We start from the raw sequence: 213,403 nt of genomic DNA on the forward strand, positions 1-213,403 counted from the left end.
ATAGCCGGTATGTTATACCCATTACTTTCGAAACTTTAAAGAGTACATCCACTCAAAGCAAACAAATATTTTTTAAAACTAACAAAGTGAAATATTAGATTCTTTTTCTGGTTTCTGAACTATAGTTCTGCCAATTTCTTTTCATTTATATTAAAAATAGTATATTTCTTTTTATTACAGTTGTAGTACCTAATAAAGTAATAAAATATTGTAATATCAAAGAAACCCGTCACCCGAAACCCTTTTTATTGGAATAATGATTAGACCAATTTACTTTCATACTTCTACTTGCACATGAAAAGATTCGTTGTCGCAATAATCCAAAACAGTCGTATATTCGTGGAATAACCTTTACTTCTTCATTCGGCTGGCGTTTGTCAAACTTCCATAATTATATTAAATAAACCTGTTAACCAACTTCTTCCTTCTCTCTTAATGCTCTCCACACTTCCCCAGGAATATCACCTGGTGCAACTGCTTTTCCTTTCTTTATTTTTTGAAGCGCTTTAACCACTTCCACGATTGTTATATTGGTCACCATTACTGTTACTGTCTTCGTTAACTCGACTGGTTGTCTGCACACTAAAGAGACGCCAGGAACCTTACTATATGGACTGCCCTATAACCCAATGTATTGTTACCGGTCCCGACACTAGGAGGTACGTATCGTATTCGGGATAGGGGTTTATCTGCACCATTCCCGCCAATTGTACAGTTATTATAACAGAAATTTCAACAAAATTATGCCTCCATCTATATGGAAAGTTTCATGAAATGTTATTCCTGTGGTAGAACGAATTAAAATAAAAATAAATAATAAAACAGAGTTTTGTATGTACAGTCTATTTATTAATTCCAATAAAACAACAAATCAAGTATTTAACAAGCATATAAAGTGAATATAAACTACTGGACTATTTATAAAATTTAGAGAGAAATAAATACTCATTTTTACTGGTTCGAAACTGAATCATCATCGGAATCTACTAGAATTTACCGAAAAATAAAAATGTCTTTAGAAAGTACAAGTCACTTATTACTACGTGGGTGTCCCAACATAAAAAATATAGAAAACCAAGAATTTGCACATGAACACAGAATAAAAATTAGTTAAGAAAATAACGTGAGTTATTTTCTTAACTAATTCAACTATTCAACAGTCAAAAATACGATTTTCCATAACGTCACAAGGTTTGCAATGTGCTTAAATACTAGAAAATTACTTGCTTTAATAATATGAAAACAATATATAAATAATTATTTTCTAACTTTAATGAAAAATAATGACGTTTGGTACAAAAACTAAATCAATTTGCGATGTTGCCAATTTTACAAAAATCCGTAAATCGCCGAAATTACAAATGCACAAATTCTTGGGAGTATAAATCTCATTGCAAAACATTCTGCTAAAGAATTATCGATCTATTAGAACACATAGAATATATGTACAGATTTAACCGTATACAATGTGTATTAAAAAGTTTAATTTTAAACTTTCTTTCAGTCTTTTTTTTTTAAGAAACCCAATGAAATATAACAAAGGCAATTAAGATTTTAGTGCATAACATAATACGCATGTTAGATGGAATAGTTATGTTGGCCACTTTTTAGCAAATAGCAATATCTGGGCATTTTTCTCGTTCTGTAACAAAGTTGTTGAGTTTTAGAATCAAAATTCAACCCAATTCTTTCTAATTTTACAAAAAAAAAGTGTCAATGTCTTGTCCAGTTCCCTGAGCCAGTTTGTGACAATAAGGATCGAATCTTGACCTGTAAGCTCATTGCCATGAGCATTACAATGCATTCATAACCGTTTTACGTAACAATATAAATATGCTCTCAAGTTTTCTGGTTCTAAATTTATTAAACCATTGATACTTTTTCAGATATTTATATATAAACTGGTTTGTAATTGTAACGTATATTTTCTTAAGAATTATTTGTTCAATTTCAGTTAAATATTTAAAAATTAACCAAACATACCTTAATTAATCAAAAATACTTTTTTAGCACTTCATAGTAGGTTTATGTTAAAATAGTCACAAGTTCTGACAGTTAGTGAGTAATGACACATTTTTATGATACGCATGTGACGTGTTTATGTTGTTTTTTAGAATTATTGTTTTTGGTTAAGTAAGTGAATTAAGGCTTTATTTGCTTCTTGTTGAAGATGAAGTTATTCCCGAGACTCACATGAATATTTATACTTTTAGTGAAACAAACATCAATACCTCAAAAGATATCGCCAACATGTGTGGTATGAGTTTTGTAGCTGTAAAAAGATTATGAAGCAAAAAAACATTGAGACGATTGAGATGAACAGAAACGGGTAATATGGAAGGAAAAGAAAGGCAATAGTAAGAGAAGCGTTTTTATAGCAGGAAAGTAAAGCAAACCATAACTAGCTAAGAACTATAGCAAGAATTAGCACCCGTTGGAGTTCATTTTACGAAAACGATTTATAGAAGGTGAAAGAAAAACCTAAGACCACAAATTAATTAAAAACTGATGCAATGATGAAGAAACGATTCGACTGGACATAAAAATATCTGGGGTGGACCATTGAAATTATCGAGAAGTGTAGTTCTCATATGAGTATCTTTTTTAGTACAAGGACAGCGATCTCGTTTTATTAAGGTAAGTGATAACGAAAAACTTAGCTGATATTGATCAAGTAATTAAACATCCATTGATGAGGAAATTCTATTGTAATCTAATGTACTCCGAAATATAGTGGTAGAACACAGATTGAAAAATGAACTAGAAAAGTTGATGGTAAAGGAAAACAGTTTTTCAACAAGATCCGACTCGTTTTCAACCAGATCACGTGTGCAAATCATAATGAAATATTTCAAGAACAAAAAGATATGGCTTGAGTTTCCAAGATACGTTAACGAAGGAGTTAAATTCAAAAAAGAAACCAGCCGCAAGTTGAAGAATGTGGAAAATAAGTCCTGAATAGCAAAACACCCAAAACCACATCTGAACTCTCATGTACACAGGTGTATACACTATGGTACGCAGCTTGGTACTCCTGGCAACATATGTACACACTGTTTTTTTTTATGCCCATCTATGCCTAAATAGCAAAATTAGAACTTATAGCCAACCATAGTTTCTATGTGCTATTAATAGATGTCACATTGAGAACTTTTTCCAAAATAAACCATATTCCAACTTCATGACTCGTGAGGATTTAATATACCGTGCGGTATTATAAGTAATTTCTTTTAAGTCCTCTACACTTGCGGATTTATCTCTTCATACTCTAGTCATTTTAAAAAGGATTCTTACAACGCGGACTGCTTTTGGTTTTTGTTGCTGAAGATTGTACTACGAGTGTTAGACCAAATATAGCCATAAGAATCAAATCAGAGACCAACTTACGGTTATGAAAGTAACCTGTGTTACATAAAACTCAAAATTAACCAAAATGATCATCTATAGCAGAAAATTATACTAATAGAAAGTACGATATAAAGAGATTTATAGATTATTGCAATGCCTCGTGTATGGCATCGTTTAAAAACATCATCGTGAACACTATCATAATACTAACTCATACTTTCTTAATTCACGTTAGTATGTCTTGTAAAGTTATTTGTTCAACTTTCAGTACCGTATATAGAAATCATTTAAAAGTATTACAACAAATATATAATCTTAAATATAATTCTCTATAACTTTTATTGTGACTATTCACACAATATAAATCGTTCATTACTTTCTTATACACATTGTATATATCTAGAATGTTTCGTTTTGTCCACAATATGAACAAATACGGCAAAAATTGCACCAATCTTTGGGAACTCCTCGTCTGCGCTAAACGAACAGTCTGTGAAATTTTTAAATTTCTTTATGTTAACCTAACAAAACGAACATCCTACAAAATCGTCTAGAAAGATAAAATCCTAAATATAGGATGTAATAAAGTCTTACCTAACTAATTTATGAAAATATAAAAAATATTTTTTAGAAACGTGAAAAGTTCTTTTGGAAAACCATTTTCACATTCAATAAAATCATTTGTACCACAATATCCAAATATTCTGATATAAACGGGGCTCTAATTATTTTTTGAGTTTGGAGAAGTTTTCCTGGCATTCCGGACTCGTCCAGTGATCGATCAGGATCTCGACTTCGTCGTTGATAGCTGCTTCTATTTGATCCCTTGTGTTGACTCGAAGCCTTCTCTTAGTCGCCTCCAGACTCTAAAACGTCAATGTCGTTTATTGATTAAGTTAAACACCAAAAAAGACCATTTAGTCCCACCATTGAAGGTTTTCGACTATTGATCTAAACAAATACATTTATTTACCTGTCTCGATCCGTTTGCGGCTGATGTCAAAAAATTATTTAACGTGTCCTTGTATTTTTCAGGCCAGCACAACTTTGAGATCAGTCCACGTCTGAACGCTTCATCCGCTTTCAAAACCTGTTCGGCATATAACAATTCAGCAGCCTAAAAATAAAGTACAATATAGTAAAATACGTAAGTAAATAAGTCAAAAAGTAATATCACTACTTAGTAGCGTTTTTATTAAAGCCTCTGACGTTTGTAAATACTAAAACTAATACAGCATCAGTGTTGAAATAAGCGAAAAGAGCTGAACTAAACCCCCTTTTTATGATCCGATTCTTATGAGTAACTGCCTCGAATGGGTCAAGAACATCGAGTTAGAATCTATGGAAAGGGCATCACGTGACTAAAAACGACTTCACTTCGGCCATATTGTTATGATCGTTGTGTCAGATCTTGTATGATTGTTTACGTTTGTTGTTTTTAGAATGTTTTTTAGTTTTAATACTTTTATAGTAACTGTAATATTATATTGTGATAGTGCATAATAGTTTTTTGTTTTCAACGTAGTTGCAGTAGCACTAGCAATGTTGATAAAAAATCTTTAGGAATAACGTTTTATAGATTAGTATACAAATACGTAAACAAAGTAATGGCCCGTACTTCAGAGAATAAATTACTAGTATTCATAAAAAATCTTATAAGTAACGTAGATCCGTTTCTCGATTAATTTTTCAGTCATTATTGAATATTTTGAAAAGTTGACAAAATAGCAATTAAAACATCCACTTCCAATAAAATAGAAATAATGAATATACCGAATATAAAGATACTAATAAACAATTTCTAAGCTTTTTATAATATTTTGAATTCATTATTATATTTTTTATTTAAAATATAAATTTATTATTAATGCTTAGTCATGCATATAATTATAGGTTTTATCTCAAATCAACCAAAAGCCGAAAGTTTTATGATCAGAGATACTTTCGACTCCAGCTTAGTGGTTTATAATAGTAAATGTTTCCCTTTGTCGATGGACAATTGATAATATAAGTATGGTGATAAAAAGCAATAATAACTTTTGATCAGCATGACCAAGGCTTCCTTTCATTTCAGCCAATAACTGAAACCACTTTTACATAAGAATATAATTCTGTCTGTGTGAGATTATATTTAAAGTACGTAATTTTTCTCCAGAAACGAACTGCGTATTATAAACTCAGCTGCATTCCTTTTTTAAGTACTCACTAAGAATGTCTATATTAAACTAGTCTAGAATTTGTATAAAGCGATTCCTAAATAACATTACCCTCCTTTTTAAACTGTTATTACTTACCAATCCGTTACTGTTTAGATTTGGATACATCAACAAAAATGTTGCTTCCCCTAGACATCCGAGACTTGCATAGGGCGTCCTGAAGGTAGCTGTATCGCTTGCTATAACTGTGTCAAACAGAGACAACATCGTGACTCCCAACCCTGTACATTCTCCTTGAATACCGGCCACCAGAACTTTGGGGAAGTTCAAGAGACATAGTAAAAATTGCCTGCAATACAAAAATAAATTCTAACATTAAAAAAATTGTTGTTATGAGAATTATATTGTTTATTGTTCGTAATCTGACTATTAATTCGTTAATAACTCGTTTCATTCGAGAGGAAATTTCTTTTCATGTTGAAAAATACTGAATTACTGACAAATGAAATTAATAACCTAAAAATAATGTTTATAACCTAACTCAAAATGGATTTGCGTAAAAGAATTTAGCAGCAGTACAGACTTAAAAATAACTAAATTTAATCAACAAATTTGTTGAATTCTTTTGACAATATATTATTACCTTTATTTTGTCGCGTCTTTCAATATATGACGAGCAATGATAATCACAGTACACATAATGATATATGGTCGGTGAGAGATCGACAGGCTGTCCCTTTGGTTTGGGAAGCGTCTGTGTTAGAGAGAGAAAGTATTTAGAAAAAAGAAACGTAAACTTTCTAAACGAATCGCACTTTGGGCAGAACTATGGCATAGCATATGGGGCTGTCCAAGTATTACATAAGCATTATCAGTTGCGAAGGTATTTCCTTCAGTAATTATTTACTTTTTACCCATATTACCACCTACAAATTATAATTATATTTGAATTATTTTGCAGGAAATGTGTTATTTGAAGTAGGAGTTCAATGGAAATTGATGGCTATAATGTTACTGCAAAATATGTTAAGCCGGGCGAACAAGATCTTCCTGATTTCTCAGACATTAAATGTTATTCTGAACATGTGCGTGAAAGCCAATACTTGCTTCAACTCAATACTTTATTCCCATTTGTAGGTTTGCTTTAGTGATGAAACATTTTAAATTATGGATGATAAGGCCCAACTGTCCGAAGACGTCCACGGGAAAAATATGAGAAGGGATGTGTAATAAAAACAGTGAAACATCCCACTTTAATAATGATCTGGTCTGTAATGAGTGGCAATAGTAGTACAAAGTAAAAGTACAAAGGAATTGGACGTGTATATGTGGTAGAAGTAACAGTAGATGCAACAGGACCAGTATAAAAGAGTCTTGCAGACAAGACTGGTTCCACAAATGAACGAGTGGTTTGATGATGGTCGCAAGGTCTTTAGGCAGGATGTTGCACTTTGTAATACGGCGAAAAGCATTAGAAGTTTTTTGATAGAGCAATTAATTCCTCTATTACCATGGCCCGGTAATTCACCAGACGAAAATATTTAAAAGAAATAACAGAAAGATGCTTAAATAGCATGCTTAGAAGAGTGGCTGTACTTTTTAAAGTCACGGGTATCTTAGCAAAATATTAGTATGTACTGCAGTAAAATTATGTGATCATTTCAATTTTTTGTTAACATATTATTTATAATTATAATTAACTATGAAACAAAGAAAGCCAAAATTTGCTAGAAGTGAGTTTAATAATATGAACAGGGACAGGAGTTATTACTTTAGCACAAGTAATAGTATGCACTCAATGATTCTGAGTACTTATGACAGATCATGGTTCATTATGTCTACTGTATCTTGCAGTTTAATATATGTTATATTTGGTGTTAAAGTTACTTACCTAACATTTTGAGCCAGCACTGTCGCCCTTTCGACCCTATCGTTTTTGTTTTCCTTAACAAGGGAAGCGTAATCCAGTCCTAGACAAAACGCTTTACTGGTAGACGTGATGGACACAACATTGCAGTCTTTATCTTTTTCAAGTCTCTTCAAAGCTGTGGTAAGCTCGTCTAGAACCTGGAATGAACAATATTGGTTATGTCTCTACAACTCTCCCCAGTACATTAAATATTCGTTTTTTGTTTATCCTTGAATATATGTGTTAGGATGATTTAGACGAAGAAGGAAAAGTATTGTGCCATAATAAAAAATATGAGAAAAATTGTGTTCTGATTTATACGAAAAACAGCCCAAAAGGAAATTGAAAAATACATTATTAATTAGACATAATGGTTGGTAAGATAGTTTAAGAAGTTAATCCTCATTAACTGCTATAGTATTGCACCTCAACAAAAATATAGAGGGAAGAATTTCTTCTTCTTAAAGGCAATACGGATTTGTTTTAATTGACGTCTACGACGTGTATGAATTTCTAAACGTGAAAATACGCAGTACGCTCAGTTCATTACAATAAGTCGTCGCCTTTAGTTCTACTCACCACAATAGTTTCTCACTTTTCACAACAAATAGGTCACCATTATCCATTCACAGTTTGTAGAAGGTTAAAGATCCTTCCCCTTCATTCTTTTTAATTGGTAAAGTGCCTATTTAATCTTCGGTATATTTTTAAAGTCACATCAACGTTTTTTAGGTCGCTCAATACGTCGTCCTATTGATGATTTGCCTCGAGATACTCTCATTATTCGGTTTTGCACCATTCTATCAGTCAATTTTTAGAATTAATTGGCAGGGTTTTGTTATTTTATTTCTCAGGCAGCTTTGCTACACTGAAGGCTTTATAGTCAGCACAGATTGGAACTGCAAACAGTCCCTTGAGCAATTGGCAGGGCACAATAAGGTAACTTTACTGTGGGTGACAAGGCATAAAGGAATTATTCGCAGTAAGATTACTGCAGAGCCCTTCGAGCTGCAGAAGGATGACTTGTATCACAGGTGTTCTCACTGGACACTGCTCATTGAGATATAATCTCTATAAAATGGGCAGGGCGAAAATGCAGAGGAAACAGCTGAATATTTGTCAACTATTCGCCAACGCCATAAGTACCTGTAACAGGTCTTTGTGGAACTTAACCATGTACCAAAACTCCTACCTCCTAAACAGATAACACGCTTATTTCGAAGCCAGATATCTTGGACAAAACATAGATGTAGGGTGCATACAAAAGAAAGAAGTGGAAAACTGTCTCTCATTTCAGAAGAACTATTGCAGCAATCACCGAAAAAAATAGTCTGCGATGGTGAATCTTTTGACAAACCCAAACAAAAAAAGTTTCACATATTTTGTGAAGTCTCCTGAATGAAATCGCATTAAAAATACTTCTCTTTACGAGGTTCTGTGTTTATAGTGTTTGATTGAAATTGTTCGAAAAATTCTCGAACATTTTCAAACTTAACGTGAATGTGGTCTTGACTCAATTATGATTGTAAAGAAACGTGAGTATATCAGAATAGCTCTAAGAGAAGCGTATCTTACAGCTAGATATAATGACCAAAGAGATCATGATAATGCTGCTGTACATAGTGAAATCGTAAAGGAGATGGAAAACAAAATAAAACACGAAGGGAATGACATGTGTTGTGTTACTTATTCATGATCACCACCAAGCTCCCTCAGGAATGCTTGTCGGTTGGATGAAACATTCTGACTACCTTAACCTAGTTTCTGGAGTAGTCACCTTCGAACTATATTTTTTTAACTAAATGAAGTAGTTCTTGCATGGACAGTATGAAGCGTGTGTGCTATCTATAGAAAACCTGTTCCAGAAACTTCAAACGTGAAATGAATAGATATTGTGAAATGATATGTGAAGAAATAATATATTTTGGCTCATAATTGGTAGATATCATTAAATACCACTTTTCAACTTTTAACAAATGTTGTAACTCTACTGTCTGGACCTCGCTGGTACTTCTGACACTACATATTTCTGAAATTTGCAAATTTATTTTAATCAGGAATTTAATATAATTAACATAAAAATACTTTATAATACATTCAAATCACCTACCTGAATGGTAAACAGACACTCATCATCAATATAATGCAAATCTATGGAAATATGCTTCCCAGACTTCTTCATAGTAAATGATTTGTATTGTACTCCTTTGACAGCTTTGGCGATTATCTCTTTCGAAGGCTTGACATTCCTAGTGTCTTTATTCGGGGTGGAGTTGTTGTTATCGTTACTGGCGCTTTTCTTTTGCTTCTTCGATTTGGAAGAGTCTGTCTTTTTGTTCGATTTAGTCTGAAAATACATTGTGTGAGTACAAAGTTAGTCCAGACAAAGTAAATCACTTAAACAAAGAATTTATTTAATGAGATATAGATCTTTTTTAGAACCTCTGGTTTATATTACTCCTAAAAGAAGGTTTATGGATGACTAATTAGTAAATGCTACCTTTGAAGTGGTGGACAAATTCACATACTTTGGCTCCCTGATCACCAAGGAGAACGTCATGACGGAAGAAATCAAGCGAAGAATAATCCTAGCAAACAAATGCTATTTTGGACTGAGTAGACATATGAGAAGCAGAAACTTATGCCAAAAAACAAAAATAACCATATACAAAACCCTTATACAACCAGTGTTGACATATGGGTTGGAGACATGGACCATTTCCAAGGCAGATGAAAATCTCCTGCTTATATTTGAACGAAGGATCCTGAGAAGAATATTTGGTGGCATCTGTGAAAATGGTGTTTGGAGAAGGAGGTACAACTACGAGATATATCACAGATATAAACATATATTTGGTGGTAAAGATGTAGTATCCTTTATAAAAATAGGAAGACTAATATGGGCAGGACATCTGGCAAGATCACAGCAGAACAACCCTCCTATAAGAATCCTTATGTCACAACCTGTGGGAAGTAGAAGTAGGGGTAGACCAAAACTCAGATGGTGGGATGGTGTAGATAAGGATGGTAGACAATATAGGCAAGGTTTGCTGCGCAAATAGGCGCAGCAAACTGGCAACAGTTGGCAATGGATAGAACTGACTGGCGTAATAGACTTGGGAAGGTGGAGGCTTTTTTATAGGCCTGTAGCACCAATGATGATGATGAATTAGTAAATGCATCTGAAATAGATACCAAATAAATTTGCTGGTTAAAATTATTTCAAGATTTGCCGCATTTGAATGAAAACTAATCCTAGATTAACAACAATATTTTTTAAAACCATCTAACAATACCTTTTCGAAAATTTTAAATAGTATCCAAGCCTTACACCTAACGGTAGAAAGGCTTAGGACTAAGTAAGTAAGTAAGTAAATAGTATCCAAATAAACATCCCTCTCTAACCTATAATCCACTTTATTAATACATACTATGCAATAAAATTTGTAACGCTACAACGTTTGTACAATATACGATGATCATAGTGAAATAGGCATCAACAGGTTAGATAAAAAAATTGAAATACTTTGATGAATGACATTTTTCCACCTTGTATAAACAATAATATACTAATAGTAAAATATAAATACTTGTGTTAAAGGTTAATACCTCAATTAGTAGATCAAATTGGGCATATTCTCCATTTTTCTAACGAGTGGTTCCCAAGAAAGTAAATAAAAAATCACGTAGGTCACTAATTTAACAGCTTACAATGAGATGTAGATATAATCATAGATGAAAATCACAAGGTTTAAGTGATATAGGAATGGATGAAGTGAAGCTGATGCCAATTTTACGGCTCTGGTTGTCATATTTCGCATTCTATGTCATCAAGAATTATATAAAATAAAAGAAAAGACAGTTAAGATTTGATTTCACGTATAGTGCCTCTGTACATTTTTCATTCTAGCAGGAATCATCAGAGCGACTAGTACAGAAGCCCTATATAAAAGCCTTATATAAAAGAAGCCCATATAAAATAACTTTCATTGTGGGTTTTGACAACCCTAAGGAGGGGAGTGCGAAAGAATTGGATATGAAATTAGTGTCACTGTAATTTGGTTATTCTTAGAATCTTCTAGATAGAACGTCCTGAACAAATATGAAAACTTCAAAACCAGAAACCTCAAGACAAGTATAACTGTTTAAGATAAAAATTGAAAGAGAAATAAACAACAAAATTTTAAAACACCGGTGGCAATTTTTTTATTAAAGGATTTAAATACTTTTACACCAATTTTAATAATGTGCATGAAAACAAATATTGTAGACTTACCTTAGATTGCTGAGAGTCATTTTCAGAGTCGCTTGACAGAGAACTGCTCGACCTTCTCCGAATCAACATCGAATTTTGTGAAGAAAAAAATGTGGGCGATCTTGGTGGCGTGTGGACAGAACTTCTCGTCGAATCTTTTGACATCTTACGCTCCGTAATGGGTATAGGTTCTTGAATGGGTGGTGGTTTAACAACGGGCGAGGACGTATTTGATCCTGATCCTTCTTTCTTTCTCAATGTTTTCTGGGATTCGCCACCGGTATTTTGGACGAGATCGTTTTTAAGAACATTAGCTTTTTTTATGATGTCCTTCGCGGCGCGTTCCACAGAATAGATGGTTTTCTTTTTTTTCGTTGGCGTTTCGTCGCTTTTTAGATCGTAGAGCATCTTGACTGCCCCTTCGTCCATAAGCAGTCTGTCCACTTCGCTTAAACCTATACAGAAAATACAAAATATTTATCAGTGATATCATCTGAAATTTTTTGATAGAAAAATAGAAAATACAATCAACACTACGTGGTTGACAAGTTATAGGCGCAAAGATCTAAAAATAAAATTAAACGTTGCCGTTTGAGTACAATATATCCAATTAAGTATAGTCTTTCTCTAATTCATTTCATTGCTGGGCCGGAACACACGTTTAATAAACCAAAAAACAAATTAGAACTGTACAAATACAAATTAAAAACCAATTACACCAGATCTGTGCAACTTGCTTGGTCAGATCGTTTAAGACAAAAAGATCTTTATAAGTACACACAGAGTTCATATCTGATATCTGATCTGAATAGATGATCAGAAGTATGTACCTCTCCACAATCAATCAATTTGAGATCAAGTTCAACATAGCCCCACTTCACTTTGTTACTTCTCTTTATAAAAATGTTTACTTAAAAAATTACCTTTACAAAAGGTATAGTAATAAAAAATCCTATCAGGCTACATCACAGAACGTTTTTGAAATAACCATTCCATCATCAGTGCTATCTGGAGTTAGATGTTGGGAGTTATAAAAGGAATTGATCACATGTCATGTCAGCGTAGGACTCCATTGGGGTTGCTAGTGCATAGACGAAGTGTCTGTGAGGACTTGTTGATAGCAACTCAAGTCAAAGATAATCATCAACTCAAGATATCAACACTTTGTGTTGATTTTACAAGTACTCACAGACACTTCGTCTAAGGAGTAGCAACAGCAGTGAAGTCCTACATTACCATGTGATCAATTCCCTTTATAATTTCATAATATCATAGTTTTTAAATATCAAAGATGTAATTCAAAGTTAATCAAACTACATTTAAAAAGTTTTTGCCCACATATTTAGTGGCTTCAAACATGTGCATCCAGATAGCACTGATGATGGAATAGTTATTCCGAAAACGTTCTATGATGTAGTCCGATAGGGTTTTTTATTAATAAATCTTTTATACAGGAAATTTTGTAAATACAATGTTTTGTGATTCATGGTATACAGCCAACTACAGGAATTTAGTTTCCTAGTGGATTCCTCTTTATTTTTCAATTCATGTGTTTAAATGCGAGTGTCCTGTCTAACAGAACACCCAGATATCACTAACTACAGTTCTGCAGTCATTCCACTTTATATTTAATTATCTCCCAGCCTCTCTTTTACGTAGGTGAAATACAAAAGTCATTTTTATCTGGGTTTGCCTTAAAGGGATTAGCATCATTCTACCTGGAAATCTGTTAGGAGGCCTCTAGGTTCTCTTCCACCCCACTAAATATTTTTGGTTGACTGCATATAGCAAGTTCATCTGCTTAAATATATCTTTTGATAGTTAGAACATTTGGCTGGTCATTGGCGTAGATATTATATAGTAGAGGGGTTACAGTTTTTTATGTGTTTTTGTGGAGTCCAGTGTACAGTCTTTTTTGTGAATTTTCCAGGAAATATTTTAACATAGAACCAGCTTAAGGAAAATTTCTGTATTTTTCTACCAAATGAGATCTCTCCTAGTAGTAATACTTTTAAAAACTTGACCATAGCTCTCAACATGGTTTTTTAAGCCAAAAGCGCTCAGCTAGTACAGAGCCGCAGTACACTAATTATTCAATTGTTCTATCATTTGGTCTATCTTTTATTTTATTTTTTTATTTTAGTTTATTATCACGACATAGTTTTTTTATGTAGATTAATATATCTTTCAAAGAAAATGTATGAATCACCATTAATATTTGACAGTAAACAAATTTTATTCATTTCCTGTTTGACTTTATGAAAGAGAACCACAGTTAAAAAGAGAACAACAACTCAACACTAAAGCATTTGTCAAAATAGTTCATATAAATTTTCTAAAATTGAATCAACAAGGGATTGCATAATATGATATTTTGATAGAAGCTGTGAACATTGGATCTGGTGGAATTTACTTCCTTGGTCCTGGGAATGGACAGAAAACATTACTAATTTTATTGCTATTGGCAAAGATCAGATAGCAGATTAACTGCTGCGGACGAATTAAACGCATGCCTAACATCGTCCAATTTTTGGCGACATGTAAAGACGCTCCAATTGACAGATAACATGTGAGTATTTTTGCAACAACATCAAAGTGCAATAATTGGGTTTTCGAAGCAGTTGTTAGATATTTGAAATGGTAAAGTCGCTGTTGACACCTTGACCTGATCCATTTCATTACCCAGAGATTTCTGTTACTTAACAGACTCGAAAGAGGAGCCTATTGACTTCACTGAGTCAGCTACTAACTTTATATAACTAGTATATCTTAGTTCACACAGCAATGGTGATCAAAATAGTTGTGTTGGTGGGATCTCATATACAGAGCTGTGTAATTCCTAATTAAAAAGTAAATCATACAATTTTCACATACAATTTTCGTGTAATTTATAATTGCATTTAAGTAGTTTTTTTAAGTAATTACAATAAATTATATGTAAGACTTATATTTTGTAATCATATTATTTAGATGACCTACAATTACTTTAATCTATGATTACTTCTTCCTATTACAGTTATAATTATCAACGAGCCAATGTTTAGTAATGATACATTGTTTTTCGGATTCATAGGAGATGGTCTAGAATTATTTTCACCTCAATTTTTGTGTGCAATTGCAACAAAAATTATGAAATAGGATGCTATAACGGTCCTAGCTGGATTTCGCTAACCGAGTGTTCTTCCCCAATATAAAGATTGTTTTCCGAATTCATAGCACATGGTCTGGAATTATTTATTGGCGTCTAAAATCGTTAGAGACGTTTATAAGGTGATGCGACAACGATCATAACTGTTTTACGCTCAGTATTCTTCCCAAATATATGCGCTGTATATGCCCCTGAATTCATGTTCGTGAGTAGGAATCCATATGAACATTTTATGTGAATATAAGCAGTATAAAAACAGAAAGAATTTAGTTTTACAATTGAAATTATAATTTACAAAGCGAAAATGAAATAAAACAAAAAAGATCCAATCCAAAGATTTCAAATATTTTTACTAAATAATAAACATACCTCTCTTTGATTTCAGCGGTGTCTTTGGTTTGACAACACTTTTCTTGACGATATTCTTCTCGGTAGTATTCTTCTCGGTAGTATTCTTCTCGGTAGTATTCTTCTCAGTCGATTTGGGGGTAGTTTTCTGATCCGATTTAGTTTTGTCAACAGTGGGAGTTCCTGTTTGCTTTTTGTCACTCTTCTCAGCCTTGGCACCATAAACTTTGGAAGTGTCAACTATTTTAACCGACGGTTTGGAAGTCTGTTCATCATCCGGATCCCAAATGACCTTCTTTTTGATGACTCTAGAACTTTTAGTCACATAAACATCTGAAGGGAGTGCGAGAGGATCACCTTTTTCGTAAATTTGGTTGGCGTCTGGGTCTTCAAAAGCAGATCGCTTTGGGGATGGCGTTTCGAATTCGTGAATATCAGAGGGCTTCCTTTTCCTAGAATAAGTCTTCAGTACCATGTTAACTTTAACCTGAGGTTCGATCTCCACAGGATTCTTTTCTGTCGGAACAGGTTCAATATCCACAAGTTTCTTTTCTTTTGAAACGTGTAAGTCAATTGTAGGCGACGACTTTTTGATAGACTGTGTTTTGGATTTTGATTGCTGCTCCTCTTTATGTTGATTTTCTGCCTGTTTTGGTTGTTGCGCAGATTTCGAGGTTGGTTTTGATGGGCTAGATGGTTTGGGTTTGACTTGTTCGTCTCTATTTTCTTTCTTTATCAATGCAGGTGCAGATCTTGAGAATCGTGGCTTAACTACCTTTTCTGTAGGCTCCTGATGGGGCAGTTCCTGTAGTTGTTGAAGAGCTATTTCCCGTTCCAAAAGTTTTAAGTTGCTGTCGTCAACCTGGAATTAAAAAGATCGATTAAATCGATATGTGATTAGAACTAATAGTTTACAAAAATTAAAAAAACTGTTTGTTGGCCCAAATGTGGTCTGGAGACTTGTATTCTCTGCAGCAGATTATTCTCATTGTGGTTCAACAGTCCTCATGTTCATAAAGAAGACTGTGTTCTCATTCAGACGATGCGCATAATCAATTAATGCTCTCGATTTTAAGCCACATAGAGACCCCAAATCTCCAGACAAAACAATCGTATGCGGGAAATATCGAACATTAACAATAATCCAGACTTGCCGACCCATAAAGACATGATAGATTTCGCTAGAGTAAAGTCTAGAAAGCAAGTCTAGACACAAAATATGTACCACTAAATAGAGTAAGTACCGATCACGGAAAGATGTCCAAAAAAGCCTATTATCCTTTGTGGATTACGTTTGTGATCTTTGAAAATGTTCTGACTGTTTCCGTCACATTTTCTCAGAATCCGCATGTTGCTCTACAAGGTCGATTTTGTCAAGATCTGATATCAGAGACAGAGATAACAGCTGAGTCAGCACTGTCCAGTGAAGACATAATTTGATTACACTTGAAGTTCTAAGAGTATTTGTATGTAGCCAGTAAAAGGTTGTTGCTTGCCTTTGGAATGGATTATTTTCTCGCTAAGCTTCCCTAAGTTTCTTTTCTTCATTTTGGGACATCTTCCACAATGCCGATTTTTTGGATATTATTACTACTATTTGCCCTTTTAGTAGCAGTTTTAAGGTTATTAAGCGTATTTTTAACTTTCGTCAAGTTATCTGAAATGTGAATTAAACTGAGATAACCTATAGTCCTGAAAGAAACATGATAAAATAATAAAGGAAGAAATAAATAAATAAATACCACTACTAGTAAGTCAATACAATATCAAGAATAAAAAGGTTCTGAAACTGTTTTCTTGTGGCATTTTTTATGGGATTAAATCACAATGGACTACCTAAGCTCTGACGTCACAATGGGCGTGTATTTAAAAAACCTTTCCAAAAATTTCTAATTTGTGTGTATTTGTCCCACAATAAGTTATTATTGTTATTATATTAGTAAGGAAATATTGTTTTTTTTAATTGTTTGAAGAATAAATAAGGACTTTTGGTTATGAACATTCATTCTGTGCGATTGTTATTATTTGTTGTTAGTGAATTTGTTAGGTAAGAATATCAAAGGATTAAGATATTTACTATGAATGTTCATATTTTGAGGTTATGTTATGGTTTGAATAAAACTTTAATTATGTTTTACTGTATTCCAAGGTATTTTGTTATTGTTTTTATCGGGGTTATTTCAAAATTAATCAATAAATGATTGAATTTATTTACAAAGTTTAAAGATATTTAAATTAATGTTTTAATCTTTTTTAAGTGCTAGTGATTTTATCCCTTAAAAGACTAAATATATTCGTTTTCTCGTAGTTTAAATAGTTAATAGTAGTTTTGTTGTCATTACTGAAAAACTCAGTAATACTGGATATCTTCATCACATGTTTACTAGCCATTATATGCCCAGATCTAAAAATAAACTCCAAAACTATTACAGCATTCAAAAAACATTTTTTTAAACATTCATTATGGCAATTTGATGGCCTTGTGACTAAGGATACCGTCAGGCAGATGTGTAATATTAGAAAAAACACAGCTCCTGGCCCTGATGGCATCCACAGAAGATGCCTTAAAAATCTTCCAGAGAATATCATCCTGTGGCTCACCAACATAATCAATGCATCTCTTACGCTGAGCCATTTTCCAATTCCATGGAAAGTGGCCAGCACAGTCATGATTCCCAAACAAGGGAAAACCCTCACCAACCCTGAATCGTACAGACCTATTTATTGAGCACCCTAGGTAAAATCTACGAGAGGATCCTTAAGAAGAGACTCTTATAATTCCTAGACGCTCACCTTGCCATTCCAGATTACCAATTCGGATTCAGGGCTGAACACTACACGCAAAATGCATTGGTTGAAGCATCAACTTTCATTTCACAATCACTTAACGAAAGGAATCACGTCATAGGCATATTCCTCGATGTCCAGAAGGCATTCGATCAGGTCTGGCATACAGGCCTGGTTGAAAAACTCCACCTTGCTGGATTGCCCACACCTTTCGTTAAACTAATCAATTCCTATCTCTCTCATCGGATGATCAGGATCAAATTAGGCGACATCTTATCCACACCCTTCACTCCACAAGCTGGAGTGCCCCAGGGATCAATTCTCGCTCCAATATTATACACAGTCTAGAATATTGACATCCCCCGCCCACATCATAGATCGGAGACCCTTCTACTGTATGCTGATGATACTGCTCTCCTCACGTCGGGATCACACAGAGAGCGTGGACAATTGTCGGTATTCGAAAGAGCGCAAAACTACCTAGACAGGGTCATTAGGTGGTGCAATAGATGGAGGGTGACCATAAATCCCTCCAAAACACAACTAATTTTATTTAAATTTTCAAATTGTCGCGATGTCCGGGGCCGAATAGCTCTGTTAGGAGAGGACCTTATTCTCAGAAACTCTGTTTCCTATTTGGGAGTCCATTTTACAACGACTGTCAACTGGAAAAGTGACATTCAAGATACCTTGACATGGTGAGAAGGAGGTTGAAACTCCTGGCAGTGATAGCCGGCAAATTGGGCAAGACGTCATCTAAAACTTTATTGCACAGCTATAAAACTTATATTAGACCTATCATAGAATACAAGGCATGCATCTACGTCTCTCTTAATACCGATGAAAAATCCTCAGATTCTGCATGGGGCAGAGCAGGCTATACCCATCAGCACACATACACACACTGGCAAATATAACACCTATTAAGGACAGAATCCTATCCCTCAGCAGGAGGTATGTCCTTCGAACAATCACAGCCTCGAATAAACGAGCAAAGCGAATATTAAAGACACCTTGCAATCGCCGAGGGCAAATACCAGGTTTCCTCAAAGAAAAGTTCCGTTCCCTCCAGCTAAACTTCCTCACATCACTGGACATGAACTCCCTGATGAGTATTTTGAAATCCTAGAATCAACCCCTATCAAATATCGCAGCTAACTACTGCACGCCGAAAATGCTGATTAAGAGCCGTTCCTATTGTATGGCTGGTAACCCCTGAAGTACCTCCTTCGACATGTTTGGCACAAATCACCTAAATTCCTTTTGCGCTTCTTAACACATCGTCCACACAAACACGCCACCTTCTGAACCCCAGCTCCTAAGTAGTCCACTACTTCTCCACACATAACATCATTCATCACGTTTTATCACACCTCCATTACTCCGAAAAAAAAAGGAGTACACCTTCCTTGAAGAAGCGAAAAGCTTAAACAAGGTTAAAACTCTGGAACTAGAATGGCAATTTTATAGAAAGGTTTCCAAAGAATGTTATATTACACTTAAACTACGAGAAAACAAATATCTTTAGTATTTAACAGGATAAAATCACTGGCAACGAAAAAAGAATAAAACATTAATTCAAATATTTTTCAACTTTGTAAATAAATTCAATGATTTATAGATTTATTTTAAAATAACCCTGATAAAAACAACAACAAAATACATTGAAATACAGTAAAAAAATAATTAAAGTTTTAATCATACAATAACATAACCTTAAAATATGCACATTCATAGTAAATATCTTAATACTTTGATACTCTTACCTCACAAATTCACGAACAACAAATAATACCAATCGCACAGAATGAATGTTCAAAACCAAAAGTCCTTATTTATTCTTCAAACAATTAAAAAAACCAATATTTCCAACTTCTTATGGGACGAATACACACAAATTAGAAATGTTCGGAAAGGTTTTTAAAATTCCCGCCCATTGTGTCGTCAGACTTAGGTAGTCCACAAAAAAAATCTAGAAATTAAAATTATGAATTATCTTAAGATGGTTGGATAATGGGTAACACTTATAGGTTAAAAGCATTCATAATTTTTATTTTAGAATTTTTTTGAAAATGATTTCCGGGTTGAAAACTGGTATTGACAGTTATAGTATGTCGTATATAATAATTAACTTGTAGACACTGGACAAAATTTTATATTGGACAAAAAGACAAAACTTTGAAAAAAAAGTGGAACAGTAGGCGGTACTGTAGACTAGCGCGAAGTTTCAGACTATGTTTTCTGTATTTTTAAAACTTAACTAATATTTTTAAAATTGAATAAAGTAATTTTATTTATTGATTTATTTATTAGTTTGAAAAAAATTCAATAAATTATTTTTTGCTCCTAACGCCACCTATTAACGTATTAACAAAGCATACTTTTGACATACCTGTCAAATTCAGACCAAATATTAAATTAATTATAAAATATAAATAAATATCAGTTGATAGTAAAGTTAATAATTATATGCCTAAACTAAATAACATGTTTAAAAATAATAATTGTATTTATATGAAATTATTTTAAAAAGAGAAATATAAAAATTTAAACACATGATTTAATGTTGTTCAATCGGATGACATTTATAACTTTTAAATGAATCAAATCTTTTAGTGGCAGATATTTTTTTAATTGTTTACTTCTTATTTAATGTCTATATTTTACTAGTTATTTTTCATGTAGTTTTTAATTTAAACCTGCGTAGAGTAAATATATAATGACTAGAAACGGATTTATCGAAAGTAGTAAATCGATGTAAAGAACATCGAATCGATGTATTTTGTGAAGCTACCAATGAAGAAATCCTTCGTCCATAAGTACGTTATTTTACTAAATTATCCAAGACTAATTTTGTTAAACATTCTATTGACCATATTATTATAAATTTTAAGATTGTACTTGGATATGAATTATTAATATTGTCGCCCTGTTATCCGGATGCTAAGCAAGTGAAACATAAGTTAAGGGAGGGTTCAACTCCATTGTCAGACGACACCCACGTTTCATTAGCCTTCTCCCGGCACGAGTTCTGCCGGAAGTAACCATCCATGTCCTAACTTCTCATGAAACATGGGCCTGGAACAAACAAACAAGCAAAAGCGCACTCTCAAATTATGGAACTAGATCCGCTACTGGCCACACTTTCGACTGAAAGTAGTCAGGAAAACCGCAATGAAGTGCAGCACGGACTGAAAATGGTCCAAAGACCGAGCCTGATCGGTGCAGTAAAGAAAAAGTTGGAGAACCTGTTAAAACAAAGCCTCGACCCAAAAGAGGTTCGGCAGGAAGCTTATCCAAAACCATAGTAGACACAAAAGATTTTTCAGCTTGCAGTGTATCTACGATGTAAAACATCTACTATCTACAAAGTTGGCTAAAATTATTAAATGAGGTTACGACATTCTCTGATGAATGTTTTTGACAAATTTTCTATGTAGCAATACACAAAATGTGATTATGTCACACTAGTTATTTGTTGTCAAAACTATTTTTTGTTCAGTTTATAATCAAATTTATAATTAAATTGGGTGATTACACGAAAGACTTCCCATATTTTTTTGAATCGCCTTATTTTACGTGTAGAAAATTATGACTGACCAAGTGTAGCAAAATTTATCGGTTTTATTTATAAATATTTAATGTTTATTTCGTTATTGTAGAAAAGTAACAATGGCACTATACAAGTAAATCGAAACTTTACTTGAAAAACTTATATACACTGGGGTGCAAAATTAACCGGACACTTATGATTTTTCCTAAAAACTGGAGTTTAAAAGAGTTTAAGATGTTCCCAATTAAGTATTTAATAATAGACAAAATTTAAAAGTCAAATTTATTACAACTCAAGAATGTTACTCAGAAAAAACAATAAACAATTCAAAAAATTTAAAAATCCGCAAAGAAAAAAATATTATTTTTTATTTTAATATAAACAATTTTTATGGAAAACAATGTTTAGTAGAGTGTATTACCTCCACGAGCCCTAATTACGGCCCTTATTCGATCAGGCATACTTCGGATCAAGGTAGCAAAGTCTGCTTGAGGGATTTGCTTCCATTCGTCACGAACTGCTTGCTCCAAATCATTCATGGTTTCAAACTCACCATGGTTACGTCGAATACGTCATCCCAGAATATCCCATGCATGCTCTATTGGATTTAAGTCTGCACTTCTTGGCGGCCATGGTAATAAACGAATTCCAACTTCATCCAAGTAATCCCGTGTTATTCTTGCGATGTGCGGACGAGCATTATCTTGCATTAGACGAAAGTTTTCTCCAATAAATGGGGCAAATGGCACTACATGATCTTCCAAACATTGCTGAATATACCGTTGAGCGTTCAAACTGCCACCTTGAATTGTAACAAGTTCTGTATGAGCCTCTAGGGAAATGCCTGCCCACACCATTATACCACCTCCACCAAATTGAACTCTCGGAGCAAAACAACATTGCTGATAACGTTCACCAGTTCTTCTCCATATCCTATGCCGTCCATCCGATGAGTATCTGTTAAATCTTGATTCATCCGTGAAAAGCACAGCACTCCAATCGTCAACACTCCAATTAAGATGTTCGCGAGCGAAGTGTAAACGTTGCCTCCGATGATCTGCTGTTAATAGAGGTCCCGTGGCAGGTATTCTGGACCTTAATCCATATTCATTTAAGCGTCTTCGAACGGTATAAACGGAAACTGTGTTTCTATAGACATCATTTAATCGTTGAACAAGTACTGGTGCTGATAATGTACGATCGCGTAATGCTGGTAACCTAAGAAAGCGATCTTCAACTTGACTTGTGGTTCTTTGTCTACCTTGACCTGATCTCCTAGTGTATTGTCCTGTTTCCCGAAATCTTTGTATTGCATCCAACACTGTGCTTCGAGAATTTCCTAAAGCATTTGCGATGTAACGAGTGCTTTGCCCATTATCCTGTGAAGCAACAGCTTATTCTACTTCTTCTGGTGTCATAATTTTTTAATGCAAGTTTTAAACAGGAGATAATACAAAAACCGACAGCCGAACTTATAATCAGGTACAGTACCACAATAAACTTAAATTAACACTAAGCAAATATTTCACATTAATAACAAAACGTATGTGTAAAAGTGTTTTTGTTCGCAAAAAACATCTAAACAGGTTCAAACAAGAAAAAAACTTGTCGCTAATAAGGCATAAAATACAATTTCAAACAAATTAAACAAGTTTCGATCTAAACACCAACAAAAAACAAAAAAAATTGAGTGTCCGGTTAATTTTGCACCCAGTATATTATATAGACCTAGAGAGATTGTAAAAATTTAACTATTATGTTATATATATATATATATATATATATATATATATATATATATATATATATATATGTTATTATAAAACTTGTTTGTAAACATGAGGAGAGAGAAGTGCAGTATTTTGGTAATATTCATATACCAATTGTAAAAAAATTAAAAATGCTTAAAACTCACTTAACCAGTTTGAACACTTAGCCACATCAGAACAATGAACGATGTTTTTGAAGAAACCTTGTAAACATAAACTCAAATAGTTAAGAACTACACCTATTATATCAAGTTACTTATTAGTACGCATTTTTAGCGTTTATGAACTAATTTTTTGACAATAAGCTGAACTTTACTTATTATTTTGTCGTGGGATCGTTAAAATCACAGTATATTGCTAAAGCATTAAACTGTGGTTAAAATCATCTGTATTTTTAGGTTATGCACGTAAAATTCGTAAACAACAATAATAATAATAATAATAGCGTGCATTCCGATTGAGCAACTTTACGATCGGTGATTCAACTATTTACAACCTCAAAATTAATAGGTACAGGCGACTCGGAATTTTGTATTGACTTCTTTTTCTTTTGTATTCGTTTGATACAAAAAAATGTTTATAAGAAAGTTCAAGTATACACTGCTGGACAAAAATATTGCTTATTTTTGTGGCCGCAAAGTGTTTATTTTCCTTAATTTGTCGGGCATTATTATTATAGTTCTTGACTTTTAATACTTAGTAGTGACTGGTTTGGATGTAAATCAAGCTTTGAAAACTATTCTTCTAGTTTTTAAATACTCTACGTGATATGTGGCGGCTTTTGAAGGTAGGCAGGATAGGCCGGGCCTACCCAATAATTTTAAGAGCTTTAAAATTGAAAAACATATATTCAAAAATTATATTAATACATGTAAATAACTTTTAAATGTACTAAATCACTCAATACATTAGCGTCCGTTAAAACAACTATGTTATTATATTACCACAGAAAGCATCGAATCGTATTAGGCCCGATCGGAACTGGCCGACCCAGCTCACATAAGATCCCTGTACAAAAAGCGTTTGAAGTAAGCAGCTTGCCGGACAACGATTTATATTGTCGTGTTTATGCTTGCTGTTTAGGCACCAGACGATCGGGCCTACGACGACCATCGTTGTCATTTGTAACGTAATTATCGAATTGTAATATAAATTTTCTTTTAAATTATGATAAAAAAATATGTAACAATCTATAATTGTTAATAACATATTTTTAAACAAACAACAAAATTGCAAACAAGTGCACGGTTGCCCAAATAAATTTTAAAAAATTCGTAAAATTCGTGAGGTTGTTTTATAACTAATACATAAAAATGAGTTTTTATGACGCTTTACCAGGTTGCAGTAATAGTAATGTTGATAGTGAGTGTTTGGACATTGTTATTTCACTATTGGAATCGCCATTATCTAGAAGAACTGAAATTGATAGAAAAAAAATTATTATGAATGAAAGGTCTACTCCAACATTGCGTATTGACCAAAAAGATGGGAAAAGGTGCGTACTTTTAATTGCTCTTGGTATGATGTCTACAAATGGTTGTCTGGAAGTATTACGAAAAACAGACTATATTGTTGGCCGTGTTTGTTATTTTCTAATAAGAAATGTGTATAGAACTGTGAAGGATACTTTGATTTAAAAAATATGTCTGCCTCCTTAAAAAAAAAACATTCCAGTTGCAAGGAACATTTAAGTAATTTCCTGTCCTTTAGGGATGTACAGAAGATGGCGTTTTCTGTTCGCGATTTGCTAGATGAAAAATCAAAAATCGCAAAAATTAGATACAACGCAGAAGTTAAAATGAACAGAGAAATCATTAAAAAATTAGTTTGGGGAAGGTCATGACCCAGTGAACCCTCCCTCTGGATCCGTCAATGATTACACATAGCTATATGTAATTTGCTGGCTTGGCCTACCCAAAATTTTACCACACCAGCCGCCACTGCCTGAAACTAAGAAAGCATCTAATACCGATACCAATATATCGGTAATATCGTGGGTTTCCCAATACATCCTAATGCGAACATATTGACGGATGGATATTAAAATCAATACAAAAAAGAGACAAGAAAGGAGTTCGCCATAGGTGTGCAAGGGACAAGTACAGATAATTTGTGAGAACAAACAGCAAAATTGAAAGCAAACGAAGAAGTGCTGGTTGATAACCAGAAGACAAAAAAAAGCTAAAGATTAACGTGGTGTGTGAAAAGATAGCGAAGGAAATACATGCCAGGCAGACAACCTTTATACAAAATAATATACAGGGTGTTCCATTAAAAAAATGAGAAAATTATGTATTTGAAAAAAGTGATCACACTATATATTGTATGACTGTATATTGTATATAAAATTATTTAAAAATAACATGACACTAAAATCATTTACATTTTTATTACATTGGAAACCGAATCCACGGTCCTTTAAATATGTATTACCGTTTTTCCCAAGAAAAATAAATATTTCGAAAATTAATAAATTAAGGCCTATACAACCTTATATAAACTCTTCATGTTTTTAAAAAATACATTCAAAACTGCTTTAACATACAAGGTGTTCCATTAAAAAAAAACACAACTTTGGTTTCTTCTGTTGTTCTGACTGACCCTATATAATCGAAAATAATTTTAAATCGTATATTTCTTTGATGTACGTCAGTTTTATTTGCAACATTTTTTGTACACTCCACAGTTTAGCCGTAATCAAAGAAAACCAGAGGTTTGGCGCACCATGTATATAATATTATATACCTATGTAGCCAAATAAAAATTACATGAAATAAAAGTTCATAATGTAAACATTGAAACAAAAATGTTCTGTGTGGAACCGGTGTTTCTTTAAAATGTAATTAAATTCTAACATCTAAAAAATTAAAACCTTATTATCCCTATGGTTTCTCAGATTTTCATCTAAGTTTTCAAAGTTTTTAGTACATATTACATCTACTAAATTTGATCTCATGAAAACTCACAGTTGCAGTTTTTTACATGACGGTAATAGATTGTTGGACAAAATAGTATGAATAAGGAGTGAAAAATAAATACTTCATATTAAAATAAAAGTTAAAAGAGCCTTAATTATCTAGAAAATCATATAAGAAATATCAATAATAATTTAAATTCCTTACTTGACTCTCTTGACTTTCTTTTGGGGCCACTGGAATATCGTCTCCATCCCCATCACCCTCTAGAATAGCTAGCAAATCGTCATCATTTTCTATTTTTGAATCATCCACAGCAGGTACTTGATTTGGTTCATCTTTTGGAGATAGAGGATCGTCTTCATTCTCTGACTGCTCATCCTGTACTGGTTCTTCTTTAGGCTTTTTCCCTGATGCATTCTAGATGTATGGAAAAAAAGAAGACAATATTTATTGAGTTATGTCTAAAGTTAATAAAACGGCCTAACAAAATATCTTAATTATGTATAAAAAAAATTGCAAAAACTCTAATAAACATTAGGGTTTAACATTTTTAACTTAAGCACGACTTTGGGGTGTCAAGGCCAAAAATGAAAATGCACCTTTAACCAAAATCAATACATTCACGCTTTACAGAACAGCTCATCAGAACATTACTGTATTGCAAAATATGCAACTATGAGATAAGAGCGTGAGTCACCAGTAATTATTGGATTGTTAAATTTATTATGGACTCGGCAATTGGAGGAAAGAATGTGTAATATATTACTTAATATATGTGTCATATAATTTCTGGGTTTCTTATCTTAATGTATTATGTTAACAATAATTTTAAAGACATGATAATCTAAAAATCTGAAGACTATTATAGTTTTAAAGTCTCTATTTTGTTTAATTTTCACTTACGCCCATTTTTCTGGAATTCATTCTACAATCCGGAATATTTGATAATCCAGCATGCCTAAGTCTAGAACGTGCTGGATTAAAGGAAGTTTACTGTATTACACAATTAACCCACAAATATAAATTACCGTGGAAAATGATAAAAAGTTAAATAACCACCTCACAATCATTTCAACCAAGTAGTCCTGTTATGGCTAACGCCCTAAATTTTTGAGTGTTATACAATGACTGAAATACTTGTCTGTATCCATCCAGTGTATCAACACTATTACTGTAGAGTGTAATGACAGAATGAGCAGCGTGCAGTAAAATTTTAATTTTTTGTGTGAAGTGTTTTTTATATTAAAAAAATCAATAGTATTAATCAGTTTGGTGAAAATATCAAATATAATCCTAAAAATGTCAAATATTGAAAACAGAAAAATGTGAGAGGCAATGTGAGAAAACAGAAATACTGTTTCTAGTAGTGGGAGCTTCTTACATTTAGTCTAAGATCCCACTGAAAAATCACAACGTTCATAACGTAGTTAACCACATTTCTACCTACATTTAACCCTTAACTGATCTGGTACTGTAGCAGTAGCGTAATTGGTCCGGCGTAGTGTCCTAAACTACTGTTTCCAAGAATGCAAAACAACACACAAAAATAATTTTTTTATTAAAATAAATGTTACTAACATACCCACGCTGATATATTTATATAAAAATAAACGTATTAGATTTGGGCGTTATTTGGGTTAAGAAAAAAAATATTAAAATAAAACTGAAATCCTGACAAATATTTGTGAAAAAGTATAGTTTTGTAAAGTAAATAAAACAAATATGTATAAAAAACCACATGAAAAAAAGTGCATTGCTAGGATAAATGTTCAAACTGCACACTAAACAAAAAACTAGGTAAAATAAAAATCGATCAAAAAAGTTTGTTTCCAACATCAGTCAAACTTTACCACATTTATATGCAATTTTTACATAGTGGTTTGGTACATCCCAAATAAACAGGATTTTTACAACGCAAACACAGGTATTTTGTCATCCTACGCTTTCTACTCAGACATAAACTGCAAATCTTGCGTTTTTATAAAATAAAAACATTTGTCTAATTGGCGTGGAATGTTCGTCATTATCATTCGTCTTTTCATGTGATCTTGCACTAACTGCATAGCCAACTCCAAAGCAAAAACACTTTTATGAATGTCCAATACACGGAAAAAAAATATTAATGGTTATTTGCGGATTCGACGGCTTGAGGTGCTTTTGGAGCATTTCTCATCTAAGGATCTACACCTCCCTTATTCTCATTATAATAAGAAATAATTTCTGGTTTATCAGTAAAGGCATCACTATAACATCTAATATGCATTGAAGATATAAGTACTGTAGCCTTTCCAACTTTTTTAGATGAGAAATTAAGGTAGATTCTTCCCTAAATCCATAAATTGTTGACCGTTCAGGTTTTTTCCATCACTTTTTCCCGAGTAATATACCTCGTGATCTTCTCTTTGTATTTCTTCAGAATCTGGCCAACTCATTTCTGCTACTCCCATGATTTCAATGACACCATAGTATTTGCGGACAACTTAGAAGAGACCTACAAGTTCTTATTAACAAAATCACGTATTACAGTCAACAATATGGACTCAATATAAACGTAAGAAGACAAAGCTTATGATAATTAGCAAGAAAGCAACAGAAGGTCAACTCTATGTCAACCAATCCCCTGTAGAAAGAGTGACGCTTACAACTACCTCGGCACCATAATAAATGAAGAATGTACCAACAACCAGGAGATTAGAGCACGCATCAGAAAAGCTAGATCGACCTTCAATCGGCTGGGGGCCTTCTTCAAGAGTCACAACCTCTGTCTTGATACAAAAGTAAGAATGCTGCGATGCTACGTCTTCTCTGTCCGTTTTTATGGTGTTGAATCGTGGACCTTGAACGAATGTGCAGAAAACTGGAAGTATCTGAGATGTAGCTATATTGGAGAACACTTAAGATCCCGTGGACTGACCGAGTCACAAATGAGGAGGTTCTCAGAATAATGAATAAGAACCAAGAGGTACTGACCACCATCAAATCTCGAAAATTACAATTCTTCGGCCATATTATGCGAAATGAATCTAGATATGCTCTCCTTCAAGCCATCCTGCAAGGAAAAATATTTGGAAAACGAGGTCCAGGAAGAAGAACAGCTTAGTTAAAGAACCTCAGAATTTGGCTCAATACAACATCTGTGCAGCTTTTCCGCGCTGCTGCAGATAAGATAAATATTGCCATGATGATCGCCAACATTCGTACTGGATAGGCACATCAAGAATAAGATCTGGGTTTTCTCAAAACAAGCGATAATGACACATCTAAAGAAGTAAAACAAGGGGGACTGATAGCGAAAAAATGTTATTTTGGATTAAATAAGCAGCTAAAAAACATTAATTTAAGCCAAAAACCAAACTAACAATATATAGAACACTCATCCTACCAGTGCTGACATATAAGTCAGAAACATGGACCATCTCCAAAACATAAGCGGAGAAGAATCTAGAAGAATACCAGGGATTACTTCGCAAGGGAAGATCAACAAATGATCAAATGTTTATGTTAAATCCTGATCAATTGCTATGAATACAATATTTCAGCACAAGTACTTTTCATGGATTACAAGGCAGCTTACGATACAATAGACAGAAACAAATTAATAGAAACGCTAAAAGAATTCCAAGTACCAGAAAAAATAGTAAGTTTGGTAAAAATGACAATAGAAAAAACAATTGTACTGTGAAATACAATGATACGGTCTCAGACAAGTTCGAAGTGAAAAAAGGTGTTTGCCCAGGAGGCAGGTTGACTACCTTGATATTCAATCTAGTTCTAAAAAAAATTATAAGGGTTAGTGAGATAAATAGGTCCGGTAGTAGATTAGAATGGCTCAGACATCTAGAGAGAATGCAAGGTAATGGATAAGTCAAGAATATTGATTGGAGAGTACCTGAGTGTAAAAAAAAGTAAGGAAGACGACAAAGAAAGAAATGGAGATATGTAGTGATGGAGAATGTCAGAAAGATGCAAATCAGAGATTGGAAGCTGACAGCTAAGAACAGAAAACAATGGAAATTATCCATCCACAAATAGGCCTAAAAGGCATGTTAAAGCTATATATACATATAGTATTGTAAGCTTGTTATCTTACGATAATTACGATTAAGAAATTTGTAATAGGACATAGAAAAGTAGGTCTAACAATGTAATTAATATGTACTGGATACATAAAAGTGTAAAATGTCTCTATGTACACAAGAGATAATAATTTGCATAGTTTGTATTATTCCAAAGGTAGATATGCAGAAATCTTAAATATACTATATACTTATTAGAGACTTCTATTTTATAACAATCGATTACAGAAAAGAATCTAGCAAAGTTGTTTCTAACAAAGCATAACATTTTCACCTACATTCCTTCACCATTAACTTTCTGACAACAGAAACAAAAAGCTCTACTGCAACAACCTACCTTTTCTGGTGCTATCTTATTTGCCAATCTTTGAGTCAAACTTCTAGCAAACTTATTTCTGGTCTTTATTGAATTGGCCTCTTTTTGTCTGGATCTTTCAAGAATCTCTTCTTCCAGCTCAGCCTTGGATACTATCTGACTAGTCAAGTTGAGATATGGAACCTTTAAAGAAAAATCAACCAGATTTTTATGAGGAAATGATGATCTCATGGACATGTATATCATACAGATGATTGTGTCAATACGGAGTAACAGAAAAGGAACTAAATGTGTAGAATGCAAAAAATTGATATATTGATGATTTTCAAAAATAAAAATGTAACATACAACAAAGAACCTTAGCTTCAGATCGAAAAAAAATAAGAAACTTAATATATTGCATTAAAAAAGTAATGTTCACCAACCTTAACACCAAGCCTAGGTTTTGGTAAAGACCTTCCATTTGGGACAACCTCAACTGGTCTACTTATATCATGCCCTATCAAATGCATAGGTAAGTCATGTACAGGTTTACGAAACTTCCTTTGTTTAATAGGTTTATCTGAATTTGTAGTTGTCCCATCTTCTGTCTGGCTTGCTGGAATTCCTTCTGAAGAAATAGATGGTGCAGAAATAGATTCTTCTGTAAATATATACTGATCCTAGGTAGAAAAAAAAAATAGTTAAAAATATAAATAAATTCGGAAATATACAGATCTGCTGTAATGTAATTGTTGGTTGCTATAGAGCGTTCCATGTTCAGAAAAAACATTGTGGAGATAGGGCCATGTATTTCTTATGGACGATAGAAGCGCGGCGATGCCACGACGAACACAAGCAAGATTCAGGGTTGTATTATTTGTATTTTCATTTCCACAGACATAAATTAAAATTAATGTTTTTTAACGTAATTGACCAAAAGTGCTCATTCGAAACAAGAGATGAAAAGTAGGGAAAATGATTTTAATTAAATAAATAGTATTTACAAAAGATAATTTTATTTTATATTATTTTAATTACAGTACCGAAAGTTTATTTGTTTTTCAGTGAGAATACCATATGCATGAATCATGGAAATCAGTAGAAAATATTGCTTAGCTAAATCATGCATTTTGCCGTCTATTAAAGATAAGCAATTAAACGGACCGCTTTGTGTAGCGCTGTTGTTCAGCTATCCGTTGGAATGCATATATCTAATTACTATAATAATTGCAATTTAAAATAATATGGTGTGCGTATGTCAGCGATTTTATGTCGTTCTCTGACTACATAATGATAATAAGGCTTTGTAATTCTTTAGTAATTATTCTGACTTTACAGTTAAATGTTAATTGAAAATGGAAATTCAAAAATTAAGCCAAGGGAATATCTTGGACATCCGTGCAAAACAAATTGTTTCAAATGTATTTAATTATCATCTAAATTTAAGAAGTGGTGAAAATGTTAGAAGTTTAACTGATAAAGTAAGTGCTATGACAGGAGTAAGTTTTAGTACTATTTCTAAAATACGCAAAGAAGCTGCGGAAGGAGGACTAAGGCCGATAAAAAAAAACAAGAAACCGTACCAAAAGTAGAGTGAACAGCAGAAAGTTCACTTACGATGCAGTAGTTCATATGCGGCTACGTGCCATCGTGCATAGTTCTTTTTTTTTTAATTTACCGCCAAAATTGAACAAAGTTTTTGCACTGGTTAAAAAAGACAAAGATTTAGCAAACATGTCACGCACAACAATGCCGAAAATAATCCATGAAATGAACTTTGTTTTTTGCAAACGAGGAGTACAGTCAACCGTGATTGAACGGCCCAATATTCTAAAATGGAGGCATCAGTATTTGCGTGATGAAAAAATTTCGTTCTCAAGGATACACCGTCGTTTATTTGGATGAAACTTGGGTGAATGTAGGACATAGTGTTTTCAAAGAACGGAAGGAACTTTCAGTGACTTCAACCAGGGATGTGTTTGTTAAGTGGTTGTCAACAGGCATAAGACAGCCGACACAACGAGGCCCCCGATTTGTTATAGTGCGTGCCGGTAGTGAATTGGACTTTGTAGCTGCTTTTTTGGTTTTTTGGTTAAAGCTAAAAGCTAAAAAAAACTCAGCGGACTATCATGATGAGGTGGATGGTCCTATAATTGAACAATGGTTTAAGGAAAAGCTGCTTCCTAATCTTCCAGAGAAAACTGTTGTGGTGATGGACAACACTTTGTACCATTCATGGAGAGAAGTGATTCCGACAGAAGCCTTCAATATAGATCAAATTAAGACATGGTTGATGGAGAAAGATATCTTTCTCCTATTATCTAAGAAGATTATTTAAAATCAGAGCTCATTTAAGTCGTAAACACATACAAAGAAAAATACATAAAATATAAAATCGACGAGATATGCAAAGAGAAAAATGTAGCCATTCTGAGACTACCTTCATACCATTGAGTTAAATCCAATTGAAATGGTATGGAGTCAAGTCAAAAGTCATATTGCCTCACACAACACAGAGCTGAAGACTGCCGCTATGGAACAATTAATAAGAAATGCATTTGGTGATAGTGTGTAACAGTGGAAAACTGGAAAAACTATTGTAAATTGCTATTAAGAAAGAGCAAAAATTTTGGGTTATTGACAATAAATGTGACGGTTGACAGTCAAAGTAATGAATATGAGGCGATAGCGATGATAGAGAAGATGAGGATGATGTTAATATGCAGTGAGTAAATTATGTGATAGTGTGTAAATCAGCGGACACAAAGTGCCAAGTCCGAAAAGTCTGTAAATAATAGTCCAGCAAAAGTGAAAATAAGGTAATAGTGCGAAAAATTTCATATAATATATATATATATATATATATATATATATATATATATATATATATATATATATATATATATGTATATATATATATATATATATATATATATATATATATGTGGTCAAAATAGCAAAAGATAAATCATTAATCGGTAGAAGTATCGGTCGACCACGGAAAAGATGGAGTGACAACCTTCCATAGAGGTATCAATCCGCCAATGAACAAGTAGGATTGCTTATAAAGGGGAAGAAGAATAAGAAGATAAAATATGACTTTGATACGCCGAAATTTATTGGGACACCATGCATATTTCAAAATAATTTTAAAATGTAGCTTTTATCAACTTACAAACTAATAATTTAAAAATTTTTTAATTCTATTACTTTTTCGCCGTAATCTTCCATTTCTGTAGTGGTGATTCACCCAGTATACAAGGAAAAATTTTTATGTATTTAATTGTTATTACTTACATGAAAATGAAATTAAAGCTGCACTTGTTTTTTTTTTAGTTACATCTTATCTAAAGTGTTAATATGTAATGTTAAACAATAGTAAAACTTAACTATTTTTATTAGACCTATAATAATTACACACCTATATCTGTCAATTAAAGAAACAAGTATTTATAATGCATTATTTTGTATTCAACTATACATATATCGTTTTATTAGTGAAATTAATTAACTACAACTACACAGTGCTGAATACAGCTCTGATTAGAATGAATCATATATCGACAATCTAATAGCAACATGTGCCTGAGAGTTTTGGCAACACTGATCTCCATAAGCACAATGTTATTTTCTTACCTTGAAACAAAGTATAAACATAGCTAGCAATCAAAGGGTAAGCTAAATCATGCTATTGAAATAAACTACATTTGAAGGAATATATATTACTAAAAAGAGACAAAAATAAATACACAAAGAAAATACAAAATAAATATAAGAAATTCCTGGAAAAAAGGCAGTGAGGATTATGGAGGCACTTAAAAATATGGAAATTATAAGACCACTGAAGTAAATGTAGCAAGCAACAAGAAAAAATAAAACAAATAGGGAAGAAAATTGTTGGTATTATTACAGAAAAAGGAGAAAAACAGAAAAGTAATACATATTTTATTAGATATTATATTTATATGGGATTAAGCCACAATTATTGTTTGTAATGAAAATCACATTTTTAAGTAACTAATGTTTGACATTTCAATTTCCACTCCAGAAATATTTTTCAAAAAAGATTATTATACAAATCCTGGAAAAAATGTATAACAAAGTTATTTGTTATTAGTTATGTCATTTCAAAATAGACATGCTTGCCCTCGATCTTGTAGGCAAACAGCATGTGCATTTCTCAAAAATCTAAGGGTGGTGTTTTTACTATAGGAACATTAAATTCTGACTGTTTTGTGTATTTTGTATTATATGTTTATGTAAAGACTGTAGTAACATAAATTGAGCAATAGTAGATTTGTGTTTTGTGTATAAGATCGTAGGTGATGTTTTCGACCTAACATTACTTTCCTATTGTTGGTATATTGGAATTTTTTTTTAGAAACAAAATTATTTACTTGGTTTACAATGTTCCCTAAACCCCCGCAGTTTTTAACTTATTTAAAAATTTTGTGATTAAGCCTTTTGAATGCCTTGGAAAAATCTGTATGTACTTCACTAGCCTGATCTAAAGTATCTGAAAGATACTCAACAAATGTAATTAAATTCAAATCTGCCAATCTTTGTTTGAAAACCCAAACTGTTCCTCCATCACTGTCAAACCTAATGTTGATCTTAAGTAAGTAGCTGCTAATTTCCCAAATACTTTTGTAATATTAGGTCTGTTGTCTAGCTCCCAGTAGTCTATAAAATAGTAGAAAAGGCTATGACTTTGAAAAAACTACAGATGTACAACTTCTGTCCACATACAGTGTCTAGTTGATCCAATCATACATCGAGAATAGGGTACAATCTGTGAGGGTATCTGAGGTGTTGTAGGAGGAGAGTGTTGTTAATATTGGTGTTACCAGGGTTCAGTCCTGGGATAAATATTATTTCTAATATATATATATATATATATATATATATATATATATATATATATATATATATATACATATATAGTATACTCCCTATATAACGAACACAGTTATTACGAGATTTCGCTTATAACAAGGTACATTAGATGTCTCGTGAAATTTCTATTGAACTATAACCTTCTATAGCGAGACAATTTTGGTTATAACGAGAGAAAATAAGATCAAAAAATGTGTTTTTTTACGTTTTTGGCCCGGCAGTGGCTATATATAAATACCCTTTTTAACTGCTGCCCGCAATAAACTTGTTCGGAAATTTACAATTTATGATTCACAAGTGTCATTGTATGGGGTTGACCATTCGCACCTAATAATAAGAAGGTGCTAATAGACAACATGTGGAAAGTGCTGTAAACGTTATAAGAAACTTTATTCAAAGACAAAACGGAAATTAAGAAGCATACAACTGTTTCACATCTTTAGAAAATAGGTATTATAGACAGAATGATACTGGAGAATTTAAAGCAGTCAAAAATGACAGACTTCTTTCTATTGCAGAAGCAATAGTTTATGTTATCCTTGAAAGTACGCTTTATACAGATTTACAGAATACAGATTTTTTATTTTAATGAACTTTTTTTCAAAAACACCATTCAAACAATATTTAGCATCTTATATTGCTCCGATTGGCTTCACTAGAGGAAGTTAATGTTTTAGAAAACTACATATTCATATGTATGCTCAGTATTACTGTTGTTTGATATAACGAGATCGGCTTATAACGAGGTAATTTGTGTGCCATTTCAGTTCTCGTTATAGAGGGAGTCTACTGTATATATATATATATATATATATATATATATATATATATATATATATATATATACATATATTAATGGCCTTACAAGCATTGAATCAAATGCTACATATACAATCTTTACTGATGACACCCCAGTCTCCTTCAACACTGACACACTTCGAGACTCCCTTGGAGGTTGCAGGTCTGCACTGTTAACAGGCTCCTGCTTAATAAAGCAAAGACCAAAAGGGCTATTTTGCTGTTAGGGATACCCAGACTGAAAATGCAGATGTGACAGGTCTGAAGTTCCTTGGGGTACACCTGAATACCAAGCTTCAATGGGGTCAACATATTGACTATCTGTGTAAAAACCTATCTGTTATATGTGTTCAGAAATCTAGCATAAGGTGTTTCACATAAAGTCTTACAAACTCCTTATTATGCCATTTTTCACTCTCATCTGATATATGGAATCTTGGACTGGAAGCATTAAGCCATAAGTTTGGTTTGCAACATAAGGCTATAAGAGTTCTTGTAGGCCTTAAGTTTAGGGATGATTGCAGATTGGCGTATGGGACTTTGGGAATTCTTACTGTGCCCTCCTTGTATATCTATGACATACTTATTTGTTAAGAGGAGCAGGGGGCACTTGGCACTTTGGGACCCATCAAGACGTGCATGATCATAACACTAGACATTTAGAAGTGGACATGATAGTACAAAACTATAACATTACATTTCAGAATAATAGGTGGAATACCATCAGGACTTGGACCCTTATTGAGTTAATACTTGACATCTCTTCATAACTGGTTGATATAAGTATACAGTAATCTGATACTCCTGTTGGAACTAATACTCCGGTTGGAGTACTCCAGTTGGCTGGTTGTAATAGTGGGACAAAGTCATCCTCCTTTTGAGCAGGAAGATGTAGGTTCCCTTCATGTTAAATAATATTCAACCTAGTGTCATTATAATATTAAAATTTCCCATGATTTTCATGTAATACAAAGGTTTCCACATCTAATTACTTAGCTAGTTGCAACTACTTTAAAGGTTTTTCACTGATGATGGTCCAACTGGACTGAAAATATTTTGAAGATTTGTAATTCTTTTGGATAAATTTTAAATAATTTTTATTAATAAAATATACCATTATACACCAGACGTCTTTACTTTTAAGTTTTTTTAATAACAAATAACTTTGGTTATACATTTTTTTGCAGAATGTATATAATAATCTTTCTTGAAAGCGATTTTGAAATGGAAAATGATACATCAATACTAAACGATAACTGTCAATACTAAATATCTCATCACTACATGATAGAAGATGTCAAGCGGATTTATGTTTCCTTTTTAAAATTATAAATGGATATGTTCAAGATCCACAGTTACTAAGTTTAATAAATTTTAATGTTAATACTAGAAGAACTCGTAACACTGAGATTTTCAACATTCCATTCCACACTACGAATTATGGCCAAAATGAACCCATTACAAGAATTTTACGAACTGCCAATGAGCACAGCAATAGTTTAGAGTTATTTAGAATATCTACAGCAACATTTAAGAAATCATTTGAGAGATTTTAAGCAATATTTAATAACTTAAGCTACTACTTTAATTGATTTTTGTTTGATTTTTATTTTGGTTTGTTTTTTATTAACGCAACCTATATACAGTAGACTCCCTCTATAACGAGAACTGAAATGACAGACTAATTACCTCGTTATAAGCCGATCTCGTTATATCAGACAATCATAATACTGTGCATACATATGAATCTGTAGTTTTCTAAACCATTAACTTCCTATAGTGAAGCCATTCGGAGCAATATAAGATGCTAATAAATATTGTTTGAATGGCGTTTTTGAAAAAAAGTTATTTACTTTTATTGTCAATGAAATATATTAAAACATAAAAGAGTTGTTTACTTTTATTATCAATGATATACGTTAAAACAAAAAAGCTGTACTTATATGTATTTTTTTCCAACTACATAATGTATAAATCGTATTTTCAAGGATAACATAAACTATTGCTTCTGCAATTTTAAGAACTCTGTTATTTTTAACTGCTTTAAATGGTCCAGTATCATTCTATCATATATTTTCTAAAGATGTGAAACAGTTGTATTTATTCATTGTAAAGAAGTTTATTGCGGGCTGCAGTTAAGTTTATTGAGGGGCTGTTTGAAAAGGTATTTATTTATAGCCACGACCGGACTAAAAACGTAAAAAACACGTTTTTGGATCTTATTTTCTCTAGTTATAACCAAATTTGCCTCGCTATAGACGGTTATAATTCAATAGAAATTTCACGGGACATCTAATGTATCTCGTTATAAGCGAAACCTCGTAATAACCGTGTTCGTTATAGAGGGAGTATACTGTATAAGCTTTGTAAAGATTGACGTCATATTTCTGTAAAAATGGTATATCCGTTAAATAAATAAATAAATAAATACATCAAACATTAGTTAGTTAAAAATACGATTTTCATTATAACCTATAATTGTGGCCTAATCCCATATAAACATAATATTTAAATTAGATATACTACAAGAAAGTAGTTTCAGAATCTTGATATTACATTAGACTGAATAGTATCACTAAGAATATAATATGTTATGTGTGTAATGATAATGATAGTAATATTCAAACCTACTTGTACTTGTTGATTGTTCTCCACTTCATAATTCTGTAACTCAATCAGATCAGCCTCTATAGGAAGGTCTATCTCAGTGGTGTCTGGTACAATATCATCAATAGATTCTTCTGCAGTTTCTAGATTCACACTATTATCTGATAATTGTAAAGACATATCTGTTATCCCCTTCTCACTTTCTACAGATTCTTCCAGAACTTTATTTTCTACACTAACCTTTGCAATATTTTCACCAAGGTCTTCAGTAGTTACTAAACTATTATCAGGAGTATCTGTTACAGTATCACTTTCAGTTATGTTAGTTACAGAACTCTGATTGAGAATATCTTCAGAAACTGACATAGAATCATTTGGAGATTGTTCTGATATTTTTTCACTCTTAACTGAATCTTCAACTTTTGAACTAGCTGATTCCTCCTCATTATTAACAATATTTTGTTGTACTATTGTTTCTGTTTCAACTACATCTTTGTCCTCCACAACTACATTCTCTATGTTTTCTTGATTCTTTGTTTCAGCATTGTTTACATTACCATTATTGGTTTCATTATCAATAATTGTTTCTTCTTTATTCTCATTTTTGTCTGTAATAATGTCATTGGTTATTTCACTATTGGATATTTCAGCAGATTTCTTTGCGTTCACCACAGCAGACTCTTGTACCAAAGGCTGCTCTGGAATACATGATTCTTGCAACTGGGTTTCTTGTGAGGTGTAGTATGTCTCATGGGGAGGATTCTGATCTTGCTGATCAAATTCCATCTGCTGGATAGATTCATTTGGGTTGTAGACTGTAGAGTCATGTGAAGCATTATAGGGATCACCTGAAAAAATTATTTTCATAAAGACTGTCAGTATTTTGTAGTATGTAGATGTTACATACATTAACTGAAATCATCATTTTGTCTAGGTTATAAATATTTACTAAAAAATATTCACTTAACACAATTTTTATATGTGCAGTTGATATGGTCACTGTTTGTGCCCAATTAGACAATGTGCACTAATAATGGTTGTATGTGAAAAAATTGTTTCTCGTAAGGGTAAATAACTTCTATGCTTACAGAATTAGGGAATTCCTTACAATACTATATTTCCAGCAAATCTTCATATGCAAGTTTCATTTTGTAGTTTTCTTTGCCAAACATTACAGCAATACAAAACTAAGACTACTAATTTAAACTAGAGTAATTTGGAAATCCTCATACTTGTTTTGTATTAAAATACTCCTGCACCCAAGTATATAAAACTAGTATGCTTATAAAGTTTGAAAAATGGTAAATACTGAGGAATTAAAGTAGCACTGTTGCAAGTTACAAAATTAGTCAAGCAATAGTTACCTTCTACATGAAATCCTTGGGATACTATCTGGGATCCAACAGAAAAATTCTCCTGGCCGTAAGCTACGGTATTTTCTTCATAAGATATCTGTTTATTTACATCGGAAACATTTCCCGCATTTTCATATCCTTGGGTAATACTAGACTCCATTTTTCTGGGATAGCCGCTGAAAACATACAAACAAGCTTTAGTTAAAACCTTGCACTATCATTTTCTAACATTCAAAAATGGTAATTATCTAATAAAAACGTGCTTTGGGGATAATCATGTCAGTGTAAACACTTTTATTGCCTACCTAAATTTTCACAATTTTATGGTCTTCAGAAGGGAATACATCAATACTGTGTTTCTATTCTTACCAACACAATGTAGACCATATGAAGCGCAATATTTAATTAAGAATATAACTAGTTCGCCAATATATACCAAACAATTATATTCGTAAAAAATTATGAACAGCCATATTAGACCACCGCCATTAATTTACTCGCAGCACACACTACGTCATCAGATCAGGAACTTCTAGGACGTTCCAAATATTTGTAAATTGGTTTTGACTTTAGAGACTGTTTTCATGTGGCATTTCTAAGTTAGTCTTAGACGCAAAGTTAGTCTATTGTAAAATAGACTATAAATTAGATTGACTTTATCAAAATAATAATAAGGATGAAATAAAATTTAAATTATTTATTCGTTATATAATATTAAACAATTCATGAGTAGAAATTCATTATAAACACAAAAAATCCGAATATTTAAATTATTTTGTTCAGAAAACTTAAATCTTAGAAGTTGGCTGAATTTTTAAAAGCACATTTAACTTAGAATTAATAGTTTTGATTGGTGCTTAATTAAATGACATATTGTACCTAAGTTTAAATTAGTGTATTTGAAACTGGCTTTAGTTTAAAGAAGCATAAACTGGGTGGGAGTAGCAGGGTTGCCGGTGTAATATAATTTGTGTGATTCAGGGATAAATTTATTTAATGTGTCGGTTAATGTAAAACTAAAATAAAGCATTATTAATTTTGTTATTGAAGCTATTTATAGAAGGAGGGTTTTTGAAAACTGGAATGTTTAATTGTGCATTCGATCGTTTTGAATTCAAAATAACCTTGTCCAGTTTTCAGATTTTTTTAGTTAGATATTCGGCAACTGCGCTCTAAAGAATTGACAAAAATGGTGATGGTTTGTTGTAGTTGTCTGGTGTTATTAAAATGAATGGTTTAAATTAAGTGATTAAAATGGTTGATAGAAACGAAAAATTTCTTAGTGAGCTATTAAAATATCCTGGAAACAATGTCTGCGTCGATTGTGGTGCTAGAAGTGAGTAACCTCAGTTTATTTATCGGTTTGTTTGAGGCATGACATCCATGCCACTTATTCCCAAGTAAACAAATACATACTATCAAACATACCTAGTGTGATAACAAGTATATTATTTTAAGAAAACTGTGCATTGTAATTATCTGTAACCGCTATCGTTTTGGGTAGATAATTTTTAATATAATAGGCTCTATATTTGTAAATATTATTAGGAGCATGTTATTTGTTTTTCCAGGAAATAACACTACTTCCGAATTGGAAAAGTAACGGATTTTTATAATACTCTTGTGTTATATATAATCAATTTGGCTAGAAAAAATAAATGCTTATGTGTTTTTTATGTTTACTGTAATATTGAACAGACATTAAAATATATTTTGAGTTTGAATAATTAGGTCCTAACATTGAAACAGGATGCATTAAATTACTTATTAAATTAAGAATGAATTTTGCTACTAAAAATACTAATTGTTTTTATTTCACAAAAACAATTTCATGGTGCTATGTATTGCATGTAAATGTGAAACAAAATATTGTTTTATAATTCTAATGTTTTACTCATAATATTTTGATTTTATCATCAATTGAAATTTTGTTTATTTTTTACAAATGAATGTTTATTTTTTACCTATTAATATTCATTTGACTCGCAGCTCTTACAACTAAAAACATTAAAAATTATTTACATGGAAGACAAACTTTTGTTTACAAGATGATAAAACAAATGAGTAGTTAAAAGTCATTAATAAAGTACAATGGATACAACAGTATGAGAATATGTGGTAAAACCCTAGTTGTTTAAAAGATAACTTAGAAAAACAAACTGTATTAGGGAATTGACCACGTAACAATGTGAGAACTTAGAGCTGATCAAAACATCAGAAAAGTGAAAGGAATAAACTAAATGCAAACATGGAGCTTCTGAGATATAATAATAATAATCCTTTATTAACCCTTTGTGGCCGGAGTTAATTTTTTCTTTTTAATACTGATTTTTTTGGTTGATTTATGAACCGGTACACATAATAAGAGATATTTTTATAGAAAAAAAATTTATTTTTATTTAGTTTTTTCAAAAACATGTGGTTCCATAAAGTGACCACTAGGAAACTAGACCAAAATCAGAAGCAATTCTTTTGGTGAAATTTATAAAAACAATTGTTTTTTTTTTCACTTAAACAGAGTCCATCACGACATGTAGACCAATGCCACATAGAACGATGTGGTTGCGCACGCGTACTGCAATGGGCACAACGAACCTTATTTCCGTGGATTGGAAGATGGGCACATTTATCATATTTTATTTTAGGGGGAACTATAGTCTTAAATTTATTTGGTACACCTTGATAACTCTTTCTGCCCTTTTTATCTGGATCTGGTTGTGCTCCAATTAATCCCAACGCTACAGCCAATCTAAAGTCTTTCAGAGAAAAACTTGTTACGTTTTCTGCCCGGTCTCTATATAAAATATAACTATTTACTACAGATAGATCCAGAAAATGCCAAAACAACCTATACCACCATTTCTTAGACTTGCGATTTATTTTGTATAAAGAAATATACATATCTGACTGGTCGACATACCCCATATGCTTGTTATAGTCTTTGACTATTTGAAGACAAGCAATGTCTTGAGAGGTACCTTGTTTTTTCTGGAAACAGTTTGGATATCATTTGGGTTGTGGAAGTTACTGAGAAATGGAACTGGCTTGCTGTCCATCCACTTTAGATATACTAGACCTTCTTCAGTGATCCTTCATTCTGAAGTTCCTCTTGCCATTTTTGTTTTATCGTTGACTAAATTTGTTGGCTGATTCTTACGTTTTTATTATTCTCTCTTATTATTTGATATGACTTGAAACTCGTCATCCTCAAACTCATCTAATTTATCCTCAGATGGAGCCCCTGAAGTGACAGATTCTAAATCTGATGCATCTGAGGCCAACTTCCTAATGCCCATGACCAACACCTGAAGTAAAACAAAAACATAGATGTAGGCATATCCCACTGACCTGGTGGTTCCATAGGAGAACCACACATTTTATTTGCAAATAGTAAATTTATGCTAAGTTTTACAAACACCAAATTATCAAATATCACAAAAGAACCGCATAACAAACAGAAATATCAAAAAACTTACCGAATAAATTGCTGATTTCAAATAAAATATATCGTTTGTCGTTCTTCACTTCACAACACTCGTGACTTATACAAAACAACTGTCGATTAGTGTGTCTGAACAATAAAATATTACGGCGGCAAGATTTGTATGAAGTGGGGATATACACAGAAATGCACTCCGACAGTGTGGTTCCAAGCAATCACTTCTAGGCCGTTAACAAAAATTATTTTATTTGTGGTATCTTCATGGAACCACTAGGCCCCAAAGGGTTAAGACTTACCATTTTACATTGACAAAAGTGAAATTATAAATAAACCAATTTATTAGAGTTACCTATCTTAACACTCATTTAAAATATCTTAAAACTTATGAATCAACAACAATAACATGAACAACATTGTTCCATTCTGCCTTGTTGGATACTTTCCTGTGCCACCGCCTGATGTTCATGGTTTTAAAATCTTCCTCTACAAGTCAGTTTAGGCTTTGTGACTTTACAAACCTATCGATATCTGCACTCTGCATTAATTCATCCAGCTTATAGCTCATTTTCATTCTCCATGAACCATCGCTACAATAGATTGGTCCAAATATATTTCTTAATATTTTGCCCTCAAATATTCTCAATTAATTTTCATCAGTGGTTGAAAGGGTTTGATGCTTATAAAATGAAAATATTTGCTTCCTTCAATATGCTGATTCAGATGTTGATTCATTTGTTGTGTCTTTATTTTGCTGTGTAAACACATTTGAACATAATGGGGTGTATTCTATAACATTTCCGTTAAATTTAAGAGGCCTCTAAAATTTAACTTTTAACGGTCCCCCTAAGTTTTAGGTAACATTGACATTCTATAAAGAAATATTATAGAGGACCGCTAAAATATATTTTTTTAGAGGAATCCTCTAAAAGGTTTTCAATCAGATCTGGCAATGTCGCACATTGATTGTGTTTAAACTACGTGTAAGGTAGAAATTGACCAACCAAAAAAGTGTTGGAGGCAAAAAACTTAAGAAAGGAGAAGAAATTGGCAGTCTGCTTGACTTATTATTTTATTATTATTGAAGATATATTATTTCAGTTTATTTGTGTTTGCATTGGCTTTATTTTCGTTTTAATAAATCATATCTCGGATTATCTTTTGATGCAGTCTGAATTCAGCTCTACAAAAAGAATAAAAATTTTGAATTTTGTTATAGGTATAACACATGGATTATAAAGTAAACTGAGAGTTACCTTTCATTATTATTATTATTTCATCAACTAAAGCTTCACCAAATATATCATAAAAAACCATTTGTCTTTTTTAATTGTTTATCTGCACTATAATATATAAATAACAAACTAATAATCAAATAAACCTAACCAAACAAAAATAATCAAATTATATTTAACGGACTGCTAAAACTAAGAGGACAAGTTTTGACATCCTCCAAAACATTCTGTTTTAGCGGGAGTTTTAACGGTTTAGGTTATAATTTTAACGCATACATAAGTTACAGAATACAAAAAAAAATTTTAGCAAGCGCTAAAATTTTAGAGGCCTCTAATATTTAACGGAAGTGTCACAGAATACACCCCAATGTCAGGACATTGATTAATTCCGTAATTAAATAAACTTCTCGGTTATTTGACACTCAATAGAATTAAATTTTTCTCAGAAATAAACTTTTTGATAATTGGGTTTTGTTTTATTTTACTGCCGTATACACAATACATAGAATCGATTGCGAGGAGTATTGTATTTGTAACAATATGATTCATGTAATACATGACTCCATGTATAACTTATTCCAAATAAACACATTTTGGCATATTTTTAGAAGACATTATGTACATACAGACCAAAGAACATCTGTGGTTGCTAGTACTTTTTCTATGGACAGACCAAATAATTGAATATCCTTCTGAAATAAAAATAATATACTAATTTGAGTATTTTACATTTATATAGGTATATAGTTGACTTCCTCTCAGTCGACATATTATTAATTCCTATTAAAAATTTATTTTATAAACTAGAGCTAATGTATTATTATTATTATCATTAGAAATATAATATTCTACTTGTGGGGTATTAACAAACAAATGTACTATTACGAATTAATAGTACTTAAATTAACAGAACTATTCCTTCGAATACTCTGGCGAGAAAAAATGAACTTTTAACTCATAGGTGCCAATAATTATTAAAATTTAAATGGTTGTAATAAACAATCAAAGACAATTTATAGGTTTAGGTAAAACTTACCGATGGGTCTAATTACCAGGGTTTGCACTACAAAACAACGAACAAAACCAATTCAAAATGCGTGCATGGGTTCACTTGCCGGGTTACGTCTTTTCTTTCCAACGACTGGTGCTCTTCTCTCTAGCGATATGTATTTCCGAGCCCTCAGCGGTACTATTAGGATCGGATGAATACAGGGGAGGAAAAATGTAATGATTAATTTATACAACCATATTTGAATTTAAACATTCTCCCCCCTTTAAAGGCCATAAGATCTTTAAAAAACAAAACGAATTCTAAATACTATCATTACTTAAACAACTAAAACGATAATTAATACAAACAATTCCTATACAAATCTTAAACAAATATTCAAAACTTAAACTAAAATAAAAAAATTAAAATTAAAATGATGGTTTCATCGTGGTTCTATTGATAAAAGCCGACCAAAACAAAATCAGTAAAAAGGCTGACCATCTAATCTTCATCTATCGGCAAGGGACAGATTCGAACAAGAGGCCGTTTTAAGGTTCCGGTAATCGTACGCACGGTGGCCACTCGAGCTACACCGTCTTTACCCTCATGCAATTCAACAAGACGCGCGAGAGGCCATTTACACGGAGCCAAATTATCCTCCTTTAAAACAACTAAGGCACCGATTTTAGGTACAAAGCCAGAATCTAACCATTTGGACTTTTGTTGCAAGTTGTGCAAATATTCCTTTCGCCATCGAGCCCAAAAATCTGTATGGATGCGTTGTAACAACTGCCATCTGGACAAACGATTGAAGGATACCTCCGAAAAATCAGGCACAGACAAAGAGGTCAAGGGTTCAAGAGTCAGGAAATGTCCTGGGGTCAACGCATTGAGATCTTCAACATCGTTAGTTAATGGGGTAAGAGAGCGTGAGTTTAAGACCGATTCAATTAAAGTTAAAACGGTATAAAATTCTTCGTAGGTCAAAATTTGAGCTCCGACTATACGAACAATATGTTCCTTTACAGAACGAATTCCCCGTTCATAAATACCACCAAAATGTGGAGCAGCAGGAGGAGCAAATAAAAACTTAATATTTTCTTTATTGAGAGCGCTCTCCATGAAGCTACTAAGCTGTCGATAAGCACTATGAAAATTAGTGCCATTATCACAAAACACTTGCGATACTCGACCTCTCCGAGCGATAAAACGTTGTAAGGCGGCGAGAAAAAATGAACTTTTAACTCATAGGTGCCAATAATTATTAATATTTAAATGGTTGCAATAAACAATCAAAGACAATTTATAGGTTTAGGTAAAACTTACCGATAGGTCTAATTACCAGGGTTCGCACTACGAAACAACGAACAAAACCGATTCAATATGCGTGCATGGGTTCACTTGCCGGGTTACATCTTTTCTTTCCAACGACTGGTGCTCTTCTCTCTAGCGATATGTATTTCCGAGCCCTCAGCGGTACTATTAGGATCGGATGAATAGAGGGGAGGAAAAATGTAATGATTCATTTATACAACCATATTTGAATTTAAACACTACTGTTACAATGTAAAGTGACCAGCAAGGAAATATATTTTCTTATCCGCCGCCAATGATGGAATTCAAAATTTCCTAGAATTCATGATGGGCACGTGATTTTGGCTACATTTCACCACTTACGGCTTGTGATTTCGGATAGTAATTTCATTTAATACTTGTCAGACTACAGTTATAATTGGAATTTTGAGGACACATAGAGGTTTCTTATTGATTGCCGGTTTATATACTATTCTCTACATTCAGTAAAATATCAACAGCTTATAATAAATAATTGTTTTGCCAGATCCAGAATGGGCATCTTACAACATCGGCATCTTTATCTGTACAAGGTGTTCAGGGGTTCACAGAAGTATGGGAGTACACATCAGCAAGGTCAAACATCTGAAACTGGACAGATGGGAGGATTCTCAGGTGGAAAGAATGACAGAAGTGGGAAACACCAAAGCTAAGTTGAAATATGAAGAAAGAGTACCTCCATGTTATAGGAGGCCCAAGGAGGATGATCCACAGTATGTATTGTTATCTTAAATGCCTAAAATCGTACTAGATAATAAATAAATTTTAAAACATATTAATGTAGTATAATACTAATAATAATGTTGTTTAACGTAGTGGAATAAATGAATATGAATTGTTGTAGGGTATTGATTGAACAATGGATCAGAGCAAAATATCAAAGAGAAGAATTTTGTCACCCTGAAAGGCAGGTTTACACTAGTGGTAACATGCAGGGTTTCCTTATGAAAAGGGGTAAAGAGGACAGCAAATACCAAGCCAGGAAATTTGTGTTATCTGAGGCTGATGATACTCTGAAATATTTTGTTAGAGAAAACAAAGAACCTAAGGCCATACTTCGGATATCAGAATTAAATGTGGTGTTTGCCCCTGAGAAAATAGGGTAAGTTTTTTTGGTTTCACTTTTGTAGGTAGATCGAAATTTCCAATCATATGTTTGTCACCATGACATATTATTTTTATATATATATATATATATATATATATATATATATATATATATATATATATATATATATATATATATATATATATATTACTTAACATTTTCATACAAAACCGTTTTATTTTATTGAAAATTTTACATCTTTTTATTTTTTTCCGTTACATCAAAACTTTATTAGAACGAATGTTGCAAAAAGTTTGTTAAGTGGTGATTTTTATTGTTAATAATGTTTAACAGTGGTTTTACTTCAATAAATAGTTGTTTAATACAAAAATTGAGATTATTTCCAAATATTTTGCAAATGAAAATGTATGAAAGTTAATTGATATCATTTTGAAGATCTAAATATTTATGAAAAATGAGTAAATCGTGTAGGATTTGATGGCAAATATTTAACACATTGAAATATTCCATATATTCCTTACTTAAAATTAAGTGGTTGTGTAACTGGATAAGTTACACTCTGTATATATAAATTGTATAATAATAAAATATATAAATACTAATACATATTTTATTTTATTTGTTCTTTAAAATTTTGTGAAGGAAATAGGCATTATATTGTTTGCTTGTTTCTTTGTTATTGTTTGATGTGTATTGTATATGATCTTTACTTTTTACTATTTGTTGTATTTTATTGTAAATGGTTCTACCGTTGAAATAAATAAATAAATATATTAGCCAAATTGTATTTATATAAATCAACCCTCTTTTAGATACCCAAACTCTATGCAGCTGACCTTCTTGAAAGATGGTACTACTCGGCACATATATGTCTACCATGATGATGCAGAAGTAATATCAAATTGGTACATGGCTGTCAGGTGTGCGAAGCTTCACAGATTGCAAGTAGCCTATCCTTCGGCCAGCGAGTGTGACCTGGTGAATTACCTCACTGAAGATTTTGCCAAAGAGGGCTGGTTGTGGAAAACTGGCCCAAGGACCTCAGATGGATTCAAAAAGCGGTGGTTTACACTTGATAACAGGAAGTTGATGTACCATGATGAACCTATGGATGCTTATCCCAAGGGAGAAATATTTTTAGGTAAGTCTCTATATATATATATATATATATATATATATATATATATATATATATATATACAGATCACGACATTGTTTTATTGAACATACAACACAATGGCAATTGCTGTGACATGTTACACATTTCCACCTCTATATTCATTTCACAGTAGCTACGAAATGTCTTAATTGTCACATTGACATTAAAAATTTGAAACGAAGTTCTGGAAGAATAAACAATAATTAATAAAATGCCTATTACGTTGTATACTGTCGGGAAAAAGTTCAACTTGTAACATGGTACTTTCAGGGTCATTCGATACGCAAAGTAATTGATTTATTTATTGTTGCCTTCGAAAATAGACCCTCACCAATTGTTACAACAGTTAAAAATACCATTAAACATTTCCAACTTTGGGATGTATAAACAGTTGTAAAAAGTGTCATGACAGTAATTAACCACATGTTAGACCTGTCGATGAGGAGCATCAAAACAGGGATATTGATATTTGTGTTTTTGTGGAAGCTAGTGAACCCTGCAATAGTGTACAAATTGCTAGGGAAGTTACCGTGAATGCTCGAACTGTCCAGCGAGTTCTCAAAAGGAATGGGTATCACTGTTTTAAGATACAACCAACACAAGAACTGTTTCTGAAAGATAACTTTAGGCGGATGGAGTTTTGTGAATTTATGTTGGATAAACGGAATAAAAATGTACACATGTTAAAAAATATTTTATTTTCTGACGAATTCCTGTGAGAGTGCAATGCAGACGGTTTTGTTTGACTGGAAGGGTGCGCTGGAGTGCGGGAAAATGATTGGTGTGGTTTTCTTAGACTTTAAACGTGCATTTGAAACCATAAACAGACAACTGCTATTGAGAAAGATGGAAAGGTATGGCTTTGGTGAAAAAATTATAAAGTGGTTTCAAGAATATTTGACTGATAGAACACAAGTGACAAAATATGGTGCCATTTCATCGGCTCAGACATCTCTGTATGGTGTGCCACAGGGAACTGTGTTAGGTCCTACTCTTTTCATACTGTATATAAATGATATTGTTGATGTTGTTAAAAAGTGTAAGGTACAGTTGTTTGCCGATGATACTGTGATATATGCAATAGGGGATAAGGTAGATGAAATAATCGATATAATAAATGAAGAGATATGTAATATATTAAAATGGCTCGATAATAATTCCTTAAGTCTTAATGTAAATAAAACAAAAATGATGCTTATAAAGAATAAAAATTTTAAATTAAATAACATAATAAAAGATGTAAAAATTAATAATATTGCTTTGAAGAGAGTGGTTCAGTATAAGTATTTGGGATGTATTATAGATGAAAATTTAAGTTTTGTTGAACATTTTAAGTTTGTTACAAACAAAATAGCAAAAAAAATCTATGCATTGGGAAGAATGTCAAAAAATTTAAGTTGCTGGTCTAGGTTGACCATATATAAATCGATTATTGCTCCCCATCTCTATTTTTGCTCTACATTGCTGTTTTTAATGAATGCTTCTCAAATGAATGTACTGCAGAAAAAACAAAATAAAGCCTTAAGGATATTAGGATGTAGTGTATACACTAGTAGAACTGACATGCTAACAATGGCAAATGTTTTAAGTGTAAGACAGACAATTGTATGTAATAGTATGATTTTTGTTTATAAAATGTTAAATGGTCTGATACCTGTGCATTTGTGTAATAATTGTACCTTTGTTCGAGATGTACATGAACACAACACACGTTCTAGAAATAACTTTTATCTGAATAGGATCAACACTAATTTTGGTCAGAACAATCTTTTTTATAGGGGATTAAAGCAATACAATGAATTACCGGAAAACATTAAGGCTTCTGGAAACTTAGCTCAATTTAAAAATTTATGTAAGATATATGTTAAGCAAAGCATTGTGATTTAATTTTAAGGGTATAAATTGATGTATTTATATGTATATTTTTCTAGCCATGTGCTATTAATAAAGATTATTATTATTATTATTATCTTCATTTTCATTTCATAAAAAACACAATCCATCCGTTGCAAGGTATTATTCTTGGAAAAATAAGCACCTCAGTCTTGTAGTGTGAACGCAGCATCTGCAAAAGTTAAATGTTTGGACTGGGATGTTAGGCGACCATATTGTCAGTCCATTTTTTTATTTATGGAAACCTAAACGGGCCCAAATATTTACAACTTTTACAGAATGAGATCATTCCCGCAGTTCGACGACTTTCCATAAATTTTCAGGAGGTTTATTTCCAACAGGATGGGTGTTCGGCTCACAACTCTAGAGCAACTATTGACTTCCTCAATCAAATGTTTCCTGATCGACTGGACTTAGCGCCTAACGATTTCTTTTTTTTTTTTTGGTTTTCTCAAAGAAAACATTTGTAGGCATCAGTTTGAAAGGGCCACAAACCTAGTCGAATTAAGGGCAAAAATACTTCATTTCTCTGCAAGCATTACACCAGCCCTACTCCAAAATATGAGGAGAAATCTGTATGACAGATTTGGTTACTGTTCAGCACAAGGAGGTGGAATATTTGAGCCTTAATTCATTAATCTGCTTTCCTAATTTTTATTTTTTGTTAGGTACATTTTACTAAGTTTGTAGGTTCTTAATTAGGTAGTATTTTTTATGTTTAAGTTTGGAAGAAGTTTATTGTTTTTTTTTTATTTAAAGGTACAAACGATTCTTATTCTGATTTTTTTCTTCTTTCTTGTCTTATTGTTATAAGCTTTGTCCATACAATTTGTACAATTTTCAGTGACAGAGCATATTACTTATTTATTTCTATTGCTATTAAACAAAAATAAACAAAAAATTAGTTTTAGAGCATTGTAATAAATATACTCTAGAGATGGGATTGCAATAGATCTTAATTCCTATGGTCAACAAAACAATGTCGTTATCTGTATGCATATGAGTATGTAAATCTTTCAGCTGGACATGGTAATATACATTGATTAAGTTCAAATAATTAAATGGTATTATCAAGGCAATTCCTTGTCAGAATGTGTATATCTATTTGCTAATACTTTCGAAAATAGACCCACACGCAAACAATTGTAAATAGTTTTGAAACGAAAGGAAAAAGACAGTTAAGATTTGATTTCACGTATAGTGCGTCCGTATATCCGCTTATACGTATTTCACCGTAGTAGGGATCATCAGAGACGACCATTCACATACGCTCTGAACGTGAAAATAAATCTTTCCTGTCTTGGGAAGCAACTCTAACATGGCTTCGTATGGACGAAAATAGCGACATCTGATAATAAATCCGTAAACTAATTTTTAGAAACCAAATTCAGATTTATGCTTTAATCTGTGCCTTCTAAGAATTGCAAGGCAAAACAGACGTTGATAAAGATGTTATTAGAGACATGGGGAATCTAAAATTGCATTCCACAACATATCTCCTCAACTAAGCAAAAATCCTTAGCGAATTGGTTTCTAGTACTCATAAAAAGTGTACCGTTATAAAAGGAAAGACAGTTAAGTTTTCATTTCACGTATAGTGCGTCTGTATATCTGATTTTTGCTTAGTTGAGGAGATATGTTGTGGAATGCAATTTTAGATTCCCCATGTCTCTAATAACATCTTTATCAACGTCTGTTTTGCCTTGCAATTCTTAGAAGGCACAGAGATTTTGTTGGAAAATCAAAAATGGAGATTTTGTTGGAAGAAATCAACAAGTTTTTAATAAGAAGAGCTGTAAAAAATCCAGAACATAAAGGAGGCAAGTGTAATGTGGGTCAGAAAGAAAGAAAATATATTCACAATTATCTAGAGTTTATGTGTACTTTGAATCAAGCAAAATGAAAGGATAAGTGAACATCATGGATTTCATATCACTAATTACAGATTTTTGCATTTTTTTAGTATTTATTTTCTAATTATTTGTAATATTTCATTATAGGGCACACTCTAGATGGATATGGCATTAGAATAGGAGTTTCACATGGAGTTAAGGACCAAGGCTTTAGCTTTTCTCTAACAACTCCAGATCGGGTCTATAATCTTTCTGCGAGTACAGAACATGATAGAGACCACTGGATTGAAGTCATCCAAAGAGTGCTGGAAAGACCACTGACCCCTCAAGACTCTGCAAGTAAGTAGCTGCTTAACTAAATTTAATGTATACTTTTTTCTTAGATACTTTATTGAATGTGATATATCGATCCATTCCAGGAAAAACATGGTAATCAAAAATTTTTCGAATTTTTGATTTTTCATTGAAAGTGAACAAAAAAACTTTTTCGTTGACCAAAACATCGTAATTCGCACGAATACGGTTTTGAATTTATAAATAATAATGCATTTTATCGTTACCAACACAAGTCCGTACCAGTTAAAGGCAAAACATCGTAACCATGCGTATAAAAATCGTTAGGTTATTTTGCATCGTTATGATGTTTTGAGTAACGCTGGGATTTACCGCGATTGGCTGGTGAGTGGTGACGGCACCAAACAACATCGTTGCTGGATGCTGTAACTATACAAAACACAAGATCTTGGTTAAATACTGGTGTCGTTTCTCTAAGTAGTCATCTTGAATATTCAGAAGTATCATGGAATCCAGAAATTCAATAAGAGGATAGCTCTAAAACTGTGAACCTTGAAAGTATACCACCCAATGAAGATCTTTTACTAATAGGGCAAAGAGGAATCCGAAAGCAAAAACCGCTACCGAAAAAGGTTTCTAAAAGAATTGAAAAATGTATGAAAAAATAAAGCAGTACAATCATACCCTGTAAATAAAAAATGCGGTAATGAATGTGCTGAAAACTTAAGTGAAGAAGATAGAATTTTGATTTTTGAAAACTTTTGGGGTATGGCAAACTCACAAAGGCAAAGAGATTGGATCTTATCTTGCTTTGATCTGAAAAAAGTACTGAATAATTCTTATGGAGAAAGTGTAAATTTATTTTACTATAGAAAGTACGCATTCTATAATGAAACATTTTATGAGAGCGGTTGTGCAGACGTTTATTGTTACTTGAGGGGTGAATCAGATGCAAAAAGAGCCTGCAACGAAATTTGTACAATAGTTTACATGTATTAAAAAAAGATATTGAAGCCATACATGAAACAATTTATCGGTATAATATTTATATATTCCGAAAGTATCGAAACAAAGCAATGCTGGCTGTGCTATCATACTTCTTTGAAAGGAGCGAATTAATAAAGAATATAAAAATAACATTTCTGTTACCAAGACAAAATGTTGCCCTTGGACTCCGTGTACAGTAGCATTGAACTTTTCAGGCGTCCCAAAACTGTGTGGTCTCCAAAAGAGTGGCCAACGATTATGTGCAATTCAAGAACTAGTCCTTTTAACTATTCCACTCAGTCCATGTTTTTTTCTTTAATTTTTAAATTGGAAATATTTCTCTGAAGCATTAATACCAAACAAATTCAAAATCAACATTAGTAAACTTCCCATAGCCATGTTTAATAAAGATAATCCACAAAGCTTCATTTTAGTATGGATTCTTTGATAAAGTGAACTGAAAACTCTAAATTTGCAGGATATTTTCGTCGTAATCGTAATAATAACAATACCGCTCCCCAACAGCTCTACGATAGTCGACTCAAAATTTCGTCAGCTAAGTACTTAGATCTTAAAGAACTCTGTGATCAGGGTGTTATGCCAGCAGAGTTTAAAGATTTCCTTCCTTTTATTACCCACGGTGGTGATATTACAGACTGCTTGATGGAAACAGATAACGAAGATACAAGTGACCCTGCTTTTTGATTAAAACTTTTTTTTTAATAAATGTATAATTTTAATAATTGTTATGTATATAACGTGTAACGTGTTCCCACGTTCGGTGAGGCATCCACACATTGGGTTGAGTATTGGGGCGATATCAGTCTGTTCCCTCTAGATCCAACGTCAACATATCCGACATGGAAATTGCAGCGGCTGAGACTGTCGTGATAATGAGTGCATATGATTATATTTTGCTACAAAAAAGGCGAAGGCCTCCTAGTCGATGAAGATGGTGGCGATATATTGAATTACATATTTTAAAAGTTACATGACCACACGACGGTGGCCTATTAGGACAAAATGATCTATATTTCAAAATTACAAGCATATATTTTTGTAAAATATTTAGATAAGTACATTTTTTAGATATATTATATATATTTTTTAGATATATTATATATATTTAGACTTATCTAAAATATTTAGATAAGTCTAAATATATATAATATAATATAATATCTAAAATATTTAGATAAGTCATAAATAAAATTTTCGCGACCATCATACTGAAAAGAATAACAAACAAGGTTGAGTGTCGAGCTAATCAAGCAGGCTTTAGACCAGAATCCTCCTGCATAGACCACATTAATACTGTGAGGGTAATAATGGAACAATCGGTTGAATGGAATACACCCCTATACATGGTTTTTGTTGATTTTGAACGTGCCTTTGATAGCTGTCTCACGCTGCTGTATGGAAAATTTTAGAGCTAAGAAACATCCCGCAAAAAATAATTTCTATTATAAAGTCACTATATACTGATGCGAAATGCAGCGTGACACACAATGGGATCAACAGTGACGAATTCAATGTACTTACTGGAGTTAGACAGGGATGCGTGCTTTCTCCGTTTCTTTTTAACATAGCTATAGACTATGTTCTCTCCAAACTAGACTCCGACACAAGAGGGATACAATGGTCGTTAACCACACGCCTAAGCGATCTAGAATACGCGGACGATATCTGTCTATTAGGTCAAAGGTTCCAAGATCTGGCTTACCAATTGGAAACACTTTCCACTGAAGCCAATAAAATAGGTTTGAAAATCAATATTAGTAAAACCAAGTCCATGAGAATAAATGCAAGGAACAACACGCTATTTACTATCGACAATATGCAGATTGAAAATGTGGAAAACTTTACGTATCTTGGAAGTGTCATAACAGAAAACGGAGGTACAGAAGACGATATTCGTATGAGGATATGAAAAGCCCAACAAGCTTTCAGCACGCTCAACCCTGTTTTGAGATCTGGCGAGTATCCTACAAGGACAAAGATCCGAATATTCCGATCAAAGGTCATGTCTGTTCTACTCTACGGATGTGAAACCTGGAAAGTGACAAACACCCTCACAGACAAACTGCAGGTCTTTGTTAACAAATTGTTGTTGTTGTTGATGTTGAAAAGAAAAAGAGGTCGCCCAGTACAAACTTGGAGAAGATCCATCATGGACGAGATAAGAGGACAAGAAAAGTCTTGGAATGAGGTGAAGGCCTTAGCGCAAAATAGAACGCGTTTTCACTAAAGCTCTATGCTCCACTTAGGAGTTCAAGAACCTTATATATATATATATATATATATATATATATATATATATATATATATATATATATATATATATATATATACATACATTTTTTTGAGTGCCTGAAAGATACTGAAAAAACCAGATATGTATATTATTTATTTGTGTAAGAAATAATCTTTTGAGCAAAAACCCCGTTTTGATAGTCCACCGCCGTGTATCGGAGTGTTAATCCTAAACAACTCAACGGAGGTGACTCAAGTGGCCGAAGATCGATTTTTATATATTGTAAATTTGTTTTTTAATGCCATCACGGAATGGAAGTTTTCTTCGATAAAGTAATTTTTATTTTCTAAAAAGAATGCTGTGTAAAATGGCAGCACAAGCGTTTTAAAAGAAAAAAGAAGACGAGGACTCTTTTTATAAACTGCGGCTTGTCATTGGTTTATTTTCTTTTGCTATGCTAGAATATGCAAAATTAGGTAATTTTATGCAGGATCCGAAAATTACGCGCCAATCCCTTTGATGTGTACGCAAAAACCGACAGCCCACGGGAAACTCCCAACGTTGGAGCAAGTTATAAAAACGCTGGCGCCAACATTGGCTCCAACACAGTTTTATCGGTACACACATTGGACGAACGCTGTTGGGCCAACGTTTGTCCCCATGTGTGGAGCCGGCGTAAGTGACACTTAGCGAAAAACTTGAAAAATAAAACATATAACACAATTACTTTTCTTATTTGTAAAGTACAGTACCAAATATAATATAAAATATTTTACTTTTAATACTGATTGGTATAAATATTAATTTAAACACCCTCCTCCTGTAAAATTCGCTTTTTGTTGGTTACGATGTTTTTCCTGAAAGGGCTCGATATACCTTTTTTAAATCTATGATAATGTGATCATTGTGTTTATTTTTTAGTATCCGGGCGGCTAATAAGGAAGAGAGCAAACACCAACTCGATCAACATATTTTCCCAAAGGTAGTTAAGATGAAAAAAACGAACAATTGATGTTTCTATCGACCTAGTCTTATAGTTATACTTATCGATAACCGCGTATATCAAGTAATATACAACCATCTCCTAAATACTCATAATAGAAGTAACCCAATTCTTAATTTTTAAGAAAGGATTTTTATTATTTATCCTTAAAGCAACTTTACATTCTGCATTTTTTTTTTGGAGCAATACATAGTGCTTCCTTTTAATATAGTTTACGTTGATATAATCTAAACAAAAAAATAGAAACGAAAATGACAGTTGACTGACTAGTATGTATCATTTTATGTATTTCCATTTTGTCTAAACAAAATATGTAACTTTGATGTAGAATCTAAAGATTTAGGCTAAGCACTTTATTCAATGTGCTGTAATGTAAAATGGCTTTAAGTAATTTTTGTGAAGAATGTTACAAATTATACCCTGATGAAGTTGTTAATTCAAAATTGTGCATGAAACTTATAGATTTTTTGGCCTTTTTAAGCATACGTGACACATAAAAAGTATCTAGAAAACAAGAAGAAACAATGATTAAAATTTTGAACAACTATTCTTATTTACCTTCACTACAAATCTTGGAATTCTTCATCTTGAATCTGTCAGTTAATCTTAAAAGGGTCTAAATGTTTCTATAATAGTGCTTATGGAAAAATATCTCTTTTAACAGCGAATTGAATATTTTGTGTATAAAAAAAATCATAATTATTTCGAGCTTTATTACACAAAAATGTTCCTAATTTTTGTTTAAAGTCAGAATAAATAGTAGTACAGACTTAGTGATGTAGTACAATTTATTATCAGGAGCTTGGTAAAAGGGCCAAAGTAATCAAATGCTGTTTTTGGGAAACTGATTTGTACACTTTTTGTATTTTAAAAGACACGCTCAGAGCTACTGTTGATTTTGTAATACAAAGATTACTATTATTGCACTCACAATAATGTACACACAGAAATCTAACCTAGAAATAAAAGACCAATGTCAAATCAAATCGAAGGAGGTTCTTTTAAAAAAGGGGTCAATGTCAACATTGGCCTGTATAGAAATAAAATTTTGACGAGCATTGGGGCTGAAGTCTACATTAGTCCTTTTTGCTTTAAATATCAGTGTTCATTAGAGGTAAACATTGGCCGAAAGTAATGCTGTAAGCCTGTTGATACTCAATCTAGACATTGGCCACTTTTACACAGTACTGTTTGTTTGAAATCTAAGACAAAAATGCACAAGTCCAAAAAGTCTAAAACTGACATTGGCCCTTTTAGAACCAAGCTTCTGATATATATAATAACTACGATTTTGGTTTAATTTTAAACCTTATACATAGTTCTAATATGAGATATTGTTCATGTTCCTTTTTTAGTAGTTGAAAATTATATAATTGTAAAAATAGTTATGTAATAATATCAAATTCCGTAGTTGAGCTTAAATATCATGATCAGAAAATAGTTTATACCGATATCATTTGAAAACTATTTTGGTAATATTTGTTTTTGTCGAAATATTCATTTCACTGTATCAAACGTTTACAATGTATGAAAATTAAGAATAATTGATATAATGATTTAGCATTAATTGGAAATGTATTGATTTTATCATAATCAAAAAACTCATGTGATAGTAATGTGTGGTAAACAATTCATACAGTTTAGGATTTCCAAATAATTATTTATAATAAACACTTTTTTGAACGTTTCGCGGATAAAAATTGAAGTAAACATAGTAGTCCTAATCTTTTTACACATATTAATTGTTACAATAGTACAGTTCAAAGTACAACTTTTACAGCATTTGATTTTTTTCTAACAGCTCATTAACATACGCCTTATTGGAGTGATTATGTTATGCTGTAAATTATTGCTGAAGTTAGCAACAGGTTTGGAATCTAAATCAATGTCTACTATTATTTTAAGCCTTTAGCGGTCAAAATAGAAGGGACTTTCATATATTTTTTGGGTTGAGTTTACCGAAAGTACAAGCTGATTATAGCCGCAAATGTCAAACATGGAACAAACAATTTCGGTATAGCAGTGTTGGCATGATTTTATAATGTAAATGCTGTATGCTTCAAATATAAAAAAAATAAAGCTTTAGAAAAGTACATTTTGTTTATATTATGTTATGAATTCTGCAATTTTTGATTTATATAAAATAACAATGAGTAAATATTTGTTTCTTTGTGGATTAATTGCAGTTAATTAATAGAAATTTTTTTAGCAATTACCCTTTGATAGATTAGGGGATAGATTTGGCAATCGTCAAATCAGCAGTTGCCAGATTACAACATGTTTACAATTAATCTCGAAAGAGACAAATATTTACTCGTTATTGCTTCATATAAATTAAAAATTGCAGAATTCATAAAATAAGTATAATCAAAATGTACTTTTTAAAAGCTTTATCTCTTTATATTTGTAGCATACAACATATGCATTATAAAAAAATACCAACACTGCCAAACCGAAATATGTTTGACATTTGCGGCTATATTCAGCTTATACTTTCGGTAAACTCAACCATTTTTTGTAATAATTGTGTTTTGGAGGATATAATTTAATAAAAATTAGTAATCGCAGCATCATTTTCGTGGTTGTTTTTTAATTTTCTGGAAGTACATATATGTACCACTAAGTGTTTCCAGAAAAAAAGTTTGGTGGTACATATTTATACCATTTCCAAAATATTTCATTTTTATAAAAAAACAAGAAATGTGTTATTTGTACTATTATTATATTTTTTAAAACAATATATATATATATATATATATATATATATATATATATATATATATATATATATATATATATATATATATATATATATATATTGTAGCGTGATTAAATAAAACGAGCGGTTCGAATTTATATACATATATTTATTTATAAGTTTACAGTTCGGTACTCTCTTATCAACTCAACTCCTAATCATCGTTACTTGTATATATACTAAAGTTACTATTCGAGAACATTCTGGCGTTGTCCCACCTCTAATTGCCCGATCGACATCACCCGTCCGAAAGACGGGAGCTATTGACATGCCGAATCTAGCGTTTTCTAGATTCGTCCTTCTAAGAATTATGACGTTTCGGAGATGGGCTATTTCGTTACACTGCTCCCCTCTTAAATCTGATCGTCCCGATCAGCAACTCTATATGTAGGCACAGGATGGCGGAATCTACAGGACTCTCCAGCTCTGCATGAACCCTTTAGAAAGAAATAACAGTCTACTGACTTTGAAGGATGCGATCTCATCGGGTTAATGCAACACACAGTAATTCGTACGCCGGTTTCTCGGAAGATTACTTCAAGCATGCTTCTGACAATCTTCCAGTCCAGATTATCTAGTGCATGGCCTATCTTGGGTAAGGCCAAATTCTTGATGTCGTAATTGCACACAATTTTCTTCAAATTAGTTAGAGCACGCCATATATCCTCGTAGCTTGCCCTGTCTGTATACGACTTCCTGGTCACCATATACAGCAAAGATCGAGAACCATCTTCTAATCTCAGTACTCTTCCAACTTTAGGCTGCTGGTTTTTTAACTCGTCCAAACGACCGAATTTCTTATAAAATACGGATGAGATTCCTTTAGTCATCTCAAGATCTTGGGAAACACAGTGGGCTAGAGAGACGTTATGCGGAACACTAAAAAGATCCTGCTGAACTTCTGTGGTCACGCCGAATCTAGCACTCTTTCTCTCTGCGTAATTTGACATAAATTCATTAAAGCTTGGTCGCCGGTCATCTTTGATCTCATGTTGAAGGGTTCGTGCTTCTTCTGTGTCATTTGAGCCAGCATATGGTGCAAGACGATTTATGTGAACTACTTTTGGTTTACCTTTCGGCAACTTCTTAATTCGGTATATTACGTCATTTATTTTCTTTTTAATTTCATACGGACCTTCCCATTGTCTTTGCAGTTTGGGAGACAAGCCTCGACGACGTTGTGGATTATAAAGCCACACAAGATCACCTACTTCGTAGCTTTCACTCTTGCATCGAGAATCATATTGATCTTTCATTCTGTCACTGGCTATCTGGATGTGTTGTCGGGCAAGTTCATGAATGTTGTTCATTCTTAACTTCAGGCGGTCGACATAATCTTCGCTTGCAACATGTTCTTCGGAAGGTCTGCAGCCAAACTCTAGGTCGCAGGGCAAACGAACTTCACGACCTAACATCAGGCAGGTTGGAGTCTGGCCTGTAGTTTCATTTACGGCCGAGCGGTAGGCCATTAGGAATAAATGAATGTGCTGGTCCCAATCTCTTTGGTGTTCTGATACAACTTTGGACAGGTGTTTACCCATCGTTCGGTTCATTCTCTCGACCATTCCATCTGATTGAGGATGCAGGGGTGTCGTCCTGGTCTTATTGACACCAATCAATTTACAAACGTTTTGGAAAAGGGTTGACTCGAAGTTTCGCCCTTGGTCGGAGTGGATCTCCAAGGGAACACCAAATCGGCTAAAGAATTCTTTAACAAGTACCTCTGCAACGGTAGCAGCTTCTTGATTTGGTATCGCATAGGCCTCAGTCCATTTCGTAAAATAATCCATGGCTACCAGGATATATTTATTTCCATCATTTGTCTCTGGAAGTGGACCTGCAATGTCGATTGCTACTCTTTCCATAGGACTACCAACATTGTACTGTCTCATGGGTGCCCTCTTTTTACCAACTGGACCATTACTGGTTGCACACAGTTCACATTTCCGGCACCACCTTCTTACATCATCTTTACAGTTCACCCAATAGAACCGTTCTCGAACCTTTTGCAGAGTCTTCGTGATACCAAAGTGTCCACCTGATGCACCGTCATGTAACTGACGCAATACTTCTGACACTTTACTTTTAGGTACAATCAACTGAAGCTTAGTTTCTGTACCATCATCGTTCTCAAAGGTTCTATACAGAAGATCATCTTTCAGCACTAGGCAATTCCATTGGCTCCAGTAACACTTGACTTCTGGACTACATGCACTAATGTCATGCCAAGAAGGTCTTTCACTTTGACGCATCCAATCCAATACTCTTTTTATACATGGATCATCTGTTTGAGCGTCTTGTAGCTGTTGAGGCTGCCATTGCTCATTAATGACGGTGGTTCGTCTCACGGGGCAAAGTCGTTCTTCTAATTTAAGACAGTGATTACAATTTGCACTGCACGGCCGTCTCGAAAGGGCATCAGCATTTGAATGAACTCTGCCAGCCCTGTGTTCGATCTCGTAATCATATTCTTGTAATCGTTCTAACCATCTTGCCATCTGGCCCTCTGGATTACGAAATTGTAGGAGCCATTTTAGAGCAGCGTGATCCGTGCGAAGAAGAAACTTTCTGCCATACAAGTATTTATGGAAATGCTCACAAGCCTTCACTACGCCTAGCAATTCTCTCCTGGTAACGCAATAGTTTCTTTCTGGTTTTGACAAGACTTTGCTAAAGTAAGCGATGACTTTCTCCTGCCCATCTTGGATTTGGGAAAGAACAGCTCCTATTGCACTGTTGCTTGCATCTGTGTCCAACACAAATTTTCCTGCCTGTCTAGGGTAGCTTAAAATCGGTGCGCTGATCAGAGCCATTTGTAAGTGTTCGAAAGCTCTTTGACACTCCTCGCTCCATGTATATTCTTTGCCTTCTTCTGTCAACTTTGTTAATGGCTTGGAGATGTTGGCAAATCCTTGGACAAAACGTCGGTAATATGTACATAGGCCAAGAAAACTTCTAATTTCGTGTTTATCTCTTGGTACTGGCCAATCCTTAATTGCTGCAAGTTTTTCAGGATCAGCTGTTACACCATTACTTGCTACAATATGTCCCAAGTACTTCACTTCTCGTCGAAACAAGTGACATTTCTTCGGACTCAACTTCAGATTCGCTGCCCGCAATCGTTGAAAGACTTCTGTTAGGTTATTGGCATGTTCATCGAAGGATCTTCCAACTACAATTACATCATCCAAATAAACCAGGCATGTTTTCCATGTTAGACCTCTTAAAACTGCATCCATTAATCTTTCAAATGTGGCCGGGGCATTACATAAACCAAAGGGCATAACTGTGAACTGCCAAAGCCCTGATCCTATCGAGAATGCGGTTTTTTCACGATCAGTTGGCTCCATGTCTACTTGCCAATATCCGCTTTTCAGATCGAGTGTGGAGAACCAACGAGAACCAGAAAGTGTATCCAAAGTATCGTCTATTCTGGGCAAAGGATAACTATCTTTTTTAGTTACTGCATTGAGCTGTCGGTAGTCAATACAAAAACGTGTTGAACCATCTTTCTTCTTTACTAGGACTACTGGTGATGTCCATGGACTGTTTGATGGTTCAATTACCCCTTGTTTGTTCATATCTTTGATAATGTCTTCGGCTTCATCTCTTTTCGCAAATGGAAGTCGTCTAGGTTGTTGTCTGATTGGCTGAGCGTCTCCGGTATTAATTTTATGCTTTACTATGCTTGTTTTACCATTATCCTTCTTATCCATGGCAAAAACATCTTGAAATTCTATTAGCATAGACTTCACTTTTTTAGTTCGTTCATCATCAAGATCTTGGCACGTTTTAATCATCGTCTCAACAAGCTCCTTTGGATACTTAGATTTCGACGGTTTCTCATTAGTATTCATGGAACAAATCGAAGCCACGGGAACACACTGTCCGATCAAAGTTCTTTTACTTAACTTAATAGCAGTTCCCTTTAAATTCATAACTCTTACAGGAACGACATCTCGAATTCTCACCAAAGCTTTTGCTGTTAGAAACTCGGCATTATTCACATCTTCGACCATCCTTAAACTTCCCTCTCGGCAGTAACCATCAGGTCTGGTCATCAAAATTTTCTCACTATTACCGGGTATTGTTACGTCACAAGTAGTTATTAAGCTGATAACATCTTCTTTGTCGTCATGAAACGGCAACTCTTCACCACTGATCTCGAGAACTCCATCTTTGACATTCAATACAGCCCCAACTTTCCTTAGTAAATCCATCCCCAATATGAACTCATCGGAGATCTCTGCAATTAATACTGTATGTTTTACTGTGGTCTGGCCAATGGATACTGACATATTAGCCTCGCCATATGTATTAATTATCTCACCAGTTGCTGTTCTAAGCTTGACTGTTGCAGGCAATAATTTAAGATGGCCTCGTACTACTTCTGGCCGTGCAATAGTTCTCGTTGCACCTGTATCTACCAAAAACGATCTACATTTATTATTGATACGACCCTCTATGTACAAGCTATGAATTCCACCTGAGGACGTAATGTTCACAGTTACTATGGGGGCTGTGTTTCTCGAGGTCGGCAGTTGCCCCTTGTTGTCGACCCGTTCTAGTTTTCCGACTGCTGTATCATTTTCTTGCAATTACGGCGAATATGACCTACGTCACCGCAATTCCAACATCTGGGCTCGCGTCTCTTCGGCATCGTGTTACGAACTACTTTTCGTACCATTTCTTCCAGACGTTCATCGTTTGGTTCGTCGCCTTCTTCGATGGTTCTTACTCGATGGCTCCGTGAAGTTTGACTAGCTGTTTCATGTTCCAAGGCAATAGCGAGCGCTTCATCCAGAACTTTTGGTCTTGCTAGTCGTAAAGCTTTCTGTAATTCACTTTCTTTTAACCCATTGACGAAGGTATCTACAGCAATTTCTTCCAAAATGTTGTCTGGTACTTCCGGATAAGCCAACCGCACTATACGAGCAACATCTGCTTCAAACTCTTGTAAATTTTCACTTGCTCGTTGAATTCTACTTCTTAGTTGCGCCTTGTAGACTTGTTGTAGATGGGCATCTCCGTAACGTTTGTCTAGTCGAGTGAACAAGGTCTGGTAACATTTTTCTTGACCCTTAGGAATCGATCTTAGGATATCTGCAGCATCACCTCGTAAAGCAGCAGTCAAGGAAACAGCTTTTTCTTGTTCTGTCCAATGATTGGCTGTCGCAATAGCTTCAAATTGTCTAAGGTATATGGACCAAGAAGACTTTCCATCAAATGGTGGCAATTTGAATCTCATATTATGTGTCGTTTCGTCTCTGGGTGATTCTTCTTTCACTACCGGATCTAAGGCTATTGTATTAACTGGTGGTAGCACTTTTGTGTTAGTTATCATGGTCTCTAATTGTTTGATCTTCTCTTCTACGTCTTCTATCTTATCGTTAACATTTTTCTGTATCTTATCAAATGTTCTTGAGACTTCTTCAAATTTCTCATTGTTTTGATTACATACTTCGTCGAATCTTCTAGACATATTTTCGAATTTCTCGTCGTTTTGTCTGGCTGTTTCTTTAATAATTTGAGAAGTTTCTTCGATCATTTGAGACGTTTCATCGAATCTTTTGGAAACAGTCTCGAATTTATCATCAGTTTTTTTAGACGTTTCTTCAATTTTTTTAGAGGTTTCTTCTATCTTCATTAAAACTGCTTCTTCCGCTGACTGAAACTGGAATGTCTCTGGGTCATCTCCATTCTTGTTGAGAACAGTCTTCAGACGTTCTTGAAGTATCTTTTTGGACCCGCTGCAATCTTCATCGCGTTCTTCTAGTTGCTCACGCAACTGTTTTACTGAAAGTTCTACTAGCAGCATCTTTGGTCAGGCACACACGTACTTTTTAAATGTTCTTTTATATAAAGATCACTACGCGGATGTTCCCGACGAATAATACTTTTCAAAAGTTCAAAAGTCTTTTTCAAAAATCACTGCTGAATTTATTTGCAAACCCCACACCTGACACCAACTGTAGCGTGATTAAATAAAACGAGCGGTTCGAATTTATATACATATATTTATTTATAAGTTTACAGTTCGGTACTCTCTTATCAACTCAACTCCTAATCATCGTTACTTGTATATATACTAAAGTTACTATTCGAGAACATTCTGGCGTTGTCCCACCTCTAATTGCCCGATCGACATCACCCGTCCGAAAGACGGGAGCTATTGACATGCCGAATCTAGCGTTTTCTAGATTCGTCCTTCTAAGAATTATGACGTTTCGGAGATGGGCTATTTCGTTACAATATATATATATATATATATATATATATATATATATATATATATATATATATATATATAGATTGAATATACTAAACATGAAATAAACCTTTTTTAGCAACTAAATTATTAGGTACCCACCTAAAGTCAATCAAACGACTTAAACTGCAATTTGTTCATTGGTGTGTTGTTGCATATATGGAAGATTGTCACTCCGTCTCTTGTGCGGTCGGTCGATACATAAAAAGTAAGAATCAGTGTGGTTGTCTGTTGCAAGCGGGTTTGCCATATTTCGCCCATTCTGTGAATTATCATAAATAAATTCCCCTTTTGTATTCCACTGCAGTTAACAGGGATAATCCTCTACAAGTACCTGCCTAATACTTTCATTTGCGCCTTTTTTCAGCGGTCATCAAACAATTAATAATTTTCTGACGGTACTGAATAATTATTTTTTCTTTCAATTCACTCGTGAAAGGTCAACAAAAAAATATGTTTATTAAAAAAATTATAATGTTGAAGCTTCAGTCTATTTTATTTTAGGCCATTTTGAAAACAATTCAAGATGTAAAAATCTTAAACATACAAAAACATTTTTATTAAACCCCTTGCGAGGTTGAATTATTGTTTTGAAAGGAACTTTCTCCAATTTCCTGCTATGATAAGGAGCAATATCCATCGCCACAACTGTTTTTTTCTGGCAAATTAGGAATTTGGTTATGTTTGAACCAATTTTCAAAGAGTGGACCATCAATTTCGTCAAGGTAATCTTGGGTGTTTTTCTTTTCCAGAAAAGTCAGTTCTGCTCCATTAACAAAGCCAGGAGGACAAAACTAGGACCACGAGCTGCAGGAGCTTTTAAGTATGTAGTCAGATCACGAACACATGCATTTCTATGCTGTTTAATGGACGTGTCTACCCATTCTTTTGATACGGTGTGGGCTACGTTTACCCATGACTCATCTAAATAGAAGATATTATACTATTGTAGCCTTCTTCGCGGTATGTACGAATGAATCATAGGTAACGACGACGCCATGAAATTATCGACTATTTCTCAATTAAAATCGACTTTCTGCAGCGTTTTTCAAACTTTTAACTCGATATCGCACACCGAAAGATATAGTGTGCTTCTTGAAAATTGGGCAAATGCTCCGCAGCGTTTACTGTAGCCAAAACAGAGTTGATTGTCAGTGGTCCATTTACCCGAAAGAATTGGGGCACTATTTTTCATCGTATTTATTTTCACGAGATGATAAAGTTTTATCGATTTAAGGCTTTTTCTTCAGTGGTTGGAGACCAGCAGGTGATGCACACTCCTGGCGCACTTTGTAAATACTCCTTTCAGAAACACCACTCGTTTCGGACACAAGCGTTATTATATTTGATAATGAATCATTACCACGGGGATCCAAATGATAGTTCATAAGATTAATGATTATCTGCTTTTCTGAAACACTGAAATGTAGCTCGCGTTTCCGTGGAAAAATTATGTGCGCCACTACTAAATTTATCCAAACTCGGAAAAAATAACACAACCGATACTATAGAAATAATCACAATTTTCAAAGTTACTGCTACTCTATAGATTTTAACACATCATTATGGGAAACGTTAGTAAATATGTTTTCTATTCCTAATTGTGTAATTATGAACCTATTAAAATCCCATTATTCATTATGGCAGTCATTAAAAAGAAATTATATTAACTATCCATGTAATCACAAGAAATTCCATTTCTCATTTAGTTTGCATGGCCCTATCCTTCGTACACTGCATCTCATGTCTGAAATACACAATACGTCATTATTGGTCGTATACTGGCCTTATGGATTCTTGATTTTATCTCAGTTAATGTGTCATTTACACCGTATAGTGTTATTAAGTCATTGTGCTAATCAATCAAACATAATAATGATGAAAAAGCTCAAAAAGCTTAAGCCACATCATGCCCAAAGAATATTGTCTGTAAAGAAAGATTCATGTCTGAACGTTTTTGCGTCTCTTTAGTACTACAATGGCAGCATCTTCTCCTAGTTCCTTTCATATGTATATGTTTCCCACATCGCATAACTTGTTTGCGTTAAAAAGGGTAGATCTAGCTTCCAGATTGTTCCTTTTCTTTGCTCGATCAAGTCAAATTAGTGGACCAAGTTTAGAGCACCCTGAATAGAAACCAATCAGTTGTGGTGCTAATAAAATTTAAAATGTGAAAGAGATTTTATCCGGAACAAGATTATCGTAACAATGTTTTTTAAAATAGATATGAGTTGACTATTGATAATTTCAGACAATAATAATAAGTACTCATCCACCACCTTCTGCTTTTCCAAGAAATGCTGTAAGTAGATAGTAGTTTATCTATGTGGTATACTATGTTCATATATTTACTATAATCTGCAACAGATGGTGGGCAATCAACCAATAATCTTCCGCCGGATTTTTAATTGTTACAACTTTTTCACGTTTTAGTAGATCATGCTTTATACACCCTATCATCTGGACTATTCTTGGTAGATAAGTAACTGTATAGTAAGCAACTTTAAAATATTAAATGCGTTTTCATTATTTGAATTATTAACTTTAGTTTAAAAAGTCCCTAAAGAATTTTAAGATTTAACATATACATAATACATACACTTAATATTACATGACTAAATGCTCATTGGTACATATATGTACCACTTTTTTAAATAAAAAAATCTTGGCAAGTATCGGTGGAGTTTCAAAATTCTAAATTGACATGCGTGGGAATAATCCTTGATACCAGTTAATAAGGTTAATTTACATCATTAAAAAACTGAAAATTTAATCTTTAAGAGATATTTTCAACTATTTATCAAGAAACTATATATTTATTTAGTTTTATAATAAAACATTGGAATACTTACTTTTACTTCAATTTATTATTTAATCGCGTGCTTTCTTAAAAGCATGCGAAAAGCCACGATTGTAATAAATGCTGGTGGTGTTAATGGTGATGGTGTTAATCGTACTGAGAGCTACAATAACACGCATATACGAGTATTAAATTACGGAAAACAGCAAGTGGTACAAATATGTACCATTAACCTAAAAAGAGTTAAACTATTAAATATGATATACTATTAAAGATTGTTTAGTTAATAGACTAAACATTGTTATGTCTTCTCATATATTTTGTACTGTTTATCACACATTCCTAGCCTTTTCTGTATATTTTTCGGATGTAAAAATTGAATCATAAAACATATCTCGATATGATTTTTGTGTTTACAAAACAACGCATGAGGACAAGTTTATTGTAAAAACCTAGTTATTCTAGCTAGCACTTTTCTTGACTTTTAAATTAATATTAATAAGTATTATACTATTTCTGTGAGGTAAGCTGTAAGAAACAAGAACTTTTTGACATACATTTTTTATTGATTCAATGTAAACGCGAACTGGGACAAAATACAATGCGCATAGACAAAGTTCATATGACTTTATTATATAAATTTACGTATTTATTTACACTGAATTACACATCATTGCTTGAAATAAAAGAAAGCATGTATTATTTCAACTAGTTTATAGAATTGACCATTTCCTCGTAAATATGTTGGACCTCATCAAATTTGACGTTGTCATTTTCGCACATACTGCTGTTGCAGTGTTGCTAGGATAGTAAAAAATGTAGGCAATTTTGAAATAATGAACATGTATGAATGAATGAAAAGGCACAAGTTCCTTACAACGTCTAGTGAATTGTTTGACGTTTTGTTGATAAAACTACAATGAACAATTTTTACGTCACAATATGGTAATTTTGTTTATATTAAATAAAACTTTGTGATATTAATAAAAATACCTTGGCAACTCTGTAAACTTTAGTGAAAGTTCCTAACCGTTATTTGCACTCCATAAATTAAACTTCAATTGGCCTTTGAATCAAGTTTAATGTAAATAACTGTTTTTTAGTACTGCACTGTACTATACTTGCACAATGTTTCTATAAATTTTATTTTATTTAGACTATGGGGTTAACATAATTCGAAAATTATCGTTAGGCAATTTATAAGCAGTTGATTGTAATGTAACGACGTAAACAGTCATTTATTGTCTGCAACGAACTTAAGAGGAAATAATGTATACTTGAATTTATTGATACATTGAATGACATCCTTTGTATAATCGTAGTCATAGCCTTTGAAGTGCCAAGTTATTAAATATTTTCGAATATTTAATTGCTAATTTTACGTTTGCATTTGCATGAGTGCCTTATTGGATGCCCTTATGCTTCCTTCGATGTTGGGAAACTTTCGTCCTTTTTCAGTGCGTTTTTGTGTTTTGTCCAAGTTCATTTTTAATACAACATAGTTTTGTTATAACAAAAATTCTGAGATAAACGACGGATTTTTACGTGCGCCACGCATTTTGTGCGTTGTTGCGTACGCGCCAAACTGTTTGATACAATTTCTGATTTTTGTTGGAACAAATTTCATGGTTTGTGTATGCTCAATATTTTTGTAAGTGATATTGATGTTCCCTTTTTTATTTTGCATATAACAATATGTTTTTGTCGTATGACTCCTTAAACTTATTTAGCTTTCAGCACAGTTAAGGTTATTCTAAATTTGAACAGATAATTCAAGTGAAATAATGAAAGTGTCCAATTTTCTAGATGCTATCTGTCCAAATATCTCCCGTTTGAGCTTTTTAAAAATTGAAAGTTGACACGTGACCTTAGAATCGACACAATGGGAGCTTTCAGATGACCTCTGCGGCTGTACAGCTGTCAAAGCGTTCAGACGCCTTAATCGCAAGCACCTGTTAAATTTACTACTTTACTTCCGCTGGATGAACTTAGTGGTTGCTTGGGCATGCGTGGTACGCAATGAGTTTTAATTTTATAAGAATTTTAAATGAAAAATTTCGATTGATCTCAAAAATTAATTTACAATGGAATAATGAGAGTACCGTTTGGTACTGAACGAGAATATTTATTTATAGAAGTATTTATGTAAATATTGAGGTTAGATTCGTTGAAACGACAAACATGAAATGAAATATCAAGACAAATGCGTCCAAAAATTTTTGTCTGCTGGATCTACGCTGGTTACAACCATTAAGCCGCTTTGAGCTTAGTCAGCCGCTGAGGTCGTCTGAGCGTACCCATTGAAAGGGAGTTTGTTCAAAGATACTACATGTAGCTCAACGTTCACTGTACCGTATGTATATTAGAATTTAATCGAGAAGCCTGGATACTATTGTAATAAAACTTTTAAAATTGTAAGGAAGCGTATGGAATAAAATAGACAATATTTTGCATATAAAATTTCAAAAACAACCACAGTGCGAATAAGGTGAACGGTATTTTGCATTTATTTAATTTCACCATGCAAATTTACTAAATGCGTGTTTGAACAGATTTTGAAATATAAGCTTAAAATATAGGAAGAACTGTCAACATATCAATCTTAACATCGCTAATAAGAATGTGCATAAGAAGTGAACGGAAAAAATCCATTTTCAGCAAAAAATTCTAGACATTCTGACCATCTTGACGAGAGCACCAACAAAGAAATCCACGTTCACCCTATACCCCTTTGGAGATCTAATTCCACTAGAGATGATTCAAGTTAGAAAAATTGGATTTTATGTTCTGACTTTGGTTGTAATTGTAACTATAAAGATTCAAAACAAATTCCAAAAACCATTCTTTTGATATGAGCTCAAATATTAAAAAATGAATATAGAAAATATGTGGACACATAATACGAGAAGAAATCAAAGGACAACCGACTCTGAAAAAATCATATCCAGGTTTTATGCAATATTCAAAAATTGTTATATGGTGAAATATTAGCAGCTTTAAGCGAAAATGTTCTTGTTTTGTTTGTACAACATATTGTAGTTTGTTGTTTTTGTAGTTTGTAAGGATTTTTTGACTTTATCAGTCCAAAAATGTGTTTCTTTATTTTATCTTATTTTGTAATATTTATATATTTTTGCTTCATATAATAGATAAAAGATCATATCTTGTTTTTATTGTTCATTCCTATAGAAAGAAAGAATAGCTTTATTGTCTAATCAAGGGTTCTAGTGTATAGAGAGTAATGAAGATATACTCGGTTCACTGATCCAACCCATAACTGTAGTAAATATAGTAATTATTTTTTGCTACGTTGGTCAAATTTTGACTTCGACTGGAGGTGGCTGGAAGTTACTATATAATCAAGAATATGTGCTTGTAACCAATATTAATTATAACTCAAAAATTAAAAAAAATCTTTAAATGGAGTGAGTTTACTCACGACCAGTTCGCCGTGAGATATAATTGCAAAAAATATTACTTTATTAATTTAAAGTAATATATTACGAGAGTTTAATAGAATGTTTATTTTTTACTATGGAGATGTGTACATGTTCACGGTTGGCTTGGTAATTGATACAAAATGGTTAACAAAATATCGAGAGGAGGAGTGGTAAAAATCAGTCTTAGCATCTAAAATTATACACTTTTAATTCTGAGTAAGCTATCTAGGTCGCACAACTATTCTTCTTCGTTACGAGTTCTTCTCCGAACTCAAAAGCAACAAAAGTGCCCGAAACTATTCACAAACAATAGCCAGCTTATTACTTTACCTAATGGTAAATTTTACAGCCGTTTACAAAAGTAACATTTACCTTCAACAGAAATGTTTTAATCTTATGAAGAGATTTTAGGTAAACTAAATTTATATTCAACTGAGGGCATGGCATTAGGCAGCAGTGATGCCATTACTGAATCAAGGCTATTAGAACGAAATCTAGCAGGTTTGACGACAGACACCCACAGGCGGCAATCCCATAATGATTTAACTGGCTGTGATACTGCGGTGCAGAAAGCAATGGGAAACTACTGCACTAAATCTCCCAAGAAAAGCTCCATGACAAATACAAATCATACTACGGCCCCGAGGCTCCGGCGTCCCTTTAATGGGACAGGGGTGCTAAGAATCTCCGGAGGGAAAAATAAAAATAAAAATAGATCATTAATAAAACATATTGCTACTTGGAATGTTAGAACTTTATATCAATCAGGAAAACTAAAAATTGTACAACTCGAAATGAAACGTCTGGGCCTGCAAGTCCTTGGAATTAGCGAAGCTAGATGGACCGGATCGGGAACTGTAAAAAGTGGAGGTTATATTACTTATTACTCCGGAAAAACGGATGATGTTCATGAAAATGGTGTTGCTATAATTCTTGAGGAACGACTTGAAAATCTGGTTGACAAATTTGTTCCTCTTTCAGAGCGAATAATGATGATAACTATTAAAAGTAAGATTAATATAAACTTAATACAAGTATACGCTATTACAAGTAACAGTACAGACAACGAAATTAATGAATTTTACCATGTATTAAAGCAAGCACTAAATAACACAAAAAAACACGAAATTTGTGTAATAATGTGAGACTTCAACGCTAAAGTAGGAGAAGACATAACTCCCGGAGTTACTGGAGGATTCGGTCTTGGGGAAAGAAACGAAAGAGGTGATAGATTGGTGGAGTTCTGCCAAGAGGAAAACTTTGTTATCACCAACACATGTTTTAAGCAACCAAAAAGACGTCTCTATACATGGATATCACCGAGAGATGGCCATGGTAGTGTAATGCGTAACCAAATAGATTATATCATGATTAACAATAGATTTCGAAACTCATGTAAATGTACTAAGACATATCCAAGTGCCGACGCAGCCACCGATCACAATTTACTGGCATCTAGAATCAACCTAAAATTAAAGACAATCAAAAAGCCTTCCATTACAAAGAAATACGATAGACAAAAACTAAAAGAAGAAGAATTTAAACATCACTTTGAACAGACAATGAATGAAAAAATTCGAGACAACATCACACAAGTATACAATGTACCAACAGTCGAAGAAAGATGGGATAACATAAAGAATGATATCATCGATACAGCAACGCAAAGTGAAACTCTCACCACATAATAAAAAGCAAGCGTGGATGAAAGATGAAATAATCGAAATGATGGACGAAAGAAGCCAGCTTAAAAATAGAAATAACTCAGAGTATAAACGAAAGCATAATCTGATTCGAAGAAAAATCAGGGAAGCCAAAGAGTTATGGATGCGAGCAAAATGTGAGGAATTAGAAGAATTGCAACGAAAACATGACGAATTTAACACACATAAGAAAATCAAAGTTACAGTACACAAAAGAAATACACCCATAACATTAACGAATAATGAAGGTCATGCACTATCTCTAGAAGACGAAGTAATGGAGGAATGGGAAAACTACATTAAAGCATTATTTAAGGATGATCGAGGATCACTACCTAACTTAAGTGCAAATACAGGACCATCAATCTTAAACGCTGAAGTGGAAAAGGCCATACACCAAGCCAAAAACAACAAAGCCAGTGGACCAGATCAAATATACAGCGAATGGCTAAAATTACTCTCAAATGACAATATAAAAGAACCCACTGTACTTTTCAATCAAATATATGATACCAGTGAAATTCCATCGGACTGGCTAAAATCGATCTTTATTCCTCTACCTAAGAAACCAAACGTTAAGAAATGTAGCAATTGTAGACTCATTAGTTTAATGAGCCATGCCGTTAAAATACTGTTGCATATTCTTCTAAATCGAATTAACAACAAGTGCGAAGAAATAATTAGTCAAGAGCAGTTCGGGTTCCGGAGATGCCTCGGAACTAGAGAAGCACTATTTTCTATGCAAACACTCCTTCAACGATGTTGGGAGGTAAGAAAACCCGTATATATGTGCTTCATTGATTTTGAAAAGGCATTTGATCGCGTTCAGCATACCAGACTAATGACCGCCTTGCAGAGCATCCAACTAGATGAGAAAGACATCAAACTTATTGCCAAACTTTACTGGAACCAAACAGCCATTATTAATACCAACAACAGAGAATCAAAGCCAATCAGTATTGAACGAGGCGTAAGACAAGGCTGTATACTATCTCCCACCCTCTTAAACGTGTATTCTGAGAATCTACTTAGGGAAGCTTTAAAAGATCAAAAAGGAATTATCATAGGAGGAGAAATAATTAACAATATACGGTACGCCGACGATACTGTGATTCTAGCTGAAAACATCGACGATCTGCTGGAGCCAATCAATAGAGTTGACATGGAATGCACAAATTGGGGACTGTCGATAAATATCGATAAAACTAAATACATGGTGACCAGTAAAGTGGATATCGGCGCAACCCAACTGATATTAAACCAACAACCGCTGCAGAGAGTTCAGAGATTCAAATACCTTGGATGTTGGATTACCCAAAATCTAGATCCATCCTTCGAAATTCGATGTAGAATTGAACAGGCAAGAAACTCATTTCAAAAATTCAAGCCTCTATTATCCAATAACTCATTAAATTTGGAAATCCGTGAAAAGTTTACAAGATGTTACGTGTGGTCTGTACTTTTGTATGGATGTGAAACTTGGACTTTAAACGCCGATATCATGAATAAAATCGAGGCGTTTGAGATGTGGTTGTATCGAAGGATACTAAAAATTCCATGGACTAGCAGAACTAGTAACGAAGAAGTTCTTCGAAGAATGAGACATCAACGAACTCTATTAAATATTATTAAGAGGCGTAAACTAGAATATCTTGGACATATAATCAGAGGACCAAGATATGAGTTCCTTCGGCTAATTCTCAACGGTAAAATCGAAGGAAAGAAATGGATAGGACGGAAGAAACTCTCTTGGTTGAGGAATTTGCGGCAGTGGACAGGTTTGACAGCGGACCAATTGCTACACGTAGCGCAAGACCGAGATCAGTATAAAAATATTATAAGCATGGTAGTCGCCGACGTTCCGTAGGGATAAGGCACTCTAAGAAGAAGAAATTTACCAAAGGAACATAAAAAATTACAGATATAAAAACTAACTAATAAAATTAATTAAAATATAAGGAGACGGAACATGAAGTTTATCTAAAAAATAAATGAATCGAATAAGACATGCGTTTAAATGTTTATTTTTGAAATTTTATAGTCGTTTATAGATTCGAATTTAGAAACGGAAAAAAGTTTATAACCAAAATTAATGAATAGGTATACACTCTCCATTATTTATGATTATTCATTTTTTAATAAAAGAAGTCTACACCATTAAGTATATTTGCACTAATAAAAGCTTCTTCTTTTTATGTAGACATGACTCTGTTTTTCAATGTGCTTCCAGTAAGTTGTCGTTCCATCGTTTTCGTGGTCTTCCTACTGATCGTCTTCCTATTTCTTACCGTCTTTACTACTCTATTTGTTGTCATTCGACTTATATGATCGATCCATTCTACTCTTCTATTCCTGACCCAGTTCTTGATATTTTACACCTACGTCGTATATCTGTACTTCTAGCTCTGTCTTCTGCTCTGTTTCTCTGTGTCAGGTCGTGTTTCTGCCGCGTGTCATTATTGGTCTGATGACTGTTTTGTAAATTCTGCTTTTCATTTGTTCCCCAATATTTTTATTTCTCCATATTGTTTCATCCAGGCTACCTGCAGATCTGTTTGCTCTATTCACTTGATCTTCCACTTCAGTTTCGAGCTTTCCGTAGCTATATAATGTGGCGCCTAGATATTCCAACTCCATCACTTGTGCATCATACATTGTAAATCATTTCACTTTTAGATAGTAGTATTGCGTCGTCTGCATAGCAGATTATTTTAAGTTGTTTTTCTCTCATTTGTTATCCTTTTTTGATTCTTACTTTTTTTATTCTTTCAGCAATAATCAAGTTGAACAATAGAGGACTCAGACAATCTTCCTGTCTTATGCCATTGCCAGCTTTAATGGGGTTGGTTAGTTCTTCTACTTTTACTTTTATTGTGTTGTTTTGGTAGATATTTTCGATCGTTTTGATTATTCCTAGAGGTATTTCTCTTGCGTTTAATAAGTGGATAACATCCTTTAATTTGACCCGGTCAAATGCCTTCTTAAGGTCCACGAAACATAGATATGCCTATGTTTCGTATCCTAATGATTTCTCTTGCACAAATAAAAGCAAGGGGTAGAAACTTTTGTGTTGTATGTTTTCGTAAATGAAGATATCAAAATCATAAAAGTATATATTAACATAGACCGACCATATGTAACAAAAACAAATGAGGAGTGATGTAACAAAACAAATAAATTAAAGCTGGCTAGCTGAATGTGCCGGAGAGTGACTACTTAACACTCAAAAGAGGATTTGGCAAATTTGCATGCCCTACAGAGACCGTAGAATAAGAAAATGAATGACAAGGTAATAAACAATCTATAGGTATATAACTAAGGTAAATAAAAATGATTATAGAAGTTGCTCCAAAATGTGAGTGGGCGCCAGGAAAGTATTAACATAAACTTTCCAAGGTATCTTGTAAAGCTATTTGCTGAAATACAAAAAAAAGATACAGGTATGAATTGAAATATTTAGTTTTCACCAAAAATTTAATCCCTATCCAATATATACAATCTAAATTTACCCTAAAATACCCACCACCAATTATGTACAGTCAACTTAGTTAATTATATACAAAAAAAAAATAAATGCCCTGGTTATACGCAACTGATCCTTGATGATCTAAATTTACCAATAATAATATATAGGAAAAATTGTAATGATTGACCTAAAAAGGTAATTTACTTGCCTCAGAGATGCAACTCTGTACTTTGGCTTTCAATTGAAGGTTGTAATAAAGTAATGAGGACAATATCCTGAAGGGATAAATGTCCAAACGTTTGAAAATATAATAATAATAAAATCTTAATAAATAACTCTCTGATTAGATGTGTACACATAAAATCGCACAAACTGAGTTAAATGGGAGGATTTAAAACCTCGACCTGGACGTGACAATTTTAATGCTTATATATTTCATAATTATTTAGAAAAAATGACGGGTCTTTATTATTAAATGAAACAGTATGATTTAAGATTGGAAACAAAATATTATAAACAAAATTATTAACAATTAATGAATAAAAAAAAATATAAAAAATGAACAATGTTCCACACTCTAAATAAGGGAGGTCTTTCGGGCTGGTATCCTGAAGTGGTCCGAGAGTAGTCTGAGAGAGCTCTGGACCTCTGATGGAACAGATGGGCAAATGGGCAAATTCAAAAACGCAAATTCTTTTCCTCCTTGTAAAAAAAATCCCCAAAAATAAATGAAAAAAAAAATCCTCGATCCTGGATTTAACTGGCGACTAGAAGTGGCTTATAAATCAACGGGTATACACTACGAAACAACTAAAAACTGTATATATTCTTCCTTCCCAACGAAATTAATATTCTTTAAAACAAATTTAGCCTTCTTCTGTCGCCTACCCTTTTTTTTGTTAAACGATGTTGTCTACCAAAAGGTTAAAACCAGAATGAGCGCTAATTGCTAGCCGGTTGATCATGTTGCCCTACATCATCGTAGGTGTCGCTGTTTAAGCCAACTTAGAAATTCAAAATTCAGAAAAGCATTAAGAGGATTGGGATTTTAAAATTGTATTTAAAAATGTTTACGGATTATTAAAGTAACGGACTCGTTACACATACCAGCCGCGCGTACTAACGACATCATCTCTTGCAGTTTTTTGATCTCTCTCTCTAGCGCATTGAAACTCCTCACTCCCTCTATAGGAATTTTTGTTTCCGATAATGACTCTTGTCAAAATGTTAGCAAGCTCAGTGAATCAATACACAAAATAAAACACATTTATAGTAATATGCAGATTATCCACATATCCTTGTGATCACATGTAATAAAATTGAATATTATTTAACAAAGAATTTTGAAGTTTGGAAGTTGAGGATAAATAATTTATTCACAAAAATGGAAGTTGTAATTTTGGTGAGAGCGTTTTTGGTAGTTTAAGATTTGGCGAGAACGCTAGTTTAGTTTTGAAAAATTTGTTGCTATTATAATGTTAGTGTATTTAAAATTGCATAGCTGTTATGATAGCTGTTAGGAACTTGCATGTATATAATGTTGGGGCATTCTTTATGTGTAAAAACTTTCGAAAAGGAATATTATTTATAAACAGAGCGTTATATTTTAAATTATTTATATTCTAATTTTACTTTACAAAATATTTACGTCATATATGTATTAATTTAGTGGTGGTATATATACGTAAATAACTAAATAGGACTTTTCATCAAAAAATAGTGTCAGCCATTTTTTTTAACAGACATTTTGTAAATAAGCAGATTAGGTTAGTATTAAATAAATTAAAAATACCAAAGAAAGTCTAGTTATTGAAAAAAATTGAGTGCCACAATTAGCAAATCAATTTTTTTAATCGATTTTTATTACGATAACTGTACGAAAAGGAACAACGAAGTGTTGTTATGGAATATATGTATAAGAGTAACCCACGCTCTAAATCATTTAAAGACAATACATATTATTTTATAAATTTTCCAAAGCCTTTATTTCTTTATAAACCACGTTATTTCTTTAATAAATAAAAAATATTTATTTAATAAATATTTCTTTATAACAAACCAGTGACATATGATGTATATAATATATACATCATATGTCACTGGTTTGTTATAAAGAAATATTTATTAAATAAATATTTTTTTATATCTTCTTCTTCTTCTTCTAATGGCGCTACAACCCTTTGTGAGTCTTGGCCTGCTTAACAATGTTCTTCCATTCTGCCCTGTCGGATACTTTCCTTCGCCACTGCCTGATGTTCATGGTTTTAAGATCCCTCTCTACGTCGTCTATCCATCTTTTACGGGGCCTTCCTCTTGTTCTGTTTCCTTGGGGCTTCCATCTCTGGACTACTTTTACAGCTTTTATATATATTATATATTATTAAAATTAGTAGTAATTTTGGTGGATAGGTGGCGCTGGGGTTTTCTTTACGGAAACACTGACAGAATAAGCAAATTATAATATTGATATGTTGCATGTCCACAATTAGTAATATAAATAGATATATAACAAAATTTATTCTACAAATGCGAAATATAACTGTAAATATAATATCCTCAAGAGGTTGAAAAGAAATGTTTGAAAATTAATTAAGTGAATGGTTACTTTAAAAATTATTCTGAAATCTATGAATTACTAGTAAGTTAATGAAATTAATTAATTTAAAAATTGTTGCACCTTGAAGACATAATAAAATTTAGTGATCACCATATAAATATATTTTTTTAACTAAACGCTATTAGCATTTAAATACAGGTAAGCAAAACAGATAAATATATACATATAAATTATTCAGAAATAATTTGACCTTACTTATAATATAAATGGTACGTTTTCACAAAGAAAAATACAGTATTGAAATGTTGTAAATCACTTACAAGGAGATTTAGTGTGTCTGGTTGTAAAACTCTCGGCTTTTGTGTCCAATAAAATAAAGCAACAAAATGTACTTACAGGTTCATACTACTGGCGTACGTGTCTGGGGGATATTCCTCTGGGGGTAAGGATGCGGTAATCGTTGTGGGCTGGCGCCAATAAACAATTCGGCGGTTATGTCAACAGAAACACGCAATGTCATAGGTAATACAGAGGCATAATGGTATTTGATGGTATCCAACGACTTACAGCCAAGTTGATCTGCCTAACTCTAAGGTTGGTACACAGGTAAAGTAATCATTTGTGATATTCGTTCGAGAGCCTAAATTTTACCAAAGAGAAGGGATCTTTTTTGCTCATGCGGGATTAGCCCTAATTATACTTTAGGAATGGGGACCGATTTGGTTAAAAGGGACTTCCTCGTTTGTTTTTGTTAAACTTGATTTTCGGAGAAAATTTTAGAAAGCGAGAAAATTATATCTGTTCTTAAAAGTGAAGGGTTAGTGAATAGACAAAACACAAGCTATTGACTTGTTTCTGAGAGGGGAAAGGATTGTAGGAGAACCATGACTTGCCCTCGATATGCCAATTAGAAGGCGTAATATAACTCTTCTAAGGATTTGTTAGCCGTGGGCGTAGCTAAAAGAAATTTCTGAGGGCAAAAATTTGAAAGAATTTGCGGGATGATTGAGCATGCTTCACTGCTTAAACTCTTATGAACTTAAGGATTTTACCACCTCTTGGGAATGAACTTGTTTCCCTGAAACGATCAGTTCTATATGTTGAGGTCAAACAACTGCAGCTCTTCATAGGCATAGTTACATGTCAACAGGTGTCATTGAATATGACACCTCCTACATTTTGAAAATAAATCCACAGTCCAGGTGATGACTGTGTTAGTTTTTTCACATTGTTTTAGGAGTGCCATTTAAGTACTTAATTAATAAGTTTTGTTAGCCTTTTCTCTCTTTCCTTAAGTTCACTTTTGACAGTGTGTAATGTAGTTCTCTTTTATGTGGTGAGATCTGAATTGATAAAAATCTTTAATGAGCTGTCAATATTTCTTCTGTTTCTGAGTATTGACAGATATTTCTGATGGTTACGAAGGACAATTCTACATGAACAGTATCCACTTTTGTTCTTTTTTTCAATTCATGCAGCATTAACACTTTTAAGGCCAACTTGTGTACAAGAACTCCGAATGTCTTGAAGAAATTGTGGCAGGCATGAACTTCCCGGTCTGCAATAAGGACTTTGTCATTTGCAAACCTCAAGTTGTTCAGAAACTCCCCATTTATGTTGAGTCCAAGATTTTTCCAACTATTGTTTCTTATAGCACTCTGTAATAAAATGGTGAATAGTTTACGAGATATGGTGTCTCCTTGCCTAATACCTCTTTCCAAGCGATATGTGTTTATATAGCCATAGTACATTCAGACTGCAGCTGTTGTGCTATTATTATATTCTGAAGAAGAGTTGTGTACCTATGCTCAATACTGTACTCTGTAAGAGCTGTTAAAATGGAGCCATGCTGGACTGAGTCAAATACTTTCTCAAAGTCTACAAATATTACTATCAATGGCTTGTTGTATTCTGTAACTTTCTCTATCAAGGATTTTATTACATTCAGTTGGTCATTAGTTCCAAAGCTACTCCTAAATCTGGTTTGCTCTAAGGGTTGGTGAAAATCTAGTTTAGATCCCAGTCTAGTGGTAATTATTCTCATAAAGAGCTTATATAAATGAGATAAGCTGATAGGTCTATAGTTTCCAATTTCTGTTACATCTCCTTTTTTATGATTACCATAATTGCACTATTTGATTTTTCTGGCGTAATTCCTTCAGTGGAATTATATATTATAGCATTATTACACAGATAATGCTATAGTTAAACTGCAGTTCAAAGAGTAAATTTTTAAGTGATGGTTCCACTACAAGATCTGGAAATTATTCTAGTTTTATGAATATTTTATCACATGTTGTATTAGACTCTTTGGACTTCAGTTTATAATTTCATGTAATTACTAAATGATGAATAAATACTTCCGAGTCTAGTCTGGTCATTAAGTCATAGTCTACTGTTTAAAATGTCTATGTATCAAAATTCAAACAAACACAACAACTATTTTATATTTAATATTTAAAATCAATTCTATAATATACATTTCCAAATAAAACCTACAATAAGTTTTCCATCTCTTGCATGAACTGCTTATAAGCATCATCTTTGGTATGACCTGCAAGTGCATTCTGGTGCATAGTAAATTCCTTCTGTTTCATTTCTCTAGCAAAAGCACTTGGGTTTTTGACAAGTTTCTTATCTTCCCGTTTGACTCTTAGAGCAGATGGGACAAACCTGGTGACATCTGCACTGAGATTTCTTATTTGAGGTTTGGCAGAAATTGTTACTCCTTGCTTCACAGAATCAGACCTAAAACAAGAAGCACATAATTATTTTAAAATTAAATTAAAATATTACAGAATTTATTTTTAAAAAAGTTATTAGAAAGAAACTTCTCTGCCAGAGATTCAGAACACAATCATTTTATCGAAAAAACAAATATGGTCCAAAATGTACTATACCTATTGATTAACTGTGGAGCTGCAGATAATACAGGCTGGATAAGCTGTGGTGGTGTCATTCTTATCATCCTTGTTGATACTTGGGGCAATCTAATTGGTAATCTAGGTGGTAAACCTGGTGGAGGACCAGGGGGCATAAGCCTTCCTGGAGGTGGACCTGGAGGCAGTCTTATATTACCAGGGAATATATGTGGAGGTACAGCAGGTGCTTGAGATGGTAGACTGGGCATTTCTGTACCTATAAAAAATATGTTAAAATTGATCAAAAACATATAGTATGGAAAGAAAAGAATATATTATATGAAAATGAAACTTCATGAACTTTTTTTCAAGAATTTTTCATCATTTATTGATAATGTAATGTATAATGCATTATTCATAAAAATGCAAGATCTAAATATTGTCCAGATAAATTAAGGCTGAACTTAGAAGGCCTAATAATTAGTTGTCAGCCTTAAAAGGCTGGCATTCAGTTTTCCTCATTCTATCTGCTGCTTCAAATCCAATAAATGGTTGGGTTCTGACACCCTTACCATATCCAAATTTTTTAATGTGTAAAATTTTCTGTAAATTTTTACCAAATGATCTTTATTAGTAGTGATACTTTAAATACTTAACGTAAGTGAAACATTGTAAACTTAATTTAATTTAATTAGTTATTTGTATCATTGTTCTATTGTAGCAGCATAGCTCTAAAGATGGCTTTGTAAGCCGAAAGTGCTCAGGTAGGACTTAAATGTTTACACACTTTAAAAACACTTTCCTTTTTCCATGTTTTGATTTGTCATAAGTGTGTACAAAAACATCAGTCATTTCATTTGTTAAATTAGATATGTCCAACATTTTTAGACTTTCTGACAACAATAATGCAAATTTGAACATTTACAAAAATCAAAGAATTAGGATCAATAGGTCAATAGCTGTAGTATGAATAAAAATTTTCTTTCATTTTAAAATCTTGTTGATAGTCTACATATCAAGAGTATTGAAGTGAAAATACACAAATACATAAACAAAATTTACCTGGTGGTACTAATGGCTCTATATTAACAGTCAATTTTGCCCTTTGCTCATCAATACGATGTATATCAACCTTTTTCTGTACAGTTTCCATTTCTTTCATAAACTCATCAACATTTTGACCAGACAGAGCCACCATTTTTTGTTGCAAAGATGTAGGTTTAGCAGGTGAAGTTTCTTCTGAGTCTAGATCTTTTTTCTCTGCATCTTTAATTTCTTCTTGAATCTTAGTACCAAATTCTTCTACTTCTCCTTCATCATTTATTTCAGGAGGTGGACCAGGTGGACAACCAGGTGGTTCTCTTACTGGCTGACCCTGAATTCATATCATACTATCAGTAAAATATATTTTGTGATGAAACATTAACTTACCAATGACTGCAATTTTAGTGCTGTGGCAATAGAATATATGGTATGTTCCTGTTTTCTTTCTACTGCAGGTAATGGGATCTGTGCAGGTGTGTTTGTGATAGTTGTAATTTTTTGTGGCAGTTGAGGTAATGGGATCTCATCTACTGTAACTTGCTGAGCACTTTTGACTGACTCATAAAAGACTACTAGTTGGTTTTTCTTTTGTTCATATTCTGTCTGTCGCCTTTTCAAATCAACCCACTTTTCGGGATCATCTTTATACTGAAATAGTTATAAATAATGATAAGGTCTTAAATATATTAATTCAATACTTACATACATACTAAGAACTCTATCTAATGTATCTCTAAGCTTTTTTCTCTTATCCTTTAATACTTTTTCATTCAGAGGCGATGGCTGGTTTACATTGAACTCTGAAAAATCGAGGAATTATTGTAAAACCTGAGAGCCTATAAGTATGATTTATATGTATAAAAACTAACCCATTTGATCTATCTTTTCCATTTCTTCTAAAATTTGTTGGGGATCTTTTCCTTTTAGTACAGCTGCTCTTACCATCTGTCGCTGCTTTTTATTTTTCTTTAATTCTAGCTTCCTAGCCTCTTTTCCTAAAATCCAACAAGTTTAATAAAGTTACAAAGCATAGGAGCAAATATACTTACTTGCTTGATCTGTAGGATTCATGTATTTACCACTTTTAGTGGTATTAATAGCACGCCGTCCCATTTTTAATTAAATTTTATTTTTCTATTAAATGATTAAAAAATCTTACAAATTATTTACCAAGATAAACTTAAAAAGCATGTTATGACAACTGACATAAATTCTCCAAACTTCCAAAGTAGAAGTAGATCTTTCTGTTTCTTCTTCTTCTAAGTTTTCATATCTCCTCTTGCCTATTCTGAAGTTATTTTTTAGTATTATTTTGGTTTGGTATTTATTGATAAATATATAATATAACCTTACTTTTTCTGCAAATATTGTCAGTTAGAAAAAATGTTAATAAATAAAGACACCACTATACAATGCAAAAAAGTAATATTAATACCTTATAAAAAAGAACACGTTTTAAAGTAAGTATTATAAAGAACAAGTTATGTCACTTTTATTAACCCATATTTCAGGTATCATTTGTGGATGAAATCAGAAAACCTGCAACATTTAACTGGATCGGAGCCTTTAACTTTAGATGAGGAATATGAAATGCAAAAGTCATGGCTTATGGATGAAAATAGTTGAGTAGCAAACAATTTATATATAGAAAAAAAATCTGAACATATTCCATCTTTTCAGAATTAACATTCATAGTACTTGATAAACAGAAATATGAAGAAACACAAAATGAAATAGGTATGTATAATTGATAATTATAGAACAATGTTTGAATATGTTCTATCTACTTGAAATTTTGTATTGTAGATTCAATGATTGGGGACACAAATTTATTTTTTGCCAATGCAGATGACAGAATATGTGCTGAGGCTGAAATAATGATAGCAGAAGAATGGGCCAGAGGTAGGAAGTGTGGATGGGAAGCTATGCTACTCATGTTTATGTATGGCATACAGTATTTAGGAGTGAAACAATATATTGTGAAAATTTTATATGACAATGATATTAGTATAAAGATGTTCCGGGAAATGGGCTTTGTAGAGGTTAGTAGGAGTGATGTTTTCAATGAGGTTACTTATAGTAAACTAGTGGATGAGCTATGGATATCATGGATGAAAAATAATTTAGGAAATTTTATTGTGGTTGATAAAAATGCTAAAAATGATTTTGATGAATAAAAGTGATAAACAATTTCTGTTCTTAAAATTATTTTAATTATAATAGTCCTGATAATAGTGAATTATGGAAGGATAAAAACATAAGATTATTATTCTAAATTAAACTATTCAGAGTTACTTCACAAAAGATTCAAAATGGCTAATGTTAACATTCATTCATCATTCACACCAAAATATGTGTATGGATAAAATAATGCCAATAAAAACGCAATGTTCAAAAGATGTGAAAAAACTGTTCCTCGGACATATACATTTACAAAGAACAGAAATCTCAGAAGGAGCATTTGACATTAAAGGAACATGAATCTTAACCAAAATAATGGTGGTAAGTGAAGAAATATACAAATCGATGTAACAAGTAGACAGTGCAATAAAATAAAATTCTACTATGTAATGAACAATGAACAAGGCTTTTATAAATAAAAAAGAATTTTCAAAACGAACAAAAATAAATACCTTCAATCTATATACAGAGTAACAGTAACATGTTGGATGTGAATCCTGAAATATAACAAAATAAAGTAAAAACCAAGCAGTAGACATAAAATATCTCAGAAGAGTTAAAGATGACACATGAATGGATAAAATAAGAAATACATTGATAAGGGACGAGCTAAAACTAGAGTCAATACTTAGAAAAAGGACAATCTAATCGTCAGAGACGAAAATGCCACTGAGCCTCAAAAGTAAAAATTATACAAACAAACTGAATTAAGTTTGCCACAAAAAATTGGGAGGGGGTGGAACAACAATTTTATAAGAAATGTAGCTGAGATAATGTTAAAAAAAATGTTTATTACCACTTTTTGTGCAGAATGAACCATTCTCTTAGAAACAACGCTTGAGGCTACCAGTGATTTTGAATGTCAATTATGTGCACAAAAGTAATTTTTTAAATAAAATTTGTATGAACTGGATGGTAAAAATTCGATCTATTTTGATCAGAGTGTCCTACCAACAAAAATCAAAGTGCATTTTAAAAGTGAAGAGTGCAGCTTTCATATGCAATTTTTGTGTTTTGTTGCAAATGAAGTCAGTTTCTATAAAGCTGTTAAATTAAATAAAGGTTACACGATTTTTGCCATTTACTACTATTCTCATAAGATCAATAAAATGTACCACTTTCATTGACCTGTCATTATTCTCTTCTTTCTGAAAGAAGAATAGAGTTTGTTGGACTACAGAAGAAATATCTAGAGCTTTCCTTTGAGGTACTACAGTAAGAAAAGTTAGCTCTATTTAAAAATTTTTTTGCATTATCTGAGATAGGGGATTTGTGAATTATCCCTTACCTGCTCTATCATCTTGACTAACATCGTGAGGCCTTGACTAACACTAATGTTAAGGCCTCTAGAAGGACATATTGTTAATGATAAAATAAAATTATTCCTATAGGAAAAATAATGGAGTTCTTGGATTTATTTCAAAAAGTATTTAAAAAAAAGAAAAAATGTTGCCATATGCGCTTATTAAAAACTTTTGTAATCTTAGAACAATAATTAGAATAAATCATAGAAATATAAAATCCAAAGAAGCTGAAAATTTGAAGCGAAAAAACTTAGTGATGCTGGATTCAACTAGGTCAAAAATTAGAAAATTAAGTAAAAAAGAGGGAGCTCCTGGAGTCTATAGAAATAAAAAAAAATCGGTTGCCTGTAAAGTCGGTTTTACGGGCGAAGATTTTACGTGACAACGTCTTTTTCTCGGTAGAATATTTATTGATATGAATATTATTAAATTGCACAATAGGAACAAGGAATTGAATGAAAATAAGAATTGCACAAATTTTAACTATAGAAATATATTTTGTTTACTAAAACATTGTACATGTAAACTTAAACTTAACTAATTTCTATTTGAGTGATTTTGTTGAGGATAGGACGATGATAGGAGAAATATGAAATGAAAGGAAGTGTTTCTGCTGTAATGTGTCTTGAACGCGAAGAACGCTCGAGAAAGACAGAGGACAGAGACACAAGCACGGAAGCACGCACCGATTCAACGCGCCTAATTCTCTAGTGCTGCGCGCGCAGCGGACCGATCATGTTTGAGTGGGAGAGAGACGCAAGGCATTCGCCGGTCCGGCGGGCCTCTCTCTCGTTCGGTGACTCACTGTAACAGACGTGAGCGGGCGTTACACTTTTTCATGAATGACTCCGAGCCACAACCTAATTTAAGACGTTGTCACGTCAAAATTGTTTGTTTCACATTTTAGACTGTTATCGTTAATATTTAATTAAAATTTTCTCGTCTAAGACACAATAAACGAGTACAGTCAACAGTACGGACTAAACATTAATACCCACAAAACCAAACAAATGATTGTCAGCAAGGAGAATATAAATGGGGCTCATCTATACATTAATGGGACGCAGATAGAGCGAGTAAAACAGTATTGCTACCTGGGAACTATTATAAACGAACAGTGGAGCAATGTACAGGAAATAAAGTGCCGCATAGGAAAGGCAAGAACGGTCTTTAACAAAATGAGCGCCATCTTCAAAAGTCACAACATATCCCTGGATACAAAAATGAGACATTTGAGATGCTATGTTTTCTCTGTGTTGTTGTACGGGGCGGAGGCATGGACGCTTACAGACACCACTATTAAAAAACTTGAAGCATTTGAGATGTGGCTTTATAGAAGAATGCTGAGAATATCATGGACAGCAAGGATCACGAACAACGAAGTTCTAGAAAAAATGAAGAAGGAACCAGAGATTGTGTTTACGATCAAACGCATAAAATTGCAATATCTGGGACACGTTATGAGAAATCAGCACCGTTACTCCCTGCTGCAGTCTATATTGCAAGGTAAAGTCAAAGGTAAGCGAGGACCCGGTAGAAGGAGAATATCATTGCTGCGGAATTTAAGAACATGGTTTAAGAAAACCTCAACGGAGCTGTTTCGAGCCGCAGCGAGCAAGGTCATGATTGCCAATATGATTTCCAACATCCGAAACGGATAGGAACCAGAAGAAGAAGAAGACACATTCTGGAAACTATTTTATAGCTACTGTTGAATAAGTGTCGGAAAATTTAAATTTGGCGCATTCGCATTTCCGGATATGTCCGCCATCAGAGGCCACTTTTTTGGTCGCCTTTTCATAACGATTAGATTCCCTCTTTTGTCTTTTTGCTCGATGCAGACGATGGAACTATCCTTCTAGTTAAGCGTTCTTGGATGTCCTAAATGCTAAATCATAAGTAAAGAAAAAGAAGAAGGTCACTATAAAAGTTTAATGAGGTTAAGGGTTAAAAGTTTCAAAATCATCGATTAGACTCGATGTTCAAAATCTTTTAACCACCATGGTATAATGAATACATTTGTACCATGTTTAACCACGATAACCACCAAAGAATTGTCGTCTCCGGTGTAATTAATAAACGTATGAAAAACTGATTGCAACTTGGTGCAAGTTTCCATGTTTGTTACTTTATCCAACTATTGCGCAATATGGTGTTATATTGCGTAGTTGGCCGGTACGCTCTTGTTGTGGCATTATCTTGAAGAGACAATGCCATTCATTATGGTTTTATTAAAGGTGGAAATAAAACACATTCTTTCTAAGAAGAAAAAAACTCAGCTTCAGAGTCTTAGAAAGAAACAGAGCCCTTCGAGCAAAGTGCTCTAGGGAGCTACCCTACACGGGTAAAACCATGAGTTAGACACAACTTTCACTACTGACTTGAGATCGATTCATTGTAGCGTTGGTTTTTGTGAGTGTGTGTTTATCTTCTGTGTTGGATGTGTCTGCTGTCCTGCTTTAGGCTTGCGCCTCTTCAGGACGTGTTTACTTTTTTTTTGAGATCCGAAAATGTCCCATATTTAAAGATAAATTAACTTTTATATGAAACTTTTTCATTTCTCAACCAATTAAATTTAATTATGTGTTCCAGAAGGAAGGGCGATGAACATCGAAGTGCGTGATTGGTGGCACTTGATGACAGAATGTCATAGTCACAGCACAATTGTTATTTATACTGTGGCACAGCACACTCTTATGGCATGGTACAACGAAAAGACTTATGGTATGTGTTGTGCTGTGATTAAAGTTCATTGGTTGAATTTACACGCCTACATAAACAAAAACAAAATTTTAAAATTTGTTTATCTTTGTACATCCTGCTCTATTTCTATTATTAGATAAGCAATTTCCGATTTTTTTAACATCTTTGCACTACTTTAATGACATGTTTAGAATATTATAATTCCAGAGATGATACTATAATTTGGTATTAAAATGTATTACTAGTAACTTCATTTTAAATTCTAATTTTGTTAAAGAATATTGAATGAATTTTATTATTTTTCTATTCGAAATAGCCATCATTATTCTGTAGAATGGCTAGAATACATTGGAAAAAGTATAGATCCTTGACTGTAGCTGTGAGCTTGGTAGTTTTGTATTTTATTATAAAAACACAAACTTATGAACACACAGCTTTTGTATTTCTACCCAAAGTACATCCAAACAAGCCATGGGAGTTTGTAGCAGACTTCAGCAACATGAAGTACTTGAATCCAACAATGTAAGTAGCATTTTATAAATATAATGAATTGATTAACTAGTTTGTTTTGTGATTTTTTATTAGTTCAAAAATTTATATGTAATATTTTTAGTGTAGATTTCAACATCCTAGAAGAAAGTGGCAACTATGAACATTGGAAATACACAGCTCAGTACCTGGAAAATTTGTCACATTGGCCATATCTGCCTAACAAAGCTATTGCCCATTTTAACATAAAGGCATCTCCCAAGAAAGATTTATACTATATACATTCTGTTCATGTTACTTGCTTGTTTCAGGGATTATATTGCTGTAAGTATATGTAACAAGTACTTGTAGTTTCAAATTAAAGACACCCTACAAATTTTGTAATCTGTTTTGTCCCTTTTTACTTGCTCTATTACAAAAATAGATAAAAAAAACACAATATATTATATTTTAATTGTTGTCTGCAATAAATTTGAAAAGTTTTAAACTAACAATTAGCTTTTTGAAATTCATATTTGCTGGGGAATATGTTTTATATACCAAGACAAAAAACTTGAATAAAAGTAAGTAACAAAGTAGTTATTGCTAAGGAAATACAATCATTTGTTGTCAGGTCTCATCTGTTATTATAAAACTCTTAATACTTTTTTGTAGTGAATGCAGAGAGTGAATTCAAATTTTCTCATAACAACAGAACAAAAGGAGCAACTTGTGAAGAAACTGTAAAATATGAATGTCCAAGGATATTATCTTTCTTCTGCAGGAGGGAAGTAATATATCAAAGAAATGCCATCATGAGCAATCTTTTGAAGAAATTTTCATAATGTAACTTTTTAAGTTATACTAGTAAAAAAAAAATTTAATATTTTTTTACTCAAAAATTAATAAATACTTTAAATGACATCTTATGATTTGTTTTGTTGTATTCCAACTATAATATAATGGTATATCTTCCACTATTCCCTGCTTTGCATATTCTTGAAAAGTTCTAGATTGTTTACAAATTTTTACATATGTGTGTAATATATATATATATATATATATATATATATATATATATATATATATATATATATATATATATATATATATATATATATATATATATATATATATATATATATATATATATGTTTATATATGTCTATATTTAGGCTTGGAAGGGTTACCATAAACATACTTGTTATATCTTAGGGCATAATAAGTGGGAGTTATGGACTATAACACCACGGTGTATATGAAAAAAAAAAAGCAAATGTTATAGAACAAAGTTTTTTTTAATTAAATCAATTTTGAAAGGAGTAAATATTATAGAACCAACAATCTTTATAAATATTGAAAGTACAATTTTAATAACTGAATATGAATAAATGACATATATTCAACTGAACTGAAAACTATATAATATAAGCAACAAATGTCAAAATATCAACATCTGTCATAGACTACTTCAAATAAGTAAAAACGTCTTAATTTTAGTTTTTATATTAAGTATGTGAAGCGAAAAATAAAATTTTGTATGTACCACTGGTGTTATTTCTTCCAATTGACAACTTATCCTTGGCTATTCTAACTACTCTGCTCTATACCATTTGACTGATATGCCTGTTCCATTAGCTTTTTCTTCCTTGCACACATTCATTAATGTTATTATCTAGTAGTGCTTCTTTCAGGTTGTGTTTCTGAAGTATATGTCATGATAGGTCAGATTACACACTTGTATATTCCACTTTTGTTTCTATTTTTAAGTGTCTGATAATGTACATGGTTACATATTGATCAATACAAAATATATAGAAATTGAATGCAGGAGAAATACATAAAGAGTCTAGCTGTAGCTAAAATACTAATAATTCATAATTATATGAATAAACTAAGAAAACAAACTGAGAAATTCTATGAAAATAGATTTATTTTGTTACATTATACATTACTTACATACGTTATACAATTTATTACATAAATATCACATTCTTTATCTCTCATATACTATTACGATTATTCACTACAGATGTTTTTAAACCTGCTACAAACTGTTGTTTTCCTTCTTCTATCACTGATTTATTTACACCATTTTTTACAAAAACAGAGACTACACCAAGAGCACTGACATCCTGGATATTACGTAATCGATCATCAAAGAATAACATTTCTTCAAAATCAATTCCAGATTGCTTCTTTAAGCTAAAAACAAGTTTAAATTTTCAAAACAAGAAGTCTAAGAATAAAATATGTTATCTGAAAAAGTACAGTCACTCTTAAACTACTCTCCCAGTAATTTATCAGACTAATAGATTATTACAGAACACTAGGAAGGCAACAAAAAATTATATATGTGAATAGAATACTACATACTAGAACTCATAAAAGTAGACAATTCGCTGGTGTGGTAAAAAACGATCCAGCTTACATTTTAATAAGAAAGAAATAATAAATATAGGCCAAATAAATAATGAAAAAGAAAACTAGTAGTGGATCCAGCACAAGCTCTGTTGCGTAAATATATTAAGTAGATTAATCTTATCCATAAATAGGTAAGGAAGTTAGTGATGTATAAAAATGACAGTTTAAGATGTGAATGAAAATGAAATATAAACTAGATAAAATGAAAAAAAAATATATGTAAGTCAAACATAGAGAATACATGTTTAAAAGATATGACCAAAAAGTAATAGAATACAAATTTTAATAAAAGAATTGCTAAATTGAATAAGAAATATCTGTGTGAAATATGTGATTTATCAAAGTCAGTTAAAAAATATATTAAATATGAAAATGTAAGTTAAACAGCAAATTATTTCATACTTATTAAAATGTTTTGTCTTCTTTCCTGGAAATATTTCAAGATAAGAAAAATACTTGTCCCATCCAAACAGCTGAAGCAACTGTCTAGCACCTTTAGTTTCAGAAATTCTTGAAGCCACTCCCAAAGTATATTCTTCATCATAGAGTTTTTGCAAAATTTGTGGCACTTGGGGGTAGTAGCCTATTTCATAATTACAGCTGTCTACCACCACACCATTGGAACTAAAAAAATATTTATGGAGAAATAGTATAAATAAGATGATTTGGTAAATTAGAAATATTGGGACTTCTTACTTCCTTTTAAAAGGAGGTGTTACTTCCTTATCCACCCTCACTTGCCATAGTGTACGATCTAAAATAAGTTTATAAAAATAGTTACAGTTGATTAAAATGATTTGCTTTATTTCCAACAAATATACCTAAGTCAAAAACAATCATTTTTAAATTGTTTGAAGCCATGCTAATTTTATTTAATTACAAAACCATGACCAATGTATCTATTTTAGTATAGTAAATCCAAGTTCAGACTATAAGATTTTTTTAAAAGTTGATTTTCAGTTTTATGTTAAAATATTTGTAAATCCCAATTTATTTAAATCAAACCACAAACATACTAAAGATGACAGATGAAGTGTTAGTTGAGGTTAGGCTAGGATTAGTTATTGACCTTCACTTCTTTTTAGATTAGACAATTCTTTTTAACGTTTCTATTTTCATATTTTTGAAATCGAAACGTAAAAAGGACAATGTAATTATCATTAAAATTAATTGGAAATAAACCGACTGTAACGATATATCGCGCCCACACACTACGTGGAGTAGTAAACGCAATGCGATGCATGTTTATTAATAAAATAAAATCCAATCAATTGGAATCTCATCACAGACCACTAATAACGATCTCATCATCGAATAGAATCAAACCGAATCAATTGGGATCTAATCAAATCGACTGGAATCAAATTGATTGGGATATAATCCAATCGATTGGAATCACAATAATAAATTAAAAACCATCGCTCCGTGCGTAAACGATAAGAAAGCTATGCTCATAGTCGTAGTACATACTCTGGCTACAGAATAAATAACAATCAGAATGCAGACTCTCAGATGCCGCTTTTGAAGTTTGTCAGCACGCGATCGCCATATTTTAAACGGACACATAGCCTCGAATTGAGAAATTTGTGACAAGATAAGACAGAACTGTAATTTAAATTTTTAGAGATTAATAATTTAGTACATTTGAAATAATTTAATCTATTCTTCAATTAAAAGTACGAATAAAATAGTGCATATTATGTCTATAGTTTCCATAAATAAATTAAACCGGGTTAATTTTTTTATGCACACCAGATAAGATGTCACTGAACAGCACTGGTTCCGTTTAAAACATAGCTGATTCCGTCTGCGCGTACTTATTTTTTCAAGCGGAGTGGGCATTCTGATTGTTTATTATTCTGTTCTCTGGCTATGCTTCCCCATCTCGGTCACTCGCCACATTCTATTTTTATGGTTTAATCACAAAATCCCATCTAAAAAACATACATATTGGTGTAAAACATGTCACAAGGAAATAGTTTCAGAACCATTCCCAAATCCTGATTCTGTATAAATAGAACACAATATTCTTGTAATGGGTTAAAATGAAACCTTTTTTTGGAAGCATAGCTTTCTTATTACAGGCTACGGACGGAGCGGTGGATAGTGGATTTCGCTGAGGTGTGAAAAAAAAATAAAACTGTAACGACACATCGCGCGACCACACACTACATAGAGTAGTATAGGCAATGCCATGCGTATTTATTAATAAAACAAAAAAACAAAAAGTAAAATAAAATAAAATTTACTATTTTTGATAGGAATACGCCACAATTTAAATTTAAAATAAGTTAATTTTTATATATTTTATAAAATAGAATACAATCTAATCGTATCAAAATGAATAAAATATCGATCCAAATCAAAATACAATAAAATCGAATAGAGTTGATTCCCAAAATACTAATAATTTACAATTATATGAATAAAATGAGGATAAAAAGGGGTTATCTGTGAGAAATTCAACAAAAATTGTTTTATCTTCTTCTATACACTTTATTATATCAATATCACATTATTCATCTATCTTATAGACTTTTTTACCCCTGAAGCAAACTGCTGTTTTCCTTCTTCTATCACTGACTTGTCTACACCTTTTTTTACAAAAACAGACACTACTCCAAGTGCACTGACATCATGGATGTTGCGCAATTCATCATCAAAGAATATCATTTCTTCAAAGTCAATTCCAGATTGTTCCTTTAAGCTAAAAACAAGGTTAAATCATTAAGAATGTTAAAAATAAAATAATTTTATTTAAAAATGCATTATATATATATATATATATATATATACACTGTATATATATATATATATATACAGTGTGTTTTAAAAAGGTATGTCATAAATTAAATCAAGCATTTCGGGAACAAAAATAAATTGATTGAATCCAACTTACCTTAGTACAAAAGTGTACAAAAAAAAGTTACAGCCCTTTGAACTTACAATGTAAAAATTGTTTTTTTGCATTGCTCCTCAACTACTTGACAGTTTGTAATAAAAATGGACACGTTACTTTCTTATTCTGAAACATTTTTCATACAAAAGAAACAACAAAATCTAAGCGCACAGAAAAATTTTAAGGGGTGTGTGCAACCCTAAATCCCCCCAAACTTTTGTGTACGTTCAAATCGAATGAATTTTGTGGCATCATTAGTTTAATACATTATTTTTAAAACTTTTTTACATAAAATTAACATAAACATAAAATTACAATTAGTTTCTACGGATACAATAATTACAAACAATTCCATCAATAATAGTAAATAATTTGAAGCTATCATTTATTGTGTGAATAAGATTAATATTAAAAATTTTGATATTACAATGGCCTACGCATTTCAGGAAATGACAGATATGCATTTAACTTTGTGTAAGTTGGATCAGATTAAATTATGATTTCAATAAACTATCGGGGAATATCGTAGGTGAATGTCAAGGAAATAGTGCAGCAGCCTCAAGGCGTTATGCAGTAAAATACCCAACTGAAATACACCCGATAGACGATTATTTCTGACCATTGATCGTCGTTTACGGGAAAAGTGTACATTCTAACCGCAAGTTGCTGGCAATAGTGGTCGTCCAATAATGGATGCAATTGATGAAGACATTTTAGAAATCATTGAAGAAGTCCCTGGAACAAGTACAAGGGTAATAGCTGCTCAACTACAAAACAAAATGTTCCTCACGTAAGGGTTTGGAGGCGTTTGAAGTATGAGCTGCTTAAACCCTATTACTTAACAACGGTTCAAGAGTTATTGGTTGAAGATTATCCTAAAAGGATTTAATTTGGCGATTGGTTCTTAATGGAAAACACTCGAAATGTTAATTTTATTAGAAATATTTTGTTTACCGCCGAGGCTACCTTCCGTAGAACTGGAATAACAAACCATCATAACGAGCACATTTGGGCCGACGAAAATCCTCACGCCAAAAAAACGACTCATCACCACAGGACTTTCAAAGTTAATGTTTGGGCAGGAATTGTGGACAACAATCTAATAGGCCCAGTATTTCTTCCCAACAATTTAAATGGTGATAATTATTTGCAGTTCTTGGCAAACGATTTACAAGAGTATTTGGAAGAAGTGAATATTGCAATAAGTCAAAATATGTGGTTTCTACAAGATGGCGCTCCACCGCATTACAGTAATGAAGTCCGGGAATACCTTTGCAGGCAGTATCCTGGTCGGTGGATTGGAAGGGGTCGTGACGTACCTATTTCTTCGCCACCCAGAAGTCCAGGTCTTAACCCCATGGACTTTTGCTTTTGGGGGTTTATGAAAGAGAAAGTGTATTCTGTAACAATAGAGGACGAACAACAATTGAGAGTTAGAATAATTGAAGCTGTAAATCAATTTCGTCAGAAAAATATGATTTTTCAGCACATTCGGTTTTCCTTATTAAAACAATACCGAATGTGTATTGAAGAAAATGAGGTCATTTTGAACATTTATTGTAATATCATATTTATAGAGGTTATAGACATTTTTTGTACTTGTTAATTCATTTAAGCCATTTATTTAGTTGCACATAATTTTTTAAAGGTTAATGAAAAGGGTCGTTACTCAATAAAAACTGTTTTTTGAAAAAAGTGATGAGGCAAAAAATTTTAAGAATAATGTGTTAAACTAATGATGCCCAAAATTCGTTTGATTTGAACGTACTCAAAAGTTTGGGGGGATTTAGGGCTGCACACCCCCCTTAAAATTTTTCTGTGCGCTTAGATTTTGTTGTTTCTTTTTTTATGAAAAATGCTTTCAGAACAAGAAAGTAACGTGTCCATTTTTATTACAAAATGTCAAGTAGTTTAGGAGATAATGCAAAAGAACAATTTTTATTTTGTAACTTCAAAGGGCTGTAACTTTTTATGTGTACACTTTTGTACTAAGGTAAGTTGGATTCAATCAATTTATTTTTGTCCCCGGAATGCGTGATTTAATTTATGACATACCTTTTTGAAACACACTGTATATATTGTGTTTCTTATAAGGGATATAGCTTAAAATAAATAAATAATAATACAATAAAATTATGCCCCACTGTATAAATCATGTCACTTATCTACATCAACAATTTACGCTAGTTTTTTGTTTGAAGTTTTTTTTATTCAAGGAAATAAATAATTAAATTAAATATTTTTTATGAAATTTACGAAAAAACTTATTCTTTATAAAAAGTTATGCATGGTCTAAAACCTAAGATGCAATCATCACATGTCAAATTTTATCGATATTATACGAGGTATGTTAAAAACTATAAATTTTGTTTAAGAGTAAAGTACCTTTATATTTCATAATATCGAAAATTGATATTATGAAAAGTTGTTTGGAATTAAAAACTATGTCTTAATATGCAATTACATCCTCCTAATTGAAATTTTTTTTTGCAAATTCTGGTCAAATTACAGATACCAAACTAAATTTTTATTTATTATAAATATGATAACTCATTTATTATTAATTTTACAAAAAAAGTTATTCTATATAAAAAGCTCTGCATGGACTAAAATTTAAGATGCAACCAGTAGGTATCAAATTTCATCAATATTATATATACCAGGTATGTCAAAAAATATGAATTTCGCTTAAAAGTAAAGTACCTTTATAATCCCAAATATCGAAAATTTGTATTGTTAAAAGTTGTTTGGAATTAAAAACTATGTTTTAATGTGTAATTATATCCAATTGAAGATTAAAAAAAATCATTTTTTATTGGAACGGAAGAACAAACATTTTTTATTGGAATGGAAGAGCATAACAAATTTAATTTGTAAAAAATAAAAATTATGTTCAGTATCGGTAATTTGAGAACAATTACTGCTACAATTTTTTTTAAGTAGAAGGGTGTAATTACACATAAAACATAGTTTTTATAGTAATTTTTAGTATAATATAGGCATTAAAAAAAAAATTAAAATTCAACATGAAGACATTGCAATGTCTTTATGAATATCTCATAAATTAAAAATTATTTTTTGTACTTACTTATTAAAATGTGTAGTTTTTCTACCAGGAAATATTTCAAGATATGAAAAATATTTATCCCATCCAAACATTTGAAGTAACTGTTTAGCACCTTTAATTTCAGATGTTCTTGACGCCACTCCCAAAGTATACCCTTCATCATAGAGTTTTTGCAAGATTTCTGGCACTTGAGGGTAATATTCTATTTCAGAATTGTAGCTGTCCACCACAACGCCATTAGAACTGTAAAAAAAATGTTTTTCCTAAAAAAAGGTATTTAAATGAGATGATGTGAATGTAATAATTATGTTATGGATGCTTACTTCTTTTTAAAAGGTGGTGATACATGAGTATCCACCCAAAACGGCCATAGTGTAAAATCTGAAATAATTGGTGTTAACACAAATTATATATTATATGTACAATTTTGTATATTGGACACATTACCTAAGTCAAAAACCATCATTTTTAAATTGTTTGAGGCCATGATAACGTCGTTTAAGTACAGCAAGGACAACCAATATAATTGGTAAACCCAAGTTCAGACTATGATAATTTTTTTCTGAAAACAGATTTATATGTAGTTTATGTTAAAATATTTCATCATAATCCATGATCATTGCAAATCATTGATTGCAAATTGCAATCAAACCACAGAATACTATTTTTATTTTTTGTGATTTATAAAATGTTGGGTTAGGGGTTTTCCTTTTGTTAGGTTATAATTTTATACTTTACTTTATCCAGAGAACAACCGAACACATCGATTATTCTATGCTTTATCTATGATTATCACGCAACACGCATCGATTATAACACAAAACACATTATAACTTTGTTATAACGTTAATAGACAGAACACACAATGTTCTGTCTGTGTACTGTGTGTTCTGTACCATGGTACAATGAATGTGTATTCATTGTACCATGGTTTTGTACTGTATAAAAGCGTATAAAAGGGATGAATCATAGGCGCACTAATTTATTATTTCAGCTAAAATTATAAATTTCCTGCATACAATATTGATTTCTTTATAGTCGCCTAAAACCATATGCAGTATCCGTATCTTTGGTATCTTCTTAAATCCTCAATTATATCGAGAAACACAAAGGTAAAAAAAAGAGTTACCAGCCGTAGTCCGTTTGAAGAGGTTTACTCTCCGGACACTGGAACTCACTTAAGCATGGGTGTATGTTACCTGAAGTAAAATCTAATTAAAATATTAAACATCGTATAATATTATCAACATCATGTACAATCTTTGGTAACATTTTTCATTTTAAAGGGTTTTTACCCAAATATTTTGGTGGCTCAGGCATGGTAACCTGTATTTTAACCTGATGATGGAACAGTTGTTCCGAAAACGTTCGTGCTTTTAATGTTGCCCTTTTAAGGGTTTTTATAAAATAAAATATACCCACATACAAAGACTAACCTCTTTTGTTATACGTGGTATACAGCCAGCTACAGGAATTATTTTCCTTGTGGATTTTTTTACAAAGGTAAAACTCTACAAAACAATAATACGCCCAGTCCTAACACATAGTTCTATACAAAGAAAAAATGAGCTAATGGAAGATAAATACGTCACGCAATGAGTAAACGAAATCGGGGAAGAGGCATTAAAAGCCTGGAAGCCACAAAAGATCTGGCAGAAGCCATAAAGAAAGTAATGGAGAAAGAGCTGAAGGACCAAAAACTAATATGTGTGGTGGGAAAAAACTCGGCATGGGAGAATTATAGAAAAGCACTAGATGCTCCCTCAGAAATTTAAAAATTAACATAACACTGGTGATCGCAAACTCCAAAAGGAGGACAGAGAAGGGTAATATATTTATAAAGGGGGACTAAAACATCGAAGAGCTTGTCCAGGTGGTCAGGAAGAAGGTTGACATCAACAATTAATAGTGGGGTTGGCATAAGAAAATTGAAGGAGACCAGCACAGTGGAATTGGTCTGAGAGAGGAAAAAGATAAAAGGTCCGTCGGTGGAAACTATTACAAAACTGGCTTAGAGGTAAACTCTAATGGCTTAGAGGTAAACTCTAATTATACACGATGTCGATAAAACTATGGCAACGAGCAAGGTTATGGATACTAAAGAGAGTGGTGGGAAGAAAGGAAGCTAAAACCATCAACTTAAAAGACAGAAGCGTGGCCTCCATGGTGGACACAGTTGTCATCACAGCTAGCATTAGCGTAGCAGAGACACTGCTAACGAAAATGGATCAGAGTAGGACTAGTAACCTGCACTATTATTGCCCCCAGATGCAGACCTATGAGGTGCTAAGCATGTCTACGTTTCGGTCATACTAGAGACAGCTGTAAGGAAAAGAAAACAAGGACAAATGTCTCAACTGCTGGCAAGAGGAACACGACGTTAGATAGTGTGAAAATATACTATGGAAACTAGTACCCATTCAGACAAAGTATGAGGGTCAACAACAACCCCTATTGGGTCTTACGTTGTCAAGCAGGATATCTGTTAAACACTTTAACACCACAACATATTTTTAACAATAATTTTGTAACTTTTTAATGATTTTTACGCAGATATTTAGTATACTTGGTTCGCTATTCCCAGTCCGAACTGTCTAGTGAATTTAGTAATTATTTTTTTGCGAAGTTAGTTACTTTTTGACAGACTAAAAGTGGCTGGAAATTAATATACAACCAAGCACACGTACTCACAGCCAATATTAATAGTAAACAAACTAAATAGTAAATAAAATAGAACTTTGCGAATTACCGACAATCAATATTTATTTATCGGCACCATATTATAATAAATAGTTATGTTAAATTATAACAACTAAAATATATTTTTTAAATATATACTACCCAAAATTTGATGGGTTTAGTATAGACTTCCACTATTTAGAATAATTCTTCTTTTTTTAAAGAAAGAAGTCTGCAATAGTAGGATACTTGAGCTATTAATACTGAGAAGTAGGAATTGTTGTGTTGTAGGTTTCCGACAATGAATCTGTCAAAATATGCCCGAGCTAAGCGAATGGAGTTTAGATTGACTGATGTATACCTTAATAATACATACCATAATATTACACTGATAATGGACTTGCTAGTCCGAAAACGTTCTGTGATGTAGCCCGAAAGTATATTTTTATTTATATACCTTTTATAAAAGTTTTTTAAATACGACTTTTATCTACATAATTATATTGTTCTTCTAAAGCACAAAGTAACAAATTGCGAAGATCACAGCACAATATCCTTAATGAGTCACGGCGCAAATATATTTATGAGAACAATATCTGGTCGGATTCGAGGTGGATGAGAAGAATATCTAAGTCGTTCCCAGTATGGCTTCAGAAAGGGAACAGACATTCAAGGAGCTATCCTAGGATTAATTTTATTGGCGGTTCTAGAGGTTCAAAAACATATTACACGCATTTTTTATTAGCATTATAATTTCATTTGATGGATAAAGTTGCTGTAAAGCTTTTAGTGTGTACTTAATGAGTCAGATATTATAATATAATGAGGTGTGGATTTTCTTCTGTAAACTTTCAGTACCTCTAAAAGAGCCATTGTTTCTCCAGTAAATATGCTACAACTCAGAGGGAGTCGTATTTTAAAATGGTCTGCTCCATGTATGTAAGCCGCTGCTAGTCCTGATTGAGTTTTTGATGCATCAGTGTAGATATGTTCAGAATTTGGATATAGAGATATTATTTCATGGTATGATTGATGTATTACTGTTGGGTTAGTGGATGTTTTGGGATAGCGAGTAAGGGATGTATTTACAATTGGTAGACTAGTTGACCAAGAGGGAAAGTTTTAGGTTGGATTTATGGCACTAAACTGCTCACAGTCGTAACCACTGAATTTGATTCTTTCATTAAAAGGGAATGTATTCATAGGTTTATTTTTGTAATTACTGATACATTTAGGTTTTAAGATATTTGAATGCATGGGATTTTGATGATATACGAGTTGCATAATTTAGTGACAATTGTTGCCTTCGTAAGTGTAAATGTAATTCGTTAGCTAATATTTGAAGGCTATGGTTGGGCTAGTTCTAAATGCGCACAGAGCAATTCTTAGTGACGTTGTTTGAATTGAGTTTAGTTTTTTTATTGTAGTTTTTTTGGCAGTACCATAACATATTGAGCCGTTGTCTAATTTGCTACGTATAGGTGATTGGTATAAGTTTAATAGGGTTCTTGTATCTGCTCCCTACGTATGGTTTGAGAGAATTTTCAGGAGATTAATTCTAGGTTGACATTGTTTTTGCATGTATATGGCTTTTCCAGTTTAGGGTGCAATCTAGAGTTAACCCCAGGCAATTTATTTCGTTTGTTTCTTTTAGAGTATGTCCATTTAAAGTTAGATTAACGTTCTTTATATTTTTCCGTTTGCTGAATATTATGTACTGTGTTTTTTCAGGAGAAAAGTTAAAACCAGTTTTAAGTGACCATTTTTCCAGCTTGTGTCAAAACTTCTGTGTTATTTCAGCCGCACATTCCACACTTCTGCTTTTGTGGTAGATAATCAAGTCGTCTGCATATAAATTGGCTTTAATCGGTAACCTCATTTCGTCCAAGATGTTATTTATTGCAATCAGAAACAATGTTGGGCTTAAAATGGAGCCTTGCGGAATTCCATTTTCAAGAGAGCGTGGACTAGAGTTATAACCGTTAGCTCTTTCTTCAATGTGTCTATGAGTTAAGAAATTTTGTATAAAAGCTAGTGGGTGACCCTCAATTTCAAATATTTGTAGTGTTTTTAAGATGTTATATTTCCATGCAGTGTCGAAAGCTTTATTGATATCAATAAAGACAGCTAGTAATTTTTGATTGTGTAGAAATGCTTCATGGATTTAAAATGGAGCCTTGCGGAATTCCATTTTCAAGAGAGCGTGGACTAGAGTTATAACCGTTAGCTCTTTCTTCAATGTGTCTATGAGTTAAGAAATTTTGTATAAAAGCTAGTGGGTGACCCTCAATTTCAAATATTTGTAGTGTTTTTAAGATGTTATATTTCCATGCAGTGTCGAAAGCTTTATTGATATCAATAAAGACAGCTAGTAATTTTTGATTGTGTAGAAATGCTTCATGGATTTCAGACTAAAGCGATACTAAGTTGTCGGTAGTGGATCTGCCTTTACCAAATCCACTTTGATAGGGAGATAATAACATTGAGTTTTCTAGATGCCATACTAGTCTGTTATTTATAATCTTTTCCATTAGTTTACACATACTACATGTCAAGGAGATTGGACGATATGACAAGGGATCGTCTTTAGGTTTGTAAAGTAAAATTTATTAAAAACAATTGATACTAATTTTTTCAACTCAACTTCCTTTGTAAGTACCAAATCCTAATTTGCTCGTCGATTTTTCACTATAATTCAGAACAGTATAACAGCATCATCTGCATATCGAAAATTACTTATTGGTACGCCATTAATCTTGATGCCCTCGTTGTACTCTTCCAGTGCCTCTAGAAATATTTGTTCCGTGTACAGGTTGAAAAGCAGTGGCGAAAGAATACAGCCCTGTCTAACCCCTCTCGAAATGGTTACATTTTCACTCACCATATGTCCATTCTTCATGTGGGCTGTTTGATTCCAATATAGATTTTTTATAATTTGGATGTCCTGTAAGATGTAATAGCTCTATGAGTTTGTCATGTTTGATAGTATCGAATGCTTTGTCATAGTCGATAAAACAGGGGTAAAATCTTTCTGTTGATCCAGACATATAGACTACGCTTTCGGAACGCAGTGGTTACGAGAGAGGCTCTCTTTAGCATATGAGTGCTATTTCAACCAACGAGTGCTATTATCAGTGATTACCATAAAGCATTTGAAACACGACAAGCTGATGGAGATATTAAAAAATATTGGAATAAACACATGTGATCTAAGAATTATTAGCAATCTATTGGAATCAAAGATCGTCTATCTGTACAGAGGCGGGAGAAGTGGGGTCCGACAGGGATGTATACTATCATCCTTACTGTTTAACATATACTCTGAGGAAATTTTTCAAGAAGCAGTAGAAGATGTTGAAGCCGGAATTCGAATTAACGGAGAATGTATCAATTATATCAGATACGCGGATGACACGGTGGTATTCGCTGACAGTTATGAAGCCCTCCAGGAGTTAATGAATAGAATCACAGAAGTTAGTCAGAGATATGGACTTTCACTGACATTAAGAAAACAAAATGTATGATGATCTCTAAGAAGGAACAGCAAATTGAAAGAATCAGTGTGAATGGTCAACCAATAGAAAGAGTAAAAACATACACCTACCTTGGTACGAACGCCAATGAAAATTGGGACCATTCCCTAGAAACAAAATCTAGGATAGAGAAAGCAAGATCTGCATTTAAAAAAATGGCTAAGCTATTCAAATGCCACGATTTATCGGTAACCATAAAAATCAGGTTACTACGATGTTTTATCTTTCTAATACTAATGTACGGAGTTGAGTTGTGGACTCTCACAGACGCTACCTGTAAGAAAATTAAGGCTTTATCGTAGAATCCTGAAGATATCCTGTACTGACCACGTTACTAACCAGGACGTTTTATTAAGAATGCAAAAAGGAAAAAAGTTGTTAACTACAATAAAAACACCCAAAATGGAATACCTCGGTCACATCATGAGGAACAGCGAAAGGTATGGGTTGCTGCAATTAATTCTTTAAGGAAAAGTAGAAGGAAAACGAGGACTAGGAAGGCGAAGAATTTCCTGGCTGAAAAATCTGCGTACGTAGTTCAACACAACAACCACAAATCTTTTCAGAGGCACTACAAGAAGAAGGTTGTGGTTAAAATAAAACACAAAATTCTTGAAAATTTGATTATTTTTGTACATGCTGCTCTTTTTATGATCGTGTAGGGGACACGAAAGAAGACTCAATTAATCCTTCGAGCACCGACCTCAACAAGAGCACAAGCATTGCTGAATGAAAGAAAACGGTTATCTTCAGAACTATCTCTGATAATAACAGTGTAAGCACATTGAGCCAAGTAGGCGACATTGACTTCATCGATTAACGACTTCGTTCCATATTTTCAACTACTGATCTTAACTCGACAAATGCTTTTGACAAAATACTATTCTGAAAATCTACCGATTGTATCTCTAAATCGTCAATTTATACTATTGAAAATCCTTTAATTCTTAACTATTGTAATCAACAACACCAGGATATTTAATTATTTTAATTTTCTGTTCTAGGCTTCTAAACTTATCTTTCACTGAACTGGTAAATTAATGAGTTTATTCTGGTACAGAAGCATTCATTCCACTTCACACGGTGTTGTTGTCTTTTTGAAATATTTTTTTATGCGAGGAAGTTACTTATATGTTTTAGTTTGAATATATCGCTTAAAAATTTTATGTTTACTTTCAAAAGATTTATTGTATCCAAACATAATATGAATACTTTTGGCCAAATCTATGAAATTAAGTTAAGTTCATTCATATGAACAGAGAGATCAGTACAGAACATTAAATTGCTGATCCAGATATGAGTCTTAACCTTAGGAACGTTTATTAGATCTTTATTTTCAATAAATAATAAAATTTCGTCAAAACACTCTGCAAATCTCTCCAATACTTTTCCTCGACTTAGTATCTCTCGTTATTGAACATTAATAGTCCAGTGTAGGATGATTCAACTGTGAAGTGGCAGGGCAACTATAAAATTCGCTATTTTTGTTACAATTAACATTACATATATCATTTAGTTTCGAAAATCCCGCTTTGACACAAAACATTTCCACAAAACATTTCAATAAAAAGGAACAATTGGATGTCCAATAGTTTACAAAAACAATTTTACAAAACCAGAGTCATCGGAGTATACAGCCCAGAAAATAACAACTTGCCTAAAATTTTATAAAAAGCAGTGGAAGATATTCTATTGGGGAAATGCAAGGCGATACAATAGTTATTAGTTATTCTTACGTTTATTACTAAAAAATTCGTTTATATTTTTAAGTTATTTTTTTTTTCTTGTTTGTTATGAATTTAAGATATTTATAAATGATAGGTTTTGTTTATTACAAATTATTACGAACCAGAAGTATATTCGTAATATTTCATTATTATAAGGGAAGAAAGTTTTGGATTTAAAATATAATTTAGACCCTCGACACCGTAAGGTACAAGAGGACGGCTTAAGTAAGTAAGTAAGTATAATTTAGCATTTGAGATATTGTAAAATAAACATGTACATATTTCTTAAACCTAAAATAATATAAATGAATGAAAATATTGTGTGTACATCTGGCTTACACAATTAATTGTTAAGACTTAATATATTGAATATAATATTTTTACATAACATTTTAACAAAATATATTTAACATAAATTAACAATTTGACCTTTGACGCGAAAATATTTTTATGTACAAGTTTCCTATTATTTCCCTTATTTTAAAAATATACACGCCACCATTGAACTACACGCGTCTCTCATCTCGGACCCTTCGAGGGTCTATCATTTCTAAGCGATAACCTGACTATCCTATTGAATTCCGATTATAGCTACGGAAAGATCAAAACAAAGGTGGAAGATCAAGTGAACAGAGCAAATAGAGCCGCAGGTTGTCTGGATGAAACAATATCGAGAAATAAAAATATGGGGAAAGAAATGAAAGTCAGAATTTACAAAACAGTCATTAGACCAATAATGAAATACGCGGTAGAAACACGACCTAGCACAGAAAGGACAAAAAGGATGTTAAAAACAGCAGAGATGAAAACACTTAAAAAAATTGGTGGTAAAACACTATGGGACAAAGCTAGAAGTACAGATATACGACGTAGATGCAAGGTGGAGAACATCAAGGACTGGATAAGAAACAGAAGAGTAGAATGGAACGATTATATAAGCCGAATGGCAACAAATAGAGTCGTAAAGACGTTTAGAGAAGGTTCTCCAATAGGAAGACCACGAAAACGATGGAACTACAACTTACTGGAGGCACATTGAAAAACAGACAAAAAAGACGAAAAAGAACTTTATAAAACCTAAATTTTTTTCAAATATACTTGGAGTTTTTCGTGACTTACATTTATTAAAAGATATCAATGTTTAAGTCACTAAATGTTTTTGTAACTACCTTACGTATTTCATTTTCTGTCAACAATCTCGTACCTTTAGCTCCATATGTCTTGAAATGAATGGCTACTGCTACTTGCATTTCTTTTATCAATCAATTTTCGTTTTTATATTTTTTTGATTCTGCATCAAAGGACTGCAAAACCACACAAAAAACAAAAAAAGTTAATAGTTTTCTTACCTTTTAACTTTCTGCAATGATTTTGCTCTGATTACTGTTATCGTAAGGTTCAAACATACCGAAGATATTTCTCTGACAGAGAGAATGTTTCGTACAGTACTGTTGGACTGTACACCTTTGTCTTCCAACCACGTAGGCGAGACCATTCGATGCATATCCGGAGTACATGTTTCCAGAATTTGACATTTTTATATTAATATCAATATTGAAAAAAATTATGTAAATGTTTTTAATATGAATATTTGTTAATAATATTATACTTGTACATGCACGTCTGGTTTCAGAATTATATTATTAATTATTATTAACGTAGATAATATTATTATTAATAACCAACTGTGGCCATTATGAGAGACAAATATTTGAATTATAAAATATTTTATCTTTGAAGATGCGTATCACAAAAAATGAACTCGCGTGTCAGCACTGACACGCGTCTCATAGGTTCGCCATCACTGCGCTAGGTGTACCTTAACCTGTACACTCGACGATCTATGGTATTGGTAAGCGATGCAGTAATCGAGGTGACCCGTTACTGGGCCGAGAACCTCAACTAGAGTTAGATGGGAGTTTGAAGTGGGAAAAATAAAGTTATGTTCTTGTAGATCACTTTTTCGCATTGAGTCACGACCTATTCTACGTTTTTTATTATGTCTCGCCCTGTGGCACATACATAGTTCAGTATATGCATTTTTTTCTACTGTTTGTAATGATCATATTTAACCAGGAAAGTATAGAAAAAAAAAGTAACCGTTTGAAACAGTGAAAATAATTTAATAATAATCAACTAACACATACTGTGCCTTAAAACCATATAACATCAATAACTCTTATCACCAGATTCTGAATTAAAAGCTATAAACATCCACCTCCTCTCAATATTGGCGCCGATTCCTACCAATTCCTGTTTGAAGATTGAAGGAAATCTGCACATGAGATTCTCGATCTCCGCAGGCCTGAGATTCGCTTCGATTTTACTGACGTATGACCATATATAATCTAGACCCGCTCCGAATGGATGAACGTTGAGAAATGTCGAGATTATTCCCACCAATCGAACGTCGTTTTCGGAAAAACCATGCAAGCTTTCCAAAGGACTCTCCTCTACGCTTCCAGAGTCACACTGCTCATTGTCGCTACTGTCAATGACCACGACATCTTTGTCGTTCAACTGTCTACCCTTCTCGACTTTCAGCTTCAACTGGAGCTCTTTAACCCGGGCCTCTTCTTCACTCTGTTTCTTTTTGGCATCGATTAATTGTTGCTGCATTCCTTGTAAAGTTTGCTGTAACATTTTAAACTGTTTGTCTTTTTCCTCCATAGTTTTTTTGTGGTCAGATTTGATTACTTCGACCTGAAATATAGAAGAAATACTTAAGCTAAATTAGTCTCAAATCATACAAACCATTAAATTATTAGCTCTAATAAAAAATGTTCTAAAGTGTAAGAATTGTAATAAGATAAAATAAGACAAAATCCAAGCTAATGTATATCACCGAAACCAGGATGTTGCCCTAATCAAATTCATCAGTTAGTGACAAATGTTTAAAGACTCTAAAACAAATAAAACAGATAGTTAAAAAACAATAAAGCAGGATAATATTGTTAAATTTGATATACGTGGAAAATTTTAATAGCAATTAAAAAAAATATTCACCTCGTTTTTATATGCTTCAATCTGACACTTCAAACTATCATTCTCCTCCCTATATATGTTGTCACTGGATACATCAGTCTTTTGTTTCTTCTTGATAGGTTCATCATCATCTGATACATCCATTTCATCATCGTCTTTCTCTCTGGGACCCTCTTCTAGTTGAATATCTTTTATTTCCTGCAAATACGAAACGGAATCAGATCGGGGTTTATGCGTGGCCCTATAGTGACCAAACTACATTTTACAATAATTATTACACACTGAGCTGCAGTTGAATTTTGTTTTGTTTTTAAACAACGAAGTTCTTGTCGATTATTTTTGGTAAAACTTGAACTGATCGTCAAAACCGATTATTACTAGACAAAGTACTTAATGTACTAATATGTCATCGGTATATCTAACACTACTTCCCCCTATTTCTGTCTAAATATTTCAGGGTATTCTTCTACATATTCATTCTATCGTATCATTGGTATAATTATTTCCTTTTTCCTGGCGATATAGAGTCTTCAATTTTTAATAGTCCAGGCAAATAAGATTTTTCTCGTAATAGTGACCTCACCAGGCAAACGACAGTTATTTTGAATAGTTTGGACCTCTATAACAAGATCCTATATTTTTCCTGCAGTAGATTTTTTGGACTTAACTAGTTATTAACAAATTAAGGTCAAAAAACGGGAAATTTTTCCTTTTTTCGTCTATCAGCAAAAATAAAAGCATTTGAAACAAATTTGAGAGTAAGAATCTTAATAAATCATATAAAAACCTTCAAAATGGCGTTTTTAAAATGTTTTTATCTATTATTTGTTGTTTAGAAAGTTGCAAAATAAGTCAGAAATTTCTGTTTTTTACAAATGGTAATAACTTTTTTAAAAATGAACTTAGAAGCTTCATAAATTAATATTAAATGAAATGTTGGAACTTGTGGTGCTTAAACAATAATCAAAATTTCAAAGCAATTGTCCAAATGGTTTTAAAGTTAATTTATTTTTTTATTTAAAATTAAATTTTTTGAAAAAAAAATTAATTATTGCAAAATCATTTTGCAAAAACATGTCGATTTTTTTCTTATAAACAACTTTTTAACCATTGTTTGCAGGAAAATTATTTGGAAGCTTTTCATACTTGGAAACTTGCATTTTTTCTTCACAAATCTTAAAACAAAAAGTTGCCCTGAGAAAAATCGCAGCAGCTTTGTTTATAACAAAATTAAGAGATCTAATTTGCGTCATTTGAAACAACATACTATAAAGTTTTAATATACCAAATTCGACAAATATTGATTTTCAACGGAATAGTCCACAAAGCTTTAAAATGTGGTCCTCAAAATCTTGGAAATTCGTGTGAGCGATGGATGGGGAAGAAGCTGTTAACTGTATGTCTGGTTCTTGTTTATGGAATTCGACGTTTCTTTTTTTAATTGGTATATACTTTGGCGTAGTTAACGAATATGCATTATTTAAATAAATAAATTGTTAAATAAACAACCTAATTTGTTGAAACAATTTTTTTTCAATTTTTTATTTTGTTTTTAGTAATATTTGAGGTAATTTTTATTGTAGAACATAAATATTTATAATTATTATCTACTTCTTTAATATAAGTTATTTATAATAATTTTTTATGAAAAACAAAATTATCCTATTCAATTATTTATAAAAAATAGTATTGGTTTATGTATTGCTTTGAAAATAAAAAAATCCCAAAAAAAACTAGGTTACAAAAATACTCTCAAATGAACTGGAAAAAATTTATACAAACAATAATAAAGTAGTAGTTTTATCACTTAATTTTAACAAAATACAAACATTAGTGAATCACTAATGTTTGTATTTTGAGAACGATTAATTTTAACATTTAAAACATTAATCAGGCCGATTTTGACGACCACATTTTGAAGCTTTGTAGAAGATACCATTGAAAGGCAAACGATTTATTTCCTTATACCATATTGTTTTCTAATAAAATAAAAAAATTCTAAATAATAAAAAAAAACAATATATTAAAAAATTGTCTGAAAATGATTTTTTAGCTTCAGTTTTTCATTCACCTAATAACATGTTTAGCAAGAAATACAACCTGGTTTACTTGAGATTTTTTACTTCCAAAGCAATACATAAACCAATATTATTTTTAGAAATCATCTATCATTTTCATAAAATCTATAAATAAATTATTTACGATGCACCTTGAACGACCTTCTGTTTCAATGTAAGAAGTATGAAAATAAAAAGATGTAATGTGCAAACAATAACTTTGTTATTGAACATACAATAACTGCTATTTCATTATTTGGTAGACGTATTATAAAAACAATATGCAATACGAACAGAGTTTCCTAAACATTCATCATTGGAACTAACGCAAGAAAGACGTTATGAACAGAGAAATCATCAATTACAAAATGAATTTCTATATTTTTCAGTATTTGATATTGCCACCCCTACTCCTAATTACACTTTTCAATCGATTTCGCATGGATCGGATGACTTTTCTAATATATGCTTGAGGCATTGCTTCCCATTCATCATTAAGCGTAGCTCTCAATTCCATTATGCTCCTTGGTGCATGATTTCTGTTTCGGTCCCTTCGTTTAAGCTCATCCTAAACATGCTCTATTGGATTTATGACCGGACTCAACGCAGACCAATTTAATCTAGGCATACCGATCTCAGTCAGATAGGTGGTAATGACTCGTGTGGTATGGCATCGTGTATTAAAATAAAGGCATCACCAATAAATCCAGCGTATGGAACCACAAGTTCCTCCAGAATGTCTCTGATGTAACGATTCGCCGTTAAACCTCCTCCACCAGGCACGAAAACAAAGAGGTTTTCCCATCCATGGAAATGCCTACCCAAAACATACAAGAACCCCCTCCATATGACACAATTTCTCGTATACAACATTGAGCAAATCGCTCTCCTGGACTTCTACAGACTCGACGCCTCTTGTCGTTGCCATCTAGGCAGATCCTACTTTCGTCGGAGAATAATACCCGACTCCATTGATAGTCGTCCCAATCCAGATGTTCGTGAGCAAATTCTAATCACCTTTGCTTCTGGGCTCCAGTTATTTTGGGACACGTAGCTGCCCTTTTTGGTGTCAGATCTTGGGTGCCTTAAGTCTCCTTCTGACCGTTCAAACGCTGGTAACCATACCTCGGACTTTTCTAAGCGCTTCTTTGAGATCGAGATCGTCAAATGTCGAAAATGATTTCTCAGCGATTTCAATACAAGAAATCCATCATCTGTCTCCGTTGTTATTTGTTTACGGTATCCTCCTTGTCGGCGGATATAATCATCAGTATCTTGGTATCGACGATACACTCGAGACATAGCAGATTGGCTTAAATTTAGTCAATTTGCCACGGCTCTCTGGTTCAGGCCTTCTCTCAATAATGCTTCTGCTTGAGCTGCTTTGACGGATGTGGTATCCATTTGTAATGCAGTTGCTAACTTAAGTGACTGATGTATTAGTGGGTTGCTATGGAAATTGATGAGTACAATGTTAACCGAACGCGTTAAGTCGGTGCGTGTTGATTTCAATAAGTCAAATTCTGATCCCCTCTCTACGTGTTGCATTATTATTTTAAATTTACACTTTTTAGATTGAAACAGGAGACGTACTTTCGTACAGTTCACAGCTCTTTCCCCTTCAATCTCTCACGCGAGTTTCAAAGCCGGCCGTGTAGCCGGCAGAATTTCAAAACCGAAAAGACGATTCCATTGAAACGCAATATTTTTGTAATTGACGCATTAAATCTTTAAAATACGTTCTTTCAAATGACGCTAATTAGATCTCTTATTTGTTATAAACAAAACTGCTGTGCATTATTAAAAAAAGGACGATTAATTTCGCCCCAAATTGTTCTAAGACAATTTTTCTTTTTTTTTTCTGAAAAAATACTAGCTTTTCAAATATGGAAAAATAATTTTCCTTGTACATGTTTTTGTAAAATGATTTTGCAATATTCAAAATTGTTTTTCGTATTTTTTTTTTAATAATAATGATAGAATAAATTTTCTTTCATAAACTACACATATAATTACTGTAACTTTATTATTTTCTGATTTATATTGTTGCAAAACAATTTAATTTGGGATAAGCAAATAAAATAACTTTTAAATTATTTGACCGATCGCTTTGAAATTTTGATCATATTTTAAGCACCGCAAGTGCCAATATTTCATGAGATGTGAAGGTTATAAGTTCATTTTTAAAAAAAGTTATTAATATTTATAAAAAAAAACAAAAATTTCTGAATTATTTTGCAACTTTCTTAGCAACAAATACAGATAGAAACATTTTGCAATTTTGAATGTTTTTGAAAAAAAAAAACGCCATTTTGAATATGTCAAGTTTCTTACTCTCAAATTGGGTTTCAGATGCTTGTCCTTTTGGTGATAGACGAAAAGAGTGAAAATATAACGTATTTGGCCTTAACAACTAATTATAGACATATAGGTTCATGTTATAGAGGTCGTTACTACTCAAAACAACTGTCTTTTGCCTAGCGTGGTCAGTATCACAAACAGGGTACCTACTTGTTTTGCTTATTTTCCTGTATATCCAATAACCAAAGGGAACAGTAGTAAAAAATCTCAGATATGCAGATGATGAGGTGTACATTTTGGTTGATCGCACTACGCAGTATGGTTGTCAGTAAGAACAAAATTGAGGACGAAAAGATCTACGTTATAGGAAACCCTTTAGAGAAAGTACTCAGATACAATTACTTGGGATGTGAGCTAAATGAACACTGGGACCGCAGCCTTGAAATAAAACGACGCATTAAGATAGCTAGAAGCGCTTTCAATAAGATGAAAGCAGTATTATGCAATGGAAAACTGGGAATAGAAATTAGAACTGGAGTATTGAGATGCTACGTACTCTCTACCCTTTTATATGGAGTTGAAGCCTGGACAATTACGGATGCAACTGAAAAAGACTTGCCAGCTTTGAGATGTGTGGCTAATTCGCTATGTCAAAGCCATTATACAATAAAAAAAAGCTTTGAGATGTGGTGTTATCGAAGAATATGGAAAATATCATGGACAGAACAAGTAACAAATACGGAAACATTAAGAAAGACGAAAAAAGAAAAAGAAATGCTCAACACTATGAAGGAAAGAAAAATGAGCTACTTTGGTCACAATCTAAGAAATGAAAAATGTGAATTGATGTGATTAGTTATACAAGGGAAAGTGGAAGAAAAAATAGGAGCAGAGAGACGACGCACATCCTGATTGAAACATTAAAAACAGTGGAGTGGAAAAACAACAATAGAACTCTTCAGAACTGCTGCAGACAAAGTAAAATGGGCAATGATGATAGCACAAAGGACGAGGGACACGAAGAAGAACATAAGGTGTTATTCTCTCGTCCTCTTATTACGTGTCCGATTATGTTCTTATTTTCCATGTGTGTTTTTGATGGTAGATAAATTTTTTCCTCTACATCCACTAGATACTTTTGCTGCTATTATTTCCTTTATTATATTTTAAGAATACTTAGTCCAGTGTTTTAAAGCTGTTTTCTTATTCTAGTGTTAACTGACACAAGAGATATACCGTTGACACTATTATTCTGGGTGATATGTTTTCTTTTAGTAAGTTTAAAAGATACAAATCTAAACTGATTTCTTACTTAGATGAAATTTGATTGTCAGAATTTAATCCGTGTTAACGATCAGATTGCAATGAGCTTATGCCGCCCAATTTATCGAAAAAGTTATCGATGAGGTCGTTTTCCAAGAGTATTAAGAATTATTACAATTAAATTATTGATTTTTTTTTTAAATAAATGTACTTAAGTAATTGTTAAGTGATACGACTCAAAATAATTCATAAGAAAATGAGTCCCAAAATAGATATAAAATTACTAAAATAAAACAACATCCAGGAAAAAGTAAAAACAGAGCTTAATAAGAATTTTTCGAAAATAGCTGAAGAGACTACTACCGGTATAGAGGAGAAGTGGAACAATATGAAGACATCTATTACCATACTTTCTCATGAAAATATTAAATGAAAAAAAAGAAAAGAAGCAAGAATCGATGACATGTAAAATAATGCAGATAATGGAAGAGCGCAGGAAATTAAAAGGTAGAAATGACAATGAATACAAAAAGTTGCATAAAAATATACTACGGGAAATAAAAAGAGCAAAACAAGCATGACGGATGGGGGGGGGGGGGGGGATTTTAACACTACAATGCAAACATGACAATTTCGATATGCACAAAAGATTAAAGAGGTACAGCACACCAGAAAATAACGCAATACAGTCATAGTTGTAGACATCGAACGTCAGATCTTGACTACAATCGAAGATAAATTAAGAAGTATGTTCAACAAAATTCATTCCATTTCCCAAAAAAGCCAACGCTAGGAAATGTGAAGAACATAGATTAATTAGTTTGATGAGTCATTTACTTCTTTGTAAGTACTCCTTGCCATTATTCACTCGCGTATATACACCAAATTAGAATTTAGAGAACAACTAAGTGAAACTCAATTGGGTTTCAGCCAATAGAGAGCCAGGGATGTCAACTGTGATATGTATGCATGTTTCATTGGTTTGGAGAAGGCATTTGATAAAGAACCACACGGGAAACTAATCGATATCCTAAAAACATCAGGACTCGATGGTAAGTTAAGGATATAATACTAATCTCAAACTTATATCTTTAACAAAAATCAACAGTGCGATTCGAAAATGATCTATCTGCGATCTTCAAAGTCGGAAAAGAAGTTCAACAGAGTTGCGTAATGCCAGCAGCATTCTTCTTCTTTGTGTGCCGAGCTTGTATTCAAGCGTTGGCTATCGCCATATTGACAAGCTGATGAAATGGTTCTCGGTCGGCAGCTAGATAACACAGTTCCTCGACCGTTCGACTTGCCCATTGTCTAATGTTACGCAGGCAGGACAGTTGTTTTCTTCCGACCCAACGTTTTCCTTCGATTTTGCCCTGAATGATTAACCGGAGTAAGCGATATTTAGGTCCTCTCATTATATGACCGAAGTATTGGACCCTTCTCATTTTGATGATGTTGATCAATTCTCGCTCTTTGTGCACGGTCTCTAGCACTCGTTCGTTAGATATGTGTGCTATCCACGGGATTCTGAGCATGCGACGGTAACACCATAACTCAAACACTTTTAATTTGTTAAGATTTTTTATTTTTGTTGTCCAGGTTTCACATCCATAGAACAAAGTGGACCAGACGTAGCACTTCAATACTCTTAGACGTGTGGTCAACGACAGACTTCTACTGCATAATACAGAACGCCAGTTAATAAAGTTTTTCCGTGCGAGTTCTATTCTGGTCGAAATTTCCTCGTCACTTTCAACCCTGCAGTCAATCTAGCTACCCAGATATCTAAAGTGTTCCACCCTTTCCAGGATTTTGTTATCTAATCTTAGTACTGAGTCTTCGATATTAATTTTTCCGACCACCATCCATTTTGTTTTTTTTTGCGTTGATTGTTAAGCCCTTTTCAGTACATTCGTTGTTTACAGTATTCAACAGGATTTGAAGATCTTCTAGACTCTCTGCCATTATTGCGGTGTCATCGGCGTATCTGATGTTGTTAATAATTTCACCACCGATCTTAACACCTTCGCGGCGATTATTTAACGCTATTTCAAAAACTGGTTGAGTGTAGGCATTAAACAACATCGGTGAAATAACACATCCCTGTCTGACACCACGCTTAATACCAGCAGCATTATTCAACATATACTCTAAAAACATCTTTAGAGAAGCCTTAGCTAAATGCGAAGATGGTATTGCAGTAAATGGTCAACTTAGAAATAATATTAGATATATGCAGACGATATTGTATTGCTGGCAGATAGTGCACAGGGAGTCCAAAGAATGATAAATAACGTTGTAGAAACATGTTAAAAATACGGCCTAAAACTAAATTGCAAGAAGACAAAAATAATGATCATTAGTAAGAACACTAACACAACCCCCAAATTACAATAACAGATATACCGGTCCATAACATGGACAGAGTAATAAAATGGAGACCACGTGTGATAAAACCACCACTAAAATGGGTGAATCATTTAAAAACAAACATTAGACAGCAAGGCATGGAAAAGTCGGGAAGGGAACAATTTTTGTAATAGAGAGATTAATACGAAGAAAAACTAGTTCAGTTAGTAGATATATTATTATTAGAGTTTACACAGTAATACAGCGTTAAATTAAGTAATGTTAAAAAAATGTTGTAACTTGTTCGATAAATTACCTAATGAAAAAAGCCAATTAAATTGAGGAATTTTGTATAGCATCCGTATTATTGATTGCTATCTTATACATATCCTTTATGATCGCCTATAAATCGTGCAGATGGTCGAGATGGCATCTTCAGGCTGACTGACTGTATACCGTTTAACTTACCTTTCCTTACCTTTTCGTATTTGTCAAAGATCGTTTTATATTTTTGAATTTATGTGAACCGAAATATAGCAGATTGTGAATATTAATGCTAAAAATTATTCTAAGTACTAATATCTAGACATGCAAAAACCTTGGACTATCAAAGAACAAGACGTGGACTGTGAGATGTGCAGCAGTTAAAAATGTGTGCTGGCACACTTTTTTACATTTTGACAGTTATTTTATCAACAAAAAATATATTTAAGCATACTTTTCAAGTAACTTCTGATCCACTACTTGGCATGATTTTTCTTAGAAGTATTCAGTCATGTACAAACTATATACGTGTGACATATTTATATATATATTTAAATTTAAAGAATTGAATAATATATTAAAATATATGAAGGGACAGGGGAAAAACGAGGAATGTCACTTTTGTTTAATTTTTCATGAGAGCATTTTCAAAGTTATATGACTAATATTAATGATATATTTTGTTATATTATATGATATTGTTTTTAATCATACTTTGGATGTTTACAATGTGGTTTAAAAATTTTTATGTAATTTGGGTAGCGGTAGAACACCACATTGTAAGAAATACCTAAGAAATACACTTTCGCTGGGAATGGCTCTTGTTTTAATGCATAGTGAATTTAATTTATGAAAAGTAACAAAAATATAATGATAATACAATTTTGGTTAGTCCGTATAATAATAATTAACAGAATACTTAGTTCCCAATTCTACTACATTAGTTTATTACTAATTTCATACCTTCATAAAGATAGTCTGGTAGTTCAAACTCATTGTCTTGTAAGTTAGAGTGCTTTGATATTGGACGGCGGTTTGCGATTATTGCAGACTCAAAAAGACCATTATATGAATTTCGGTAATAAATAAAACGAGGGTGCAATTTTACAACTTTGGCTTCTAGGAGAGGTCTAGTTTTAAAGGGACACTTCTTGGTGTAAGTTTTGTTCAGGTGGTTTGACCATTTCCTAAATAGCAGCTGATCCACCTCTATTACATCAAAAGGAGAAGGTTTCACTCCGGCTTGACGAAAAATCTCCATCCATTCATTTGGCTGCTCTACTTTAGCTTTTTGGTTAATTAGGCCCATATTCCTATCTGTTTCAAGATAGGAATGGTCTCTTATAGGAAAACATATTTTTATTTCATCAAATCTTTTCGTTGTGCATTAGGTTGTGGAGAAATCTTAAAACAGAACATGGAAATACGACAGACATTTATATAAAGATGATTGTATACGAAATCGTGCAATATTGAGCACACATCATCACTACCTTTTTTCCTACTGTTTCAAGATAAGTATAAAATGTACTGGCTCCGGTTGATAAAGTGTGGACATTAAAACTATACAAAGAAAGATGGCGCCTGTAGTAGACGTCATTTGTAGAAATGTTAGGTGTTGGTAATTTATGGAGTTTATTTTCATTTTCTAAGCGCCTTATTTCATTCTCCAGCCTAAGAGCACCATCATTATCTCCTGAAATAATGTTACCCTCTTTAACTTTATTTTCTTTATTTTCACTTGGAACTCATCACATGTACTGCTGTGTCTTTCCTGGGGTACCCAAATGACAAATTAAATTCGATTGAGAAAATTGTTCTGAAAGTTTCGTAAGACACTTTTAAATTGGATATTTTTCAATATACATTTTGTGCGTTTTATTAATGGTTAGTTCCTCTGGTAAGTATATTTTGGAAGATTCTGCCAAGTTGTAATGACCTTTTCTGCCTTTAAACGAATTAACGTGGTTCGTTACTGCTTCTCTTTGTTCTTTGGAGAGTTTCCTAGGTCTTCAAGAATGCTTTCCTCTTCTTGGAAACATGCCAAATTCTTTTGAAGGACCTCCATCTTTTTCTTGGTTATACCATGGATGGCCATAAAAGGTTTAAAGCAAACCTAAACTTCTTTTATTGTATTCTCATCATTTATAAAACTTACTCTATAACTATATACGGCATCTTTAAATTTAGCGTTCTCTTCCATTCGACGTGAACGTCGGTTTTGAATTTGTTGTGTGGTAATTAGACCACATAAATATGAGTTTTGTTCATCAACAGAACACATTAAATTAAATTACTTCAAAATACTGTTCCTAAAGCTTTCAGAAATATTTTGAAGACATTGCAATCTTTTACAGTGACAATCAGGTCCTGGAAAATCGCTTTGTAATCTAAGTTTTTTACTTACATCAGTCATGCGGCCAAATTATTTTCTTTTCTTACCTAACTACTTACATCCATATTACTTATTTCTTCATCACTTGGCATAGTAAAATCATTTTGTATCAGTAATTTGAAGAAACTAACCTTAAATATTACACCTAAAAGCAACACACGAAAACAATGAGTAACAATAAAAACATCTTAACTTGTTTCTGCGTGATTCACAACTGACATTCCCCCTTCTTAAACGGTAACATCCTGACATTCCCCTTTCTTCTCCTGTTAGGTATTTTATTATTCGTGTTATCTCATGACACAACCCAATTTTAACCAGTGTTATTTATGTACAGTGAAGTACAGAATATAACCTATCTAATGAATTATTAAAACAAAAAATTAACATTTCTGACATTCCTCCTTTTTTTCCTGTACCTTTTAAATGATAATCATATACAATACTTGATACTTGGGCATCACTTTAGACTAAAGACTGCGTTCGAAATTCCACGTTAAAAAAGAAAAACATTGGTATTCGATACAAAAAATGCATTGGATGATCGAAACATATTCTCAATTGTTCTGCTATTTATATCGTATTCTATAAAACATTAAAGTGGAATATTTATGCACTATTATCAGATGTGAATACTTAGATTGATCATACAACGAAAGATATGCATAATATTATAGCTGAAAAATCTAAGTGAGTGGGAAGATAGGAGATAGGAGAAGAAATCACAAGAAGAAACAAATACTAGGACCAGTATGAGTGTATGTATGGTATTAACTGTGGGGATGGGCCAAAGCTGGTAATATAAATATCATCTACACATCTATGGAGAATGGATAAAACAATCAAGAAAACACGAGTCTTCTTAGGGTACGTTCATAACGGAGACCATCGCATCGTATCCTCGCCTAGATCATAGCACTGACAGTGAACGCTCACATTTAAAATAATAATAATAATTTATTTTACCTGGCGATAGATACGATCCTATGGTCGGAGCGAGTGTCGGCGCCTCGTTGTGAGCGCCCACTTAGGCATCTGAATATCAAAGCAATTCAACTCCTCGACACTACTAAAATAAATGATCGAATAATATAAAATGCACGCGAGAAAAAATAACTGGACGAACCTAATAGCTTCTCGAAGAATACAGAATTAAAGCTCGAAAAATATTTAAATTGATACCCAGTAGTGGACCATTGATCATATTCCAAAAATTTAGATAAAGATTATCTATAATTTTGCTTTGTAAAATAAAATAACTACTTTTACACAAAAGTCAAACGTTTTAGCTTTAATCTTTTTTCAACACAAACATATAATTTGAATTTTATTGACGTTCATAGTATACAGGGTGCTCTATTAATTGGTATTTTATTTTTATGTCGTTTATCGTAAGTTTAGATTAGTTTCTAGGGAAAGTAGTGTTCATATGATACCCTTAGAGCAGTGGGGAAGGGACACAAAGCCTTTTTAGGTCTCATGTTGTTCAAAAAAGTATCAGAGTACATAATACTATTAAAAAATCAGTTAATAGACGAAAGGTTTACTAAGCACTAATCCTTTTTTATTCGATTCTATATATTTTTCAAAATTCAAATGTGTTTTTTTTTTAATTTTTCCAAGTGGGCCAGCAACTTATAGTTATTAATAACTTATGTATACGAGCCCTAACAACTATATAATGGAACAAATTAAAATATATATAACAAATTCAGACGTTTGACAACCCAAATAATCTATTAAAATGACATAATGATCATCAAAATATGTAAAAATTTAGTGACAACTAAATAATGGGACAATATGAAGTAACTGCTAAAAATCACACCAGATATGACAATTAGGCTGCAAAAACAATGCATCCGGACATTTTAACACACGTCAAACTATATTCTACAAATAATTTCTTGTCACCCTTGAAAACACTATCGTTTTCGCTCTTTATGTAGAGGAAAGATCTATTCCATATGGTGCAGATTTAATTTAAACAAAGATTTCTACGCGCCGCGCGGCTGTATCACCGCAACCGCTGTACACACTTAGAAGTTGACTGCTCGAAATTTATATTCGAAATATTTGGGCCCATGTTTTCAGATAGATAGAAACCATTTATCCTTATAAAATATTCTTACTTGTACTTGAAGGTTTAAAGATTATAGCTTTTTATAGAATTGCAATTCATTTAGTAGTTTTTTAGAAAAAAAATCCTAAAATCACTAATTAAGGCATTTTTTAACAAAAAATTTGAAATAACTCGAAAAGGAAAAAGTTTTCGAAAAATGACCAAGAAAAAAGTGTTTATTTGAATGAGATACGCCTAAAAAAATTGATTCCGAAAAGATTCGGTGAAATTGGTTTTTTTATGTCATTTGTTAACCACAATTGCCGGCCCACTCAGAAATGCAAAAAAATTAGTTGGTATATTCCTTTTCTAAGCGTCTTTTTAGGGGTAAACCGCTCGCTTATTAAAATAACTGTTTTTGATAACAGCTATAAACACTGCACATATTTTCCCATAGAACTATCCACTCTACGATCTGAACAATCATTTGTGTACCAAACATCTATAATTTTGTCCAAAATTGAGTTTATTCAGTTTGCCCATTTTACAGGTCACTCGACTATAGATTTTCGACTAGCAAATCAGCAATCATTTTACCAATAATTCCTTCATGTCCTAGTATCCATAATAAAGTTATTTTGTTGTGTTTGATACTGAAAATACTGTTTTCATTTTCAAGTTGTTCCGCAAGTTCACTTCAGAGTTTTTAGTGCAACTTGGTTGTCGTTTTTTGTTTCGGTGAAAAAGTATAGTTGGTACAGCTCCTTATCATCTATATCTAGTATGTATATTAAAAAGTTAATTTCTGTTTTGCAGCCTATCAAATACGTTGAGCAACCTGTATAACTATATTTTTGTATCAAACACCGTTCAATAAATATAGTATTAATAGATTATTTGAACACGACAAAAAACGAACTGTTAAATTAATAACATTGACCGTCCAAGGTGGTACCTACCAATGACTGCCTTTTCCACGTTTCTATGTTCTTTCTCTGAGCTTTGGTGAAATGGTCCCATACTTTCTTGTGACACGCCGCAGAGAACAATCGTTCGATTTGACCGACTAACGGCACACGCAAAGAGTTTGGATTAAACACCAGCATTAAATACCATTATTAATATTAACTACAGTCTAGTGAAATATTACAAATTCCCCGTACCTCGTCCTCATTCGTGTACCTCACGTAAAAGCCGTTTTTAAATATGCACTTGTTTACTATATAGTCTAATTTTATTGGTCTTTTATCAGGTATATAAACATGAGAAAGTGACTAGTCTTTCTCTCTTCTTCTTACATGTAACTGATTAACAACAAATGTCCCAAACTTAGCCCTAGAGTAGCGTAGCGTAAAGTTTTAGCCTTTTAGATGCGTCTTATAGCGGCCTCTATAAGTCTAATAAAAAATTGTTTGCTGTAAGATTTAACCTTCATATACAGCGTAGGAACAACAAGAACTAAACATAATAATATAAGATTTGATATGGCATTGAATGCTATACTTTCAAATGGGACCGACAGAGAGCATGTTTCATTTCAGTAACGGCGCTACAGTAAGCCAAAGAGGTGCATGTACAATAAAGGACTTCTAATAAATTTCGCTTAAAGTTTTTTCTTTAAGAAAACTATTATTCTAGTTTTTCGATGATATAGAAAGGCGAAAGAATAGGTGAATAGACCGACGTACTAATAGTTTTACATTTGAGTAATCCTTATTCTAAATATTGGTTAAGCGATAAGCCTGTAACTGTACCTGAGGAACTTTTAGAACGGGTTATTACGATGTATGTCACTAAAGAAATTAATGAACCTTATTCCAATAGTCAAATACAAGTTAAGAGCTATAGATATCTTATTTAGACGTAAAATCTTTTGTTCCCAATTCCGAGTAGACTATATAGGACATAGTTTATTGGTTTTATTTATTTATGTATTTAGCGTAAGAACACATAATTAAAAACAATGGAAAACGTTAAATGGAGTACTATAAACAAACTCGTAATGTATCAATATAATTTAAAACGTTTTTGGTCGCAATCAGGAAGTCATCAAAAACTCCAGGAAACCGCCTTCGAGGGCATTCTTCAACAATGTGATGGACAGTTTATCGTTGAGCACCACAGTCACACTCAGAAGTAAGAACTTTTCCCCGTCTATGTAAGCTGTCAGCACATCTACCGCTGCTTATTCTTATTCTGTTCAGCGTTGTAGATGTACTGCGGGGCAGTTCAAAGCCTGGCGGTTTCTGATCGATACAGGCCATTTTGGTGTACTTCCTGTGGTGAGTCGCTCTTCCATTGTCTTCTCCAGGCGTTGGTGGGGCTGAAATGTTCCTGATGTAAGGATGTGGCCATTAACAATGGAGGATATCTAGAGTGCAGTCTATTCATTCCAATAGCAAGCTTGTCATGGTGTATGTGTAGTTGATGATTACCCTGGATTTTTCTATATTCTCTGAGAAGAGAATGACTCCTTTGTAGTTTCTGCGGTGGGATGTGACTCAGAATGGGAAGCCAATAGTTCGGTGTTGGTCTAATTATTGTACCGGAGATCATTCGCATTATCTGGTTTAATGGGGTATCAACAATCTTCTTGTGTTTGCTATTGAACCATACCGGGGAGGCATAGTCAGCTGCCGAGTATACCAGTCCGAGAGCGGATAATCTGAGTACGGAGGTTGAGGAACCCCATGTGGTGCCACAGAGCTTTTGGATTATATTACTTCGCGTGTTTAGTTGTGCTGTCGTTCTTTAAAACTTAAATTTCTCTCAAGAGTTACTCCCTGTTTTCAAAGTGATCGTACAATTTTTTGTTGGCTTATGCATTACTTGGATGGAAAGAACACTCTTCGGTTTTCGTTGCATTAGGCCGTAGCCCCCATCTGCGGAAGTATTCTCCCATAATGACAAGGTCAGTATTGCTTCTGTAATGCTGCAATGGTTCAGTCGTCAGCGTAGCCAAATTTCTGCGAAGTTGTCCTAGGCAAGTCCGCGCTGTGCAAATTAAACTTTAAGGGTGCCAAAATAGATCACTTCTAGAACTAGAAACTAGAACTTTAGAGTATTCAGATGTTGGTGGGCATGCTGACTTCAGTATTTTTAGTTCTTGTTTTCCGTTTGTGATGTGATAACTCAGTTTTGAACTATTGATAAAGATAGTGCAAACACGGCGCAAACATGGAGCTGCGCGAAGGCGGAGTCAAAATTCACGTAAAGGCAGAAATGTTCTATTGTAAGTGGAATTATGCTAACCAAACAGAAACGTTCTACCTCCGACGTTGCATAGTACGGTGCGTTTCGCATGGAAGTGGGGACTAAACCAGATTTCGTCTACTGCGCCGTTGTCAGGAGTGTTTGCACTATCTCTACTTAGTCTCTACCAAGTTTTCTAAGTAAGCACCATGCTTTTCTATATGATTTAGTAAAGTCTAGTTTTTCTAGTCTGTAGCTAGTTCCTCACTCTAGTTACAGCTTTCGTTGTATTCTTAATAGAATTTTTCGCATTTTTTATTCCATCCCGAGACATATTCTTTACATATTTAAGAATCCTTGTGCAGATTTAATTTTCTTCGAAATAAAACACTTGTCTTGGTATCAATGGGCCAACTATAGTCGGTCTATATTTTTTTTAAATAAATTTGACCACACCGAAAAGTTTTAAATTTATTACATATTATTAATGACCTAAAATTTGGGAACAAACGATTCAATGCATTCTACCGACTCCATGTGATTTTATTCCCCGAGGATATGTCAACAATAAAATCCATGTCCACCTTAAAATTTAAAAGAACTCCGACTGAATAACATCAATCATGTCGAAAACATGAGACATCGTTTTATGATCGTTTTTAAAACTGAAAGGTTGAGAGAGATGCCATTTAAGACATTATTAAGCTGGGCAGTTGAGAGAACCATCTTATGAAATATTTTTGAAATAAATAATAATTTAAACCAGAACAGCGATTAAAAATTAATACCGAAAGAAATATTTGGCATATTAGATTAATAAAATATTGTATGATACATGTTTAAACATCAGTAGAAAAAATACACGTATGATAGTAGCACAATTAACAAAAATACAAACAATGATCTTGTCACAGCTATGAGCAAGATTAGCCTAGTCAATGCGTCGTTGCCAGATGTATTTGTTATATATTCATTTCTTGGTGTTCTAACCTTGTATATATATTAAGTACAATAAATACAAATCCTTTCTCGCCTAACTGTTTTTAAAAAAACTTCATCTTGAAAAAATGTACAGCGTTACAGTGTAGCAGCGCCGCACTCTTTTTTCTCCCGGAATACACACTCCAAACAAAGACGCATTCTTATTTATATTTATTATATGCATATTTAAAAACGGCCTTCATACGTAAAATATGTTCAAAAACAATAGAAATACGTAGTCGGTTAATAAGTATGCCTACAAGTTTGACAATGTGTATAACCCATAACCAAAATGATGATACTCACCTTAAACAAGTTTTACCTTGGTCAGCATACATCTGAGGATATATTTTTTGAAAGTTTGTACTAAGTTTAAACAAATTTGTAGTATCGTTAGTAAATCTATAAAAACTGAGGAGTATAGCCCATTAGAACTGGATGCCTACTAAAATACAATGGACTAGTGATGGGTAATAGAACAAAATCAAAATCATTTAATAAAACAAATGAGAATTAAATTGTTTTTTTAAAAGAAACCCAGAGGAGACTATGTGATTGTGATTACGCCAGACACTTAGGTACACATGAAATTTAGCAATACAACGACATATACGACACGACTCTTCTTTTTCTTTTATCAGTTCTGCACTAATACTTCTGATTGTATTGGCGATTCATTGTATTTTAGTTTTTTGACAGCTGCTTTCACTTCGGCTACTGAGGGTGGGCTTGTTTCTCTTTTGTCCGAATGATCCGGTTCAATTTCATCATTAAATTTATCGTTAATCTCTTCGAATTTTCCCATATTCTATACAGTACACCCTTGATACTCCGACGTTTTACAATCCGACACGCTCGGTAGTCCGACGCACCTCCCGTCAAGGTCGCCGCCGTGTCTGCTTGTACTGAAATCTGTCGCGACATAAATCTCAGTCTTACCGGATGCTTCATTTCATGTGTTTTCAATGTGATAAACACGTAACCCAGGAAGCACACGATGAAAAATCTTCCACCGTCAACGGTGATGATGGTATATTGGCTGCAAACACTTTGATGCGTTGGTGCGAGGAGGGAGCATATGACTTTGAAAAATTTTGATGTTAATGGAGATACAAGAACAAGCAATGACAGACTTTCTAAACAAGAAAAAGCTAAAGACAATCAACGATTTCTTCAAAGTGTGAGCACAGTACGTATGTATTTACATACGTCCATAAGTAATCTACCTTAGTTATTAGTACGTATAATGTTTATAAGTTATTATTTACACACTGTATCTACATTAATTTTATTAGCTTCCATATTCCTTTTAATAAACATGTTTTAGTTAGCCGAAATGTGTGTTTCATTTGCATATTAATCTGGGTAGAATTTTACACATAAAATTTAAGAATATTGTATGCTACTGATAGCAAAACAACGCTAAATATATAATCACTTTCAGTAATTCGGACACTTTTGGTAATCTGACACCCCTTTGGTCCCATACCTGTCGAATTATCAAGGGACAACTGTATTTAAATCAATTTGCACAATAAAACAAAATAATAAGCATTCTAAAAAAAATTAAATTAACAATTACAAAGTACACTCTTTTGGTAAGTATACTTTTTCTGTTTTACAATACATATATAAAGAATTCAATCGTATTAGCTGATCTTAGAATTTAGGGATTATTACTATTTTGTCTTTCGGCTCTTTTTGTGGTGACTATCTTATCGCAGCTCTTTTGTCGCCGGCTATTTTTACCGGTCACCGAGAGAAAACATTTCTCACAAAGAATACTCATTCTTCAAAAGAAAACTAAGGCGGTCGCTTACAATTTGCAAACATACAACTAGGATATCACAATTTCCTAGATTAGAGTAACTAAGAAAATTCTGCTGAGGATATCATTCAGTAAACTTTCATTAATTTGGTTTCTGTCCAGAACATTCAACCATTCAACATTCGCTTTACATGAGCAATTAACAAAATTATAAAAACACAAAACTATCGGTGTTGTGTATCACCAAGTGTACATCGATATACGAGACCCATATTTTAAGTACGGTTTACGTAGAGGAAACGCTAGAAAAACACTCCTTGAAAGACTCATTGGTCAGAGAAGAAGAGGAAGACCCAGAACAAGGTTCCTTGATAACATCGATGAAGAAATGAGAAATATGGGAATACGTGTTTAGTGGAGGAAGGCGATGGATAGGGACGACTAGAGAGAAATTCTTGAGACGAGGACCCACCAGGGTTGTAAAGCCAGAATGATGATTAAGTAGAGGAATAATGTACTAAAAAAATAGACAAATTATTCGGAAGCCATTTGTTATATTTTTTCGTTTTCTGTTTGTAGTGGGAATTGAACTCATATCACTCAGCACCATAAGCAGCAACACTCATACTATCAATATCTTTATGTACCTACCAATCAAGAGATGGTTAGGGAAAGAGTGGTAGACACCATCTAAAGTTACAAACAATTCTCAATCTTTTCCTTAAGATGACATTTAAAGCTAGCAAACATAAAAAACATACACAAATAAAGATGGAAAGATAAGATGGAATTAGACAATATACTGGAAACTATGTAATCATACATACAACGAAGAAAATTGAACCTTAGATGGCTGAATGATCCAAAACTCGGGATCAAGATTGATTCAAATTGCTCAGTAGAGAGGAATGGAACGAAATACGCCAGATCTATGTCCATAAATAAATCTTTATGGGCGATTAAACAGATGAAAATGAATAAAACACACATTTTGCCCTACATTCAGACGCATAAAAAATGATAGCTTTAAATTATTTTGATAACTTTAAGGACAAGTACAAGTTACATTAAATCACATCGTTCACATTTCCGAATAAAGCCATCACGATCGCTATAACAAAAATTGCTTAACATTATTTATTGTTTGATAGTTGTCTTATTGTCATATCGTAAGATTGAAAAAAAAAATTCAATGTCAAAACGGTTTCGAATAATCAAGACTTTCTTAAGGCTTCTTTTATAAGAGGAATGGAATTATCAAGATGCCTAGAAGCAAACTGGCAGCATTGTACAAATACTGAATAGGAGAGTGAGGATAGGTATATGGGATTGACGTATATGAGAAATTTTTGGCGTGTTGAGAGAGTAAATATGGTCCTTGCTACATTTCACCGACTTTTGAAATCCAGTTCCAAAAGCATCCAGATGGAGAATTTGGATCCAGATTCAAATTATCCGAAGCGAAGAAATATGAAAACAGACTCTGTTAACAAATGCTTACCAAATGGATAGACTTTAGACCTACAGTAGCTGTCTTAAACATTGGTCGGGAGCCGTTCGTGGGAGGAGACTTGCGCTGGTATAATGATGTCACCTACGCTGCACAAAATTCAACCAAGAAAATTAGAGACTGGATGATCAGATGACACACCTACGCCGAAAAATCGCTACATTGGCTTTTTGATGGTCGGTGTATGGACTATCAACACGTGTTCATCAGCGTACCAGTCGATTTATAGAGACAAATATCATCACAAAATATCATCACAAAAATAACCAGTGTTTCTATTTAAATTAACATTTAAGTGTTTAAAAGATAATAAAAATTAATGTATTTGGTACTAATTTAATTATTACGATTCGACCTGTTTTGAGAATTTTGTTGTCATTCAACTAATTAATTGCGTTGCAATAAAAAGTAGTAGAATTCTAGACGCTACTAATATTCCACCTGAAGTTCCAGTGACGTACTGATTATATTTCTAGAGGTGTAAAAATAGTTAATAGTACTTAGGACCTTCTAGAGTTTAGGGCAGTAATGATTTAAAATCGATCCCTAGTTTTCTTCTGTAGTGGACGCCGCTTTGCATTTAAGCTCCAGTGTTGCTGAGGATTGATTAAATCCAGTCAAATGATATTGAATATTTAAGAGAAGAGGTGAAGCCCACCATAACAAAAGAACCTGATGTTATTTTGATAAAAGAACATCAGGTTTAAAAGATAAAAATCAATATACTTTTTTTTATTAATGATAACATTTAGTGTTCACTGATAACTATTACCACGTTTCTTATAGCTGTTTTTTATATATTTTTTGATTATAAGAACGTTGAGTTCGTTAACCTACATTATTATCTTTTTTCCGTCGGTTATGATTTTGTCCAAATTTTGGTCGTATGACGGTATTACGACCCCTAACAACTAAATGTTCAGATAAACGAAAGTTTATTGAAAACGTTCATCTTCACCACTTTGCTTATTAAACCAAAGAACGAGATCAACAATACATTAAACTCTATCATTAATAACAAAATATTGAAATGGTTCGGTCTCTATAAACTTTGAATTACAACGTTGGAGGCAAAATAAACGAAAATGTTGCATAACATCGTGACAACTAAATGTTCGGACAATTCAAGAAGTGACTACTGTAATATGGGGTTACATCGCCACGGCCTTTACGACCGCGGCAATTCTGTCTGGCATTGTTCGTACTAAGGATTTACACAAGTCAAGGTAGAAACTATCCCATAATTCACCTAATTTACTTTTCAAATCGGCGACGGTTCTCTGGGGATCATTACGCAATTTCTGTTTCATCTTATGCCACAATGTCTCAATAAAATTAAGGTCTGGACTGTTCGAAGGCCATGAGAGCACTTTAATATTATTGTCTCCAAACTATTTTTTAGCTGTATGGCATGCAGCACCGTCCTGCTGGAATATAAAATTCAAGTCCGGGTAGAAATCGTACTTGGTACAAGACTATTTTTCAAAATTTCTTGATACTGTAATTGCTGCGTTAATTGTGCCTTCCACCATCTCATATCTTCCTAGACGAGCTGATGACACGCACCCCCAAATCATAATTCCTTTGGGAAACTTCACAGTTTTTTTGAGGCAATCTTGATGGAATGTTTCATTTTTACTTCTAATAACCCGTTTTCCAAAGTCTTCCACACAAATATTAAATTTCAACTCGTCACTGAATATGACTCAGGACCAGTCATCAACGGTCCATGAAATCTTCGACGCCAACGCTGCAATTTAAAGTTTATAGAGATCGAGCCATTTTAATATTTTGTTATTAATGATAGAGTTTAATATATCATTGATCACGTTCTTTGGTTCAAAAAGGAAGATCGAGAAGACGAACGTTTTCAATAAATTTTCGTTTGTCCGAACATTTAGTTGTTAGGGCTCGTAATCAATTTGTCCTTTACAAGAAATATAATTTATTCATTTAATTTACCTAGTTATTTTAGTTTTGAGTATAGAAATTTACTAGTTCAAAAAATTTTCAATACAACGGATACATAGACTCTAATGATATTAGAAATTATATTTTTCTGAGCTTACAGTTAAATGTAAAGTGGTCAATGTTACAATCAATATTGTATTTGTCTATAGAAATCTTTGGTCAAACCCCAGAAACTTGTAATGTTAGTGAAACTGTGGCTTTTTTAGCATTTTTTTTTAAAGTAAATTCAAATGAGCGATCTAGTCCAGTTTCTAGTTTGTTAATAAATGTTAATCTAATAATGGATTCAAAATTAACCTAAACGGAAGTATATGATAAACACTCTTCTCTTCATACACATTCTGTTGGCATGTGATAGATATAGAGGTAACTTAGAGCCAGGGCCGCTGAGAAGAATGAACGGACCCCGGTAAGAAGTGAAGAGCAAAAAAAACTTGTTTAATTTTTATAGAAATACAATTATCAATCATGAATGATAATTAACATTTCAAATATAAAATTTATTAAATTTTAATAAATTTTGTAATAATGAAAATATTTATAATAGAGGTGGTTTTCGAGATTTCTGATTGGCAAAGATGTCTATAATTTTCGAAAAATCGCATGATTTTATCAAAGTATGTTCAATACACAAAGTTGCTAGGCCAGTTAACTGATATTGCTTCATTATAGATCTCATAGCATTTTTTAGGCCAGAAAGACAACTAAAGGATATTTCCACTTCTGTGACAGTCACCGGTACTATGCAAAATATTCTTAACGCAATAACCAATGACGTATAATAAATAGAACCCGCAGTCTCGCATACTTGATATATAATCGGGTGTCATAAAGACCTGATTGAAGGTATATTATTTACTAAAACACTGGCGTGCTCGTTTATTTTACAATGAGTTTATTTTTCATTGACAAAAGGAAATCTATGAAAAAAAACCTAGTTAGAAAAACTATTCTCCAGAGAGCAGGAAACACGTTGGGAGATAACAGATGAAATATTAGTGAAGCCTACTTTTAGCTCCTGTCTTTATAATGGAGGAGGAATAATTTTTATAGAAATACAATTATCAATAATGAATAATAATTAACATTTCAAATATAAAATTTATTAAATTTTGATATTTGTAATAATGAAAATATTTATAATAGAGGTGGTTTTCGAGATTTCTGATCGGCAAAGATGTCTATAATTTTCGAAAAATCGCATGATTTTATCAAAGTATGTTCAATACACAAAGTTGCTAGGCCAGTTAACTGATATTGCTTCATTGTAGATCTCATAGCATTTTTTAGGCCAGAAAGACACCACTTCTGTGACTGACACCGGTACTATGCAAAATATTCTTAACACAATAACCAATGACGTATGATAAATAGAACCCGCAGTCTTGCATACTTGATATATAATCGGGTGTCATAAAGACCTGATTGAAGGTATATTATTTATTAAAGCACTGGCGTGCTCGTTTACTTTATAATGAGTTTATTTTTCATTGACAAAAGGAAATCTATGAAAAAAAACCTAGTTAGAAAAACTATTCTCCAGAGAGCAGGAAACATGTTGGGAGATAACAGATGAAATATTAATGAAGTCTACTTTTAGCTCCTGTCTTTATAATGGAGGAGGAGCTTTAAGTAAGCCGAAATAGATGGACAAAGATACATTAATGATATCCATTAGCAAACCATGTTATCCCATTATTCACAATTAAATTGGCCAGCATGCTACCGAATAGAAATCATATTAAACATGTGCGGATCTATCTAGCTAAAAGTTTAAGAAGTTGCGAAAGATCACCTATGACCAAAAATAAACTTCGTGCTGTGCTTAGAGAAGAGTGAAATAACATGACCTAGGAGTATATTCAACTAGCGAATATCTTGGAGAATGGAAGCCACGGTGTAACTAGAGGGGCCAAGAAATGATATTTTTAAATTGGTTTATTGTTTTCTTATTCAAAAGTTCGCTCTTTATGTTATCATTTAATTGCTCCATCATTATTGTTAAAATTTAAGCACATGCAAATCAAATGTAATGTTTTATTCAATAATTCATAACTTTGAGGCGAATATATCAAAATATATTCGCCTCAAAGCGCGATATCAAAATGAACGAAAAAACAATATAAGGGAATGAACCAAACTTGTATAATGGATAGTTTAAGTGATAAGCTGTATTTCAAGACGTGTCTTAAACATTATGACAGCAACATATTTTTTTTTTATTATATAATGTGTATAAATCTAACCTTTCATTAACCTAGGATGATTTTTCTTCTTGTCCAAAAAATATATCAAAATTATCAAATATTAAAAAGCTATTGAAGATCAAAATTTGTTAATATTTTATAGTGGTCATTTTTTACACCTGAGTGCGTAAACAAGATTGTGCTCAAATTAAAACTCTTTTAACAGTCTTTTCATCCACAGTAATTTTTATTATCCAAGTGAACGCTTCCATGTGCTTTAAAGGTAACAAATATACAAGCCCAAAAACATGATAATATAAATGAGGCATATTTTATGTATATTTACATGAATAACATAACATTAAAATGGAGGATTCCAGAGCAGAGGTCTTTGTAGACATACTTATTCACAACTGGTGACTTGAAACTCTCTATCTAGAGAGTAAGATACTTACATAATCGGGTCAGATGAACCTTTCAGAATATCTGATAGTATTAAATATTTTAGAAGTCTTTTTTGGTTAATAAATTGAATAGCTTGTACCTGTAAGTATATCAATATTCTAATTAATACATTATTTTAGTGGCTAGTACTATTATTAGAGTTATAGCTGGTCAATATGAAGTATGAAATTATATAAAAATGACTCAGAGAACAAACAAGATGCTAGGTAAAAAAGAGGCAAAAATTTAGTGGTCCGTGACCCCATTAAATGGGAATTTTTCTTCAGAAATTGTTATGTTCAATTCTAAAAATTTTAAACTTCCAAAGCAGAAAGCAAAAACATCAAAACAAACGTATTTTCAAAACATATTGTGGTTAGTTTCCAAATTAAATATAGTAAATAATATAGACGTGTCACAAGAAAATACTTTCATATCCATATTAAGGGACCAGTATGGGCATACCTTAACTCAAAATTTTAGTATTTTGATAACAATGAGAACTGATCAAGTTCTATATAGGGTGTTGCATTAATAATTGACAATATTTTAACTATAGATTCCTGGGCTCAAAATATAAAGATTTAACCAAAACCACTTAAATAAAATGTGGCTCCTTACTGAGTTGCAAGGTGTTTTATTTAATAATTTAAAAACTATTTGTACCCAGTACTTTAAAACTATTTGACATATCCTTGTCATACTTGACAGGAAGTATAGGTACGGTACACACTATTAAATTATGTTAAATAAACGTTTCTGGCTACTACCAGAGGCGTACGACAAGGGAAAGGGAATGGTCGACCCTTCCAAAATTCTGGGCTACTGGCGGAATTGCTATTTTAGCACAATTCTTCGATTCTCCAAAAATTCCTATGTAAATAATAAACTCTTCATTCATAACGATGAATTCAGTATTTTCGCGATATTTGAAGTTAAAAATGAAGCGGCACAGTTATTTTGATTAATGTATTAATTATGCCCGTGTTTTTTTTGGGTCACAGGATTGCATTTATTACACAAATGAAAGTTATATCGCTATTAACAAAAAAACATATTGTTATTTATTGAAAATTCTTGAAACAAATAGAATCATACAACATTTAAAAAAAATTGTGATTATAAAAAGAACCATTTTGTTATAATCTAAATAAAAGAACAATTTTATTAACCCGAAAATATCAAATAACACATTTTAACTAAACCTTTTATAACACATGTTCAATGTGACGCCCATTTACTCAATAAGCTTATCAATTCTTTCGTTAAAAGATCTTCTAACTTTAAAAAACATGTTTGGCCTGTCAATAAAATTAGCGGAATTGACCATTTTCCGCCCTAGTTGTTGACGATTATTTAATTCTTGTGAGTATACCAGTGATTTCATATGCCCTAGAAAAAAAATCTAAGGAATTACATTCGAGTGTACAAGACAGCCAATGAACTGCTGATCTAGATAATTCCCTACTATTAAAAGACGAGGCGCAGCTCCATCCTGTATGAACCACATATATTTTCTTTGATTAAGTGGCAATTCTTCTAGATCGTCGAAAAGTGTAGTTTGTAGAAACTCTAAATACGAGTTACCATTAAAATTTGCTGGTCATTCTTAAGGACCCCGCAAACTATCTCAAAATATACCGCACCATACATCAATCTTAAATTCATGTTGAAAATGTGATTCTCAAAATATATGGGGATTTCTAATATCCCAACTGTGGCTGTTTCTCCAGCTAAATAGTCCTCTACGTGTAAATGTAGTCTCGTCAGTAAAAAGAATTTTTTTAATAAAATTACGATTTGGTTTTTTTTTTATCCTCCACTGAGCAAAATTCAATCGTAAAGCATCATCTCTAGGTAATACATTTTGTACTGTAAAGTGTGTAAAGTGATAAGGTCGTAGCTCTTTTCAGTAATATTAAGATTATTAACAACACACACTAGAATATCACCCACCTCATCAACTGTTAAAATTTTAGGTTGTGCAACATCACTTTTAGGTATAAATTGTCCAGTATCTCCTAATCGACCAAATAAATTACTGAAAGTTTGGCGATTGGGTTGAAATCTGTCTGGATACATTTCTTGATATCTCGTGCAGCAGCATGACAGGAATAATTGTACATAAACACAGGGCATATCTCGCATTTCCAGATTAATAAAATGGTTATGCCGTGGCATTTTCACTTGATCAGCTTTTTAAATTTTACAACAATCAGAATATTTAGTGACAGTTACAACAACTTGCAGCAATGAGAGCATCTTACTAGATTAAAACGATTAATTCAAACGAGAGCCAAATACAAAACCTGAACTTATTTTCAATATGTCGTAAGCACTTTAATACCATGAAAGCATAAGCATTTATCCAAATTCTGTAAAGAAATGCTTTAAGACTAATCCAAATGATGTGGAGAAATGTTCCAAACGCTAATCTGATTGTGATATTGTAAATAAATATAGTTTGTTTCAGACTGTTCTCTATATTTCTCTGTTTATCTATAGTTCAATTTTATTGCTTATTCAGTTGAACATAAGTGTCAGGTTGACGCTATCTACACAGACTTCTCTAAAGCCATTGATAGAGTTAACTGTGATCTGCTTATTGCTAAATTACAAAGCTATGGATTTGGAGGTACTTGAGTGGTAAAAAAAAGTAAAGTTCGTGTAACCTTCTGGCTAAGGTCTAGTGTTAGGGTTTTCAGGTCGCACAAGCGCCCCTAACATGACTTAACGACTACTTTCGTAGCCGGGACCGACGGCTTTACATGCCCTTCGAAGCACAGTGGCAGCTCAGTTAAATTACAAATTTTAAATTTTTGTAGGTGCCGACATACGAACCCAGGCCCTCCAGCTTGTTAAGCCAGTAACATAGCCACTGAGCTACGGCTGCCACACTTGAGTGGTAAGTAGTTATGTGTGTAGCAGGTGTCAGTATGTAAAATATGGAAATTATTTATCTCTAGTTTTTAAATTAAAAAAAAACACCCTGTAACTCAGTAATTAGCCACATTTTATTTAAGTGATTTAGATTAAATCTTAATATTAATAAATATGCAGAAAATGCCTATTAAAATGCTATAAAAATATCAATGCAGAGCACATGAAGAAAGTATTAAATACTTTCATAAATTTTTAAGAGATTATCAAGAGATAAGAGATACTAGAAAAAAAAGATGTTATTTTAAAACCATGGGATATTTCAGGAATCAATGAATCTTGGAATCAAAAATAAATCACATATGAAATTGATATTGGTTCTTTTTCTACCAAGCTCTAAATGTACAGTCAACTACTTAAAGAAGTTGTATGGACAATGAACTTGGATTTAAGGTAAACAATAAGGAGAAGCACTGCATCTTCTCACTGGAAATTGATTTTTCACATTGACTTACTTTATATTATCTTTTCTTATTGTCTTTGAAACATCAGAATTTTAAATTTTGTTTTCATGTAGTGAAAGTCATTGATAGTGAAATAGGTGTGAGTAATACTGTCCAATGACCTTACAAAATTCACACATATTGTTAGTTTTCATTAATATGTCATTAAAAAATGCAGACATAAAGAAATCTGCCTTATGCGGTGAGTTTACTTTAGGTACAAACTAATCAAAATAACAAAATGTTTAAGGAAAATGTCAAAAATACTACAAGACTTTGTCTGATATAAAAGATTAATTTAGTGCCAAAAAAGTAATTGTATCATATAATAGTACAACTAAATAAAGAAATGTGAAATAATGAGGAAAGTACAACATATTATATTAACTGTAAAAATTATGCAGTAAAATTGAACCAACTTATATTGAAAGAAGTATGTTTCCAAAGACACTATCCAGTTAATTTCACTTTATTCAATTTTCACATTTCTAAGTATTGTAGCATATTTGTACATATTATACCATGTTTACATTGCCCTTTTAAGGTGTCAGAAAAAATAAATGTTCAGTACATACATTGTAACAAAATGCCCTGCATTCTTCCTCTCATGATTTCTTTGGCTTTTCTTAATTCTTCTTCATACTGATTTTTCTCATTGAGTAAACGCCTAATATGGGAGTTTGTGGATTGTATCATGGAATAGAAATTGTTGGCATTTCTTTTATTACAATCTCCCCTTTCCAGCCACGTTATAACAGTCTGAAATATTATAAATATCAATTTTGTATAGCATGTAAGCATTGAACTTTTTTGTATGATATTTATAGATAAATATTTCTCTAATCAACAAAAATTTTGAGAAATCAAAACCATACCTGTACAGCTTTAGCAAAAGTCTCATCTTGTTTGATTTTTTCAGCAATAGCAGTGGCCTCATGTTCAGTATAGTGTACAACTGGTGGTGGTGAAGGGGGTCTTAGTCTTTCCTCTTCCATCCTTTCCCTATGGCGTTGTTCCCTTTGCAGTTGCCTCTGTCTACATTCCCATTCATATTGGTCATCTCTAGCCTAATATTAGTAAAATAATTAACAAGTATAGAATCATTATATAATAATTAAAATAGTAATTAAAAGTAAGTAGATAGTTATTACATAGTTTTAGGACTTACATGAGCATAATCAACATGCAGCCTTCCAGTATTGGCTGCATCAGTATTGGAACCTATTCTAACCCTGTACCCAGACAAGAATATTGCTGCATCAACTGAACCTTCATAAACAAACCTCAAATGACAGAAATTCTTTTTACTCAATCTTAAAGTTGTTATCTCTCCACATTTTTCAAATATTTCAGTAATAATTTCTTCAGTCATATTCTCTGGTAAACCACCAACAAAGACTGTTCTACATCCTGGAGGTCTTTCTCTAATAGATGGTAGTGGAGCATTAGGATTTGGGGGGAAAAGTGTACAAGATTTACAATGTATGATTTCTTTAACAGGGTTGATCATTAAGGTGGAATCATTAGGGATAATGTTGGGATCTGGGGCTATTATAGGTGGAATCATACTGTAATTGTTCATTTGCATTATACTTGGGTCCATTAGCATGTTCATGCCTACCATTGGATAACTCATGCCTAAAATACAGGTACTTATTAAGAAAGATCAACAACACAATATATTAAAAAATTTTCTACATTACTTAAAACCTAATTATATGAAAGATAATTAAAAAAAGTAACGTCAAAAAACTTACCCATGAGTCCTCCCCACATATTAGGGGGTGCTATTCCTGGGGCATTGGTTCGATTTACATCTTGAGATGAAACATTTGAATCTGAATCAACAGATTTATCAGTGTCGCGTCTATCTCTACTATTTCGACTTCCAGCTCGAGATCTTTTATCTGGCGGACTCTGACTAGATTCATCTTTGTCATCATTAAGCCTGGGCTTATTTTTTGAAAATTTTAAGGGAGTATCATTCATTGCTGCGTTGAACATCTTCCACTATTATACAACAGCTAATGTATGTGATGAATTAATAGCTAAGATGAGTAAGTGGATTATAATCCGAATCTGTAACACTTACATTTGATTCATGTTAAGAGGATTATATATAAATAATTTATTGTTGATTATTCACCTCCAATCAAATTTTTGTCAAACCAGCTGAAAATTGTCAATATTCTAGGTGATTCTAGGGAAATTTAGGACTTAATCGTTACTTCGAATATTTCATTGATCACTATACCACAGAACAGAAAACAACAAATTGTTTTCTGTTCTGTGACTACTAACAAGCCATACAGTACATAGCACAGAATAAATAACAGAATTCCATCGAGTTAGAATCTACAGAATTCCCACTCTGCCTGTCAAGATAAGTACGCGCATTTCATTCGCGCAGACGGAATCAGCCATGTTTTAAACGGAACCAGTACTGTTCAGTGAAATTTTATCTGTTGTGCATAGAAAAATTAACCTGGTTTAATTGATTTACGGCAACCATAGACATAATGCAATATGTCATACTTTTAGTTGAAGAATAGATTAAATTATTTCAAATTTACTAAATTATTAATCTCTAAAAATTTAAATTGTGGTTCTGTCGTAGCTTGTCACAAATTTCTCAATCCGAGTCTGTGTTTCCGTTTAAAATATGGCGATCGCATGCTGACACACTTCAAAGGAGGCATCTGATAATCGACATTCTGATTGTTATTTATTCTGTGTTCATAGTATTTGTGGTGCGTTTTCCAAATTTATAATTCCAAAAAAATTACTTGAATCTCTAAAATATTGATACAAAAATATACAATTAAGACAATTCGCCAATTAAAAACGCGATTAGTTGTTTAAATTTTTTTCAAAATCATAATTACTGAAACTAAAACCACAGAATAAATAACAATCAGAATGCCCACTCTCATTTTTAAAGTATAATAATTTAGTAAATTTGAAATGATTTAAAGTATTCTTAAAACTAAAAGTACGACATAAAATATTGCATATTATGTCCATGACGGCCGTAAATCAATTAAAACTGGGTTAATGTTTCTATGCACACCAGATATAATTTCACTGAACATCACTGGTTCCGTTTAAAACATGGCTGATTCCCTCTGCGCGAACGAGATGCGCGTATACCATTTTTCAAAGTAAAAAAGTTGCACGTTACTTCGTCACCATAGCACCGACCATGGTACAAAGAAGCACCGACAACTCGACAATCATTGCGAAGAATATAGACGCTTATATTTTATAATAAAAAATATAGCATATAAGCAATAAAATCTACGTCATCACTTCCACGGTCCATTCTTTGACCATAGTAAACTAAAATCCAGCTGTCTACGTCCTACGAACCGTGCCGTGGATTAGGCGGTAAATCAAAGAACACAAAGACATAGAGCTGTTTATTGTGACATCTGACTCTGGCTGTGGAGGGTTATGTGCATCGTTAAGTGTTAAGTTTTGCAGATTTGGTTTATTTTGTTATAGGAATAGGAATAGAAATTACTTTACGAACATGTGTATTAACGTGTGTTATTATATCTAACACAGTAACACGATTATAATATAAGTCAAAATCTAACATACAGTTATTCTTTGATATAATGGTGTTTGTTGTTTTGTAAATTTTGCTGTTTTCTTTATATGAACTGAGTTAACGCATTTGGAGATTTTGCCGGAAAATGGAATTATCAGATGACTGTGATGTAGATATAACTACGTTCATAAATCCCCATTTATTCTGGGTGGTAGTTAAAAACAAAGTAAGGAAAAAGCTGTTAGCCAATTTGGATATTCAAATTCAACTGTCTCTCACAGAAATTAAAAATTATTCTGGTTTGGATATCGGACAGGTAATTATTTAACATAATTAACTTTACTGTATTTCACTTTATTAGCCACTCAATATATATATCTGGATTGGCAATTATTCCTTCATTGTAGATGGTGGTTGCTGTGATAGATGGTTTTTCCTATAGAGCTGTTATTGAACACATAGATGAAAGTGATAAACCTTCATATCTTGTATGGCTTATTGACTATGGAACAATGAAGGAAATTGAAAAAGTTTATGAGATACCTGCATCTTTAAGCAAATTGCAGCACTTGTCTTTTCAGGCTAGTTTAAACAATGCAGTGTGCATGGAACAGGTAAATTGATTTACATGTATTTTTAGGATTTTGAAATTTAGTAGTTGTTAAATGTGAAGATGAAATATCCAATTCTTTTTAGGTTCGGTTAAGTAATTGCTGTTTTAGATGTTATTTTTATTATAATAATAATAATATATTCATTCATCATATGGAAACATTTTGCATTAATGATATTATAACTAATATTCCATTTTGCAGTTTCTGGATTATAATGCAGTAGGTGAAGTTTACAATGTTAAGAAACCAGTAAAGAATCCAACAACACTTGTCATCAAAGAATCTCTTAAAATTCTATCGGAAGGTCATACTTTTAAATTTAAATTGGAAGACAAGCAAAAAGATGTAGCCTTAGGAGATATTTTTGTTAGAGATAAACTTAACAAAGAGGCATCTCTTAGAGACAGTTTGGTAAAAGCAGGTGTTTTAGATGTGGACCATAATATGTTTAGGGGTAAGAATTGTTGACAAACTAGATCAAAACATGCTAAACTTTTTAGTATTAAGTAATTTTATTTATCACTATTATTTCACGGCTTAAATTTAATTAAATATGGTTTCTTTATGTTTAAATATTAATAATTTTTTACCAGTTTTAGGTATAATGGATTTTATAAATGACTACAAGACAAGCTGGCTAACTCTCATTGCTAAAACATGTAAAGAAAATCCATATCCCAAGAATTTAGTTGCAAAAGTTTTGGAAGAATTTCAATCCCCAAGAAAATTGGAAATACCTTCACAAGTAAGATTGAATTATATATACAGATATGGAAAAAATTATAGTTAGTATTACAAAATTAGCGAGATAAGTAATAGAGATACATTATATTTCCTTTTAACAGACAGAGATCAAAATCATAAGTATATCCCACTAGTCTCCTCTCCACATTATGCATAAATGCCCAAAATGAAGTGTTATCCCGAGAGATAAAGCCAATTGTTTTTAATTCAATTTAACATTATTTAAAATAAGATCTCTCATTTATTTGAGAAGTAGCTACTAGTTATGACAATAAACATTTTAAACCACTGTAGAAAGAGTACAAATAATAAATAGTACTTTGGGGGCCATTCTGTACAAGAAACTATTAATTTATTTATTATAGCTTTTCAAAATAGGCTAGTACCCATAGAAAAAACTGTATTGGCCATAAAAGTTAGGCTGTACTATTGGCAGATGTAAAAACTGCTGCCTATTGGATCAACTTTGTGAAAAGAAATATATATATATGTATATATATATATATATATATTTATATATATTTATATATATACAGTATACTCCCTCTATAACGAACACGGTTATTACGAGGTTTCGCTTATAACGAGATACATTAGATGTCCCGTGAAATTTCTATTGAACTATAACTGTCTATAGCGAGGCAAATTTGGTTATAACCAGAGAAAATAAGATCCAAAAACGTGTTTTTTACGTTTTTGGTCGGGTCGTGGCTATAAATAAATACCTTTTCAAACAGACCCTCAATAAACTTAACTGCAGCCCACAATAAACTTCTTTACAACGAATAAATACAACTGTTTCACATCTTTAGAAAATATGAGGGAATGATACTGGACCATTTAAAGCAGTTAAAGATGACAGAGTTCTTAAAATTGCAGAAGCAATAGTTTATGATATCCTTGAAAATACGCTTTATACATTATGTAGTTGGAAAAAAATATAAGTACAGATTTTTTATTTTAACGTATATCATTGATAATAAAAGTAAACAACTCTTTTATGTTTTAATATATTTCATTGACAATAAAAGTAAATAACTTTTTTTCAAAAACGCCATTCAAACAATATTTATTAGCATCTTATATTGCTCGGAATGGCTTCACTATAGGAAGTTGATGGTTTAGAAAACTACAGATTCATATGTATGCACAGTATTATTATTGTCTGATATAACGAGATCGGCTTATAACGAGGTAATTAGTCTGTCATTTCACTTCTCGTTATAGAGGGAGTCTACTGTATATATATATATATATATATATATATATATATATATATATATATATATATATATATATATATATATATATATATATATATTGGAGTTATATGTCCTTAGTGTTACTGAATTTTACTTTTTTTAGAGTGATGAACCCCTGAGAGTACAATACAGCAACAAACATAATGTGACTGATCCAGATGAGGAAGGTGATGCTGCAAACAAATTGCAAGAGTCTTCTGATGCGTTAGATTATCAGAGTGTTTCAAATGAAAGCACTGATAACCCCGTTTGTAAAGAAAATTCATCATCTTCTTTGCCTAACAATAGTATTAGAGGTAAATTTCTCCAATCTATTTATGTAGTATGTTATTCATCATAAAATAATCATGTATTCTTAAACAATATATTCAGGGCTTATAGACTGTGATCAGGATTTTATGTTTCTTTTTGATGCATCACCTACAATTGTGACACACATTATTAAAGATGATAAGGCGATTTCCTGCCGCTTCTATCGATCATTCATCTGTTACCAAATCATCATATCGATCAGAACGACAGATTACATCTACTTTGATAAAATTGTGGCTTATTCCTAACAAAAATAGTAAATTGGATTAATATGCCACAACAAAATACTTCAGAACAATACTTTGATAATGTCTGCTGCAGTTGTAGAAGAAACATCAGGAAGAAACTGGCCACCAAAGTCTACACGTCTTGACATAAACTTCTTATTTTAGCAAAAAATGAAACAACTACACAACAGTTGCGTGGGGATATCGTAATTTTACCCGCTGGTTGCGAAAGAAGTCTAGGTATATGTTTATTATTATGTGTATGTATAGAGGGTATTTCATGTAAACCACACATATTAGACTTAGATCTTAGAAAACAATTGGATTTGAAATCTGAAAATTTGGACTTCTGCATAACTGTAGTTGATCTACATATCTATTGAATATCTATCTATTAAATATTGACAGTTTGATGTCACCTCCTTTAATACAGGAAATCGCTATTAACTTTATTTTTTAATGGTAATTAATTTTGTTAAATTTCAAACAATAGTAACTCGCTAATGTTAACATTGTCATGAATGTTAATTAGCGTCAAACTCACAAACAAAGATTGACATGACAAAATATGCATTTGCAAATGCTCCAATTTTTATTGCTGTTTCGTTATTCGCTATTAAAAAGGTTTCGATGTTGCTCAAATAAAATGAATTCGAATTTATTATTTAGGTACTTTGCAACAAAAATATTGTCCAAGCTATCCAAATATTTTCTTAGAGATTGCTTGACTATGAAATACTTAAACAGCGTACAGTTGTATTAAATAACTAGCTAATGTGTAAAAATTAAATAACTAAAATTAACTCACGACAAAAAATACTTCCTGTATGAAAAAATTTTAATATTATTGGTTTTTTTATTTACGTAAATATACAATGATTACAGTTTTCCGACGTGCGGAAACGCGATTTATGATTGTTCATACGTGAAACATGGAGACTCCAAAGTTGATTGCGCAAACTTTCAACGATTGATGTTCCTATTTGTTATCGTCATTGCAAAAGCCAAGTGCACGGGAAACTAAAATTCCAATGAATTCAAAAACTCTATGGGATACTTGACATTGTGTTGTGATCACTGTTGTTGTATTTGATGTGCACGAACTCGTTATATTCTAAACGTATCCACTTCATATTCTATGACTTAAGAACGCAATTTTGATACGTCAATACGACTATTATCATTTTCTGTGTCTTGTTGCTCATCAGTGCAGTCAGTACGTTACGTAGCTCATCCCATATTTGCTTGACTTCTACGACCTAAGTCAGGTCGTCTTCTCATTGGCATTGTAAATTTAAGAAGTTCTCGCGCAGTAACTTCTAAACTATTTCACTAATAATACTACAAAAAATGGTAAATGGCAGTACTTTCAGGGCGTTACAAAGGAAATAAATGACATATTTGTTTACTTTCAAATATTCATAGTGTGTTCAGATTTTTTTGTAGAAAGATAAAATGGAAATAAAATAAAAGGATAAATGACAGACCAAACAATTGAATGAGCATGCTACGGTTCTTTATATAGCACGATTTGTCAGTCTCTTTGTTTGAATTGGTAAACAACACAGCGTTATGACGTTATTTAGGACCCATGACCTCATTTGACGCGGGGCTGAATAGAAAATAAAATACAAAATACCAACAAACGTCTCCTTTAGTGGTGGGCTAAACTGTGATTCTACAATCACAGGTATAACTATGATCGTGATTTTTTATTCATTGTGATTTTTACCTGTGATTGTGATTTAACAGAGCAACGAAATAGTCGTATATAAATTCCGAATAAAAAGTGTTGCCATTATGGACCGTCATAAAATTCTACACGTGTTACTATTTCGGTATATCCGATATGGTCGGATGTTTTATAGGACAACTTTGCCATACAAATATTGCATGACACATAATTATCATTCACTTCTATAAACAAGTTCCATAACCTACTAATTTTTCTTGTTTTATTTTGCACTGGTGGCATTTTTAAAATGTATGAGAATAAAAATTATTGAATATCGATACAAATACGACGAACTACACAAATTCAATAAACTGAAACTCTAAATACCCTTTCTATGTTCTTCAAATGTTTGTTTACATACTAATATTACACTAAACTTGTGATGTTCATATCCCTCCAAAAACGATATAATATTATCTTTGCTTTTGCATTCATCGTTAGAAAGAGACTTCACAATATCACCGACTACCTCTATCTCGTTCCTTGTTATCCTGTTACACGTCTCTCATTTCACAACTTTGCGACTGAGACGACAACGTGAGATATCATGTTTTGGCGATCAAGAACTACATACATAGAAGGGGAATAAGACCGAAATCACAGCCACAGTATATTTTTTGTTATTCACAGGTCGTGATTGTTTTTTTCTAATCTCTCTCGCTCTCTTCAGCCTTAAGTAATCCAACTTTGGACATAGGTCTCCCCCAAATCAATCCAGTGTATTCTATTACTATCCTCTATTCTTATATAGAGGATAACAGAAATGAAGATTAAAATCTTCATTAAATATTTTCGAAAAGACGAATTTGGATACCTTCACTTCTGGTTCTTCACTTTGCACATACAAATCAAAAAGTTTTGAGATATTTAAATCAGGTGACAGATACTCTCGATTAGGATTTTTGTTGCGGCTATAGTGGGATGTATATTTGGCAAATTTATTAATGAAATCTTTTATATTTTGAGTATCTGTTTCCCTTGTCTTATTCTTAGGGGGGTGCTTGCCTCCTTTATCCAGTGGCGGAGTGATTAATTCGCCACCTCTTGATTTGTTTATTAAAGTTCTGGTGAGCTTTCCATCTGAAACTTGTAGAGATTTTTTGAAAAATTATTTGCAAACCGTTACCATATCACCTGATTCTTTCGGTAATGTATAAAGTTGTCTCTTAGAACGTTTATTCTGATTTTAAGCTGCTGTATGTCTTACTTTATTTACAACATTTACTTGTATATTAATGTAAGCAGTCTGTAAATTAAAATCAAATAAGTTGTAGAAACTTTGGAAAATATTCGTGAAACTCCATGAAAAAATTATTTCTCAGACACCATTCTACCAAGAGAATTGAAATTTGATTTTCCTGAATTTCTTTCCAACTTAAACTTAAATCTTTTCCAAACTAACTTATTTTTCTTACGTTTTTTACCCCTACTTGATCCAGGTTCCACAAGTTCATCTTCTTTGAAGCTTTCCCTAGTTGTAGAAGACTAATCATCAGATGGTGGATGGAAGTCAGAACCAGAATCTGTTTCAAATTCGCTGGTGTCACGAGTACTGGATGTATCCGACAACGGCATTTCCAAACTATAACAAAAATATTCTCTATTAATTAATTCAAATAATCAATTGTCGTGTAGTTAAAGATTAACCTATACCTTTGCAACATCGCTTAGAAAACAAGCCTGCTTTCTTCATTTTAAGGTTATAATTTAAGTTAAACCCAACTGTCACTTGGGCCACATTTCCATAACTAAATCATATGAAATGTTTACATAGCCTAACTGTACAACTCGCGCCATCTCTTGGTCTACTGTGAAATGTTAGTTGAGCCACTTTGAAATGAAAGATATGATAAAATGCCACCTATTGTACTACTTATCTGAATTATACAAAAAAATCAGTTGGGCCACTTCTTAGAGACTCAAATATTACTGTGAACATTGTTGATTTTGTGATATTGGAGGTGTTTGTGAAAAATGTAAGGTTTTTCTTCTTCTGGTGCACTCCATTACTGGAGGTTTGCGATCACTACATCAACATGTTCCCTATTCTGCGACACTATTAGTAATTGTTGAACGTTGATGCCTGTCCAAGCTCTGATATTGCGAAGCCATGATTTTGTAACGTTTATAACAGATTTAATTATGACTTCCAATATAATCAGAAGTGACAACAAGCTGCCGGTATTTGAGTTTTGTAGGTATGTTGCAATTATGTGGAAGTACAAGTTTTCTGATTGCAATGACGATTATTTTCAGAAATGAGTCTAATGTGCAGCCTATATGAAACACCTTGTGCTATTAGAATAGTTGGTTAATAGTGTTTTACAGAAAATGTTATTTTTTTTTATGGGCTACTATTATGAACTTACACTTTTAGTTTATTACTTTAAAAATGTTTTATGTGAAATAAAAATTGTGGGATATCTTTTATTATATACACTACGCATCATAGAAAATACACCACACACAAAATTTAGAAATTTTTTCATTTTTTTCTTATTTTTATCACACTAAATTGTGTTTCACGTAACCGACGAGTACTCATGTCTTCGTGGATGTTATTAAGGAACCTTGTTCTGGATCTTCCTCTTTTTCTTTGACCAACGGGTCTATCAAGAAGCGTTTTTCTAGCTTCATCATTTTGTTCCATCCGCATTACATGCCCTATCCAACTGACATGTCCTATCTTAATATGTTTTACGATATCTGGTTCCTGATATATTCTATAAAGTTCGAAGTTGTATCGTCTTCTTCACACTCCATTGCTATGCACTGCTCCATACATTCGCCTTAGTACTTTTTTTCGAACATGATCGTTAGTAACAAATGGAAAATAAGGAGAAATATTATAAAATATTAAATGTATTGAAAATTTCTACATACCGTTAGAGTTGGATTGAATTATACAGAAAATGCAAGTAACATTGTTCAATAATATGTTAATTCTGGCTAATACTCTTCATTCGATTTGGTATAGAAATGAACACTTTTTGATGTCCCTTTGGGGAAAAGTGCTCCTTTCCTCAATGAGAGCCATTTGAAGCTCTTCATATGTTTTTGGAGTAGATAGCGATGTTTTACACGTCTTTTGAGTTCTCCATATACATGCTCAGTAGGAATAAAGTCCTGGATTTGAGCTGACAGGTTCATTTTTTGTTTACTAACCTCTTCAAGATACTGTGTTACAATCATTATCAGGTGTAGTCTCGCATTATCTTGCATTATCTGAGAACTATTGCGAATAAACCCAGCATGATGTTGTAGGATCCCCATTATGATCTGTATGTTGTTAATGCGGCTGTCTGAATCAACACAAGATCCATGTATACCCCAAAAGAAATCCCTGCTAAAAAAAATTACTGAGCCACCACCAAAAGCAACCCGGTGTGACCTAGTGCAGGCAGCATAATGTTCTCCAGCTCTTGGAGAATTATTTCGACTATCTTTTCAATATATTCATGTTCTAAACTCATCTGTAAACAATACTCACTTCAGTGACCTGTGAGCAGCATTAAGTAATGGTCCCGTTGTTGGACTGCAACTCTGTTTTCATAATCTTCGTCGAACAATAGGAACGCTGATTGCTGGTCCTTGAGCTTGCTGAAGATGGCTAGGAGCATTCTATCAATTTATGTCGAGTCTCGTGATGCAGCAATAGTGAGAATGGGATCTTCTCTGACTGTTGTTTTCCTTTTGGCACCACTCCAGTCCCAGTTGATAAGATTCAGTTTTAAAAAATTATTGAAAAGTTCTCTGTACAGTTGAAGAACTAACATCCAATTATTTTGACATATACGTTTGACTTTCTCCTTTTCCATCAATGTAACAATCTGAAATGACTTTTGATATTTTTCCATTGTTATTAAGAAATACACTTCAGTGTAAGGAGGCCGGTGTACACTAAGATATCTCTAAAACTCTGCACCACACTGCAAACGTTCATACGGTTCTCAAAACAATCATTTCTGCTAAGCTTCGTTGATTCGTAAATAATGAGAATTTTATGGTTTAATATACGTGTACACGTGATAATCCATATAAAACATAAAACAAATTAATAGAAACTGAAGAAATAAATAAAATGTTCTAAACTTTATAGGTGGCTTGTTTTCTATGACGGCAGTGTAATACGTTTTTTAGTTCAGTTCTGTATTTTTATTAGTATCCCTGTCTTATGTTGTTATTTAGTTTTTTGTTCGAGTTTATTCTAGCATTATGAACAGTGTCCATAAACTAAAAATGAAAAAATCCTTTCATCATCGCCACCATCATCATTTATCCACAACCTTTTACAGGTCTTGGACGCGCTAAGGTATTCCTCAATTCCAACCTCTTATGCGCTTTGTTTTTCAAGTTTTCAGATTCAGAATTTTTAGGTCTTGTTTCACTTCCCTTTTGTCTTCTTATTGGTATTTAGTTTTTTTGGAAACCGTCTATTATAAACCGTTAATACTGTAGCCATTTTGATTTTTGTACATCTTCCATTTATTCGTGGTATTCATTCGAAAATTCTTGACACTTACAGCAGTTTGTACAGATCTAGTAGTCCCCAAAAGGTGTTTTGCGCTTGTAATGTAGTTCCTCGCGGTCATGCAAAATATTTTTAACTGTTTCAGGTTCTCTGTCACATTAGTCTGCAGCATTAAGTGTCATAAAAGAGTCTCACCTCTGCAAGTGTCCTTTGGCTAGCGTATGTCCAGTAAGGAAGGCTGTTCAGATTCTGAGCTGGTTCCTGCTTGTTTTTCGTGGTACTTTAAGCCCTATTAGCGCATATCTGTACATATATATTTTGCCATGGCTTGGTCTGATATACTTTCTCAATGGGAGTTATGTTGTGGTAGCATCTAGGTTTTTTTCCGATTCGGACAGTACTTTTTGACACTTCCAAGGCCAGCTCTGAACATGAATATTTTGTAGCTGATTCTCTTCTGGTAAATTCTTCATCTACTGCATTGCTGTGCATTATCCGATGAGCTGTCACCCATACCAGTGTAAACTGTTATATTCATCCATACAGTATCTCTTTTATTTATGATGTGGCTATGTCGTGATCTAACGGTTACATTACTCACGTTTTCTTCATGACTCACGTTTTCTTCATCACTCATATTCTCGCTTCCCTCTTACAATGTGCAGAGGAGGAATATCCAGTAGGACCTCCATAGTGGCTCCCTGTGAGCCACTGAGATTCCAAGCCAAGCTAGTATTCGAGGATGGCACTTTTTTGCTGCACTTTTATTATTGGTTTTATAATTAAGTTATATAAATCCATATTTAAATGGATTTTAAATACCTTGTTTCAAACCGTCTCATTTTTTCATGAGTGTGACTTCCATTAAACTAGTCACATTTCTCTTGGTTAATTGTTTTATTTGCTATGTTAAAATTATATTAAGTCTCGAGTTTTATTTGTTATATTATGTCTCGAGTCTAACATTATCACAAGATACTTTATTTGGGCTTACCTGTTGGCTTGGGCTAAGCCCTTCATTTGAGGTGCATTATATAACCACAGTCAAAGTCTGTTGCTTTTTGTCATTGACTGCCATTAAATTTAGATATTTCGTTTCCTGTGTCCGTTCCATATGCCCATTCAGCGCAATTGACAAGTTTTTATAAATATAATGATGTTTGGTTTCTTATAAGCTGTACAGATTTCGAAATTATATCGTCTGTATCAGAAATTATTTTCTTCGACGTCTCTATACATGTGCATCTTACTTTATTGTTCAAAGATAGCTAAGAGTGATGCGTTGATTTTTCTTATTGCTATATTTTCATGCTTCATCAAAACATTATGTTCCCTCTAGATCTTGTTTTTCGGTATGATTTTCTTACAGGTTTCCCATTATTTATTTACATTCATGCAAATGATCTGAGGATCGCATTTGGTCTGTGGAGTGACACATCAATGTTTCATCTTCAGTCTCAGTCAAAAAAGGATTTTCCGCCAGTTTTAAAATTTTCGAGAATGGAGAAGGAAAAAGAATAAAACATTTGGCACCCATCCTTCTAAAAAATTTTCGATACGATTTTCAAGATTTCGTTAAACGTTGGCGAACGTTTTTCCAACCTATTCCAAAAGTTCTCAAATAACAGACGGTTTCTTACTTCTTTCTTCCTCATGGATAAATAACTTACTTTGTAATTCTTTGATGATTTATTACTTCGAATCCGTTGGTTTCCACAAGCTAATGTTTCCTTAAATGATCAGATGTAAAGTTCATATTTTTCAGGGTGTCTCATAATGTGACCGAACTTCTATTCTAGCTTGCGTCTCTTGATTATATTGACCAGTTGTGTTGTTTCTTATAACTCTGTTGATTCAGTTTATTCGTACTAGTCGTCTATATAACCACATCTCAAAAGCTTCCAAGCGTTTAAGCATCGCCTCACTTAGGGTCCATGCTTCGACTCCATACAGTAGCACTGGAAAAATATAGCAGTATGTCATTCTTCTTGGCGTTACTCGTTTTTTTTTCAGCCATACATTTTCTGTTATTTTCCTATTATTATCTTTCTGTTCTTTTCCCATATATCTTCTTACTATTTTTCACGCTATATTTAAATTTAATTGCTCTGCTTATAAATATATTGTATATTTTGTATATATGGTAAATTTAGTATAATTTTAGTGCATTTAGTGCTATCGTTTTTCTTATAGTAAAATGACACAACCTAATAAAACTAAATTTTTTCAGCGATGTATATTTCGCCATCAGAAAAACCAAAAATTTCAAGTCGAAAGTCCGGATCTTATTACAAAAGTCAATTTGGAAATAATTCGTTAAGTCCTCACGAAACAAGAAAAACATCAGAAGTTTTATATTCCAAGCAATACAGAGGTTTTCCCGAAGTGCTTTCAGATAGTTCTTTGAGTTCTGATGAAAGTTTTACTAAAAGCTCTACCCAAGAGGATGTTAGTGATCCAAAGTTACAAGATCTCAAAAATAATATTAAGGGAGGAAACAAAATTAAAGAAGAAAATATAACACTAATAAAATCTAAAGAGCGATCAAGCCTTCTGAGTTCTGCAAATAGTTCGGTCCAAGAAAATGAAATAGAAGAGGGACTAGGATCAACTGAGAGTTCTTTGTCAGAAAATTATATAGATCCAAGGTTACAAAAGATCCAAAAGTATATAAAAGGTCAAAAGAAAGTCACAGAAGAAAGCACAAGACCTAAAACATCTAAAGGTAATTCCAGCCATCTTTCAAACCTGTCACTTAGTTCTACAGATGAATCTTTTCAAGAAAATGAGGTTCAAAAGGTATACAAATCTACTGAGGGTTCCGCCCAAGAAAATATTTCAGATCCACGACTTCAAAAGCTTCAAAATTTTGTAAAAAGGCGAAAGGATACTATTGAAGGAAACAGAACACTAGAGACATGTAAAGATCGTCTGAATACTTCTCTTAGTTCTGCAGATAATTTGCAACAAGAAAATGACATGGAAACAGGTCACAGGTCTACTGAGTGTTCCTTGCAGGAAAAATCCAAAGATGTTGAAGAGGGATTTAAGTCTACTGGTAGTTCTTTCCCAAAACGTATTATAGATCCCCGATTTCAAAAGATTAAAGGGAGCGGAAAGGAAAACAAGGAAGAAAATACAGCATTAGAATTTTTTTCAAATACTTCTCCCATTTCCACCGATGATTCCATTCGAGAAAATGAGATTAAAAAGGAATTCGGGTCTACTAAGAATTCTGTCCAAGAAAATCCTATAGATCCACGACTTCAAAAGTTTATAAAGCGGGGAAAGAGCAGCACAGAAGAGAACATAGCTAGAAACACATCCAAAGGTGGTTTTAGTAGTCTCCCAAATACTTCTCCTAGTTCAGTAGACTGTTCTGTCCAAGAAAATACGACCGAAAAACAACTCAACTTTATTGAAAGTTCTCACCAAGAAAGTTATGTAGATCCACGCTTTCAAAAGTTTATAAGGAGGGAAAAGGAAATCAAGGACGAGGACACAGCATTAGATATATCTAAAGAACTTTCCGGTCGTGTTTCGAATATTTCCCTTAGTTCTGCAGATAGTTCTTTTCAGAAAAATGAGGTAGGAAGAGATCTGAGTTCTACGGATACTTCTTTGAAAGAAAGTCATCTAGATCCACGACTTCAAAAGCTCCTAAAGGTGAGAGTAGAACATCCTGTAGATCCACGATTTCAAAAGTCTATACGGGGGGAACAGAAAAGCAAGGAAGAGGACACAGCACTAGATATATCTAAAGAACTTTCCGGTAATGTTTCGAATATTTCCCTTAGTTCTGCAGATAGTTCTTTTCAGAAAAATGAGGTAGGAAGAGATCTGAGTTCTACCGATACTTCTTTGCAAGAAAGTCATCTAGATCCACGACTTCAAAAGCTCCTAAAGTTGAGAGTAGAACATCCTGTAGATCCACGATTTCAAAAGTCTATAAAGAGAGAGCAAGAAATTAAGGAAGAGAACACAGCACTAGATATATCTAAAGAACTTTCCGGTAATGTTTCGAATATTTCCCTTAGTTCTGCAGATAGTTCTTTTCAGAAAAATGAGGTAGGAAGAGATCTGAGTTCTACCGATACTTCTTTGCAAGAAACTCCTATAGATCCACGATTTCAAAAGCTCCTAAAGTTGAGAGTAGAACATCCTGTAGATCCACGATTTCAAAAGTCTATAAAGAGAGAGCAAGAAATTAAGGAAGAGAACACAGCACTAGATATATCTAAAGAACTTTCCGGTAATGTTTCGAATATTTCCCTTAGTTCTGCAGATAATTCTTTTCAGAAAAATGAGGTAGGAAGAGATCTGAGTTCTACCGATACTTCTTTGCAAGAAACTCCTATAGATCCACGATTTCAAAAGCTCCTAAAGTTGAGAGTAGAACATCCTGTAGATCCACGATTTCAAAAGTCTATAAAGAGGGAACAAGAAAGCAAGGAAGAGAACACAGCACTAGATATATCTAAAGAACTTTCCGGTAATGTTTCGAATATTTCCCTTAGTTCTGCAGATAATTCTTTTCAGAAAAATGAGGTAGGAAGAGATCTGAGTTCTACCGATACTTCTTTGCAAGAAACTCCTATAGATCCACGATTTCAAAAGCTCCTAAAGTTGAGAGTAGAACATCCTGTAGATCCACGATTTCAAAAGTCTATAAAGAGGGAACAAGAAAGCAAGGAAGAGAACACAGCACTAGATATATCTAAAGAACTTTCTGGTAATGTTTCGAATATTTCCCTTAGTTCTGCAGATAATTCTTTTCAGAAAAATGAGGTAGGAAGAGATCTGAGTTCTACCGATACTTCTTTGCAAGAAACTCCTATAGAACCACGATTTCAAAAGCGCCTAAAGTTGAGAGTAGAACATCCTGTAGATCCACGATTTCAAAAGTCTATAAAGAGGGAACAAGAAAGCAAGGAAGAGAACACAGCACTAGATATATCTAAAGAACTTTCCGGTAATGTTTCGAATATTTCCCTTAGTTCTGCAGATAGTTCTTTTCAGAAAAATGAGGTAGGAAGAGATCTGAGTTCTACCGATACTTCTTTGCAAGAAACTCCTATAGATCCACGATTTCAAAAGCTCCTAAAGTTGAGAGTAGAACATCCTGTAGATCCACGATTTCAAAAGTCTATAAAGAGAGAGCAAGAAATTAAGGAAGAGAACACAGCACTAGATATATCTAAAGAACTTTCCGGTAATGTTTCGAATATTTCCCTTAGTTCTGCAGATAATTCTTTTCAGAAAAATGAGGTAGGAAGAGATCTGAGTTCTACCGATACTTCTTTGCAAGAAACTCCTATAGATCCACGATTTCAAAAGCTCCTAAAGTTGAGAGTAGAACATCCTGTAGATCCACGATTTCAAAAGTCTATAAAGAGGGAACAAGAAAGCAAGGAAGAGAACACAGCACTAGATATATCTAAAGAACTTTCCGGTAATGTTTCGAATATTTCCCTTAGTTCTGCAGATAATTCTTTTCAGAAAAATGACGTAGGAAGAGATCTGAGTTCTACCGATACTTCTTTGCAAGAAACTCCTATAGATCCACGATTTCAAAAGCTCCTAAAGTTGAGAGTAGAACATCCTGTAGATCCACGATTTCAAAAGTCTATAAAGAGGGAGCAAGAAAGCAAGGAAGAGAACACAGCACTAGATATATCTAAAGAACTTTCCGGTAATGTTTCGAATATTTCCCTTAGTTCTGCAGATAATTCTTTTCAGAAAAATGAGGTAGGAAGGGATCTCAGTGCGACCGATACTTCTTTCCAAGAAAATCCTCTAGATCCACGACTTCAAAAGCTCCTAAAGGGGAGATTAGAACGCTCAGAAAAGGAAAAGACAACACTAGATACATCTAAAAATCGATCCAGTCTTTCTAATAACTCTTTTAGTTCAGCAGATGGTTCTTTCCAGGCAAATGAGACGGAAAAACGACTCAAGTGTGATGAGAGTTCTCAGCAAGAAAAGCCGATAGATCCGCGACTTCGAAAGTTTATACCGAAAGAAAAGAAAAGCAAGGAAGAAAATACAATACTGGATATATCTAAAGCTGTTTCGAATATTTCGCTTAGTTCTGCAGACAGTTCGTTCCAGGAAAATACATCTAAATATCGACTCAGTCATTTTTCGAACACTTCTCTTAGTTCTGCAGATAGTTCGTCCCGAGAAGACCATATAGTTATACCAATCCGGTCAATAAAAGAAAATATGAAGAAGAGAGACAATACTCGAGCATCAACAGCTTTTGATTACCAATCTGAAGGAAATTCCACAGAAACTTCATTTCAAGAAAATCCTTCGTTAGATCACTCTAAAATGAATGCTAGTTCTACAGAAGAGAGTTGTTTGGATACCAATAAGCCTTCATCAGTAGAAGGAACTTCAGCCTCCGCGCTTTCGAAGAACGCACACACCCTGAAGATCAAACCGCATTGTGAATGCAAGCAATGCACAATTTGGACCAAAGATGAAAACGTCTTCGTAGAAAATTTCGGTACTTGCCGCAAAGTTGCTAGATTGGAGGGAGTTAAACCTCAATTTCTGTTCAAAGAGGACGGAAATGAAGCAAGTAATATTGAAATATGTGCTATTGAATATGGTTCAATGAGGAGGGTTGAAAAACGAGCCATGTTAAAGCTGTTAGTACACAGGTAAGTTAACAAAATTAGTTATCGATCATAAACAATGAGATTATCGATATTTATTTCGTTGGTTTAAAATGGGTTTAAGTCATTTTAAATAATATAAAGTTGATGATACCTCAGTAAAGCATGATATTCATGGAATAAATAATTTTATTATCGCTTGTATACCAACATTGTTTACTATCGTTAATAGTCACAAAAAGTCATTATTTGTGGTATAGTTACCGTTTTGAAAGAAGACCACCTAAGAAGAAGAATTTCATGGTCATCTTAATTAATTTTCACTAAAAAACAATTCCATTAAAGTTTAATATCCATATGGTTAACGTTCCTGTAGATCCGGTAGAACTTTAGAACTTTCCATACTGCGACTGAAAGATATTTGGTATACTCGTATACTCTACATCTATCTTTTTTTTAAGGTTTTAAGCGTACACGATCCTCTGGTAGAGATCTATGGAGTGAGTAACACAGAGTCGCAAGCCCCCATATCTTACGGTACTACTCATCCATAGGTCGATCCAATACACCAGCGTATTCTAGGATAAGTAGGTAGCAGATCCATTTAGATTTTAACAATTACGTTAATCTTTTTGTTTTCTGCACAGGGTTTAAACCATGGATCCAGTAGGTCATTTATATACGATTCGTCGGCCATCTGACTGATCAAGTTTATTTTCCCATTTTCAAAAATTTTCTGTTGCGTCACAATACTGCCTTCCTTAGGAAAAACACCGCATATGCAAAAATTGTGAAAATTTAGTTGGGCGCGAAAATTAGATCTAGATAGTTTATATTACATGATTATTTAAGAAAAGTACAGTGTTTACAATCCCAAATATATATTCTGAAAAAAATATTAAACCTAGCATCTACGAAAACATGCGTGGAACTATGGAAGAACCCCGCAACTACAACATTACTTAGGTAAAACCCCGCATATACTTGACGGAGCCTGCAGTTACTATGTTTATTCTGAGCAATACACAATCGCGGTGTTTTTGCTACGTAATTGGCGCACTTAGCGAAAACCTTTGTCAGACAAAATGCGTTTCAATCGTCTACTCCTATTTGCTCTATAAAAGATGGACTTGTGAAGGCGGCTTGTAAAAGCAAAATATCTACTCTAAACCTTGATACGCATATAGAAAGTTTTAATCCCAGTATATCCCATTACAGGCGTGAACACTCCCTGTATCGTAGATACCTGCCTAGTGATTACCATACAGGTCATGCACAAGGATTATTTAGCAACCTACCCTTCTAATTAATGCTCGTATAAGGTTTATCAAAATCATCTTAAAAATAAAAACATATCTTTCACAAATCTGGGTCATGAAGAGTGCGAATTGTGTGAAGCCAACTGCACAATAAAGAGCATAATTCTGAGAACTTGAATCCAGCATGTAGTGAATATGATAGCTGGAAAGAACACATTTACCGTGCCAGAGATTCAAGAGAATTATACCGTTTGGATACGAATGAACCAGATACATCAACGTCCCTTAAAGTCTCTGTTGACTTACAAAAAGTCATAATGTTACTAAGAATCGATATGTTTAAGAAAGCAATATTTACCCTAAGAATATCGACATTCAATGAAAGCTCCTGGGTAAAGGAAAAAAACAAAAAACTTTTACGCGCCTATGGTATGACGGTATTACTGGACGGGGAAAAGAAGAAATTATTAGATCATATAATACTTTCCTTTTATATTACAGGTATGTCGAACATTTTGTCCTTTGAGTGGATAACTGCTCAGGTCAAAATAAAAATTGGAGTTTTTTTATATTCCCTTGTATATATTGTGAATTCTGACGCTATATCTGCACAAGATATTTGTATTTAGTATTTCGAAGCAGGACACACCTTCATGTCCGCCGATGAGCTTCCACCATCAGGTGAAACTATCTTTAAAAAAACCAAAGAAAACCTATGATTTTAATGATTTTGTAACAGCTGTTGAAAATGCAAATTCAAAAAAGGTTACATTAAAACAATGCAGTATACAGGTTTTTTTAAGTGGCAAGATTTCCCGTCACAAGCAAAAATTAAAAAAATAGAGCCTCGTCCTTACTTGGCGAAAAAAAGAGGAATTGTTGCCTACAGGGCATCATTTTCTCTAAAGTACAAGTTAACAAATAACTCCGATAGTATGTTTGGAATGAATTTTCTTCAAAATAAAGTTTTAAATAAAAAACTTCCCGGTCCTCAGGCATTTACATCTCCATGTGGAGTATCAAAAAATAAAAAAGGAACCCGTACTAAAAATTTCAAAACCATAATGCCTTCAAATAGATTACAATTTTGTCAAAACCTTGAGAAAAATAAGGATTAATAAGATAATTTCTTTCTATATTTAAGTTTTATTTTCTTTCGTATTAAATTTTGTTACGATTTATCCGGTCTAATAATTTTTTTTTTATTAAATATCTAGTTTTAATAAATTATTCAAAAACCTATTTTGTTGTTTAATTATATTTTCTTTAACATTATACTAAGAAAAAACACCGCAAAAACATAACACCCGTAGATGCTGTAGTTTTACTTAGCAATTCCTAATATTGCTTACGATTTTTTCCCAGTATCTGGCATAGTAAGCATAAAATTAGGATAAACTACTGCTCCTTTTTTTAAACATAGTTTATTTACAGATTTATTGATCTAAAGTAAAATCGCTTCTAACCGCATTGTTGTAACAATTTTCGCCCTTTTTAAAAGTTGCCGATTTTTTAAAGTCTATTTACTCATTATTATAAATACTGCAGATACTGTGGTTTTCCTTAGGAGGGCAGAATACTTCTAAAAGTAAACTACATCCAATGGAAATTTTCAAGATTTAATCACAAGTATACCAAAGACTCAACCACTTAGTTCGTGTCACAAGTAGCCGATAAACTCTCAACACCATTTACTCCCTTAGCAGGAGTCCCACAGGAACTCACAATTTTATACATAGTTTGCAGCGACCTTCCCCAACTCAATCAAAGATACGACGCATACTTTTGTATGCTGAACATACTGTTATGGTCTCCGAAGTTCCTCCTTAAAAAGACAAGCCTGAAGAAATTTCTCAGTATAATTACAATATGTTTGGTGTGGATCGTAACGACAAGATGATATCATACATTCTCCTTCACGAAAAAGTATACGGTGGTATAAGAAAGTAGGTAATGTTTCACTATTAGACATTACCATGTGGAACTCCTACTATATTTCTAAGCATTTTGAGAGAAATAAGACTTTTTTCAATACTATGAAGAACTAAATGATACCTTGGAGTAGCCCCAACAAAATATGCAAGACGTATTATAAGGTCAGGTCCGACTAGAGAAGGAAAAAGGCAGCGCATAGATCATGTACCTGAAACAATGTCCATCGGTTTGAGGTTATGCATTTTCCCCAAACAATTCCAAATAACAGAAATCCAACCAAAAGTCACCACATGAGATGTCAATATTGTTTATCCCAAATAAACGGAAAGAAACCATGTTCATGTGCAAAACCTGTTCAGAAGGATTAGCCTTCTGTGTTGACACCTGCTTTGAAAAATTTCATATGCGTAATAATTATTAGAATTACAGTTTATGTATGAGTTATACTGTACGTACATAGATTAAACAAAATTATTAAACATTATAAAAAATGGAATAAAACATTAAAAATATTTAAAACACTAAAATACATTAAAGCGTACAATATAGACAGCGTAATATAATTAAAATAATATTAAATCTGGTAATGTTGCAGCTTGGACATTCACAGATACACTCTCGTAATATTCACCTAATGTACAAGGACACATGGTCACTACGTACTCTTTAACTTGGGTTTTAAAAGCTGTAGTTGAATTAATGTTTTTAAATTTTTGAGGAAGTTGATTATACAGTAGTAAACCACAGACAGTAGATGACTTCCTACTTATTTCTAAATGTCGATATGGTACTACAAACTGTCTCTTATTTCTTGTGTTGTGTGAGTGAATATCACTGTTAAATGAAGAAGTTCTTTGATTCTTATGAATTAGTATCTGTTAATATATTTAAATCCCTAAATAGGCTTTTACAAGACCAACCATTATGGAACACCTGCAATACATCTCACAATACGCTTTTGGGCCTTGAAAACGTTTTTTATACCAGGAGAGCCACCCCAGATAGTTATACTGTAACTCATTGTCGACTGTACTTCAGCAAAATAAAAAAGACGAAGATGTTGCAGACTAAGTATTCTACCCAAATTTCTCAATTCATAACACTTATGAGTTGAGTTTTTTACACACATTCCAATAATAAATAGAAAAATGAAAGTCGAAAGTCACTCCTAAAAACTTCACATCACCACAATTCAAAATACCCTCACCATTGATGACAATATTTAGATCAGGTTTAGTAGAACTTGCACGGGATGTAAATGATACAAAATTAGTTTTGTGAACATTGAACAGGAGCGACTGATTACTGGACCAATCAGAGAAGGTCTTCAGTGAGTTTGTTATTTTATCTTGTAAACAATTTATGTCTTTATCGCGGTATAGCATTATTGAGTCATCCGCATAAACTGATACAAATGCATCAGACATTACATATGGTAGTTCATTAATATACAAAATAATAAAAGTATATCCAAAAATATGTCTACATCAGTATTCTTTATGTGTTTCTTATTGTGCGGCATATGCCACTGTTGTTCATACTAATATTTTCTTTTATGATAAGGGACATAGTTGGATTTGCCTCTTACTTTTTTTGGCCAACAATCGCTTTGAGAGATTTAAGACCCCTACCAATATTTTCGTTTTAACATTATTTAATGTATTTTTCATTAAAATCCATATGGATTTTTAAAAGTCAATATTTCTTATTAATATCTGCGAACGTGTTAATTTGTAGATCGTACAGGAATGATCCCTTGTTTATGGAATTTCACATCTCGAACGATAGCACCCCGCTGACCTGAATATTAATGATTTTCTTATAAAGATGGTATAAGCCATGGAGAAAGGCTTAACTTCACACCGTCAGTGTCCTATTTAGGCATCAAATTTTCTAAGTCGCTCAACTGGAATATTGCTATTAAAACACCCTAAACAGGGCGAGCAGAAGGGTCAATCTCCTAAGAACACTAAGAGGATATATTAGGAAACCCTCACCACCGGTCTCCCCTTCACATGTACAAAATACACATATAATGATTATCCATCAGCATATATTCACCAATTGGCCAACTTCCCAATAATAGACTCGGATCTGATCTTTCGGCAAAAGGTACGTCCTGAAAACCATCGAAGCCGCAAATATACAATCAAAAGAGGTTCTTAGGACACCCTGCCACCGCCTAGGAGAAGTACTCACCAGATTTACCAAAGTAAAAGTTCCATCTAAAGAAGAATAAGATTGAATCGCTACTGCAGATAAAGCAGATATACTATTAAAAGTTCTACATGAAACTGTAAATCTTATACTGATATTAACAAGTAGAATTATAAAAGAAAGTAACAATGTTGTAACAATTTTTATGTTTGAGGTATTAGTCATGTTGTAACTGGCTGATTAACACCTGGTCTTTGCCATTAAAAAAATGTTGTTTAATTAATCTGTTCCAACATTATAATTAGAGCAATGGGGTTTCTGTTTCTTGGTCTTTATTTTTGCAATGTTAATTTTAATGTACCATTAATTTTTTGTAAAGTTGATGTTGTTGTGCTTTATGATCTGTGCTTCTTTCTATCGTTACAAATATTTTTTATTAATTTCAGCGAAAGTATAGTGCATCCTATCAAGGAAATCGCCAAAGTAGCTTTCCACAGAGACATACACCATAATCTCAGTCGGCTCCAATACATAGAAGCCAGAAGGATCCAATCCTATGTTTGGCCGGCCATTCTTCGCAACCATCACGTCTTTATGATCAGCGGTCCGCAATCTGGCAAGACGATGGCCTATTTGCCGGCAATGCTAACTTTTATTTTGGAGAAGCACGATCGCTATCATTCTTTGATCAAGGTAGCTGGAGGACCTATCGTGATTATTCTTTGCGGGAGTACGAAGAAGTGTGACGAACTACGAGATTTAGTTAAAATTATATTAGGGAATCAAAGGGCATATATTACTGTGGGATCTTACCCGTTTGTCCACATTAATACAGTAAGTATCTAAAAAAATTGAAATATCTCTTGAATAAATCTGGCAAAATCACACTAAAACTTTTTCAATTAAGGTACCTACTGATGTTTTATATGACATTTAGTAATCTAAAATTTTAAATGAGAATTTCGTTGTTTAAATGAGGTTTTGTAAATAAGTATGTGACTTTCTCGCTTGAATATTTGCTGCATAAGATATCGACAGATATATTCAGAGTTAAGCAAGTACTGTCATCTTGGCAGAATCGATTCATACATAATCAAATTTGGACCGCATAAGTGATTTGTAAATGTGAATAAAACTTTTAAAATATTACCCTCAATTGTTGTTACACAAAGATAGCATTAAATTAAGACCAGTTTTCAAGATCCCTTAATGTACGTAATGTGTATTTTTCAAGATAATTTTTTATCAAAAAACATTTCTAAAAATTTGATACTGTTTCTATATATCTGCAGATCTGGATTTGTGAAATGTCAACAGTAGTTATGAGTAACCGAAGGATCGGATCACGATTTCCGTACACATGACGTCACCGATATAACAGCCGGAGGACTTCCTGTCAAAACATTGTTAAGGATCGATACGATATATTAATATAATATAGATAAAAGAAATAAAATAAAACTTACTCCCAATCAAGTTAATTTTACTAACAAAACGACCGGTTTCGCTTTCTAAACTTTGCAAAGCATCTTCAGGTCAAACGGTACAAAGTAAATTAAATGCTGAGATTATAAAAAGCCCATATTAGGGTGCTGTCTTATAAAGATAAAGATAAAAAATTGCAGTAATTATGCCAATATTACATGTCTGTGTTTATTAATATGAATAAATTTGATTAAGCAGACAAAGTAAAAACCCACAAATTGGTAAGAAATAATCTATTGAATTGTAAAAAATTAGTAAAAAACAAAAATAAAATACTACTTACATGCCGGTACAAGAATTTTTTATTTTGTATTTCTCACGACCATGTTCTTAGCGGCTGCAAAGCTGACTACTCAATTTACGTTTCATGATTACCAATATGGGGTAAATATATTTCCTCCCTTCCGATTTTTGCATTCAGATCTCCGACTACTATCTTAATGTCATTTCTATCACAACTCTAGTATGTGCTTTCATACATAGAATTGGTACATTCATCATAGAATTGGTCTTTTTCTTGCCCCTAATCCTTAAGCAGCTCATTCTAAGTGTGCGTTCATAACGAGGTACCGACCATCGATCGGACCATAGGATGGTATTATATTATCATCGCCACGTAAAATAAATGCATTATTTTAAATGCGAGCGTTCACTATCAGTGCTATGCTCTAGGCGAGGATACCATGCCATGGTCTCCGTAATGAACGCACCCTTAGACCTACCGGTTTATAATATATAACCAAGTGCTGGACTTTCTTATTGACTATAAAGGTTGTTCCAAATTGGTGTCTCGTCTGTGGCAACTATAATATTTGTCATGATTTCTTTTTTGGATTACGCCGTAGCCTGTCCTTCGTACTTCTTGTATGGCAATCATGTGAACATTATATTTTGTAGTATAATATAATATACACACTAATATATCACATACCTGTTTCCAGGTTCGTAAAGTGTACGAGTGTTCCAGGTAAATACTTTAAAATATGTGTCCTTACTTCTTTGCATAGGTCTAATCCCCAACTTGGAGGGCCAGAGACTCTTCTGTTTTGGTTTTCATACCTTAGCCAAATATTTCCAGATATAGGGCACTGAAAACTCCCCCTCGCCCATCAAGTTCACTCAGGATTTGTTAGTATCATTGACGTGTGTCACTACATTGTTTGGTATTTAATAATAGCAGCCGCTTGGCAAAGCTACTGCCACCAAGACCCATGACTAATCATTCAGCCTCTTCCTTTCTCATCCGGGCTTGATACCGGCAATGACGGAGTTTGTAGAAACAGTGACTACATCGTGATTACAAATTTATCAAGATTGGTGAGCAGTCAAGAGTCAAAACACAAGGATGTTTTTGTCTGGAAAGTTTCCGAAATACCAATGGTAATCTTGTGTTTACAATAATTTTAAAAAGTTTATCTTATTTTTTTCTGTGTATGGAGGTCAACAAAAATTTTACTTTATATACTGAGAAAATAATTTATTTTAATCATAATACAGTGCTAATAAGGCTTATCGTATGAGACATTACAAAATAAACAGTTTGGAGGCAATAAAACAATGTTCTCTACATTCAACTTCGTGCGTTGTTCTGTTCTTGATGAAATTATCTTTAATACAGTTTCATTGTTTTTCCTTATGGCTTGAAGGTCCTGTGGCATTCTTATTGGTTTAATTTGTCTTGGGACTGTACTTTTTTTTAAATCTCTCCTTATTTTGAAATAGGACATTCCACCTATCCATTTTGTACGAGCCAGAGAATAGACGGCATATCTTTTGCCATTTTCCTTTCCCCCATCCACGTTTTTATCTGTGATTCTTCGCTCTCTTCATGTTTTGGCCGGAAGTCCTGATGTTTTATTGGTGACCTCACGTGTCCGGAAAACCTGATCCGATCCTCTGGCTATTCCTAACTACTGAATTTTTTGTATCGAGAATATATTTTTCCTTTTGAATATAGAAGCAGATCGTTGGCGTATAATTTCTCTTTAACAAGTTAACAAGCGGTAACTAATCTGTTTATTGAAACCAATAAAAGTGTTACAAGAAGTGTTGTTTATTGAAAGTAAAAGTTTTTTGGCTTATAACAGATCCTTGTGGCGTTCCATTTACTTGGTTTTTAGTGCTTGATGTAGATTCATGAACTCATCGACAATAGTTGTACTGTCAGTAAAAGTTTTGCTAATCACTGATTCAATAAATTTACTTTTAACTTACAAAATTAGTGAAACTTTGTTTAGAGATGAAACAAATGGGTTTATCGTACAGTAGCCAGGTCTCCCAGTTAATATATTTTGGTATCATATTTGTATGGCATTTTTTTTAGAGTCGCACCGATATGTTAATCACCACTCCACTCATTCTGGTAGAATTAATTAAGAACAAGAGCGTAAACTTCAAACGTCTGTGTCACTTAATCATTGAAGACGGAGATGATATACTAAGCAAACATAAAGACACTATGAGCGCCATCTTTGAAATGGCGCAGTCGATGCTGAAAAATCGAGCGTTCACCAAGGCATTGCAGTTAATAGTTTGTGCCGAACAGTGGGATTCTGAACTGAAGTATCTGATCAAGAGCTTGCAGCAAGTACCTATGGTATGTGTTGGTAGTTATTTGGAAGCAGCTCTCTATGGACAAGTGGAGTTTTCGATGAAATTTACGAATTCAGCTTCTAAAGATAATGAATTAAAACGTGAGTATGTTTATTTTTCTGCTCTTATACTAGCAAGTTATTCTCTTTGTATTAACTGTTGTGAAATAAATCTCTAAGTTCAATACAGTTTTATTTGTACTCATCGCTATACTATAAATTCAATAGGATTGTCAGGGCAGACATTTTGTAGTTCGTTAACACTCGGTGGTAAGCGGCTATATATTTATTTCTTTATTAGCACACAAAACCACTTCTCAATTATCATTTTTGACGGTTACATCTGTTGGAAGTCCGAACTAGAGAAGGTACACTCACCTTGTTGCGAAATGTATTATTTAGTACCGCTTGCAGCTTATCCGTGCCATTGAGGTATACCCTGAATGCCAATAGAGAGGCAGGCGGACATCGTTATTTCTTTTCGAAAGTAATATTCTTAATGCAATACGGCAACATTGTGAAAACTCACCCACAAATAACCATTAAATCTGGTGGGTGGTAGTATTTCATGAGCGTACCGTCGGGTAACATCATGGCATCAAAACCAACGTGCAGTACATCTGTTAATAAACAAAATAAAAAAAGGTGGTTATCTGTGAGAGAAAAGCAAATGATAAAATCGGTTTATGAGGGATTGCGTAGAAGATATCCAGATATGCTTATAGAGGACGTCGCTACATTGTCTGGAGATTTAACGAAAGTATCGGCTCGTACGGTTTTCCGAATAATTCAAGGTAACAAACCTATCCAAAAACCAATCCATAAAGGACGTGCAAAAATTGTATTGGACGATAGTACGAAAAGTATAGTCCGAAGTTCATGGATTTTATTTTAGGAACGAACTGCCCACGTTAAAGGTTATTCAACGAGAAGTTAATGCAGACGCAGATGAGACTTTAAATAAAATATCCATGAGAGTATTACAAAGAACTTTACATGAAATGGACTTTCGGTATGTGAAGAGAAATCGGAAAAGTTTGTTGATCGAGAGAGACGAATTAGTGATATGGCGGAGAAAATATTTGCAAAAAATTCGTGATTTTAGACGACTTGGTAAAAAAATTTATTATACGGACGAAACGTGGTTGAATGAGGGTCATACGAAATCCAAAGTATGGCAAGACTTGAATATTAAAAGTGCGCGACAGGCTTTCATTGAGGGACTTTCAACCGGCTTAAAAGCACCCTTGGGCAAAGGAAGACGTCTCATTATAACGCACATTGGAAGTGATTCAGGTTTTTTACAAGATGGTTTAAATGTGTTTACCTCAATCAAAACGGGCGATTATCATGAGGATATGAATTCGGATGTGTTTGAAAAGTGGTTTTCGTCTATACTGACTCTTGTAGGTCCTGGTTCGGTAATTATAATGGACAATGCACCTTATCACAGCCGTCGTATGGAAAAAATACCGACTTCTGCATCTCGAAAGGCAGATATAATAGATTGGTTAAGAAGTAAAAATATAGATTTTGATGAATCCATGATAAAGGTTCAATTACTTGATATAGTGCGCGAACATAAGAGTTCATACATCAGATTTGCAGTAGACGAAATGGCACGCGAGCATGGCATCACCGTATTAAGAACTCCACCGTATCATTGTGAATTGAATCCCATCGAGCTAATATGGGCACAAATAAAAAATGAGGTAGCGCAAAAGAATACAACCTTTAAATTAAAAGATGTCAAATTATTATTAGACCAAGCCATACAAAATATAACCGCTTCCAACTGGCAGTCATGCATTAACCATACATTACATACAAGACATACATTGTAAATAAAAGTTCAAAAGAAAAAACAAGGCTGTTTCGGGAATTCTATTATTTCCATTTTAATCGTATTTAATTGGAAATTTCCAGGTATTATATTTGTGTTCTTGGAAATTGCTCAATTTGAATGCTACGTCGTGTTTAGTTTAAAACGCATATTATGACTAACGAGGGTTTTTCAAAAGGTTAATCTGACAATTCATCTACAGTTTGATGTCTTAACGGTGGAACATTTTATAAAAAGCAGTGGAAGATATTCTGTTGGGAAAATGCAAGGCGATACAATAGTTATTAGTTATTCTTACGTTTACTACTAAAAGTTTCGTTTATATTTTTAAGTTATTTTCTTTCTTGTTTGTTATGAATTTAAGATATTTATAAATGATAGGTTTTGTTTTTTACAAATTATTACGAACCAGAAGTACAGTGTGACCCATTTAGATTGGAAACACCTCTATAAAATTTAATGTTGTTGACCGATTTTAACCAATTTTTTTTTTAATGTCATGTCATAAAAGGTCTATTGCGGGACAAAATATGAAATATTTAGTTAAATTTTTAGGGCAGTCTACAATACTTTTTCTTCGTCGAAAATGGAGAATTTGTATTAGCGATTTTTTTATTAAAAAAATTTCTACGCCACTGGATTTAGAGTGGCGTCAAATAGCTATGACAAAAATTTCATTAAAATATATTTATTAATAATGAAGTTATGACAACTTAAAATTTTAAAACTCACTAAGCTACGAGTCAAAAAATAACACCCTGTATCAACAGATAACCATAAAACTAATTATTTTTCAAATAATTTTAATAATAAACCACTACTAGACAAAGAAATGTTTAAAATAGCATAAAAATTTAATGCAAGTAACGCACTTACATTATTATTAACTTTACAATGCTATACATGCTACAACTTAAATCTCAGTTGCCATGACAACGATATTACTGTTTGACATTATTTGTGCATACAAATTTCAGTGCTATCATAAATTTATGCATAATATCTGCAACAATATTTACTTCAAATTGTTTTAATAATATTAAGTTTGAGAGAAAAAATTGAAATTATATATCTTTTGGGAGATAACTGTAGAAGTGCCAGGGAAGTTTGTACAATATTTAATGACAGACATGTGGATCGTCCTGCAGTTTGCAGTATCAAAACTAATTTTAAAAAATAACCCGTTACAAAGAAGAAGAGGAAATGATTAAATCATTTTAGATCATTTCAGAAATAACCCTAATGCCAGTTTAAGGAATGCCAGTTTATATTTGAATGTGCCTCGAGAGAGTATTCGGCGATGTCTTAAAAACGTGTTGTTTACCGACGAAGCCACTTTTACTACAAATGGAGTAGTATCATCACAGAATTGTCGCTATTGGACAGCAGATAATCCCCATTGGGTAATAAACTGTAAAAGCCAGTATTCTCAAAAAATCAATGTCTGGTGTGGTATACTGAACGAGCGACTTATTGGTCCTTTCTTTTTTGAAGAAAACTTGACTCACAGAACTTTTTATAATTTTTAAACACCGACTTGTGGGATGCTATTCATGAGCTCCCAATTAATGAACGATTAAATTTGTATATCCAGTTAGATGGGTGTTAAGTTCATTACGCCAGAACCGTGAAGCAATGGCTAAATGAAAATTTTCCGAACCGTTGGATAGGCTGGGGTAGTCCGTTGATAGATTGGCCACCCAGCTCTCCAGATCTCACAATTTTAGACTTCTTTCTCTGGGGAGTTATCAAACAAAAAGTTTACCAAACCCGTGCAAGAGACATAAACGAACTTCGTGCAAGAATTCGACAGGCATGTGCACTATGTGCAGTAATTACTCCCCAACAACTAAGAAATGTAATTAGGAATATTCATAAACGCTACGACAAATGTATCCAATTAGATGGTGGATTGGTAGAGGCAACTAGGATTTAAACTAAAATTATGTTTCCATGTTTCTGTTAATACATAGTGTTTTTTTAACGTTAATACAGAGTGTTTTTTTTCTTAGTGAGTTTTAAAATTTTAAGTTGTCATAAGTTTGTTATTAATAAATATATCTTAATGAAATTTTTGTCATAGCTATTTGCAGCCACTCTAAATCCAGTGGCGTACAAATTTTTTTATTAAAAAAATCGCTAATACAAATTCTCCATTTTCGACGAAGAAAAAGTATCGTAGAATGACCGGAAAATTTAACTTAATATTTCATATTTTGTCCCGCAATAGACCTTTTATTACATGACATTAAAAAAAAATTGGTTAAAATCGGTTAACAACTTCAAATTTTATAGAGGTGTTTCCAATCTAAATGGGTCACACTGTATATTCGTGACATTTCATTATTATAAGGGAGAAAATTTTGGATTTAAAATATAATATAATTTAGCACCTCGACACCGTAAGGTACAAAAGGACGGCTTAAGTAAGTAAGTATAATTTAGCATTTGAGATGTTGTACAATAAACATGTACATATTTGTTAAACTAAAAATAATATGAATGAATGAAAATATTGTGTGTACATCTGGATTACACAATTAATTGTTAAGACGTAATATTTTGAATATAATATTTTTACATAACATTTTAACAAAATATATTTAACATAAATTAACAATTTTACCGTTGACGCAAAAATATTTTTATGTGCAAGTTTCCTATTATTTTCCTTATTTTAAAAATATACACGCCACCATTGAACTACACGCGTCTCTCATCTCGGACCCCTCGAGGATCTATCATTTCTAAGCGATAACCTGACAATCCTATTGAATTTATAGTATATGTAACACTTTTGTTGAAATTATACTCCATTCATAACAATACTTTATTTATGCACAATAATTTATACATCATGTGGCTGTAGCGAGCACCATTATCTATGATTTCTTGATCAGTCGAATTTTGTTGTCTCTTCCAATCCAGCAAGTCTAGAAGTGTTTTTTAGCCTTTTCTTTCCATATCCTGCTTTTTTTTACAGTTCCAATTGTCTGAAATGAAAAGTTGTTTCTTTCACGTTCGTCTTTTTGTAAAATTGTTTCACAGTTTTTACATAAGCAACACATTACAGACTTGGCTAATATCCAAATATTTTTTAGGCGTTTTAAAAGACACACATAAAATTTACAAATCCATCGTTCTATGTAAAGATGAAGAAATTAAGACTATAGAATCGATGTTTATGTTTAATGGAATCGAATGTACTGCCATTTATGAAAGTCTATCCCATGAAGATATTATGTTGTTAGAAGATAACTGGACGAATGCCCAAGGAGGAAATTTTTCAGGTAAAGTATGACACAATAATTCAATCGTCACTTCAGATTGAAGTGACGACTGAAATAAAAGCGTGATTTTTTACAAAAAAAAAAATTAAAAAAAGAGGTAAAAGAAATAAATTAGACTTACTCACAATCAATTTAATTTTACTACCCAAGGCGACCGGTTTCGCTTTCTAAAATTTGCAAAGAATCATCAGGTCAGTGGTACAAAGTAAATTAAATGCTGAAATTATAAAAAGCCCATATTAGGGTGCTGTCTTATAAGGATATAGATCAAACAAGTTATAGATCAAAAAAAGGTTTTAGTAATTATGCCAATATTACATGTCTTTAGCAGACAAAGTAACAACCCACAAATTGGTAAGAGAAAAAATCTGTTGAATTGTAATAAATTAGAAATAAACAAAATACTACTTACATTCCGGTACAAGAGTTTTTATATAGTGATTGGTGATACATAGTTCAAACTATCCCGTATTACTAATAATGAGTGATCTTCGGTCAATGTTGTAACTGTCTGACAACTTAGGAGGAAGTTTCTTGAGGGGTGGGATGTTAACAGACGATATAGGAGTAAGGTATATGTTATTGTTTGTTGAAAGAAAATGTGATGTTTTATATTATTTAAATTATTAAAGTTATTTATATTTATTAATGAGATATATTTTGAAATGTGTGTTAAATTATTGAAAATATTTTTATACAGAAAGAGGACAGTTATATGACAATGAATGAATTAATGAGATATATTTTGAAATGTGTGTTAAATTATTGAAAATATTTTTATACAGAAAGAGGACAGTTATATGACAATGAATGAAAGTACTTGTACTATTTTGTGGGTGTGTAATTTCTTTGACTTGTAATTATCAACTTTTGAATAAAAGCACTTAATTTCTGCTAGGCAGAGAATTGTGATGTCAAATGTTAAAATAATAAAATAAAACACAATTAGGGACAAACAGAACACAATGAACAGGATAAAACAAACATATAAACTTTAAAAAAGGGGCTTATAGGCACTACATTACTTGCTAGGAGAGGAATTGGGTTTTTTTTTCAAAAGTTGATAATTACAAGTCAAAGAAATTGCACACCCACAAAATAGTACAAGTACTTTCATTCATCGTCATATAACTGTCCTCTTTCTGTATAAAAAAAATTTCAATAATTTAACATACATTTCAAAATATATCTCTTTAATAAATATAAATTACTTTAATAATTTAAATAATATAAAACATCACATTTTCTTTCAACAAACAATAATATATACCTTACTCCTGTATCATCTGTTAACATCCCTCCCCTCAAGAAACTTCCTCCTAAGTTGTCAGACAGTTACAACATTGACCGAAGATCACTCATTATCAGTAATACGGGATAGTTTGAACTATGTATCACCAATCACTATATAAAAACTCTTGTACCGGAATGTAAGTAGTATTTTGTTTATTTCTAATTTATTACAATTCAACAGATTTTTTTCTCTTACCAATTTGTGGGTTGTTACTTTGTCTGCTAAAGCAATTTTATGCATATTAATAAACACAGACATGTAATATTGGCATAATAACTAAAACCTTTTTTTGATCTATAACTTGTTTGATCTATATCCTTATAAGACGGCACCCTAATATGGGCTTTTTATAATTTCAGCATTTAATTTACTTTGTACCACTGACCTGATGATGTTTTGCAAATTTTAGAAAGCGAAACCGGTCGTCTTGGGTAGTAAAATTAAATTGATTGTAAGTCTAATTTATTTCTTTTATCTATTTTTAAAATGGACTCACACAAGCAACACATTCATGATTTAAAAAAAATTAGTTAATATTGGGACTGACTGCAATATATCAATTTTACATTTTTTTTTAAGTAAAGATCTTAACATTAACTGTTAATATATACATTTATAAGTACCAAGTCTTTATCAATTTTAGTATTTGTAAACATTTCTTTTTCACAGTTTTGGTGTGCAGCGACTATACCCTCAACTCATTTCTGAGCGTTACGTGTGCTCACGTATTAATACATTATTCTCTTCCAACGACCTGGACGAAGTTTGTGAAACGGTATAAATGTCTTCTGGAGAGTTGCCGAAGTCCTTTAGAGACTAAAGAGGTAGGTTGTTTTATTAATATATCTCTAAATTGTTTTATGAATAACTGTGTATCTACATTGCTTGATAATTCTTCGGTTTTTTCTTCTTATTTTAGACCTTAGGCTTGTTGTTGGCCTGCTTAAAGCTGCAGTCATATTTGTGGCTTTCACGTGGCTAACTATCCTGCCATATATTAACTGCGAGATGAAAATGATGTACTTGGCTGGAGAATTAACTCAAACAACTTTATATTTGTTAACTACCACATCGTTTTAAATGCAACATTGCTTGAATTCTGCTATCTTGAAGAAAACTAATTATAAAGAAATAACTTGCGCAATAAACTAAAGAGTCTGGAGCTGAACTCGTTTCTGGTTTCTAATTAGCATGCATATGAGAGGGTGTAATGCAAAGGGACGGCATTAACCTTCACGTACTCCCCACTTTGAAAGGCTCAAAGTATGGTTGGTTACACTAGAAGAAGTCTTTAATTAATTAAAGCAACTGGGCTAATTTTATCGCTTTCGGGATTTACACTGGTTATTCTGCCTAGCCGCCAATGTGCTCTTCACCCAGTTTTTTTGAGGAAAGGGAGTCAACACGATAAAATATGTAAACAAACAGGTAGTCAGCAGAATAATTTATAGAAGTAAAGCTAAAAGTAATTAGATTCAGGTCTAAGAAACTAGTCTGTGAAGAAGATTAGAAAGTAAGAGGCAGATTCTGGACCAGAGGAAAGTGTTGTGTCTGTGAGCACAAGTGGATATCAAGTGCAGGCCTCATAAATTCTTGTCTAGTATACATAATAATTAATTACAAAAAAAAAATTTATTTCAAAAGTTTTAGTAAAAGGTATAAATAAAATACCCAAACGGGCTATATCACAAATACAGAACGTTTTCGGAATGTAAATTCCATCATCAGTGTAACAAAGTGCACATGCTATGAGCCACTAAAATATATGGGTGAAAACCCTTTAAATGTTATAAATTTACAAATATGTTACATTATATACTATTAAAAATTAGGATGTTTAAGTTACCGTTGGAATTGGTAACATGGCAACGTATGGCTCTACATCGGTTACTTGGTCCTGAGACAAAGTGTCTTCGAGGACCTGTTGATAACAACTCTTGTTGATAACAAATGGTATATATGGTGATACATAGTATACAGCCAGCTACAGGAACTTAGTTTCCTAGTGGATAATAATGTAATTCATCTTTATTAGACTAGACCTAATATCCGGAAGAATTTCAAATCATATTTCTGTGACTCCCTTTCGTGTCTTTAAAGATTACATAATTCCAGATTAAAATCTATAACCAGTAGGTTTCCTGTACCGAAGTGATATGCACCCCGATCCTTACAAAATTCTATTAAACGTCAAATTTGATTTAATTGGTCATAATAAATTTACTGACCACACTAATACAACTAGGGAAGCTCTATTCTCTTAGCTATATACAGCTCATATATATATATATATATATATATATATATATATATATATATATATATATATATATATATTCCCTTAAGCTCATGCGACGCAAGCTCAGCAGCTCCACTGTCACCCTCACAGCCTTTCGATTGTGGGTAGTAAGTCAACTGTGAATTTGGCTGGATGTCCCTTTTCTTGCACCCATTTATCAATGGCTGATGTTTTGTGTGTGTTCGCAACCTCAAAGCAAGGCTCCGGGCAAATTAATGGCGTACAAGCACCTTCTCGGGTCAGTTTATCGGCCTTGTCGTTGTCTACATAGCGTTTGTGCCCTGGAACCCAGGCTAGTGTTACTCTATTCCGACTTCTACCTTTGGAGAGGATACCCAAACAGTCGCACACAAGATTTGAATCAACCATTATTTATCGGAGTAGATCGCGATTGATTCATTTTATTACTTGCCGACATATTAGTTCCATAACACACCTTTGTATAGCGGCAACTTCTGCCTGAAATACGGTGGTGTAGGGGTAGGGTCCCAAGCTTAACCGGATTTCTGTCTTTGGTCTTGCGTTGTATACACCATCTCCTGTAGCTTTATCGGTTTTGGAGTCATCTGTATTTATCAACTTAAGTTTGCCGTTACTGGCGAATCCGTTTCTCAGTATTCCCGCTTTGGTATTATGATATTTGATAAACATTTTAATATAATAATAAGCTGTACCTTCGGACTACTCGGTCTACAAGCATGCCCAGAACGGGGTCTTCCTTTATCTCCCGATATAGCCTTGTTTGTTCGGCTCGTTGCGTTATGCTTATAGCGAATTGACCTTTATTAGTATGCGCACTGTTGACCTGGCCTCTCCCTATATATGCGATGGGAGTAAGTGTACCAAAACATCTAACGTATCTGTAAATATGTAATATTTTTCTAATGGTATAGAAATATTTAAATTTCACCATCCCTCTCGCGGAGAAATTTCCACTTGGAGAGGTATTTTAGGCCTATATCTAGGTACCACGTCGTCAGAAATCATCATCTATTCGATATTCATTTTCAGGGCGGTTAGTTTCAAAGTGTTGTTTAAGCTTAATGGACCCCACAGAGCTATTGTAGAATTTTGTTACAAATCACGCATTTTACATGAGGATTTTCAAAAGTAGAAGAAAACTTAATAACGAGAAAACTGGATTATTAATAACGTATATACGTCCTTTGGTGAATTGCTGAGTGCTTGAATATTGTTATTTCACTCTTGCAATGGCAATTATTTTTAGCTTCTAGATAGTTTTTGCAGCTTGTGTAATCTTCAGATACGTCGTTCCAACTTCACTCAGATATGTTCGATGAAATTGAGACCTGGATATAATTCTGGCAGACCCAACCGCTTAATGCTTATCTTATCCAGATATTCACTATAACTCTCTCAACGTAAGGTTCTCGTATCATGATAGAAAAAATAACAAAGAATACAAGTTATTCTTTGTATCATGGTCTCACATTATCTCACATGACAAATTGTGCTAGTCAATGCGAATGGGGAGTATGAAAGAATCTTCTAGAATTTCTGCCAGGAAGCTATTCTTTATGAATACTAGTTTCTTGCATGCACATGAAGAGATTTTTATTAAAACCGTAACCGAATCATGCTAGTCTTCTCTATACTTGTCGATCTTCGTCCAGTAAATTGTTCCCTTTTTTACAAATTAATTGAGTTTTTATATCAAACAACAAATTTTTTATTTTCAGATGAAAATTTCGACGAGAAGTGTAGTTTTATGTGATGAAAATTGTACAAATCAGATGCCTAAATTCTTCAGATATATCAATTCATCAGAATTGAAGAAGCAGCTACCGAAACAAGTACAAGAAGTTTCTGAGGTAAAGCATTTTTTAAATACGATAATCTATTACAAAAATGTTAAAAATAAAATGTTTATTATTTTAATGCTTTATTTTAATCCTAATTGATATAACAGCGTAAATGTATATGTAGCATACAAGTAATAATTTTCTCTCTTTCACGTTTGAAGCAAAAAATATACTTATTTCTACTGCACTTGACTGACGGTCTGACAAGCATGTGTTACAGGCGTGACAATAAAACGACGTTTAGACGGTTTGAACATTGTTACCATGAACGAATCTGTGTGCAAGCGTTTCAGTTTTTAAACTGCTGCAAATGTTGCAAATAAGTTTCATTTATATATTTTATTTCTTATAAATTGCAAAATGTGTATTTTTATCGTAACATTCGTAGAGTTTACTCCATGAAGAAGAACAATATAAGCTGAATCATGGGATCCCTTTGTGCACACATTTGAAGCTTTTTGGAAGATGTATCAAGAATCTCTGCTCCGGACGACATAATTTAAGCTCCAAATTGGATGTGTCTGATAGCTTGCCTAAATCTGGAAAGATTAAATTCAAAATTATGAATATTCTTGATGTTGCATTGTATTCGATAAAGGTAAGATATGTTTTTATGTTCTTTTTCCACTCACTGACCAAATAATGAATTTGTGTTTTGACTTACCCTGTATTGGATTTAAAGAGTATTAGCAAAATCAATGATTTTTATAAATTTTGACAATCATTTAAAACTTGTGGCTGCAAAAAGTCGTTGATTTTGTACCCCTTTTTAAGTATACAGGGCGTTTAATTTGTTACGATTTTCATTGAAATTTGGTTATAATTTTTTAAATATTCTGTATAACACAAAACAACTTTGTATTCTTGTAACTTTGAAGCATATTTTAAATTTAAAATAATATACAGGGTGTTTAATTAAAAAACATATCTTCTATGCTGTACAGTGTTATGGAAGACTATGGAATTATATTTGTAACTAATTTTAAAATGTGAAGCTTACAGTTACCTCCTATATATATATATATATATATATATATATATATATATATATATATATATATATATATATACAGGGTGATGCATTTTTTCTACATATAAATTTAAGCTGGAATCCACCGATTTTCCATTTTACTTCTGTATGCATATTTCTGTATTATTTGTAGCTGCTTATTTTATAGAGTTTATCAACCAACTTAATGAATCCTCTGAATCCCGTAAGAGAAACCTCCTGCTTTGTAACGGTTGATTGCGAATTCCCAAGAAAGGAATTTTGTTATCCATTATCACTATTTTCTTCTTTAGGGTGACTTACCTGTTTTTAAAATCATTTTTAGATACTTCAACACGTTGACTTGGATAATAAACTTGTGGAATACGATACTCCAGACGACGTTACGGCGGATCTTAACGCTACGTTAAGGTCAGGAAAGAAAGCAGTTCAGAAACCCAAATTGGGACATCACTACGTTTTCTACTACGCGGATGACGAGGAATTTAAGTACAGCAGATGCGAATTGATAGAGATATTGAAAGAAAATATGGTTAACATCAAACTGTTGGACACTGGAGTTATTCTCAACACAATGTTAACTCGATTGTACAAGCTACCTAAAGAGTTCCGCTGCAATGTAAGGCCTAGAGCAGGTAAGTCTATTTTAATCCTTAATAAGTAGAATGACACACGGTTTAATATTAAAAAAAAGATCTACAATATTAATAATTGTGATTTCACTCTACAATAACTCCATTTCGTGTAGGCGAGTCAGAACTATTATCGTAAATAACATAAAAAATAATAATTGAAGACTTCTATAGAAAAGGAGGATATGTGACAGAGTCACTATTGAGATATTATTAACAGATACTTTATAGAATGAATTATAGAAAATTGTTTGTGGAACATACGGTAGTTTTTTTATACAACTTTAAACAAATTTCTTGATCTTAAAACTATCTCGTCTTCTATATTATCTGCGTCATGCGAAAGTTCAGGCCAGGACTTATAGCACTGACCATTTCTTAGCGCTGACCGTCCCGATTATAAATGCCTTGCATCTTTTCTCGGTGACAAAATCGGCAGGTATTTCCAGCATGATACAAGTCTTTGAGGAAGAAGTAACAATCCACTGTTTTCGAACAGCAGAATCCCTTCGAAAGCAGTATACGATAATTTGTACATCAGGCTCTCGAAAAATCAGTTCTGCAATGTTTTTGACCATCTTCCAATCTAGTATTCTAATCCATTTTCCTTTTTTTGTAAAGCTAATTTTTTATGTGAGATTGGCATAAAAGTTGTCTCAAAGCGATTAATGTACGCCATATTTTCTCGTAGTTTACTCTCTCAGTAGACGACCTATTTTTCTCCATTAAAACATCTTTTCAGCGCAGAACTTTATACCAACTCTAATCCAATTCACCAAATATTTTGTTAGATACTGAGAATATTCCCTTGGTGATGGGTGATACAATGAACTAGGAAGACATCTTCTGAAACTGACGCAATATTTCTGACAATTTACTTTTAGGTACAATCAGCTGTAGCTTAATTTCGTTCCATCGTCATTTTCAAGTTCTATTTCGAAGATTACCTTTCAGTACCTGACGGTTCCACAGTAAATTTTTCATTTTTCAGTAAATTTTAATTTCCGAACTACATACACTTACAGCCTATCAGGTTGGTCTTTCATATTTACCTTTCCAATCCAAGACACATTTCAGACATAGTTAATTTTCTTGAGTATCTTGTCGTTTAGCAATATTGCTAGCATACTTATTCAAAACAATTTTTTCTTCTTCGAAAGCTTTTTGACATTTTTCGTTCCAGCCGTTCCTTTATAAGCCAGTAGAGGCGGGCCTGAAGATTAGTATTGGCGATTCTGTGTATCAGTGCGAATTGTTTTCTAAGCGGCAATTATATTAATGTAATTGATAAATGTCATATTTGTAATTGAATTTTTGAGTTAAATAAAGTTATTTATACCACGTTGTGCTTCACCCTGAACTGAAGTACTTTGACTGAACCCATAGAACAACGTAAGAATATTCTCTTCCCTCTCGGTGAGCTTTGTTAGCCTTCTCAGGGTTATCTGTTATATCATTACTAGATACAATATAGTCTATCTAAATTTGGGTAATTGTTGGAACGCTTTCCTCAGATTATTAGATTGCTCGGCAAATGATCTTACAACCACAATTACCTCATCCAAAAAACCAAACATATTTGCCATGCATGTCCTCTCAAAACTGTCTCTGTTAGTCTCTAAAATGCAGCGGGAACATTAAATAGACCAAAAGGCATAACTGTAAATTGCCAAAGGCGATCCTATGGAGAATGCGGTTTTCTCTCGATCCAATGGTTCCCTTCCTACTTGCCAGTATCCACTTTTTAAGTCCAGTGTATTCCAGGTACAAAGAAGCATTATCTTTTTTTGTTAAAGCATTGAGATGGTGTTACTTAATACAAAAACGTCTACTTTATTTTTGTCTGATTGGCTGAGCATTTCCGGTATTGATTTTACAGGTCACTAGGCTTGTTTCATCCACGCTAAAAAGTCTTGGAATTCTACCAGCTACAATCGGCGCTACAGGAACACACTGTCCTACCAAACTTCTTCCACTCAATTCGATAGCAGTTTCCTTTAAGTTCATGACTCTGACAGCAACGAGGGCCCGAACTCTTATAAGAGATTACGTTTTCGAGCATACTCGGACTTCGCTCCTTACAATATCCATCAAGTCTGGTCATTACAATTTTCTCAGTATGACTAGGTATAGCTAAGTCATAGGTAGTTAGTAAGCAGATATCTTTTTCTTCATGAAAAGAGCTTTTTACCGCCGACGTTGAGAACACACTTGTTATTAGCTAGTACAGGCCCAAGTTTTTTCAAAAAGGTCCATTTCCAATATAAACCGGTCGGAAATTTCAGCAATTAATATTTTCTGATTAAGTAAAATTTTCGAAATGTTTTAATTAAAACACCAGTTGCTGTTCTAAGTTGCCGATAATAATTTAAGATCGTCTCTGATTATTTATGGTCGAACATTGGTTCTTGTTGCACCCATATTACTCGACAGTGTGGCAGCCATAGCTCAGTGGCTATGTTACTGACTTAACAAGCTGGAGGGCCCGGGTTTGAACCCCGGCATCGACAAAAATTTTCAATTTCTAATTTAACTGAGCTGCCACCGTGCTTCGGAGGGCACGTAAAGCCCTCGGTCCCAGCTACGAAAGTAGTCGTTAAGTCATATTAGGGGAGCTTGCGCGAACTGAAATCCCTAACACTAGACCTTATCCAGAAGGTTACACAAACTTTTTTTACTCGACAATGATTTTTCTTGGTTATGAATACCACCACCAATCTATACGCTATGAACTCCACAAGAGGATCTTATGTTGACATTTATTATAAAATCTTTATTTTTTTCTTACATGTGAAAGATTGCCCTTCCTTGACGACACGTTTGACATTTCTTTCTTTCCAATGCAACAAAAATGGCTTACTTCGCCAACAACTGGACTCATGTTTTTCCTGATTATTTTCCGGACCATTTCTGCCAGATCTTCATCATGTTTAGCTACATCTACAATAATTCTTATTTGATGGATCTTGAAATTTGAGTATCGATTTCGTGTTCCTAAGCAACAACAAGTACTGCATCTTTCTATCCTTCGCTCTGTAGTAGATTATAAACGAAGGTATCTACCACTATTTCCTATTTCTAAAACGTTATCACGGAGTTATGGGTAAACGTACTGTACCATACGAGCAACAACTACTTCAAAGTCTGCTTTAAGTTCTCGCTTGCACTTTGCATTCTATTTCAAAGTTGTGCTTTGTATACTTGTGGCTAAGAATATAAAAGAATATCGTAGCTTAAGAACTTAAAGGAATGGTTTGAATGCAGTATTGCAGAACTATTTAGAGCGGCAGTCAACAGAAGAAGAAGGCTAGATATCTCTACATCGTTTTTCCAATCGATTGAATACAGTCTGATAATAGTTTTCGTTATCCTTAGGACTTGATCGTAATATGTAAGTGTCTCATAAAGCTGCAGTCAAACAGACTTTTCTTCTAGTCAATGGTTGGCTTTCGCAATAGCTTAAAATTTATTAAGATAAATGGATCAAGAATGGACTATAGCCAGCAGATTTTTTGTTCAGAACTCCTCCAGGTATTTTTCCTTCAATTATTAGTTTTAATACTTCATATGTCTTGTCTTTCGCATTTTAAAGTATTCGAAAGATTTTCATATCATATTCTTAATATTTTTTGATTGGATATATTATATGGTCCTTCTTCATAGGAATCCTGAGTTTCCTTCTATATAGGCGCATTATAAAACCCTTTTATTAAGTTAGTTTATGGTATTAATAACTGTTTTTATTTTTTAGTGATTAACGCGTATTTGGCAAGCTCTATTCCCCCCTTCCAAGACGAAAGCTTTTCGTCTAGATCGATATATAAATTAATGGAACTAATGGAACCCAAAGATTATAAAAATCTGGTTTTCGCCGGTGAAGTTCATTTACAGTTAGACCAAACATTGTGGTTGAAAGACGTCTATGAGGAAGTTGTTCTCAATGACACTATTATTCCGGGATTCCAACTATCACGAGAAGTGATACAGCGAAAACTGGTGGAGTACTATCCAGATCAATTGGTCAACCTGTACAAGCTTTGTATAGATGCTAGTATAGTTCTTCCAAAATACGTGAAGGAAAGAGTTGCTGTCTCTATTAAGAAGCAAGAGGTCAAGAAGCAGTGGGCGTACCTGGACAGGGATAAAGTCAACGAGGTCACGTTCACATCGGCTTTTTCTCCTAACGAGATCTTTGTTCGACTGAATAAATATAGCGATCTGTAAGTATCTAAAAGCTAATTAAATTAAATTAAACATAAAATTTTGACGTACTTTGTTACAAAAAAAACTACTATCTACATTCAGAAATTAAGAATATAAAGTTTATGCTGGATACAGATTTTTACTTGTGGGAAATCTAGTTTTTATACATTAGGAGTGCCAACATAAGTTCATCCCTTTTTTTACAACCGACCGGATGCCATTTTAGTAAAATAAGCATTTTAGTTGTGAAGCAGTTCGTTCGTAGAGTATAGAGTGTTTGCTGTAATTTAATTATTTTGAATAGTGATGTGATGTCCGTGTGACAATGTAGTTGATTGAGTACAATAACATCACTGATTTTGTAGAAAATTCTAGTGCCGGTGTGAATGTATTTCCTGAAAAAAATTACCCGTAAGGAAAATTGAATTGCATTTAAATGCTGTAACACAGCAAGTATGTTTCAATGTGTACAAAAATCTACGTCAGAAATTCGGCTTCAATGAAAAACTGTTGGTACAAGCAACAGAAATTCCTCTTTCAGCTGTACACAAAATAGTTCAAAATGGACCCTACCATCGCAAGAAGCGAAGTGACTACAAATTTTCAAGACTTATAGACGCATCACTTATAAAACTATTGAAAAGCATAATATACGATTACTACAGAAGCAATGAAACACCTACAATAGAAACATTAAGAACGAAATTTGAAATAACCGGTCGGAACATGAACTGCTGTGATAAAACTCTTCAAAATCGGATAAAGAGAACGGGCCTTAACTCACATACTACTACTGTCTTTTTAAAAGGCAATCGATCTATTTCCGTTATATTGATGACTTAAACTTACCGGTGATAGATGGCGCCTGTGGTATTTGCCGTTAAACATATGGATTAAGATATTTTATCAGTCGCTCGCTTTAATTCTTCTTCTTTCACTACCCTGTCCGATTATCGAACGTTGGCGATCATATTGGCAATAATAACTTTGTTTGATTTCGGAGCCAGGATGTTCTTCGGCTTGGGCCTCTCCTGGATGTCTCATTCATGGCCGAAATATTGTAACTTTCGAATTTTTATCGTTTTTATTTCTGTGCTCTTTTTCATTCGATGTAAAACTATTTCATTTCTTATTCGATCAACCTAACTTATCCGCAATACTCGTCGATAAATCCACATCTCAAAGGCCTCCAATTTTTTCATTAATGTCTTTGTAAGAGTCCAGCTCTCCATACCATACAGCAATGTGGAGAATATGTAGCAGCGTATTAATCTGATTTTAAGATTTAACGTAATAAATATCTCTTAATTTGAATTTTCTTTAATTTATAGAAGGCGGCTCTGGCTTTTTCAATGCGTATTCTTATTTCTTTATTTATATCCCAGTTATCGTTAACGTTTGCGCCCAAATAGGTAATATCGTGGACTCTTTCTAACTCTATTCCATACGCTCTGATATTCGTTGGTTGTACCTCCGTTTTGCTGACAACCATAAGTTTTGTCTTAGAAGTATTAAGTTTTAGCCCATATTCTTCACATGCTTCGATTACCCTGTTTATAACTCGTTGCAGGTCTTCTTCATTGGCGACAATAAGTACCGTGTCGTCTGCACATCTGAGATTGTTGATTCCGTTGATTTTAATGCCTGTATCTTCAACTAAGTAGAGTAGATATTAAAAAGTAGAGGCGATAGAATACATCCTTGCCTCACTTTATGTCGTATTTCCACTGCTTCCGTCGTGTTATGTCCAATTCGTATGTTTGCACATTGATGCCATTACAAACTTTTGATAATACGGAGGTTCCCACCTGCTGCAAGACACGTATAAGTTTGTCATGGTTTCACGGTCAAAGGCCTTTTCAAAGTCGGTAAAACACATATATACCAATTGTTCGATATCCCTACATCTTTTAAAAGTTTCTTTACATACCGACATAGCATTGTTTTGTTTTTTAATTAAACATGGATATTGCTAATTGGAGGTAAGTTTTTAAATTACAGATCAAAAGGGAGTTTTACATGATTTGCTAGTCATTAATTTACTTACTTGTAATTATAGTGGAAATGTTAGTTTGAGTTGTTTGTTACTTTCATGTGTATGGCTATTTTTTAGAAGGCCGTTAAAATTGCATGAGTTAATTGCAGAACTTGAGATAGATGAGATTCCAACGCCTCCTAATGGTATAATTATTTTTCCTCCAGATAATGCAAATAATATGACATTGTGATTCATGAGACGAGGATTTAACAACGATAGATCATTTACCAGGAAGTCAGCTGAGAAATGACGTGAAGGTTATTTTCGACAATCAAGATCAGCGTGCAGAAGAGTCGTACTCAGATGACGACGACGTACATCTTGCCACACTACGAAAACAAGAAACAAAACCTTTGATTATTCTCGAAAAACTAGGATCTGCGCAATGGCTTGTAGGTGATCTGTACCAACATCATAAAGATATTTATTGGAGACCTGAAATCGGACCCAAACAAAATCGCACGTCATTACAGCTCTTCAGGTTATTTTGTGACGACGGCCTATTCAATATAATAACAACATATAAAAATACACACGCGGCACAAAAAAAACTGACTAAACCTGTTACAGATAATGAGATTAGGTGTTTTGTGAGTGTGCTTATTTTGAGTGGCTACATGGTGTTACCAAAAAGATATATGTATTGGGAAAATCGTGATGACATTCATAATGCAAAAGTCGCTGGAGCTCTATCGGGAGATAGATTTTCCCATATAATGAAAATTCTTCATGTGTGTAATGTGTGATAATACGAGTTTGGACAAAACAAACAAGTTTGCCAAAATACGGCCATGATATGATGCATTGAATACAAATTTTTTAAATCCCGCTCCTTTCGAACAAGAACATAGCATAGATGACGCTATGTACCATATTTTGGAAGGCAACGAACGAAACAATTTATACAAAACAAACCCATTGGCTAGGGTTATAAGCTCTGGATAGGTACTCTCCGTCTAGGTTATATTATATGTTTTACACCGTATCAAGTCAATTCAATGCAAGTACCAACCTCATACAAAAACTTGGATCTTTGTTCGTCGGTTTTTCTGTCTTATGCAGATCTGAGATTCCACCTTTTTTTTTTTTGATAAATTCTTCTCATCTATGCATCTATTAAATGAGTTAAAAACTAGAGGTCGTTTCGATACAGGGACAATAGAACACTAAAATACCCCCTATTCGCTCTAACAGCCATGAAAAAAAAAAGGAAAGAGGAACTTACGATTGCAGATTAGATAAAAACACAGGAATTGTGGTTTGTCGCTGGCACGACAATAGTGTCGTTACAATCGCATCTAATTTTTGTTCAGTAAAACCACATCACCTAATTAAACGGTTTTCCATCAGGAGAAGAGACACTTTTATTTCTCAACCAAATATAAACAATACAATTCTTTTATAGATGGCGTAGACCGCTGTGACCAAAACTTTAGCTTTTACCGGATCTCTATAAGAAGTAAAAATGGTACTTTCCTCTAACAATACATGGAATTGACATGTATATTCAAAACGCGTGGCAATTGAACCGAAAAGATAGAGGAAGCCTTGATCAGCTTGAATTTAGAAGGCAATAGCTTGCAAACTTCCAGAAACCTACAAAAAAGATACCAAACGCGTTCTCCAACAAGACGGAATCCCAGCACGGTGTAACCCAGCAGGTTACATTCAAGATATGATTGTATGAACCATTTAATTGCTTATCAAGAAAAACAATCACGTTGTGGGCTTTGCAAGAAAAATATTCAATTTTTGTGCAAAAAATGTAAAATACCATTACACCCAAAAGAATAAGAAAGAGGGAGATTTAACTATGAGTGAGGGAGAGAGGAAGATTTAACTATGAGCGAGGGAGAGAGAGAGAGAGAGAGAGAGAGAGAGAGAAAGAGAGAGAAAGAGAGAGAGAGAGAGAGAGAGAGAGAGAGAGAGAGAGAGAGAGAGAGAGAGAGAGAGAGAGAGAGAGAGAAAGAGAGAGAGAGAGAGAGCTATTGGCACTTCCAAATGTGACCTATTATTGGTGCTTAATTTTGGTAGATATATATATATATATATATATATATATATATATATATATATATATATATATATATATATATATATATATATATGTATGTTATGTTTAAAAATTATTTTATATTTTTAGGTTATATCGTTTGCAAAACGAAATCCAACAAAGTTTGAAAAAACCGAACTACCCGAAACTCAAAGAAGTCAATGCCGGAGGCGTTTACCTAGCCAAAGATCCTGGAGGGATTGAATACGGTCGCGTGATTGTCCTCAAGAAGGAAGAAGACAGAGCTTTATGCTTCTACGTAGATTTCGGCGACGAGTCTGTTATTCCTATAGAAGAATTGAAGTATATCCAAGACGTATTCGTCACCAAACTTCCATTTCAGTGCATCCAGTGTCGTTTGTATGGAATAAACCTCTTAGGAGACACTTGGGACGAAGAAGTTACCAATATTTTCTACAATTACGCCTTCGAACCAGGCACTGATATCTTCAGATCTCTGTATGTACAAGTTTACGAAAAGGAAAACTGCGATTCGCTTACTCCAGTGAAATATGCCGTCATTTTTAAAGACGGATTTGGAGATAAAAATGTCCTAGTTAATAAATTACTGATTGAATGTGGTATGGCACTTGAAAACCCCAAGGAAAAATTCACTGATTTTGAAATTCCTGTAGTTGAAGTTGAATCGCTCGAGTCCGACGAAGAACTGGATACAATGGCGTATATCTGTAACAAAACCGATGAGCTGCAACAACATTTGCATGAGGACGGTATGTACTATAGGTTTATGATTATGTTATATTTTATTAACAATCTAAATGGGATTTTCTTAAAAATATCAAACTACACTTAAAATTGCGTAAAATTAATTTGTTACTGAGCTACAAAATATTTATATTATATTTATACATATTTATTTATATTTTATTAGACTGAGACAAAAATTGATTAGAATCAGTCAAAAAATGAATATTACTAAAATATAATCTATATCATTCACGTGCCAAGCGTACGATGATGCTTCCGCCCCTAGAGAGTGTGTGTGTGTGTGTGTGTGAGAGAGAGAGAGAGAGAGAGAGAGATTGCATTGAAACATCCTATACAAATTTTATCAGAATTAAATAATTCTTCTCTCACAACAACCTAAAATCTAAAATTACATCAAAGTAGAAGGGTATTTAGGACACTTAGGTGGTCCCAGTGGTCCTATATCGTAAAAGATGTATTTTTTTTGAAAAAAAAAAAATCCTGAGCGATCCTTTGCTTAAAAAAATCTGAAAAAAATTCGTGGACATACATTTTATCTATAGTAAAATAATGTCTTATTTTGTTAGTTAGTTTTCATGCAGTTTTTAATTTAAACCTTCTTAGAATAATGTAAGTTTTTAATACAAATATGTATTTTTGCTTATCTTACTACTAGCCTTTATGCAGTGTTTTATATATTTTGTTTTGCAGTGATTTGGTTGCATCCTTCTTTAGTTTTGTGTAGGGTCCTTCTTCTTCTTCTTATAGGGCCGTGCACCTATAGTGCGTTGGCGAATTATCTTAAGGCCAGACGTCTGTCTTTTGCGGCATGCAAAAGATCGCCAGTGTTATTTATGCCTGTCAGTTCTTTATGTTCCGTAGTCACGACATTTGTTTGCGACCTACTCCTCTCTTGCCTTCAATCTTTCCCTGGATGATTAGTTGGGGGATTGCGTATTTTTTTCCTCTCAAAATATGGCCGAGGTATCCAATTTTTCGTACCTTGATCAAATTGAGTAGTTCTCTCCCAGTATTTGCCTTTCTTCAGACTTCCTCGTTGCTTACCCTATCTGTCCATGGTATGCGGAACATTCTTCGCAACGTCCATTTCGAAGGCCTCCAACTTATTAATGGAAGGTACTCTTAACGTCCATGTTTCCATGCCGTATAACAATATGGACCATACATATCATTTAACCATCCTGTAGCGGAGATTGAAGGAAGGATTGCGGTTACATAGTACCGGTTTAAATTTGTTAAAAGCTTGCATAGGGTCTATTTGTGACCAAATCTTGGATTTTCTCCCGATATTGACTTTTGTCCATAATTACAGTTGCGTTCGTCTTCGTTCAGGCTTTGATAGTTTCAGTTTATCTTTACTAACATTTGCTTTTGATTTTGTGCTTTTCCAGTTCCCTTTTGCACAGAACTCTATATTCTTCGTACAAAGAACTACCAATACACGAAAAGGAGAGGAGAAAAATACCACTTACTCCAAATGATACTTGTGCGTAAAATCTAAGATCGCCGAGGAATTGGAAGAAAACAAAAATCATGGCTCCGAAACATTCGAACAGAGGCATACATAAGAAGTGTTGAACAGCTTTCCCATATGGCACAAAATAAAACAAGTCTGCTATATTGATTGCTAACGTCCGGGATAACGACATTATACACTTGAAAGAAGAATACCCAAGAAAAGAAACAATAAAACTTGTAGTGACTACCGTGCCAACAACTTATTGAGCCATCAACAAAAATTGTTTCTAAAAATTGCCCTGTAATTTCACATCAAATCCTAATTACGATTTTTTTTCGATGGCTCTATTTATAATATTGCCACTTAAGGGCGTAGGCGCAAAATTTCGGGCCAATGTTTTTAAATGCATTCATTTTTTTCGAATCCTAAAAAAACTAATAAGTATTTTTAAAAAATTTAAACGCAGAATGAAAGAATACATTATTACTGAGGGCCGAAAGTCCCTGAAATCTTCTGTAATGTTTATTTTAATAAGTTACAGGGGTGAAAAAAAAAAGAGAAAATTTAGTGTGATTTTTAATTTCAAATATCTCATTCAAAAAAACTTTTTGTTTATTCTAAGGGACTTTCGGCCCTCGGTAATAATGTAATCTTTCATTCTGCGTTTAAATTTTTCAAAAATATTTGTTAGTTTTCTCAGGATTCGATAAAAATGATTGCATTTAAAAAGCATTGGCCCGAAATTTTGCGCCTACGCTCTTAATGACTATTCTTCTTCTTTTGGTGCCTATCCTCTGTGGATGTTGGCAATCACGTTGGTCCATACAACTTTGTTGACAGCTGCTCTAAATAGATGTATGGTAGTCATTCCTGCCCACTCTCTGATGTTCTTCAACCACGATGTCCTTCTGCGCCCTTGAGATCTTTTGCCTTCTATCTTGCCTTGTAAAATTAGTTGAATTAGTTGATACTTCTCATTGCGCATCACATGCCCTAAGTATGTCATCTTTCTGATTTCACGATACGCATAATTTCCAGATCTTTATTCATACGTTGGATCACGGTGTTGTTTGTAACATGATGGATATAGGAAATTCTGAGCATGCGGCGGTAGCACCACATTTGAAAGACTTCTAATCATTTGGATGTTGCCTCCGTCAAGGTCCAGGCTTCGACTCCTTATAAAAGGGTAGAAAATACATAGCATCTCAAGACTCGTGTTCTTATATCAATGTTCAGGTGCATATTACATAAAATCTTCCTGAGGCGATTGAAGACAGCTCTCGCCTTTTCTATGCGACACCTTATTTCCTGTGAGTGGTCCCATTCCTTATTTAGGCTGCATCCAAGGTATGTAATTTTGTCGATTATTTTCAAGGGTTCATTATTAGCTGTGAATTGGTGCTGTATTACGTCGTTTTTACTTACTACAAGAATTTTGGTCTTCTTACATTTTAATTTCATGCCGTATTTGTCACAGGCTTCCACTCCACGGTCTATTAATATTTGCAGATCCTCCGCATTATCAGCAATCAAAACCGTATCGTCCGCATATCTTAAATTGTTTATGATTTCACCATTTTTATACCTTCTCTTAAACCATCAATAGCTTCCCGGAACAGCATTTCCGAGTAAGTATTGAACAACGTCGGTGATAAAATGCAGCCCTGACATACTCCGCGTTTTACGTGTACTCGTACAGTTGCCCTTTGCTGTAAGTACAAATTTTTAATTAGGCGTACATCTTGGTCAATACTAGATTCTTTCAGTATCTGAAGTAATTTTTGATGTTGCAGCTTGTCAAATGCTTTTTCAAAGTCTATAAAGCATGCGTAGACTACGAAATTTACGTCTCGAGCTCTTTGCATCAATACTTGTATGGAAAATAGGGCCTCTCGCGTTCCCAGTCCGCATCTAAACCCAAACTGAACACTGCTAATGTTTTCTTCAAGTTTTCTATATATGCGAGAGTGAATAGCAGAAAGAAGGATTTTGAGTGCATGGCTCATTAAGCTTATAATTCTGTAATCAGAGCATCAGAGGGGTGAAGGTGAAACTAGCCAATCTGTAGAAAATTCTGCAGTTTCATAAATTTTGTTCAGTAGACTCGTTAGGAGTTTGAGTTGGTTGTTTTTAAATAGTTTCAATATTTCAGCTTGTATGTTATCAGGTCCAGGTGCTTTATTGGTTTTTAGTGTTTTTATTGCATATGGTACTTCACTGAGTGTTATTTCTGGTTCTGAACATCCAGAAACACTGACTTATGTCTCTTGCTCTTCCTGGAATAATTCTTCCATGTATTGCCCCCATCTCTCAAGTATTCTTTCATTTTCGTAGAGCAGATTGTTGTGCTCGTCTAGTATTTCTATGATTTTACGGAATTCTGAAATCGTTTGTTGATGATGATGTAGTCAATCTGGTTTCTAATCATTTTTTTTTGGACAGTCAGCTAGAGATTTCCAGTTGTAGAGTCTTCGAGGTGGTAATTGGAAAAAAAGTGTTCATTATTGCACTATCCGTTTTCTGGCAGAGCTGAACAAGGCGGTCTCCTCTATCATTTCGCGTTCCTAGTCCAAAGTGTCCCACAGTATGCCAACACCCCCTTTGCCTACTTTGGGGTTGAAATCCCCTAGCAGGATATTCACTTCTTGTTTTTTTGGTATGTTTTAGGAATTTTTTCAATTGTTCATAGAATATTTCTATTTCCTGCTCTGAGCTTTCCGTGGTTGGAGCATATGCTTATGCTTAATGACTATAGCAATCTTAAAAATATCCCTGTTTATACACGTTTTACCCGTTTTGCTTTTATGTAGTATTCAGTATTCTCTGTTTTACTCTGTGAATACGAAAGTTGGATAATTGACTCGTAAACATAAAAATAATAGATAATATACTTCAAAATGGGTTTGCCTGTAGGAGAATTCTGCGAATTTCATGGATACAAAAGATCCCAACAACGAAATTAAGAAGAAAAAAGGAAAAAGAACTATTAAACACAATCAAAGGAAGAAAAGTACAGTATTTGGGTCATTTATTAAGAGGTAAAAGATCATAGTTCGACTCTTAATAGAGGATAAAATACGGGGTAACAGGTCCCTAGGGCACAGACGAATTCATGGTTAAAGGACCTGCGGAGCTGATTTGACCGTTCATCTGCACAAATATTTTGCGCTGAAATTTTCAAAACACTTGCGTCTCATTCCTTGATTGCATGTTTCTTGTGTTCTCACACTGATGCATCTTTTGAAGTGTTTTTGTATAATTCTGAGCATTAATTTTGCCAAGTTTGTGCAATGCTCTCTATGTCTGTTTTTACTTCTCAATTATGATCTTGAATGGCTTGAACTCTCGGACCAAATAATTAACTTTATTAAATAGTCCATGACTTTCATGGCGGTTTGCGTGTTGCTCCAGTTCTTCACGTACGTTATTTATATGGTTGTTTTTATCCCTGATACTCATACATTTTATTTTCCTGCTTAGCTCCTCTATTTCTTGAATGCAGTTTCCTGTTTTTGTTGTAGCAAGTCTTATTTTTTACTAATTCGAAGGTTTCTCCTAACATCCAATGTTTGTTCTTTTGGATTTTACGCGATGTGCACTCCAAAACTACAATTGCCATTTTTCATCGCCAAGTAATAATAATAAGAAAAGGAATATAGTAATCTCAGTCTTATTCTTATATTATACATTTTTCGAGTTAGTCGGATTTTAACATTACATTCTTCAGGAAGTATCTGTTTTTTTTTTAAATGATTAATTTATGTTTTAGGACCTGAAACAAGCGGAAGAGTAGGACAGGGTGAGTTTGCTTACGACTCAGATGAAATGGAATTGGTCGTGTATGGTGAATTAGACGACTTTTTGAAACAGGTAATGGTGATTTATATACAAAGGTTCATGCGATCGAAACTAGGTACAGATTAAAAGATTTTTAAAAATAATCGTTTTAAAACCGCCTAAAACGTAAAAGTTCGACTTTTTGGTACTTCTCAGATAAATGTTTCTTACAGTGGATATTTAGCTTAGGCAGGCGAAATCTTACTTGCGCAATACTAAATACCATTTCACTAAAGTGACGAATCAGGATTGGTGAATGGTAGACCAATACTCATTTTCTTTTTTTGCTTGTTTCTTGGTGATTTTTATGCAGGACCACGCGCGACCGCACGTTGCCAGGATCAGTATGCAATACTTGGACGAGGTTGGAATTACGAGGTTGCTCTGGCCAGCTAGGTCTCCCGACCTGAATCCCATCGAACATCTCTGGGACGATTTGAAAAAACGTATTCAAACCCATACACCTACTCCTAACAACGCACAGGAGCTTAAGGATCTGTTAGTGAGAGAGTGGAATAACATACCACAACATCCGGAGACAAATTGAGAGTATGCCCCGTCGTCTGCAATAGGTTATTAGAGCAAGATTAGGCAATACACGGTATTAGTCATTGAAATTCCACTGTTTTACCACGTTCTGTATTTTTTTTCTCCGGATGTCTGTTTTATCAACAATTTGGTTTGTTTTCTGCTTTTTCAATAAAAACAATAAAAAACCATTTTTTTTTTCTTTCAAAACAAACATTGATGACAAATAAAAAATACATTAGCCTAAAAAAATTGTTATTACTGCACCAGATGCAAATATATTCAAGAAACTTGAAATTTTCAAGGTTACCCGGATTTTATGATCGCGAGTGTATTTCAATGTATATCCAATATATATATATATATATATATATATATATATATATATATATATATATATATATATATATATATATATTGGAAAAAATTGAAGGCAACTGAAAAACAACTGGAAGAATACTTAGATGACATCGGGTGCTATGTGAAGAAAATTAAAACCAAGTCCGACGTGTTAAAACAGAAACTGCCAAATGGCCAATTATGCCATCAAAAAATGAAGCCAGCCTTTATGACAGCAGTCCAATAACATCTAGGATTAAAGTTTCCACTTATGATGGAAAGACTTCTTGGGCGAACTATCTTTGTCAATTTAAGTCACAAATGGATAGAAGTTTTCAGGGAAAAGACTACTTTACTTACTAATTCGTTGCTTGGTGACGCTCTGAAAATACTTCCAAGCGTTCCAGAAGATAAACAAGAAAATTTTGCATACCAGTGTGAGCACTTGGATAGATTTGGCGATAAAGACACTCACGCCATCACTCTACAGAACGCAGCTCAATAACCGCCGACAAAACCCTGGGGAATCACTGCAAGAATTTAGCACTTATATCTATGTTTAGTAAGATTCGCTTTTCCAACTGTAATCGAAGACATGGCTGTCGATGAGTTCGCTGATGGAGTTAGATTTAGAGCTGCAACAGACACTCAAGTTAACTGGGAGAAACACTATCAAAAGCATTAAAGCTAAAGAAGCAGTGAAAGGGTGTGGCAAGCTTCCGGCGGTTCACCTGCTGAAAATTCACAAGACAGTAGTGGTATTTTGAAGAAATTTAAAGAACTAATTGAAGACATAGACGAACCACCAGCGCCATTGCTTCAATGATACAACTATCACAGAAATAGACACTTGCTGGTAGACAGAAGACAGTGCTGGTTCCAATCTCGACAAGAAAAACACTCAATAGATCAAACTCCAGTGATCAACTTTGTTCAACATGGAGTTCAGTATGGAGAGAGCAGCCCTGTATTAGCATGTGCCTTGTGCACTGAAAAAAGCACTTACACAGTAGTATATACAAACTTACAAGTGGCCACTGCCCAAAAACTTACATCGGTCAAACTAGCAGATCCTTTTACAAACGTAGCAGAACGCAAAAAGGCTTTCAATAATAATAAAAAACAGATCTACGTACGCACTTCACCTTTTAGATCATAATCATTCATTTAATAACCAATTTCAAAATCTTCACATTAAAAGTAAAGGCCTTAATTTATCATTATTAGAATGTATAGAAATTAAAAAACACATACATAATGCTTAATGACCAACTTCAGACAAACAGTTCTCCCCTTCTCAACTTATTTATTTAAAGACTATAAAGTGTATAACAAAAATAGATCACTTGAGAACGCCACTATGCCGATACAGCTGTAGTGATAATAAAGCTTGTGGAAGTGTTGAAAACAAAAATTTTGATACTTGATAAAATGAACTTCCATCAAGTAACGGTTGAATCCTTCAAATTTATACTTATTTACAGTAATATTACATTATTGCTACTTTCCTCTTTTTGTGCCTCAAAGTTATTGGTGAATCATTTTTGTTTAGCTTATATTGGGACCACAACCTGCTTTAAGCGGAAACAACGAACTACCTGCCATTACTGCCGTCCCGGCTGTGGATTATTTTACACCGGAAGTGTATTGGTCCCAAACAGAAACAACAGTAGCGTTAAGCATCAAACTTATAGACTGTCAAGATTATAAGATATCGCTGAAAATGAGAAATGTGTTCAATTTTAGGTAAGTTGATTTTAACAAAATTCGCGACGATAGGTTGCCAACAATTATCTTTAATAGTATTCATTGTATTATCGTCAATTATAGTAATCGGTAGCTAGGAAGTTGTAAAGTAGTGGTTGATGAGCGATATTCTTAATCGGTGTAGTGTCGTGCCGTGATCGGTATTAGTATCATTAGAGTTAAAGCTGTATGAAAATGAGAATCTGCGCTGGTTCTTCCTAAATGAAGCCTACTGTACGAATATTTTAGTAACAGCTTTAGTAAATCTTGTTCATTACATTGATGATATTAATTCCTAAGGCTGGTGCAGATAATTTGTCTGAATGCATCTCAATAATACACAGGAGACACGCACAATAAATAACACAGGAATGTCTTAAACAAAGATTATTTTTCGTTCCGACTAGAATGAAAGGAAGTTCCAGCTAGCCGAACGAAGTTCCAGCCGCGCTCTTCAAAAAATCCATTACAGTTTCAAGTTAGAGCGCTCGGAAAAAAATGACTACTATAGTCGGGTTCTACTGGTTCATATGTGCTCTTTCTTTTCTTAAACTGGAATATAACGTTAAACTAATAACATTTATCGTATTTTCATTGCAAAATTATCCAAAACAAAGCGTCCCTGTTACAACTATGTTGAAACACTACACTATTTATAATTTCATCTACGTGGCTTATAGATTGTTCTGCATTTTTAGGTTTTACTTTTTTGCAATCGATCTTTCTTTTTCACAATCTTCCGAGTCTGATGAAGCCAAAATACTCTCGTCTTCAGAATTCACTCGTCACTTAGAAGGCATCACCTACTTCCTCATCACTCATATCAATGATATCGTATATTCTTTTCAAATACTGTTGTTCTTCGAAAATATTAAATTTTTTCGCCATACTAACAGATAAAAGGTCAATACGTTACAGATTCGAGGAACACTTTGACCGTAACGATATCTTTATACAAAATAAATGACAAGCTGTTACTGCAATAAATGGCCTGTATGGTAACCGTGAAGAGTGAATCATCTGCAACGCACATGTTGGCCTTAGCGCTCCGTTAGTTTAATACGATTTACAACCGTAAATGAAGAAAAACACGTTAGTGTGTTAAGGTCTTTATTTCTGTCTTTCTTGGTAGTGGTTTTCTTATGAATTCGTGTTTTGCTTTCGATGCTCATATATTTGTTTCTCCATATTACATCTCGAAGAAATCCGGGCACTAGCCACTGTTATCGCTTATGCTTTTATTTCTTGTTTTAGATGTCTACTGCTTGTAATATTAGCGCCTAGATATTTGAAGGACATGACTTGCTCCTCACTTTTATAATAAATTGCTAACTTACATCTTTTGAGCTCTATTGATATTGTCATAGGCTGTGTTTTCTGGACAGAGATAATCATATTTAATTCTTTTGCTACTATTTCAAACCTGTATTTCCCTGTAGATTGTTCTCATCTTCAAATATTATCACCGCATCATCAGCATAGCAAATTATTTTAAATTCTGTATTGCCCATTCTATGACTTCTTCTTGTTAAATACCTCCGTATTTGAGCAGTTCATTATTAATATTATCCACTCCTTGCGCTGGTATAGTCTGATTTTAAGTCTGTTCGTCTTCTGTACACTTGGCTTTCCAATTATACAACCTCGTCTTTGCGGTTTACTATATAGAGTGTAGAAATAATTCTTCCAAGTTTCTGTTATGATTGTTTTTATACGTACATACGTTAACAGTTTTTTTATGATTTCGTAGCACACTTACCCCATATTCTCTTTTGACCTCCGTACAAGTCATGTTTCATATCTGTAGAATATTTCTCCCAGAACTGTCTTTTGATTGTTCGGATTCCTGTATTTACTCTATTTCTCACACTTTTATAATTATCATAAGTTGACTTTCAGCTGAGTCTAAGCTTTTTTCTGCTGCAATCTTCGTTAAACCTTGCTTTCATGTTGGGCTTTCCATTTTTGGTCACTTTTCGTTTACCCAGCCTCCTCTGCAGATGTCTCGAAATCATCGTCCTCCAGAATTTTTTTTTATTTAAACAATTATACCCGCATCAACGACTAAAGATTATTACCGGGGGGCATGCACAGACAGTACGACACATAAAAATACTTTGGTATAAATTTTAGTTATTTTGAGATAATTTAATAACGATTGTAAATTTGAAGTCAGCACATTTTTTAAATTGCCACTAAGGGCAAACGAGTCCTTTCGTTCTTGTATACTGGACACTCGATATTTATATGTTTTACTTGATAATAATCTGTATAGAGTTAAGGTTGTTGTATCAGCATTACAGGAGGTATTTGACAGCATTTTTAGTAGGTTAATTCTGGATTAGATCTCAGATTGGATTTCAGATTAGAAGCTTTCGAAATGTGGCTCTATCGCCGTATCCTAAAAATACCATGCACAGCGAAAATCACAAATATAGATGTCCTTAAAAGAATAAACCAAGAACGCCAACTTTTCGAAACCATCAAGAAAAGGAAAACGACGTATCTAGGTCACATCATGCGAAATGAAAAATACCAGTTCCTCCAACTTATAATCGAGGGTAAAATTGAAGGCAAGAGAGGAATGGGACGCAAGAAAATGTCCTGGCTCCGAAACATAAGGCAATGGACAGGGATTAACGACATACAATCTCTGATACATATTGCAAGAAATAGAGAATTAATGGAAAATGTGATCGCTAACATCCATTAGTGGATTTGCATCTGAAGAAGAAGAAGAATTCTGGATTGACAAGAACATTGCAGATTGGTTATGTGGCTCTCCCATTTTAAGTTGTGTTCAAAAGAAAGTCCTAAGAAATTTATTTCTTCTGTCTGTTTCGGGATAAATCTGAAAATTTGGATAATTTTTTCTTTTGATAAATATTAAATAACGTGTCTTTTCACCAGAGAATATAAAACCCGTGTTTTGAGGCCAGCTTTCAATTGTATGTAAGATATTTTGTAATATATGTGATCCCAGAGTTACATTGTTTGTTATTAGATAAATGACCAAGTCATCTGCGTGTAGGCTAGTAAATACAGGTAGCTTTATTTGACTTAAAATACTATTTCTACGTGCTTGGCGAAGGAAGGTGATAGATAGGGAAGATTGGAAAGAAATTCTTGAGTAGGCTGTGACCCACGAAGAGTTGTAAAGCCAGAATGATGATGATATTGTTTATTGCAATTGGAAAGTGTGTTGGACTTGAGTAGATCCTTTTTTAGTACTGTTTTGAAGTACTCGTCTGGAAGATGTAAATCCATTTTTTCTAAATCGAAAAGTTCGTTTTAAAAAATTCTTAATAAAGAAGAGCAATTCATTGAATTGAATTGAACACTCCAACCTTAAAGTGTCTTTAATATAAGATGTTTCCATGTTGTGGCAAAAGCTTTTCATATATCAAAAAATACGGCAATAAGTTTTTGATTGTGCAGAAAAGATTCAGGTACAGCTGAATGTATCGCTGAGTGATATTGGGCGATAAGAATTTGGATCGTATTTTGGTTTATTGTATTTAAGGTTTGGAATTATAGTTGCCTGCGACCATAGATCAGGAAAGTCATTGTGAATAAATATATTGTTAAAAATATCAACTAACATTAGTTTTGCATTGAGAGGAAGATTTCGCAAGAAAAGACGGTGGATATTTTTACACTTAACCAAATTCTAATTTCTGAAGACTGCAGGTTTGTTTATTATATTGTCATCCTTGGTGATTTGTATATTTGAAGACTCCATTAGGTTTTTGTGTTCTAGAAAAGATATGCTATAATTGGAATCACTAGAATTGAGTTCATATTATATCTGTTAGTATTTCTGGAATATCTTTCTTGTCTGGATGCATTTTTTTTATTATAGAGTATCTACACCTCGGAAGTATTTTGTCCCTTTTATTCTGCGGAATTTGTTCCATATGTTGCCTAAGGGAGTGGAAGAATTTATTGAAGACACATACTTTTTCCAACTTTCTCGTTTTCCTTTTTTGATTAATTGTCTGCTTTGAGCTCTGATATTTTTAAACATTAAAGGGTTATTGTTAGTTTTGTTAGTATGTTTAGAGAAAGTGAGTGCTTGTGCAATTTAATTATTCCACCAAGGGACTGGCTGCTTTTACTCGGTTTTGTTTTTCCCACTGAAATTGTTGCTGTAGAAATAATAATTATATTATATATAATTTAAGATTTTGGTTTGCGCTATTGGTTAAATTAAAGTTGTTTGTTTGTTATTCTATGAGTGTTCGATACAAATCATAGTCAGCTGACTTTATTTTCCATGTCTGGTGAATTGGAAGAGTTGATTTATCATAGATTAGTGTTTATGGCTGTTGTGATAGGGAAATTATCATTCTCATATACATACCTCAATGTGTCCCAATATAATAAAAGAGCTAGCGAAGGACTGCATAAAGAGAGATCTACAGTAGCAAATGTACCATTATATGAATTGAACCTAGTAGATGTGCCAGGGTTTAGTAAAATTTTGTTTTCGCTAATTCTCGTATTAGTCTTTGTTGATATAATATACACAACTCCCTATTTTAGCTAATACTTTATTATTAGTATGTTTCGGTATATTAGTTTCATCAGTAATAATCCAATTAATCTGAAACATTGATTATTGACCTGTGTCTCTTAAGGCATTCAGATCCGTTGGTCCAGATCACCAAAAATTTTTTTAAATATTTAAATAAAACTTCAACTAATTTTTAAAATTGTAGTTAAATATTTCCACATATTAATGAAACACCCTGAATATAAATCCCAATAATGTTACAGCCATACTTTGTACTATAATAAATTGTAGTTGATTATATGAGATTTTTTTTTAGTGCAACCCAAGGCGAAAAAACTTATTCCCTCAAACTAATTTTCTTCGAATATGTTCACAAAATGGAGCATATGTCCACAGGCCCAGAAGTGAGAGTGACTTTGACGAAATTTAACAAGGTCGATTGGCCCAGGTTGACTCTGTCGAAGCAGAAGGCTAGGAATATACACTATGACATCAATAAGGTATCTATAGATGACGACGACGATAAACCTAAGAAAATTCTGGAATTTCCCAAAGAATTCGATGAAATGTTGGATGATTTGAACGAAAATGACCCTATGTATGTGGAATACTCCGATTTGGATAGTGATATGGATCTCGAACTTGAAAATGAATCTGATTGAAGCTGTTTCGAATATATATGTATATAATTACTATTTTAATGGGAATCAGCTACAATTGAAGTTTAAAATAAGTTTATTGACGTTTCAATAATTTTGTATTCATGTTTGTATTTTGATAGCGATTTCCGAAGCGGAAATTGAAACTTCAATAAACTTATTTTAAACTTCAATTGTTGCTTATTTCCATTAAAATAGTTCGCTTTTTTAATTTTGACACACCCAAAGTGTGTGTCAAAAGTCCAACTTCTTCTTATATTAAGAACGATTGATCTATATTACTGTATTAAATTTCATTCAGATATTAGATAGTAACTATTGTAGAATGAGGCATACTGATTAGATCGTTTTATTCGGTCTACACTTTTTGTAGGTTATGCTAGGTTAGATTCTCTTTTAATTTTGACACACTTCATTGAAGGACTAAGTTCTTTGGTCATTACGTTAAGAACTGATTTTAAAACAAATTGTATGTGTTTTGTTTTTACCTTCGAACTGTGATAAATCAAATTGCAAAGAGAATACTCTCTTGTTTTTATAATATCTATCTTTTTGTCCTTTGCTGTTGAGCACAATCCGGATATCATATGTACCATGTTTCAAGACTTATATACCCAGACTGACAGACAAGCTGACATACAGACGACACGATTTAAAAAAAGGCCTTGTACTTAATACTAAAGTAAAATACACTATTCCAATAGTAATATTTTCATTTATTACCATTTAAACTATATATTTCCTTATTATTGACAAATACTGACGTGGTTCTGAAGTGCCAGTTGTGCCTAACCTAATTTTTGAAAAAGACCGGGTCTAAAAATGCTGAACGTTTGACAGCAAATTTGACACATTGTCTGTTTCTGCCGTAATGTTAGGATATCGTCATTGTAATTAACATTCCTCGTAACTCCGAACGACAAACTTCTCATGAGCGAGTTTAAATATCATTGTTTAGCTAGCAACGTAGAGGTCCTCATAGAGACTTCATATCGGGACAGTTTGGAAGTCTTACGTTGCCATGAAGTGAATTCCGTTTAAAACTTAAACGCCTATATTATCAGCAACAATGTAATTTCAAACTAATTTAACAACAGTTAAAGGATTTTTACCCGTATATTTAGTGACTTCACTCATGTATACCTTGTAAAAGCACTGATGATGGAATATTAATTCCGGAAACGTTCTGTAAAGTAGCCCGAAAGGGTTCTTTTATATTATTATACCTTTTATAAAGAATTTTTTAAATACAATTTTTATTTACAAAAAATTTGATGGAATCCTGGTGAACGTTGAGATTTTCTGGCTTCGAGTGCAAGAATACATAGCCTGTTGGTACGTTGATCTTCCTATTTTGTAGCCTTCGTTCCTTCTTCCATCTGAGTATGCCCAACCTACAAGTATTTTTGTGCAATGACAACGTTCTTACTGCAAGAGATTTTTAATAGGACGTTGCAAACATTACAACGTCTTTTTTTGATAGGCACAATCATCACTGGAAAATGCACAAGTTTTCCTTATCCCTGGGCAAAGGGACCAGGCATAACACAAAATGAGAAATAATGCTAACAAAGCCATTAGATGGTAAATCCCCTTCTATGTCATTCCAAAGGAAACAATGCCGATCGTTAGTTTTTAAATAAAAAAAGCTATGATTATGTACACCTAGCTTGGATTGTTATAGTACGTAGTAGACACTAGATTTTGGGACAATGGATAGGGTTTGAAAGTCCATTGTAAATATAAGGCATTCTAGCTTCTGATTTTCGTAATATATAGGCTTCATAATTACTTATATTAAAATTTCCACACTTGTAAGACTCACATTTATCACATAGATCATGATGGGGTTTAAACAAACCTAAATTTTAGTCATCGAAAATTTGAGAAGACTTCCATCGAGATTGTATTAACATTATTCTACGAACGCCAGTCTTCTACATAAAACAAGTAGAGCTGTCTTTTAGAATTCCAGTCTGGTTCAATATATTTCTAGAGGTATTATTTCTGTACTGAGTAGAAAAGCCTCAAAACATTCTTTTGATTTTCTTATCTTTCTACGTAATAGACCAGATTTCTTTTCAATATCATTTAAGTTATTATCGATTTCTTCTGTCTTAGTTGCTTCCCAGTCCTTATCTTCATTCATTCAGTTCAAAGCTGTTTACTCGCCATGTGATAAATGTGTGTAAAAATATCTTTTTGCAAACTCTAATAACAGATGTCCCTTTTTTTAAATAATATTAATAAGACCAATTCCTTCTGCTATATCCACTTCCTTTCCTATTTCTAGCTAAGTCTATTTGAATCTTTTTGGTGATAAATTTGACATATCTCATGGCCTCCCTCTCATCTTTCCAAAACGCATCAAAATTTCTTTGTCTATCCTCTTACTGTAATAATGTACATTGTATATTGTTGTTATTTTTACAAATGCACCGATTACTTCCTTTTCTTTGACATCATACTTCTAGTCTTCTTGTTTTCTTCTTCTCTTTGTATGACTTTCCCACTTTTATAGCTTCTTTTGATTTATTAATTTTCTAGGTATATGTTTTGACTTGTAGTCTTTTTGTCCTTTTTTTGTCAACGGGTACTAAATGAAAAAAGATTTTTTTTTTGGCACTTTCGTTAAAATTAGATGACTGCATGGATAAAGAATTACGAAAATAAGGCAAGGAATAACGATATTGTCATAAGAAACCGACAACAAGAACAAGACTAACAAAATGTTAAAAATTTTAGGGGTAACGTGCGAACTTAGTATTTTTAAATCATAAACAATAATAAAAACTATAAAAGTTTTTTTGAAACATATTTGAAATCTAGTATTTGTTCTGTTTTACTAGCAAAACGGTCAATAACTCGTTTATTAAAGTCTTTAATATTGTCGAGAAACATTTTTTCAGCTAATAAAATTCGCAATGCACTTAGTCTTTCTTCTTTCATCGAGTTGCGTAAAAAAGTTTTTATCCTCTTCAACATAGAGAAGCATCTTTCAGCTTCGGATGCTAACATAGGCGTAGCCACTAAAACTTCCAGCAGCTTAACAATTTCTTGGAAAGTAGATATTATTTCTTCCTTTAAAAGTAGTGATAAAAGAGGAACGGCTTCAGAAATGTTTGCAGTTCTTCTTTCATATAGTACTTACAGTTCTGTTTTTAAACGTTTTTTTCTATAAGTGGATATACGTCAACAGTATCAGAGAGTAATTTGTCTGGAAATATTTTTGATATTCGTTAAAATGTTCTTTCATAAATAATTCGGTAGCTACCAGATGTCCTGTAAAAGTAAATCGAGTCCTAATCTGTTGTAAAATGGAATCACAAACTGCCAATGCTTTTATTTTTTTATTTATTGCAAAATATATATCGGAATAAGGACAACATCGTCTTTTTTGAGGAATATGTTTATCGGTTTCTACTAGCTCCGAATCTGGTTGGTCAATAAGTGTATGCATTTCATCACGACTCTTGGACATTATCTTTTCAAATTTTTGCAGATCTTGTTTAGCCTTAATGGGGTTAGTATGGGTCATCTGCAGTTGCTTAAAAATTATTTCTACATGTGGCATGGTTTTATGAAAAACTGTTAACCAAAATATGAAATCTTTATTATGTAATCTAAGTTTATATGCACCGGCTTGCTCAATCGTTGAATTTAAGTTAATACTTTTGTCATTCTCTAAAATATTCATGACTTGTATCAGCTCATTTCGGTATTCATAAACTGTATTGACTTCACGTAATTGAAAATTCCATCTAGTTTGTGATGATCGTGGTAATCGTTTATGAGCTATCTCATCCAATACCTTTGTTCTTTGAGGTGATGTAGTAAAGAAAGAACAAATCCCAGTTAAATGGACAAAAAAAAATTTGAACATGTGCATTAATTAAAGCCGCACTCCATCATAACTTTGCGCTATTAACTTATGTGGCGCGTCACTGATTAAAGGATTAATTTCATTTAAAATACAATTTGCTATTGGAATGGCATTCTGTCCGGGAAGATTTACAAATTTCCAAAATCTTTCTTCTGGCTTATTGGAGGCAATGTATCGTAATATAATGAACTAAAGTTCGGTAGCGACATCTGGGGTTTCATCGACAACTACAGTTACATAATTTGATTTGTTAATTTCTTTAGTCACCTCATCATGGTAAACGTCAAGCATAAAGTCCAATAGTTCATTTTGTATACTTTTAGAGCTGCCTTTAAATACTGTTGCTTTATTAAACTAATCGTTTAAATATGTATCTAATTGAGAACTAAAATCTATCATTTCTCGAAAAACTCCTTTATTGGTTGATTCTTCCGTTTCATCGTGACCCCGCAATCCTAATTCTAATGCACCACAGAATCTTATACAGTTTATAATAATGTTTAAAATATACCTGTTTTTATCAACTTTTTTGTTATGCATAATAACATTTTGTCTATAAGCCGAACTTAACTGAGTCATTATAGTTGATTTTCCGAGCACAGAGAAATTAAAAATAGTATTTATAGGAGGCGTGTTTTTTAAGTAAGTACCGTTTTGGAATTAAAAAAAGACGTGCAAAGATATGGCAATAATTTTATTTTTACATGAAAGCCTGTACCTTAATCTACTTTTCTACATAATTTCCGTGAATATTGAGGCACTTGTCATAACGTGGCACCAGTTTTTGAATACCCTCCTGATAAAATTCTGCCGCCTGACTTGTTAACCACTGCATCACAAATGTTTTCTTGAAGACGCTGACCGCCCAGGTGTTTCTTCAAGTGCTGGAATAAATGGTAGTCGCTGGGCGCCAGATCAGGGCTGTATGGAGGATGATCTAGAGTTTCCCATTTAAATCATTTGATGAGATCTTTGGTCTGATTAGCCACATGTGGACGGGCATTGTCATGCAGCAAAACGATACCCTTACTCAACTTGCCACGTCTTTTGTTCTGGATTGCACGACGCAGATTGTTCAATGTCTCACAATAAGACGCTGCATTGATTGTCTCATTACGAGGCAGAAACTCCACTAGCAACACTCCTTTTCTGTCCCAAAAAACTGTGCACATGATTTTCCGGGCAGAAATTGTTTGCTTAAACTTCACTCTTTTGGGTGATGATGAATGTCGCCATTCCATGGATTGTTGTTTCGATTCTGGTGTGACGTAGGCCACCCACGTTTCGTCACCAGTAACAATTTGGTCTAAAAAATCTTCACCTTCACTGTGGTACCGCTCAAGGAAAGTCAATGCACTGCCTAAACGTTGGGTTTTGTGCAAATCCGTCAACATTTTTGGAACCCAACGTGAACACAATTTCCGGTAATTCAAGTTCTCGGTAACAATGCGATATAAAACACTACGAGAATACTGAGGAAAGCAGTCGGACAATGATGAAATTGTAAAGCGTCTGTTTTCTCTCACCTTTTCGTCCACTTTCTGCACCAAATTTTCATTAACGACCGAAGGATGCCCACTCCGTTCTTCATCATGCACATTTGTGCGGCCATCTTTAAATGCTCTCACCCATTTCCTTACCATTCCATCGATCCATCCACCATGAACATCGATCGGTTTTACGCGTTTAGCACTAAGAAATCGTATAACAGCCCGTACTTCACAATCAGCGTGACTCACGATTGTTGGAGGCATCTTAAACACTGGAGTAAACAAGTGTACAATGAAGAATCAGACTGTAATGGCGTCAGTGCGTAGACAAGAGATGTAGGTAACCAGCGCTCATGCGCGGAACGCCGACCGTAGCGCTGCGGCGGCGGAATCGCAAAACGGTACTTACTTAAAAAACATGCCTCGTATGTTTCTTGCTATGTTTCATGAGTTTTTATTTTTTTGTAAATATGCACTAAATCAATGATACCATGTCTTGCCCATGTAGAATTGCCCACAAACAAAATACAAACTAAACAGAAAAATGTATTTTATTGATCACATCCACAAATCCAGCTCTTTTTTAAATATATATATTTCTATTAAACTTCCTTACACGGCCTTTAAAATTTGAAGAGCTATATGTTAAAGCTTTCTGCGTAATTGTTATATTCAAATCTGGAAGTAATCTATCAAGTTCCTTGATTTGAATTTTCTCCTCAAGCGAGTGAGTTTTCACTAACAAACAGCTAATTTTGTTTATTTTTTCCAATAATAAACAGTAAAATTTAAACAGCGCAAACACTTTGATTTCGTAATCGAACACTTCAAACGTAACTAAAACCTTATAGATAAGCGAAAACCATTTTAATACACTAGCAATGTCACATTCTAAAACACACTCGGGTCGAAGTTTGCCTGGCTCCGAATCATTCCATTTTTCGTATCGATGCACCGTCCGTAAGCTGCCCGCGTCTAACCCTTTCCTATGCGCTTGAAGTCAAATCTCGAGTCATATTAAAATGGGCTCGGATTGACAACTCGCTTGAATTATTTGTATTTTCGTGGAGATTAAATTACGTAATGGTAAATAATATATGTAGATAATGCATTGGTATTAAAAAATAGTAATAACAAAAGTATTTTTAGTGATCAATATATTTTCCGATCAATATGTTTTTCAGAGCCAGTGCCATGGCACCTTGGCCCTTTAGGACTAACCGCCACTAGTCAACAGTCTTCCTACCGGTATTTTGGTTTTTTATACTGGTGTCCTTTATATGGTGCGATTGACTAGCTTTTTGGATTTCATAGGTATTAACTCCAATGTTTGATAAATTATCATTTAACTCCTGGACATACAATTCTATAGACAAAAAAATGCATCTGCTGATGATAAGTTACCCTCATGTTTAACTGTATAATGTTAAAATGTTAGTTTCCTATAGCGGCTTTAGTTTCATACCTATTGATGGATATGCAGTTTATTTAACTGCTCTTCGTAATGTACCAGCCTGAATACCAGTAGAAATCCAAGAAAAAATGAGACCTCCTTGATGAGAAATAATTTTCGTGTGAAATACTGGTTAATTCTTGTATAATTGCCTTTTGTAGTATTAATTTTCTTCTTAAAGACATTCTAAAATGAATATTACTGTTTAATATAATGTAATAACAGTATCTCCAACATCAAATTTGGACGTAGGTAAAAACGCTTAAAAATGTTTTGTTTTATATTATATTATATTTTATTTATATTAAGCAGCATTATTTGCTTACAAAAATATAGGCCTTTTCACATCTAGTTGAGTATTTCAAAATTGTAAGAATCTAAAATTCCCTATTGCTTTCTATGATATAAAGGGCCTATGCCTACCCATAAATACTAATACGCTAACCTAACAATATGCACAAAGAAACGTGATAACTCCACGTTTTAAAAAATTAAGTAATTTATAAGTAATGAATTTATTAACAGCTAAAATGACTATTAAATTACAATTTGATGAACTTAATGAGAAGTATACGATATAGAGTCTGGGAAGCTATTTTAACTTAGTAAATAACTGACAACAGTGAAAGCGCATAATCACATGAAAAACTGATGGAGTTCCAGAATTGCCAACTCAAATTAGTAGACTCTGGAATCAAGAGAGTTCATAGACTGACAGAATAATTTTCGTACAAAAAATGGAGTTACTAGTAATTGTAATTACAATGACGAGATGGTTTTAAAAATGGAGTTACTAGTAATTGTAATTACAATGACGAGATGGAAACGTTTAAAGACTACTGCTAGATAGGATGCTTTCTTGGAAGACAGATAATTTTAGTATGGGCTTATATATGCCAGGGGGTGCAAGCAAGCGTGTAGATAAGATTTGTTTATTGGATTATCTTTATAATTATTATACAGCTAGTTCAATTTTACAGCTAGTTAGTCACGCGATAAGAGTTACCTATATATAGTCAACTTTTACAGGTTCATTATGTAGGATCAATAATGTATTATGCATACACTTATTTTTATATGTACAAGTTAAGTTTATTAGCATGTATTCATTATTAGCATGCATATGTATTAACATGATTTAATATTTTAATTCTTTTATTTCTAAAGGGGACTAACGGTTCTGCTTGTTATTTTCTACTTTCTGAAGCAGTACTGTCTTGCAAATTTTGACATATTTTGGAATCACCATTACAATGTACTGAAGCTATATATATATATATATATATATATATATATATATATATATATATATATATATATATATATATATATATATATATATTTGCTTCAAATTTATCTTCAAAATAGAAAAAAATATTGGAACGGAATCAAGTACTCATATTTTAGACATGATAAAATGATCTGTCTTCTATTGATGCTATTTATATAGATCTGTGAATATTTTTTAACAAGAAATTGTATCATAAAAATTCAAGTGTTGGTAAAATCCCACTAGTCATCAAAAAGATCTTCGATTTTGTATTAACATAATGCTAAAAAAGCTTTACATATTTTTTAAAATTGTCTGCCAGATGGCGGTATATCTAGTAGATATTAAGGTACGTTTACATCTGACACTTATCTCCATAAATAAATGTCGAGTGCCAGACATAAATTCGCTTTCGTGTTTATATACTGAGAGAAATTACTAGAAATTGACACTGACACTTCTAACCTGTATCATCTTTATTTACAAAGTGTTTATTTTATCTCGGTATTATGAAAACATCTATATAAACGTAAAATCACGGCATGTTTAATTATTCTAAATATAAAAAGAAATAAAAAACGTTCTGTGTCAATTCGAGAGTGGATTTTGAGACCTGAAGAATACCAAGTCTACAATCAGTTAACGGCTGTGCTCATTATTTAGGATCCAGCAAAGTTTTCTAATTTTCTAATACAATGAAGCCTGCTGATTTCGAAATACTTGCTTGAAAAATCATGATATCAAAGCAATATACCAAATTCGTAAAGCAAATAGTGTAAAAGAACGACAGTTGAAATATATATTGCCGATATAAATTGTTCTCTGTTTAAATTAGCAAAGATTTATCTGACACAAATTTCATGTAATAAGTGTCAGATCTAAACGTACCTTTAGAGTATTCAACATTTATTTCTTGACAAGATCTGCTGTGTATTCATTTCTTGAACCTTTAACCTTGTATAAGTAGTAAGAGAAATATTGATTAAAATGAATCCATCTGATAACAGAGACAAAGTAAAAAAGTATAATTTTCTAAAAGTGTTTCTTCGCGGCATCAGTTTTTCTCTCAAATATCTGTTTGTCATTGTTATTAAATTGTTTATTTATATGACAAGTTGAAAGCTGTTTTCAAAATACTTTATTTAAATCAATAAAAAAAAGCAGAAATGACTTCTTTAATAGTTACCATAGTTAGTAGTTTTTTGATAAATAAGAATTTCTATTTGTTACATTTGACAATTTTTTTTAAATAAAATCTTAAATTCGATTTTCTTATTTTTATTTAATCCAAAAATATCTTTCAATTCCTCAGCTTAAGAAAATATTTTATATATTAATTTACCGGCCATTCTTATTATTTAAAGGTCATTAATATCTAAAGAAAATGTATTAAATAAACTTTACTATTTATTATACAAAAAAAGTAAGGCTTTGCAAATTCCTTTTTTTTTTCAATATAAAACAAAACTTTTTCCTTCATAAAATTTGTTGCCTAATATCTGTGCTCTATCTGTAATTTGGAAATATTTATATCCAGTTAAATCTGCCCACTATACCAATTGGCGTATTGTACATCTTCCATTTATTCATAATACTCATTCCAGAATTTTGGAACCTAGGGGCATCTGATACAGGTCCAATAAATTGATAAAGTCAAAACCTATTATGGAGACTGATATGTAATTAAGGGATGATCAGTGAACCTCAAACAGTTGCTTTAAAATTTAATTCCAATTACTTGAAAAGTAAATGATTTAACTTCCTGTATTTTATGTTCAGTAAGAATGTTGGATTTTGTTCTACATCTTCACGTGCCATGTCAGAGTTATCCGACGTTGACGATCACCATTGCGAAAGCTTCTCGATTTTTTTTTCTTCTTTTATAAGGGAGGGTGGTCCAAATGTTCGTAACATACTTCAGTCCTAGAAGGGGGCAGAACCGCCTTCCAGCCTCGGTTATGCAGGACTCCTCCAGCGTGGCCATGATGATATCCGAGGCCGTGCGCAATGGTTTTTCAGACACCATCGCCGCCAATGTTAGAGACATACCTGCTAAAAAAACACCCCCCTCAGCGGTGAATTACCGGCTGGATCGCACTGATGGGGACGCAACATCGGCATGGCATTCACCCGATCTCTCATTTACGCATTCCAACACTTTCGCACTACGACTGAATTCTTCTCTTCCTCTGTTCCATCTCACTCCTTCTCATTCTGCCTTATCTTCTTGCTTGCTCCAGGGCACACTGCCACCCTTCGGGTCGCCTTTCTTCTTGTTCCTTTCTGTCCAATGTTCTCATCACATATCTCTGAACTGCTCTCCACCGATCTGACTACCTAAGCATCTCCTCCACCAGTTCCGTGACTGATTGCACCCTACTCTCTAGATCTCTCACCTATCCATCTATCGCATACGAATAGAGTGTGTGAGATAGTGTCCGATATTTCACAATACAGGCATTTGTCATTTTCTGCCTTTCCAAATCTGTAAAGGTATGCCCTGAAGCAACCAAGTCCTGTGAGGATCTGCGTCAGAAATTAATCCAAACACCGGTGCCCGCAATCCACCCATCTTCTCAGATTAGGAATCAACGACTTCGTCCACTATGCCACCCTTCTCATCTCGTCCCATTCCTCTTGCCACACCATTATGGACCTCTCCCTTTCTTCTTTTTTTAAACGTTCTGTTGCAATGTCTTCATTCCTTCTCTCGTATATTCTTTCTCTTTCCTTCACTAGCACGTGCATCGGAATACACCCAGTGAAACTCCCAACGCCTCGGCAGAAACTGTTCTGTATGCACACGCCACCGTCAATAAACTCTTCCTATCTGCTCGGGTGAGCTACTTTCTGTACGCCTTTGTTAAAACTGCACTACTCCAGACAGGCGCTGCGTAGAGGACGATCGATTGCACAACAGAATGAAGGGCCCTCTTCCTCTCAGTTTTGGACCCTCCGATGTTGGGCATGATCCCCCCAACGCGGCGGATCTCACCGCAGCTCTTTGAGTCACCGCCTTTACGTGCTTTCAGTGCGGGTGGAAACAGCTCTCGGGGAACCTCAAGCTTCGTGTCCAGTGGCATCTCATACAGAGGGTACAGCTTGAACTGGTTCATTACGATTTTGAACCCCTGACACCAAACGTCCTCATCCAACCTGTCACAGAGTTCTCTCCAGTGCCTCTTCTTCTCGGCTCGGATCTTCCTGTTCAGTTCCTTCTTTCGCGCATTGTATACTATATCCATTCTGCTAGCTTCGGTTACTTCTCCTCTACCTCTTGCCTTCGTAGTCTGGC

General features: G+C 33.2%; 9 protein-coding genes across 13 annotated transcripts; 4 read left to right on the forward strand and 5 right to left on the reverse strand.

Moving 5' to 3' along the window:
- Nucleotides 1–827: 827 nt before the first annotated feature.
- LOC140448581 (uncharacterized) lies at nucleotides 828–40,743 on the reverse strand. Of its 2 annotated transcripts, XM_072541667.1 has the most exons (13): nucleotides 40,527–40,742; nucleotides 40,231–40,397; nucleotides 38,891–39,714; nucleotides 31,009–31,245; nucleotides 30,605–30,766; nucleotides 26,396–26,608; nucleotides 15,186–16,026; nucleotides 11,690–12,123; nucleotides 9,524–9,760; nucleotides 7,396–7,571; nucleotides 5,643–5,853; nucleotides 4,322–4,465; nucleotides 828–4,214 (listed from the first exon to the last, which is right to left on the reverse strand). In XM_072541667.1, exons 2-13 carry the CDS (start codon nucleotides 40,379–40,381, stop codon nucleotides 4,074–4,076), a joined length of 3,771 nt encoding a protein of 1,256 aa, XP_072397768.1. In that variant the 5' UTR covers nucleotides 40,382–40,397; nucleotides 40,527–40,742; the 3' UTR covers nucleotides 828–4,073. The 2 variants fall into 2 exon arrangements, with proteins under 2 accessions (XP_072397768.1, XP_072397775.1); XM_072541674.1 differs by lacking the exon at nucleotides 30,605–30,766 and having other exon boundaries at nucleotides 40,527–40,743.
- A 476-nt stretch (nucleotides 40,744–41,219) lies between these two features.
- LOC140448597 (arf-GAP with dual PH domain-containing protein 1-like) lies at nucleotides 41,220–60,434 on the forward strand. The gene is made up of 6 exons (XM_072541685.1): nucleotides 41,220–41,557; nucleotides 47,727–47,952; nucleotides 48,084–48,341; nucleotides 49,121–49,449; nucleotides 53,361–53,552; nucleotides 57,670–60,434. The coding sequence occupies exons 1-6, from the start codon at nucleotides 41,476–41,478 to the stop codon at nucleotides 57,732–57,734; spliced, it is 1,152 nt and encodes a 383-aa protein (XP_072397786.1). The 5' UTR covers nucleotides 41,220–41,475; the 3' UTR covers nucleotides 57,735–60,434.
- A 22,746-nt stretch (nucleotides 60,435–83,180) lies between these two features.
- On the reverse strand, nucleotides 83,181–85,837 carry LOC140448602 (uncharacterized). Its single transcript, XM_072541697.1, has 7 exons — nucleotides 85,698–85,837; nucleotides 85,518–85,643; nucleotides 85,351–85,448; nucleotides 85,036–85,296; nucleotides 84,667–84,979; nucleotides 83,644–83,881; nucleotides 83,181–83,491 (listed from the first exon to the last, which is right to left on the reverse strand). Exons 1-7 carry the CDS (start codon nucleotides 85,759–85,761, stop codon nucleotides 83,239–83,241), a joined length of 1,353 nt encoding a protein of 450 aa, XP_072397798.1. The 5' UTR covers nucleotides 85,762–85,837; the 3' UTR covers nucleotides 83,181–83,238.
- Nucleotides 85,838–85,969: 132 nt separating this feature from the next.
- Nucleotides 85,970–86,840, forward strand: Mnat9 (microtubule-associated Nat9). Its single transcript, XM_072541710.1, has 4 exons — nucleotides 85,970–86,108; nucleotides 86,160–86,269; nucleotides 86,329–86,385; nucleotides 86,455–86,840. The coding sequence occupies exons 1-4, from the start codon at nucleotides 86,032–86,034 to the stop codon at nucleotides 86,823–86,825; spliced, it is 615 nt and encodes a 204-aa protein (XP_072397811.1). The 5' UTR covers nucleotides 85,970–86,031; the 3' UTR covers nucleotides 86,826–86,840.
- Nucleotides 86,841–90,809: 3,969 nt separating this feature from the next.
- Nucleotides 90,810–92,228, forward strand: LOC140438776 (uncharacterized). Its single transcript, XM_072528427.1, has 3 exons — nucleotides 90,810–91,358; nucleotides 91,450–91,649; nucleotides 91,980–92,228. Exons 1-3 carry the CDS (start codon nucleotides 91,171–91,173, stop codon nucleotides 92,147–92,149), a joined length of 558 nt encoding a protein of 185 aa, XP_072384528.1. The 5' UTR covers nucleotides 90,810–91,170; the 3' UTR covers nucleotides 92,150–92,228.
- Nucleotides 92,229–92,472: 244 nt separating this feature from the next.
- On the reverse strand, nucleotides 92,473–94,749 carry LOC140438783 (magnesium-dependent phosphatase 1-like). Its single transcript, XM_072528432.1, has 4 exons — nucleotides 94,550–94,749; nucleotides 94,425–94,482; nucleotides 94,131–94,352; nucleotides 92,473–93,509 (listed from the first exon to the last, which is right to left on the reverse strand). Exons 1-4 carry the CDS (start codon nucleotides 94,587–94,589, stop codon nucleotides 93,308–93,310), a joined length of 522 nt encoding a protein of 173 aa, XP_072384533.1. The 5' UTR covers nucleotides 94,590–94,749; the 3' UTR covers nucleotides 92,473–93,307.
- Nucleotides 94,750–95,957: 1,208 nt separating this feature from the next.
- Nucleotides 95,958–100,436, reverse strand: LOC140438784 (magnesium-dependent phosphatase 1-like). The gene is made up of 4 exons (XM_072528434.1): nucleotides 100,142–100,436; nucleotides 100,018–100,075; nucleotides 99,716–99,937; nucleotides 95,958–96,435 (listed from the first exon to the last, which is right to left on the reverse strand). Exons 1-4 carry the CDS (start codon nucleotides 100,179–100,181, stop codon nucleotides 96,252–96,254), a joined length of 504 nt encoding a protein of 167 aa, XP_072384535.1. The 5' UTR covers nucleotides 100,182–100,436; the 3' UTR covers nucleotides 95,958–96,251.
- Nucleotides 100,437–109,735: 9,299 nt separating this feature from the next.
- LOC140448621 (ecto-NOX disulfide-thiol exchanger 2) lies at nucleotides 109,736–141,076 on the reverse strand. 3 transcript variants are annotated; one of them, XM_072541728.1, is made up of 8 exons: nucleotides 141,060–141,076; nucleotides 140,502–140,916; nucleotides 139,913–140,382; nucleotides 139,620–139,811; nucleotides 139,320–139,503; nucleotides 124,269–124,375; nucleotides 110,640–110,816; nucleotides 109,736–110,336 (listed from the first exon to the last, which is right to left on the reverse strand). In XM_072541728.1, exons 2-8 carry the CDS (start codon nucleotides 140,746–140,748, stop codon nucleotides 109,803–109,805), a joined length of 1,911 nt encoding a protein of 636 aa, XP_072397829.1. In that variant the 5' UTR covers nucleotides 140,749–140,916; nucleotides 141,060–141,076; the 3' UTR covers nucleotides 109,736–109,802. The 3 variants fall into 3 exon arrangements, with proteins under 3 accessions (XP_072397829.1, XP_072397836.1, XP_072397822.1); XM_072541735.1 differs by lacking the exon at nucleotides 141,060–141,076 and having other exon boundaries at nucleotides 140,502–140,831; nucleotides 140,891–140,976; XM_072541721.1 differs by lacking the exon at nucleotides 141,060–141,076 and having other exon boundaries at nucleotides 140,502–140,962.
- Nucleotides 141,077–142,179: 1,103 nt separating this feature from the next.
- On the forward strand, nucleotides 142,180–211,358 carry LOC140448643 (uncharacterized). 2 transcript variants are annotated; one of them, XM_072541745.1, is made up of 19 exons: nucleotides 142,180–142,613; nucleotides 142,705–142,911; nucleotides 143,113–143,365; nucleotides 143,505–143,656; nucleotides 145,021–145,213; nucleotides 145,622–145,696; nucleotides 153,893–158,330; nucleotides 164,083–164,470; nucleotides 167,445–167,814; nucleotides 172,657–172,845; nucleotides 174,809–174,963; nucleotides 178,139–178,270; nucleotides 178,650–178,859; nucleotides 179,596–179,905; nucleotides 183,654–184,122; nucleotides 188,287–188,927; nucleotides 194,157–194,257; nucleotides 196,644–196,837; nucleotides 201,670–211,358. In XM_072541745.1, exons 1-19 carry the CDS (start codon nucleotides 142,443–142,445, stop codon nucleotides 202,013–202,015), a joined length of 8,994 nt encoding a protein of 2,997 aa, XP_072397846.1. In that variant the 5' UTR covers nucleotides 142,180–142,442; the 3' UTR covers nucleotides 202,016–211,358. The 2 variants fall into 2 exon arrangements, with proteins under 2 accessions (XP_072397846.1, XP_072397855.1); XM_072541754.1 differs by lacking the exon at nucleotides 145,622–145,696.
- The last annotated feature ends 2,045 nt before the right edge of the window (nucleotides 211,359–213,403 follow it).

Source organism: Diabrotica undecimpunctata, chromosome 1 (genome assembly GCF_040954645.1).
Source record: "Diabrotica undecimpunctata isolate CICGRU chromosome 1, icDiaUnde3, whole genome shotgun sequence".
Classification (NCBI taxonomy): domain Eukaryota; kingdom Metazoa; phylum Arthropoda; class Insecta; order Coleoptera; family Chrysomelidae; genus Diabrotica; species Diabrotica undecimpunctata.

What these genes read in the sequence shown, in the direction of transcription:
- LOC140448602 (XM_072541697.1), bottom strand. Translation starts at nt 85,761, where the DNA reads ATGGGACGGCGTGCTATTAATACCACTAAAAGTGGTAAATACATGAAT. An exon ending in GAATCCTACAGATCAAGCAA is followed by an intron (nt 85,644 to 85,697) that starts GTAAGTATATTT and finishes GTTGGATTTTAG; the next exon opens with GAAAAGAGGCTAGGAAGCTA. An exon ending in GCTCCACAGTTAATCAATAG is followed by an intron (nt 83,492 to 83,643) that starts GTATAGTACATT and finishes TTCTTGTTTTAG; the next exon opens with GTCTGATTCTGTGAAGCAAG.
- LOC140448643 (XM_072541745.1), top strand. Translation starts at nt 142,443, where the DNA reads ATGGAATTATCAGATGACTGTGATGTAGATATAACTACGTTCATAAAT. An exon ending in ATGCAGTGTGCATGGAACAG is followed by an intron (nt 142,912 to 143,112) that starts GTAAATTGATTT and finishes TCCATTTTGCAG; the next exon opens with TTTCTGGATTATAATGCAGT. An exon ending in AATTGGAAATACCTTCACAA is followed by an intron (nt 143,657 to 145,020) that starts GTAAGATTGAAT and finishes TACTTTTTTTAG; the next exon opens with AGTGATGAACCCCTGAGAGT.
- LOC140448597 (XM_072541685.1), top strand. Translation starts at nt 41,476, where the DNA reads ATGGTTGATAGAAACGAAAAATTTCTTAGTGAGCTATTAAAATATCCT. An exon ending in CGTCGATTGTGGTGCTAGAA is followed by an intron (nt 41,558 to 47,726) that starts GTGAGTAACCTC and finishes TTGTTTTGCCAG; the next exon opens with ATCCAGAATGGGCATCTTAC. An exon ending in GACCCCTCAAGACTCTGCAA is followed by an intron (nt 53,553 to 57,669) that starts GTAAGTAGCTGC and finishes TTTATTTTTTAG; the next exon opens with TATCCGGGCGGCTAATAAGG.
- LOC140438784 (XM_072528434.1), bottom strand. Translation starts at nt 100,181, where the DNA reads ATGGCCTCAAACAATTTAAAAATGATGGTTTTTGACTTAG. An exon ending in TCACCACCTTTTAAAAAGAA is followed by an intron (nt 99,938 to 100,017) that starts GTAAGCATCCAT and finishes TTTTTTTTACAG; the next exon opens with TTCTAATGGCGTTGTGGTGG. An exon ending in AAAACTACACATTTTAATAA is followed by an intron (nt 96,436 to 99,715) that starts GTAAGTACAAAA and finishes CCTTGTTTTTAG; the next exon opens with CTTAAAGGAACAATCTGGAA.
- LOC140438783 (XM_072528432.1), bottom strand. Translation starts at nt 94,589, where the DNA reads ATGGCTTCAAACAATTTAAAAATGATTGTTTTTGACTTAG. An exon ending in AATGATTGTTTTTGACTTAG is followed by an intron (nt 94,483 to 94,549) that starts GTATATTTGTTG and finishes AACTTATTTTAG; the next exon opens with ATCGTACACTATGGCAAGTG. An exon ending in AAGACAAAACATTTTAATAA is followed by an intron (nt 93,510 to 94,130) that starts GTATGAAATAAT and finishes ACTTGTTTTTAG; the next exon opens with CTTAAAGAAGCAATCTGGAA.
- Mnat9 (XM_072541710.1), top strand. Translation starts at nt 86,032, where the DNA reads ATGTTAATAAATAAAGACACCACTATACAATGCAAAAAAGTAATATTA. An exon ending in ATGGCTTATGGATGAAAATA is followed by an intron (nt 86,270 to 86,328) that starts GTTGAGTAGCAA and finishes CCATCTTTTCAG; the next exon opens with AATTAACATTCATAGTACTT. An exon ending in AGAAACACAAAATGAAATAG is followed by an intron (nt 86,386 to 86,454) that starts GTATGTATAATT and finishes TTTGTATTGTAG; the next exon opens with ATTCAATGATTGGGGACACA.
- LOC140438776 (XM_072528427.1), top strand. Translation starts at nt 91,171, where the DNA reads ATGGCTAGAATACATTGGAAAAAGTATAGATCCTTGACTGTAGCTGTG. An exon ending in AAGTACTTGAATCCAACAAT is followed by an intron (nt 91,359 to 91,449) that starts GTAAGTAGCATT and finishes TAATATTTTTAG; the next exon opens with TGTAGATTTCAACATCCTAG. An exon ending in GTTTCAGGGATTATATTGCT is followed by an intron (nt 91,650 to 91,979) that starts GTAAGTATATGT and finishes ACTTTTTTGTAG; the next exon opens with TGAATGCAGAGAGTGAATTC.
- LOC140448581 (XM_072541667.1), bottom strand. Translation starts at nt 40,381, where the DNA reads ATGGAGTCTAGTATTACCCAAGGATATGAAAATGCGGGAAATGTTTCC. An exon ending in AGTGTCTGTTTACCATTCAG is followed by an intron (nt 7,572 to 9,523) that starts GTAGGTGATTTG and finishes TGTTCATTCCAG; the next exon opens with GTTCTAGACGAGCTTACCAC. An exon ending in GTGCTGGCTCAAAATGTTAG is followed by an intron (nt 5,854 to 7,395) that starts GTAAGTAACTTT and finishes TTTGTATTGCAG; the next exon opens with GCAATTTTTACTATGTCTCT.
- LOC140448621 (XM_072541728.1), bottom strand. Translation starts at nt 140,748, where the DNA reads ATGTTCAACGCAGCAATGAATGATACTCCCTTAAAATTTTCAAAAAAT. An exon ending in TATGTGGGGAGGACTCATGG is followed by an intron (nt 140,383 to 140,501) that starts GTAAGTTTTTTG and finishes CCTGTATTTTAG; the next exon opens with GCATGAGTTATCCAATGGTA. An exon ending in TGCATGTTGATTATGCTCAT is followed by an intron (nt 139,812 to 139,912) that starts GTAAGTCCTAAA and finishes TACTAATATTAG; the next exon opens with GCTAGAGATGACCAATATGA.